This window comes from Patagioenas fasciata, chromosome 5, assembly GCF_037038585.1.
Source record: "Patagioenas fasciata isolate bPatFas1 chromosome 5, bPatFas1.hap1, whole genome shotgun sequence".
NCBI classification, from domain to species: Eukaryota; Metazoa; Chordata; class Aves; order Columbiformes; family Columbidae; genus Patagioenas; species Patagioenas fasciata.
In genome coordinates, this window is record NC_092524.1 from 53,958,452 (window position 1) to 54,202,244 (window position 243,793).

At 39.2% G+C, this 243,793-nt stretch overlaps 5 protein-coding genes across 12 annotated transcripts; 2 read left to right on the plus strand and 3 right to left on the minus strand.

The window, feature by feature from the left end:
- Nucleotides 1-2,017: 2,017 nt before the first annotated feature.
- TRIP11 (thyroid hormone receptor interactor 11) lies at nt 2,018-37,228 on the minus strand. Of its 2 annotated transcripts, XM_065838556.2 has the most exons (20): nt 36,608-37,205; nt 34,019-34,095; nt 32,790-32,900; nt 31,384-31,659; nt 30,473-30,541; nt 29,594-29,759; nt 27,578-27,943; nt 26,871-26,911; nt 25,721-25,927; nt 21,617-24,646; nt 18,657-18,797; nt 18,268-18,461; nt 16,993-17,156; nt 16,558-16,661; nt 16,133-16,232; nt 10,308-10,389; nt 9,423-9,537; nt 8,760-8,882; nt 7,338-7,485; nt 2,018-5,238 (listed from the first exon to the last, which is right to left on the minus strand). In XM_065838556.2, the coding sequence occupies exons 1-20, from the start codon at nt 36,744-36,746 to the stop codon at nt 5,030-5,032; spliced, it is 5,862 nt and encodes a 1,953-aa protein (XP_065694628.1). In that variant the 5' UTR covers nt 36,747-37,205; the 3' UTR covers nt 2,018-5,029. The 2 variants fall into 2 exon arrangements, with proteins under 2 accessions (XP_065694628.1, XP_071665665.1); XM_071809564.1 differs by lacking the exons at nt 2,018-5,238; nt 7,338-7,485; nt 8,760-8,882; ... (3 more) ...; nt 16,558-16,661; nt 16,993-17,156 and adding an exon at nt 17,210-17,296 and having other exon boundaries at nt 36,608-37,228.
- Nucleotides 37,229-39,202: 1,974 nt separating this feature from the next.
- On the minus strand, nt 39,203-57,989 carry ATXN3 (ataxin 3). Of its 3 annotated transcripts, none has more exons than XM_071809569.1 (11): nt 57,808-57,989; nt 53,882-54,046; nt 53,318-53,362; nt 51,833-51,918; nt 51,348-51,414; nt 48,942-49,029; nt 48,557-48,689; nt 47,286-47,461; nt 46,738-46,861; nt 45,888-45,976; nt 39,203-44,266 (listed from the first exon to the last, which is right to left on the minus strand). In XM_071809569.1, exons 2-11 carry the CDS (start codon nt 53,933-53,935, stop codon nt 44,172-44,174), a joined length of 957 nt encoding a protein of 318 aa, XP_071665670.1. In that variant the 5' UTR covers nt 53,936-54,046; nt 57,808-57,989; the 3' UTR covers nt 39,203-44,171. The 3 variants fall into 3 exon arrangements, with proteins under 3 accessions (XP_071665670.1, XP_065695586.1, XP_071665671.1); XM_065839514.2 differs by lacking the exon at nt 57,808-57,989 and adding an exon at nt 57,567-57,781; XM_071809570.1 differs by lacking the exons at nt 39,203-44,266; nt 57,808-57,989 and adding an exon at nt 57,567-57,783 and having other exon boundaries at nt 46,706-46,861.
- Nucleotides 57,990-58,113: 124 nt separating this feature from the next.
- NDUFB1 (NADH:ubiquinone oxidoreductase subunit B1) lies at nt 58,114-61,808 on the minus strand. 4 transcript variants are annotated; one of them, XM_065839516.2, is made up of 3 exons: nt 61,654-61,808; nt 60,533-60,677; nt 58,114-58,455 (listed from the first exon to the last, which is right to left on the minus strand). In XM_065839516.2, the coding sequence occupies exons 2-3, from the start codon at nt 60,670-60,672 to the stop codon at nt 58,419-58,421; spliced, it is 177 nt and encodes a 58-aa protein (XP_065695588.1). In that variant the 5' UTR covers nt 60,673-60,677; nt 61,654-61,808; the 3' UTR covers nt 58,114-58,418. The 4 variants fall into 4 exon arrangements, with proteins under 4 accessions (XP_065695588.1, XP_065695590.1, XP_065695589.1 ...); XM_065839518.2 differs by having other exon boundaries at nt 60,533-60,674; nt 61,664-61,803; XM_065839517.2 differs by having other exon boundaries at nt 61,664-61,802.
- A 4-nt stretch (nt 61,809-61,812) lies between these two features.
- CPSF2 (cleavage and polyadenylation specific factor 2) lies at nt 61,813-76,874 on the plus strand. Its single transcript, XM_065839512.2, has 15 exons — nt 61,813-61,932; nt 62,558-62,743; nt 64,128-64,287; nt 64,380-64,485; nt 66,288-66,417; nt 67,533-67,648; nt 68,199-68,386; nt 68,789-69,079; nt 70,189-70,289; nt 70,620-70,820; nt 71,487-71,639; nt 72,220-72,445; nt 73,863-74,162; nt 75,097-75,231; nt 75,333-76,874. The coding sequence occupies exons 2-15, from the start codon at nt 62,595-62,597 to the stop codon at nt 75,423-75,425; spliced, it is 2,349 nt and encodes a 782-aa protein (XP_065695584.1). The 5' UTR covers nt 61,813-61,932; nt 62,558-62,594; the 3' UTR covers nt 75,426-76,874.
- A 66,469-nt stretch (nt 76,875-143,343) lies between these two features.
- On the plus strand, nt 143,344-241,483 carry SLC24A4 (solute carrier family 24 member 4). Of its 2 annotated transcripts, none has more exons than XM_065839445.2 (17): nt 143,344-144,240; nt 146,709-146,816; nt 199,115-199,191; nt 200,379-200,453; nt 202,423-202,507; nt 205,692-205,795; nt 206,531-206,605; nt 207,268-207,293; nt 207,988-208,041; nt 209,100-209,242; nt 215,010-215,179; nt 217,116-217,260; nt 227,274-227,440; nt 229,629-229,743; nt 232,743-232,855; nt 233,482-233,547; nt 235,242-241,483. In XM_065839445.2, the coding sequence occupies exons 1-17, from the start codon at nt 144,084-144,086 to the stop codon at nt 235,416-235,418; spliced, it is 1,857 nt and encodes a 618-aa protein (XP_065695517.1). In that variant the 5' UTR covers nt 143,344-144,083; the 3' UTR covers nt 235,419-241,483. The 2 variants fall into 2 exon arrangements, with proteins under 2 accessions (XP_065695517.1, XP_065695518.2); XM_065839446.2 differs by having other exon boundaries at nt 209,100-209,185.
- The last annotated feature ends 2,310 nt before the right edge of the window (nt 241,484-243,793 follow it).

Consider the following 243,793-nt stretch of genomic DNA (forward strand, 5'->3'; position numbering starts at 1 on the left):
GAAGAAAATATTGCTGTGGTAGTAAGGATGAAATGGAAGTGGCAGAAGTGGACTTCAAAAAAGGGGCATTTTCTTTCTGGGTGTGACATTCCACATAGCTAAAACTATGAGCAGCAAAGGAGCTGCATCATGTCACTTCAAAGGGGGGAAACATTTCTGTATGGTTCCCAAGAAGAGCAATCAAAAAAACCCCCAAACAACCAAAAAAACAAATAAAAAAAGATCCCAAGGTGTAAAAGAACCTAAATGACTACGAGTAAAGAAAAGGGGAGTTTTCAGTCTGCCTAAGAGGCCTGGGAAATGTTTTTGGTGCTAATGTGGATATTCACAGTAATTTTTCTCAGCTGACCATCACAGCCCCAAAGAGGTGAACCTGTTCAGAGGCAGTTTGGCACAGCCAGCCAGAAGCTCGAGTGCAAGCAATACTGATTTTAAAATCCAATCTGCGAGAAGCTGTTTAATGGCTGTTTTAAGACAAGAGTAGAGAAAGATAAATTCACTATCGGTGCTCAAAGATGATGGCACATCTGTGAATGTCTAGAAAAAAATTAGATTTAGCCAGCAATGCCACAAGCTCAACACGGCGACACAGAATAACCCCAAATTACTTAATGTGGTCCCTTACTGAATAAGTGCCGCTTCTTATGCTTGAAAAAATTAACATATATCTTCCAATTGTTATGTCCTACAAGGAAAATAAGCCTTTAATCACTTGATACACTTTTCTTCTGCTTGGCAAAATGTTTGAGAGTTTTAGCAGCATGACTGAACTCCCAATCTGAAATAAATTTGTCTGAATTAGGCTTTTGACACATCTAACACCACCAGCAAACAACAGGCACATTTCTTGCACACTTATGCTGAGAACATGCTTTAAGGACTACTTGTTACAAAATGTATTTCAGAGTTAGACAGGTGATCCTGTCAGATACTGAAATTTAAAATGCCATAGTCTTCTATTAGCTTGAGACAAACACAATGGTCCAAGATTCAGTGCTGCTACTCCTGTAGTCCTGTACAAATTATTTTTTCCTTTAAATAAAATGCCAGCGACTGGCTATTGCTTTATTTTTATTGGAGACTGGTTTCTATATTTAAGCTTTGTGAGGCTGGGAATAAATTCAGCAGTATATAACAGCACAACACAATAGAACAAAAATTCTAGGTTGGTAATTCTTATATATTATTTTCTAAGAAAGCTGATTAGAAGCTTTCTACCTGAAGGATAAACTGAAGGCAAGAGACTATTAAATTTACTGGAGAGCGGAAAAAGGAGCCAAAACAAAACAAAACAAATACACACAATGTTTTAAATTCCTCAAGCTTCACTGCTACCACTGCCATATGTGTATATACACATACATGTATTTTGTGTTTTGTGTTGGTTTTGGTTGTTTTTTTTTTTTTAACATTGACAAAGTATATTGACACAAAGACTACTCTGATTTCAATGTCTAGATAAATTAAAGACTTTTGTTGGAAAGAATGCATGAAGCCATTATTCCTGCTTTTTCCACAGTAATGTCTTTCCATATTAAATGTTTGTATTTTTTCTTCAAGTAGGTGAGAAAAAAAGATTATCATTTTATTCTAGTTAAATCTGCTCCCAAACTGGGAGTGCTTGGGAGGATGCAATATCAAGTTTACAAGTATGTCTGATTAAACAAGTTGAGAAAATTATTCTTGAACTTTTATACCATTATGTGGCAATAAAGTCATCACAACTTGCAGAGAGAAGACATCAAGGCTTAAAATCACAAAGCTTTCATGAGGTATGTGATAACGTGAAATACTTACAAGGCAAGTATCTTCCATTCTGTCTCTTCCGCTTCAACAATCAGTCACTGCTCTACGTATTCCAGGTTGCCTGTTTTATTAGTAAATAGTTATGCAAAATGGGTCAAGAACATGAACAGAAGCAACAATAAAATGCAGACTGGGAACTGACATTTGATAAAATAATTATTTACATACTCATCATAATAATGTGGCAAATTATATGGCTGTGACTAACTGGTTTAATGCAGAAAAGTTTAATTAAAACAAACAGACCACCACAAAATGCATTCTTTTACAGCGACAATTAGAAAGACCAAGTAGTTACTTCCTTCTCTTTGCACAGAATGCAGGAGGAGCGAAGAACAACAAAAAATGAAAGGGTCTAATGAGGAGAACATAAATTCTCTTATTTTTCCCCCTTATATCAAGTTCACAAAAGTAATTTCTTACTAGCATTCTGTTACCACTACAGACAACTGACAGCTTGTTAGACCAAACCTAAGAGGACCATACTCTTTTCTTCCTTGAAAAAACAAGGTGAAGGAAAACAATTAAGTTAAATGAAGAACAAAAATTTTCAACTATTGCACCTGCTCATAAATTCCACAGAGAATTTTTCCCCCCTGCTGCTGATTGAAACACCCACACAATTAACAGGATAGACTACGAGTCACGTACTTATATGTGGGAAACTGGTAAGGTAAATATGTATGAAACAGTTATCAAGCACAAAGTAAACACAGAAGAAAAATTAGAGGAAAAACACATCTGCTAATTTTCAACAAAAACAAATCTTGAAGGTTTATAATAGTCTGTGAAACAGTGTAAGAAAGATGAGAGAAACAAGGCAAGGAAGTTGTTCTACACTTTTCAGTGGGAAAGTACTGCCTGGAACACAGAGCACATGTGATTTCTCACAAAGCAACAAACCCCACCTGTGTAATTGTGGGATAAACCCTAGAACAGAATCTCCAAGCCACAGGGATTTTCTCCATAGTTCAAAAGACATCTGAGAACTTGAGAACTGAAGCCTCTCATATCTCTCCTGTAGAGGTTGTTCTTCTCTTAAAGCACCTTAATGAGGAACTTAGTTTTCTTCAATAGCTTTGCTCAGTTTTAGATTTCCCTCCACAAACTCTCAGCTTACTTTACAAATGGAGCTGATTTACAGCATGCAGAAACAAATGGTCTTACCATGTTTTTATTTACTGGCATTTATAAAGCTTTCTGGAAGAGAAACATTTACATATTAAGTTCTCTGCAATTAAAGAAAACATTTGCACAAAAAATTTAAGATCTGCTCAGTTAGTATATTCAGAGGACAGTGAGCAGCATGAGTCTGTTCATAATTTATAATATGTAAGCCACAAATTTTTAAAAACTAAACATTTCCTTCTGCTTTGGCTTACCAAAAGACAATTTTATTCTGAAGCAGCTATATATCGTTAAATAGACATGATGCCAAGAACAAGAGAAACTGCACAGAAGCCATCTGATTTCAGTTTTCTTTATATTTGCTGTAGGAAAAAAAAAGTACCTATTCCCGTCCAGTTTAAATGAAGATCTACATTTGAATGACCAAACTGAAAAGTTCTCAGCCGAGGTAATTTCAAATTCTTATTATATTTATTACATAATGCAGAAGTTACTTTGGTATACTACATGTGGCTGTAATCCTTCCAGAAATCGAACTGCCAAATTCATTACCTTGTCTATAATGAAGTAAAAAATGTAAACTACAAGTTCAATATGGTAAATCCACTTCCAAATTTGCATAAGTCTTCCATGAAACATTAACATACCGGAGAAAAGGGATTTGAGCAGTTCCTAAGGTAGATACAGTAATTCAAAAACTGCTAAATCTCAAGGCAACAAAAGAAATCACTATTTGACCTCCACATAAATAAATCCAAAGATTTCTTGCATTGTTTTGGTTGATTCTGTACAAGCTTCAGTAATTTATTTTATTTAAATATAACTCTTACAACAATTTAACGCAGGATCTTAATGAAATGAGAAAGTTGACAGTTCTAATATAGAACTTGCACAACACTCATCTTAACACTGACTAAACAAGGAATGGCATATAAAACAATTTAGAAATTACACATTTTAAACTGAAGATATTTTTATCTCAGATTCACTATGAAGATGACTTTTGCAAGATCACTTTTATCATTTAGTATGCAACTTAATTCTTTACCTGCTAAACAAAGTGTACAAGTTATCACAGCAAAATTTACAGAAAAATTGACTTTGGCCTTGGTCTTACAGACCTATTTACACATTGGAGATAAGTCTGCATCTTCTTCCCTTTAAATTCTATACATGTGTTCAAGCTTTAAGCTTATACTTGGATCTACAAAATCCTGCAAGATAAAAAGTCTCTCAAATATACATCTTAAAATATTAGAATACATTGCCTTTGTGAACTACCTTTTGCTAAATTACCTACTCTTCATCCCACAGACACCCCTAGAAATTAAGCACTCACTTCCACAGTTAACCCCTTGGTGCTGATGGGTTTGACTGCTGAAAGCAGCTGTTAGTTGGGGGGTAGGATCAAACCACTGTGCAAAAAAGATACTAACATGCCTCAAATTGCCCCCATACGTGGCCAATCCTGTAAATAAGAGATACATGTCCTAGTATACACTAAGTAAATGTCATAAATTGTGTGTGGGAAGACTGGTCAATAATTACACTCCCATATGCTCACTGTATTATTCTTTGGAGTTTGTGTCATTAAGTGAACAGCTCAAATTAGATAAATTTTGTCTGAAGGTGTTTTTGGTGGTGGTGGGGGTGGTTGTTTTGTTGCTTTTGTTTTTTGTTTGGTCCCCCCCCCCTTTTTTTTTTTTCAAATTCTGGGTCTTGAAGGCCTTGACCATTTTAATGGAAAAACAGATCTCAACACCAAAGAGTTAATGCTATCTATGCATACCTGAAACAACTCAGAATATAACTAAGGCTTAAAAATCCTTCTATTTGTTTTGTGACAATCTAGCAACACGACAGATTTTCCCCCCTCAGTTTCAGATTTAACCCACAGTCAAATGAATGCCTGCTATAAAGAAGGCAGTTATTCATGCCACCATTAGAATTTCCAAAGCACTAGACACTTCGTAATGAAAAGCAAAGCAAGGTACAATTGCAAACAAGTACATGACTTTTTACAGAAGGCCTCTTTGTGGTATAGTGTTCTTATTTTCCTTAAAGTGCTACTATCGTTGTATTGATACAAAATCATCTATTGTTTTAGGAGGTCTTTCAGTACAGCACCAGCACTGGCATCAGGGGACACTGGCAGTGGTGTAAAAGTTGGCAATGCATCAGAAATGGGTTTCATAAGCAGATGTCCAGAACTACTAGCAGGTGTTATGAGAGGCACTGCTGCAGATCGAGGCGCTAAAAATGGATTTGTATCTGGTCTTCTGCTCGCTCTTGAGACTGCAGAATCTGAAATGTTAAAAAAAAAACACCAAACAAACAAAAACAAAAAATCAAAACCCAACCACAAAACACTTTGTTAAAAGCATTCATAAGTCTACCCAATTTTACAGCATTTGTTCACAAACAAGTTCTGAAATTGCCTATTACTTTTGCAACATGAAAGTCCTATCCTCTTGCCATGGACTGTTCTCAAAGACTTGCGCTCTCTCAGTCTTCTCTCATCTTGCATCTCATCTGCCACGGCTTCTTTTGCTGAGCAGTTCCTGTGTCTACTCTTCAGGCCACCAGTCACAAGACTGACTTAAAGATCAGTGAGCTCTCGGAACTCGCCAACCACACTGTGCTCGTTGGCAGCTGAAATTCAGTAACAGCTCTGGCTCCTCACAAAAAATCTCTACAACTCTTGACAGGCAACATGAACATCCTTGGCCAGGGTTCACTTCCCACATGCCATGTCAGACATGAAGTATCTGTCACGTTTAATGCAGCACCGTGCAAAGACACAGGCCCCTCCTGCACACCCCACAGTGCAGCAGCGGGCAGGGGTCCCACCCCATGGGTACAGGGACAGCTTTCCCAATCAGCCCCCAAAAATCCCTGGAAATGAACATCACGGACAATGAGTCCCAATTCAGTTTTCAGGCAAAACTTAGAATTTGACTAATGAGCAAACATTAACAAAATTTTAGTATTAATAAAGAAAAGTCATAATAAACTATTTTTTTAAATCTAACCATCGACTTGCCCTTCCTTATCTTCCCCCATCAGATCCTCACTCAGCTCTAGACGTAACTTCTCCTCAAGGTTCCTACACCAGATGTAGAGCAGAAACTAAACCGACATTCCGTATCATACTAATTGTTTGGATAGATGATTTTACCCAGATTTTGTTTTGTTTTAAAAAAGGTCTTACATTATGTAAACATCCTAATTCTCATAAACGCATTTCTGTGTGGATATTATACTGACATTTGTGTCCAACACTTAAATCTGCTACCATATGGTTTATTTCTAAGAACAAAAAACTTAAAGTACCCAGACAATTAAAGGAATATATATAATGGGTGTCTAGTTTTACAAGCCAACAATTTAGCTGCTGAATAAACAAAAGGAAGGAGGAATTTCATTCTTCCAGACAATTTGTGCCAAGTAGAACAGGTATTTTACCTGTTATAGCACTGTTATACTACAAGGAAGAAGACTAAAAAGAAAATTAAACTAAAGTTAGGTTTAGTAAAAATATAAATACTGCTTTCAGAGACAAATTGGTATTTGACAGTAGATATCTATACTTCATAACGTCCAACTACTTTATGCACATTGAAAGAGGGTTTTTAGCATATATATCTCTCTCTGTAGATCTGTAGAACACATAGGTTGGTTTTTCTTTTTTTTGAGTTTACAGTTAAAAGTTTCAACCAAAACAAGCTTCTGCAAATCAGCAGGACTGTATTAAGGTATAGTCTTAGATGTACATTAAAAAATTAGGTACAAACCGTATCAGTTAAAATCAAAGTTTGCATTTTACAATACCTAGACAAAAATGCATTAATTTTAACATGCATAATATAAGCATAATTGTTCTCTGCCTTAGAAAAATCAAACTTAACACTCATGCACAGCTTACAGAGATCTCAAATCAGGCAAAATACTTAAGGGATTGTATTTCAATCCTCTCTGAGCAACCAGGTTCTACACACTAGAGAGGCACTACTAGGTTGGTATTGCTTGCATCCTTCACCCAGTGAGACCCAAGCTGATCAACAGGGATGCTGAAAATCAGGACTGTGTTCACTGATAGACCATACGGAGCTGCTGACACAGCATCTGTTTGGCTCTAACAGGTGCTGTTAAAGCTCTTCCATATCAAAGGGAATTTGGTCCCTCTAATATTCTGTATTGAGGTTACAGGAAGTGGGGTACAGGAGCAGTGGGAAGAGGGGAAAAAAAAAAGAGATAGTAGGAAATTGAGGGAGGTGGGGGGGGAGAAATCAAATTCCTAGTTCACAAGTGAGGAAGCACAGAATCATTGGAATCTCCTCAAAAATTCTACCTTTAGTTATTTATGTTTTGGGTAAAGATTCAAATTTTCCTTCAAATGTTACCTTGCATTTGACTGCTGGATGGAGTACTGCTAGTTTTACCAGTTCCCACTCCTTCTAAAGGTTTCATATCATGAACAGAGAGCTTGGGTGGAGGAAGGCTTGGGCAAGATTCTGTTTCGAGGAATTTCACAAACAATTCTGAAAAAGACTACAAGAGGCTACTAGTCATTATATTTTACCAATACTCTGAAAAGTATGTAAGTTAAAAGTACGTACAGAAAACAAAAAGCTGTCAACAGCATCCAAAGAATTTTGTACTGGTACTTAGTACTGAGTACTTGATACTAGGTAGTCCTTACTGAAAGACCATTTATTTTCAAAATACACATTTTTTTGTTTTTTTTCACTAAGTGGTATTTATGTGACATTGATAAACTTTAAAGATAACACACATACTTCCACCATTATTGACTTAAGCTGATTGTTTCAAGAACCCTATGCTGCTACTGACATGACAGTATTTCCTGTGTCCACGCTCAAGCAAATCACTCCTCCAGAAACACATGAAACCTAAACATTTCTCTTAAAACCCATGGCTTGCTTTATTAGACAAAAAGTCTTGAATAAAGGAAGCATGGAACGATTACATCGTCAGTAGCATCACAAGACAAAATTTTGCTTAGTAATGCCTGTGCTATACGTACAAAAGCACTGATTTTCCTCTTTTACATCTGTAGTTAATCAGACCACAATCCTCTGGTGGTTTAAGTGCCTGCATTATTTTAGTAGGTAAAAAACATTCCTTACACTTCAAGGTAATTTACAGTAATCAATTCTCAACACTCTTTTCTAGTTCAATGAGCAAAAAACCTAAGTTAATCCAAAAAGCCCAGTCCCTCAGTGTTCTGTCCTTGAGTGCATTATTCGCTGGTCTGCAAACTGGAAAGTTCCACAGATTAACTCCTCCCACAGACCATGCTCTGAGAACTGTTGCTTTACAGTATTTGAAAGCTTAAAGTATCAACTTCATATGCTGCACATAAGAGGCACTGGCTGCAGCAGCTGAGAAAGCTTTTCAAATGAAATTTAAAGGACATATGGGAACACAGTCATCAAAATACAACGTCATGGTTGAATATTGCAGAATTCCAGGCTCCCACATGTCTTTAACTTCCAGCACTGCCAGTTTGCAAGAAAGCCCATAATGTAGGAAGTCGGTGATCCCAGGAACCAGTGGAACAGTAACTGGATTTCTGTATTAGCCCAACACTTAGTATTGTATAAATGTCATCAATGCCTACATATTTCTGTAGTGCAGAAAAAGCCTTATGCCAAAGCAATTGCACAAAGCAAACAAATAATTCAAGATACGGTAGCATCTATAAATGAAGCTCAATACACTGATGAACCAAGTATCAGCATTAATATGCAACTGCCCCATTTTTTCCACTCAAACATAGAGAATGAATGATTAATTCTTACACTATTGAAAATGTTCTGATGAGTTGGCCTCAGAGGTGTACTAGGGACACTCTTTGACCCAGCTCCTCCACCAAGCCAGCCAGTCACCCATCTTGTAACTCCTCTTTGGTCTTCAGATAATAACTAGAAAGTATTAAAAAAACAAGGAAACTAAAAATAAAGCAGCAGATAAAAGAAACTGCAACATTGTGCTCACTATATTTATTCACCATAAATATGTGGGAATGGTACAGATGAAAAAAACTTTAATTACTGTCAAAATCTTATTCTCATAAAAGAGTGGCAGTCTAAAAACCTGGCTGTTTATTTAAAAATATAAGCCACAGATTCTTCACAGTACCTGGCGGTACATATAAAACTGGTTTACTTTTCTGCAACTGACATATTACAGCTACTACACACAACAGCACAAAGTTAAATCCCTTCCTTTCTGCATTGGCATTGCTCAGCAAAATGAGATCCAGTCTATTAAAATAACGTTCTCAAAGATTCCATTAAGATGAGCACACCCCGCACAAAAAGTGAATTCAGATGAGAGAACAAAAAGCATACTTTGCCCACAGAAGCATAGGGTCAGTCATAATTAATCTAGCAGCAAGTAATTCTATTTTCAGGTATGGATACCACAAACATAAGTCAGTCCAGTTTTCTGCAAAGTATTACCTGATCGAGTTCTTCCTTTTTTATTCCCAAGATACTTCCCATTAATCTTAACACTTCAGGACGTTTATTTTTTGGAGTATGAAAATGTCCAACAAAGAGATTTTTCATCAGGAGTCTGCAGAACAGAGGAAGCTTGTTACACAATCAGCTCTTAGGTAACAGTTGATACTATAATATTGATGCATTTATTGCTCATACTCTTGTCTAATTTATGATAATCCAAATAAACAAATCTAATACAAAGATCTAACAAAGTACCTCATCAATTTCCTTCCCCTACAAGTTATAACATTTCTTATACAGTAAGAGCCAATTTGGACAGTACTAGAAATACTGTATGCAGTCAGGTGAGCAAGTTCAGACATAGGTACTAGAACCAGGGAAAATGTTTATTCTAAGACCTTGAGTCAGGAGAGAGTTTAAACAGATATTTATGTGTAGATGTAAGGAAGGGGACAAGGGAACCCATTTGCCTATCCCTGTTTCAGTTCTAACAGGTGAAGAAAAAAGAAGACCAAGGAAGAGAGATTTATGCAACACCCAGGTGATGCCAGCTACATGAAGGGGCTTGCTGTTCACACCTTTGACATTATAATACACATTTATTAATAACTTTCATCTCCATTTGCACGGGTATTGAGGTGCACTTCAACTTAAGAAGCGTATCAGTAATCCGAATTTACACACAGATTGATTCTACTAATCAAAATTACTATTTACAACCACTAAGCAATTGAAAACTATCAAAATAATCAAAACATAATTACGAGATTAGGTAGAGAAACCTGGTTCTGCACTACTTTTACAATTGTGTTAGTAATATATCTGTATATTGTGACAAATAAAAACCAAATATGTATACCTAGTCTTTCATTAAGGACTTACTTGTCCACTTTTCCTTCTGTGCTGTTCATAAGATTCATTAATTTATTTTGTACATCTTCTAACATTTCTCTTCTGATCTCACCTATAAAAGATTATGTCACAGCAAATAAACAAAAATTGAAACTTTGAAACATTGTAGCAAAACAAAACTTCTTGATAATGGATGTTTTAAAATAAAAATACGCTAATATTGTTATGGTGTTTTTTCTTTTTTTAAAAAACACACTAAATCAGCTTGATTTTTATAGAAAAGTGTCAACTTAAGTGATTATTATTTGAAATCATAAGCTAAAATTTCTGGAAAGACACTCAATGCTAAAGTACAGAAACACACAAAATAAATCAGTTGCAGAAGGTCTGATGAATTGCTCTGTTGCACCTAGATCATACAGAACTAGAAAGAAACTCTTAATTGAGGTCTCAGTGCCAGTAATGACATTCGCGGCCTGCACAAAGGACCCTATTTTTCCTCTCCACAAACCCAAACCAGGATCTATTAGAAGAGTAAGAGAGGAGTTTAGATTCTGCATTCAGTAGCGCTGTAACTTTTCAGCTTTCTGAAATTCCTGACCTTAGTCAATTATTTGTCTACTGTCTACACACTTGACCCTAATGATAGTGTTTTTAATGAGGGAGATACAAATGTAGTAGCCCATTTCATTAAAAGGAGCCACGGCATGATATTATATACATTCCTGCCTAATCATTTCACAGCACAAACTTCTCTACAGTTGTAATAAGCCACTAACAGTAATTACTTGTTAGTGCAAATACAGAATACACCTAATTACCCCAATCATCCTGTGTCAGTAACTCAGGCTTCCTCTGACACACCCCCCCAACTAATAAAAAGAAAGCTCATAATAAAGAAATAAACTCTCCTAGAAGTTTTACTTGTCATAAATATTTTACAACATTCTGACTGTGAGAAAACAAGGCACAAAGTTTTCCCTTAATAAAAACTCAGATATACCAGAAGTTTGTACAAAAAAACGGAGTAAAAAGTGCTAGAAAAATATCTCTCACTTAAATCCCCAAATGTAGGATTTAAGAACACTGGTAGTAAAACGTTCTCAGACAAGAAAACAAACTATTACAAGGTTCAAAGAATTCTTAGAAGACAAACTACAAATGGCTTCACCTCAAGACAGTGAAAATATAATTCTTCATCAGACTGGGACTCTGCAAGATATGGCACTTGAAGTTACTTTTTTTCCTAATAAAAGTACAAGGCAGTTTTAATCACACAAAATCTTGATAAATATGATTTCACTGTCACAAATATATAACTGGACTGTCCACATGAAGACCAACTCTAGCCTACAGTTCCACAAGAAGAAATTATGACCTTTTTCTCCTCTCCCTCTATAAGGTTGAATGCTTATCCTCAAATCCTTTGGAAAAACTGTCAATTGGCTTAATTTCTGTACCATTTTAACACGTCTTGGGCTCATACTAATTAAAAGTGCTTCATTTTAAAAACAAAACACCCCAGAAGATACACTTTTCTTGTACCTATCTTGCAGTTAGTTTCTAAAAAGCCTGAGCGCCCCTGTAGGTGTTGTGGTTTAAGCCCAGCTGGCACCAAGCACTGCATGGCTGCTCGATGAGTCTCCCCTGGTGGGATGGGGAGAGGATTGGAAGGATAAAGGTGAGAAAAGTTAGGGGTTGAGATAAAGACAGATCAATAGGGAAAGAAAGAGCCATGCACACGAGCTAAGAAAAACAAGCCATCTCCAGGACAGCAGGTCCCTGTCATGTGTAACAGTCACACAGGAAGAAAAACACCATCACTCTAAACATTCCCCTCCTTCCTTTAACTTCCCACAGCTTTTATACTGACCATGACACTGTCATATGGTCTGGAATGTCTCTTTGGTCAGATGGGCTCAGCTGTCCTGACTGTCATCCTCAGCTTCTTGTACACCTGCCATGGCCTGAGAAGCTGAACAGTCCTTGACTCTTTAACAACTCAAACATCAGTGTGTTACCAACATTATTTTCACTCTAAATCCAACACACAGCACTATACCAGCTACTAGGAGAAAACTAACTCTATCCCAGCTGAAACCAGGACAATGAGAAAAGTGACTTTTATAAATTTTCATATCCTTCAAATCATCTGGGATGCATGAAACACATTCCATTCTATATTCCACATGACTTTCAACCTTTAACAAGTGCATGCCACAACTATGCTGACACAATATGGTCCTCAGTTAATGCCAATGGCTCCAGGAGAACTGAGTTTTTGTGTATATATATTTATGTCAAAGAGCTAGGCTGAGACATTGACACAACCTAATACGTCCTGTTCAAAAAATCCACATCTTTATATAAACATTTTACTTCACAAATATGAATTTTAGAGAGTACAGAGCAGAACAAACTAACTAGTACCATGCTGAGGCAGTTCTTATTAAAGGAACATAAGGATTAAACTCCTTATTAAAACCAAGTTAAAACCAACAATATATCTTGTAACAACTACAACCATATGCACTGAAATCCAGTCCAATACTGCGACTGCTCTTCAGTACTCCCTTCTCTCAAAGCACAAGGGTGAGGCACAGGAGAATTAATCCATGGTTGCAAGGTTCAAACTTACTTAAAATTAAACTACTTCGTAAATTTGGTTAAATGGGACCCTAGTACTTGAAGGAAAACATTTGCAATATAATTATGGAGTTATAACAGTTGTAGAAACATACACAGAAGTTGAGCTGTTATTTGGGTCTCCACAGAATAAAAGGGAAACTAAAAATGTTCAACTACTAATGCCACAAAAAGATAAACAGCATCTGAAAGCAAGTTTCAAGTAAATCGCACGCTGTTGTTATTGCTCTACAAAGCAAGACAATCACGAGTTTCCTTTGCAATTTTTATGCCCACGATGAATTTTCAAAGAAATGTATTAATAATTTAAATGAATTGTTACTGTTGTTTTCTATTTTTTTCCTGGCAAAAAGATTTTATATCAAAGTGGACCAATTTTTAAGGACAGCTACACAGCTATATTCCATCCACAGTCACTATGGAACTCTATCATTAAACATATTTTTCAAATGGAATATTTCCTTCTAACATAGAATCTTACAGTTGAAAAGGACTTAAACACGTACTTTGTGTGTATGAAAAGACTGAATGACTAAAGAGACCTGAGCCAAAATTCAGCATGGACTGCTGTAAACCAGACATTTACAACAGTCTCCAGTAATTTGTTAACCATTTATGGCAATCCAGAAAACTGCATCTGGTACATCTTATACTTTTCCATTAAAATAACTTTTCCTGCCAAAAAAATCCATAAAGAAAACCTTCAAAAGATTTGGCCAACAAAACTGTGTCTGGGAATGTATTTGGCTAATTTTCAATAAGACGTTATATGTTTTCTTGTGTAAATACAGAAAATGGAGTGGTCTCTTTTTTCAATAAAAAATATAATTTATTATACAAAACATTAAAGTGCTGTTTCCTTTATGCAACAACCTTTTTTTAACAAGTAAATCATTTGCCAATACAACAGAGCTTGATAAAATACTGAGATTCAGTTTTCTCTCAAAGTTCAACCCCCTCCACTTGCACACGTGAAGGTTTGCCATCAAAATTAAGCAGGAATGAAAAGTCCCCCACTTGAGAATGCTGTATTTGCCTATGCCAAAGTTAATTTCAATCCAGGGTGTTTAAAACCTTATGAGATGAATGTCTGTAGTGAGACAGAGATGTGCAGATCAGCTGATTCGAAAACAAATCAGTGTTTAGTTGTACATTCATGTGGTAGCTTGAAATTTAATTTAGCTTGTCAAATTCATATGTGAACTCAGGGACCACTCCTATGATGCCCACTTGGATGTCAAACTGCACTTGTAAGTACACATTCAATTATGTAGTACAAAAGTCAGAACTTTTTTTGTAGAGTTCTTGCTGAACTTGTGAAGACTTTCAAATGACTTTTCACACCAACTACCTGATCACAAGCAACTATGCTTTATGAAAATATTATTTACTTCAAGAGTAAGACAAATCAGAATTTAAAAATGAATAGCAATAATTAGTTATACATGTTCAGAGCAAGAGTTACCACTGCCTCGAACAGAGATGATGTTGAAGATCTTCCCCCAGCAAGCCTTAGGTAAAGGCATTCACCCCAAAATTCCACACAGACATGGGGAAAAAACCCCACAAAGTAAGAGTTGTTAAGTAACCACAGAGAGTGAGCAAACCTCTGTTCTTTGAGGTCCCTTTATAGAACTGCTTCAGAGACCAATCGCCAAGTTTCCTTCTGATTTTAGATCTATTCCATGTGCTCAGTAAAAGCCTGACCATAACAGAGGATGCTGCAGTAACAGCAAAATATGGTGATCCACAGAAATAAAGAGGGAAAGAGAAAGTAGGACTCAGTTGGGAAAATGGAGGAGGAAAAGACAGATGAAGACAATTAAAAAAAAAAAAAAAAAAAGAAAAGAAGTTAATATTCCCCTGGCAGTCAGTACTGTTAGTAATTTCACACATATCAGAACTGCCATGCAGCCAGACACAGAGAAGTAACTTTCCCTCTTGGTTCAAGGAAACGGACAAAATTACAAGTTGGGGCTGAAAGTAACTAACAGAAATCCAGCAAAATTATTGTTATTAGTCCTAGGTCCTGCTTTAGCATGAAAACTAAAATTAATACAGTAATAAAAAAGTGACCTTATGCTACTCGCACAACTTATAAAACTTTGTTATGTCTGATATTCAAATTTGCTTTATAGTAATTACCCTTACTTTTTTTCATTTCATTATACTAAATAGTGTAAAGCCATAAAACACAAAGGCACCAAAATTATTTTAGTTTTTAGTACAAGGTTAATCTGCCTTTTTAGATTTTCCTACAGTTTTTATGCTAAACGTGTTTATGAAAGAGAAGGTATACATCTTTTACAGAATTCATGTTTCAATCATATCAGAAAGAGACAAAAACCCCACCAAAACCACACTCCAAAACATTCACAGAATCACAAAATCAAAGAAACATTTATGCTGGAAGGGACATCTTTATCATCTAGTCCAACCCCTCTGCTCAAGCAGGGTCATCTAGAGAAGGCTGTCCTAGACCATGGCCACTTGGGTATGAATGTATCCACAGATGAACACTCCACATCTCTGGGCAACTTATTCCAACATTTCACCACCCTCACCATAAATATTCTTCCTTTTCAAAACTGCTTCTTCTGACTAATTTCTCTACCATCTGGACAAGTTTTGCTTTCAAATCCAAAGTAATAACATTCACTGAATATTAGAGTACCTAATCTGAAAGGCATCTTTCTGAAGACAAGCAACCAGGAAGCTTATTTGAAATGAAATTTCAAATACAGTCTAAAGATGTATCCAAGGCCTTCCACATAATCTTTTCAGACATTCTCACATCTGTGCAAGAGCTGCTCCCTCTCCGTCTCTTACCAACAGCACACCTTTTCGCCTCACCTCACTGCATCCCTGTGTCTATGTCAAATACGGTAGGTACTTACTTTGGAAAATGTGATGTTTGGTATTTCACAAACCTTTTAAAGAGACACTGACAGAGCTAAATCAAGGGCTACAGTGTTTATAAGAAAACAAACAGACAACAGCTACATGGCTTTCTCTTCAGAAAGGTCACTAACAGAAGAGGTAAACATACTTGTTTATAAAGCAAATTTGAAAAAGTAAGTCTTCAAAAGGTGGCAACAGAATGACTCTTTTCCTCATAGGAAAAGAAATTTGGTAAGTTTCTAGGAATATTACATTGTCTCCTCAGCTGTTTGGAATGTTTTAAGCAGGGATTAAAAAAATGTAGTTACCTTCTTTCTTAAGCTCTTCAATCTGCTCCTCTTTGATGTCAAGCTGCTCAGTAAGTCTTGATGCTGCATCCAGTGCAGCATTTGCCTCCTCTAAACTTTCCTGAATAGAGGGCAGGAAAGGGACAAAAAGAGAAGCAAGTTCACTGTCACACTTATGCTAATACAACACAGATCAAATGTAATAGAGGCAGAGACTTGTTCTTTAAAATAACTGCATTGTAAACATCCCCAGCAAAGGGACGGACAGCAGAGGGATGTTACTCTGGTGATCTTCTTTTAGTGCCTCCCTCCCTTCCAAGGAAGAGAGAATACTTTGATAACTTGATGCACTTTTAGACAGTTACAGCACAGTATTTAAAAACAAGAAAAATGAGTCAAGAATTATCATTCAGTTTCATAGGGTTCAATTTCATTATTCAGCGCACCTGCAGTGATACAACTTTTTCTTCCAAATGTTCAGCTTTTTTCCTCCATTCTGCAGTCTGTTTTTGGTGTTTCTCCAGCTCTGCTGAATACATAGCTTTCTCCTCTAAAGAGTTAAAAATACAAAACAAAAAAATCTTCATTCACAACATGCAACTCTTTTTGTGCTATACAACTGCAAAATGCAAAATCTCAGCATTATCATGTCTGGTCTTTATGCAGTAGAGGTGAATTTAAATTTCATAAACGGGATGTTGACCATCAGTTTTCACAGGGCTAGAAGTGTTTTTATAAATTTTTTTTAAAGACAACTGATTCAAGCTACCAAAAAGAAAACTGGAGAAATAATATTAAAAAAGCACAAAAACACGCATCTGTCCCAGCTGAAAGCTGGTTGTTGCAACCTTTGCAATCTTTGCTGTTTCTTGACTACTCACCCTGTTGGAATTGTTCTAGTACCATCTGCAGGTTGGCCAGTGACAGTGCATACTGCTTCACTTGGTCCTGGGAGATGGTGAGCTGCAGCACCGTTTCATCTCTCTGCTTGGAAACCAGGTTCAACTGCTCTTGCAAGGATTCAACTTGCAGACTAGCTTGATGACTTAATGAAAATAAAATGCATTCTTTATGAGGACAATAACAGAAGACATCACAGCAAAAATTAAATCTCAGCAAATATAGCCTACCTTTAATTTTTCAGCTCAATTTATAACAATTAAGGCAATTTTTCTCTCGATTTCTCTAAAACAAAACAACAAAAAACCAACCTAACAACATATTTAAAATAAGTCTGGTTATAAAATTTTGGCAATTAAAGAAAAACCCAACCTACTTTTGTTTGAAGAATAAAATAATATTTGTTGTTCACTATTGTAACAGAAACCTTCCCCCCCACCCCAAAAAGAAACCACATCTTGCTAATTGCCTACTTCAATTTCCACATGAATCAGTAGGTCTTTCTATGAATTTTTACTTTTAAAACGAGTGTCCAAGAATTCAGTATCTCTTGCTCCACAGTGACCAGTGAACACCCCCTTCAGCTTCCCAATATGTAAAAATATTATGAATGTGATTTACTCCTATGCCAGTCCTTTTAAGGAGTGCATATCAGATTGGAAATAGGTAGTATTCCTTCAAAGGCATTTGACAAGTTTGATGAAGAATTAAGAAACATTCTGATGAACGGTTTTTACAAAACATGCTCCCAACTCTTCCACTTTCCCCATTTTTCACAACAAATGGCACTCGACTCTCTTTGCTGAGAACATTAAGAGCAGAAGCCATCTTTGGCACTTAAAGAAAAAGGACTGCAGGTACATACATTTTTTTAAATTAAAATACTTGTTCATTTGGACAACTGTAATAAAATGAAAAAATAATTATTTTGCCCAAAGTAAACAACATTCCTTCAAATAAATCGATATTAAAAGCAGTCAAAACAGGTATGGAGTAATTTTTAAACCTGAGTTTTCATTGTTCTGTGATCATGGCAAAAAAATGAAAAAACACTTTAAAATACTTTAAATTCTCAACAGTAGTCAAATCTATTTCAAATCATCTTCCTGATTTGGAGTAATAAAAGTTCACAACCTTTTGTCTTCCAAGTGCTTAGCGTGTTACAGAATGGTAATTCAGTAAAATAAACCACCAGTACCAGCCTAAGTAACTATGATAGTTACAGCCAATGGCACTGCTGTATACATTAAGGCTACCTGGCATTCTCCACTGCAGTAGATGAGGATGCAAGTTTTTCTTCCAAAATCAAGACTTTCTTTCTTAGCTTGACCTCCCTGTCTTCTGCAGCTACAGCTTCTCGCGTGTAGGAGTCTTCCATTTCTAAAAGGTGATTCCGCAACCTCTCCAGTTCCTGATTTAGGCGCTGTTCTTTCTCACACAAATGCTGTATCTGTGTACAACAGAACCTTGAGTTGCTTGTATTATCGCTATTTGTAAAAATAATTCAAGCAAACATAAAACATGTCCACATGTTGAAGCACATGGCATGTGTATAGATTGTAAATGCTTTTTACAAGTGATTGCTACCAAAACGAATTAAAACTTATGTTTTATTTCTTGCAACTGTAAATTTTTCGGTGGTTACCTCACTCTGCAGGGCACTGCTCTCCATCTGCTTCTGTTTGAGTGCTACCATGACTTGGTCTCTCTCTTGCTGAAAAGTAACAGCCTTTTCCTGCATTGATTTAACTTCATTTAACAGTTGATTCAATTCTCCTGTCTTGCCCTGTTGAAGACACAAACAAGCTTTTCAAACATGGCACATAATTTTACCAAAGGAGACAGAGCTTTGCTGAGAAGAGCGTAAAGGCAATAACAATATAAACAAGAAAGTGAACAGGAGACCCATAACCTTACAACACAGAAGAACATCCAGGAAAAATACTGTTTTGAAGATATTTCACTCACGTTACAAGACAAAATAAAAGTTATTGCTAAAAGACAACATACAGATGCATTGTTTTAATATACTGCTGTGAAGAAATAGATACCTGCCTATCTTTAGATGAGACAGGTATTACACATATAGTGTTTCAGACACTTGTATACTTGAATATTTCACTTTTCCCTATGTTTGGAATCTATTCTCTGTGACACCCAATTATTTGGCCATGCACATATAACTTAAGAAAACTAAACACATGAAGAAATCTTTAAAAACAAACCTTAAGGTGACCTCACTCCAAGATTAGCCTTCAAAGAATCACACAATGTCCATCACATTTTCAGACGTCAACTTTCAATTAATAATGTTCCCATTTACATGCAATTTACTACAACTATACATTAGCATGTAAAGGAGAAGTGTATGTCAGTTACACTGAATTCACATGTCCATGTCAATGCATTTTAAGTTATTTCAAACTTTTCAGCATGTTCTTTACTTTTTGTCTTATATGTTGTTTTGAAAGCAGTTACTTTTATTGATTATGTTTGATAAAAGTAAACCAATCTTTGTTTTTATCACTAATATTTATGAGCTTCAATTACTTGTTTTTATTACTCAAATTGAAAATAGTAAAATTCTTTTTGCAGTAGAATCATAAACTCGCAGGCAAACCTCCTTTTTTTATGTCGTGTTATCTTCTCACACACAGACAAATTACAAAACTGTTTGAATACTATTTTTCCTAGTTCTCCATGGCAAACTCAAAGCATGTAGCAGGAACTTCTCTGATTTGTGCAAGAGAAATGTCTAGACAAATGTTCCATGCTTGTGAAACTGAAAGCCTAAGCCACCAGTGAGTGAAAATCTATAGGGCAAAACCACACAACAAAGTGAACCTAGCCAGACAATACCAGACAATGTTACTATTATTACTATACTATTACTACTACTAATAATAATAGAGTGTGAATTTCTGAAGTATTTGTATATTTTATATGGGCAAGACTGATGAACATAAGAAGTCCCAATGGTAATTCAAAGCTATTTTTCACAATGTATCTGTACTTTGATACAATAAAACGCATTGTAATTCTATAGTATTTCTTTAGAAGAGAATGGAGAAATCTCTACTATGAGCAAACAGAGCTAAACATCTGTCCTAACCCAAACTTCTGCAAAAACAATAATCCTAGTTTTTCATATATATTACATCAAAGTTGAGACTTCCAAATGATACATTTTAAAAGATACATATTTTTAAACATATGTCATATTTTGCTTTTCTAAATACATCAGATTGAAGATTTAGTTGGTAGTTTGAAAATGCTTCAAACAGATGTGAGGTGGGTCAAACACTGGCACAGGCTGCCCAGAGAAGCCGTGGCTGCCCCATCCCTGGAAGTGTTCAGGGCCAGGTTGGACGGGGCTTTGGGCACCTGAGTCTAGTGGAAGGTAGGAGAGTTGGAACTAGATGATCTTTAAGGGCCCTTCCAACCCAAACCAGTCTATGATTCTATGATTTTTTTAATTATACTTATAGCAGGGGAAAAAAAAAATAATGCCAAATTATTTAGCAATGATTTGCATAAATAGCACACTCTGATAACAGGCAATGCTCATAACTTTGGGAAATGAAAAGGGATGCTAAAGGCAACAGGGAGAATAAGAGCAGTGTGCATGGAGGGGGATAACAAAGAGAAGATTGAAGAACGGCAACCAGAACCACCAAAACGAAGAAAATGGGGACCCGGACAGTACAGGGGAAAGAAAAAATTATTTGTTTGGAACTAAGGACGAGAAAAGCCTGCCCACTAGGACATATTCACTTCCAGAGCCTAAAAAGCAAACCCAAACTATCTACATCTGCAATTCTACTGCTGAGAGTTTGTCAAAACTACAGTAAGACTTTTGCACTGTACTTAACGCTTGTCTCTCAAAGGGAAATGGCAATTCACACATTATTTTGTTAACTCTAACAGCAGCAGCTTGTACAACATGCTGTTGACCTGTGTATCAATGATGTCACATAATTCTTTGCTCTTTTAAAAAAAGATTCTTCCTCAAATTACATATAACAAGCCACTGCAACGTCTATCTGAACATGTTTTGAAAAAAGTATCAATTTTTCCATAAGTCAAATTGTAGTAAAGAAACCATTAATTTAGCTTGCCCAAACTTTTAAATCTTGAATCTTTTTTTTGCAGTGGAGTTTCTCCAGCCATAAAAGCAAGATACATAAGTGCCGTATGTCTCGCAGGGATGGTGTGAAGCAACCACACTGGAACAACAAACACTTGAGGAAAGCACATTGAAAAATTAGTCCTGCTGGCCAACTCTGCAGAAGTTTGAGCACCACACAGTAAAAATAATATAGGGCACTTAATGAACAACAGAGCCAAAGCAAAATATTAAGTAACTGTACAGTATATGGGTAACTTCCGAAAAAATGAAAAATGTGCTTATGGCTACATGATTAACAGTTAACATCATAAACCACTCACCTGCTGACTTTTGATTTCTTAACGTTGCAGGGGGAGGATTTTTGTTGTAGTGTAATGCAATATGGAGTCACAAACAAATTACAGGCTATATAGACACAAAAATGTAAAACCATCTGACTAACTTTAAAAGATATTAATGAATATGAATATGCATACCTGCTCTTTTTCTTTCAACAACTTCTCAAAAGCAAGAGCTTTTTCCTTCATTGAGTGAGACTCAAATTCTTTCTCTTTCAGCATCATTGAAAACTGCATATTGGTCTCCTGAAGTGCTCGGAATTCTGTCTCTTTTTCCCTGCTCTTTGCGACTATTTTTTCATTTTCTTCTTTCAGTTTTTGGATATCCATTTCTAAAATTAAATTTCTTTCTTTAAGATTAGTCACAGCTTGCTTCAAAAGTTCATTTTCATTTTCTTTATTATTAAGATTTTCACTCACAGAAAGTAACTGATCACTTTTAGATTTAATTAATATGTCTTTTTCCCTAAGTGATTTCTGTAAGACATCATGTTTTTCTTTGATCTGCCTCATCTCTGACATAGTTTCTTCTTGACTCTTTCTTTCAATTTCTGATGCTGCAGCCACAGAATCAGACAATCGTTGATTGTTTTCCTGCAGAGTCCTAATAGTTGACTCTTTCGCTTGCAATTTTTCTTTCAGTTGTTGCAACTCCTTTTGAAGGAGTTTAGACTCATCACTGAGTACTGCAGGAGCACTGTACTGAACGCCTGAAAGCTGTGAAACGGTGGAAGCTGTTGCCACAGATGGTGTCACCAAATCAAGTTTACTCAGAAGAAGATCCTTGGTATTATGAAGCTGTCCTATGCTGTGTTGAACTTGTGCTAATTCCTCACTAAAACTTTTCAGCTTTTTTTCGTTCTGTTCATAACACTGAATCAAACCATTATAATCTACCTGCAACTTTGAATTGCTATCACTTTCAACTGAAAATTGTGCTTGAAGCTTGTGTAACTCTTCTTGGAGGTGAGCTGACTCGTGCTGCATGTTCTGAACGGTGGTTATTACCTGTTGCTTCCACTCTTCCATCTTCTTCACTTGTTGTTTTAGTTTATCACGTTCTTGTAGAAGTTCCTCAAACTGGTTACTGTTAACACCTCCCGACCCATTATCAGTACCTGTACTGGATGTCTGCAAGACAGTCAATAAGGTTTGGCATTTTTGACTTAGAGCATCTATTTCAATATCTTTTTCTCGAATGATACGGGATAAATTCTGAATAGTTTCTCTAGACATGTCTTGACTGCTGTTTTCAGATCTGTTAGATAACTTTTGATTCTCCTCTTGCAACCTTACCAAAGCTGCTTCTTTAGCAGCAACTATATCCATGATATTACGATACTCTGTTTTTAACTGACTGTTTTCTCGTGTCTTTTCACTTAGAACTGCTAGTACTTGTTCTCTTTCCATAACATACGCTTGCAGCTGCTGCTGAAGACAAAGAACATCCTGCCTACAGGAAGCTGAGGAAACTCTAGCATTGAGAGCTTGTATTTCTAAATCCTTTTCCTGAATGATCCGAGTAAGTTTGCCAACTTCGTCCTTTGACAACTGATCGATTTGCTGACTTAGAGAAACATTCTTTTCATTTAGAAGCTTAATCTCCATCTCCCGTTCTTTGATTCCTTTTACCAGTCTTTCAATTTCAGCTTTAGATAAGTCATGTTTTTCATTTCCATTTTCTCCATTAAGAGTCTGAACTTTGGTTTCCTGAAAAAGATCGGAAGAATCGGTCTGAATGATCTGTCTCTCTTTGTGCAACTGAGTTTTAATTTGTTCAATTGTTTTCTGCAAATTTTTAATTTCCTCATCTTTCTCTAAGGAAAGTCTTTCATGTGTGACATTCATTTGCTCACACTGAAATTTAGACTCATCTATTTCCTTTCTTTGTTCCTGCAAAGACTGCTGAAGTTGCACTGTTGTTTGATTCTGATCTTCTATTGTTTTTTTGTGAACTTCTATTTCTTCTTCAAGATTATTCTTTACCATTTTCAACTGTGTTACCTCACTTTCGAGTTCAATAATAATATCTAGAGTTTTAGGCTCAACCACAGGTGTAGATCTACTTTGCTGATCCTTAAGGCGCTCAATTTCTTCTTTCAAATGATTATTTTCTTCCTTCATGACTGCGAGACTTCTGTCTTTTTCCTCCAAGTTCTGTTTTAAGACATCCTGCTTGTTTGAAACTTTCATATATTCCTCAAGTTCCTGCTTCACCTGTAAGGCTTGATTTTTAAATTTTTCAATAAATACCTCTTTTTCTTTTATGAGTTCTGTCAACTGCTTTTGTCCTCCTAAGCTAGTAGTCAACATCTCCTTTGTTTCTTGATGATCAATCTCCATCTGCTCAATGCTCCTTCTAAGTTCAGCAACCTCAAAGTCTTTCTCCTGATTGAGTTTCACAAGGCGCTCGTGTTCCAGCTGCAATGCAGTGGTATCCATACTACGTGCATTTGATAATTCCTCGATCGTTTGCTTATACTTCTGTGCTTGTTCCAAAAGCCTCTTTTCTGTTTGGTTTAATTCACTCTCTAACTGTCTTTTTTCCATTTTCAAAGCCTCCACAACAGTGTCTTTCTCCAAATAAGCTTTATTTTTCTCAGAAATTGCATCACTTAACTCCTGTTTTAGTTCTTCAATAGCTGCTATCAGCTTTCCATTTTCTGTTCTGAGATCGGACAGAGACTTCTCCAAGTCTTCATTTAATAGTTTTTTTTCTGAAATGTCATTCTGTAGTTTTGCAATTTCTACTTCTCTTTCTTTCAGAATCAAATCTTGACAAGTGTAGTCAGATTCCTGACTACTTTTTTCTGTTAACTTGCTCAAGGACCTAGAAAGTTCCGCCTCTCTTTCTTTTAGTCTCTGCTGCAATTCTCCAATTTCTTTTTTATTTTGCAAATTACGGTCCTGGGCTTTTCTTAATTGTTCCTGAAGATCTTTAATCTTATCTTGAAGTTGCTGCTTACTTATATGCAAATCATTAAGTGCATATGAACACTGGCTTAGTTTTTCTTTCTGACTGTCTAGCTCCTTAATAGTTTCTATCTTGTCAATTTCTAATGCTGATACTTTCTTTCTTTCAAAATCTATGTCGAATTTTAGCTGTTTGATGATACTATCAGTTTCTGTGTGTTGTTTTGACAGCTGCTCTTTCAGCGTAATCATATGCTGAAACAAACACAAACAAGAATTCATTAGGAGAAGAGAACCAGCTGAACTACATGTTATTCGTTTTCATCCTCTGAACAACAAAAAAAAATTGAGAGGAAACAAAATTGTCTCCTGGTTGCCAATGTAATTTGGCAAGCAGTACCAACTAGTCACTACTAAATGAATTAAAACCCAATATCAAATAGGCATAGATTACATTCCACTAAAAACAAGAACACCAACTCCACAAAAGAACCCTAACTACCTGAATCAAGGAACAAAAAGAGAACTACCTAAGAAAAAGAACTGTCAGAACTTGCCAGGGCAGCTGGAATGGGTATGCAGCGAACACCCCTGACTTGAAAACAGGGAGGCACTAAATCTAAAATAACAAATTACAGAAGTGAATGCACATCTGTATATTCTACTTTCAATTTCTTGTTTGAGGTTATTTTTAAACACACTTGCTGGGATTCAGTTCACAGTAAAACACTTTAATTGTTCAACTTCATAAAGCAAACCAATATTGAAAACACATGGTTCACAACTATCTGTTTACACCAATTATATCAGAGCACTGACAAAAAGGTATCATTCCATTTTGATTAAATATAATTGGTGACCTTTTTTGCTCCACAAATGTTCATATTATGAAGAACTTATAAAAAAAAGTAACTCACTTATTCAACATAATTAAAATAATGAAAAGAAAAAAGTTTAAGAAATCACTCATGTTATGTATACTGTCATAAAACAGAGGTCAAAATATTAACAGGATAAAAAACATCAGAAGTCTTACAAGGAAAAACTAAGTAGTATGTAACTGGACTTGAGAAAGTAACATCCCTTATGGATAGCTGACATACCATATTATTTGTCTATAACAAGCGGGTTTACTGCACTTCAAAATTTCACATTGAGACAGTAGATACATAGAAACACTGGTTGGAATATTCTTTTTAAGCCTCAGAGGATAACATTTTCCTGCTATCTATGTTCAAAGATCACGTGAAAAGATAAACATATGCACACAAATCTAAACATTAAAACATTTATTTTAGTAGTTCAATAATTAGTTGCAATATTTATTACCTGAGTAGCTTCTTGATTCTGCTTGTCTAGTTCTTCCAGCTCCGCTATTAATGTTTCTCTTTCAGTAATACTTTCATTTAATTCATGTTCTTTCCTTTCTAAATCTTTTCTTAACTGACTTAATTCTGAATTCTGATCCTCAGAATACGAAGAAAGAACGTTCTCATTTTTCCGTTGTGCACTTGTCAGTTCATTCTCAAGTCCCTCCTTAAGTTACAAAAAAATTAAATGTTAGACTTCTTCTTGCTGAAATTTAGCAGCTGTTCAGATTTGAAATAGTTTTTTCACCTCACCAATTAAAAGCAAAGCATGTGTTTTTACGTTAGAATCTCTAAGCCTACATGAACATTATCCCCATTAAAAATCCTTCATTGTGAAGTATTTGTTTCCACACTTCATACATGCACATTTATTTTCTCATCACTAAGTTTAGGAGTGCAATTTACAAAAGGCCACGGTCCGACAAGCAAAGTCACATCCACCTCTGGCATACAGATCTACAGCCAGGATAAACTACTGTATCTCCAGGAGATCCCCTAAACATACAGTATGCTGCATGGTGGGACACGAAAAAAAGCCGTAGGAGCTCTTGAATGCATGCAAAACACAGAAGACCCCAGCTGAAAAATACTGCTGGATATAAAGTAAACTAAGCCAAATCTCTCAAGCCTGAGTTTACAAAGAACCAAATCAACCTTGTGAAAAAATAAAGGCGTGTTCCACTGCTTAAATTTATCAGTAGGATATGGATTTAGTATTATTAGAGTACCACATGGAAGTGACATATTTTACAACTGATAACACTGTCAAAACTGAAACGTGTCAAAGTAGAAGAGAAGAAAAATTACAAATTTTACAGATTGTACTATTCATACTGCAAAAATGTATATTACAGCATCCTAAGTAGTAATGATAGGTGGAACTCCACTACTTCTCTTTAACAGAGTATGTGGAGCTTCAGAAGTCAAAATGTATCACATCTATCAGTTCCACATGTAATTATAGAATTAATCTACAAATATTTCTTTGATTACAAGGTTATTTATGTAGAAGTGTGAATGTTCCAAAAAATACATGTCAGAACGTTTGTTTTCAATCCATTACTATAGTTACAAACTTTTTTGTTGGTTTAGTTTAGAAATTGCTTTACCTGATTTAAACTTGAAAGTCTTGCTATTTCATTTCCTGCTTCTATAAAAGAAAACAAAAACTCCCATAGTTTTACTACTTTTCAAACAACAATAAACACAAATCATCCTCCCACCTTGCCCAACAGAACTCCCTGCTGCTCAGAAGAGGATAGCTTCATGGTATTTTCTGATGATAAACATCAGTGCTGTAAAAGTCTCAAATGCACGATAAATCCTCACCACAAAGTAGAACATTACTTTTACAACTGAGTCCACATTAGGAAGACTTTGGTACTACAGTGTATCAGTTATGCATTATTAAAAGATATTGTACATATAGATATACTTCTTAAATAGATACGTTTCAGTGTTTCTTTAAGGAGAAGATATTAGCAACAGATTGCCTTTACACACAGAAAATGTACTTCTACAATTTAAGCAAAACAACTTCTATTGAGCTTTCCTTACTTTGAAAGAAAAATCCCTATCAAACAGTTGGCAGACATTACTACTTACCTAATAAAAAACACCTATGATATTCATGCTAGTCCTAATTATGTCCCTTTTTCTGCTTAGCCTTACCTCAATGGACAACTCTTTTCTAAAGGAGCAACTTTTAAAAGGTACACATTCTCATATTCATGTTCTAAATTCTTAAAATAAACTCTGAGCATTAAAAGTGAAAATCTGTGAAGATATACTGAAAAAAAAATCATTATCTTTGTACCTAACAGTGCTTCTTGTAGTCTGACAACATCTTCTGGTAGGGATGCCTTTGATTGGAGCTTCTTCTCCTGTTCTTTCAGGAGAGCATCTTGCTCAGCAACAGAACTTTGAAGCATACTAAAGTCAGATTTAAGATTTTCGTATTCTTGTGTTATTTGGATTTTTTCTACCTTTGCCAATTCTTGCTGTTCCAGAAGAATTTTGTTTTCTTCTTTGACAGAGGACAATTTGTGATTTAATTTTCTTATTTCATCCTCTAGGTCCTTTACAGCCGGCAACTCTTCTACTTTTTCTCCTTCTAGGCTCTGAGCACTTTTTTTCTGTTGACTAATTTTAGAGTCATCCATGGCACCAATGCTCACATCATCTAAAAAGCAAAGAAGTTGTTTGCAATATTAACCAAAGCCAGCACTGTAGATCATTTCCTTAAAAGTCTCTTCTTCCACCCCATTTTCTGACAGAGAGAGAGAGTCAAAACCAAAGACATGACCTTCATCAACAGAAAGCTTAAATAAAAACTTACATTTGAAGCAGTGCTATACGTATTACTGGTTTGATAAGCAGCTTTTCACATACTTATACACCCTAGGCCTGAAGTAATTTTAAAGCTAAGTGTTGCAAGACATAAATTGTTCATAATTTAATTAAACTATACTTGACCCCCATCTTTCTTTGTGGGGAGATGACAGATCTAATTTATCGTAATTTGGAATCCTTCAGTTTTCTAAGACTAATTTATGAAACCCCATCTAATTCAGTCTGATGCAAAATCCCTGTTTTAATTTAATTAATCACATGTCAAAGGTTTGCCGAATGGTTGTTACAGAGAACAATTTCACTAAGTGAAAAGTCCTGCACCTGGATCAGGGCAAGCCCCAACACCACAGGCAAAGGGATGAAGGGACTGAGAGCAGCCTCACAGAGAAGGATTTGGGGGTACTGTTGGATGAAAGATTGGACATCAGCCAGCAATGTGCACTTGCAGCCCAGAAAGCCAATCATATCCTGGGCTGCATCAAAAGAATGGTGGCCTGCAGGTCGAGGGAAGTGATTCTGCCCCTCTGCTCTGGTGAGACCCCACCTGGAGTCCTGCATCCAGCTCTGGAGCCCTCAGTATAGGAAAGACATGGACCTGTTGGAGAGGGGTCAGAGGAGGCCACAGAAATGATCAGAGGGTTGGAACAGCTCTGCTGTGAGGACAGGCTGAGAGAGTTGTTCAGCCTAGAGAAAATAAGGTTCTGAGGAGACCTTATTACAGCCTTTCAGTACTTAAAAGGGACCTATAAGAAGGATGGGGCCAGACTTTTTAGCACAGCCTGTTACAACAGGACAAGGGATAAAGGTTTTAAACTAAAGGAGGGGAGATTTAGGCTAGACATGATGAAGAAATTTTTTTATTATAAGGGTGGTGAAACACTGGAAAAGGTTTCCCAGAGAGGTGGCAGGTGCCTCATCCATGAAGACATTCAAGGCCAGGCTGGACTGGGCTCTGAGCAACCTGACCTAGTTTAAGATGTCCCTGCTCATGGCAGCGGGGCTGGACCAGATCTTTAATGGTCCCTGCAACCCAAACTATTTTATGATTCTATGTCAATCTTTGAGTTTTTGTTAAGTAACTCCAGTGACACATAGTACTTGTCACCAATGTTATTTCTGTGCTGAGATTTTCTTATCTTCAACTTTGTATGTCTCATCCACATCTATATTCAGTGTAAGTGAAAAAAAACAGGAAGTGTAGAATTTAGAGCACAACATTTGTTATGTATAGAAAATGACCCTCTAGACTGATATATGTCAGAAAATGAAACGCTATCGTTCCAGTGTTCTAGCCAAGCACAGTGGATGTAAGCTATTATGCTAGGACACACATGTGTCTTAAACATGAAGTTGAACTAAAGTTTAAATTAAATTACTAAACATCATGTATTTGATATCCATTACACTGTTACACACATTTGATGCTTTAACCAGAATTCACTGTACATTAAATAAAAAAGAAGCATGGGATAATACAGACCTTTCTGTAGCTGATTCTCAAGTTCTTCAATTCGCTCTTCATATTCACTCAGCTCTTCTCTGTGTCGACGACTTATCTCTACTAACTTTTGTCTGTGCGCATCCTGCAATACTGAAAGTTCATGTTGATGTTGATCTATTTCTTGACTTAAATTCCGTTTGAGCTCCTGAAGACATCGACAGAGAAACAGAATGGTAAAATACAGTACAGAAGCTCAAGAAAGAAAATATACGAAATAAAGAAAAAAGTGTTCCCTAGCAAAATTAAATGATTTATTAAAAGATTCCTCACAGGAGAGATCAGGTTTCTTGGCTTTTGTTGGTTTGGGTTTTTTTAAACATGTTGAAAGACATTCCTTTCAAAAATATGTCTACACAAACAGTATGTTCTACACTACAGCAACTATTAAACTAATGAAGAGAGATTACAACTCTTTCATAGGAAGTAGATACACTTTGGACATATTTCTAGTAACTTTCAAGGATGACATGCAAATCCATATTTAGCATGTTCACTGAGAAAAGGTAAACTGTTTCTGAGAAGGGAGAAGAAATTATTTTGTGTATCTAACTTCAGTTTCATAAGTTATCAATAGCTTCTGAAAGTGATTTGCCCTCATAAATACCAATGTTATTCTTCTAAGCTTGCATATTACCTTCATCAAATCCTATAAATACCCTTTCTTAGAATAACTGAGTTTTTACATACAGCACAGCAATATTTCAGTTAGCAGTACATGCCCACACACATTTTAATAGGGAAAATGTAGGTGCTAGTGTAGTAAATATTTTAACTATTTTCACAAGTCATGTGACCACAGGCAAAATCACCGAGAATAAAGCATAAGAGAAGACTAGTTTGTCAGAGTTTTCATCTTACCTTAACAATATTTTGCAGTTTGCACATTTCACTTTGTTCAGCCTCATTTGTCCCTTTCACTTTAGAAGACTGAGAAAAGAAAAATCACATATCCATGTGAAAATTGTGATAAATATGTGTATTTTTCATGTAAGCACTCCCTCTACTGATACTCAAAAGTAGAAAACAACAAAGCTAACATGAAGTAAAACTCAAATCTACAGTAATTTTGATTTTAAAAAGACATTTTAATTGAAACATTTTATTTTCCATTTTTTTTTTAATTATATGCAAATGTGAAAAAGTTTGGGATGGGGTGAGGGTGTTTTTGCACCTAATAAGAAAACAGAGTTCCTTAATTTTACTTGAATTTTTCCACATCAGAAAAGTATACTTCTGAAATCAGGCTATAGCTTGAAAAATGATGACTCACACTAACAACACCTTGAAAGACTACATTCTTTCTTGTCTCAGCAGACCAGGAATTATAGCTGACATATCAAGGACAGAGACAAGAGTAAGTAAAAACCGTACGCAAGTATCCAAATATCACTTTGAACAGTATTGTGCTGTCAATAAATAATATCACAGCCAGGAAGAAATAAAGTATTTCTGGAAAGGCCGCATAGAAATGAAACCCTGAAGTAACATTCTAGGCCAATGTTTATTAAACCCTTTTCCTAACTTGACAAATCACGCATAAAAGCATCATGAAAAGCATTCTGAAGTTAGTCACTGAATGTGTTCCTACTCATGTGACAGCAAGAAAATGACTAAAAGATCATTAAGTGTCAGCTTTTCCATCAAATCATGTTGCTTCTACAAATTGTACAGCATAAACTTTCAAAAGAGCCACTCCAAAAATACCAAATGCAATGAAAACACTAATTTGAAAGTGAGAGGGGAGGGTAAGACAGAGAGGAACGACTCACCAGTGCAATCTGCTTCCAGTGGTCAACCTCAGATTCAAGTGTAGAAACTTCATTGGACAATCTGTTTATTTCTTGTTGTAACCAGATTGTATCTCCAAAATCCATGTCATCTCCTTCAAAACCGGAGGAGTGTCTGACCACTGGAGCATAGGAAGCTGATGTAGTGGCTGGTGGCAAAACAGCAGCTCCTGACTGTGCTGACTGAGCAGCCGTCTGTACTTTCTGCAGTTGTTCCTGTAGTGCATTCTGTCTAGCTTTTAGATGGCTGATTTCCACCTGAATAGACAATAAACTGCATTATTTCAATAAGACGAGCAAAATACACTTTCTTTCCCCTTACAGCCTTATGAAATGTGAACCAACAAAATTATTCCACCCCTGCATAGATCACTGATAACTTGAACTTTATAGAAAAAAACCCCACTCTCCTAACAGAGAAAAGCAGTCTTAGCTAATGTTTTACAATGTACCTCATTCCAAGACACATATTAAAAGTGTTAATGGTTTTCAGTTAAGTGAAACTTAAGTAAAACTGATTGCTTATTTTTTCAGCTGCCAACATACCCAAGTACTATAGCAAGATTCAGGTTAACAGGTTGTACAAGAAATTTAAATATTTTAAGATGGTATTCAGACATGAAAATTAAGCAACACATGATGCTCCCCCAGTTATTTATATTACATTAGATTTCTTTTACACTTAACAACTCAGTATCTTGAAAATTTACTTATTTAAAATAAACTGAAATTACCTGCATGCAATTTTCTCATAACAACTCTAACATTGTATTTAATAAGCAGAATTCCATACATCTTAAAATTCTGTTTCTTCTAGATCCCACATGCATTTACAGATAAAGCAGAAATAAAACTCCTCTTGTGTAATTCTAGGCATACTGGCAACTTTCTTCATTTAAAAGGCTATGAAATCTCATGCTACACAATAGGCTATAAAGCTGATGTTTCTCTCACAAGGGAACACTTCTCAAATTATGAAAGCTAGCTCTGTTCCCTTTAATTGTATATGTTTAGGTAAATAATTACAATATCCACAGACAATATAAGTAATTCAGATGAGAATTTGCTCCTGTTGCCTTTCTTGAAGATAACTGAATCAGAAACACAAAGCAGTGTCCTTTCCTACAGTGATCCCAGAAACAACAGAAATTCTGATATATGCATGACATTGCCGGTTTTCTCATCTCAACTATCTCCTGGCAGTTCTGCTTATATTACATGATTCACTTAGATATGTCTTAGTCTCTCAGTGTCTACAGCAACAAACCAAGAAACCATAACTGTGACAAGTACTTCCACTGAAATACCACAGATACTGCAACAAAGTGATTAAACATCATAATATGTAAGACTGTTGGACATCTGAAATATTTTACTCTGTATCCTACCTCCTTTTGTTTAAGTTGATTTCGGTACTCAACAGATAACTGCTTTATTTGAAGCTCTGCTGCTTCATGCTTTTCTTCTAGATCACTACAAAGTTTTTTCAGTCTCTCATTCTACAAAAATGAAAATGAATGTTGGTAAATTCGTAACAGCTCTTACGGAATTAGAAAAGCACAAATATGCTGAACAGCAAAAACAGCAGTTACATAGTACAGATTTCTTATGTTGTTTCACTCAAAACACACAGTAACTTCTAAGAGTGGGCCCAAAATTATGTTCATGTCCAAGCTTTCTGGTTTTATATTGCATGGACTCTAGCCCACTTTCAGAAAACCTCTTTGGTGACCAGAGGTAAATGCTAAGAAAAAAAATTCAGGGCTGAATTACATCTTAGCATGATCTACAGGTGGAATTTAGGAGCAGCCACGAAGCACAAATTGCAGCTAACATACATACAGTCCAGTATTTTCTCTCTGACACTGGCCTACAGCAGATGGCAAGAGTCTAGAAAAAGGACAAGCAGGAACACCTATTTCCCCAAAATCTTAACTTCTCAAGGTACTCAAGGGCTGTAAACCAACATACGTGACAGTTGTTGGTTTACAGCAATAAATAAAGTCACAAACCCAACAAGTCCCTTGTAAAAATATACAAAGTCACTTTCCACCAGGGCACATGGGATTTTTAGCTGTTTTGGAAGAGTATGAACATCAGTAGCTATGTCAAAATGACCATACAGTAGGTCAACACAGACAGAGAACTGCATCAGGGAATACACACGCTCTCTCCACTTCGAAGCTTGCTGCAAAACACATGCTGTCCAGTATAACCCGGCAGTCTACATCTGCTTGTATTTGTGGTCACAGCGAAAACACTACAAATCAATTTTAACTCTTTACCAGCTAAAATTTACAAACACTTAAAAGATTTTTGCATTTGCAAGCTTTTGAGAGCCAAGTCTATTCCTGCAGTCCAAGTTCACATGATAGGTAGGAACAGTCACAGGATGCAGCAGTTCACAAAAGATGAAAACTTGCACACTGTGCATACTCCAACGAACAAATGTGACCCCTTAGCTGCAACGGTGGTTTGTCACCAAAAAGAAGAGGCACATTCTAACACCACTGTCACACCTGTTTCTAGATTTACCCAGGGACAAACAACTTCAGTGCAACATTTCACCTTTACAAGAGACAAATGTTATTTTTGGCAGTGTTTCAAAAGTTCTTACTTCCAATTTTTGTGCTGCATTAATACTTTCTATTTCTCTGAGTCTAGAATTGGACACGTGGAGTTCTGTTGCTGCATCTGAAAGAAAATGAAAATTTCATTTTTTTTTTAATCTGTTAAGTACACAAACATCAATTAATACAACAGTTATTAATAAGTATCTTACTTCAGACGGCTTCAGTGTTAATTCCCAGGTAAACACCAAAGTTGCTTTCATCAGAACACTATCAGAATTGTTTTTTAGACCAGAGAGTCTTTCTGAAGCTACTTTAGTTCTCACTACCTAGATTTTAAGTCAGATCATAAAACTAAAAGAAAAGTATGGATTTAAGCTTTAAAATAAGGGAAAGGTAAAGTTTTACTTGGCTATTTTGCGTCACTGAATCAATATTTTATCTAGGACTTTGCCCCTGAGATGACAGCTATGTGTTTCTCTTTAATCTTATGTGAAGTTTCAAAGCAAGAATTTGTTCCCTAAAATACACACAACAGTGATTCAATTTTCAGAAAACAAAAAACAAAAGCAACCAAACACAACAAACACCCAAGCCCAATAAAAACCACAAAATAACACACACAACAAACCACCAACCTCGCCCCCACATAAAGGCACGCAAAAAAAATCCTATGACTCGCTTTCATTTCCAGAGATGACACAATCTACCACACCAGACTATCTAATACAAAACCCACACAATTCTGTCCCTGGATACTCTTCCTTTAATGACCAACCTTCCTCAAACAGGTTATGTTTACTTCTCCCATATCCCACTTCGAATGGATAGAAAAAACAGATTTCTTTTTATTAATGAGAAATCATCCTGAATTGACTACAAAGCAACCATGACTATTTTTCAAAATTTTAAACATTTTCAAGCAAGTACTGTATTTCATCATTTCCTATATGTTGTTTAAAAACTGATGCAGCTCAAGTGCTGCAGAGGCAACAACCTACCCATGAAAACTGCTAAACTGAAGATGTTATAGTCTATAATCCACAAACATCATCTTCAATTCAGATGGCAGTGAAAGCAGTGAATGTAAGGGATAATATTAAAAATTAGAAAACATTAGTAAATTTTTTAAAAGGAATGTAAGGAACTGCTTGAATAGTGTTCTTTAAGGCCATAGAGTATTTCAAGGCTTTTTACAGAAAAGTACTTAGATGTCACTAGATTTTTACACCCTCAAGGCTAGTAACTCATAAAAATGTACTGCTCTGAAATGCTTAGGAAACTGAAATTGTTCACAGCAGTATCTAGCAGTCAAATACACCTGGAAGTAACTGAACTGCTGAACACCAACACCTCTCTCCTGCACAAACTGAAGTGCATATGTGTGAAATGGAATCTCCACGTTATCTTTCAAAAAGGAAAATCAAATGCACTAGATGACTACAGAGTTTTTCAGCATAAGTCTGCAGACTACATTAATATAGGTTTTGGAATCTAAAACAATTCTAAGTCAGTCTTTCAGAAAAGTGGAAAAAAGATAACTTTTCAGTTACCAGAATAAACTTCTGTCTTCTGAGCATTTTGCCTGTATACCAAAAAACCCCCTCCATATGAGACCAGTAGTATCAGCTTGTCAACAAGATTTATACAATACTTTTACAATGCTTCATAGTTGTGAAGTTGCAAACAAAGTAGAATTGTTTAATTTCACATTTGAGTATTCAGAAGTCCTAGCTGTTCTTCCTGACTGCTATTCTTAACACTGTTCTAAGAACACTCATTTTTTTCCCAAGACAGTAAACATTACTAGCAATATTAACAATATTTGTTATCATGTTATATCATGGCTCTACTAGAAAAATCAAAAGTCGTATTCAAAAACTGGTAACAAAAAGCCATTATTAAAAATATAAATAATATAGTCTAGAATAAATCTACTGTTATTTTTTTAAGATTAACATCTTACTCTGATGTCTCAGTTTTTTTGTTTCAATGTCCTGCTTTAAATATAAATGTTAGCTTCTAATGCCTATAAAACAAGGGCCATGTTCTCCTACTTGGCTGTAGGAGAATGGTAGAACTCAACAGGTTCCTCTGGGCTCAACTGAAATAACAATAACAGAAACATCAGAAACACTGGACCTTTGCCTGTGTGACACGTCAGACTTAGATCACACCAGTGGCCAAAATACCTCTGTACTACTGCTACTCTGCAGTTTCTGAAACCACTCTAAAAGCAGCTAATCAGACACGGGTTTAGATAAACTAAACAAACAGAACGGAAGAAGAGTGTTGTTTATGTGTTTTCGGTCCTCATTAACAATTCGCAAACTCCCAAATAATAAACCTAGAACAGGTTTATCTCTGCTATAATAGCCTGGGAATATGTTTATTCTCTGGATTCTGGGGTCGGAATAAAAGCGCAGACGCTGTCAGCAGCTCTCCCGAAAGGCACCGAGCCGCGGTTCGGCACGACCCTCAGCTCCCCGGCCGGCCGGCAGCGAGGTCCCGCCGCTGCCGAGGACGCCTCCCCGGCCGCAGGAAGGGCCCCCGCACCAGCCTGGCACCGCAGGGCCACACTGACCGGACAGAGCCCGGCCGGTGTCACCCCCCTCGCGGCGCCCCGGCCTCCTTACCGCCCACTTCCTCCGCGCCCTCCAGGAGGATGTCCTTGGTGAAGCTGGAGATCTGGCCGGTGAGCGAAGACAGGCTGCCCCCCACCTGCCCCAGGGACTGGCCCAGCCCCGAGCCCAGCCCGCCGAACCACGACGCCATCGCCGCCGCTCGGAGGGCTCGGGGCCTCGCTCAGCCGCGCGCCGGGCGCCGCCGCCGCTGACACCGGCCTCCTCGCTAGGGAGGGTCAAGGCTCCTGCTGCGGGCTCAGCAGACCGGGCTTGACGACCCCTCCGCCAGCGCCGCCCGCATTCCCCCAGTACAACGCGGCTCAGCGGCTCCTCCCGGCGGCTCCAGTCTCTGCCACCTCGACGGTCGCCATGACACTCCCTCCTGAAACACCATCGACGCCAGCCGCAGCTGCCCAGAGCGCCGCCGCCGCGGTTGTGACGTGTATGCGGCAGCAGAGCATGCCGGGATAGTGGTGGAACAGCTGAGGGGTGGCCTCAGGCTGATGGTTGCGGGCGGCCGAGCTGGCGGGCGGCCGAGCTGACGGGCGGCATGCGCCGGCTGGCAGCCACGGGGAGACGCATGGCTCTGCAGTGTGCTTGTTTGCAGGAGGACAGAGCCAAAGCCGCGGTACGGGTTGGAGTGCAAGCTGCTTCCGCCGCACTCGCCTTGTCCGAAGGCGGGGCCGGAGCGTCTCGTCGTGTGGTAAATGATAAATGCACAAATGATCTGTCTGCGTAATAGGGAAGTGGCGGAACCCGGAAGCCGCCACACGAGGCTGCGCCGGTGAGACCCTGCGGGTGAGGCCAGGCGGGCAGCGGCCGCAGCGAGCGGCAGCCAGGGCTGGGCTGGGGCCCGGAGGGTCACTCTGTAGCCACAGACACGGCCCACGAGCTTGGAACTGGGCAGGTAATGCCCTGTGATGAACATGAACCCCAACCTTATTACCTACACATACTTGTGTCATGTGTCATTAACAAAACACAGGGTGTCCAGCTGCTGCAAGAGTGAAGACATTTGTATTTACGTATTTTTATGAAAGATGCAAGTTCACAGAACCTTTAGGCCTGCTCTGCTTTGGGTGTAGGTGCCATGGCTGTGTGGTTGGATTTCCAGCCACAACCCTGGCACCAGTTCAATTCCAAGCTGTTGTTGGTTTTGATCAAGGGAGGTATTTAAAAATATAAGGGACTACATGGAGTAATGCACTATTACAGAAAATGCAGTACTGAAACAGAATAATAAAAAGTGATTGAAGTAAAATACAGGGTAGCTAGCTCATTGCTAGTTTCAAACGAGACAGGTGAAATCTTAACACTTCTAGAGAGGTGCTGCGAATCCAGCAGGCACAAAACACACACTCTGGAGGTGTTGGGGGATGAGCATTACCAAAAGGCTATGGAAAAACTTGGTTATTGCTTACCAAACCGTATCTTGCAGAGCCTTGGCAAATGTTTTGTAGCTGCTCTCCAAGCCTGGATTGCCTTTTAGCTTTCCTGTCCATTGTCACTTGGATGCAATTCTGAGGCCGGGCACAGTATGTGGTCCAGGTGTTAGTTAGTTAAAAGCAACCAAAATAGCTGTCAGGTTTGACAGTTTAGTAATAAAAATTGCCTGCCTTCTTCAGCGAATTATTTTTACATCAGGTTTACGCATTACCAAATTATATTCACCACTTTTACTACTATCCCTATTAAAAACAATCATACAGTACTTCAAATCCATTTTTAGCTCAAAAAAAAAAACCCAACCCACAATAGTAAAAAGGTAGTGGTGCTGTGATGCAGCATGAAATGAAACATACCTGTTAATTGGTTTTGTTAATTTAACATATTGGGTTTAATGGAGATGAAATGTTTACACTGCTCAGAACACCCTATATCATAGTTCAATAAAAACCATATGGGTCCAGATAAAAGATATGTCATATTTTCCAGTAGTGTTTGGTTAATTAATTTTTATGGGAAACTGTCTTAACATTTTTCAAATAAAATCAGGGATATCTTCCAAACTTAATAAAATGTCTCCCAGTGTGGTTCATTTTATAATAACATGTCAAGAAGTCAATAAAGTATCACAGAGGGCTTTTTTTATCCCCACTGTTGAAAATTACTGCTCTTGAAAAACTAGAAACTGACTCCTTAGCATTGTAACTCCATTTTTTAGCTGACTGGCTTCATGTACTGTTAGTAAAGGTACATGAGAATCATCCAGTATAGCCTGTGGACTGACTAAGCTACAAAAGCAGTTCATTGTGCCACAAAAACAATGTGTATTCTGGTAGCAAACCAGCAAACATTAACAATTGTATGCTAATTTAAAAATAAGATAAAGATGTAGCATAACTACAGTAATACAGTAATGCACCAACTTTCTTCCTAACAGAAGTGTCTTTACATAAATTTTGGATTATCACCAGATGAAAAGAGAGAGATAACAAAATGTCAGTTACGAGCAACAGGAAATCAGCCCAATGCTAATGCACATACACAACAACTGGTGCAAAGCCCATTGACAGCAAAGACAAGATTTTAATGTTTGATGATTCTGTGCCCAATCCACAGATAAAAGAAAGCACATATGCAAATACTCAGGTCAAGAGAGAAACATTAGAAGCTATAATAATATTTATTTTTAAAAGTGATACCAAATACAACCATATATATTCGTGCCTATTTGGAGAGTATTTTCAAAATATCAAACAGCACTGCCATTTTCCAGTCAAAACAATGACAAATCATTTCAGCTCCCAGGTTTTTTTTAAATCTTTTCAGTACTATATGCTTTATATACACAAAATACAGACAAAAATTATATAGGAATGCAGAGCCAAAGACATGATACTGAAAGCAGGGTCTCAAGATGAAAAATCTATTACTGAAAATTATTTCTAAAATACACAACTATTAGCCAAGAGATGAAAAAAATTACTCTGTTACAAAATCCTAACTCTATACAGATTTGTACACGTGGGATTTCATGTAGCAAAAAATAAAATTTTATCAATGCCTGCATGCCAAGACAAAAATCAAGGTTCTTCCTTTTTTTTTTTTTTTCTTTTGTGCAGTGGCATTTAAATATTACATCCCTGTCTGTTCAAAACCCTTTTTTTCTAAGTTTCCCCTCCTGAATTCACACAGTGGCTATACTGGGAGGAAAAGGGGGAATAAAAAAAAAAAATCTAAGGATAGTAATAATTATTTTCTTTTCTTAACAAAGACAATAAAACCATTTTGATTTGGCAAAGGCAGTTGAAAAGTCACGTATTTTAACATTCTGAAGAACTTTAACTGTGGAAGGAGGTAACTGCGACAGGTTAAATACTGAAGCATTCCCTTCGTGTCTGAAATGCAAATACAGCAAAACGTGTGTATGCAGGTTAAAGAAGTTTATTGCAAAACAGCTGACGTTTTTAAGATGCAAACCTGGATACAATACACAGAAGCTCCTAATTTGAAACTGAAGAACTGAATATTTGGACCAGGCCAGTTCAAATATATTAATAGGAAGTATTGTTCTTACTGGAACAACTGATTATGTGGGGAACGGGTACATATATATTACCTGTTAGCCGTTTTTTTTTTTTTTTTTTTTTAAATGATTTGTGAGTGACTATGAAGATTTCCCAGAAGTCTGTTTTATGTAAGACAGTAATGGCTTACCAAGTGAGCAACATAATTTTATATGTAAGCCCTTAAAAAAAGTTTCCGCTTCAATTTTTCTTTTCCTCAAATTCCCTTTTTTTGATTCCTTTAAAAATATGTGCTGCTAATACAAATTGTACAGTAATACTTATTTGCAAGTCTGAGTTCTAGAGTTCTCCAATCTCATTCCCCATAATATTTCTCAGTAAAAAGGCCACCATTTGTACATTTTCATCACGGTTTGAAAAAATAAATTCTAGAAAATTTCACAAACATTTTAGAACTGTAACATCTTCTTGTTCATTTTTAAAAGCCTAATTGTCAGTTTTGTAATAAAACAAAACAGCTTGCAAATGACAGTATTTGTCTTGAGATACAGAAATATAATTGTTTACTAGACATGTGCAGAAGCTATTTTAAACTCCCCACCATGTTAAAGATGTGTAATAGAAGCAATAGTTCAACATTAAAACACATTGGAGACTTAACTTTGTGTAATACTTAAAATAACCAATACAAAGTAGTTAGTATGAAAGATAATAAGAGTACATTAGCTGAAAATTACATTTAAACTTGCAAAAGTTTTCAAGGTCACAAGGAGCCCAAATGGTGTAGAGTAAGCCAGTATTGTAACAGATGAGTTTCAAGCCCAGAAAAATGCAAGCATTTCAATAGCTCACATTGGTACCTGCTGTGCTTAATGAGAATTGCATTCAAGCATGACTGCATTACAACACTTATTCTTCCTGCCCTCATTATAAGACCAGGAAAGCAGTTTACAGAATTATACATAATGAAGTAATTTGAGAAGTTATTTAATGTAACTATCACTCATTCATTGCCTCTACCCTTTTGATTTCTATAGGCAGAAAACCACAAATTACATCACATGGACCATTCACTGTGAGGAAGACTAAAAAATCTGTTGCATGAATGAAGTCTGAAATTCCCTCAAATATCATACTATAATATATATATAAAAAACCCATTTCTGCTCCTTTACAATGGACTTTGGCATAAAGCTACAATGCAGGAAAAAAACCTTTCAGATTGACAGACAACAGTAGGAAACAGCTCTAAATTAGTCAGTGCCTCACAAGCATAGTTCAGCCTCATTGAGAACTATTTGTCACTGAAAGAACACACACCAAAAAATGAGAATGGCTTTTTATTTTGTTGACAGCTTCTTGGCAGGTCCACACATTTTGAACTTTAGGTCTGGCCTATAAAATATGTGCTGTCAGCAATTAGTCTTTCCCTTTGGTGCAATTAACATATGTAGCTTAAATTGCTACCTCTTAACTGCTTGACTAGACAGATGTGCCTACTTTATTAAACTTGGCATTCCTCTGAAAATCAAATTGGTGTTTGTACAGTGACACTGTTTCTACACAGGAAGGAATATGGTTATCCCTGTAATGATTGACACAGTTGTCCTTTTCAGGCACTGTTACTTTCTATTCCGTACATATTAAAACACTTGGGTGATGAAGTAACTTAAAAAGTGACATGAAAGATCAAATGCAAACCACCATAGTTTAGTGATTATAAAAACATGGAATTGTAACAGGTTACAGTTAATGCAATTCAAGGGGCGCTTTTTTTTTTAAATACAGGGCTGCTATGCTATATAGCTATGGGAATAGTACAATTTTATTATATTCTTTTAAGAGAGGACAAAAAGATCAAGTTCCAAGTACTAGTATCAAATAGCCATCCCACACCTGTTTATAAAATGAGGAGTCTTATTTCTGAATCAATTTATGGCACAACAAAAAAGGGAAATGAGAGCTGTGGATAGTTTACAGATGAGCAAAGAAATAATTCAGTGCTTTACAGATTACTGTTTTCAGTTTCATATAAAACTTAAACTGAAAGCAGAAATTTACATCCTGAAAAATACAGCATTTCAAAACGGCATATGCACACATGGGCTTTTAAAGCCATTGTTTAGCTGTATTAATCTGAGACATTACAGATGATAATGTGCATAACACAATTATTTTAAAAAGATAAAATTTAAAATCAGTGTTTAAAAAGTAGTGCTGTCTCACGTCAAAATGGATATTGTCTTACACATACCAGTGGTTCTGGTGACATGGCGGAAATTCAGCACACAGGTAAGGAAAACAGAATTTAGCCCAATTATGTATAATATTATTATATCCTAGATTATCAAGAAACCATTGTTGTAAACAAATCTTTACTGAGAGGTTGAGCCCTTTCAAATACAGTACTACTTGATGCTGAATGTATATTTCCATCTAGCTACCACTCATTTTATACTGATTTTAATTAAATGTTACTCTTGTGCAATGATATAACTTCAGAATATTTTGAAAAAGAAATTTGAAGTTATTGTCAAAAGATGCTTAGAATGCCTGTGCTAACTTGTTAACGCCTTAAATGGACTACAGCTTACACACTCTATCTACAACATATTTCCATATAATTTATATGTAAACAGAATTTGTATTTCAAGCACCATTTAGGAAAATGAAACGTATATCTCAATTGCTGCACTGAAGTTGAAAGTTATGTTTGGTCGCCCTGTTACACATTCATCCTGAATATCAATAGCAAATGTCTTAAAACTGAAAGAATAAGCTCTCTCGCATACTTCGCTGCCCAATTTTTCTGAGGATCAGAAACAGCATGATAAAAAATTGTAAGGTGCATGAATAAAGGCTATTCCTGAAAAAGCTGCAACGTTCTGACAGACACTCATCAAAAGCATTTCAGAAAAAACATCCACACACCCATAAATATTCATTCTTCAAACAGCTACTTGCACAGGGGTCATTTCAGACTGCAGGAATGCACCTTATGTGTGTGGCACTGACTTTATGGCACCTGAATCCCCTCCTCCTTTCTCCTTGACACAGTTACAGCTCTGTCATACTGAAAGGCCAGAATGAAGGGTTGAGCGTGAAGAGGAAAAAAGACTCCAGAAGAGGTAGAAAAGATAATCTGTTTAACACAACTGATTATATGCTACTTTTGAAGACAGTGGCATAACTAGAAAGACCATGGGAAAACAAAAACACCCCAACAAAACCTCAAAACAAAAAAAAAAATCCACAAAAAAAAATCCCCCAAACAAACACAAAAACCCCAAACAATGAAAGAGAAAACAACAAAAACCCACCCCAACAACAACAAACCACAAAGAAGGCAAGTTATCTGCCAAAAGACAATAGAGCAATGCAAAAATCCTACTTTATACATGGATCTGAAAATTTTACAGTTGGAACTGGAAGTAAAACCAGAAAGTGTTAGAAGGTCAGAAATCACTGAAAGATTCAGGAGTAACATCATAATCAACAATACACTGAAGATTTTTCTCTTGAATTGCAAAGTATGAAATTTATGGATTCATGTTTCTCTTGCAAAATTGGTCATTCCAAAAGTGGCAAGTAGGATTGAAAAGTTGACCTTGTCATTCAGAATAAACAATCACAAAATAAATTACTTAAGATTAGCAGAATTTAATTATTTTCCCATGTTAAGTGATTTCTTATGAAAATTAGTAATTTATGATGACAACATTACTTTTATCTGTTTTTCCATTATTACTGAAGGAAATCAGTTGATGCTGGTTTTCAGCACCTTTTTAATTGTTCAAAACAATTTAAACTTGCTTTTTAAATGCAAGTTACAGCTGCTACACGTGTCTAACTTTGTTCATGTGAATAGTTTAAGTAACTTTAGTACAGCTACTCTTGTGAACAGATGTTCTGTAGTAGGAGTGCCACAGTTTTCTAAATTAGTGCAATCTTTTTGTATTTCCAGATTCCTTCTAAACTCTGACCTCCATCCCCCTTTTCATACCTGCTTCCAGAACTCTGAAATGAACCCTGCTTGTGCAACATCCACACAGTAAAGTTAGAATGGAGACTTAGTGTTTCAACAATAAAAGCGGAAAAAAGTTATGTCATTTCTCCTCTTCTGTATTCAAGTCGTTTCTAACAGATTCCAGAGACATATTCATGGCAGCTTGAAGCATGTCTTCTTCACTCATATCGCCATCTAAAGAAAATAAATGAACAAAGCTAGTTCTCAGCTGTAGTTAAATGTGTTCTTTGTTCTTTTTGTCCACATCCGTTTCTCACCCCAAAAATTGGTTTTGTTTTTGTTTTTCCAAATCATTGGAGATTTGCACTTAGCTTTCCATCCTCAACAGTCAGTCTGTAACAAGTAATACACATTAATTTTGGATCACCAATACTTAATACTGGTAAGGCCTACATACTTAAGTTCTACTGAAAACCAGTTCCAGTAATGTTGACAGAAATTACTCCAAGTTTATTACATTGTCACAGAATCACAGAACATTAAGGATTGGAAGGGACCTCAAAAGATCATCTAGTCCAATCCCCCTGCCAGAGCAGGAACACCCAGATGAGGTTACACAGGAAGGTGTCCAGGCGGGTTTTGAATGTCTCCAGAGCAGGAGACTCCACAACCCCCCTGGGCAGCCTGTTCCAGTGCTCTGTCACCCTCACTGAGAAGTTTTTTCTCAAACATAAGTGGAACCTCTTGTGTTCCAGTTTGAACCCATTGCCCCTTGTCCTGTCACTGGTTGTCACCGCAAAGAGCCTGGCTCCAACCTCCTGACACGCACTCTTTATATATTTATAAACATTAATGAGGTCACCCCTTAGTCTCCTCTAAACTAAAGAGACCCAGCTCCCTCAGCCTTTCCTCATAAGGGAGATGTTCCATGCCCTTACTCATGTTTGTTGCCCTATGCTGGACTCTCTCCAGCAGTTCCCTGTCCTTTTTGAACTGAGGGGCCCAAAACTGGACACAACATTCCAGGTGTAGTCTCACCAGGGCAGAGCAGAGGGGAAAGAGAGAACCTCTCTGGACCTACTAACCACCCCCTTTCTAATACACCCGAGGATGCCATTGGCCTTCCTGGCCACAAGGGCACAGTGCTGGCTCATGGTCATCCTGCTGTCCCCCAGGACCCCCCCAGGTCCCTTTCCCCTACACTGCTCTCTAATAGGTCATTCCCGAACTTATACAGGAACCTGCAGTTGTTCCTGCCCAGATGCAATACTCTACACTTTCCCTTGTTATATTTCATTAAATTTTTCCCTGCCCAGCTCTCTAGCCTGTCCAGCTCTCTCTGGATGGCAGCACAGCCTTCTGGTGTGTCAGCCACTCCTCCCAGCTTGATGTCATCAGCAAACTTGCTGACAGTGCACTATTTCCTCAGCCAAGTCACTGATGAATATATTGAATAATACTGGCCCCAGTACAGACCCTTGAGGCACTCTACTAGATACAGGCCTGTCCTACAACCTTACAAGTAATTTAGAAAACCAATTCTTGGCACAAGTCCCAAAGATCACAATTTGTAATGCTCAAGCAAAACAAAACAACAAAAGCAAAGCCAGAAATCAAATGGTGTAATAGTAACGCCCTTGACTTTGTAACAGTATAGTGACATTCAAAGCAGAACAGGCTTTTCAAGAAAGCGATCCTTTCCTTCACTGCCAAAAAATTGTAATAGCTGTAATACATTGTCTGAATGGCTGCTGGAGCGAGGAAGTGGGCAGATGAAAATTGGGAAACAAAGCACAACACAAAGGTGAAAGAGACAAATATTTCAGTACTGGAAATAAGTTTATTTAAACAGTACCTGGGTCAGCTTGTGGAGTGCTTGAGGTTAGAGTTGGCTTATCATGTAGCTTTGGGGTCTGATCTTGTTGCTGTAGCTGTTGCTGCTGCCTTAAAGTGTTAGAAGGGAATAAGATTAACATCAGTATGAGACCTGTATCAAGTGTATTTCAGTGTAAGGAAGGTGAAAAGCAAGAAGTAGAAGCTCTTTGGTACGCCCTCGCACCCAAAAATCTCTTTGATCATTTCACCTTGCTAACATTCTGACACCTATTGTCCCAACATTATATTCCAAGTCACATACTGTTTTCCCAAAATTTGGATATTCTGCATTCTCATCCTCTCATGCAAATTCTAACTCCTCCAATCCATAGCATTTCTCCCTGGTCTCTATTTCTTCTGTTACTAGGAGAGAGAGAGCAGGAAAAGCTACAACAATACCCCCCCTATGTATTAAGAAGGTAGTCCAGAACAGCAATGTAAAATATCACCTAGAATCTTTTCATGTGATGCACATTAGAGGCATCATTACCAGAAGCCAAGTCTTACAGAAAGAACGCTTTTCTTCAGGAAAATAATTACAGAAACTTACAAGATTTTATTTAAAATACTTCTGTAACATGTATGTTTTCTATCTTCCCAAGACTGATGTTGCATTACTAACCAATCCCCTCTTATAGATTTCCTTTCTTCATAGGAACAATGTGGAAACAGCAAAATTCAGGTACTATTTGAAAAACATGTTAAGATATAAAAGTTAAGCTGGACCCAGTCAGAAACCCATCCATGTCCCAAGAGCACTGAAAAAAAAAAAAAAAAAAAAAAAAAAGTCACATGTACTTCCACATGCAGTTTTCCATCAACTACTTTACTTTTCAAAATGCACTCGTCTTCTCCTTCGCAGTTCTTCCGAGGAAAGGGCGTCTGTCTGACTGGTGTGAGGTGACTGAGGAACATTCTGTGATAATGAATCCGAGAACTCACTTTGACGGCTACCTAAAACCAGAACACGACATATCCTACTAATTACCATGAAATGAATTTAGTAAGTGAAATACAGTTTAAGAAAATGTCTTGAAACTTGAGAGGAAGAAAAGAAAATTGTTGGAGAAATAAGCACCTAGGCTAACTTTGCTTGATACTCTCTTTCCTCCTCACCATAGGATGGTTTCCTTTCCCACCTGCCACCCTTGGCTAACCTGTTCTTGCTTCCAAATGATCAACAAGAAAATTGCAACTTTTCAATAATCAGAAAGGAGATAGCTTCAGGAAGTTCTGGATTGTCCTTCCATGCCTCAAAGCCAGTCTTTTAGAGAGCTTGACGCATGCTAGAAAAAAATGTCTGACAAACTGATTTCAGTAGCTGTCTAAAGCATAAGTAACATGAATAGTGTAGGAGAAATTCAGATGAGCACTGCACCTTGCATGCTGAGTTGAATGGCTCTGCGAAGATCAGCTTCTTCATCTTCCATATCAATTTCCTGCCTACTCAGAGCGAGGGCTCTCTGAAAGTTCTCTTCATCTTCATCTAACATGCCTGTTCCATCAAAAGGATGGTTAACTTCTATTGCTTGGTCCACGTCGCTTCTGAGTAACCTGTGAAATTGATACATTTATGGCAGAGTTCAGAGAGAAATTATATTAACTTTTACTGTGAGATTTCAAGTAAATGTTGATTTAACTCTACTTTTTAACTTTTGAAAAATAAATTCTGTTGTGAAAGTCTGCTATATAAACAATTATTTTCATTTCTACAATAAAAAGCACAACAGAGCTGCAAAGAGAGCTGTAAAAATGAAGCTGTAAAAATGAAAATACTGCAACTCTAAACCCATGTGGACAAGAATCTGTTTGATAGGAAAAACTTCAAAAACAATAGGGCTACAAAAAGCAATAATACGAGTTATTGGAACCCAGTGCTATTTAAACAGTTATACCAGCAGAAAATAGTCCATGTGGCCTCCTCTTTAGAAAGCTTTGATGACCACACTAGGGCAGCAGATCCTCTGTAAAACTACACTTTTCCACATTACTGCCAAGCAGTTTGTTTTTATTTTACACCAGTTTACCTTTACAAAGCAGAAGAAATAATAATGAATTAATTCCTCTGAAAAGCCTTAAGCCTTTTTTGTTAGTATGCCATTTATACGCTATGAAAATGTGATAAAATTATTGCAGGAATAGTACTTTTTATGCTTTCATGGATGTTTTATATTAGCAGTATGCATCACAACAGAACAGCACCACATTTACAGCAAAATTATTCCAAAAAGAAATGCTGTATGATGTATATGATATGGAATTCGGATATGGGTTTCTCAAAATTTTCTACTTATGACAGAATGCACAAGCCAGTCTTAATTATAGATTGATTACCATTAACAATAATTTGGTAAGATTTGCTAAGTCATTTTACTATAATTGGAAAAAATATCATAATCATTAAGTTAGAGATCTGCACTATACAACACTTAGGCACACGAAAAGATTAAATCCTTATTAAGGTAGTTTTTGCCCATTTAAAAATACACCATTTGTATTCTACCAACTTGCTGCTACTATGTGCAACAGTAGTAAGCATACTGCACTAAGGGTACTTTTAATTACATCTTAAGGGGGTTGTCACCAAGTAGGCATTAATCATGGAAATCAATCATACTGAACACTATTAAAATTAAATCTCTCCCTTACCTCTGATCTCTTGACTGTGCAGCCTCTTCTCCAATTAGTTTTGGTCGTTGCATCTGCTGTACCCGAATCATCTGCAACAGTTGATCAGCCTCACAGTCTGGCAGGTCACCTTTTACTACAAATATGGAATAACCTAAGAAAAATAAATCATGAGTCTACAGCATTAAGGTGCATGCATAAGCACTCTATAATGCACACTATATGAAACACAATGATGTGCAATTTATTACAATGTAAGGCTCTACCTTTCATTATACGGACTTGGGTTATTTCACTATTTAAATCATAAAACTAAGGGTAATTAACTGAATACATGAGTTCTAATAAATAATGATTATTACCTACTTTTAATTAATGAGATTTAACATCTGCAAGTTACTATTACCTTCCTGTTGTAATTGAGCCAAGAAAAGTGCAAGATATGTATCTGATATTAGTTCTGGACCCATCAAGAGAGAGTTCAAGTTAAACCACTGTAATTAAGAAAAAAAAGGTTTGAGAGAACAAATTAGCATAAAGATTACTCGGTAATCTGTTTCTGCACATTGTGGTCATTTTCTATGATGGAACATCCAAATAAATCTAGAAAAATAAATTATCGAAAAGTCCATTGAAGCACTGTATTATACTGCTAAAGGTTACTCTTCAAATACTCTTCAGCTAACAGGAGATCTGAAGTGCGGACATTACTGCATGCTCTTTCCCATCACTGAACACTGGTAGCAGGCAAATGGATTAAACCAGATCAACCAAAATATAACAGTAGAAGAATTATTTCAGACATCATTCTCAAATCTTCCTTAATCCTAGTTTTAAATCTTTTCACAGACTAATGAAGGAAGAAACCCTTCATAAGTTAATGCTGTATCTTAAGAAATTAATAGATACAGGAAACAGAAGTTGAATTCTTTCCATTAAATACTCCCATTAAACATGCTGTCTTTGATAGCTCTTGATGCTGAAAACTATTGTTCAGTTCTCTCTGAGATAATTTTGAAATTTAAAAATTAAGGAAAACAAACTCAAATTTAATACATAATATGCAATAATATTACAATAAGGGACACTTGAGAAATATACATAGATAATTTGTAGTTCCCTGAAGACAGCTAGTCATTTATACTGCCTTCTAGAGAGAAAATATATTCAACATGTACAACAAAAGTCTGTCTTTAAAACCCCATATATATTGTAATCAATCTGAAAAGCCTTTTGTATACCATACTTTCAATATTATCCAATTTTAACCAGGAAGCATCACTTCAAGTAGTAGGAGAATTCTATCTCCATTCTCACAAAAATACATTTATCTGCCCAAGCTTCCATATATGCAGTCAGGCCCATACTATAATTCACCTGGAATACAGGTGACTATCTACCATTCTGTCATTCAGTCACTTAATTCATCAAAAACACCCTTTCCCAGTAGGAAAGGGTAAGAAAACCAACAGTGTAGCAGTGGGGAATACAAACTTATGTAAACAAATACAACGCATAATTATAGATAAGCTTTTAAACGAGAATACGGAGGAGGAAGGTTTGGCAAAGCTAACTTGGCTTTAACTGTAACAGAAGAGAAGCATGTCAAATCTAAGTCAACCTACTTTATCTTTTCTTATTACCCTCTAGACAACAGGCACCTAGTATCATCTTCATATGGCTACAAGCCACATATACAAGGAAAAGACATTCCTCCCTCCAATTTTTTGAAGATAGAATGCTATCTCGCAAAATTCCACCCAACATGCCTGCATATATAATAAGGAACATTCCTGTACTTTTAAGAGACCATTCAGCCTTTTTGATATCAAATATACAAAAACTGCCTGTAAACATTAGCCATACTTTTACACTGACACAGAACAGCAGAGCTTAGTTTCTTTACTCACAGGTGATTATTTTTTTTTTAATCTGGATAACATCCATCACTTGCAAAATGAACCAAATGTGTAAAGAGACTCTTGTTCACTATAGTAGAATCTAAACTTTTATTTCCCGAACATTTTCTATGACAAAAATTGAAAAAAAAATAAAAAAACCCAAACAAACAAACACCAAAACAGCTTTTGTTGTATAAAAACATATGCAGTATGATCCAGAACAGTGACTGGCTACTGAAGTAAAACACTACATTGGTGTTACAAGGGACATGGATGTGACTTGAGTTATTGTATATGTACCATGTACTTGTATGGCCATCCCCTGCCTTTAATAACTGTTTCCTGCTTACAATACAACTGTTTCAGGAAGTTTTCCAGAATAGCGTGAAGTTGTGATTTTACTTTCCCCAACTTTATCCTGATGAATACTTTTAAACACTAGCAATCATAAATATTAATACATTTGAAATTTGAACTTACTTGTACCTACTATACATTTCTACAAGCAAAATTGTTTCCACAATGTCAATAATTTAGTGCATTAAAATGAGTTTGCATTCCATGGGGATCCTAATCCTTGTCTAGGACTCCCCCCTCCCTCCTCATACAATTTTTCTGTTATTTTTTCCTGCAGAAAAGAAAGAAAAGAGCTTAAGATGTCTCACAGTCTAATAGATCTGCAGCTCCCTAGAACACAGGTTTACTGGGGAATCCCAGGGTCTTTCCCCAGGCTAACATTCACAAAAAGCTGCATTTTTGTGATATTACCTTTTTTTTTTTTTTCTAATATGGGATACTGTTAAAGTAAATTGCAGTAAAAGCTTGCAAAAGGCCAACACATGGTCTACTTGCAACCTCTTTTCCACCCCCATTCTGAAGTCAATTTTTAAATAAAAAAAAGACAATGTCACCTGTTTTCCTAACTTTCGAACTGTAAACCAGTGTTCCTTATAATTACAAATAAATGATTTTTCATTTCTGTAAAAAGAAAAACAAAAGGTATAGGTAAAATTAAATACTAAAAGATTGGAGTGCATGTTAATGTTTAAGTTATTTGCTACCACTAATTTAAACTTTTATAATAAAATTTCAGTAGTACAAGTGCTGATGTTAGAGTACTCATACTGCTCTTATATAATAACACTTAGAAAGTTGTCAGCATTACTGAAATCTCCATATACCTGTGATGCCACAGATACTGAGATATCATGAGGGCACAGAGGACAGATGTTCATATACACCCCAAAAAGGAAAATATGAAAGACAGAAGGGATTATAAAAACATCAGAATGCAACAGAGCTTGAAACAGCAATTTAAAGATAGATTTAAATCACAGATTAAGACTATTATTTTTCTGTAAAATGAAAGCAGGGTGCTAAGAAAAAAACATCTTACATTGGGTCGATCCCAAGCCTCTGATACTCTGGGCTGTTGAAGAGGATTAGTTCTAAACCCCACACTTTCAAGGCATTGCTTATAACCTGTCAAAAAATAGCACTTTTCATGAGTCAAACAAGTCAAATCTAAATTTAAGCAAGCAATCTTAGCTGCTATAAACAATTATACTCTTTTCATAAAACTTAGATTTCAAAACATTGCTAGGAAACCAGGGAGTCACATTATTCAAAATACAACTGTCATGAATCTACATGCAAACACAGAACACATACTCTATCTAAAGGGAAGCAACAAAACTAGGATTTAACTGAGATGTGTTAATAAACCTACTCCCCCAGATAAAGCTGTAACTTCATCTGCCACAGATAGTTCATAAGTTGCCATCTCTCTGCTTTCAGTATTCTGCTCTGCCGTCCCTCCCCCCGCAGTACAATGCCATCTTTCCCCACAGTAACTATTGAAAATTTTGCACTGCTGGCTTGTCATGGGATCACTCAGGTACGTTAGTACAACCTCTTCTACAGTAACTCTTTAAAACTACCTGAAATAATGCTGTGAGAAAATTTAAATTAACAATTAATCTTCCTTTCAGCAAGCCAACTACGTAGCAAGTGAGCAAAGCAATGACAGAAATAAAAAAAGTAATATGGGGAAGCATTCTTTTTTCAGCTTCAGTATTGAAGCAGCACAATCAAGAATACAAGAAATGCCAAACTGTTAATGGTTTTTCACCAAACAGAAAAAAGCCCTGCCCTGCCATAAGGAAGAGAGGCTCTTGAGGGGTTCTGGGACATTGAGAAGCACCTTCGAAAGCTCAGGAGACAGCCAAAGGTGCAAAGCATTGCCTACAGCTCTAGTCTACATACAAGGCCCAGTTCGGTGTTCAATACCTTTTCTTCTTGTTGTTCTGGTTTAAGTATTTCTTATTAATTACTTTTCCATTATGGTCCTTAAAAAAAAAAAAAAAAAAAAGAAAAAAGAAAACGAAAAAACCCAGCTCTACAGTGTCTGGAGTTTGTTATAAAAATGGGAATGCAAATATAGCAGCTTTTTCAATTCTGCAGATCACTGTAATATAACACTGTAATCACTGCCCAGGGCTCTAAAGTCTAGAATTTGAGAAAATATCAAATCTGCTTTTTCACCTGTAGTCTATGGGACTACAAGTACTAATGTTTACACATACTAAAGTCTACACCTCAAGTTCCCATAAGAAGCAACTTCGAAATCAAGCTTATTGCCAGCAAGTGTCATTTCACAGCTCAGGAGTCCACACTTTCACTATGTGTTTAAGGGCGCATGAACCGAAGAACTGCAAATCACTCCTTTTAATGGAATGATCTCCAATGATCTAGAAGCCCAGCACTTAGTCCCATTAAGCCTGTAAACCGGAAACTAGATGAAAAGACTTGATGCCATTTAAATTGTATGAAAGAATATATATTGCATAAATAGACTCTGTCAGTATAGAGCTGTGCTTACTTGAATCGAGAAGAATCCACTGTCATCCATATTTACAGATGGCTGCTGCTCAGTGTGAGGTTGGGAGGGAGAAAAGGGAAAAACAGTGTAACCATAAAAGGTCAGAAATAATTCAATTTTGAAAAAAATATAACTGCACACACTTGAAGCTACAGCCTAGTATGTCCTAGTCTGTAAGGCAGATACAATGCCCAAATAAACCTTTTAATTAAAAACTCAAACCCTTAAATTAGATATGCTCAGTGCTTAAAGGACAGCCAGGCATGAGAACTTCTGTTCCTACCTCTGCCACTGGTTTACAAAAAACAAAAGGCAAATCACTGATCCTCCTCATCATGCCTGACTTTCCTACCTGTAAGGTGAAGATAATGTAGCTTTTTGTAGGATTACTGTGAAGCTGTACTCGTAATATTTGAAAACATCAAATTTAAGACACGTAAGTGAAAAGGTCTATACATTTAAGAAGTTTTAGCATTAGGAAATTAAACTTCTCTACCTATGCAATACTACACAATATTAGATTTCAGGCAAATATCAAGCATTCTCAAATTAAGAAGATTTTACCTGTAAAAATGTTCTATATTCTTCACTAGACACTCCTCCCTCTGCCATTCTCATTCTTTCTTCTTCATCCAACTGCTGTGCAATGGAGGATAACTCAACAGGACTAAAATATTCCCCTTGCAACAAATTATTCAGACAGTGCTGAGCACACAACGAGCCTTCTTGCTAACATAGGAAGAAAAAAAAAAAGACAACAACAACAAAATGATGTTATCGTTTTGATTTGTAAAATGGCTCAACCATTTCCTTCTGGCAAACTTCCTGCCCTTCCCACTCACCCAGGATGCCATATATTCTTTGGATGTATTACACTGTAAGCTATAGAATACAATCCTCCCATCAGCTTGATGGGAAAACAAAACAACACACATACATACTATATTTCCTCAAAGGAAATAAATTTCATGTTAAAATGTTACTTTAGAAAACACTGTAAAAATTGCCAGTGGCCTGACCAAATCACACAAGGACTCTACAACCACCAAGACAGTGGATTCTGTCCTCTCCCAAATCACCATCACGCTACAATTAAATGTTTTGTGCAACAGATGCTCTTGTTCTTTTTCAACTCTTCTTCCCTGTCAGGTGTGGCTGTTGGCAACCTGCTCTCCACACGTGGCTAAAGAAAGCAGAGCACTATGACTTCGGATAGATTCAAAGTATACTTCTACAGAATATATTTCCTTCTTGTCAGGTTACTCACCCAGTTCAGGTTACAATCAATTTTTTTAATCACTGAGAAAATGATTAGGAGCTGGATGAGCAGTAAAGCTCATTTTCCACATGAAATGTATATATAGGAAGTAGATAAAAGAAGATAATACTACTGGTTCTAAAATCTTGACTATGAGATTACAAGAAAAAAAAAATCAGCATATTAAACAATGAAAATATTTTTGTTCATAAACCATTTAAATGGAAAAAACTTCAGATACTTTGTTACATACCCAGCACATTGGAGATAATAGAAATGTAATGTAATATTTTTAGACTGTCAACCCAAATTAAAAATCAGTAAATTAGAAATGTCAGTTATTATTTTGTAGCACAAAGTTAAAAATATCTAATCTGAATGAATGCATGTTAGGCTCCATCATTTTCATAAGTGTAGATAAAATACTGCCTTGTTAAATAAAAAAACAAAAACAAACAAAACAAACAAACAAAACCCCACCAAACCAAAACACATTACAGTTCCCCATGAAAAGCAGCCTTTCTTTACAAGTAACTAAACCACAAGCGCAGGACAATATTAACATCACTTTTACAATCCTGCTTTTCTATTTTCACCTTGTTTTTATTTTCATTAAGCTCTCTAATGTACATGCACTATATTAAAAACAAAACTAAATCCCCTCAACAAAAATCAAGAACACTGTTCCCTCTCACCAAACCCACAGAAACTAAGAACAGGAGAGCATGCCTTGGAGAAATATTCTTCAAACTTCCACGAAAGCCTCATACAAATCACATGCACAAATCTCCCACGATCTCCCTTACAGCAGGAACCTCAAAAGTTCCCAAGATTACAGAATCTTCCTAGGGGTTCATCACTCAATTGAGCAATGAGTTATTAAAGCCAGACTGGCTGTATGGTCAGAGTCCAAGGGATCCCAGACACCTCCTCCAGCTCATGTCCTTCCCACAACAAGAAGCTCAAGACTAAAGATCCATTCCGTCCTTTCAGGACCACATCCTTGCTGCTGGTCATATGCTAAAACTCTAACAGAACTTGCTCAAGAATCAGGTTTCTCCACCAAAATTGCATGAAACTGAGATACTAAAATATCTTTGAAAAAGAGTCATATTACAGGCTTAAATCTTAATTCCACTGAAAGAACCTTTCTGTATTTGTATACCTTTAACTTAAAGGAATAAACATTAATTTTCATATACAAATTTTGTATATATTAAGTGCAAAATGCAGAAAACTGAGCTTACAGCTTTTAACAGAAATTAACTTTTTTGTGTGTGCGTGCAGAGAATTCTGTACTTCCCATGATCTGAAATCCCCTCATTGAAACCTATCCTGATACAAACTGCTGCCCTGCTTTCAGTGTTTTCAAACACTTGTATCTTATCAAAAAAAGAGCCAACTTCTAAGAGAGGGGCTTAAGTCCTGCTTTCTGCAATCATCCTATCCTTGTTAAAAACGTCACATGGCTTACATCTTTGATTTGTTAAACTTTCTTTATAAAAATCATCATCTTTTCATGCCTATTTACTGGAACATCTGAAGTGTGCAGATTCAGGTGCCGCATGCAGCACTTTAGATATTTTGACAGGAACTGAGATAGTGCACTTGATGGGGAAAAATACCCCTTAGGAAGAAAGACAGATGTTCAGTTAAGTTTTCCCTAGAATAATAATGATAACACCATAGAAATACTTGGTACTCCAAAAACAGCCATTCGGGTCTAACTTTTTAATTGTTTAACTAACTTAACCAGGGAGCAGTTATGTTTCATGTGGGAGACACTCAAGACTGTACCCAACCCCCCAAACCTGTAGTAACCACAAATCAGCATCAGCTTATAACTTGGAATGTGCTATGCTCTGTTACTTCAATTTCAGCAGAGTTTTGTTATTAAACTACAAAGCAACTTCATAGTAAAAAAAGTTATTATTTCATTATGTAAGAAAGGTATACTTGTTTGGAACTCATTTTCAAATATAGACTGGAACTCAAGGCCACTGTAGCAGAGGCCTTAGTGGCTGAAATCCAACACTCATCCTCTCAACAGCAGCTGTTAAACACCACAATTCTTCACAAGTTTTTCTACCCAAACCTAGCTTGAAAGAACACATCTCAGTTTCTATAGACTTCAAAACAGTATTTTTTTAAATAAAGTTATACAATTATCTTGCTTTATTTACTAAATGAGCCAACCATTATGCATGAGAACAATGTATAAGAACCAGTGTTAACATAACAAAGGTACAGACACATTGGCACAGGACATGAAAAAGGACAATTACATTTGAATAGCATTAAAAAGGTCATATTTGGAAACCTGGATAAATCACAGTGGCTCACAGAAGCATTTGTCCTCCAGAACAGGAAACACTGGTCAGCACACAGAAACACAGAACATGAATCAGGACTTCCTTAACAGCTCTCCCTTCCCCTACTCGTTACACAACCCAACCAAGGCAGGCTAGGGGGAGAGATGTGTCTGAGAGCACACAAACAGCCCTGCCTGCCACTGCCCAATTTCATGCCCATTGCTCAGTCGCGGGAGTTCCCCTCAGAAGCAGAAGTTCCGTGCGCCTCCCCACAGCTGCGGTCCGCTGCTAAAGGCCCAGCGGGGCAGCCAACGCACGAGAGGAAGCGCTGAGGCTCAGCCCTGACCCCCGTCCATCTCCAGTCACAACATCTCCTCTCCCCGTAGAGCCGCCACGCCTCAGGCACTGGCATTGCCGCGTCAGAGGGCCCCGGCTCTCCCGAGAGAGACCGAACCGGGCCGCTGCCTCATCCAGCCACCGGCAGGACATCGGGGAGCGGCTCCGCCGGGCAGGGCACAGGCCAAGCCTACCCCGCGGGGACCGGGAGCTGCCTCAGGGCAGGGACGGCAGACCCAACCGCCGCCCCGAGCAGCTCCTCAGAGAGGGCGCTCCCGGCCCGAGCCGCGCACCCCGTTACACCCCGGCCAACCCCACCAGAACCAATCCCACCCACACTCACCCGCTCATGAAAGATCGACTCCATGTTTATTGTCAACCACCAGCAGCCTCCGCCCCACGTGACCTCCCCAGCCAATCAACCTTTACATTGCTCGACGACCCGCTGCGGCCAATCCCCACAGACCTCCAGCTGGGCTGGGCCTGGCGGCCATGGCAACGCCCCCTGTTGGACGGGAGGCCGGGAGCAGCCCCGCGCTGCGGCCCAGCTCAGTCCGGCGCCGGCGCGTAAAGCAAGCACATACCGCCCCTTCTTCTCGTATTGTTGGCGTGAATTCGAGAACAACCTGGAACTTCAGCACCCGCCCAGCAGTGCCAGTTCCCTCCGTGTTCTCAGCCCCGCCCGTCCCGTGAGTCTTCCCCTTCCCCCGCTGCGTCTCCGGACCTCTCTTCAGAGGAAACCTGGAAAGAAACTTATTCAGGTTCCATTAAAAACCCAAGCAACTGTCAACCACATTCTGTGACTACATGAAGCATTCCTTTCAAGGTTAGTTCATACATGAGCTATACGGACATGAATTTCACACCATACAGATCATTAACAACATAAATGATTTTTGCATAGATTTTTCTTTATTATGTAATTCTTTCTCCTGCTACTCCAGAGTGTGACTTCTGAGGACAAAAGTTTCTCAATACTTATGGACTAATGGAATTCCTGGACACCTATTAGCCATGGAATTAAATCATCTTTCTAAAAGTAAGACTGGAAGTTAAACTAGCACTGATAAATTGCAGGTGTCCTTTTCTGTAGCTTTAAGTATTCCATCAAGATAAAAACCATAATCCTATTCTATCAATGAGTGAGATAAGATGATGAATCAAGTGAAAATGTTTTCCATTTCATCCTCAGCTTTTATCTCCATGTAACTTCTTCACCAGGCTTCAACTCTCTGTGGGGAAAGAAAAAGAGAGGAAAGAGACTGAAATTAAAATAAATTTTACATAATAATTACTAATAAATGTGATTAATTATTCTAGAATACCTTACTTTTGAGGGTTAAGTATAAATTTAACTTTCTTTGCAACCATCATCAGTTAAAAATCCTTCAATACTGATAAGCTTCCTCTTTACTTTCCAAGTCTTGAATGGATTGAGTCCTCTTAACTACCATTAAGTTAAATGGAAGCACAAAACAGGTGCCCTCTAAGGAGCTAACAGATTTTTTTTACACAATGGGATCCAACAGGAAAAAAATGTCCCTCTTCTAAATACAAAAATTCATTACTTTACTGGAAAGCAAAGTGGGTCTGAAAGCAGAGGAGATTGTTGCAATAAGCTGAAATACCAGCCAAACTTCACCAGCAACTGCAGGAAGAACAGTCCCAATGTAACAGTGGGGGGATTTGTCATAAAATTACTATCTTGCTCAGAACTAATTTAGGTGAGACCAGATTAAAAAAGAAATTCACCTGCAAACTGATTGTAACATTGCTACTGTTAGTCCATGCTTTGCAGCATGATATTTTCTCCTGTTGTTCCACTAACTCTATAGCCTAATACAGAATTAGGAGAAACATATGAGGCAATGCATTAATTTACCTAAATTCTCCCTGAGAAGTCAGTCACTAAGCCCAGGCTAATTAGTATATATAATAACATATTTCACTGAAGACACAAGCAGTTGCCAACACAAACATTTAAAGATGTTGTCTTAGATTTTCAAAACTTGGTTATTACTTTAACACAAATTAGGAAAGTAGTTTAAAAGTGCTGTGATAATTTTAAATTTAAGACACAGGTTTGCTATAACCACTAAAAAGTTGAAAATTAAAATTCAAGTAATATGTTTCCTGCTGAAGTTTTAGAGAGACAAAATAATGGTTCTACGTTTCATAACTCAGAACTTCACAGCAGTTAATGATTAATAAGCTTTGGAGAGCAAAAGCCCTTTCTACTAATGTGAAAATACCTTCTTTTTGCAAATTATTTGATTTCAAATCAATAATTAGTGAATTAAATACTAATTAGGGGTCCAAAAACATAGTTTTCCATTTTCAATTCACAAACAACAAAAGATGCAAGAGACTGCATTTTTCCACCTGCACAATCTTCAAGGACACAGAGGATAAGAAGGAAAATTCACATCTACAGAAAATACTTCCCTAACTTGATATTTATTTTACGTTCAAGTACATTTTCTAGCTCTGCTCCCCCAGTTAACATACAGGTACACACTTTCACACATTTTCCACTGGCTTAACTTATAATGACCCCATACCACATTAGAGGTTTTCCTTGAACGTACATGTTGTAGTAAAGTTTGAAGTCATATTCTTTACTTCAGTCCTTCAAGATTCCATTTTATAGGTAGCATTGCAAATTTACTTTTGTTATAAAAACAGTGCTAAGCACTAACAATTCCTATATAGTGAAATGTTAATGTAACAGTTAATATAACAGTTTTGTGAACTATGTCATAAGCTTACTTTCTTACTCCGTTAACTACTCTGTAAAGGGCAAAGTATAATGAAAGCAAATGGTTAAGTTTCACTTAAGAGGACTTTTTCCTAGCAACAGGAGCTTCTTATTCATCTGCATATTAAATGTTTACTTCATATTTTTGTACTAATGTAGAGCACCCTTCTAATAAGTTTATTTAGATACAAATCAGTCTTAATGTTCACTAACATCTGCATTTGTTTACCTTGCTTCCACCAATAAAATTTATTACCATCAACACTTCTGGTTCATTGGTGCAGTCAAATATTTTGACTAAAATGTCAAATTGATAGAATTACACATCCTTTTTTTCATGAGTAAGATGGCTCCTAAAGCCCAAATTTTCAGAGGGCATTAGTGACTGAAAACCATGAATGCTTGATTAAATGTTTAGGGCTTTCTTCCCTTTAATATTTTGACTGCATCACTCTTGGGTTTTTTTATGCTTAAGATTCAAACAGAATAGAGAAGTGCTTTGCAAAGTAACTGAACATAAACATATATTTAACAGGTATCATAAAACAGACCTTCTATATAATAAGCTCTTGTTTCGGAAGGCTGACAGTTTTTCATCATTCATTCTGTCTAAATAACATCCAATCACAAATCCTAAGGGAACAAAGATGTGAACCCAGTGATCACGCACAACTTGGGCGAAATTCACCATGACTGCTAGAAAGAAAAGCAGAACAGGTAAGAGTCACTGAAAAATCTGTACATGGAAAATGTTGCATAACTAGCACATTTAATCTCACGAGGATCCTACCACAGCATAATAAAAATGAAGGCCATCAAACACTCCCTACGAGACACATTCTGTTCTCCAATCCATACACAGGTTTCTTAGAAATAATCCTAACTAACTCTTGGCCCTGTGAGATTTTATCCCAAAATCGGTGAGAAACAGAAACATCCCTGGTGAAATAGTACCAGTAAAATGTTCTAGAATAACGTACCCATTGAAGTAACTCTAATGATACCTAAGTTTGCTGTTTCACAAAACATTACAAATGCATTTATAACAAACTCCCATAGATGGACGCTTTGCTATCTGTAACAAGACTGAAAGCTGGACATTCAGTGGGGAACTGACGAATAAAAAAAAGACATTTCTAAAAATCCAGCGAGCCTTCTCCAGCCCAACCACAGCCTTCCAGGTTAGCACCTTGCTGGAAGTTTTAAGAGTCACCGAGGAAGTCATCATACAGCTGCCACCTCAGAACCACCCAGGAATACAGTCACGAACGGCGCCGTTTCTGCGGCAGCCCCCGCAGGTCAGGACACCCCGGGCACCCGAGGCGGGCCGGGGGCACGGCGAGCAGTGCTGCCCTCTCTAGGCTGTTCCCTCAGTCGCCCACGATGGCGGCTCCGCCCGGTGCGTACGGTACCGACCTACGAGAGGGCCCTGCCAGCCCTCCCGGCCCCGCTGGGCGCGGCGACACGAACACCGAACGTGCCTGGGAAACCCACCGCCCCCCACACGCCTGTGCCCACAGTGCCAAGAGCGCCGTAGAGCCCCGGGGCTGAGGGGCGCTCCCGCCCGGCCCCGGGTCCCGGCGAAAAGGACAGAGAACATGGCGAGGCACTCCCGGGGAAGGCTGACGCCGGTGCCACGAAAACACCCTCCCGCCACGGGCCCCGCCAGTACCGCTCCTCACCGCCACTAGGCCCCGCGCAGCGGCCACACCAAGGGCAATTGACGGCGCGAGCAGGCCGGGAGAGCCCACCGGCTGCGCAGGGAGCTGGGGGGGGGAACGGCCCTCACCCCCGGCGGCCTGGCGGTGGTGCCGTCCGTTACCCTCCCACCTTCTCTCCTCCTTCTCCCCGCCCCCCGCAACATGGCGGGTGCTGCCGCGCGGGGCGGAGGCGGTGGGCGCGCGCCCCGGTGGGCCTGAGGGAGGCCGGCGCGCGGCGGCCCGTTCGGCAGGTACCGGCGCTGAGGAGCGGCGGCAGCGCTGCGGGCCCCGGCGCTCGCTGCTGAGTGCCCGCTCCGCTCCTCCCGCGGGAGCCGGGCTTGGCCCGGTGCTGAGGCGTGAAGCGCTCAGCTTGTGCGAGCCGAGCTCGCCCATCTCTTCCTCCTTCTCCTCTTCCTCTCGGGACTGGAGCGGGCGCAGGGCTCGTTCCTTTAGTGTGGGGCCCGGCCGGTGAGGCCCCCCACGGGAGACAGCTGGGCTGCTGTCTCGGCGGCGGGACCCAGCGGGGCCCTGGAGCCGCCCTGCGGAGCCCCCGACCCGGCCCGTGCTGCGGCCCCCCGGGCAGGCGGCGGCGTGAGGGGCCGCAGCCCTGGGGGCGACATGGCCGGTGTGCCCACCCACCCCTGCGCTGGGAGCTGCTGGAGCTGCGCTGCTCCTTGCGATTCCTTTTTTGTGTTGTAGAAACACCTCTTTCTGATAACAAAAGACCTACAACTTAATAATTGATAACTAGTAGTTGTGTTGATCGTTTTTCACAACCTGCTATCCAGTGTAGTCTCAAAAATGTATGAATTTAGATCTAAATAACTAGACTTTTCGTTTGGGTTAGTCATTTAAACATTTTTTTCCCCCATTCAGGTTAGATCTTTTCGAGCTTAAACGCTTGGAGGATAAAATGACATCGATTATCAAGTTGACTACGCTTTCAGGTGTGCAGGAAGAGTCTGCCCTCTGCTACCTCTTGCAAGTAGATGAATTTCGTTTTCTTTTGGACTGTGGCTGGGATGAGAACTTTTCTATGGATATTATTGATTCTCTGAGGAAGTAAGTAGTTCAGTTTGTACACTTTTTTTTTTAATAGGTCTTGTCCTTTTATAAAAATTTTCAAAATATCATGCACTGTTACATGTATGGTGATGTTAAATCCAAAACTGTTGTTTGCTTGAAATGTGTTTAATATGAAGGGAATTATACTGTTGAAACATTTCTGATGAAAACTATTTTTTTTATTGTGGGTCTAATGAGTTACACCTATTAACTGTAATTCACAGATTCTTCTGTGTTTTTGTTGGCTTGGATGTTTTGGTTTTTTTCATAAACATGATCGAGCAGAGTTTATGGGAGGCTGACCTTGGCTCTAAACTAGTTTAGAATGGTTAGAAAAGTTTTAAATGAAAAAAGCAGTGTATGTAGGCTGAATACAAAGTGGTTCAACTCTCGCCTCTTGTTTCAGGTTGAATAGAGTGTCAGTCAGGAAAACAGCTTCTGTTAGTTATCCCAGCCCTGCAAAGAAATAAACCTGTATAGCCTTTAATACTGAATTTCTGCAGGTTTACAGCAAGGACCTTTGCTGATGCAGACGCTGGTTACAAGGTTAGGACTGTAACATGGAAATTCCTGAAACAAATTTGTGATACTTTGTGAGCTTTGTGATACTATTTTTATAGATTCCCTTTTCTAGCATTGACACACTTCCAGTGTTTGAAGTATTGTAAGTGAGGTTTATTATTTACCAAGGCTAACTTAAAAAATTTTTCAAGTGTCTTCTCTGAGAAGCAATTAGATAAAAACACCTTTTTAATAACAGCCATCAAGGAGAATGCGTGTGCCTCAGTTACTGTGTGATGGAACAAAAAGCTTTCAGCCCAACTTGTATTTTCACTTGTTGCATATGTTTTATGCCCTCAAGTTTTTCAGTCATGATAGGTAGTAAGTTTTTAGTCTCAGTTCTTTATGCAACACTTTACAAGAAAAAAAAACCTTTTTAGAATGAATAAAACCCCGAAATTATATGTGCCACTTCTCTTAAATGATAATTTTGACCTTTTTTGTTTTTTAAAAAAGCTATTTTAGTTTGATCCTTATCAGTTTAAGGATTGTTGTGTCTTTTGTCCTCTTGGTCTTTCTCATGAGAAGAAAAATTGTAGCCTGTTTTAGGTTTTTACATGAATGAACAATTTGTGACATGTCTGCATTGATAATATTTGTGTCCCCTCAGTTAATCTACTTTCTGGTGTCCAAATAAAGTCTTTCTAATCAAGAATTTAAAGTGAAGCTTATATGTTCCTGACCTTGAATTTATGTTTTCAGAAGTCACTTGCGTTTTTAAGTACTTGAATGTTTGGAAATATCTGTAACTTTTAATTATACTTTTAAAAACTTTGCTACAGAACTCTTCTCACTAGCTTTTTTGTCCCTCTTTTTGCAGACATGTACACCAGGTTGATGCTGTTCTTCTTTCTCATCCTGACCCTCTACACCTTGGAGCTCTTCCATATGCAGTGGGAAAAATGGGCTTGAATTGTGCCATTTATGCAACTATTCCTGTATATAAAATGGGACAGATGTTTATGTATGATCTCTACCAGGTATATTCAAGTTGATACTTTCATGCACAACATCTTTGATATGGTAGAGTGCTCAGGTTCTTGAATGCTCTATATTTCTTATTTGTTTGTAGTCCCGCCATAATACTGAAGATTTCACACTCTTTACATTGGATGATGTAGATGCAGCATTTGATAAGATACAACAGCTGAAGTTTTCTCAGATTGTGAACTTGAAAGGTAAAGTCGTGGCCAAATTTTCAATTAATGACTTGCAGTGAAAGGCAGAGTTATTAAGATTTAAAGTAACTTGATTTTTTTAAAGGGAGTACATTTTTGAGTGTTGTGCATTTTGCAGGGCTGAATTCAGTAGCCCTGTATCAGTCTATATCAGCTGCATATTTGCCTCATAATTGTACGTGGAAATGGGTAGAACTTACACGAGGAGGTCATGCCAAAGCATGTTTAGAGATTTGTTTCTCTTTTGTGTTTTTGTAACTTTTCTTGGAATTTATTTATGTTTCTCAAAAGTTTTTACTCATGCCAAGTGGTAGATACCTCAGAATTCTTCAGTAACCAGTAGCACAGAGGAAAGCTCTCTAGAGAATGGATAGGTTGCAGAGATTAAGTTACAGTTTTTGGAGGATGGAGCCAGGCTCTTCTTGGTGACAGCCAGCTGTAGGGCAAGGGGTAATGGGTTCAAACTGGAACACAAGAGGTTCCACTTAAATTTGAGAAGAAACTTCGTCACAGTGAGGGTATCAGAACACTGGAACAGGCTGCCCAGGGGGGTTGTGGAGTCTCCTGCTCTGGAGACATTCAAAACCCACCTAGACACCTTCCTGTGTAACCTCATCTAGGTGTTCCTGCTCTGGCAGGGGGATTGGACTAGATGATCTTTTGAGGTCCTTTCCAATCCCTAACATTCTGTGATTCTGTGTAATGAGGAAGGCTTCAGTGACTCTGCATGATAGATTCTCCGTATAGCTTATTGCTAGGAGCTGTGGCATCCAGAGAGTCAGCAGGTTTTCACTCTTGTTGAATTTAAAGATCAGAATGAAATGGGAATGCAGTTCTTGAACAAAGACACGCCAGTTGCCAGCACCTTGTCTCTAAGATGCAGTATCTCCCAGTTCCTGAATGCTGCATGTTTGTAGTTTGGAAAATAGAAATGGGATACCATCCTTGAAAGGCTGCTGAACCTTTTTGCGAGGTATTTATATCAAGGCTATATCTGTGCTGCCAACTTTTACGTCTTACAAGTAATTTTAGTGAAAAACTTTTTCAAAATATCTTTTTCATATTTAATTGATGTGACTCAAGAAGACTCGATGGATGCATCTAAGAAGATAATGTACGTTTTAGTTATTATTAAAGCTGTGCACTTCAGGTCTAGTTGGTGGGGTGCAGCAAAGTCAGTGGGAGTGGTCATGGATGGTCTAGTTTTTCTCTGACAAAGATCTAGGCCAGCACCAATGGTGAGGAGCAACAGTGCATAAAAAAAGGCATCAGGTGCTGAAAAGGTCCTTCAGTGTTGACTGCAACACACAGACACCTTTCCTGGAATTGATTGATTTGCATGTTTGTCATTCTGGAAAACTGCCAGTTTGCGTGATTTATATGTGCTTTTATAAGTACCTAGGCAGTGAATGATATAGTAAACATTTTGTGTTGCCACAGAGAGCGGTCTGCCTTTCACCCATGTATTTGCTTTCATATCATGTGTTTGTTATATAATTTATTGTTGTGTAGGCCTGTAGTTATAGCAGCTCTGCAGTGCCTCTAGTACCAGTGGGAGATAGAGGGAAGAAGTGATCTTCACTTCAGTTGTTTTTTCTGGAGGCAAAATAGATGTGAATTGCAAAAAATTCTGAAGGTACTGGTCAGATGGGAAGGACAGATACGTTAGCAGTTTTTCATACTGCATTTGACTTTTTTCTCCAGTAATAAATTTGGTGTTCAGTTATTTAAAATTACTCTCTTATTCAGAGTAATGGACTTTAATACATGTAGTGTACTTAAAATATTGAAAACTTTTGTAGGCAAAGGACATGGTTTGTCAATCACACCATTGCCAGCTGGCCACATGATAGGAGGCACGATCTGGAAGATTGTCAAAGATGGAGAGGAAGAAATTGTTTATGCAGTTGATTTCAACCACAAGAGGGAGATGTAAGTTCAACATAGCAATATATATTTCTTAGACATTGTGTTAGGTGTGCATCATTTAGTGTGTGCTAAACAGATGGAAGTAGCAGTGCCTTTCCAGCTCTAATAATACGGGTGATTTCACTTGCATTCAGATTAGTCAGCTTGAAACAAGTATTAGCTCTGGGTTTCTTCATTCCACTTGGTTTTATTTATTTGTAAGTTCGAAGCTGGAAACATTCAGAAAACTTCTGTTTCGTGCAGTTTAGAAAAGCTTTTATTGTGATTCTTAAAAGGGAAGATAACATGAATCTTCTCTTAGTCATGTAAAAAACATAGTTATTATTTACCTAATTTCCTTCTTTTCTGGAACTATCTTCCTTCAGAAGGTAGGAAGAGGAGCTCTTAGAACAATGTACTAAATTCCAGCTTGTCAAGATGGAATTTGGGATGCAGTCATATAGCATAATTGTATTTAGTTTGGGATACACATATTTACTTAAAAAAAAATCCTGGGAGGATTTAGGACACGTAGATGAATTTTGACTGTTAAAAATTACTGTATAACTACTAGATATTTAAGACTGAAAAACTTCATTGACTTTTAAACTCTTGTAAAACATTGAAGAAAAGTCTTCCTTTTCTTCCTCTGTAGACAGGATACTTTTTATACCCTGTCTTCCTTCTTGAAAATGCCTATTTAAGGAAAGGAAAAGGAGCAAGAAAATAAATATTGAAATAAGATAAATTTTGCTGGTTAATATTAGTGAATATGTGTTGAATTATGCATCAAACCAAACTGAATTCAGAGTAAAAAGACTTTCAGCAAATGAGAAGAGAGTAAGGTAGAAAAATAAACCCACTGGAAGCTATCACTTCTCTTACTAATAATCGGTTTTAGATATTAACAGATATGTATATATATGCTACATGTAAGTTACTTACTTACTTGGACTTAAACATCCCCTTAGTCTCAAGTATTTTCTGTGAGTAGTTGTTTGATTTGTTTATATGTGAGATCCTGTTTTTCAGTTACTGGGAAATTTGCTTTCTGTACATGCAGACATCTGGAATCTCGCTTTTATTTTTTGCTCATAAAATAGAAATGCAAAAAGTGAGATTTCACCTTTTTTCTACAGCCATCTGAATGGATGTTCCTTGGAAATGTTGAGCAGACCTTCATTGCTTATCACGGATTCATTTAATGCTACTTATGTACAACCCAGGAGGAAACAAAGGGATGAACAGCTACTGAGTATGTATTCTGGGTTTGAAAATAGTGGTAATGTGATTTAGTAGCCATAGTAAAATCTTTTTCTATGAGAAATTCATCAGCATCCAAATTAAGAACCTTTATTAAAATTTACATATTTTGAATTACTCTTCTGATGGTACTGATCTTGTGGGTTAAACATTTTCCCGAAAACAAAGAACCATGTCTGAAAATAATGTATTTTATGCAGTATCAACTAATCTCTTCTTGAGGGTTTTTTAAATGACCTTCCTCAGCACATTGTTTTTCAAACTTGGCTTAACAGATTTATTTCTTTTTTAATGAAAAAGGAAGAAAAAGTAGTATCAAGGCAGTGAGATCTTCTGAGCTACCAAGAGAATCCCACCTCCCTTTAATTTTCTGGAAATGTGGTTTTGGATCTCTTTTGAAGTTTGATTTATTTCTGTGTTCAGTTTGTTTTCAATTGTTGTTGTTAGTGTGATAAAACAAACAAAAAACCCTCAAGCCACAGACCTTCTAATTTTGGTGTGAAGTATAAATAGGTTTTTGTTTTGTTTTTAATTCTCCTTAGCTAATGTTTTGGAGACATTACGAGGTGATGGAAACGTATTAATAGCTGTGGATACAGCAGGCAGAGTTCTGGAACTTGCTCAGCTTCTTGATCAGATCTGGAGAACTAAAGATGCAGGATTAGGAGTCTACTCCCTCGCGCTTTTGAATAATGTCAGCTACAATGTAGTGGAGTTCTCTAAATCACAGGTTTGTTTTAATTTTAAAATGCAATTATCAAGAGGGTAATGGAGGATTTTGTTTTTAATATTAGAAAATGGCTAAATACTGGATGTTGTCCTTTTTTTATAGTGCGTGTTTGTGTCTCAAATCTTTTGATCAGGTAACAGAGTCCAGTCATGGCTGTGGGCACGTTTCTTGATGCTCATTTCTGCTTTTATCACAAGACTTATGAGCATAGTTCAAAGCTGTTAAAAAAGAGGTCTCTAAAGTACATGTTTCTGTGTTCTTTACACTCAGCATTATTTCTGCACTTGCTGAGAAACATGGACGTAATCACTTGCATATTGCATCCAGTACCCCATATCAGGTTTGTGTAGTATTGTAGAACTTTCATTCCTATAGATAACTTTTTCTTAATACATATTTTAGGTTGAATGGATGAGTGACAAGTTGCTGAGATGCTTTGAGGACAAGAGAAACAATCCTTTCCAGTTCCGCCATCTCTCCTTATGTCATAGTCTGTCTGATCTGGCTCGAGTGCCTAGTCCAAAAGTTGTTCTTGCCAGTCAACCTGACTTAGAGTGTGGGTTTTCTAGAGATCTCTTCATTCAATGGTGCCAGGATTCCAAAAACTCTATAATCTTAACTTACCGCACGACACCTGGAACATTAGCACGATTTCTGATTGATAATCCTTCTGAAAAAGTTATAGATATTGAGGTAAGAGTTGTCTATATATCTAAACATTTTTGTGGGCCATCTGGGGGAACAAGAGCAAAACTGAATTTAATTTTCTTTTTGATCTACTGAAATGCTTTTAGAGGTAGAGGGAAATCTAAAATCAGTATGTTGCATGTATAACCAATTATGAAAAAGTTACTTAAAAATAGGTCTTATATTAGGAACTGCAAAATGCCTTTTGGTGGTGTGGAAAAATTAATACTCCATAGAGATGAGCATGAAGTTGCTTTTAAATATTTGTCTTTATATAACATTTTTCCTTTGTGTTTTTGTTATAATAGAAAAAAATCTGTTTACCATTTATGTAGAGGTTGCAATATATGATGGATTATTCTTGCTGGAAAATACTCTGGGTTTGGATGAGGGGAGAATCAAGTCAAATCAGTATAATATATCCCATCAGAATAGAAAGATGAGTGAAAGCTAGGAATTAGAAGAACACAATTAATTGTTAGTCATGCTTTCAAATTAGTTCAGTAATTTGTATTTCTGTGTCTACTTCTCTCTGGTAAATGTTAATTTATGGGAATCCCCTGTGATCACAGTGATAATTTCAATCCTGATGGTGTAGCTTTATTTTAGTTTTAGATTTGCTTTAGAGCATTGAATTACAGTGTTAGAATATTGTGAGAATTCACTATTATTCAAAGTGACCTATACTCTAAATTGATTTTCAGAAAACAAGAATCAGAACTTAACATTGTTTTGATTGCTAGTATGTCTTTGCTGGGTTCTTCTGGTTTGATGTTAGTGATACAAAAATTAAAAAAACACTGCTCATCTCAGAGTATTTGTGTTCACTTATTGGAGGGATGTTTCCTGAAGCTGTTTTAAGAATTTTTTTTAATGCTAATTTATTTCAATGTTTTAGAAATGTTTTTCTGTTAAAGTAGTCTCTACTAATTGATAGCATTGTCATGATGTTGCCACAGCAAGGTACCACGTGTTTGCATAATCTTGTTTTGTGTGTGACGTAGAAATTGTACTTGCCCATGGTACTTAAGTACAAACAATGTTGTCAGCTATGTGTAGCAAAAGTATTAAAATTATGTCAGCTACTCACAATAATACTCATTTTCTATCTGCAGTTGAGAAAACGTGTCAAGTTGGAAGGAAAAGAACTTGAAGAATACCTAGAAAAGGAGAAGCTTAAGAAAGAAGCAGCTAAAAAGTTAGAACAGTCTAAAGAGTAAGTATTAAGTATATTGGCAATTCTCACATTCTGATTTTGTGGTCAGAGTTGAGATTTCTGTGTGATTGTTCTGCTGCTTCAACCATTTTGAGGGATAAATGAAAATCATAGTTCTGATGGACTTGTCTGAGAGCACTGAGGAGTCAGGAACGGTTGTTACAATAGACGTGTTTCATCTGCTGTTTGGCTGTGAGCTCTTTCTCAGATCCACAAACTCCCCTTGTCATTGGTCAGTGTTATGTCAACTGTTATTTTGCAGTCATTGTGTTTATGTAATATTAAACCTGAAGAAAAAAAGTGCTAGGTTTTTTGGGAATGTCATTTCAGGGCAGATATCGATTCCAGTGATGAGAGTGATGCTGAAGAGGATATTGATCAACCAACTGTACATAAGACCAAACATGATTTGATGATGAAAGGTGAAGGTAGCCGGAAAGGAAGCTTCTTCAAACAGGCAAAGAAGTCTTATCCAATGTTTCCAGCCCCTGAAGAAAGAATTAAATGGGATGAATATGGCGAAATTATCAAGTATGTGGCAGTAATGCATACTAACATATAGCGTAGCTATGAAATAATTAAAAAATAGAAGTAATAAAAATAATTGTTTTGTGTCTTTTGCAGTACTGTTTCATGCTCTTCCAATTGCAGTAACTTCTGAACAGTTAGGACAGTTAGCACTAAGTCTCACGGGAAGCTTATGAGTGGACTGAAGCTGCTGAGTGCTGATACTTGGCCTGTGGTTGCACCTCTTAGGATGTGTTTGCACTCCACCCTTTTTTCTTGTTTTCTGCTTTTATTTTGTCAGATATAAGATTTATTTTTTTTTAACCTGACTTTTTTCATCTGCTTTAGATTATAGATAATTCTGATGAATTTATAGTGAGAGGAAAGACCTTTGTAATCCTAGAAAAATCTGTCAATACTTGTCCCATTTGCATAAGGGATACTTACTAGAAAGCCTCAGGTTGCTGGTATTTCCCAAGATACCAGAGTCTTTTTAAGATAGGAAGGTGACATTTTCCGAATGAGCTCTGTTCAGATGTGGAACTATTGAAGGCAAATATAATGAAATTGTTGGCAATAACAATTGCAAAACATCTCCACAGTAGCAGTCAGCATAGTTTGGTTTTATGTTATATAGTGCTTTGGTTTTACTGTAAGACTATTAAAAGCAAAATGCCTTTCATTCTTTAGACCTGAGGATTTTCTAGTTCCAGAACTTCAAGCAACAGAAGAAGAAAAAAGCAAATTAGAATCTGGTTTGACAAATGGAGAAGAGCCTATGGACCAGGATTTATCAGATGTTCCTACCAAATGCATTTCTGCAACAGAATCCATGGAAATTAAGTGAGTGGCTTTGTTGTTCTTGTCAATTCTCTAGAATGATGGCATGAGTACTGTGCAAATTAGATAAAAGGCTAGCTTGGAATTAATGAAGTGGGAAAGGGCTTGCTTGCTTTTTTTTTTTTTTCCCCTCTTTCCCAGCCTATCGAAGTTATTTTTTCACTTGTCTTTCTGGGAGCAGAGTGTGGAGTCCTATGGTTCCAACTCTTAAGAAACTCACGGTTTGTTCTCTGTCTGATAGGGACAGTGAAAGAGGAAGAACAAACTATACAGTAGTATGTTGACATAGATACTCAAATCTATATATATTTTGTTAAAATAACAACTTATTCAAATATGCTTCTTATGTTTTGGATAACTATGTACATGAATTTTGGGAGTTTATAGTGTTAAATACAGATGCGTGCTGATATTTAACGGTTCTGTATTTTACTGATCCATAATATACCTTGTACTGACAGCTTTTGCTGATGTAGAATAATTTCAAAATCTTTTCCATTTTTAAATAAAATATTTTGAAGCATTCGAAGGCTTAATCTTTTAAACTATCAAATGTTCTTCTTGGCTTTTTAATTCAAACTAGAGCCAGAGTTACATACATTGATTATGAAGGACGCTCAGATGGGGACTCAATTAAAAAAATTATTAACCAAATGAAACCAAGACAACTGGTCATTGTCCACGGACCACCTGAGGCCAGTCAGGACCTTGCAGAATGTTGCAGAGCTTTTGGTGGAAAAGATATTAAAGTTTATGTGCCGAAACTGCATGAAACTGTAGATGCAACCAGTGAAACTCATATTTACCAGGTAAGGTACTGGAATGTGTTAGTTGTAGAAGTGCTGTGAACTGTAGGAGAGCTGTATTGGCACATGTTGTGACTTGGCCCTTTGTTCTTTGGGAGAGGAGAGACAATAGTCCCTATGTGCATACTTGGTTTTGTGTGACCTAGACATTACTTGCTTTTTTTCTGTCTTCTGGGTAAGCATTCTCCTTATGCCTATCATTCATAAGAAGAGTGTAAAAGCTTAAACGTAAGATCAGTGCATTTTTACCTGTATTGCAGAAAGCAAGGTTTGTGTCCATGGAAACATCAGTTTGCTTTACTAAAGTCTTAACAGATTTCTGATGCCTATAATTAGAGCACTGCTGTACACTACTTGCAGTTCAGGATTGTTTTTGGAATCTGAAGGGGAGCCTTAGAGAGGGAAGAGGAAAAAAATCCTTTGTACCTAAATAGTACCTAAGAATGAAGAGGTAAAATTAGGAACAAATTAATGTTGAAAATAAATACATAAATGAGACACCCCTGCCCTCAAAAAGAGTTAATATGATGGTCCTTGGAAAGTGAGGTTATGATGGTGTGTTGCACTGTGTTAGTATATTGCATTTACTTTTCATGGTTAAGCTCTGAAGAAGAAAGCTTGGATAATTTGTGTGAAGCATGTGAAAATCATATGTGGTCCTGATTCAACTTTTGAAGGTTGTTTAGAGGAGGGTCTCTTACATGCAATTTAGGCATTAGTCCTTTATTTCTTCCGTGCTTTTAAAGTTCATAGAATGGGTGGTTAGTTGCAGTAACCTATGTATGGTTGTAGCCTTGATTCCACTGTGAGGATCATGCACAATATCATGTGAATAACAGTCTTCAGAGGAGGGCTTTAGTTAATGGTTTAAAGTCCTGGAATGCACCAGAGGAATTAGGGTAAGGTAATGTTTTGGTCCCTTTAAAATCTGGTATCTAAAACATCCCTTCTTACAATAAAATACCTTTTATTTTTTTTCTTTTTTTTTGGAGAGTTGAAATCTGAAACTGCTGTTCAGTAACCTAAATACCTATAGAAACTCCTTAAATTTACTAAGGCTAACTGAGGAACTCCTTGGCTGCAAAAAAGGTTTCTGATGTTGAATTGATTGCTCTTGCTGTGAGTTTAACTGAAGTTTGCAGTCATATAGGTTCTTTTTTTATTTTAACCAAGACAAAAAAGGTATCGATCTCTGCTGCCTTTTGAGTAGTGACATGAGGGTTATACAAATTATATTTCGAAAGTATAGTACATCTTGCCTTAGTGATACCAATTCCCTCTTTCTCTCCCCAAAAGAATATGAATCAAACGGATATAGAGAGATAGTGAAAGGAAAACTGCTAATTTTTAAAGTTTGAAGTAAGAACTCTCTCTGCATTTTCCATCAAACTAATGGTACTTTTATTTTTGTGCAACCCAGGTCAGGTTGAAAGATTCTCTTGTCAGCTCCCTTCAGTTCTGTAAAGCCAAGGATGCTGAGTTGGCTTGGATAGACGGTGTTCTGGATATGCGGGTTTCAAAAGTGGATACTGGAGTTATTTTGGAAGAGGGAGAGTTGAGGGAAGATGAGGACACAGAGATGCAAGTGGATATGCCTTCTTCAGACTCCAGTGTCATTGCACAACAGAAGGCCATGAAAAGCCTCTTCGGTGATGATGACAAGGAGATGTGTGAGGAGAGCGAGATCATTCCTACTTTGGAACCTCTGCCGCCTCATGAGGTACAAAGATTATGCTGATCTGGGATTAATTTTTTAAGAGCTCTGTATTTGGTTTTTTCCTAGTGCGTAGAGATTGATATTGTGGTCTTATACAAATGAAAGCCTACCTAAAACTGGATTTTCGTGTTTGGTTTTCTCTTTGTTAAACCTGGTGCTGTTCTTGTTCAGATTTTACACTTTTCAGCAAGGGTGATCTCTTACATCCAGTAACAGTACCTAACATACAGTTACCATCTATTTGTGAAGATAAGATTTTTTAATTAGCAGGTTTCATATTTGTAGTTAGTACTTGCAGATTTAGAAATTAGTTGGTGTTCAGTTACTCTTGGATTTTATTGTATGATGTTATAGAAAAATACTTCATATACTTGAGGTACAGATCTTTGAAATTCATGCCTCTGCTACTATAGTAGTGATTTGAGAATTCTTTAAAGTACTGCATGTGAGTAGATATTATTTAGTCTTGTCAGTGAATTATTACATGCCTTCTAATCCTAGAATTGCTTTTTAAGGTACTGTTACACAGTCCTAAATGTAGTCTAGTCTAGGAGCTAGATGAATGTGGAGACAACTCTAAAGTCTGTTCAGATTCATGGCAGCTGTCATGGAAGTATGTACTGATCAGCAGTGCTGGTTCCTGCAGCTCTGGCCCTGGCATAGCATGGCTTGGAAGAGGAATCTTTAATGACAGCTTTGCATTTGTCTTTAATATGTGAGCAAAGAAGGAAACTTTTCCTTTACTTGATCAGTAACTTGTAAGGCATTCCTAACCTGGAAATGTCTTGCTTCAGGTGAACAGAAATAGAGCCAGTCTTCTCTCTCATTTATAGTCCTGTAGTCTAGGCCACACTCTTGCCAACGCAAGGATGAGATCATTGGAAAAATGGAAGGTATTAAGTAGCAGAAGTACTAACATTGTGTGTGTTGTTTAAAGGTTATTGGACATCAGTCTGTGTTTATGAATGAGCCAAGACTGTCTGACTTCAAGCAAGTTCTCTTGCGAGAAGGTATACAAGCTGAATTTGTAGGAGGAGTGCTTGTGTGCAACAATCTGGTGGCTGTTCGCAGGGTAGGTGTTCTGTGTCTTAAACCTTGGTAAATAATATTCTAAATGAAAATCAAGTTTCTAATTAGTGTGAAGCTAATAAATTGAAACGTCTTTTGTTTCAGACTGAAACGGGGCGCATTGGATTGGAAGGCTGTCTCTGTCAGGACTTCTATAGGATAAGAGACCTTTTATACAAGCAATACGCTATTGTCTAAAGAAAGTGTTGCAAGGATGTTTTTACTTGAACTTTTAAAGGCAATGGAGATTTCTCCCAATTTTGACTTTTTGTAGTTTTCTAATTTATACAGGGGAAACATAATTCATAAAGAACAATTAACTACCCTGAACATCTAATGAACTGCTCCTGTTGTTCTTCATAGACCTTGGTACATTCCATGTTGTTGATTTTCAAACCGTTACAACTTACTGTCTCCCACATAACCCATTATAAATGAGTGTATGACTATGAACCCTTCTCAGTAAAGGTTCAGTTTGTCAGGAGATGTTTTGGTTTCATAGATTCCCTGCCAAAGAGTACAAAATATTGAAAAGTCATTCTTCTAAGATAGGCAAATGTGGGTTTCTTTGTTTGTTTTGTTTTGTGTGGGATTTGGTTTTTCTGGTTGGTTTGGTTTTGGGGTTTTTTCAATAACTTTGATTTAGGAGGCAGTCTTGAGTCTTCTTTTTCTTTTTTTTTTGTTTTCTTTTTTTTTGCTTTCTTTTTTAATGGAGCTAGATCAATGTACATTTTTAATAACCCACTTAAAGCTAGACTATCTACATTTTCCCCTAGTGTTAATTTGGCTGTATCCCAACATTACTGATTTGATCCAGAACAGAATTTCATACTGTAAAGTATTAATCTGCAGGATCAAAAAATCACTTTGGGGAGGTACTCTAAGAACGCTAGATAGTATTGTCAAGCCACTTAAAATCCAGTAACTGTGCTTCAGAGTAACTTCTGTACAAACTCACAGCATTTGTAACTTTGAGCTTTTGCAAAAGTACACCAAGTCTGAAATCTTTTGAGTTGATTTTAATAATTTCAAAGTCTGAAGCCTTTATCCATGCACCGCTGTTTGTTCAGAGTGCCATGAACCACGTTCAGGAAGATCCTTTATCAGGAAGCTCCTTTTATCTTGAAATCTGAGTTAATGTGATTTATGTAATGCCCTTGTGCCATTTTTCATTCTAGTTGGCAGTGGCGCTTATTGTTGCTGCTGATACTAGGAACTCACCTCACTTTTTAGGTGAAGAGGAACACAGTTTTGGGCACCTTATTTTCACAGAAATTAATTTATGCAAACAAATGATCTCACCAGCTTTGGCAGTGGAAGGTTGCTTGCTTGTTTTTATGTACAACAGCAAGGTAACGTGTTCTCTGTGTATGTTTAAATAAAACATTTTGAAAAAGCGTCAAAAAGTAACCCTGTGGGCTATCAGTGGAAGGATAATTTACTTTGCCATTCATTCTTGTCAAAGAGTTTTCCATCTGATACAGAGACTATTTATTCTGTTTAAAATAGTAACTTAAAACTGAAGTTCATGTCAAAAACAAAAAAAACCTGCTAGAACTATATACTGCAAATGTAAAAAATCTTGAAAATTTAATGCTGAGTGAAAATGTATTTTGTTATACAAAGAAAATCTTGGCTAGGAATGACTGCATGGCTCAATGCCTTTTTCTTTTTTATTTTTCTTCCCAACAGTGTAGAAAAATGTTTATTTTCCATTATACTGACAGACAGAACTTCTTAGAAATGCTCTGGTTTTGTAGCTGTTTTGTAGCAAAGCACTGTAAATCTGTATGGTACTGGATGCTTGTTGGTGAATACTATTCTATTACTATTGTTGCAGATACTAATGAACTTTTATAAAGTGAGTTACTTTGTCGAGGACATACGGTAGGCAGAGATCATACATGCCTGCATGGAGTATACTAATTAAAAAAAAAACCCTTAGAAATCAAACTAAAAGTAGTGCTATTTTTAGGAAAGGGATAAAGACAAGGCAGTGGGATCATAGATCTATTAGTTTGGTTTGCTTTTTTAATCCGTTGATTCAAATTCAGTTAACAAAAGTACAGTGTTGTCAGTTACTAAATTCCTGCATCTTCTGGTAAAGAGGAGAATCACTAAGGAAGAGGCTCAAGTATGAGCAAAACAGCAAACTGCTCTTTTTCAATCTGTTGAGCATGAGTGTGGCTTGAAATCAGACCTGGAAAGCCGACATGCGGGGTGAGTGCTGGGAGTCGGGCAAGCTGGGCTTGTGGACAGTTCTGGTGGTGAGAGGGATGAAGGGGAGCGCAGGACACTTGTAGTGACCACAGCACGAGCTGCAGCTGCGCTGCAGGGCCGGCGTGCGCCTCAGCTCTGCATTCAGTCCTTGTAAGCAGCGTGAAGCTGAAGCAAATGCTCACTAACTTTGCCTGGTCTGCTATCAGTTCTCCAATAGATTATTATTGTTCTTTTCTATTTTGTTGTTGTAGTTCTTAACTGTGGTTCACTTAAAACAATAATTGAACTGCTCTGTGTAATTTTCAGAGTTGCTAATCTGGTTCTTGTTTGTATCTGGAATGAAAGATTCATTTCCCCTTACCTCCACAAAATGTCAGTGCTGCTGTGGACTGTAAGCTGTGTTTTCTGACTCCTGCATTTTCTTCATTAGCAGTAAAAATTTGACAAGGAGCACCATTTCTTACTCTTTGCTCTATTGACCTTGAGGACAAGAACATTCACGTCAAGACAAACCTAGTTTTGGTACTTACTGACCATTTAAAAGTACTTCCTCCAGGAGCCTTGGGTAATTCAGTTCACCAGTTGAGAAGAGTGTGGAGGCACAGGAAAGGCAGAAACTTGCCTTCTCCCATCCCCAAAGTCTGTAGCATTTGTGGGTAAATCCTGGTTTTTGTATTCTCTTCTTCCTGAGCCTATGTAGTTGAATATTGCATTGGGTTTGCATGGCAAGGTTTTGGTAGCGGAGTGCTACAGGGGTGGCTTCTGGGAGCAGCTGCTAGAAGCTTCCTCCATGTCCAATAGCGCCAGTGCCAGCTGGCTCCAAGATGGACCCACTGCTAGCCAAGGCTGGTAGTGCCTCTGGGATAACGTATTTAAGGGGAAAAAAACCTGGGCAGGTGCAGCTAGAGAGAGAGTGAAAATATGTGAGAGAAACAACTCTGCAGACACTGAGGTTGGTGGAGAAAGAGGAGCATGAGGTGTTCAGGTGCTGGAGCAGAGATTCCCCTGCAGCCTGTGTTGCAGCCCATGGTGAGGCCGGCTGTGACCCTGCGGCCCAGGGAGGTCCATGGTGGAGCAGAGATCTACCTGCAGCCCAGGGAGGACCCTGTGCCAGAGCAGGTGGGTGCCTGAAGGGATCTGTAACCCTGGGGAAGCCCACACTGGAGCAGGATCCTGGCAGGACCTGTATCCCCATAGGGACCCAGGCTGGAGCAGTCTGTTCCTGCACCCAATGGAAGGAACGCTACACTGGAGCAGTTAATGAAGAACTGCAGCTCATGGGAAGGACCCTTGTTGGAGAAGTTCATGGAGGACTGTTCCCTGTGGGAGGGACCCATGCTGGAGCAGGGGGAGAGTGTGAGGAGTCCTCCCCATGAGGAGGAAGGAGCGGCAGAGACAGGTGAACTGACCACAACCCCCATTCCCTGTCCCCCTCCATTGCTTGGGGGAGGATGTAGAGAAATGGTGAGTCAAGTTGAGCCTGAGAAGGAGTGGAGGGAGGGGAAGGTGTTTTAAGATTTGTTTTTATTTTCTCATTACCCTACTCTGATTTGATTTGCAGTAAATTAAAATAATTTTCTCCAAATCAAGTCTGTTTTGCCTGTGATGGTAACTGATGAGTGATTTCTCCCTGTCCTTATCTTGACCTGTGAGCCTTTTCACTGTGTTTTGTGTCACCTGTCCTGCTGAGGAGGGGACTGATAGAGCAGCTTTGGTGGCCACCTGGTGTCCAGCCAGAATCAACCCACCACAGGTATGAAGACATCGTTCAAAAGATTAAGACAGTGTAGAAGCAGAACTGCTTAATAATAAAATGATTCTATAATTAATTGCTAAGCCGTTCCCATTGTCTAACCATAGCTTTACAAAAGTTAAATAACTATGTGGGTCACAGTCTCATTTCTAATCATTTTACTTTGGCATTATGTACTGGAGGTGAAGTGAAGCTGGAAATCTTACCTGCACAATATTTAGACTTAACCAGCTCCACTTCTCAAAATACGCTGTTAATGGAAAGGTAGTCTGCCCTGCATTCAGTCAGAGCCTCGTGAGAGCATTTGAGATCTATTTGCTGGTAAAACTTGCTTGGATAGGTAGGAATTCTCTTGTGTCTTTTATTGTGGTCAAACACTATACATGTGGAATAAACAAGCAAAGAGTGACCCTACTCCCTACTCCCCCAATTCAAATAATTTTTATAGATGGCTGTACCATAAAACCCATTGTGCAGAACCAAGATTTCTTTGGTAAGGCATGATGTGTATTAATGTTTCAGTTAGGAGAGGGGAGTGTAGTGCCTGGGGAGAACATTTAAAGCACTAAAAGTTTTGGAGACTTTGGCAAAAGAAATCTTTCCTTAAGGATCTGAACATTGCATAATATCCTGTTTTGTGGCTTTTACAGATGTTTTTGTACTTTTAAAAAGGTTGTGCTATGGAAGATGATCTCACAGTTGAATCTGATAAAGAAATTTATCCAGTAAACAGAATTTTAAGTCTTGATCTGAAAACTGTATCAGGAACTGATGGTGTTCTAAAATGGACTAATGAAACTAGATCAGAAGAATCTTTAAAGTTGCCTGTTGAAATTTATTTTTAAAAATACTTTAGAAAGTCTTAAGTCTTCTCTGACACTCTTTCTGATTGGTAAAAAGAGACAACACAAAGATCAAAATTTGCATCACTGGGATTCGTTTTGTAAATGGGAGTCCATTGTGTGGCTTGTTTCCCGCACGTACAGAACAGGATAGTTAGCCAAAATTGCTGTGATCAGTATTCATCTTTAAAAAGAGTACTTTTATTCCTTTCAGTGAAGTTGAAAGCTTCCATTATAATAGCACAAGCTTTTGTAGAAAATCATCTTCCATGAAGTTTCCAGCAGGGCAAATTTTGCATTGAATGTTTTGGATGGTCTAAAATGGCACCCTCCCTGCATGGTAAGCAGTATATATTGCAAATGGTTAGTGTCTATCACCCTGCTTGACCAGTATTAACCAAGGGATGAAAGAGTGTGTTGTTTTGGAACAATCTAAATTACTTTAATTACATTAGTAAAATTCTGAATTCGTTGTACTAAAGGGTGTCTTAATGTTTCTGGCAGAGAAATTCAGAAGAGTGGTTGCAGTTCAGCCGTTAGTGAACTGATACTGCCTTCAGCTCAGTAACACTAGCTCACAGCGACAGAAGAGCAATACAGAAGTAGCATTTAAAATACCTATGAATTGACAAATAAGTTTTCCTATGCATAGCGAGAGAGTGGAAGTTTGATAAACATGGGAGATATGAAGATAAGGGAGAACTAGATTTCTTCATGCAGTGGCACTTTAAATTTTATTCTCCCTGTCGGGTTATATATTACCACTGCAACAGGAAGTAACAAAAAAATGACTGCGTTTTTGAGTAGAACTTCCAATAAGCAATGTAGCTGTTTTCCTGGAGAAGAAGGTTCCATACAAACTCAAAACATTATGAAGAAGCATGTTTGGTATATGAGCTTTAAACAGTAATAACCTGACTATTGTTGCGTAATCCTCTTAGGTGATTCAAGCTGGATCTGGGCTTCAACAGCTGGATGATAATGAGCCAAGCATCTGCCAGAAAGTATAGTTTGTAGCTTCAATTTACTATTCATTAATTTTGATAATGAGCAAATACATTATTTCAGTTGTGTTGGCTTTTCTTAAACATTTGTCATTTTCAGTGCAGTTGTTTTTCTGAAGTGCATTTTTCTGAAGAACATCTCTAAAAGGTATTTTTGACAAATGGTTCTAAAGAAATTTGCAATGATGGTAATTTCAGCTAAAAAAAAACCCACGAAACAACCAACAAAACAAAACCAAAAAACTCCACAAACTTTCTGACCAACTCAGCCCAATGCTGATACTAGTTTTCATGAATTTGACTTTGGAAAGTTACACAGGGAGATCAGTGGAAAGAGATCATCATGTGGTGGTGGCTATGCTGCCCTTCCTGATATTTAAGGTGTAGAAAATGAAGCATAATATTTAGTGTCAAGTAACAATGTCAGAACTTCTGCAGCTAAGTAACTATTCCATCTCCAATGTGTTAAAGGATTTTTTTAGATAAAACAGAAATAATTTTTTCCTTTGTTTGTGGGTAGCAAGTTTATAGGAATATTAGGTATCAGTTACAAAGAAGGAACTCCTAGCAATACAATTATTAAGCAACAACACTTGGAGTGATCCGTTTCTCAAATTCCATTGACATCTTCTTAGAGTTGTCACTTAACTCAGTTGCTGTGTCCACAAGGGATCTGGTTTAGTTCTCTCACCAGGTCCGAACCACAATGTTGTACCACAGAGCACAGTCATTTCCTAGGCTGCTTTACAGCCATGTAAATTGGAACAAGAGCTCTAATCTAGAGCTTAGATCCCTGAGAATGAGTTCTTGTGAAGGAAAAATTATTAATAGCTGAGAAGTTGAAAGTATCAATTTATTGGGCTTTGTTTAAAGTTGAGGTTTTATGTAAAACCATTGCAGTTAATCTAATTTGGAGACATTTCCTCTCCAGATCTGTATAGTTTTGTAGAAAGAATGATTGGTTTCAGAATGACTGACCAGATGTCAATGATAATGCTTACCTCAAGGTATATTTTACAGTAATTGCTTCAAAGGCAGTCTTTTTTTTTTAATCTATCTGGATAAGTCTTATAGTATGCTCATCTCATCTATTACTTCCAGTGTTTCTCAGAAATAATTCTGAAGGGGGTAGGTAATATGTCTTTTTCAGTAGTAACACTCAAATTGTATAGAAAAATTGTACAAGAGGATTTTGGAAGATCCTTGAAAGAAAAAAAACTGAATGTAGATAGAACTTAGTCATCACTAAAACTCAGCAGGACTAACTGTGAGCTGTTTAATTTCTGTGTCTCCTAGTACACAGTGACAGAAGCAGGCTTTTAAGGAACATGTGAAATTGTGCAATGAACTATTCAATTGAAAAAAAAAAAGGATTACCTACATTTAGCTGACGGGTCTGTTGCAGATGATTCAAGACATGAACCTGAAAACATTTTCATGGTGTAGCTTACATATCATAAAGTGGGAGGTGAGACATTGCCACCTATCTTGCAATTTCACCACATGCCTGGAGCAACTGTTATAGCTTATCCAAGTCATTATTTGTATTAGGACAGTATTGCTGTGTCCTTTGTTTTCAGGGAACTTGTTCAGCTGCTATGGAGAAGAAACCCTGAGCACAATGTGATTAATACTTCATAAATCATTGACAGGTGCTCTGCAAGCCATAATAATGAGCTACCCTTAAAAATCACCAGGGATTATATATATTTATTTATTTATGGTCATCCTGCAGCTCCTGAAGGAGCTGCACAGCTGGCAGAGCATATTGCCCATACCGTGCCAGACTTGGCATTTGGAAGACGGCCAGATTGCTTCGTGCTGTCGCGCTAGCCATGGATCAGCAGTGTGCAACGCTCTGAGGATAGCAAGTGTTTTACTTTTTGCCCTTTGTAGGGTCATAGGAGTTAATACTGCATTTAGGAAGAGTCCAGCCTGTTTTCTCAATTTGCCATGCAGCCGGAATCTCTAGAGAAATTATGTTCTTGAGATGTTCTGGTAAATTTTCTATTGGTATCAAAGTTAGGCGTCACTATAGCCTGCTTTTGATGTTTTATGTAATTTTATTATGCTCCAGTGTTTCTTTCATAATCTCCCTGATTTTACTAATGCACAATATTGCAAATGCAGTATAAAACTAGTCAACAGACTTTAAATCATTTGTGTATCTGTAAACCTCTTATGCTGATTAAAAGTGTTAAGGCTATTAGTATTTTTTATGTAACTGGGTCTAAATTTAGTTTCTGTTGCAGTCAAAAAACACTGTGGTATTGCAAACCACAGTCTTAATCTGCTTCCCATTGGAGTTGATGGCAAGAGTTCTTTAGTGCAGCTTTTGTGTTTGATGACTTGAAGAGTCAACATCGTGTTTATGTAGAAATTTGGGAGCAACTTTTCATAGTTCTCATTTCTCTTCCGGATGTGACAAACTACTACTTTTGTTCTTGCGTGAAATAGGATTTTAATTACTTTTAGGCATTGTTTTCATTAATTCTTGACCTTTTAAAGTATGATTTAAGTAGCCCATAGACTACTGTTCCATTGGCTGGGAGGAGGGGACTGTTGATATTTTCCCTTAGGTTAAATTCTTCTGGTTCTTGTATGGAGGAGGAAAAAGGAAATATTAAGCTGGAAAATGTAGAAATCATGTCTGTAGTCCATACCTTCCAAACCACATAGCTGTATAATACTGCATGACAGCCTCATCCTGCACCTGTTTGTTCATTCTGTGTAGCTTGTTCTTACTGTTCTAGCAACTTAATTGTTATGAAAAAGTCATAAAGCCATACCACCATATATTAATGACTTTATTTCCTGTAATATCATGTAATTTCCTGTAATATATGACTTTTGGTCAGTCAGGATGTGTGGTCTTAATTTCACATATGCACAAGTTTTATGTCATAGCTGACAGCTTGCTGTAAAAAAAACCTGAGGTATTGGTAACTGAGGTATTAGAATATATACTGAAGGAATTCATCCCCTTTGTGTTCAAGGAACCCATTGGAAAGACTTGAACATTTGACTAGTAACCTCGCTGCTATTTGTATGTAAAAATGAGTGCCTTTAAGCTGATGTACGGAAATGGATAATTGACATAAAATTTAAGCTTATTTTTTTATTGCATGTGTGCGTGATTGCAAAACCAGCTGGAGACTGCATCATGTGAGCTATATATACAAAAGTCAATAGTTATTTACCTAAGAGTACAGAACTTGAGTGCTTCACGCTTCTGGTGATTTTACTCCTACGTTTGCAGGAGTATTCAATCGCTTGTTTTGTAAGAAAGAAATTGCTTCCAAATTATACAGTTATTTCTTTAATCTGTGAATGGAATTATCCTTTGCTTGTCAGAACATGTGCTGTAACAGTTTTAAAATTGTTCTAAAATAACCCTTCTAGCTACAGGGAGGAATAATTTTTATTGAAAGTTGTGCTGTCTGAAGAAACTTACCATCCCCTTGAGCCTGGGAAAGGATATCTGCCTTGGTATTCTGGGTTTGGAAATAAGGTACACGTGGAGGAAAGAAAGAGCTTTAGACAGCATGGAAGGTAAGGAGAAACAACCAAAACTGTGATGATTTCTCTAGGGAGATGTGCTTTTTTCGAGACAGTTATGCATGTCTTGCCAACTGTCCCCAGTAGAATTAGCCATGAGTTTAAGATTTGAGAGGGGAACTGGTTACTGGCAGATCTTTCAGTGTCTGCAAATCTGTTGTCTCAGAAGAAAAGACTGGTATATGTTTTTTTCCAGGATAAGATTAGGTTAAGATTATGAACAGCATCAGAAAGAGTTAGATTTATTCATGGATCACATAGCAGGTTCTGCAGGTCTAGGTTTGATGGCTGCGAGTGGTTTATGAAATGTTCTGTGCTGGATGGTTTGGCTTATTTGATTCATAGTTTAGGTTATGGCTAAGGACAAGACCAGGGGCACCAGGGTTACAAAGCTAAATTTTTTACAGAGTCTCATAGTGAGAGAAGCTAGAACAAGACTTGGTATTGAACATACAAATGGAGTAGAGCCCTGGAGGCAAATTGTGGGTATTCTTGGCAACTTACACCTTGTTGATTGATACTGGGTGGACATCAAGAACAAAGAGTTACAAGACTCTTATTTCTTGTCTGTTCATAAACTTTTAATATATGCAGCGGTCCATTCATTGTCACTGGTTGAAGCATTGGTCTGTAAGATGTTGAATACACAGCTTTGCATAATTTGTTGGACTAAACATTATTTACTTCTGCTTTTTGCTTTTTGTTTCATTGTATTGATCATACCATTCTGATGCTTAATAATTCATTAGATAATTCAATCATATGCAATGTAATTCCATAAAATCTGGAATTAAAAGGAGTTTTTATAGTTGGGCTCCCAAATAGTGAAAAGTCTTCCTAATACTCAATGACTTTTCAGTAAGATATTGACATTTTTAAAATTCCTTGAGCTTTCTCACATTGTGTTTAAAACAATACTAATTTCCTAAATGTATACTTCTGTAAGCCTTGATTTCTTATTGCAAGTGCTCTGCCACATCTGTGCATTGTGGCTCTGTAAGGGCAGATGCATGGCAGTGTCTGAACAGGGTATTGCACTTTGGAAGTCTGCTGCTTACTGATAAATGTACAGGTGTAAAATCTCTGCTCTCAGCGTTGCAGCACACTTCTTCTTGCACAGAGCTTTGACTTCCTTTGTGTGACTGATGAGAACTACTGAAGTACAGCATTATTTACGTTCTTTTAAAAGCTGTTAAGTCAAGTGCTGGGCTTTGTCTCCAAGGCCTCTTTTTTCATTGTCTAGAAAATTTGTATCCCTGGAGTTGGTAACCAGCCTTTGACTCTATGCAAGCAGCTGAGATTCAGCTAGCAAGTTGTCTTTGATGTCTAGTTTGATTGAACATCTGACAAAACGGGTATGCTTCAGGGAAGGCAAGGAGGAAAAGAAAAGATGGAAGTGGTAAAGACAGATTCCTGCTTGGTTGTCTAATTATAATTCAGTGAAATGTGGCTAAGAATTACTTTGTGGATCATCAGCTTCACCCTATTTGTGGTTTATGTTTATAATACTCTGCTTTAGCATAACTATCTCCTCAAACACAGGACCTTTTTATCTTTTCTACATTGGATCTGTACAAGTCTTCCACCATTAGATTTGCCATGGTTGTCGTGTTCCATCCAGAGGTATGGGTGGGGGGAGAGATGACTTAGATTTGTCAGTCCCCTTGGCTGGAAAAGAGTATACACAATACTTAAGGTCAATAAAAAAAAAGGCTTTTTTTTTGCAGCTTGGCCCAATTGGCAAATGATTTGGTGGCAGAAGGATTTACATTATTGAAGTTCAGTTGATAAATATAAAAGGTTTGTGGCACATGTGGGGGTGTAAATCTTACACTACTGCATTACTTATAAAAAAGAAAGCAAAAGAATAGATGCATAAGGAAGGAAGGAAGAGATTTCACCATCCTGATGGCTTTGCTTTGTGTATGATGGAGTTTATAGTCTCAGATACAGCAATGTGCAGCATCCTTCGGTGTCAGTTTCTGCAGTGAGACTGGTGGGTGGAGTGGTCCTCAGGATGGTGGGTGCCACCAGTGCTTGCACAGGTGGGCTTCTTATAGTCTTCTGGATTGCCTGCTGGTGTAATCTTTGGTCTTTTGTGCAGGCGTCACTGTGGGGTGGTTGCAAAAGACAGAGAAGTCCCGAAGGGTCCTGTCAGTCTGATGTCTTTTCCCTCAGTGCCATACTGGGCCCATCAGATGACGGAGCTATGTGCCCTTCAGCACATCCCCACACCTCCTTTATCAGCCAACCAGCCTTTGTTTGCAGCTCGTTAGCTTGTCCCTGATATGTAAATCACAATTCACCCCATCATGAATTTTCCCATCTACTACTACTAGGGATGTCCCATCTCCTGTGTCTGGATGTTGCAGAACTGGTTTTGAGACAGTGTTTGAGACATTACCCTTTCAGTCTCTCACAATGGTGTGTGAGAGGGGAGCGGTTACTCTTTTAGTAACACCAGGTGTGTCATTTAGGTGAATAGGAGCCTATGAAAATGGAAGATGTGATTCAGAACATGAGGACGTGAGTTCTTCCCTTGGTACCAACTGGGTTTCTGCACCAGGTCTGCTGAGTTCTTTGTGCATTTGTTCCCCTTAGGAGCCTCTGTTCATTTGTGGATACCGGGGATGGATGGTTGTCTTTAAATGCTTTTATTTTTAATTTTTAATAGGTGGACAAAGCTCAAGAGAAGAGTACATTAAAGCAGCATACTTGAATTTCTTACTCCAGTGTACAGTTGCATACCTTCTGGCTTTTCCAGACACCTCATTGGCTCTTTTAGGGCGCTCAGCAGCTCTGCTTTTTGTCTTTTCTGTGAAGTCTTTTACTCAACTAACAATGTTTAGTTGTTTCCACTTTTCTAGGCTTTTTAGCTTGTGGAAAGGCCAGTTCTGAAATCAAGTCTAAATTAGGGTGTAGAGTGTCAGTAGCTCAGAAAGCTCAGGGTTTATCTCGTAACACCTGTAGCATACTGAGAGCTGGTGCTCTTCAGGGGTGTATGGATACCTGTATAGGGCAAGTCTGTTCTCAATTTGAATTCTTCAGTCAAGAAGTGGGATATTGGGCTAATGGAAGTTGTGTGCCTCTGCATTGCTGCTTGTTCTTGAACCTTGCTGTCTGATTAAATAGCGCAGTTCATGGAATAAACATCTCAACAATCTAGTCGCAAAATATGTAGAAGTTTTAAAGAGTCTGTCATGCAGTGTTTGAACTGTGAAGTCTTTTACTCCTAGAAAAACACAACTGAGGAAAAAACATGTATTGTTTTCCGTGACTTCTGGTGAAATTTGATGTGAGGAACTGTTAAAACCAACACTGTCCTTTCAGAATGTTGCATTCCTAATGATAATGTGGAATTTTCTTTTGTTGTCTTCAATGATAAACTATCAAGGAGGTTGTAGACTTTTTGAATGTTCTTCATATCCAGTAGCTGTAGAAATAAATTATTTCAGAATCCTCTTTGCTAGCTACATCCTTAAAGAATATGGTAGAAGGCTTTGTAGTACAGAGATTAAAAGAACATTCTCCTGCTACAGTCAGGTGAAAGTAACCAAAATATTTCAGTGCAAACATCTCGTCTGTGCTTTCCTGTGTTTGAAAAGGAATCCCAATATATATTTTGATTTAAAAAAAAAAAAAAAAAAAGGCATTTGTCATACCAGCACTACAGTTGGCCAAAAATAAAACCTGGTGTGGATAATGTTAGGGAAGACCAATCCTTTGTCACACAAACCCAACTCATTCGTCTGTATGCCATGTCTGGGTGTGATGTCTTGCCTGCTGCATTCATCTCCTCAGTTTTAGGTTCCATGCTGTGGTACCTACAGCACCGAAACATGAAGACTGTGCTCAGGGTCTTGGGGCACATGCCCTGTCTCAGCGATGGTCTGAGGCTGGAGCTTTGAAGGCCAAAGTGGGACATGGATGCTGCAGCTCAGTGTGGGCATAAAGAAGCTTATTTGGAAAAGCAGGATGTATGTGTGTGTCTGTGCCCAAAATAAAGTCTCTTTCTGGGAAATTAGAACCAATGATACTTTTGCATTTGAAACTACATTCTGTGTCAGAACAAACTCCTCCATTATAATCCTTGACTAACTTAAAACACCTCACTTCTGATACCCCTCTTTTAAGAGTAATTAATTTTTTTCTTTAACTCTCCTTTGTACAACTATTTTAAACCTCCCGCAGGAAATGTGAATTTGTTTTCGGAATACATATTTTTAAAGCATGAGTTCCCCAGCAAGTTATGCAAACCTTTGAAACAAAAGCAGCTACAAAAAGAAATCTGAATGAAACAATTTGCATAACAATAGCAATTCAGTTTTGGTATATATACTGAAACAAATGGAAGTCTGCAGGAAAAAAAAAAAAAAGATATCCTGAATTTAGAACAGATAAACAAATCCAAAGTAAATCATGAGAGGACTGATAAAGTTTTAGCACTGTTCTACTTGGGTATTATTCCAATATTTTGACTTAACCAGTGGTGTAAGAGCAAGGCTGGACTGAGATTACTCTTTCTTTTATATATATATATATATTTTTAAATAGGTTGGCTGTAACACTTAAACTGTGCGATGCAGAGCAGCGTGTGTTCCTGCGTGCCCATGTGCTGTGTCTGGGCAGCAGGGCCTGCAGGCTGCCCAGGCTGGGAGGCGGCCACTGCCAGCCCCAGGTGGGTTCCAGCTGCCTCCGACCGCTGCGGGCAGCCCTTGGCCACCAGCACCGACATGTCTGAGAAAGAGCAGCAGTAAACGGCAGCAAATTACATTAAGAAAACATCCCCAAGTTCAGCCTGTGGCTGCCCACCCCAAGAGGGTCTTTTCAGGCATACCATCGCAGAGGCAGAGGTGGATTACAGGCTTGTGTAAAGGTTCCAAATGGTGTTGGCCTTTACCAATTGATTAGCAATGTTACAGACCTCATCAAACATCCCACTGGCTATGGACACCTTTGAAAGGCTTATTCAGTGCATGATTTTTTGCCAGATAAGTAGATTATGTGGAATTTCTTGGAACCTAACTGCTGTTGGTTAGTCACGTTGCTTGCGGTATGGTTAGGCAGGCACAAGCCAACCTGCATCAAAGCAACGGATAAACTTGTCATTTAGGAACAGACGCTAACCAAGTGTGAGCTGCAACCATATGTGGAACAAATGTCTCGACAGTGTCAGTCGTGACTGCCTCTTTGCTCTTGTTGAGCTGAGCACTGCAGTGCACCGTGTACTCTGGAGGAGGCTCTTGGAGAGATCCTGACTGGGAGGCACTGAAAGTCAAGAGTTACTGCTGAAGTTTCGGGAGGCATGGCGTTTCTGATAGAGTTGGAAGAGAAAAATATATATATTTTTTTTTTTTTCAGCTAGCATTTACAGCCTCAGACATAAAGGGTCCACTTGCATTTTTGTGTACCTGAATTTGTATTGTAGTGTGTCTTACTATCGTTTTAGAATTGCTTTGCCTACTGTATTATTAAACATCTGGATACGTTTAGCTACACATCTCTTGTATCTTTCATGATACTGATGTTTCTCTGGTGGTGTTGTAACCTTTGCAGTTGTGCTACTATTAAACCTAAAGGACAAAGGCCTAATGGTTTGCTGGGGTGGTGGATAGTGGAGAGTATGTTTGTGTGGGGTGGGGGGGTGTTAATCTGACTGTCGGAGAACTGGAACATGCCCCAGGGAGACTTCATCCTACAGGGACACTGCAAGGGGAGATGGTGCTGGCTGTGCCAGACTCCCCCTGCCCCTACTCTGAACAAAATTCCTCCTCTACCTTTTCTCATACCAGAGCAGTCACATCAATTCTAGAATTTTTCTGAAGAAAGGGAAGAATCCCACCTCGTCAGGGAGAGGAAAGAGGGGCAAGGGCCACTGTCAGCCTACTAGCTTCTGCCTGTATTAGTACCCTAGCTAGATGGGATGGTGTCAGACTTTTTGGGCAAGGTAATACAGAAATTCAGATGCTGTGATGCATTTACAAGCTCATCATTTTGGTATAATGTATGACTAGGCTTGAGGTATCCTAAGTCTAGTAGAATGTTGCCTACTGCTTGTGAGCTACATGCTCTGATGAATTACTCAATGAGAATCTACAGATGTTTTTCTCTGTTGCTGCAGCTGATGTTTTAAACTAGCCAGTCTGGGAGGTCAGAGCTGTTTCCTCTGGCCAAACATTTAGGCAGCTTTTTGAATGCATTTTCCAACCTCTGCTCAGTTTTGTGTTCTGTGTTAAAATTCTGCCTCGGGTACAGGGTAACTGCTTTTAAGACTGCTTGGCTGCAGTCATAAAGGTAAGTATTAGTGATGGTCCATGCTGCTGTGAATGCTGATATGGTCACCTGTCAGTTGCTGTGTATGTCCCACCATGACACTAAAACTGGGTGTGATCAAGCTGTGTGTGTGAATGGCAGCTTTAATGTAAGCAAACTGGACAGAAACTGCAGACTTGTGGTGGGTTACTGATAACACAAACGGGTTGTATTGACAGAAAGGGTCTGCTTGCTGCTGCATTTTATGTTGGCAGGACAGGGATGAAGTGCATTTCAAATGGTTTAATCAAGCTTTCAAAGTCTGGAACTGTTCAACACATTTATCTCAGGATATAATCTAGGCTCAAATGGCCTGAGGTTGGTGGAAGCGTAAAGGTGACTTTAAGTGCCAGATAGGCCAAGATACAGGGCCAGGACTGAGGGAAGAGCAGCATTTTCTGTTTGTTTTTATATTTTTTAACTACTTTGGTTTTCTTTTATTTTATTAAATGTACACAGAAATGCTTACGGCTCTAATGGTCCTTCTGGGATACGTACTAAATTTGTTTGGATAGCAGTGGGGGAATTAAGAGCTAGGAGAAGAGTTGAATATACACTTTACTTCCTTGGCTGACTTTTATGTAAATGAAGTGGGATTAAGAAATGCTGTTATAGAAGATGTGATTTCTAGCTACCCTGTAAATCTTCCCAGCATGTCAGGAGTTCCAGGAATGTTCTGACATATGCTGTCATAATACTCACCTGACCTGGACCCAAATGGTAACAGTTACAGGCACTCATGCATTAATGTAGGGCATAAGGAGAAACTCTGGCTTTCCAGAGTGTATAAAACTGTATAGTTATGGCCTTGGTAAATGGCCTGTACAAGTCAGGAATTTGATAGTGCAGCATAAATATAACTGCTTATAATGATCACAGAAAAAAATATTAGATTATGAAAATTAGCCTGATGAAAATGAAGATAGTGATGGGATACAAGTGTATTTTTTATCCCATATTGTGGTTAACATGTAAATGGACTGTTTTCTCTCTTAATTTCTTTGCTTACTTTTCTTTCCACAAGCCTTTAAAATCAGATATTAATTCTGATGGAGCAAGTTATTAAACCTTTTTACAGTGACTAGGTAGTGAATCATTCACTGGGAACCCACATGGATGACTTACAGTAAGGTTAGAGTATAATTGTTTTCCCTGATTCCTCCTGTCATATCAATAAATTAAGTTTGAGCGAGTTCAAAGGCATAGCTTTGACAAAGCTGACATCTCACTGCAAATCATGGCTGAGCAAACATGTAGGCAAGATGAAGAACAGTCATAAGAACTGAACTTGGAACATGTACCCTTCCCTGATAAATTGTTATGGGATGGCTCACGTGGTATTAGTGATATCACTTCAATTGCATTTGATGTGTGAAACAATTTTTTTTTTTTTGCAGATGAGCCTGAATATTTTTCTCTTAAAGTGGTAGGAGATACTTGTAGAGAGTGAAAAAAAAAAAAATCAGCTGGCCAAACTTTCTTCAGCTTTTGGCAATCAGACTTAGAACCAGAATGGCCATACTGGGGCACTGATGTCAGAGCATTTCCTAAGCACAAAGCAAACACTTGTCCATTCACCCCTAGGGGGATAAGGGAAACTGTTAGGAAAAAAAGAAATCATGAAAAATTGAAAAACAAGGCCACGCAGCATGCAGGGAGTGGACTTAATTGGTTGCATTGGGAAAACATCAAGAAAAGTCCCTTCTTTTGATTTGACTTACTCCAGACTGTCTTTCTCAAGTTGTCACTTGCCTGTGTGTGCAGTAGATTAAATGGCATCTGTTTCATTTTGCTGTAGGAGTACGCCTGAACATATGTAGTGAAGCGTTTGGTTGATGACTTTTTTTTTTTCATTGTGCAAGGTCTCCAGGGGATCATCCAATAAAAACTGGAAAGTGCTACTGTTAGAAGTAAAAGCAGAGCCCTTGAAATCAAATGAAGCTTACATGTAATTATAAAACCCGCACAGACACATAAAACCAAAGCCAATTAGGAAATGGTATCATTTGTGTCTCTCTGGGATTTTAACTTACAGTCTCCACTCTTTGTTGATACCAAACATGAATGTAGATTTGATTGTCAGCAATGTCTTAAGAAATGAGACACTTCATAGTTCCATGTGCCTATTTCACAGACAGAAGTTTTCCAAATCCTGGTGTGGTGGGTTGACCCCAGCCAGCAGCTAAGCACCCACACAGCTGCTTGGTCACCACCTCCCTCAGCGGGGCCAGGGAGAGAACAGGAAGAACAAAAGCAAGAAAATGCCGATATCAAGGTAAAGACAGTTTAAAACTGAAGGAAAGAGGGTAGGGGAAAAGTGCTGCAAGGGTGCACCCGCAGCTCTCACCATCAGACCAATATCCTGCCAGTCTGCCATGTTGGAAGATGTTCCACCCCCCTACCCCAATCATTTTATCATTGAGCATGGCGTCATACGCTATGGAATATCCCTTTGGTCATCTTGGGTCAGCTGTCCCAGCTGTGTGCCCTCACAAATCCTTGCCCACTCCCAGCCTGCTTGCTGGGGGAGGCGGAGTGACAAACAAGAAATGGTTGATGCCATGCAAGCACCAAAACCACTGGTGTGTTACCAACACTGGTTTAGTCACCAACTCAAAACCCAGTAGGACATGGTCTGCTATGGAGAAAGTGAACTCTATTCCAGCCAGATCTAATACACCACGTTTGGATACCAGCTTTCAAAATGAAGCAGTCGTTCCAAATTAGATTAATTAGGTGCTACAGGTCTGATGAGAATATTAGCATTTCTGGCTATCTGAAGCAATGTAAAATAAGGATAGTTATGGGCGAAGTACCAAAAACCCCTCAAAAAGTTACGTAAACCTTTACCTAAACTTGGGTGAAAAGTTTCAGGTTTTTTTGTGTGTGGTGGGGTGGTTTGGTTTTGTTCATTTTGGGCTTTTTGAGGAGTTTGTTAGTTGTTGGTTTTTTTGGTTGGTTGGGTGTTTTTTTGCATGTTTGTTTGGATTGTTTTGGTTTGTGTATGTTGTTTGTTTGTTTTTTCTCAAATGCCTTACAATGTCATGGAAATAGCTTACAAGTGGTCCTTAATCAAATATCATAATGATTAATAGGAGACTTTCTAGTAAATTTCTAAGGATAAACTCTAAAGAGATGAGGTAACCAAGAAGCACCGAGAAGATGAATGGGAGGCAAAAGGAAGAAGGAAGGTTAGAGAAAGAAGGAAAAAAAGGCTTTTCTGATGAAATCTTACTAAACTTTCTGAAAGTGTGACAAAATATATAATCAGAAAGGCATCAAGAAACAGTGCCTGTAAGGAACAGAAGATCAGTTTGACTGAGAGATCTAATACTAATTTTCATCCCAAGGTGGCACTAGTCTTTTATATTTGAAGTTTTTGTTGAGAGATGAGAAAAGCAGATACCAAGAAGCCCTCAACTAATCCAACGCTTACCATTAATCCCAAACAAACCATCATTAGTATCTGGTTTTATCCTGCTTATTCCTTGCTGGATAGTGAATTATGTAACCTTTGTTTTATTAACATTTAATGGAAGGTTATTATGAGGTGGGTTGCCTCCAAAAATGGGAGGGCAGAAAAATAGAAGTTTGCTGCTTTCTGATCGCTCTTGTTTGTCTGAGGGATTTTTAAGGACCTCTTAAAGAAGTGAATGGATACTTTATAATCGTTCCATAAATAAACTAACTAAAAAACTCACTGAGCACATTGCCTGGCAAAAAGCAGCTGTTTGAAAAGTTACATAGACCTTATATACTTAACTAGCAGATAATGTTGATAAACATAACTTAAAAAAAGGACTTTACAACCCTTTTCTTTATGGTACAAAAGAATTTGATCTGATATTCAGGTGCAAAATTACATACTTTAAAGTCTTTTCAATGAAGGTCTGTTCTTGTGTCCTCATAGATAGTTGGAGATTGATTGTAGTGGGTATGGTATGAACAAGATGACAAAATTTCCACATGCACAAAGTATGGCTCGTTATGTCCAAGGTCTTGGCCTTTTTTAGAGGGAGGAGTTGGTGCTGGAGTTGTGAAAGGAAGTCACTAGGGGAGGGGAAAGAATTTTGAGGTAAATGTGTGATGGAAAAAATGTCAAGCGCACCGGATGTTGGGATTTTGACAGACGTATGATGCAGTATTGCAAATAATTTCAGAGCAGTTATTCAAGTTGCATCGGAATAAACACTGATATAGAAGGAGAAAAGAAGTTTTATAACCCATGATAGAAACGTGCAGGCTGAACAGCAAATCTGCAGCACATATGCTGTGTGATTTGAGCACATACAATGTGTGATAAGAGAATATGCTTCATTCCATTTGCTAGATGTTTACTTTCAGTGTCTCTCTCATTTTTCCCAAATGATAATGGTTCATTATCAAATTGTCAACATTTTCTGAGTATTGATAAAACTCCAGAGATGGGAGAAGTCCCAGCAGCCAATATACATAATTATTTCATCCCGAAAGAGGTGCAATAACAGAGACTCCACTATTTCCTATGGCAAGTGTTGGTACAGTGATCTCACCGAAACCATAAGCTGGAGAGTCCTGACTTGATGTGAAACCTGCAGAAGCTTTTTGAAGATCACACTCACTTGCACTCTTGGCTTTTGAGTCTTTTGTGTCCTTCTGAGCTCACTCACACAACAATTCAGCTCCTGCAAAAGGCTGAAGGTTTTTTTTTAATTGTTGGAACAAAATCCAAAAAGGCCTTTTGCTGTGTCTGTGACGTGTTGCCTGCTCTTGATTGCCACATCTGAGAGCATCGCCTGACACACCTTGACAAAGTTTAAATGCCTTTCCAAAAGTGACAGACTAATCAAAAATAAATTTATTTTTAAAGCTCTTCTTTGGAGACTTCATGGTTGCTTTGTTGTTTTGTTTTGTTTTAAAACAAACAAACAAATAAATAAGCTAGTCATTCCACTTACATAGTAAATGGGTGACATTTTGAATATTGATGAAAGAGCGCTACAGCTGTAGATAATATTGAATCAAGCAGCCTCTGTCTTCTGGAAAACACAACACATTGAGAACGGTGTGTTAGAGGAACTTCCATTCAGCACACCGTATTATTTTGAAGGCAAAACTTGATGTAAACAGAGGTAGAAATGTTCTGAGGAATATGTTTGCAACTACCTTTCTGTTTTACTACTGCAAGGAAGTTTTGTGATATTTGAATGATCTAAGATTGACTCAAGACATTTTGAAAATTTGGTAGAAAGAGAGCAGCTCTTTTACTAGATCAAGCAATATCTTCTGAACATAAAACCCTTTTTTTCATTTATATATATTTTTCTAATAAAAGATTCTGCTTTACCAACAGATTTTACCTTTAATGTTGTTAGACCATCATAGTGACTGCAGTGATATATAGCCATGAGAAAAACTTTAAATTGTACAGAATGCTAATGAAGGTATTTTGATGGCATCTTCAGAAAGTACAAGTTTAATCTGCCTATTGGAAAAAAGTATGCAAAGAAATACAAACCACTGAATTATCAGGAAAAATGCCTGCAATTTAATGAACTAAGTAACACAGCATTACATGAACTTTCCTTTGCTTGTTTTTACTTGTGAGCACTGAGTGTTCATTTAGTTTATTTTGAAAAGCTCAGAACAAAATACAAAGTTAAGTCTTTTTCAGATACTTCCGATGATTGAATGTGTTTGATTTCAGCAGATATATTGTAGGTCACTTAGAAAATCATGGATTCAGCACTTTGGATGATTTAAAAAACCCTGATGTTACCGCGGATTCTCAGATTAGATGAATCAAAGAATTGTTTCTGCAAATAATTCATTTGGATTTGACCATAATATGCAGTAAAACTCGTAATGACCATTTCTTACCCTTTGAATCAGAAGACACTTCAGTATTAGTTCGTATGAGTGAACAGTTTCCTAGCTGTTTAAAATATTGGTTTAATAATGCATGTATTGTTATACCATCTTGCACGCTGTATGCTTGGGATTTCCATCACATGCCAGCATAGTATAGGGAGAGGAGCAGAAATGTCAATTTCTTCTTAGAAGAAAGAAGCATCAGGGACAGATATTTGAGTATCAAGATCCTGCAAGACATGCTTGACTCAGCTGTTGCCTTGTTTAGATTTCAGCCATATCCCTATTTCTTCTTTATCAATTGAAAGATAGGGATGCAAGAGTGATCAAAATATGACTAGCTTAAAGGGAAGGTTAAGTGATAATTGATTCAGCTGATAAACATCCACATTGTGACACTTCTACTAATAGAGTGTGCTTTGCTTGGCAGCCGAAAGGATGATAATAGCCCATCATTTCTTGGAAATGAAATTACACTGGAGATCAGATGAAAAACATTAACAGTGAAGATAATTAACAACTGAGTGCAATACCAGTTGACAGGGTAGTGTCCTCACTAGGTAGAATTTCAAATTGAAGCTGAATATCCTGTGAAGGCTTGATTCAACTCAAAGATCTGAGCCTCATAAATAGTGGATTCAGAGCTGGAACAACCATGCAATGTCCTCTGTGCTGGGTACATAAGATGAGGGGAATGTTGGGTATCTGGTCATCCCTTAGTAGGGAATTGTGAACATTAATTATTATGCCTTATGCTTGTAACGTGTGCCAGAACCCTTGGCTAGGAGATACAAATAATTATTCATTGTGATTATCTCATCTCTTTTATATCAGACTAGATAAACTAAATCAGTTTGAATTGATTCTATCTTTGAAATTATCTAAATACTGCAAGCATAGGATAAACTTTTACACATTTTTTTTTTCTGATCTACACGGATAAAGGGGTGAATTATAAAGAACATGCACAGAGTTAAATCTCTGCATCAGACCAAGGACTGACTTCCAATCAGTGTATTCAGAAAGTTATGAAAACTTGAAGCACCAGAAGCTGATTGATTCTGGAGGGATAATACTGAGGAATCACCAAGGAAGTTAGCAGCGTCAAGTTCCCTAACATAGCAACTGTGTTCAGAAAACTTGAGTTCAGCTGGCAGGGGAGGTTATTTCCAGCAGGTGGAGTTGACACCAGCAGCATGTTGAAATGGGAGGGTGCTCGAAGTGTCTGGCAGCACGCAGAGCTCTTTGGGTATAGGTGAAAACAGTGTCTTCTTATGCCAAATCTTACAAAGGTCTGTGCATGCCAATGTTCTGATGTCCCCAAACATGTGGGAATTCCTTTGGTAAACAGTTAAATAAGTTGCCAGCAGAAGTGGTGCTAAAATATGGGTTTTACTCCTGCTACTCCCCACCCACCTTGTTACTGCAGGGACTACAGTAATGGAGAGAGATGTTCTATAGAATTCAGAATCCTCCTCCAGTGGTTTTGACTCTCTGGTGAAATACAGGAGGCACTTTGTCCCCTGGTATGGACTTCCAGACCAAGTTTCAGCAAAAGAAACCCACTCTCTTGTATAGTTACTCCTATAACTGCCTACAGATGTTAAGTTTCCATGAGTGTCATCTCTGTTTTTTGAGTTGTGCCATACTCTATTACTTTCTTCCCTAAACATCAGGTATTCTCTGCCACAGATTTGACAACATGTTGGAATAGTGCTGCAGCTGGAGAGAATCTCAAGGTAAAACAGTCAGGCAGAGTGAAGAGCCATGACTCCACTAAGCACCAGCTGTATGCATGGATTGTGCTGGGTAGCAGGGAAAAGGTAAGTGTGCAGCTGCTGTCAGCAGGCTGGGTGGTGACTCCGTTAAGAGATCTGTACAGAGCAACAAATGCACGTGAAGCAGCAGGTGGTTGTCTGAGCCAAGTTAAGGAAGATGTGCCTAGGCACATTAAATCCAGCTCGAATAATCTTTGTCAGTGAGGACAGCAGATTTATGTTCCTATGAAAAGGCTGTGTCTGAAATAGCGGACACGGCTCCCAGAAGGGATTTTCACAGGCTTTGGCAGGCAGCCTCTGAAGGGATTTTCACTGGGTGGGTGTTCCCAGAACAGATTGTGCACATTATTTCAAGGGAAAGTTAAGAAATGAAAGCATTTCGCCTCTAGTCAAACACTTGGCCAACCCTTCCTTGTTGGGTTCCTGCTCTGCTGACCTGGCTGCAAGATGCCTGACAAATGCTGATGAGGCTGGGAAATGTCGCAGTCTAACACTGGCTGTCCTTGTGTTAGGTGTGGAGGGACTGTGCTATGTCTGTATTTGCCTGTGCATAGGCCCCATAAAGCTGAACTGAGGGAAATGAATGATGCTGGAGGAATGGGAGGGTGCTTTGCTCCCTGCAGCACAAACTGGGTGTGCTGCAATTAGTGTGTGCAGACAGCTATCTTGAGAATGTCCAGGAGAGCATTGACTCTTTCCTAAGCCCATCAGCACAAGCGGTCCAGTGGCTGAGCAAAGGGGAAGGAATCTGGCAGTGGCACCCTCCACAGAAGCAGCAGAAAGGGAAGGAGTCTGCCCAAAGGCCGCAGCTTCGCTCTGCTCTAAGAACATGGGAAACTTTCTTTGCAAATAGCTTCTTCCTATGGCTGTCACTAAGCTGTATACCATTCACTATGTTGAATACTGAGAAAGCAGCTCCCAGCCAGTTCCTCCCATCAGACCCCGTGCTCCCAGTGTATCTGCCTTCAGGCCAGCCTGGGCTCTGCATCTTGGCTGTGTCAAATTGGATCTTACCCTGGTAAGTTAATGCGATTGATCTGGCAGGTGATTTTCAGGATCAGTTATGATAATGCCAGGTAAGTGAGGCAGCGCAGACTCTGGGAAGCTAGCAATGTTTGAGAATTGTAATGTTTTTTTTTCTCCAGGGCCTGGGGAAATTTGTGAAAAACTCCTTCAGCCTACACCTGGCTGCTTCTTAATCCTGTCTTGTGTATATAGTAAATACAAACAATACCTAAAACAAGTAGTCCCCGCGACTGCTGGTGTCCTGCCAGGGCAGTGGCTGGTGCGTGGCCCCGGTGCCCGTAGCTCCCGGCAGTGCCAGTGATTTCCTTGCAGCACTGCCCTTGGGCACCGCCACTGGGAAAGGCGTCAGCTCCGCGTGGGACACCGCTCCGTTTTGTTATTGTTTCAAAAAACCTGATTAGTTTCAGGAAAAGGTAAAGAAGTTGTTTTGTTTTGTTTCTATAACAACTCTTCCTGTGCCATCTGTTGCTTTTTATTCTTGAACCTGGCGGGTGCCATGAAGCTGATGAACAACTTGGGTGCTTTTCTCAGTTGCAGCAAGGACCTGCAGCTACACACTGGGGGTCCTGAGGCTTGTGCCCTGGAGTAGCATTAGCAGCACTTTCTTGCTTCCTACAAAAGGTGGCCAGATTTTTCCACATGACACCATCCATAATTGTGTCATTTTACTCACCTGTATTTTAAGGATCTGGCACATATATTCATGCTTAAAAATATAGTGGGCCTCAGCACCTTGCTGATGTAAACAGGCTCGAGACCCTCAGCATTCCAGAAAGCTGGTTTACACTGACTGGCAAAAAGGTGCATAGTGTTTAAGATCAATAGCCACAGGCACAGACATTTTACATTCTCAGTGATCAATGGAAGTAAGATGAACAGGCTTGTCCCACGTTTGCACTCATTTTATATAAATTCAGCGTCACTGGTTGCAGTAGGACTACCCTGGATTTGTGTGTGTGAGCAGACATAGGGGCTTCCATTCTGCCCCATGTCACTCAGTGACATTTGTACATTACTTTCACCCATTTAAATCCTGACCAGAAACTGTGAAACCAATGGCAGATAACTGCACCGTGCTGCCCACTGGTGTGGTTTCTCACAGCAGTTTTATGCTCTGTTCATTTCAGGATATGGTTAACTGCTATTTAAGCGAGATTAATTTTGAATGCAGTGCTGCTTGGAGAACACCTCTGGATAATCAAGTAAAAAAATGTCTGTTACACTTCTGAGAACTGACTGAAAGTCTCTTGTATTAGTGGCTTTCCAGTTCAGCTAACTGGAAATATTAGAAAGTCTCTGCACTCCTACAAAAATGATACTCAAGTTTTGAGTTAGTTTAGTTGTTAACAATCACCTTCATGTGTAACATTATTTTTTGCTCTTTTGATATAATATTTGTTGACTTGAGTCTCCCAACAACTGTGTAGCCTAAAGGAATTCCATAGACAGTGAGAACAGAAAATTTACCTTATGGCCTGTTACCTATGATAGAAAACTCTTCTTGAAGGTAACCATGCCAGGTGCTTGTGTTAAAAATAATAAATCAGGCTTGGAAAATATATAATTTTGGTTTCTTTGTGCCTGCATTTCAGCTTCTGAACGTGTTGCCCAGGGAGGCTGTGCCATCTTCAAATGTGGAGGCTTTCAAGCCCCAGCTAGACAAAGCCATGGTTGACCTGTTCCAGTGTTGGAAATGATCCTCCTCCAAGTGAGAGATCAGACAAGAGCTGTCCACGGGTTCCTTCCAATGGGTATTTCTGTTATTTTGAATTTGAGTTACATTTATCAGCTCTTTCCACAGTCATGAAAAGCTAAAATTAACTTTTATAATTACATGAAGTCATGAAAGCATAAAGGAAACCTTCTAATGTTGAGACTTGAAATAACAAGCATGACAGTGCTAAAGGACAGTAGTGCCTGAGATTCACTTTGTACCAAATTTGGACAGGGTGTCAGCAAGTTTCCAATTTGACATTGACCTTGGGACTTTATTTTAGGAAAACTGGACTTGACAAAGTGACCATCTTGCTTGATCATATCTGGTACAATAATAAAGATCTCTCCTAGCTGCATAACCTTAGGATTCTGTCCTGTGGGGATTCAGCAAGAATAATTCCCTGAGTAACATGGAGCTCCTGTGAATACAAACACCTTCCTCTTTTTAGAAATGTGTGGGAAAGTAAGGCTTTCAGCTATATAATGTGCTGAGGAATCACCAGCATAACAATTCTGATCAAAGCTGACACCTCCCATCTGTTTCTATATGCAGCCTGTTCGGCATAAATCATAAACAGATGGTGTCATGGTGTCAGTGTCTCACAAGTCATGCTACAGTCACTGGGTGTTAGCTCGGGCTCAGTCAATGCCTAACTTAGCTGCTTTATCCTTAATTGCTGAGTATGTTTCATCCATAGAAATAACCTTTTATCCATCTGAAGCCAACCGCTTGCTGGTTTCCATGGTGTGGGTGGCCAGAGAACAGGTTTTTCCACCAGCCAAGCTGTTCATCTTCCAAAGCTGCCTGGCTGCAGCACCATTGTCAACAAGTTTTGCAGAGGATCAAGGGCTGGTGGTGCATACTGACTCCCTCCAACCCATTTCCCATCTCTTTGCCACCCACATAGTTAGCCTGATTCTCAGAGAAACACATGCTTTCACTCTCTCATCCTACTAATTTGCTAGCTGGTGTAGCTAGTCATCTTGCTTTACTCCACTTGATCTCACAAGCTAGGCAGTGTTTTGGAAGACCAGTCTACCTTCACATAAAAAGCCTCCCATCAGCCAAGGATTTTGAAGGATTGGATAATGGTGATGTAGGGCTTAACCCTTATTATTTGTGACTACTGTTGAACATCTGGCACTTTAATAGGAGTTGTTTCTGGCTCAAAATCCAATCAGCTAAATTCTTCCTCTCTGATTTCTCCCCAAAGTTGCAGCTGAGCATTTTCAACTGCATTTGAATGTCTGAAATTAATTTTTCTCCTTTGTGGTATCCTCTTTGGCCATATCAAGGATTGCGTTTGAAATTCATCTTTCTGTTGCTCTGATTTAGAGCCCAATCAGCGAAGCTGGAACAAACTCCAAAGTTCTCCTTGATGTTGTTGAGATCCAGAGTCCTGGCTATGTCCTGCTCAGAGAGAGGTTGCTGCTTTAAAACTTGGGTGTAAGTCTGGACCTGATGAGCTCGAATGGCTGGGAATCATCTGCACCTCAGTTTAACCGATACCTCTGTCAGAGTACTGGGCAACCACTTTCAGCAATGCAGCTACAGCTCTGTGATGTGACATCGGCTATTGACACCTCTGTCCCAGAGCCCATGGCCCACATCCAAAGTAGAATGAGTCTTAGTTTGCAGAGACAGAGCTCCAAGAAATTAATTCTTCACCTCAGCAGCAGCTTCAACTCCTTGGCTTTCTTCAAAGCCTACAGGAAAACCACCGTGTGAGTGTGAACAACACCTGAATGTCTCACAGATCAGAACAGCCAAATTTCAGCTGCTGTCCTCTCACTTTGACATGCATGTCGGTGTGTTCAGAAGTGAAGCACCATATCAGTGATTTATGTCAAATAAAGCAACAGCAGACAAAACTCCAAAGCAATTTTCAGCCTGAGTAATCACTGCAAATTTGCTCCAAATGTTGAACAGATGGAATCTGTATATGACTTCTCTGGGTATAAACACAAGCACCCTGTCGTATTTCAATTGCTGATGTAACAACACAATGTGGCTCTTTCTAAAGGGAAAGTACATGAATTTGGGGGTCTGATTATTTGTTTTCTCAGTGCAGTAAAAGATCTGGTGTATTCACTTGCAAATAACACATGACAATTGCCAATTGGTTTCACTCCATTCAAATATTTGCTCAGCAAAGTGGTAGTATGAGCTCTCTGCAAAAGGTGTATCTGTGATATCAGAACTAGTTTATGCTTAATTTGGCTCTGCTATTGCCACATTGGGTCACTTCTGATATTCAAACTGGCGTGAGAACAGAAGCAGAAGAAAAGGAGTCTTTTCTTGAGTGGCAGTCCCCAAACAGGGCTGTCCTACTGTCTCTTCACTTGCTCTCTGGCTTTAGGAAAGTCACTTACCAATTCATGACTGTATTTGTGAAACAGGAATAGATGGTTGTTCTCATCGCACAAAATGTTTTGAGATCTGTTGATGAAAAATACACAAATTACTATTCTTACTGGTATGGCTTAAGGTGGGGATCTCAAATGGGGAGAGTGAGGCTCTGTTCTTCCTCTGCTGCCAGTGTTAGTGATCCTGCACAAATGCTGTTGTAGAAAAATAGGGGTAAGAGCCCCCTACTTCTTAAAGGAATTACTGGAAACCTCACAGGCTTCTGGTAGGCTATCTGGAGCAGGTTGTCCTGATTGTTCATGAGTGTTCGCCACAAGGGACCTGCACCCTGCACCCCAATGCCTCCATAGGTGACTTGGGATCAGAGTTTCCTTATGAAACTGTGGAAACTGTTGCTGTTCCCTCCCTTGACAACTGGCTTTGACCTCTCTGTATTTCCCTTCTACTCCAAAGAATGAGCCACGATATTCCTCCTACCTTCTTCCCCTCCACTAATGTGGATCTCCTAGTGCTATTTTCACCTCCCGAGCACTTGGGATCACTGCCCCTTTCCCTCTGCCAGCTCCGTTCCTGTGAGTGACGGGAGCCATCCCAATACCACCCTTCTCGCAGTATCACCGGGTGCAACAGAACTTTTCTTTCAGAAAACTTATGCTCCTGCAGACAAGTCCCCTGAGCTTTTCCTGCCACCTTTCTCCCAATCGCATACATTCTTTATGTCTGAAAATTATCCTGATTGGAAGAGGGGCCAAGCAGCCAGATGAGTGCTGTAGCTGATTGCAGTGTCTGCTAGATCCTCATTAGTATTTTAGCTTTTGGATGTAGTTGCAGGATAAATTTGCTAGCTTCATTTGCTTCCAGCAAAAGCTGCTTTAGGCTTACACATGTGAGGCCAAGTACCCTGAGGAAGGATTTAACATGCCAGGCCTATGTGTTAGTGTTTTACATAATGTTTGATAAGAAAACCAGGTGTCATTTGCTCTTAGTTGATTGGTTCTTCATCACTTTCCAATACTTATGGCAAACTTCTTTCCTGCTGGAGATGCTAAAGGTGTCAAAACTTCACATACAGTATGATGTTTGGGAATGTGTGATATTCTGAAACGTGTGCTGGAATTTCCAGCTTCCACTCACTCTTTTTAGGTCCTGCTAATATCATCTATATAAATACACATACATGCAAATTTTCACACCTCAAACTTCCTTTTACTTCTCTGTTAGCCTCCTTCTCTCCTTTTTAATAGATGCCTTAAAACTCTTTGCTGTCGGCAGATTTTCATCACCAGCCTCCACTCTGGATCCAGTTATATCTGCCCGTCTTTTTTTTTTTCTTTTTTTTTTTTCCCCACTCTTTTCCAACTTTTTCCCTCCACTAGGAAAAGAGAAAAGAGAAGGGGAAGGAGAGTTAGAACAGTGTTCTCAGTACAGATCTCTCAAGGGACCTCCCCCCTTGTGCCTCTGGAAATCAGTTGCTGGCAACTCTCAGCTCTGCCGTCACTGTCACAAAGTGCAGAAGTTGGTCTGTGAGCTTCCTATGGTATCACTTGCTGACTCTGCTGCCTTGTCTGTGAGCTCTGGCTGATCTGATATTTATGACAGGTGCTTGCTGTCTCCTCTTCTAAAACTATCATACTGAAGAGCTGTCAAAATATTTATCAATAATAATGGTAACTGGGAAGTGTGTAGTCTGCAGACTACAACAGCCATTTTGTTTTTTCACCTCTCCTATTCCAAGGCTGTCCTGCATGTGTGTGTCCTCTCTGATGTGAGCAATTACTTTCAAACACATAAATTCAGTCAGAGTTTTGTTGCTCTGATGATTTTTTTTTTCCTCCAGTTTTTCAGTGGTGGGTGATTGTGTCATGTCTGATAGGTCACAGGACAGTCTCCTGATTCTCAAATGACCAAGTAAAGGAAATCTGTCTTAGTGCCCCAAAGCCCCTGCTAGTCCCCACTTGCTATGTACCTTTTTTCAGTTATGTTTTGAGAAGCTGCATAAACATTTTCAGGTCATGTTGTAGCTGAGCCTCAACATCCTTTGACAGGAACCTCATCACCCTAAATATACTTTATTCTTGCTGACTGTTTCCATTTAGCATTCTGCTACTGTCAACTGAGAACTGCTGAGTTTCATCCCACAGTTGCTATTTGGCGGATCTGACATAGCACCTTCCCAATACTAAGCTAGGTAATTCTTCTATGTATGAGAATTAAATGAAAGTACAAAGATATAGTTATCCTCTAAGTGACATAAAAGGGTAGACTTTTTTTTTTTTGCTTTACTTCCCTTGATAGAAAAAGCAACAATTGAACAAAAAAAGCAGATTTTGGAAAACCAAGGTGATAAAATCTTATTGAAAAAATGGTCATTATTATGTTCTGGGCTAAGCAGTGTCTTGGACCTTGTGTAATGAATTCTGTGGGGAAGGTAGTACTGAATGTTACTGCTATGATGCTATGTTTTAGAGTTTTATCCCTCCTTAACATCTCTGTTCAGACTAGTTTCCAGTACCATGGATTGAACATACACTGCTTGCAACAGGCACAGGCTTTAACCCTGCATGTCTTACCTGCTCCTGACGGAGGGTGCTTGTCTTGTAGGATTGATCTCATTTAATTTTTCAAGGTCATGAGCACATATTTTTCCTCTTCACTAGTGCCACTGGGAACGGACTAACTTTTTCTTTTACGGTGTGGTATCAGATGGAAGATGCTTTCCTGAAGAAAGAGCAAGCAAAGGCATGCCCCTGGGGATCTGACCTCAGTCAGGATGTGATACTGCGAATGCTGCTGAAAGACAGGCTGACCACTTGAAAGATCATGAGATGTCTCTGATGTTTCATGAGCGATTGGCTTGTTCATTCATGTGAAACATAGGTTGAAAGGTCATGTTGTGTTTTATTATATTGCTCTTCTGAAATCAATGTAGTTTTCCAAACTGGGTAAGTCACTCTACATGTGTTTTGCCATATTGGCACTTTTTAACTTTCTGCATATATTAAACTGCTGCAGATTTTTAAATCCTTCCTATTTCATAGAGCTTTCACTGTTTGAATCCTTGAAGAAAAACTTGAAGTTTGCTGTACTTACACTTTTGAGAGATGAAGCTGTGCCAGAATGTCTTCACAGATCCTGAAAATGGTAATTACAGAAATGGAAGTTATATGCGTGCATCAGGAACCTGGGGAGCTGCAATGTTTCTAGCTGCAAATAGACACATGGCCTAGGAAAGTTTAGCATGGTGACTGTTGGTAACAGAGAGGCATGTAAGAAATGTGGACCAAAGCAAGTACTTTTCTTCTCCCATTATTTTTGCTGTTTTCAGTATTACTTTTGGTCACACATGGCTTCTCAGAGGAAAGCCCCCACTTAAGTCTCTTACCAGTCTCTGCTCCCTACAAGTCTATGTGACAACCTTAGCTGTGGAAGGAGAAGAGGAAAGAGGGGCTATAGTGAGGAGAACAGGACCAGAAGCCTGCTGGATAAATGAATGCCAGCTTAGAGATGGTGGGAATTTCCTTTCCCTCTGTAAGAAATGCTAATTAAAAATAAAATTCATAAAAATCAGTCTTTTTTTTTTTTTTCAATCTCAGCAACTGAACTCTGGGAAATTGTCAGTTTCATACCTTGGACAAATTTATCTATATTTTGGCTTTCCAAAGAAAAATATGTTGTTTTTTTTTTTTTAAAAGAGCAGAGCTTTACTCAGGAAAGTATTTGGCTGTAACATGCTCTAGTTTCTCTTCAGGTCGTATAAATTTTATACTGTCTGTTGAAAACAAATTTTGAAAGACAATTTCTGGCCAGCCTCTGTCTTTGTACTCAGCAGCGCAGCTGCTCTGAGGCCTCAAACCAGGCTGAAGGTAGATTGCAGTCATGCTGCCAATGACCTTCTTCCAGCACTTCTGAAGGTTGCTGGGTTTTCACCGTATATTTTTGTCTCTACAGTTCCTGGCATGTGGCAGCTTTACACATCACCAAAGCAACTCTCCTGTGCGCTGTGAGTGCTGTGGCTGGAAAGGTAAGAAAGCTGCCTGCCTAGGGAGATGCAAACCTGAGGCCCAGGCTTCATGCTGAGTTGTACGTGATAGAGGAATCTAATGCACATAAAGAGGGCCCAGCACAGCTTTTGTGATTCCCAGGGTGTTGATGTTCTCCTAGCAAGCATCAAAGCAGCCTGGGTGCTGCTCTGACTTGGCTCGCAGTGTGATCACTCGCAGCCCCACTCCTACGCTGGTTACATGTCCCCAGGGCCCTTCTACAAACCTGTTCTCCCTGCGGGGTGTGTACCCTGGGCATTGACAGCACACAGAGTTTATCTTGTCTTTTCAACATTGCCTGAAGATTTCTCCATGCAGAGACAATGTGTACCTGCTTCTTGGAACAAGTTTACAGCTTCTTTGTCTTCCTGGAGCTGTGCACAGGTACTGCTTTGACAGCCAGGACCTCAGTGAGAAAGCTCAGTAAGAAAGCTGTGAGGTCAGCTTCTCTCTTTAGTGAGGAATTTATATTAATATCTCTATTTTCATCAAATGTGTGACTTAGAGTGAAAGGACACATTCAGCTTATGGCGTCTAGAGACACAATCCTGTCTTTGTTAAGTTGTGACATCATTAGTGATGAAGGTCTTGCATCACTGATCTCAAACAAGGACATTTTCTGCAGCTAATCTTTTGATAGATGAGCAGATCCTCTAATAGACACCTTGAAGACATTTCTGTATATTCTGGAACAAATTTAGTATCTTGATATTTTTCCTAACAAAGGATGAAATATTTATTACAATTAAAGTAATTGCTTTAATCTTCTTCCACCATCATCTTGTTATAAATAGTTTCTTTAATCTACCACAAATCTGTTGAGAACATTCAGAGAAAAAAAAAAAACAACTAAAAAGCCATTGGACCCAAAATGCTGCTCTGCCTCATTGGTTGTTCCTGCAGCCATCAGCTACCCAGTGCCCCAGTTCAGTGGAGATGGCCTCCAAAAAGATTTCTGTTGTTTTCTAGAAACCTTTTTGTAAGAACAATAGCTAAAAGATGACAGGGAACATCCACATATATTATTCACTGTTAATACCAGCACCCTCTTTTGGTCTTTTTATAAGCGACACCAGGTGAAGAAATCTGTGATGACCTGCAACAGAGCAACCTACTTAGCTCTGCTTTGAGCTGGGCCTGTTCTTAAGTAAAGAACTGCTCAAAACTTTTTGCAAACGCTATTCAGTAACTTTTTTTTTTTTTTTAATCACAGAGACAGTGCTGGGTTTTGTAAATGCCTTCCTTGCCTGCAATTGCTAATAGTTTTTCAGATTATGGAAAATGGGTTGTTTAAGAAACTTTCACTTGCTTTTCTCTGATGACTTTTTACATCTTGCCTGGAAAATCTAATCAATCTCTTTAATTTTTTTAAACAGCCTCTCTGCTGCCTGTTTTCCTTTGTAGGGCCATATACAGTGGCACATTCATACACAGCACGCTGCTGGCACTGCATCATTCAGCTATGATCCTTCTCAGAAAAACAACCTGAAAAGGTAATTTCAATTGCAAAATCAGCCCTTCACTTCTCGATTCATCCTTCTCCTCTGTAGATAACTAATCTAATTGAGGTTTTAGGTGGGTCTTATAAAGTTGTGTCTCAATAGAAGCCAGGGGTGGCTGAGTTCCTAATTTGTTTGACCCAAGTTACAAGTCTGAAGTGTGGTGGGATGAATGTCATTTGTGCATCTGTACTGCAGTTAAAAATAGCATCAAAAAGCATAGGACCCAGTCTTGTGTGTTTGAGTCTGCTCTTGTTATTCACAACAGGGTTTGCAGCAGTATTTATCATGTTCTATGAGTTCCCTCTGAAAGCGGAACTGGTGATTTCTGGGCAGGCCTTTTCCTCACGCTTATTGCCCACTTCCATGCTCTGTGGACTGCAGCGAATTGATTGCCCCATCCCTGGTTTGCTATTATCCAGTTTTTGCTGATAGGAAATTGAGGAAGGGAGAAAGTAAGGGCAAAAATATCTGTGAGATTTGGGCTCTTGGGTAGCAAGGTTGCCTACATTTGTAGGGCTAGTCCCTCTCTTACTGAGATATAGCCCTTTTCCAGGAAAGTGTTTGTGTATAAGACTCTGTGTCTATATAGCTAAATGAAACAACATCCTATACTAAGCTTAAGCACTGGACAGTAATTATCCATATTGCTGAGTAGGCAGCTTACTCCTCACCATGGTGGGGCTATGCCAGCTGGCAGCCAGCGTGACTAAGGGCAGCTGATGCTCCAGAGACCATCCCTAGCAGGCAAGATGGAAGACATGGTGCAGCACCTGGCTCCCTCCTCAGTGCCCTGACATGCTCCAGCAAGCCTTACTTCCTCAAACCCTCCTGCCCTCATGTATACCCTCATGCCATGCTGTGTGGCACATGTATTTCACGTGCTCTTGCTATAAAATTATCATTCACATGGTGTGGTGAAGTCCCATGATTTCAAGCATTTTGAATTAAATACCGTTCTCTGTCACAATAGTGTCTTAAGTCCACAAAACTTTACATGGACCCCAGAGGACATGGAGAGCCAAGTCTGTACAGTGTGAATGTGACCCACTGTGGGTCACTTGGCCTCAGTCTTGGTCCTGTTGTTGTTTAGCAGAGCATTCATAGGCAGAGAGACGGGAGGTTTGGAGCCAGATACCTCTGTGAGGAAAATGCAGGTGATGGGGGTGAGACTGGAAGCTGAGGGAGCTCCTGGTATTTAGGACAAATGAGGAAGAGCCATCTGCAGCACAGAGGCATTGGCAAAAGGCTCTTCTCTGGGCCAATAGTAATGTCATGTTGGGATTTATGCAAGCTGATGGTGCAGCCAAAAAGTGATGCCCTGAAGGAAAGGCTGAAACAGACACTGCCTGTTTGGATTTACCTGCGCTAATTGTCCAGGTCTCCAGCCCATAGTCTAAGGCAAAAGTCATAGGATTCATACATCCTATTTTACGATTAATGACTCTCCTGATTGTGCTGGGACTTCTGGGGAAAGGCCTGAGCCTATTTTGGAATTTTTTCCCCAATGCCGTTTGGTAGGAGAGTTAAAGAGAGCAGAACTTGTGCCCAGTGGGAATTTCTGCACATTTGACACTTCTTTGAGCTCTGGCACTGGCAGCTAGAACAAAGCTGGGATGAATGAACTTGATCACAGTTGTGAATATCTGCTTCTATCAGAATACAAAAAAAAAAAAAGGGAGGCCATTATTTCTGATAAGTTTCCTTCATGCAAGTCTGCAAAGCTTTTTCCCCACAGAAATAGAAAATGGGAAGTACTTTTTGGTCAAACATGTCCTCTGTAAATTCTGTGGTTTGTACTCCTTATAACTGTAGTTACTGACTAGCAACAAGTGGTTACTGTTCTCTATTGTTGTTTTTAGAACCTAAATATAAATGGTGCAATGAAAGCAGAAAAGAAAATACTGTAGTGCTTCAGACTTGAAATGTTTTGAAACCAGAGGTTCATGCACTAAGCTCGGGTGTACTTAGTAATGCTGGCAGGGTTTGGGTCTGTATGTCTGCAATGTGGGGAGTTGACAGCAAATCTCCAGCAAATAAACAAATAAACCAGCAAAACAGCAAATAAACCAGATATGACATCCATAGGTCACAAACTGTACCAAAACCCAATGGCTGTGTTTCATATGGTGCACTAGGAGGTGTGAGTCTGAAATTTCCAGTAGTAAGCCACTAGCCTTAGGCTCTAACAGCTGGAAATTATGGAGACTGTTATCAACTAATCAAGCAGCATTAGGCCTTGTTAACAGATCACTGAATGCTAATACTTTACTCCTGGCTTTGTCCTTGCAATGCTGGGCAGTGGTGAAGGTCCCTCTGTAACTAATTTAACCTTTGTAATTCCATTTCCTTGTCTGCAAAATGGGACAGTGAACAACCACATTTGCAGAAAAGATCTGCTGATGAGAAGAACTAGATTACAGCTTGGGGGAATGATTGTTTGCCTGCATGCTGAGTAAGCCTTGTCTTTGTTCTTGTTTTATAATGGCCTGCTTGTCCTTTCCTTCACCTTGCATGTGGTGCCCCTCTAAGGGGAGCCAAGTGGGAAGGGCCATATGAGCCAGCCATGATCGCACCTGTATTCCTGTGCTGAGCATTATCTGTTGGATGACTCTAGAAGGGTTTCCACTCAGCCCAGTGACGGGCTCAGCAAATCACCCTTGGGATGTGCCTCTTCATTGTCTACATACAGCAGCAGTTCATTCCCCTTGAATGCTGTCCTCAATATCAAAGCAAAATCCAATGCCCTTAATTTGCTTGCTTTGTGAAAGCTGAGTGAGAGTAATGTTTATTTGACTTTCATTTGGAATCTGAATTCCATTAGGTTCACTCAAATGTTTAATCAGCATTGCTCAAATGTTTTCACAACTTCCTACTGAACCTCAAGACTATAATAAAACCTGAAACTGAGCAATTTATTTGCAAGTCCTTAAGATAATTCAGAAAATTATATTCTCTTCAGAAATGCATCCTCCAGGAGCACAAAAAGTATTAGCTTTCCATTTCACCCTCAAAGAAGAATTAAATTTCATTATTTGTTAGACTTCTGCACATTCACATCCTTCCTCTCTAGGGAACCTTTTTTACTAGTAATCACAAAGCTTTACAAGCTCCCAGAAAGAAACCAGAAGGGACTGTAACCAGCAGATGTTTTCATAGGACATCAGGGTTATGCATGTAACACAGACATGGCCCACCTGTAGCTCAAACATTGTACCAAAGCCTCCTGCTTCAGCAGTGCTGTCGCCAGTGCAGAGGCCCTGGGGCAGACCAGAGGGTTTAGGTGGGTGTGTTAGCAATCAGGACACATAACCACGGGCGTAGTTATATGCGGTGCTTTATTTCAGCGCTGGGAAACCAGGGGTTCGCACCCAAAGCTGGCTTCAGCGGTCAGTTTAAGTTGCACAGTATTTATACAGTCCATTCACATACATATTCATATATTCATTTAGGATCATTAGAATATGTAATAGTTACTCAACATTTATTGCAACATCGATTGCAACACCTTGGAACTACTTTGATCATGCGCAGTGTCCCCTGGTGGTCTTTCAGGGGGTCTTCAGGATGAAGTAAGTAGTCTTCATCGCTTCTGTCCTTTTCACCTTTGGGTACTGCACATGCGCACTACTCTATAATTGCATAACTGCTGACTAGCTTAATTTCCAGAGATACTGTGTATATTTCTTCTCATTCTAGGCATATTTGGGCTAAGATAAATGCTAGGTTGATAAGATAAGAATATACTCAAATCCCTTATTAGGTAAAACACAATATGCAAAGGATAAATCAGTTTTGCATTGCATAGATCAGTTTTGCACCTGTTCCAGAAGGGAACATCTTGTAAAATTGATTCTGTTACTAACAGGTGCTCTGGTTTCCTTCCACCAGAGCAGCACGGAGCAGGTGAGGCTGAGCAAAATGCACCTACTTCCCTTGCTCAGTTCTGCCACCATTTTTGAGCCTTATCTGTAAGAACCTCTGCCCTAACCTTCACTGGGCTGGCGAATGCCACTGTCTGATGTTCTATTGCATTTCTACAAACATCCACTAATGACTAAGCACTCCATCTACAGAGTGATGCAGGACCAAAACTCAGAAAGGACGGAGCCCAGATTTTGGTGCCAAGTTCCCCATCTTTCACTAGATCAGGTTGCTCAAAGCCATGTCCAACCTGACCTTGAGGATGTCAGTCTTTGGTCTGAGAGCTAGTAATACAGGGAAATGATCAATATTTAGTGAAAATGACTTCGTCTTCTAGTGACTAGAATTTCTTGAAGTGCCTTTGGCGTGCAACAAATCTAAAGAACTCAAAGAGATCACGCAGGCTTGCATCACGGAGTTCAAGTCCTTGCTCCGAATCAGCAAAAGTGGTGATTTGAAATTATCTAACCGTTATCTGGACCTGTCTCTCTCTAGCTTTAAACAGCCAATCTCAGGAAGGGGCTCATGCCTGACATTTCTGAGCAGACACAACTACATGTTCTTAGTGGCCTTCCCTGTTGGCTAGGCTTGGTTTACCTGTTTCCAGTGAAGACAACTCCACTTTCTAGTGCTTTGTGATTTTTTCGGGGGAGCTCCAAACACCCTACCCAGGACTGTGAGGTCTCTCAGGTTCTAACTAATTCAGTTTCCCTTTGTATTTAGCCCTCAGGTCCAAATATTAAATTTGTCTTCCTTGTGATTGATCCTGGTTTTATAAACAGGTCTCTAGAAAGATTAACCATTAGTGTATTGTACCCTCTAGCTTTGCATGTTACACAGGGGCAGGTTGGAGAGTGCAGCCTCTGAGTTAAACAAATCTGAGACAAACTTTTGCAGAGACCTAAGAGCATGCTCAGAGTTCCTTCCTGAGTCATCTCTTCCTGTAATAATCCAAACACGGTCTTCTAAAAAGCTGTGAGGCTTGTGCTCCTCTTAATCCCAGAAAGACTGTGCTAACCATGCTGCATTTCAATACTTTGAGTACTATCTGAATAATTGTCTTTTAATGGAGAAAAGGCAGATTTTTCTTGTGTTGCCATAACTCCTGGAAAATAAAGCATTGAATAGACTACAATAGAATGGACTATTTCAGTTGGAAGAGACCTATAATGATAATCTAGTCCAACTACCTGACCAATTCAGGGTTGAACAAGCTAAAGCATGTTGTTAAGGGCACTGTCCAAACGCCTCTTAAACACTGACCAGCCTGAGGCATTGACAACATCTCTAGGATGCCTGTTCCAGTGTTTGACCACCCCCTCAGTAAAGAAATGCTTCCTGAGGTCCAGTTTAAACCTCCTGTGGAGATAAGGTATGCTAACAAACTACATTTGCCATGGCTATACTAGGAAATATCTTTACTTAATTAGCTCAGTGGATTATAACCTTTACTCACAATCAACATAGAGGTGCCCTTGGGTTTGGGAAAAGGCTGTATTGTATGTGGAAGGGTTAAATTGAATCAGTTCTTCCTGCAGAGTAGCCAGATGTGGTTGGTTTTGCCTCCAGGCAGAGAAGCTCAGCTGTAGCCCCACAAAAATACAAATCACTGTGAAGACTTTCTGTGAAACTCAGCAGTGTGGGCTGGTATGATCTTAGTTTCATCTTTCTTTGATCAGCTGTGAGGCCAAGTGTGACTAGGATGTGGTCTTGTGCTACCTGCAGGCTTGTTTGTGTATTTGGGTGTGTTTTTTAACTTCTTCATATCTTAGTTCCAAGTTCCTAAGTCCAGTTTAGTCATAGACTGTAGACCATTAGTTGAAGTATTATAGTGTCTGTTTTCTGTGAGTTTCCTGAGTCCTGAAGAGTTGTACAGCAAAGCAGCTAGTACTGGAAGAAATAACTAGAGTCCTAGGTGCTACTTGTAGCTTCTTCAGATGAATTTTTTGAAGTTGTCTTTTTACAAATAATCAATTATTCAGATACTAAAAACCCCATAAAATATATTTTAAAGTATTGAGTTTTCTGTTCTTTCAGCAGCAATGGCTCTCTGTACATAAAATCCAGAGAGACTGGGTGAAAACCAATGCAAACATTGCTTTTCAGCCACTTGTGACTGATCAGATGAGCATAAGCAGTTGGTCTTTCTCTGCTGTCACTTTTTCTCAGCCGTAATGTATCTGACTAAGAACTTTGTTCTCAGGTTTCGTGTGTGGCTTGAGCCCTCTCTATGAGAATGTGCAGGGCCGAGTGATGCAGCTATTCTTTCTAACTAATCTGCTCCTATTTCCTACATCCTAAATTGTCCTGATGGCATATGTACCTATTCTGGGGTCATCATGCCCTTTCGCTTGACTCTAATCAGGCACATGTGCTGCCACATAAGGATCAGCAAACACATCCCTCCTGGACCTTTAGCTCAAACTTGTGTTCTGTTCTCTTCTAATTTTGGAATTTGAGGAAAAAATGAAAACTCTGTGGCATTAACTTGGCGAGTACTTTTGTTTAAGTTGAACTCTCTTGAAAGGCAGAAGTAGGCTGGAACTGAAACGTCACAGCTAAAATACTTGGATTATATCTACTTTGTTCAGCTGTGCCTTTCCTGAAGGTAACTTAGACCGACTGCATCTTCAGTTGATAGTCAGAGAACTAGTGTTACAAGCTATCTTGTGGAAATGCAGATCTCACTGATATGCTGATATGCCTCCATCTTCTCCATCTCTTGCTTGGTTGAAAACTTCTGTTATTGGCCTGCATGTATTGTTTGATAGAAAATTTCTTTGGCATATCCACACCAAACTTGTGGATGATGTTTACTGCTCCTCGGGCTAAAACAGTAATTACGCACCAAATGACAGAGTGAAGGCCCTAGATATTGGAATAGCCTCTAAAATATGAAGCCTGGGATGGTGCTGCCCACCTTCTAACCTTCTACTAATCACATACGTATACATAAACTTCTCCCAAATATTATTTATATGTTTAAAAAATAATTAGTATTAAACTCTGCTCTGATTTAGGCATTAGTTCATAAAATCACAGAATGGTTTGGATTGGAAGGGACCTTTAAAGATCATCTAGTCCAACCCTCCTGCAATGAGCAGGGGGGTCTTCAACTAGATCAGTCCTTAAATGCTATTTTTGAGTGTCAATTATTTAATTCTCACCACACAAGGAAATGCTTTTACCCCAAAGTACAGATGGGAAACCTGCAGCAAAGAACTCCTGTGTAGCTGCCAATAGGGAGGACTTGGTGGATAAGAGGAAGGCCATGTGGGTGTACAGCTGTGCTGGAGTCCTGTCTGCCCAAGCAGGGCTCATGAGGTTTGAACTGTGGTGTGGGGGAATCACTGGTTTTCATACCGCCTACAACAGAGGAAACCAGGGGCCCTTGCGCACTGCTCTTCAGTTTCATCTTGTAAACACAGCTTGAGGGCCTGGATAGTGCAGAGCCAGGATGATTTAAATTCATCATTTAAATAGATACAATGACTATCTTACTGAATCTCAATGAACTGTTTATGTATGAACTTCTGTTTGAAACACTGCCCCTAATCTAAGACCAGGAGAAAAGAAGCCTCCATATTTTCATTGAGCACCATTGTTTCATTTTATCTCGTAATAACAGTTTCCCTATTTTATTTCCATTGTATTGAGCCTAAGATCAAAGCAACAGCTTTGTTAAAAATCAATCAATTCTAATAAATTTAATAAGCAGCAAAGGAATTGCTTTGACAAAATGAAAAGCGTTTAGGCAAGTCTCTGTGGCCATCAGCCCGTGCGTGCTGGCACCGCTCTGTGCTGCATGTCCAGCTGCCCCTGTCCCTGTCCTGCTCCGTCCCCGGGCAGAGCAGGACCTACCTCGCAGCACTGCAGCTATCAGCCTTCTTCTCCCACTCTGGGAAAATGGAGCAGCTTTAGTCTATTCAGCTCACATGAGAAAGGCCTGAGTAATTACACTCTGGAGACTTTCCTGGAGCTGAGGGTAAACAGCAGGCAAATGGGAGTTCATTCACTTCTAATCTAAGTAGTACATACTCAGCTCTTGGTATCCAGTGCGGAACATTTAGGTGTATTACTTTTTTCACTTACCACTGCTCAGTCTAAAACCAAGCAGTAAGTTGGTGCATGTGCTCAGGTCATTTACTTCCTGGGGTTTTCACATACCAGGGCCACATTTCTGGAATTCCTCCTATTCTTTAAAACATAAAGATCCAGTTATATCCAATCTTCTGGTGTTAAATATGTTCCAGGCACCCAACATTACCTTCTTGCAGACCAGTTAGGACATGGTATTGCTCCTCCAGAGGAGGTTGTTGTGAGCAAGGTAAACCACAGTTCAACAGCTGAATTTACTATTCCAATTGTAGAGCTGATCTGGAACACCAGAGAGTGACTGGCACTTGCATTAGCATTGCCTTTGAGATGGGAAGCAGCCTGTGCTGACTGGTTCTGCTGATTCCCTCCAAAGGCTATTTCTGATATGCACAAGCCTGCAAAGTAGAGTAGGGTGGAAAAAGAGGGAAGAACAAAACAAATACACAAGGCAGAAGCATCAGAAGACTATCATCTGCTGCAGCCACAATTCAGATTAGCCGGTCATGCAGGACGACGGCAGCACTGCAAAGAGATGCACTCTCTGCTGTAGTGGATGCAAATACTGCAGCAATGTATATATCTTGGCTACACAGGTAAAAAAAATATGTAAAAATGACATGCATTTTTATTGCATGGCCTCAGAATCCCCTACAGAAAAGCACCCTCAAAACTCCATCAGGTCTCAAACCTGATTATTGACCTCAGCAGCGAGTTAAAGGACAAGAAGAAAACTTTTATTTTGGCCCCTTTTAAATTAGATCAGTATTTATCAGCCCTCAGATAACCTTGGTAGAAAGGTGCTATATTAGTAGTTTTTAAACTATAAAATCTGACAAAAAAAACTTGTAGAAAATATCCTCATTAAGTATTCTCATACAGTATTGGGAGAACATTCGAGAATAATTACAACAATCTATGGAGCTTGTGCTCCAAGAAAATGAATGATATTAGTTCTTGAGCAGTGAGCAGCGAGCAGCCAGCATTGCACTCTCAAAGGGGGCCAGAGAAGTGTTTTAAATGCTGTCAGTGGGAGTTTAAAATCCACTCAGGACTTTGTGTTTGCATATTTTGTAAAACATCCAGATACTACTAAAGTGATGAGCAGGAAGATAAAAACACAAAGCACAACGGTAGCAATAGCTGCCACTGTAAGAGCTACAGTTGGGTCAAGGACAGACTAAGTCCATTTGTCAGAACTAAATGGTTCAGTTTACACTCACCTGGACTTATTTGGTCCAATAGACTTCTGTGGTGAGCTGCCAGTAAGGTTATCTCCCAGAAAGTCAATGTTAGAGCAGAGTCTGTGGATTTCTTTGCCAGTGAGGTAGAAGTCCCATCTGCTTCCTGTTACCTGTAGGGATTTCAGAAAAATGTATCATGACCTCTATATGTTTCCATTGCACAAAGAGATCTCAGACTCATACAAGAAGCAAGTGCCTTGTAAAATGAGAGTTTTGTTCAGTACATAGAGATCACCTTTCAAAAAAGTACATAAATAACCCACAGAATTCAATCCCACTGAAGTTATAGGTCGTAAAACTCTTATTCCTACCTCTAGATCTTAATGCTGCAGACTTCACATCACTTTTTGTTTAAGAACTATCTCTTACCCCAGGGTGAATTGGGCGTAACTGTGCTTTAAGAGTTGCCTAATTACATATTTAACTGTGAGGCTGGAACCCTTCTGTCTCTTGGGTGATAAACCTGCCTAAAATAAATACTGACCCAAGATACAGTCTCTTAAGTAAATGAAAGACAGCTTAAAAATTTTCTCATTGGATATTTGCCGTTGAGACTGGAATAGCTCACAGGGGTCTTGTAGAGAACATAGCAATGGCATGGAAGATTTGACAACAGAAGTGAATGCAAGAAAGAGAAATGTCTGTAATAAAGGGTCTGATCCAGCTATACTTAATGAAGGAAGGTCTCTTACCAATTCTCTTGAAAGAAAATTTAATTGAGCTTGGATAAGGTTTGAGAAGTTGCTGATGGATTTTGATGCTGCTGTGTACAGCCTTTAATCCCATAGGTAGGCTGCTTTGACAAGAAGGTGATCAGGAGCAGGCAGTATGGCTTCACCAAGGGGAAGTCATGCTTGAGCAACCTGATAACCTTCTGTGATGAAATGCCTGGCTTGGTAGATGATTTTCGAGAGCAATGGATATTCTCTACATTGACTTCAGCTTTTGACACTGTCTCACAGAAGGTCAACATAGAAAAGCTGATGAAGTATGGGCTGAAGAAGCAGACAGCAAAGCAGACTGAAAATTGGTTGAATGACCAGGCCTAGAGTGTGGTGATCAGTGGAACAAAGTAGGAAATCGGTAACTAGTGTTTTACCCAAGGCGTCAGTATTGGGTCCAGTCTTGTTTAACATCTTTATTAATGGTCTGGTTGATGGGGCAGAGTGTACCCTCAGCAAAACTGGAAAGAGAGACATGGGCATACTGGAAAGACTCCAGAAATGGGCTACTAAGTTGATTAAGGGATTGAACCATATCTCCTACAAGGAAAGGCTGGGAGAGCTAGGACTGTTCAGCCTGCAGAAGAGAAGGCTCAGGGGGTATCTTATCAATGGGCACAAAATTAAACACAGGAGGTTCCCTCTGAACATCAGGAAATACCTTTTCACTGTCTGGGTGACAGAGCACTGGCGTGGGTTGTCCAGGGAGTGGGTGGAGTCTCCATCCTTGGAGATATTCAAAAGCTGTTTGGAAATGGTCCTCAGCAACTGACTCTAGGTGGCCCTGCTTGATCAGGGGGCTTGGACCAGATGACCTTCAGAGGTCCCTTCCAGCCTCAACCATTCTGTGATTCTATGACCTTTTCCTGTAACAGATTAAGGCAGATGATGAACTTATTATTTGATTCACTTTTAATATCGAGCATCTGTTCTCTGGCTAACTTAATATATCAGAACAATTTCTTGGTGTAATGCTTTTCCCAGATGAAATAGTTTGAACTGGAGTGCATTAAAGGAATCATTTACCTGAGACCTTTGGGACTGAAGGAAGCACCCACAGGAAGAAGAATGTCTAAAAATAGATGTGGCAGACAAACATGAGCATTTCTGGGCGCCAGATTACATCTTATATAATCATGCTCATCCTTTGCTACCCACGACTTCCTCTGGACACACACCTTGGCTTGGGCACCATGAGAATAGCACTGAAGATCTTGCGTCTTTCTTCAAAAGTAAAAGGTATGAAGCAATTCAGCAAAAGGTGAATCTCAGACAGCTGATGACCAGGCAGGCCCAAGTGCAACAGGTTGCTGTGAGGCATCTTACAAAGGGCAGAGCTGTACACAGACACTAAGTCGCTCTTTACACTACTAAAGGTCTCGCGACGTGGCACTTGGACTGCACTTTGCAAAGTACGCTCTGCATAATCGTGTTTTTCATTGCAAAGCTGTATAGAGCTTTAATACCGGAGTGTAATCAATCACTGCTGTATTTTCTGATATTAGGTGATGTCAGCTCCGACGTGCTGTTTAACATGAAAGTAGCAAATGTCTGCATCATTCCTGGTATAGATTGACACTGAATAACCTGGCAAATATATTGACCCGTTCACTTGACTTTAGTTTGTCTAAATGTTTCAATCTAGGCTGTGAATTCTTTTACTTAGAGAGCATTCCTCCCTTTTAAAATTCATCACCCTACTTGCCTTCACTTTTAAATACCTCTACTATAAAACAGTTTCAAACACTAAAGCCAAACAGGCAAAACACTATGGGAATCTTCAGGTGAATACTACTATTTTAAATTTACTTTCAGGTACTTTTCCCGACAATATCAGGGCTATATTTCTTTTATTTGATAATGCATATGTTGGTGATAAACCAGGTACTAATTAACATACCCCGCATTTAAGATTCCCTAGTGACAATCAAAGAACAAAGGTCTTGGGAATGATTAACAGTCAAAGCTAAAGATAACAGTTGACTTCAGAACAATCTGATCTTTACCAGAATGCATTTGGCTACAAAGACTTGAAGTAACCCCTGTAATCCTTTAAGTGAGGTTACTCCAATCATAAAGAAGCCATAAAAATAGCACTTGAAATTTAAGAGGTTTATGGCGGACAGCGCCCTAGACTACTTGTTCTGAAGAGACATCAAAGGAAAATATTCATTACACACAAAGCCTGCTAAGGCTCCTGAGGCCATTTAACGCCTATAGCACAGTTTTCAAGCTGGGGAAAATGCATTTCTTTTTCCTACCCTCTACACAACTGGTTAACCTTCAGTTCTGTCTCTCCCTCAGCTCCCTCATCTTCAATAAATACAAAAGATCTTCTCCTATACAACATTTAGGTGACTACCTTTCTTTGAGTTTGCTGTTATACTCCACTATGAATACGATAAACTCTGCTTTTTCAACTTAATGTTCCGCTTTAACTATGCCGAATCCTAAAGCACATTCTATTTTGGGAGCATCCTAGATTTTGGCATGCTTACACATCAAGTCCTCAGAAACCTGAAAGTAGAGTGATGGTTAGTGTCCAAGGCTGCAAATCAGCTTAGCTTGGTTGCTGATAGATATAAGAGAAACACGTGTCTGCAACTAGTTGTAATTTTATCTTGCCAGGACGTATTTAGGGATAAAAATTAAGATTTTAACACATAACATCGAAAAAATTTCACTCAGACATGTTATCTACATCTTCTTAACATATTGTTCTGGGTCTCTTAGTGTAGAAAGAGCAGGAAGAACAATTTAAACCTTACTGAAATCAAGCAAATTGGATTGTGGCAGCTAAGTTCAAGTGAAAGCTCCTTGTATATGAAGAGCTTACAACTATTCGGCTGGCAGAAAGCCATGTGATCTTCCTCTTATAATTAGAAAGAGACTTCTACATGGTGACAATTCCTACTGCTCCACTGGCTGCACGTGTGCAGGTGCAGGATCACAGAGGTGCTGAAACGAACAGTGAGGGACTAACAGCAAGAAGGGAAGGCAGGATGCTACTCCTCTCTTGTCAGTGCTGCCACTTGCTCTCCCTGTGACAATTCTGTTACTGTAATTTCCACTCTGATTTATCACCTTAAGGTCAAAGACTCGAGAACTATGTACTCAGTTCCCCAGTGTGGTTGGTACTCTGCAAACACAGAACAAAAAGGCAATTTCTGTCTCTAAGCTTGCCATCTAAGAATAAGATATGATCTGATAGGATGCAGACAGCTAAACAGGAATACATGGCATCCAGTGGAGATATTATCAGAGGCAGGAGGCTCCAGATATGAGCAGCTTAGCTAGCTGGTAGCTTTTTGGTGACATTATGGCAAAAGAGAATTTAAGGAGCATTTAAGGGTACACATGAGCATGGTTGTGGAACTTCATAGAGCACATATTGTGTATGAGGGGCAAGATGAAGAGAAATGATGCATACTAAGCCTTCAAATAAGTGAGTCCTGACACACAGACTGATTAGAAGCATGGTTTGGTTGCTCTGAGAAGAACTACAAGACAAGAGCTAGGATGGAGTGGAGGGTTGAAGAGCTGGGAGTAGAAAGATGAGAAATAAAAGACATTAATGCACTGCGAGAATAGGAGAAAGTGAAGGATGCAGGCAGAGGTGCAGGAAAATTATTTTCTAGAAGGATATTGAAGGAGACAAGTAGATAGCAGGGATACTGGTAAAAACAACCTGTCAGGCTGAGATGTTGCCTGGACATGGGGGCAGAAGACACAGAGTGGCAGGGCTGAGAGGATGGCAGTGTTATCCCAGCTGAGCTAGAGAAAGGAAGGACACATAGTGGGACAGACTGTAGCCCTGTTGACTTTGTGTCAGAAATCACATATGTGTAAGGAGGTACCAGAGAGACAGACAGATCTGCATGCAGGTGAAATGCAGGCCCAGATGGAACAGAGCAATAGATCTGTCAAATATCTACACATGGACAGCAAGTGTATCAGCTTTTCTACTAACTGGTGAGATTACCAGGGAACAGGTATTGATGGAGAGTAGATGATCCAGGATGCAGCTCTGGGAGGGGTGCTCAGGTGACTGCTGCTGCAGAGGATGCAAAGGAGGGAGGGGAGAATCAGAAGGTGCTGAAGCAAAGCTGTGAAGAAAAGGAGCCGGCTGGCTGCAGTGGAGGAGGCTGGTTCAAAGCTACTCCTGGAGCTGTGCTTTGAACCAGATTGTTAGACATCCCGGTGAGTACAGTGCTGCCATATTTTTTTCTCCATCACTGTCTCTTTCCCAGCACACCAGGTTCCTCTGGGTGTGTTTTAGCAGGAACAGGCATCTGGTGAGGCCTTTTTTCACGCAGAAAGAAGTTGTCCTACAAGCATAAGCTCGGCCAGCCACAGTAGACAGCAGATGTTTGGTGGGAGTCACAAAAGTGTCTTTGCTGTTTCCTGTCACTGCCAGCACCTGTTATCCTTTTATTTTCTTTTTCAGGTGACTGCTGGAGTGAGTCAGTAGAAGAAGAGAGGGATCAGAGACAGAGGTTGCCCAAAACAGAGCTGCCTCCTGGCAAGGTTGCCCGCTGCTGTGTTGGGTAGGACCAGGGTGGGAAAGGGTTGAGTGAGCAGAAGCGTTTGTGGAAAGTGCTACTGAAATGCCACAGAAGGACAGTGGCATTTTTATGGACAGAAGGCCAGAAGGAGAGGTTGGAGACTCATGATTTTAATTGTGTGAGTTTGAGTGAATGTCCTACCCTCCTCTACACTCCCTGTCATTCAGCTGCCTGTATAAGGTGAGGGTAGTGGGATTTGGACAGTATGAGGTTTAACTGATACATGTGCAGTGCTTAGAAACATCTGCAGGATCCTATTCTGGAAGTGAAAAATATTATTTATCCCAACCTTGCAAATACATTCTTCCCACTTTTCACAAGTTATTTTGGTGACTAGATTCTTCCACTTCTAGACACCCATTGTTGTTTCATTGCAGGTAGAAGAAAAACCCAAACAAACAAACAACAAACCTAGCTCCATGAATTTCAAGGAACTTTGCTAGTCTAACAGTCTAAAGACCATGATGTTGTGGGGGATGAAGTTCTCCTCAGTTTCCTTTCTGAAAGACACCTTAATCTAGCCAAACTTCTCACATGAATTAAACCAATAGACTTTCAGTGGTTTCCTGGGTTACAGTTCATTAGTTTCTGTGTCACAGAGAGCCGGGAAGCACACTGAAATAAGGACACTGCAGATTTCATTGTTGCGTGGTGCTAACAGAAAATTCACTTCTCATACAGATGATTAGACAGGCTGTGGTACTTCAAGTATTTTTAACTTGTGATCTGATGAGCATTTTAGAAATAGGAGAGCTGGCATAAATGATCACACATAAATCCACAGTTCACGGCATAAGGTGGTGATATTCCAAGTTTATGGCATCTAACAGCCACTGTATAATAAATGATACCCATGGGTGGGGAGGATTAGTTTGCTGAACACTCTGCTGGACTCCTCTTTCTAGAACCTGCATGCTGGCAGGTTTTCTGACTACGGGAGGGATGACTTGAGGCCTGGGGGACTGCTGGAAAACTGGTACTATGGGCTAAGACACCTATCCAAGTGCATGGTCACAGAAACTAAACACTCTTAGCACTCTCCTCACCCCACTCCAAGAAAACAGGTCTTTCAACTACATGACAAACAATGTTTCATGGGGATACTGGGAAGTTGTTCTGCATTTTTGTGCATTCAGAGGACTCAAACTTGAAAGGTGCTTCCTGAGGGAAGACCATGGCATCTGCACAGTATTCCAGCAGCCACAGCAGCCACCTTGTAGATGTAGTGAGCCAGGCACACAGAGCATCTTCCAAGGACCAGGACCATCAGTAATAAGTCTAGGGCTTGGGTCTGCTCATCTGCTAGAACCAGTGCTTGTCATACTGAATAATGCTGCTTCCTTGTTCCCTGTACTCTGCTCCCTGGGTGTATCTCACCAGCTGTCTTGTTCTAACTCCTAGAGGCATGCAGCTTTGATGGTCAGTGTTCAATAGTGCCCAACACCACGGGTGCCAGTACAGCATTACCATAGAGTAACAGCAATAAAAAAACAGGCAGGAGGGGACTGTGAATCTTTTGAGCTTGATACTGTTTCAAAAGAACTACATAGCAATATATACTAAACAGCCACAGTCTGACTTCAGAGGCATTAATAACTAAACTTTTTAGTGATTAAAAGCTGCTGAAGGAAAAGATGAGCCTGGAAAATGAAAACAGACTTCCTCAATCCCTTTTCCAACTGTCCTGCAGAGGAGAAAAAGGGATTTTGGTAGAAACTCGCTAAGAGTTCCTACCTTCCTATGTTCCTTCTCCAGTTACTTTCCTGAGTTCGCTGATGGATGGCACAGCTCACTGCAGAGATTATTGGTACATTCAGACATCAGTTTCATAAGCCTATTATTACTAGAATCTGTGGGCTAATTAACACTTGCATGAGAAGTTAATGAAGGACAAAGATTCTGTATTGCTGATGGTCTCAGTGAAACAACTGTCTGGAACAAATGAAAAAACTATTGTCAGCAGCAAATTACCATTACAGAGAACCACATAAATAGAAATGTCTCAGAAAAGGTGACATGCTCTTTATTTTGTGGCTCTTATTCTAACAGTGGCCCTATGGTACATGTACAGTATCTCCCTGATGCACCCATTTGGTTTCTTGGTGGGTATCTATATAGTTTGATGTCTCATCTTTCTTCAGTTCTGGCAAAGTCCTGTTTACCTGCCACCTGAGACTTGTTCTTCTGTCTAAAAACTCATCTCTTCTCAGGCCAATTTAACTTATATGATCCCTGAGCCAAACACCTGGATATAACACTAGCATTTTAAGCAACATTCATGTCATTGTGTATCACTGAGCAAACAAGTGTCATGTGCCCTTCACCTGCGCAAGGTACTTCTGTACAGTGTTGCTAATCTGAGCTTTCATTTGGGTGGTAGCTTTCTCTCTCTAATGCATAAGGGCCAGCAAACCCTCAAATGAGGACTTGGCAGTACTTTAACCCCTATGAGGTAAATCAGACTGGATAGGAGTGTGCATTAGAGCACACATCCTGCTTGAACTCAGGCAAACGAGAAGTAACAGGATACGGAACTGTAGGTCTGGTTAACAGTGTTAACATCATCTTCAGATGGGATCGTATTTGCTACTCAGTGTAGAAGAAACGTGATCTACAAGCTAGACGTCACCAAAAGCTACTAGATTTTCAATTCCTTCTGTCCTCTCTTGCATATTTAAGAAAATGTTATGTAAAAGAGAATGGCTTTTCCTTGCGAGAAAAATGTCATAATTTCTACTGAGTTCTACTTGGCTCGTTGATGAAATTACTTTCCTTGTGGGTCATGATTATTTGGCTGGCTATGAGCTGTTCCTCAGCCCATCAGTCTGTGAATCTTCTGAGGTTGCTACAAATCCCATGAAAGTCCATAAACTCTGAGTTTACCAGTGAGATTTAAATTAGCTTAAAGATATGTAAAACTGCCAGAGGAAAGGGAGCTCCTTGTTCATTTGGTTGCTTGGGAAGTTCTTGTACATATTGCTAATCACTGCTGATACTTGAAATGACTTGCAAAGACAAACTGCTGTACGGTTTTACTGAAGTTGTCTGTGCGTTGGTTTAAAAACCATTTCATCTTTTGAAAGATGTCGTAAATAAAAGGTTTCTTTGTGAGAAAAGATCTGGAGAAACAATAGACCAGCATGTCACAAAATAGTCAGCTCCTGGATTGTCATTTCTAAAAAGGTGAATGTGTCAGAAATTAGACGGACAAGACGAATGTACTTGACTTAGACTGTTTAGGGAGCTCACATTAACTTTACTAAGAGCCAAAGATGACAGGTACATGTGAACAAATTCATCTGCAAATGCAGAACATAAGTGGCAAAGAGACTGAGATAACTAGTTTGCTCATGAAAAACGGGGAAAACACACCAATATTTATGCAAATGCAAAAGGCAGAGAAGACAAACTGAATATAAAGGAAAACGGGAAGATATGATGGAGAGTGGAAAATGCTAGTGGAAAATGTTCTGTGTATTGGATCATGTGCAATAACAGGCCAAAAAACAGCTGGTGGAGGGAGCACTTGAACCATAGCTGCAGAGGTGGGACCCAGTGCCAGGGATTTCCTGTGGTTCCTGGAGACACGAGCTCTTGCCACAAGTAAATTCTTTGGAAAACTATATGGTAATAAAGCACAAAAGAATTACTGTTCTAAACTGAAAGGAAAATATTCTCTGTTGCTAAGGGAAGTCAGGGCTTAGTCAACTCATCACTTTTTTCATAGCAGGTACACATATATATGGATACAGAATATGCCTCTTGATACACATTCATGGAATAATTGCTACATGAATTAATAAACTCCTTTCACATATAACTCCTTTCATAGGCATGAACTTCATGTTTAGTTTTGCTATTTACATTCTAGTAACTGCCGTTCTTGACTACAGTGTGTGGCGATGTTCCTTTGCTAGCTTTGAGGCCAGCTGAGCTGGGTATTTACCTGGCTTCTTATGCATGTGCCATTTAGCCACTGGGCTGCTCTTACTGATGTCCCTTCTTTAACTCAATCTTCATAGAGAGAAACAAAAATTCTTCTGCAGTTTGCATTTTGCAAATATGCCAGTTTTAGGTAACAATTTAGCTCTCTGCAGGATAATCAGGTATCATCTGGTACAGTGAAAAGTTCAAAGCAACCACACTGTGATAACTTTTGGCTACTAGTCTTGGATTTTCACTCCCAGGCAAAATGCACACGTATCACAAATATAATTACAATGTAATGGCAACACTTGTCTTCTGCCTCCATGGTACCGAGGAGTTCAAGGCTCAAAATAGTGACACGCTTGCCACAGGGATAGTATTAGATAGACAGATGGTTCACTGTTCTCACTTTGTAGTGGTACAAACCTTATTTCGATGGACTTCTGTAGACAAACACATATCACATACCACCTGGTAGTCAGCATGTGAATACAAACGGTTAACTTGCTAGGTGTGCCCTGGCAATTAGAGAATTGCCACGGGTTTTCTGCACTGCTGAGCACATTGGTGCATGATGATGATTTCCTAAGGGTTTTTAAAATATATCTTTCTCTTTCTTTTCTTTTAATAATTCCTGCTGGAATGGAGAAATATATTAAAAACTGATGCACACACTGTTTGTGTATAGGCAACTTGGAAAGTCCTGTTCTCCTTCTGCATTGTAGTTGCTGAGTTAATTAGTGGCATACCCTATGAACAAGGTCCAGTTTTCAGGGAAATTGTGTACAAGTTTATCTAATCAGATGGTGATTTCAGAAGGCTGGATCCATCAATTGTTAACATCAACTGAGGTTTGCTGAGTCTTTGCTTTCCTCTCTCTCAACTTGTCCACAGAGAACAGTTTCTGAATGGATCCAAAGCAGCTATTCTTCCTGGAGTTACTAAAAGGAATAGTTGGATTATGATGATTTGGCAGAATTTGTTTTTTACTCTTATTCTTTTCTGCATTGTAATCTATTTTCTATGGCTTGCTACGGTGTAAGGAAAAGATTTGATTCCTGTTCATCAAAAAACAAAATCAAAAACCCAACATGGATTTCTCTAGGTGCTGATTCAGGTTCTGTGCACCGTTTTAGTCATAACCTTGTCAGGGTCCTGATCACAACAATTGATGCACTGAACAATGCAAATAGTGTTCGAATGCTGGGAGCTGGAATAGTTGCTGAACTGAAAAATGAATCCTCATTTTTATGTTCTTCAAAAATTTTGTATTATAGGACTTGGAGACACTCAAAGTTTCAATGTTTTGCTGGCTAATGGGAGCTTCTTATAGCTATATGGCTGTATGTATGTGACAGTATAGACCAAGGGAAAAATATCAGCTTTGTTAGTGATCCTGAGTCCCATCTGTATTCTGCAGCACACAGCTCTTGTTCTCTACGTGTCTTTTGCAGGAAAGTATTTTAATTCCTACTGGAATTCCTACTGTGAAATCACTTTTTGAGAAGCAGAGAAACTGATACTGATGTAGAGACTAAAGCATCTGCCTTAAGGCTATTCTTTGTTTTTCTCTTTTCTTTTTTTTTTTTTTTTCAGCACAGCCAGCCTACCAAAGGGAAATAGGATGTTAGCAAAGGTAAATGGTTTCTTCATACCTTTGTTTTCATAAACACAAAAGGTCTCCCTCCTATGTGCATTACTGAATAACGCCTTTTCCTGTGACTAGTTTAAAGATACCTGCTAGTGTCTCCAATCTCTGATAAGAGAACCCATGGGAAAGTGTTGAAGCGAGTGTTTTATGTGGTACTTCTTGAAACTGAAGGGCACTCACTGGGTTCATCTGGGGTACCTTCCATCAGCCTCTGTAATTAACACTCATTAATATCTGTGTGAGATCAAAGTTGCCTCTCCCCCAGTACTGTTAGACAAAAGGGCATTCCAGATATTCTTAATTTGGGAGAAATGTAGGAAGTGATTAAGTGGAATACTGTAGCACGAACACAGACGTGCATGACTGGTCAAAAATTAGTGTTTGCCTGGGGACTGATGGTGAATATAGACGTGCTCTGTGTGAGCAGCAGGAAGATGAAGTAAAATCGTGGAGAGGATGAGAGAAACGAAGAAACAGCTTGCCAGAGGGCATGAAGAATGACACCAAAAAAGACTTTGGAGGTGGAAGGCTTGCCAGACAGGCGAGTCTCAGTTGCAGAAAGAACCAAACACTGGTGTTTTAATTTATCTACAGGCCAGAATTTCACATGGCTTTGTAAGTAAATCCAGAAAATCTCAAATGTGGATGAATGACTGCAGACAGAGAGTATGGAAGAAAAGAAGACTATGTACAACAGGAATAGATACTCTTTTTAAATACAGCATTCTACAGAATATTCTCAATAGCTTTTCTAGCAGATACATAAGCAACATAATTTGAAGAATCTGAAATTAACAGTAGACTCAGGTCCAGAATGAACTTCTGAAATGTTTGTGAATATGAATATGTGCATTTGGCTCACTATTTGTCAAAACATACTAGGCTAAATTCTCAAAGTCTATTGACATCAGCAGAGAAGACAGCGGCAAGGATGGTTTGGTTAAGATCAGGATTCTAGAGACAAATGCATTTGAATGTAGTTTATGTACCAAAATGGAAAATTACAGAATTAAAATGTGTAATTGCAAGTGTAGTAAGATGAGAAAGGAGTCTTCCAAGAACAGCTGTTTTTTTTTTCTCAATTTTCCAACTTTCCCTTACTGGCATTGACAAACACATCCTTGAACAACTCATGGTTTTTCCTCTTGCTCACAGGGCAAGGTCACAAAGACCCAAAATACATTCCTCTGCAGTCCAATCCCAACTCATCCTCTCCATACCACAAAGGCATGTGCTCAGTGATGACTTCTCAGTATCTATTTCTCTTTTTCAGTTACGGTGAAAATGGTGTGACTAATCATGACAATGCAAAATACAGGAATTACTTGGTTGCTGTTATCAGCGCTTTAGTGTAAAATACATTTCACCTCCCACTGGATTAGAACTACTAACCCAGTCTCTGATGCATCAACCCCTGCTACTACAGCACTCTGTGAGGCTCGGGGCTGATGTGCTCAACAGAAGTGCATATTCTGTCATCTTTGGCAGTCTGTTAACTAGCACTTCAACTCCCTTCTGAGAAGACATGTCATGGGGAGGCAGATGTCCAGCAGATTATGTGGGAAATCAGGCTTTCCAAATTCCTCTGAGGAGGTGCCATCCTGGAGATGATGGTTGGAGCTTCCTAGAAAAAAAAACCCAAAAAAACAAAAAACCAATGAGAAATAAACAAACCTTGGGTTCCTGGACACACAGTGTTTTCTCTGACTTTGCTTTTGCCTCTCTCTACTTCCCCATCTTCTTCATCCTCCACATGGACTGTCCCCTGTCCTGCATTGTCCTCGTTGTCCTGTATTCAGTTTTGGGCCCTTCATCATAAGTAGGACACTGAGGTACTAGAGAGAGTGCAGAGGAAGGTGATGGAGCTGGTGAGGGGCCTGTAGCACAAGTCTGATGAGGAGCAGTTGAGGGAACTGAGGCTGTTCAGCCTGGAGAACAGGAGGCTGAGGGGAGACCTCATTGCTGTCTACAACTACCTGAAAGGAGGTTGTAGCATGGAGGGTGTTGGTCTCTTCTCCCAAGCAGTAAGTGATAGCACAAGGAGAAATGGCCTCAGGTTGTGCCAGGGCAGGTTTAGGTTGGATATCAGGAAAAAATTCTTCATGAAAAGGGCTGTCAGGCATTGGAACAGGCTGCCCAGGGTACTGGTGGAGTCACCATCTCTGGAGCTGTTTAAAAGGCGAGGTTCTTAGGGATGTGGTTTAGTGCTAGAGTGAGGTTACGGTTGGATTCGATGATCCTGAGGGTCTCTTGCAACTGAAATAATTCTATGATTCTATAATTCATTGCATGCATACCAAGCTTCACTCTAAGGCACATGCAAATTCAGACCAAACTCAAATGCTGCTTTGACAGCATGGAGCATGTGCTGGGTCTCTGTGGGGCAGGAGGAGCGTGCCAGGCAGGGGGACACTGCCAGGCCCTGCTCCCAAGCTCTCCTTGAACTACAAGGCTGCAAAGTTCACTCAGGTGGGTTTCCACAGTCTTCAGGAATAGCATATAGTGGAATTACCAGTGCTCTAGGTCCAAGTTTCAGATTTCCTTCTGCCCAGTGCTTTTCTTTTTCATACTCCCCTGTGAAAGGGTACATATCTTCCTGCATACAGATTTTAAAAACAAAGGGTATGAAATAAACATACGTATTCAGCAGCTCTTTAGCCCTACAATGCATCATCATATCAATCTTAAAACCCAAAAGCACTATTATATATCTGGAGAAAACTCCAGCCACGTTCTTAAAAAGAAAATACTTCTGCCCACATTAATTGATAATGTAAATAAGATCAATTATCATTTCATAAGCAAATATGCAAAGCCCTTTATAAGTCCTCAGCACAAAGGAGAAAAGGTGTGAAGCCAGGTTGGGACAAACATCCTGTTAACTGTACACACTAAGAAATTAGAAAGATTGATGAAGAAGCTGGATGTTTATAACATGCACCCTGACCCATTAGCTAGCCTGAACTGAAAAAAAAAACCCCAGCAAACACACAAACCCCAAAAAACCTACTGAAGGATCAAACTCCTCCAAGTTTCAGGATTTAAACTACTTTCCATCTACCTGGGGTTAAAAAATAAGTCTTCTTGCTGAGAATCAATTTCTTCAGCCTTCTTTTGCAACCTCTGGTGCTAAATGGTGCTCAAGATACACGCTGGCCTAGCTGCATTTTGTATTTGTTTCCACCTGCAAAGCCTCTCCCTGATTTTAATAAATTACATTCTTCAGGCCTTTGCATGTATGAATGATCATTAAAACTGATTCTTACTAAGCCTCTACATACATACACACATATATATATTTACAATGTGAAAATTATTTTCATTTTACTTGGTGGAGATACAGAGTGATCTATTGAGACACAACAGCATGTGCCTGTTGTAAGTAATTCAAGAGTGATAGAAGCTGCATGAGCCTTCAGAATAAATATTGCACATCACTTAAAATCAGATAGACATTTGGTTTCACTTCCTTAAAATTTCTCAGGTAGCAAAACAGATATGACTGAGAAGTTTAAAAGTACAGTTGAGCTAGATCTAAAATATTTCATCTCGTCTCCAAGCCCACACCTCAGTAAAGTCAGAGACTGTAAGATGTTTTAATTGCTAAATAGCACTAGATTTTAAAAGTGCGATCACATCTTAGCATCTTTGAGTTCACTAGAAAAACCATGAGCATTCATTCTAGCCAGATATTTTATCAAGGCAAAGGAAAGACTTTCAGTGTTTTGGGTTCTGTGGTAATGATTTTCTTGTTACAGCTCTTTTAACAGCCTGTAGGTTAGAAAAATAGCAGCCAGGATACTTACCAGTTTTAAGCTAGCATTTGAAAACTACTGGTGAGTGCACCAATGCTCAGTGTCTGTTGGTCACAAGTTACTCAGTGTAATCCCCTCCACGAGGCTCTGAGCCAGGAGCACTGTGTCAGTGACAGCAACACCTGGGCTGGGTTTCACGTAACTCTGCTCACCTTAACTGGCTCATCTGCCTGTTGCAACGTGGGGAAAAATGTACGAGACTCTGAGCATGATTATTATTCTGCAAGTGACTTTAAGAGGTGGGTTTTGTTTTTTTTTTTCTTTTCTGGAATACTGGTTTACTCAGAGACCTGATGATGAGCTGAAAGATTTTTCTTCTCTTAGGACTTGGCCAAGGGTCCATTTGAGTCAGTGAGCAGCAACTCAGAAACACTGCGAAAAGCAGAAGGGTAAAAAGATGAAATGGATCACCATTCAGAAAGGGTACTTGATTTAAACATCCAAGGGACATCAGCAGTGTATGTGCTTATTAGCTTCCTCACCACCACAAACGGTGCAGCAGTGCAAATCCCAAAGGCTGGGGGTTGCTGCAGTCCCACCCCAAGTGAGCAGGCACGACAGGACGTCTGCCATGGCAGTGCGGGCAGCCACGGCACATGGAGCGGTGGGCTGTGCCAGGCACAGAGCAGAAGGGAAGCAGGAGGCAGCCTTGCTCTGGAAGCTTCTGATCTGTTCTGAAGGGACAAAACCAACAAAAACAAAGCTGTGCCCTTTCAGTCAGTTTTCATGGCAAAGTCACAGCTAAGCCCCTGGAGATTTTGTGGTTTTGCTTTGCATATAATTAAAAATTCATTAATTAGGATTAATTTAAAAACTGAAAATCAAATTTTAAGGCTAGGTAAATCTTCCAGAATACTTGCCTTTTTTTCTTTTTAAAAAAATCAATTTGTTAGAATTTGGAAGGCTAAGATAGGAAATACAATTCAGTTACACAATAGCTTGCTATGTAACATTCACCTCAATGATCTGATTTATTTCCAGCTTACCAACCACCTTGATAATTTGGGCAGGAAAAGCATGATAGATTCCAATAGTGAGAAAACCAAATTGCATAAAACACAGCCCATCTCTTCTTTGCCTTTGCACAGTCATTGCCAAAAGCATAACTAATTCTGTGAGACTCCATCAGTCACAAGGCTAAATGAAGCTCAGTACTTCTTAAAAATGATTGTGAAATGGACACCAGATCAATTTTCTCCAGATAAACATTTATTTAGTTGTACTGTTATGCTAGTTCAAAGAAATTTGATATATTTTGTGTGTGTGCAGAGAATTGTATAAACTTTTATCAAAGGCTATGGAGTGAATATATTTTATGATGACCATGATGACGATTACAGCCTGCCTGGTGCCCTGATGCTCTGCCAGCCCATAATGAATGGCCTGGCTCTTTTCTTCCACACCCTCCTAAGCCAGCTGGGTAAAGGTAGGATCTGCTCCTCAGGGTTTGCTGGGAGCAAGGTCTCACCAGTGTCCCAAGCCTCAGTAGACCAGACTCCTCATACTCTCTCACAGTTTACTTAAGTTGTGGGCTATATGGATTTCTCATTTACCATCTGACCCCCTGCCTAACCCTCCAGGAGGAAAGCACTCTCAATAGTGCATGGTTAAATCAGTGGATCTGGCCTGCCCTCCCTCATCTCAAGGCACTCCTGATGTACAGTGGCAGCTGCTTACCTGCACAGAGCACACTGCCAAGTCTCTGAACAAGAAGCTCTACCAGCAATGCTTCCATCTCGTTGTGAATACATGTGAAGAATAAAGTATTGTCCCAAGGAGAAGGACTCTTGACTGAAAGTCAGTAAAAATTCAGTTGGTCCCAAGGGCGATCTTTTGAGCAGATGCTGGGCACCCTTCCTGAAGAGGACAGCTCTGGAGTGGACACTCTAGGCCACACTGGCCACCAACAGCCAGGTACCCACTCTGCCAGTCTACAATGACAGAATTTCTCTACTGGCCACTGATGGTGGGAACAATTCTTCTAATCAATACCATGTCCAGCCCTGGGGAGAGGTTTAAGACATCTCTCATGCCCTTCTTTTGCCTACAAGTGAAAATAATACGCTTTTAAGCTTCATCTAAAGGGTTATGAACAACTAAAGCCCAAGTCTCTAACGTTCTGCTTCTGAATCTGTTCTGAACAGAACATTTTGTGTGGCATATTTAAATGTATTAAGTGTTTCTATGGTCAATTTGCCAATGTGTGAATATGATCTTCATTACAGGGGTTTTTTTTGAGCTTTTGTTGCCAAACATACAGTTGAAACACTGGATTTTCCCTTGTTTCCTTCACTATAGACAACATATAGCTCAGTAAAGCTAAGGCTGTGTTAAGTCACAAGAAATCACTTTCTGATGTGAGCATGGGCAATAACCACGAGCTGTTCCTTCCAATGCCTGAGAGACGTAATTATGGTATTTCAAGATATATGGTGACAGATTGACAAAGGTATGCTTTTATATTTATCCACGAGGATAATTTAATACCCACTTCTGAGCAGAATGGCTCTGTGATTTCATTTGAATAATCAGAAGGGGTTTGCCATATCTAGCTGCATTTTTACTTCCACTAATGCTGATCTTTTTCCTGCAGTCTGATTAAACTTTACAAATATCTTGGACCACAACTCTCCAATTCTCATAGCCCACTGCTATCAGTAGGGATTGATTGGTTTGAGGAAGCTGGTATTACTGACCCTCAACAACATCATTTCAGTTGCCTGACCTTGTTGATAATAGGACTAAATTTGGTGGCCATCTCCAAAGAGTGGTATTATCTCTTGTGTCAAAAAGGACTTCAAGTACTGAAAATTCTGTGTAGGGAAATTTTATTTTATTGTCACAGGCAAAAAGGTGGCCTCTTCTCACTTATAAGAAAGCAATAAGTAGAAACACATGCTCAGCAGCAGCCAAATTAATTATACATTTTTAAATTTCAAGTTACCCCAAAGCATGTCTCTGGATTTACTGTTGGACGGCTTTCTTTCATGTTTAGCTGCCTCCTCACTCCATTGTTTCCATGGTAACACCTCTGAAACATTGCTTCTTTCTGAGAAGGTGAAATGTAAAGCGGCTGGAATAGTTGCGTGCTTAAGTATTTAAATGAAAACAACAAAAAAATAGTGAGGTGAGTCAGACATGACAGGTAGATGACACCTAGAGTAGCTGCTATTAAATTGGACTATGGGGTACTGCTACCTTTGCTGTTTTCCTACCACAAGCTGAGAAAAGCAGCCAGCTCAGAGGAGCTGTGCTGAGCATGGGCTGCCCTGGTGCTGAGGCAGCTGAGCACACTTAGGACAGGGGCTGGCTGAAACAGCCTGCTGCTAACCTCTGCACGGACTTACGAATAGCAAAGAAGTTAATTTGCAGGAGCGCTTTGTTTATTATTTGCCAGTAATAAACATTTATTGTTAAAAGCAGCAATAACTACTAATTGTCTTAGTATTTTACTGTGATGTCTGTAAGGAAGTTAACATGGAAATGGCCTCAAGTTGCACCAGGGGAGGTTTAGATTGGCTGTTAGGAAAAAATTCTTCATGAAAAGGGTTGTCAGGCATTGGAACAGGCTGCCCAGGGAAGTGGTGGAGCCACCACCCCCATAGGTGTTCAAAAGGCATTTAGGGACGTGGTTTAGTGCCAGAGTTAGGTTATGGTTGGACTTGATGATCCCGAGGGTCTCTTCCAACCGAAATGATTCTATGATTCTAATACTATAAAAAGTAAAAGCCAAGGCTTGAAAATAGGCCAAAGTTTGCTTTGACCGTGACTTTTCAGTGACTTACAGTAACAAACGTCAGTTATCTGGGTTTGGAGGAGGCTGTGCTGGAGATGTGGCAGTTTTTGTAAACTTTAAGGGAGCTTTTGTAGACAACCCTCTTCTTAAAGTACTGCAGCTACAGCACTCTGCTACACCAACCCTTTTCGAACGTGCAGTACAAAACTTGATCTTCAAAGTGGATGTACTGGTGCTCATCTCCCCGTTTTAGCTTGTCTCACTCGCCCTTCTGATCCACTTTGATTAAGGTTCCCTTTGCCTGCTACCACAGATGGCTGTCTAGCCCACTTGCTTAGAACCATCTCCCTGTTCTTGTCTACCAAAGCTCTCCCTTCCTTCCCTTAAATGTCTCCTTAAACAAAATACGTTTCCCCTTGCTTTTCTGAACCTGGACTCTGAACCAGCCTTCTCTGTTCTTCTCTCTCTCATCTGATCGTAATGGGGAGCAAATTAACCCTCCTTCTTATCCCTTCTGCAGGAGACAACATGAAATAGCAATGAAATAAATGACCCGAGTTCCTCAAACAAAACCCTCCATTAAGCACTGTTCGCGCTCACTTGATTTCTGTGATTGGCATTCCCCCAGACTATAATTTCACATTTTATACACTGAATTTATCTTCCCAGGGCAATGTTGTTTCCTTCCTACTGTCTATAAAAGCACATGATTTCTATTAGCTTTACAGAAATAAATTGTAAGAATATTCTTCCTCTTCTCTGATTATCAGCTACAATTCCTCTTAGCTTTTACATGATAGGTTTTCAATAGAATAGATTTTCTTTTTTGAAAATCTGTGGTCAGATGAGGGGGAAAATTCCCAGAACTCTCCAAGCTCACTAACAGTGTTAAAAAAAGATGCCAGCCAATGTAGGAGGTGTAAATTTTCTTAACATTATTCACCATAATTTTATTTTAAAAGATTTGATAGGCAGTCAAACAGCAATTTCAGTATCAAGATGGATATTAAGTTTCAGAGAAAGCCCACTCAACATTAGGGAAAGTTGATATTGCCTTAGAAAAAGGGAATGATCAGGATGACCTCTCCAAGCTCCTTCAAGCATATGTTCTACAAGTCTCTGAATAAAGACAGTTCTCACCTTTTCAATATTGTTGTTTCAAGGACATGAGCTGCCAGGACATACATTCCTGCAGTTGCTTATATAGCGTTTGGAGTCGGTACTTTGTTTTTTCCACAGTCACCAAGGATGAATGCTTGTTCTTCTTTTCTTAATCATTTTGATGGACTAATCTAATGAGGCAAAGGAGCGGCTTTGTTGGATCTTACTCAGCTATCTCAACAGGGCTCTCACTGAACCTCTTCGGCCTCCAGGCTTCCAAGCACTGCTATCATCTGAGGCTTTTTGTGTGTGAGAATTCTCCACAGCTTCCTCCTGGGTATTCGTAAGATCACAGCAGTCTGTGGTTTTGGCTAACAACATGTAGCTGTTGAATTTTTTTCTCACTGTAATGAGTCAATTTTTGCTTAGTTAATGATCCTTCTCATTCTGAGGGATGAGCAAAGGGTTTTGGAAACAGATCCCAGTAGGTATGAAAGCTGAACAAAAATGTGGTTGATCGAGGTGTGTGTAGATGCCTCCTCAGCAGTTGTTTTGAATTTCACAGTATTTCACAGACATACAAAAACTTTCCACAAAGAAAACAAATGGAGTGCATTTTACAAAACTGAATTTAGTTTCTTTATCTAGGAGAGGAATGAGATCATGGAGAGCAAACAAAGGTGTTATATAGTGATGGAAGAGTGTGCTGCAGTTAACCTGCAGAGCTTTGACCAGCCAGAATCACTCATGTTGAGCATGCTGTCAGATACCTCCTTCTTCACAGTTACGAGTAAGCACAGTCAAATTTTCACAAGCTTCTGGGAATAAGGCTGAGAGTCAATATTAAGCTTAAACCTGTGTGTAGATTTAAGGGGAGATCTGAAGAGGAGGAAGGAATTCTGTTCACACAGAGTGGAACAAATGAAAAATTTACGCTAGGCCTAGAAGATCAAGAGGTTGTGAACAAAATCCTGTGGAGCAGACGGAAAGAATAGGGGAAGCAGAGATGTAGGCAGAAGCGAAAGTGACTGTGGGGGTGGAGAGGAATACAAAATCACTGGCAAAATGTAAACCCAGTAAAATTAATTGAGGCTGGGATTCAGTGGAGATAGCAAGCTTGAGAAACTGAGACAGAGATGGTATGTGTGTAGGGAAGGACACGCTGTGTAACAGAGTCCCTGTAATTTAACCCCCATTTCAGTATGGCTTTATGCATGTGCATGAGTTCTTCAAATCTGGCAAAGATTTCAGCAGATGACTGAGAAATCTAGTGGGTGTTAAACATAGATGCTGCAATGAATTTGGATGGCTTAAACAATACTGATTTAAGGAGACAAATACTGAGGTTTTTCTAACAAACTAACTCCCTTTTTTTAGGTAGATATTGATTGAAACCCTCTCACCAATGCTTAAAGAGCCACGTGGGTATATACCCAATGACATACAGTAGCCTGAGTTACAGTTCAACCTTAAAATATTGTTGTGTTAATATCTGCTTTCTGCAAGCTTATTTTGTCAAGTTATATTAGTGTGTGTTCCTTTTCCAAGGACTGGATCCTAAATAAGCATGGGATTTCCCCCTTCTTAACAGGCAGGTGATTACAGACAGCATGAACCCAAGGTTCTCTCCATGGCTCCTTCATATAAACCATTTTGACCAAATAACAAAAGCGGGATCCCAGTCTCCTTCCTCACCTTTCCTCTCAGTTGAGGTTTTATGGCTTATGGGAGATTTTACAGTATTTTTTGAGGAACACTGTTGGCCTTTCTTTGATATTATCTCTTGACATTGTGTACAGGGGGATTGGCACTGGGTTGCTGATTATATCAGTCAGAAAAACTGGCCTTGCACAGGCTGGTTGGGTGCCTGTCATAAATGATCACCCTTTAATTCTCCGGGCTTCTCAGCTGATGCACTCTGAGCTCTTCTGTGCTGGAACAATCTTCATGGCCAACTAACAGTATCTCAATTTCCAGTTACCCTGCTGTGCTGCTGCTTTTCCTGCTCCTTTTAGGAGGTACCATGGAGAATTAATCCAAACGTTATACTTCTCCTTTGATTTTCAGCAGTGTCAATGTTTTTTTCTCAGATGAACTACTTTATGGATCTCCTGTGAGACACTTCCCTAATTCAAAGCCTTTTCATTGTTGCTCCAAGATACTAATTGTGCTTGAGATGAAAATCAAGCAAATTTGGCAGTGCCAGCTGAAGCTAGCATTAGTCTGTACTTCCAGTGAGACATTTTACCATGGGACATGGAAGTTAAATGATCATAATGACAAGCACAGTGATAACAAAGAAAGAAAGATTGTTTCTTGCATGTGGTTTACTTTAAGCCAAGAAGCACTATTTAATATTTTCTTCTTCTACACTTTGTTTTGATGGTATTTCCCAAATACTTCTAATTTCCAAAATGTAATTCTTTCAGAAGAATTCCTAGCCCGGAAAACATTTTGTTCTGATGATAACACAGAGAACATCCGAACAATCAGCAAGCCAGTCACTACGAAGGCATCACTCAGAAAACCATATGTGTCTTATTCTTTCCTTTTTTTCTTCTTCTTTTTTTTTTTTTTTCAGACTACTAATGGGAAGACCCCATTGAATTTATAGGCAGTTGTTCTCATTGCAGTAAGAGATAGCAATAATTTAAGACTTAAAAAATGAATGTTAATTTCGCTATCACCACTCTTTCATACACAGCATGGATGTCTCAAATCAGAAAAAAAAAAAAAAATGTTTTGGGACACCACTCCAGTAAAGACCTCAGTCTGAATGGTTTGAACATGCCCAAATAGACCTCTGGGTCCCGCCAGCTGCTGGGGGAGACGTGACTGGAGCTGAACTCTGCAGCACACCACTTCCCTCTGAGCCATCCCATATAAATAGGAAACACCAAAATAAAAGTGCTTTGGAATTCTGTTCTGAAAGATTAGTATTCAAGAACAATTTTGAGCCTGCCCCGTGATCACCAGACTGATTAAAAATGCTAATCAGAAGCTTGTATGATTAGGAGATTAGTACTGTCTGAACTTTGATCTGCCTCATTTGTGTACACAGAGAGGCAGAGACACACACAGTCACACTGAGAACTGCTTTCATGGGTAGCAGATTTCTTTTGCATAAAGCATTCATAAATGATCTATTCACTTTTTTGTTTTTTGTTTCTTGCTTTCAGTTCCACACAGGGATGGCCCCATGGTTTCTATAGTCACTAATGGTTACCTCTGAAACAGACAACTTTTTAACAGCCAGAAAAAGGAAAAACATTGTCAAAAAAGGCAATATTATACTTGCATTGCTGTAACTATGTGCTTTGATTTGATCTATGTGATATTCATAGAACTCAACAGAATTAATGAAAACCCCTCACATGTGAAACTTAGGACCTCTAACAATGTTTCAGTTCCATGGTCTTTGTGTAAACAACCTATAGACATAAACATGGAATATCTGTGAATCACAGCCTCATCTCCAGACACAGATTTACCTCAGTTCCAGACAAACTTGTAACTGCATGTCTTAATATCAGTAACTCTTCAGATGAGGAGTGCCATGGCTTTGAAAATGTCTTCAGTGTAAAGAGCAAGTAAGAGAATAAACCTGGTAAATATAAAAATCACAAGCAGCCTCTGTCAGCTGTGGAGAAAGACCCAACCATCAGGTCCAGCCTCTCTGAAACCATGGCCCTGGTCTGCCTTATCAGTGAAGATGATTATAAACTTATGGTCTGCCTTATCAGTGACGATGATCATAAACTTATGGCAAGTGGATACTGAAGAAACAACAAATCTCTGCAATCCCTTTTGGTGTCACCATCCTTCTATTGCTAGATAAAATCTTCCCACAGAAAACTGCAGTCTTGTCAGCACCGCAACCCTTATCAAACACAGAACAAGGCGATGGCAGGCTGATGTTCACATTACCCTTTTTAGAAGGGGAGGCTTCAGTCTCAGAAAAGATGTGCTAAAAAGCCACATGAAGAATTAGATCTCAGACATTATGCCAGCTGAAAGGGTGTGCAGTGCCACCTAACTATGCAGTGGCATCTCTACTGACATGGCCAACTAACACCTTCACTGAAGTTTAAAAGTTTTCAACAAAAAAGAGTCCACTATAAAAAATGGTCCTGATCTAAAGAGCTTCAGCTGCTTTTATTCAGCTTCCCATGGTTCTGTGTCTAATTAACCTGTAAGTTCTCTTGGTCAGAGGTGGCTTTCATGATTGTGGGTTCAGCTGTGAGATTTCCTGGTTGGCCAAGGAGAAAAATAAAGGGATATAAGCTGACTTGTAATCCTCTCTACTACCTTTTCTGTAGTAGGCAAGAGATTGAGTTACTTTTGCTCTCTCAGCAACTATAAAGGGAATGAAAGAGAGGAGACTTGTGCGTGGCTTAGTGCCACCCTTCTAACGTGCAGCTGTTTTCCTGCTTTAATGTAAATCAGAACGTCAAAGGCCCATCAGAGCCTAGGTGCCCCTGGAGCTTGAACAGCTAAGGCACACAAATCTCTGTAACTCTGTGCATGCAAGCAAGCAACAAGGCTAACACAACTGCTTCTCCAGCTTGAGTAATCCTTTTTGCACTTGGAATAGCTTGGGCAGCCTTCAGCATGAATCTAGAGCAATGTCACACGCAGCGTGTACCGGAGCACCCTCAACACTTTGCTGCTGCATTTCATTGCAGCAACCATAATTCATAAATATATGAAAAAAACACATTTGCGGGAAGAAGGGAAAACACAGAGGACTAGTGATATTTTATTTGTGAAGATCTGCTTTTGTAGGCTAGGATATTTGCATTATAATTATGACACCATCAGAAACAATGCCAGATATGAAGCATTGTATGTTCTGAAGTATAAGGGCAGAGATCCAGAGGGAATCACCTGAAAGGCCTTCTGTTACAAATCATGTGCTGTATCAAAAAGATGAGTTAATCGCATTTTGTCTACATGCACTCCCTGACACGCACAGCATTTCTGGATACCCTGAAGGAATACAGAACTGATGTCTGTCCTGTTGTAGGAAATTCCTGGAACGATTCTTGTCGGCTAACAGTAACCACTTAATTAATGTAAATACCAAATTTTGGTCTGCTTTGGAACAGTCTGGAACTAATCGACGTTTCACAAAATAGGCCGTTCACTTTGTCGTTCTAAACACCTGCACACGGTCGTTACGGTGCAAACTCCGCAGAGCAGGGATCAGGGAAGTGCCCTTTCCGCCGTGGAAGTCTACCTGGAAACGCATCTCCTAAAGACAGGTGCAAGAACACAGGGGGTGTCACCACCACCCGGCGACATCCGCCCTCCCCGCCCCTTCGCCCTCTCCAACGGCCGCCCTGGCCCCTCACGCACCCGCCGCTGCCTGCTGCCCTCCTCGCACGGCCGGCGACACCGCCAGCGGGCAGCCGCTGCGCCGCACACGGGGAAGGATTAATTTAGCCAGTTAATTCCGCCCCCCACCCCCTCACCTCCCTAGAGGTAGGGGAGGGTACACCCGCGTTGCTAGGGGTGCCGGAGGAGCACCCAGAAAGTTGCAGGAGAGGGGCAGGGAGAAGGGGGCTGGCCGAGCGCTCGGGGGAGCGGCTGCCGGCGCCGCGCAGACAGCCCGGGGGACAGCTACTCCCACGGCAGCGGCCGTTACGCCCACCCGCCGCCAACGTCTGGTAGCGGCGCGGGGGAGAGAGGGAGGAAAGGGATAAACTTTGAACTTAGCCGGGTGGCGGGCGGGAAGCTGTATGGATGCCGCTTTCCCTCAGGGCTTGCTCGCAGCCCCTCGCACGCTGTAGGGCGGCCGCTGACAGAGGAACCGCCGCGCCGCTTCCTCCGCCGCCGGCCATGGTGCGTGGGGGGTGCGGGGCTCAGCCCGGCCCCTGAGAGTGGCGCCTCGCCCCCGCCCTCCGGGCTGCTGTCGCCGTCCTCCCTGCGCCCCCGCCCGCCGCCACCTGCCTCTCTGCTTCGCCGCTGCCGACCTGAGCCGTTGGGCATCGGCTTCTCTTCGTGCTGCAGCCTGCCCGACATGGAGCCGTCCGCGGGAAGCCGCCGGGAGTGAGTCCCGCTTTCCGACCCACCTGCTGGCCGCCCCCTCGGCGCCCGCGCTTGCTCCGATGGAGCCGGATGAAACGCCGCTTGCCGCCCCGAAGACCATGGTGCTTATGCTGAGGAAAGTTCGCAAGAGGCGGGAGATGCTGCTGCAGCAGCTGGGCTTCATCTGCGCCATCCTCTTCTTCGCCTGGTGCATGTCCAGCCTGCTCTCCAGACTGGGTGAGTGGCTGTGGCGGCGGGACCGGGGGACGCCGGCAGGGCGGCTGGACCGGCCCGGGGCAGCCGGGGGTTGGCGAGGTCAAGCGTCCGCGGCTGTTCCCGTTTTGAGTATCTCCGTGGAAATACCCCAGCGGGCGGGCGAGGCGGAGGAGCGGTGCGGGTTCCTCAGGAGAAACCCCCGCGCCGGGCAGGTGCGGGGCCGCAGCCCCGCGGACAAGAGGCAGCGGCGTCTCTGGCGCCTGGTGGCCAAGGGCTTCCCAGCACCGATCCCGCCCGGGAGACGTCCCGCCGGCATCTCGGGGGGCTTCAGGTCGGGAATCGAAGGGCAATCACGGGGCAGCTGTGTGCCAGGGAACGTCCCTGATGTAGTTTCCCTCCTGCCTGTGCATCAGAGCTGAGTCCTCTCCAGCCGCTTGTGGTCCCCTCTGCAACTTCGGGCCACCTTTCATTTTAGGTTGTAAGCCTCCAGCAGCTACAAGTGCTGTTATTTTGTTTTCTCCATCTCCTTCCACCCTCCTCCCCTCCTCTCCACCCCGAGTGGATTTGACAGAAAATCCTGTATTTTAAGCAAGGAACAGTGCTAATCTCATGTTTTATAAGAGAGAGTCTGTTGCATCCTTTATGCAAGTGCCCTGTCGGTAAACTGATGTATTTATAATTAACTACATAGTTCCTTTTTTATTATTATTATTTTTTTCCTGCCTGCTGGCACAGTTCGGGTTGTAAGCATGCAGCTTCAGGCCCACTTCCTGCAATATGCTTTGCATCCCTCAGGTATGAAGTCTAAGGTTGCTGGGACAGCACATGGGTCTCTAGGTAGAACTGCCAACAGTCCTTGAGGCTTTAAGAACAAAATCAAACTAAGCCCAGATTCTACATCCATGTTTAATATAAGAAAATCAGAGTTCAGCAGAATTAGGGTGGGTCATCTGCTTAAAATAAAGCTGAAATTAATATGCGTGCTTTAGGGGAAGAAAAATCTAGTGGAACTTTCTAATGCTTTTATGCTCAAATTATTGCTGGGGTTGTTTGAGATACATCTAGGATGGCAATGAGCTTTCCATATAAGAATTCAGTGTCTTAGACCATATTAGCATATTGCTCATCTTAGACCTTTCAACTGTTTTTTTTCTTAATTGTGGTTTTAGAATATACTGTTGCTTTACTTAGGACTGTTTGTCATGCCTTTGCTTTTTTTTTTTTTTTTTTTCCTTCTTGCAACAGCTATTTTCATAAACTTACTGGCTTGTAAAAGCAAGTAATTGGGGTATGATTATGTTTACATAGTTTTTTTTTTTTGTTGTTGCAGATAAGTTTTTAAAAACTTTTTTTAGGTTTGCATTAAAAATATTATGACTAGTGAAAGTTTTTAATCTCTTGGGTTATCAACTAAATCCCTCATAACCTGATTTTTGATGGTAGGCTGCATCAGGTAGGTTTTTTTTTTTCAGCTGGCTAATTTACAGTATATTGGATCTGTGAACACTGATTGTCTGTTCACTAAGTTTCTTATAATTGTGCCATCAGATATTTTAGCAAATACTCTAGCCAAACATCCAAGCTAGATTTATTTTGCAAGAGTTGCTGTAGCAAGGCACAAACATTACGTGATGGATGAATATAAACTCTAAGATCAGTCATGGAAGAATTTTTGTTATTGTAATATGTTCATTTGAAATGGATAATGTTGAGATAGAAGTGATTTAATTAAGGGGTTCTATTCTTCTTTTGATTATTATAATTGTGTACCCTACGTTATCAAAAGTGCTCCTTCTGTACTCTATTCAGCAAGTTCCATTGACAATGCTTCTGGAATATGAGTTTAGGCAAAAGCTCCACTGACTTCTAAAGAAGTTTGTTTTTCTTAAGACTTGTGAGGTTTCACAGTGTAGTTATTTTCCATTTTCCTTGACAAGTTATGCAGGGATTGATATTGTCAAGTATACCCAACACTGAAAAGATCAGCCCCTAGACTCAGAATAAACCAAAATGTAACTGGAACATGTCCATATGCATTTTTAATTTTTGATAAATCAGTAATGTAACATGTGCAAGTGCATATGACTAAATGGAAGTGTGATTGTTGCTTATATCAGCATAGCTGGGCTGGTTTCATCTATAGGAACTGTTAAGTGTTGAGTTTCACAGGTGCAGGCTTCAGTGTTTGCTTGCTGCAGAATATTTTCCTGTTGGGAGTCACAGCCGGGCATTCTCACAGACAGGTATCCTGATAGCCAGAATGTGTGAAGAGCTCTGATACTGCACCGTCATAGCTGGTTTCACCCTTTGTAGCTAGGAGCACCTATCATATGTGTGTTGGCGTGCATCCCACTCACACCTTGATTTTGCTGCATTCACATGCTGATGGTCTGTCCATGCTTGTTGCTAGTAGGGGCATATAGTCCAGTTAAGATGATGCGGGAAAAAAATTAGTGACAGTGTGCATAACCTCTTTCTATTTAATATAGGCCAAGAATCAACTGTTGCTGACAGACGTGTTTTGTCAGAAATATGGAGGAATAGAAAGTTGATGGAATCATCTAATCGGACATTTGAACCTAACTGTACACAACCAGGTAAGATGGGAAAACTTCGCGATGTCTTATAAGCTCTTGAGATGTTTTGTGTAGTGCTGTCATGACCAAGCTGCAGTGATATGTTAGGGTAAACATAAAAGTGTCCAACTTAAAAAACAGCAGGACTATTTCATTTAGAAATAAGGTTTACTGTGCTATATAATGCCATGACTTTATCAAAGCTAAAAGTTAATGTTATGATATAAGAATGTTTTGGGGTCATTATGAGACTTCTGCTGGCAATTTTCTTTAATTTTGTTTCTTTCGGTGATTATTCCTGTCTAGCTGATGCTGCACTGGCAATAGAGGTGTAGACTTCTTGAAACTATGGGTAGCTAAACATGCAGTGTTTGAGATACCATCTGAGCACAGTGATTTGTGTTCATTAGTATTATATGTTTAATCACGTTTTGCTAGTTTAATGATAAACAATATGTTCAGAATAGGCATTTATATTGTGTGGAGGGGGATGATGAGGTAACTAAAATGGAAACCCTGGAATCCATTTTACTTCAGGATATCTAGCCTGGCCATGAGATAATAATTGATTAAGGTCACGGATAGATGACGCATTTTAATATCAGTGTTAGTCCACAATGCGTTCATCTTTCCATCTGTCTTTCCACTGTGTATTTCCTTTCTCTCCCTTTGTGCCTCTGTGTGGTTTACGGTGTGTGGGAGATGAGACATTTTGCCAATGGCACTAGCCAAATGAATTTAAAGTTTAGATTATTATTTTTTTTTTAATGATTCTGATCAACTAGGGGATGACAGCAGAGCCTGTGCCTTCTTGCAAACAGTGACAGCGTGAGTTCAGGGATACTGCCCCAGTCACTAGAAGGGGTTGGAGCAGTACTCTCCCTCCCTAAGTTACATGGTTATTGCAATGCTGAAGGCACCTGTTGTATTGATTGAGGATCACTACTGTGCTTTCGTGCTTCTAAGAGAGGAGTGGGAGAACACTGAGCAAAGTACATGGGTCCAAAAGCTTTAGCTGTATCATCTGGATGTCCAAGAGCTTCTCTGTACTCCTGTTAAGAACTTTGTGGGTTAGTTTGCTGTTGTCTGCATCTGTAACCTCATGATGCTATTGATTTGTCTGTCAAAGTTGTTCACAGACAAGAAAGAAGAAACAAATGACCTTTTGGAAACATGTAATTATTCTTCGTGAATAGTCAGAAAATACTATTCTTTCTCTCTCCTCTTTAATTTTTCTCCACATATGTGGTTTCATCAATGTGATCATGTCTGAACACATACTTTGCAGTACACTTGGAGCCAAGCCAACAAAGGCCACAAAATCATAGGAGCTGGATCAGAAAGATGCCTATCAATGTTCTTGATGGGGGATTTCCATTTAGCATGAATGAGAACTTTTTTACAATGATACGATGAAACTGCCAAGGGAAAACAAATGCTTATGTGTAAATTGGAATACCAGGAGCAGTGCTGATTTCTCCAGATGTTTAGAGCAAATAGGTGAGCTCCCTCCACTCTAAAATTGTGAGGTTAGTTTAAGAACAATTGGAATAAATAAATACAGCCAGGTCATTTTGATGTGCTTTCTGAAATTCAGGTCTTTGAGGTGCACTTTTTTTCTGTAACCACAAGAGCTGGACACAAGAGAGGCTGAAATATGCCTCAGGATGCTGAGGTTTTAAGAAAAATATCATGAGACTTGTATTAAATTAGTGATTTCTAGTCACGATGCTAGAATTAGCCTTTCCTTTTAAAGGTTTTCCCTCTGGTAGAACACAGATTTAAAGATCAAATATGTCACAGGATTGCAATTGTAGCCTTTTTTTAGTTGCGTCCTGTTGTTCTGCAGTTATGTACAGTTTATCTCTGCATCTTCTGCAACCGAAGGGGGGATTTAGATACTGCAAGAGTCACTAGATGTAAGATAGCTGGCAAATAAAGGGAACATCTGAAAAATACCTGAAATTCATGTTTGTTGGACAGGAATGGATCTGTAAGAACCCATAATCGTTACTGCTCTGTAACAACTTCTGTAGATTTGTAATTTTTTTGGGGGGTGAGGGGGATGGGGCAGGGGTGGTCTTTGGTTTGCCTGCCCCCTGTCCCCTCCAGCTTATCAAGATTTGCTCTACAATGAGAAGAAGGTACAATGACCTAAAACCTCTCAAAAAGAAACAAGTAGCACAGCTCATCTCCATGAGAGTGTAGCTTGTGTAACCGCATGATTATGTCTGGAGAAAGTAGTCCCTGGAAAGATAGAGAGACTTGATCAAGGTTGCATAGAAGATGGGTGAGAGAATGTGGTTTTCAGTCATGTGCTTATCCCAGTGTAATGAAAGTCACAGGAATGTGCTGTCAAACACTCTAAATGGCTGGACTTTATTTCTGGTCATTTTTTTTAATCTAAAGAACAGATAGTTAATATGGATATATGTTGTATGAATACAGTGCTGTCTGTAGGCTCCTTTGTGAGAAGTAAAATAGATATTCTTATGTATGTCCTTTCTGTATCTGCCTTAAGCACAAATGCATGGATATGTATATGGTATATAGCAGTTTTCTTATGTTATATAAATGTTTTTCTATGTGTTTTTAGGATACAAGAACTTCATACCACCTTGGGAAATACAAATTGTTGCTGAGAGCCTGTTAATCCTTTGTGTCATTGCAGTGCTATTGCTGTGCTCCCTTTTTATTAGCTTCCCACACAAGTCTGCAGTTTTACTTCCCTTTTCCCAGAGGCTTTCAACAGAGTTAATTTATTTACCACCTCACCCCCTTTTCCTGCTTGCATGCAAATTAGAAAAAAATCCCCAGTTGTCAGAAATTGCAGTTATAGAAGTTTAAGACCACGAGAACCTTGTGGTTCATGACAGTGGTAAGAAAGGCTCACCCTTGGTAATATATCTTAGGAGAAAAACTCCATAAGCTTCTAGAAGTAATGTAAGAAGCTTGTGGAAGGTGCTGTCTGCTAGAAACTCACATAGCCTACACTGTCTGAGATTGTCTCATTTACTGAAGTAGATCTGTTTATATTGTGTTCTTCTGGAAAACATCAGTGTTTCTAGGGCAATTGTATCAGAAGAGAAAAAACTTTGAAGTCTTGGCAATACAGCTTCAAATAACAACCCTCAGGCTCTGACAAAGGAAAGAAAAATACATATATCTGTGTATATATTATATATGAATATATATAGATATAGAGAGGCGGAAGGATTTTCTGACCTTTAGAGGTTAGAGGGACTGATATTAATGTATATCTTAAGAGGTGGTACACTTTTTCTGATAGTAACTATTCCACAGTCATAAGGGGTTATAGATACTATCTATTCCATAACAGCAGCAAAGGAACTGTAGGTCACGTGCAGGTGGGAGGTGGAGTGTTTGTGAGCACCAAGCCACCCTCAGTTTAGTCTGGACTAAGAAAAAATCTTCACCAAAGTTAATGTACTCTGTGGCATCTTTCCATTGAAGACCATTCCTGGCTTGAAACTTCCCCTTTTCTGGAAGCTCCTTTGCCAGAAAAAGATTCAAATCTTTATATTGTCCTGGAGCCAGGCTAGAGGGCTTATAGATTGTCTATAGAAAGCTCCAGACTTCAAAAATGTCATGAGAGCCTGAGATTTTTGAATTAGGAATCTTGTGCTCATTTCGTATTAACTCTTCAGAGGGCTGCTGTGGGTGTCCCTCTTTGAGGGAAACTAAACTACCTTTTCGTTGTCTCTGAAAACTTTTCCTGGGTAAATTTCTGTGCGAGGAGGTGTTGATCTGACCCTCACTTAAAGCAGAGAGATCATGAAGAGGGATAGTAGTTGTCTCTAGCATCTTAACAGATCTCATTAGTTTATGACCGATTTTTTTTGTCTTACCCGAGCTCTTGCTTCCTTCTACCATTAGCTTACTAGCTTGCAGTGCCATCTGCCCAGCAAGTCTGATTTATAGCTTCTCTGCTCCAATGTCTTTGCCTGTTGTTTCAAAATGTTCCTATGACTCCATGTCCTCCAGGGCTCCCAGTAACGTTTTCAGAGCAATTACAAGCTGGGGTGACTGCGTGGTGCAAAATTTCTAACCATGTGACACCACTGGGTTGCATTAGGCTGTTAAAGCAGCTGATCTGGACTCCTTTCTATTGTTAATATTTTCAAGTAATCTCTGTATACAGTACAGAAATGTTTAAACTACTTGCTGTGAATTAGAAATTTATCAGAATATATTTCCAGTAGTCTTCTGACACTAGTTAGTGAGCTGCCTTGAAACTGGAAGAGTCAGTGGGTTCTCTGCCCAGTGGTTTGTCAGGTGTGGACAGTTCATGAGCTACATTGACTTTAAATAGCTGGGGTTTGTTTCAAGTGTGCTCCTCCCATTGTTATCAGTGGGTAAAGATGAATTGTGGGCTGGGGGAAAGGCAGGGGTAGCATTTATTCCTGAGCCATGCTGCCTTTTTACTTTAGAATTAAAAGGCTCACTGTAGCAATGCTTTCTGTTCTTGCAGTGAGAGAAAAAGAATCACTTCTGTACAGTGAAATGAAGTGTTTCCCAGCAGCATATGTATAACTGAGTTCTGAGTCAGGATCAAAAGTCATTAAGTGTCTATATTTTACACTGTTAGTTATAACCTTGGGGACTCATGTAGGATGTGATACATTGTACAGAAACTGCAGAAGACTTAGACAGTTTTGTTAACATATCATAGAAAGTACAAGAGGCTGTTACTTTTTCTGCAAAAATCAATGATGGTATTCTCAATGCCTAGGGAAGGTAGAAGTGACTCTTTAAAGTAATTTTCCAAAAGGACAGAAAAAGCTTGTACATTTGTTGTAAAGACACTCTAGGGAGAATCGATTTCCATCAATTTTATTTAACAAACACGGTGCTTAGTTAAATGCATCATTCCTAATATGCTGGATTGATGTGTACTTTTTTCCTTCATCCTTATAGACACCTTAATATGCAAAACATAAACTTTGTGTAATAAATGCTGATTTAAACATAGGTTGTTGCTGGTAGAACATGTCATTTTGTGCTGATGTAAATTAGCTTTGAACAATGTGATAATAAGTATTTCCTTTAAACAATGTGCTCATGATCTTCCCTAGATAAAACCTCAATTTTGTAGCAGGGATAAATGCCTTAGACCCCCACTTTTAAGGAGGTGGTATTAATAATTTCAATGTAACCCGTTGTTTCATGAACAGTCTACATTGGTAAGCTCAGCATGACCTGCAATTCTCTTACTATGCATTCATACAGGATGCATAGTAAGGTGCAACTGTTGTAGTGTGATAGATTTATTGATTATGCATACATTTTAATTTAAAATGTTTCTTAACTACAATGTCTTAACCCTCAAAGACCAGGAAATTTACCAACCCTAAATATCCTGTTCTTATGTTGTTCCAAAAGGAAATGAAAATGAAGAAAGATTTAAGAAAATTTTTCTTAGTTGCTTTATGCATATGGTATTCACATAATATAGAGGTGCAGTGTCCAGCGTGTGTGTATATATATGCACAGATGCATATGTTTATGCAGTGGAAAGAGTTACTAACCAGCTAGCATGTAGCTTATTGCTGTAGCCACTTGTCATATGCTTGTGGAGTTTTATTTGTTTTGGGTTGGTTTTGGGTTGTTCCTCACTCTGGTGTCTCTGGGCTCACTCTTGTCTCTGTAGATGCCAAGCTGTAAACTTTATTGATTGTGATCTCACTTGGATGGTTTCTGTTTCCAGGGGGAGATAGATGTGAGACAATTTAAAACCACTTTTAGTGGACTATTTGAGGGCAAATGACAAATGTTTAATGGCAAGTTTTTCTTGAGTGGCTTCCAAGGTCTCCTAATCAAAATTCACACCTAGATTTAGGTTGAACTTCTGATACTCTCTGCCTGGCTTATTGATGTGGGTGTTGAAAGAGCTGGCAGGTAGATGTCATTGAAGTTAATTGGGGTTTATTTGTTTATTTATTTATTTATGTGAACCAGTTTAGGAAATGTGCTTTTTTTGAAGCTAGAATATAAAAAAAATAACCAGCCTTCTCTCTGAGCTGTTCATTTTCTAGCAGTGTATTAATGCTGACATCCAAAATAGTAGAAAGAGATGAGACAAACATCTCTCTGTGCTTTGGCTCAACCTGCCAGCAGCATCCCCTGGAGAGCTGAGAACAGAAAGCGAACTCCAGGGTAATTTATCCGTTTCCCCAGGTCTAGGTGCCAAGTTCGCAGGAGGTGGTTTAACACACAGTAAATAAGTGTCTGACAAAAATGCCATTTAGAGATGTAGTAAACAAGGGCAAATGAAACAAAAAGAAATACTATTTAATATATTACTGTATATTCTTAAACCTGATTAAAATGTTAATTGATATAATCTTTATTTCATATGACTCAGATTTTTATATAGTTGATTTTGGTCCAGTTGAAGTGCACTGTGCGTAAGCTAAGTCTTTGCTCTGAAACCAAGAAGCAGGCTTGAAACAAAAATTGGTGTTTCTAAAATGTTGCAAATGTTGCAAGAGTGATAGAGAAACTTGGGATTTGGAACTGGGTGGTAGAAAACATAAGATTATCCAGTCATGAAGCCTGGAGTTGGTGAAAATGACACAAAGACATGAGTGGAGAGAGGCTGAATTTGGATAATGAGCCATGGGAGAATCATGGGAATAGCAGGGCAAGGAGACAGGCCCTGGGGAGTGGTAAGCAGTGATAGTGATAAAAGATGTATGAAAAATCAAAATGTGGCGAGAAGTTTGGTTTTGGTTGGGCAATGAATCTAGAATGAAAAGGGAGTCTCTAAAAAGGGCTTAAGTTACAAAAGGGCTACCTTTTACAATTGTGTTTGGCACATAAAACTGGAAGCATTCACAGTTTATACTGATCTTTTAATTTATTTTTTTAGTGTTGTGTGGGGTCTGGTATGTTTTGTTTGTTTGTTTTGAGCATAGATTGCCTATCAGGGAGGAACATTTTCAGAGCTTGTAGTAATGACACCATCTAGATATAAAGTCATCTGGAAAGCTTCACCAAAACATGACCCTCCTTAGCCTCAGCTCTGTTTCTCTGAGTTGCGGTGTTTGTTTTGAGGGTTAAAATGACTGATTTAAAAATACACTTAGGCACAGCATGGAATTTCATCAGAGTATATTAATTTTAAACTTTGTTCTGCTAATATTTCTGATAAGAACCCTCATAAGTTAATTACCTTTTCATAGGAAATTTTATTATACATATCTATTACTGTATTCATTAATACCAATGACTTTTTACAGAATAGATGTGGTTATCCACCCAGCAGGCTGAAAATATTCCATGAACCTGTTGACAATTAAACTGGCATCACTCCTCTTCTACAGGAAGGCAAGACCTTCAGGCAATAAAGGGTGATGGTTTCCTTTATTCTTTAAAGTTGACAGACATTATAGTAGAAAATGTAATAGCTTTTGAATCTGAGTCAAATTCATTCCTGCTGGCACTCTGCTGATAAGTTGAAGTACAGCAGAGCAGACACTTCAGGTGGAACACAAGGTACATGTATATGTGCTCATTCAATTGTTTCCTTTATTTACAGCATTAAATTAATGGTTTAATGTTAATGACAGGTGCTGCATTAACAATCTTGAGAGAGTGACATTCTTTACCCATAGTGGGAAATAGTGGCAAATGTGCCTTCTTGTGAACAAGAAGATAATTTAGACTCTGCCTGTTGAATTTCCATACATGCTTGCTTGTTGGACTGTTCTCAGAGATTGCCAAAATCTGATGAATTATTTTTCCCTTGCATATGATGCACTGATTTGTTCAGTGGGTTGAAGGTAATATGACTGGATCTATTGCACAGATCTATTAAACCTTTCAATAGCAAGAAGTAAATATTCACAGATGGTGGGAAACATTTAAACTTTGGGAATGGTAAAGTTAAAATAGATGAAACTTATGTTTAGAAGCTGAAAGAGCTGAAATATGGAAAGTAGATTGATTTATTACTTTTTTCATTTACTGTGCTTCAGCATGTGCTTTGAATTTTATGAGTTCCTAACCCAAAACATAGACTCATGAAGAGAGAGGCGTTTATTCTTTCGGTGTTCTGGGACCATATCCACACTGGTGTCCACTGCCTTAACTCCACTATGTCATTAGAGCCCTGGCAGTTTATAGCAGGTGAGGTTGTGCCCTACAGATTTGATGCTGGATGGTGAGATGCTGTTTCTGGTTTAGTTCTTTGGTGAGAATCTTCTGTCTTTAAATACTTTTCATGCCTTCATAAAAGTTGCATTCTTTGCCTGATAATGTCACGCTTCCTTAAATCCCTTCACAGGATTTTTGGCTGCTGTTGCCTAAAATTGTAACGCTTTTTCTTACCTTCTTAAAGCCTTTCACAAGTCTTCCCCTTTGCTCTTGCTGCTAGCCTTTGCTTCCTTTACCTGCACTGAAACTTTGAGATGAGTTTCCAATGTCCATTTGCCTTTTCTTGTTATTTTTATGTAGCCCCTTGCAGATGTGAAAGAAACTATCTGGAATATTATAACCCTCTCCTTTTTTGAATCTCACTTAATGAACCACGAGCATCGTGGTGCTCTCAGGAGATTGGCCAGCCAGGATTGGCTAGACAGGGAAGAAGTCAGAGCTAGCATGTTAATTAGTCCTCTTTCAATTGTGCACACAAGTTTTGCTGGTTGAGGGTGGAGGGAGATGAGGAGGGTCCCTGCAGAGCTGTAGTGTTGTCTGTCCATGTGAGATGCAGTGGCAGCCCCTAAGAGCACCTGATGGAAATGGTAGAGGAAAAAGAACACTGAAAAAGGCAAAGTGGCTTGCCCAAAGTCTGCAGAGAGGGTCCATTTTTTTTTTCCTGTTAGACATAAGTTGTAGCCGTACTAAGTTCACTGAACCTGAAGCTGTTGCTGCAACCACCATTGCCTCTCTGCTCTCCTTCTTGCTCACCTCATAATGACTTGACTCTTACTGTGCTTTTTTTCATGAGAAATGTAGGTTTTCAGAACAGAGATGTTTTTTCCCCCCACTGTATATTTTTACAAAGCCTAAAATGGGGCACCAAATCTAGTCACTAGTATAAATGGGGCAAGGATAAACCCAGGACTGCTTCAGTATGATGAATGTTTTTGACTTCCAGTGATATCTAAAGATTGTCAAGTGAAGTATCCATCTTGCCTCTAGGAAGTAAAGTGATTACCACTTCCCAGCCCGTTATACCATGTAGCTGAATGCTATATTACAGAGCAATTATCATTTCTCCTTCTCTTCCACTTAGGGGGAGAAGGACTGATGGAGGAACCTTGGAAGTTATAGAACTTCTCAGTTGCTCCCACAAGGGGGTGAGGAGATGCCTGCCCGGCCCATCTGTGGGCAGGTTGCCATCCACAGAGAATGGAGATGAAAAATTGTGACTAGGGAAGCAGCGGGTCTGTGCTGCAGTGATGGTTCTGCCTCTGGGGAATGTGTTCTTGGGACCACTGTGTGAGAGGGACTGTCAAAAATACCAACACTCCTGTGCCATACCAGGCATAAAATGAGCAATTCTTGTTGCTTACTGACTGAAACAGAAAGAAATAGTCCAGCAGTATTTTCTAATGTGTGAGTAAACCTGTGTTTGTGCCTGACTCAAAGGTTTTTGAATTATTTTTTTTATTTGATGGGGGTGGGGGATGGGCGGGGTGAGGGGAGGTGTTGTCTTGGCCATAACTGACTTACAAGGGAGTAACAAGTACTTCAGATTTGAAGTTGATCAATTATGTTTTTTAATTTTGTGTGGTTTTACTATAGTTATTTGATTGTCTATGATTCTTTAGTAACAGCATCTGATAGGAGAGTTCTTCCTTGGAAAGACTATCTGGGACCGTCTCCAGAACTGCTTTAATCTGTGGATATTCAGGGCAACTAACTTTAGTAAGTACTACTTAGGTAATTAAAGGTTGGAGCTGGGCTGCTTTCTCTGCAAGACAACAGGCTGGTACAGGGAAATCAGTCAACTTGGTTCAAAGTTACCTTCTGTATAGCATGGAATCGGGTTCCAGACAACTCAGAGTTTGATTTTCTAATGTGTTACAGGGTTTTACCAGTAGAAATAATATTACTCTTAATGTAGTCTTGGAGGTAGCAAAACTAGCACAAATTGCTTATGTTGAAATTAGTATTTATAACTGTTTATGAAACAGTCACAATATCCATTTTGCACTCTGGACTCAAATTTGCTTTAAAGAAAAAATGCAGACTGGCTAAAGAATAATAATAATGAATAACAAAAAGTCACCGCTAAATAACTACTGGTGAAATTCTCTTTGTTTAGTAACTGTTTCACCAGTTTGTACCTATAAATGTAGGTACAAGATCAATTTGCAAATGTAAGAGATGTTACATTGAAAAAAAGTACAGTTGCTGTGATCATACAAGTACTTCAGGTTCTTAAAAAGTACTATGTTCTACAAGCATAGTGGTTTTTGAAATCAGTCAGGTTTGGCAGAATTAATGAAATTATTTGCAGAATCTTTTGGTTTTGTTGGACACTTTCAAAATTCGATGTTTTCACCCTCATTCCAGCCCCTGCAGGGTTGAATGCTATACAAATGCCACTAGCATTACTAGTCACCTGGGATGAGATTGCAGGTGGAATGGGAATAATGATGCATGTACTATATTACTTCTTAAATAATAAAATTGTCATCTTCACAACTAAAATTCTTCCCTTCCATCCAGTAACTGATTCCAAATATTTTGGTCCTACCAGGTTGCTGACTGCAGACTGGAGTTGAGCAGAGCTGTGCACCTCTGAGGAGAGATTGCACCTCTGCCAGATACTTTTTGACAGGTGCCCAACTGTGCCCTGTGGGTCAATTCTGTCCTTCTCCAAAGGGTTTTCAGTTGTGAGGGCCAGCACATCTGATAACTTGTGGGAGAGATGAGGACCTCCTGTGTCCGAGTTGTTGGATGGGAAGTGGCTGTGTCAGACAACATTGGCTGTGTGTCTGTGCTAACGTGTTTCACCTGTGACATCTCACTGTGTTCAGGCTGTAGTAGGGGCTGATATCTCATGATTCTGGAGTACCTACAATCATAACCCCAAACTAACATTGATTATTATTATAAAAACCAGTTTATCATGTGTTTTGTATAGAAAACTAAGTTCAGTCACTGTACTAAGTGGAGAGAGTTTTGGGTTCATATTGTTTGTAGTTTTTACAACAGAATCTTGCTTCTCTTTTTTGTAAATTACAGATAAGTTTTCCCTTTGTTTTAATGACTATTTTAATGCAGTAGCTGAAGTTTGTGTTCAATAGTTCTGTGACATGTGTCACGGAGGCACCCCGAGGCTAGTTTAAGGGACAACAGGGTCCAAAACAACTTTCATTAAACTGGTGAGAAACAGGGTTTTAGCACTCCAAAAGTGACTTAAATATAGGTTCGGGTATCAGTTGAGGAAAGTTATTAAGCAGCAGCAACTAGTACAACAGGCGGTCCACAGAGTGCATGCACGTGGCTTCACCCAAAACAACGCCGGAACCACCCTCGAGTCCCAGAGGAGTACACACTTGCCTGAACACGGTGCGGGATTATTCTTAAAGAGATACAGGTAAAGCGTACGCTCGCGATTCCGCGAGGGTAAATTTATAATACACTCGCAATTGTGCGAGGAAATAAGGTTACACTTGCGATTGTGCGAGAAAATAATTTAAAGTACGCGTGCAAATGTGCACGGAATATAAATACACTCGCGATTGTGCGAGGAAATAAAGTTATACGTGCTTGTACTAAGCACGGGAAGTCACACGTGCATATGTGCACAGAAAGGATAAATATACTCGCAATCCTGTGAGGGGTTTTACTCACGTGGCGGCAAGGCAAGTGGGGTCTCCATCCCGGGGAGGGGGGGCTCTCGACAGCAGCATCTTCAGCTCGTGCTCCGAGAGACCGGCGTCAATGGGCCCAGTCTCGACGAGAGAGTCCCGTTCCTATACTGGCTGATCAGACCTGACTGTAGGCATTCTAGAAGCTTCTGTGCACCCCCACACCGTGTGTGGGGTGCCCCTGAAGCCTCCAAACATCCCCCACACTGGTCACAGGTGCCCACTGGCTCACTGGCACCTCAGCAATCCCTTCTCCTAATGGCCCTGGCCAGGGTGCTCTGGGCCAAACAAAAGAAGCTGTTAGCTTCAAGTAGCAGAGAGAGAGATGTGCCTACTCCCTCCATACTGAAGGAGGCGGGGGGGAGAGAGGGGGGTTTGCATTCTGCCATAACATGAAATGTACAGGGCTGCATAATAACCTTCTACACTGATCTTTGCTGCAAGAGACCCAGATCCAGTGTTTCAGCGTGGCACGGGGACCAGGAAATCCTCAGTTATAGCTGTGGCTGCTGCAGCAACTGCCCTTGGTGATTTCCCCCTATATTCCTTCACTGCACAAAAAAATTAATTAAGCACTAGTGGGGAACCTGGATCTCTTTATCCCTTCTACAAATATTATCCAGTTAGGTTGGGCTCTGAACATGAAAAGCATCTTTATAATAGGAAGCCTTGTGCTCCACAGAGAATGAAGATGATCCTGGCTTTCCCAATGGTAGATTTGCACCTACTTAGATGCCACAGTATAAATTCTCATTTAGAGTGAGTGTAAATGTCGTGTAGCTTGTCAGTGAGGCACCTGTTTCTTACCCTCACATTATTCAGTTAATTGCTCTGTTGGTGTTTTTTTCCTCTGCAAAAATACCTTGCCTCCTTTTCTGCCTGTAAAATTAATATGTCTTTAATATAGGAAAAACAAATGGATTGCTTGTTTTAAAATAGCATATCAGATTAGGCATTTATAGGAGTAAAAATTCAGTTTTCCAGTCGTTATGTTCCCAATTAATGTGTTTGTATTCTGCTAGTAAGTATATTTGTATTTTAAGGGAAAAATAGTAATGCTTTTACCAGTATAATTACTGAAAATTATCTTTTTCTTGTTTATGTAAATGGTGTAGCATACCCTTTAGTCACTTGCTATTTTAGTTGCATGATGGCTTTATACACTTAATCTTGGAGAGGCAACTGGGATCGTATTATTTAACAGCCATGGATAAAAGCCTCTTGCAATTATGAGATTAACCAGAGTTACACTATGTTTTGATTCTTCCTGAAGTCTGATATGCGAATACACGTGTGCTTTGACTGGATGTGTATTTGACTTTTTTATTTTCTCTCTTTTATTTTTTTTTCCTTTTTTCTTTTTGCTTTAGAGATAAATTCTGTTAGCTGAAAGACTTTCAAATAATTTAAAAGGCTTAAATTCCATGGGTGTTCCTTCAGATGCTGCTGAGTACCAGGCACCTTTACCACTGCAAAATAACAAAAACCAAGAAAAGAAATTTGACTTTACTGGCTGTTGAGCTGTATGGTGTATGTTTTATGAGAAAATAATTCGGATCATTTGATTTTCTTTGAAACAAACTCAAAAAAGGAGCGTGCTTTTTTCCCTTCTGGGAAAATGCTCACTCTCCAATATATGAAGATAGAAACACATAATTAAAGTTGTGAGAAAAAGAATACTGCTGTGAGGTATTTGTTGGTGATAAAAATCTCTAAAAACCTTTCTTTTTGATTGTTCCTCCTTCTCCCCCTCCTTCCCCAGCATTGTATTTATTTGTTCTTGACTAAACCATTTAGCTTTATGATATAAAATAATTTTATGGGGGAAAATATCTGTTATTAATACTTCAGATGCTTGAAAATAGGATCAGGTTGGTTTTCATAAATCAGCACGGCTCGTATTTCTTGATGTTGTGTAACAGCTGTTGATGTGATGCTACAATTTAAACTTCAGAAAAAGCTGATTAGTGTAAACCCCCACATAGCATTGAGGACATGCTGGAGTGACATCTCAGCTAAAGTGAAATGACCCCCACACACACAGTTACAATTCAATATTACAGAAATAGTCCTAGCTCTCAAAGTTAATCTAAATGTATGGCTAGATTTAGAGGTTTGTGTTTGTTTGCTTTTGCTGTTTGGATTAATTCTTCATTTAATTGACACCTTTTTTTGTCCATTTTTTGGAAACAGAACCTATGGAATGGAGCTTTGCAGATGAGGTACTAGCAAAAGCAGCAGTCCGTGGAGGGGACAAAGTTGTCTAGAACTGGAAGTTGCAATACCCCATACCACAGTGCATTCACTTCGGTTTGATGGGCAGATTTTTAAGTATACTCACACTGGATCTAATTAGTGATTTCACTTGGCTCACTTGAGCAAACGTTCTGATTTAGTACAGCATTGTGCAACTTTAAAAATAAACATGTAACCAACCTGAAGTTTAAGTTGTTGACCCTTTCTGGATCTGAGACATTTAAAATGCTTTGAGTATCCATCAGGAAGGATCATTCATGTTTCAGCATGTGTGGGGACTTAGACTCATGCAGGAGTCAAAGTTAGAGAGGTTGGGTTTTTTTCCTTTTTTAAATGAATATTTTAGTCTTCTGGCCACACTGGCCCTCTCAGGCCACTGTTTAAATCAGTAGGACTTCTCTGTACCCAGCAGATGCAGCATTGGACTGCTTCATCTAGTGGAAGCTAGGATCTTGCTATTATTATTACCTGCAAATATTACCTGCATGTAGGTCCTCTGATTTACATTGGGCATGATATGCTCTTCAGAAGCACTGCTACTTGAAATGGGGAATGGAGATTTTTCTATGCCTTGTCTATTATATTTACATGATCAGTAAAACTAGTGTGTGAGCTGACCATCGAATGACCTTTAAAAATGCAGCCTTTGGAGAGATGAAGAGGGATTTGTTAGTTGACAGATTTGTGCTAGCAAGCTCCAGGTTATTTACAGAAGTCTGGAATTTTGTGCTGTTGGATTTAAAGAATACTGTGTAATTCAGATCAAAGGCAAAGTATTAAAATCTTAATTCCACTGAGAAAAATATCCTTTATTTTGGTATTCTCAGAGACATTATTCTAATTTGTGTTACTAATGTACCTTATGAAAGAGAAAATATTTAAAGTCTTCTCTTAATTTATTGTGAAGCTGTTTTTCTTTCACAGCAGGACTACATAGCAGTCTGTGAAGCTTGTCATTTTAAACAGCTAAGCTCTGTTCCAATATTAAATTATCCAAAATCAGAGAGTTTGATGTCAGGTGTTTCTATTTCCTCCACTTCTTACATAGCAAAATCACCAACATGCTCAATTTTATCTTTAAAGTACTGAAATGTCCCTCTGTCATCAAGATGATTAGGGAGCATGTAGGTAAGTAGGAGGGAAGGAGAGGAGCTGAGGGAAAGGATATTTCAAAACTATTATTGTTGCTGTTCAAGAAGAATGTTTAAATCAGTACGAGTGGAAGATGCTAAACTGGGTTTCTGTGGACTTTTACAACCAACTTAAAATTCATGGGTTATACATCTGAAGAAGACCACAGTGAAACTAATTTATCTGGTGGAAAGCAAAGTAGCCATTGCTTGCAGTGTTTCCCTCTCAGAAAGGGAGATGATGAAAATGAATTATTTCTAGGCAATGTTTGTATGCTATCTTTTGCATAGAAATACCTTCAGTCATGGTAGACAACTTTGGGTGGTAAAACAGAAACTGTAAATCTCTGTGCTTGAGGCTGTTTGTTGTCCTTGGCCTGTGGAAAAGTGCCAGATGATGTTAGCAAGTGTTGTATGTGGTCCAAATCACTGTGTCCTCCTTAAAAATATTTTCTTTACCTGTTTCTGTGCATCTAAAGCTATGCAACTGATACTGGCAGCTTAATAAAGCAAAATCTTATTGTAGTGTGAGTTGTACCCCTGTCTGTAGAAGCTATTTCTCTGGCAGTGAAATAATAGGATGTATTACTAAAAATTTATTGATTTCATTCTCATTAAAGCCAGTAAGGAAAATTCACTTGAACAGGAGAGGGCAATGGGGTGTAGAGTGGGATTTTAAGAGCGTCAATACTTAGACATAGATTCTTTGTGAAATCTTTAGAGTAAAGGTTCTCAGTTCTCTGGGTCTCAGCTGGAGTTAGATGTCTTTGGCAGTCTCACTAAGTGCATCCTTAGGTACCTCAACATCTTGGTACTTCAACAGTAAGGGAAAAGTTAAAGAAAACTTTCTACCATGTTTTAGAAGAACTGGACTTTCCCGCTGTAGTACTGTAGGTCTCTAGTCCCAAGTCATGGCTGCTGCACGCTCAGTGAAGTCAGTGAGGACTTCTGAACCCCAAATGAGTTTTTGACAAGCACTTCTGGTAAGACTGGGTGAGATGCCCTCACTATAGAATCTTTCACGCCAAACACAAGGAGCTGTTGAGATGGGGGACAGTAAAGCAGCAGAGAGCAAAAGAGACTGTAGGACAAAACTCATGGTCAAAAGTTTGCAGTTCTTGTGGAGCAGGCTGGGAAGTGGTGAATTGTTTTGCCTTGCTAGCAACACTTTCTCACTAATTTTTGGACTGACTTATTAGTAAATGTGCAGAGGTGCAAAACTGTTACACTATAGGAATCAACTTTAGGTCTGCAGCTGAGATAGTTATAATCTGGTTTTTGTTGTTGTTTGTTTGCTTGTATTAGGGGGAGGTGTTACTCTCTTGAATTAGCGACCAGTGAGATGAGAGTGTGCTGGTCTCAATGGTGAAGGACTTAGGTTTAACGTTTTTAATGAAAATTGTGCGATAGTTACTGTGGCTTGTACTGAATTCAGTGAGATGTGTAAGGATGAGCATACCTAATTATCTAGCCTCTGTAGGGGCTTTGTCAGGTTTTAATGCTATTTTACCCTGTGACTAGAGAGTAGCGTTGCTCAGGTAAAAGCTAGTTGCCGCTTTTCCCAGATGAAGGTAGCTCTGCACAGGTGAAATTGCCGAGGGAAGCTGCAAGATAAACAGGGAGGTGCTGAATTCCTGCTTCCTCCAGGGATCAGTAACTGCTAGTGCAGACTTTCTGGATTTGTTTCTTTAGACTTATTTACTCAAGTTCCATATTAGTCCTGGTTTAGCCCTGAATTTGGTGGTTCTGATCTAATCTTCCATGTTGCAGGCCTCATTGATGGAATTTGACTAAAAATACTTTTCTGTCTCACAAAAGTACCATGAAGTTGCACACGTTAGACTGAGATGCCATGCTACAGTAATGAAAGTTGCAGAATACTACAAATAGAAAGAAAGTCATAACCATGGAAGACTCGATGCTAGGCAGTTATGTATACCCAAGATACACTCAAATTGTTTCTTAAATTGAACATTGCATTTGAAATAACTCCTCCCTGAAAATATTTAGTGACAAAATCACAGACTTTTCAAATGACATACCAAATCTCACGCTATAGACATCGTATCTGCAAAATTAAAATAACATTCACCCATTCAAAAACAGTGATAGTTGTTTTTTTTTTCTAATTGTTGAATATTTGACTCTTTAGACAGTAGTGAGTGCCTACTGTTAGATGTTTAATTCCCTGTAATGCATATTATGTTGGTTGTTTATGATGAGAATAACTTCAATGTGACATTAGCCATTTAAAATTCAAACCATTAGTCATGTGGACCATGTCCGTCCACAGTAGAGACAGGCATTCCAAATACTTTGCACACTGAGGGTCAGATGAATTTGGTGTATTTTACTTTTCTGTTCTAAAACAAGCATCCTTCATAGTGTTATACGAGAGAAATTGGATCTCCAGAGATACGGTTCTAAGTACGTTTTGTTAAAGGCCCAGCTAAGTTGGTAGAAACATGATCAACTTATTTATTAATTTGCTTTTGTATTGTATTTCTTTACATTTTGCCCATGACTCTTCATTTTGCTTTGCTTTGTCTTAGGCTTTTGTGAATTGCTTCTATTACAAATGTGATATTGGAAGAACTTGTATATGTGTGAATTTGAAGGATGTTTAGTTATCTCATTTGTGTTGGTGCAGATGTTACTGCTCTGTCTCACAGAACAAGTGACAAGGTGCATAGTGTTGCTGGACCTTTCCATTATCCATTTCTTATTGATTACATGTAGTAGAGGAAATAAGTTCAGAAAGTAAAAATTAGGATCCTGTGCTTACTGTCACCATCTGCATATGGAGAATGTGATCTTGTCCTCTCCTTACTCTTCCAGGACTGGCAGTTTACCCCTGAAATGTTGTTAAATGTAGAATGCTCCAAATGTACTTTTCCCAGCAACCAGACATTGCTGACCCCCTTCTCAAACACTGTTCCTTGCCAAATGTGTCCTGCAAGTTCCCTCAGCCAGGCAGCCCAGCTGCCGCTGCTGCTGTCACCCACTGCTCCAGGCAGCAGCTCTGAAACCTGCACTGAAGGATTCAGTTCTTCAGAAGCCCAAGTCTACAGAAGCCGAGACTGTTTCTTAGACACTATATAATAAGTCATCTTATGGAGTGTTGTCTTCTACAGTGTACCTCTGAGTGCTTTTTTAATTGATTTCTTTATTCATGTACTGACCATGCACACATAATCTATCAGTAGCAGCACTGTATATCTTGTTCTTAATATATCTTTTTAAATTCTGTATTTAAACAATTCCCAGTATTTATATCCTCACTGTACAGTATCACTAGCTCCTGTGCGGAATACCACTGAAATGTGGATGGACCGCAGGCTTTCTGTGTGTCTCGCTGCTTATTGGTCTCACTTGCAAAGTGTGTTACAGCTGAGTAGCTGAGGTGGTAATTAGGCTTCATACTTCTGGGGCATGTGTAGCAATACTTCTTCCATCCAAAGAACATAAACTGCAATAAACTTAGGGCACTTATTGTAGCGTGGATCTCTTTTTAACTAGAGGAGTTGAACTGAAAGAGTGTATTTCATGGAAACTGGGATGAAATTGGACCAGCACGAGAGACTGATGTGCGGTTCCTGCCTCTCTCCCTCTGCACTGACAGCTCCCTCTTGTGTTCACTTATTTATCTTATCCCTTTTTTGGGGAATGTCCATAACCTCCCAGTTCAGTGTATGAATACCCACATGGTTCCATCCGTTCAGTAATATTAATATGTGTGTTCTAATGGAGTGTCTTTGACCAGAAAACAGAGATTATATTTTTTTTTCTGTGAGTATACATGCCTGCTGAAACATCAACGCTGAAATATTTTGTTTCCTTTCTTTATAGTCCTACTGTGTTCTGTGTTCTTCCCTCTTTGTAAAAAGCAAGTCCACCTCATCAGTCAGATGGGTGCAGTGTAGCACAGGAAATAGAAATTTGGCTCAGCAGCCAAACTCATAAAAATAAATGGAAACATACAGCATCCGAGTAGACGCAAGAACAGTGCTCATAGCCGTGTTCCTCTGCTTTAGCATGGCATTTCAATTATGTCCTGTTACCTTTGGAACAGCAACCAAGTCTGTCCTTTTCAGGCACTCAGTGGTCAGCATTATTTTATGATTCCAGATATTTTTATGTAAATTGTATGTATGCCCTGGAGCCCTTGTTAAATATAGATTTCATCAGGAAAGAACTCTGAATTTTGAATTCTGAGAGACAATATTGCAAGAAAAAGTCATGTTATGCTGGTATAATTATTTAAAAAACCCTAGGGGTAAGATGCCCAACCGACAGATCCTGTGATATGTGTTGCATGTTTAGTGTCACTGATGCGTGCATGTGTGGTGTGTGAACACACAGTTGTGTTTTGTCATGTGAACATTTGTTAGTGTTTCCAATGTTTGAATATGCTAGTGAGTAATAGAGGTCATCTCAAGTGAATACTAGTAAAACCTGCATAGTATTGGGTATCCTACTCTCTTTTTGTTTACTCTAGATATTAAAGCAAAATTGCTCTTAAGTAAAATGTTTAGAATGTTGTGTTTTTTTCACAAAAATATTTTTTCCTGTCTCCTTGCTCTACTAAGGCAGGCTGCCTTAGTAACCATCAGTCCAACAGCACAAGCTTCCAAGTGATAAATCACTGTTAGTACAGTTTTGCAACCTCGTTAAATATTCTAAAATAGCTTAATTATATAATTCTACATCTGTGGATATTTTAAGGAAATATTTTAAAATGAACTGCCAGCTTGATCATAATCAAATTATGGCCCTAATTCAGGAGGACATGTAAGCACAAGGTTAAAAACCTCTGCTGAAGGTGGAAATTTTGAGTGTTCTTAAACAGACATCTCAAAGAAAATTTAATTTCTTATTTTTGAACTATCATGGGAGAGATGCCCTTTCACAAACTGTGAAACAATGCTATTGAAAAGAAGATTGCTTGTTTAAAAAGAAACAAAATCTAATTTTTGCCAGTTCCATGCATACATTGGATTATACTCAAGATTAATGTAGAGCAGTTCTTTAAACCTTAAGGAGTGAACATCATGTCACCACTTCATTTCTTCTGTTCTGAGTTTACAACCGAAGCTGAAAGTCTCTTCTTTCATGGGCTACTGATCTCATTCCAACTATTTTTTGTTTTCTTCTCTACCAAATCACTCTACAGATCGTGAAGCATTTGCAGAACTGGTCAGCAGACATTGCTCCAGACTGAGAGCTCAGTGAAGTACATGCTGTGTTAAAGTACCTTTTCTACATAGGTGGCCTACAACATTCTCATATGTGAGATCTAACAATAATAAGTAATATTAAGTAATGTATTCTTACAACCTCTCCTCTCCCTAGAGGCAGGCAACGATTATTAGACTCATTTTACAGACAGAGAACTGAGCAAATCTAAGCACATAAAGGACTGAGGCTATGCATGAGTTGAAACCAGAAGGGTTCAGACCTGTTTTATTTTTCTTTCCTGGAACTGAGAGATTAACTGACAGAAGGGTACCTGACTCTGTAGCCTCTTGATGCAGCCAGCAAGTTAGATGGGATAAGTATAAAGGGTATTTGTAGGTGTCCTAAGAGCTATCACTGCCAGCTATTTTGCAACATCTGCAACCAGAACAGACTATAAAACTCAAGAACAGAGCAGTGATTATTTTACTGACCTGCTTTGGCATAACCATCATTACTTCACTATTCCTGCTCCTAGGGCTGGTACCTAACAGATTAGCAGGCTGACATTGGTGTCATACAACCTAAGCATCTTTCCGGCTGTTGGCTTAAGTAACTGAATCTTCTTGATCGAGGTCGTAAGCTCTTAGCCTAGATCTATTTTTTTTGGCCCCAAAATTAAAGCCTATAATGTATTTTTCTTGTCTTTAAGAAATGTGAAAAAAATTGCTATGCTTTATGAGTGGTTCAAATACAGAAGGAGGAACTTCTAATCTAGGAAGGAGAGACTGCCTCAACTTCTTTTTGAAATGTCTTCAAAACATTCCACTTGGCAAAATCAGAGGCAGTTTTTTGCTAAGAAATTATTTTTTGTAGGTGTGTAACCCTTTTTAATACATCCCTTATATTCAAAGATTAGGAGCTAGCAGAAAGCAAAGAGTTGAAAGAGTATCTGCCTTATTCTTATTATGGATCTCCATCAGTATTTCTCTTGTTTTCCTCACTGATTTTTCTATTAAGCAAAAGTATTAAATAAGCATGTCAGAAAATCGAGTCTTCGGTGAACACATGCTAAAAGAGAAGAAATTGCGAAGTACGTTTCGATCTAAAAAGCTTTGTAATTGTGAACCATCAAAAGCTTTTCCAAATGTCTCTTGAAACAGCGTATCTACTGTACTGTAAGCAAGATAATAGCTGCTGTTTGTTACTACTACAGATTACTAGATGTGCTATTTACAGTGTTAAAGCCCCTAGCTGAAATGTCATTTCCAATGTAGTATTTTTCAGCATATAAAGGGGGTATTTTGATTTTCTTAGTACTTTATGCTTTCTGGTCATATAGACGTGAGAAGTGCTGGTAGCATAAGAAAACAGTGCAAGATGCTCATACACAAAATTACTGAAATATGTATTTATTGCATACACAGGCACAAAGGTCACACATCCATTACACAATTATGCCCCACACATATGACACAATTAAATGAGAGAAGAAAATCCAGCTAACCTCATAAAGAGAGGGATCTATATCAGACCCTACTTGTGTTTTTTGTAGTATTTGTGTCTGTACGGGCGAGTAGAAGGATGTGTACATCTTCCCATATGCTGGTCCAGGCTATCTGTCAGAACCCAGCCTTAGGCAGGAGTAGTAGTGCTAGGCTGCTACTTCTGGTGCTGTGTTGCTGGGTAGGAATTAGCTGGAACTATGTGAAATTTTAAAGCTCCTTCTGTGAAATGCTGGCTATGGTGAGAAAACTGACTGAAGAAGGCCTAACTTTTGACTTCTTGTTTCTGACTCATTATTCTCATTTACTGCTACCTGAGTTGCTGTCGAGCAACTCGGGTAAAGCTCTAGGTAAAGAACTGCCCTTATTTGAAAGCATCTCACAATGCACAGCTTGGATGGTGGGGAGAACAAATGCAGGAAAAAATAAGTGGCAGGGCAGATACGAGGCAAGAGATGCTTACTCCAGCTTTGCCACCAACTGAAACTTGGGGTTATTTTAATGACGTGTGGAGTTACAGCCTTGTTGCAGCACCACCTGGGAAGACTGGTCTGCTTCCTGGGCCCTGCACAGTCCTGGATTGTGCAATGCTGAGATGCACATAGAGTGTCTGCAGAAGGGCTTTGCTGCTTCTGGGACTTCCAAAAAAATCTGAGCTTATGTGTGATTCTTCATCTAGCAAGAAAATATCTTCTTCCCCTGCCCCAGATAAACAAAGGAGTGAGAGACACCTTTTGCTCTGAGATGTAAACCTGGAGACATTGAAAAAAGTTCAATGACTTCAGCTTTCTAGAAGGAGAGTAGATACTGAGTGTAGTTCTGATAAATATTGTATTTTGAAATCTGACCATATATGTGCAGGCCAGGATGATGGTCATGAGCCTCTGATTGCTACCTTAGTCCTGGGCAATACAAATACGAACTATTCCTTACTCAATATATATTTTTTAAGGTTAAACATTCTTTTAAACACAATAGCACAGGTATATCAAGAGACTGAGTAGGTAGTAGAGCAGAGCTAGTTCTTTGTCCCTCATTACCAGAATAGTTTCTTCTCTCTTTTTCTTCTTAGTGAACAGAGTTTGCAAACACTACTTACTCTTCTGTAGTATCTAGAGCTTTGAAAGATTGTCCTTGTCTTGCAGAGATTAGCAATTTTTAAAGGCATAGAAAATGTCAACTAATTATTTTCTGTGCCATGGTAAAAACCAAAACTACTAGTCTTGCAGATAATTTCTTTGTGATGACATGTGCATGAAAATTTTCCGTTTTGGAATAGCTCCATGACAATATGAGGAAGGTCTGAATATTAAGCAGCAAAAAGTTTGTAGATAGGTAGCAGGCAGGTGTGTGATTTAGTTGAGGCCATTTTGAAAATGAGCTTAAGAATTATGTTGGTCTGGGAAGTAGTCTACTATGTACTTGTCTTTTAACTCTAGATATGAACCTTCTCTGCTCATCGGGATGGCCTTAGCCTTCAAAAAGGCTTCTAGAACTTATTTAAACTACTGATGTACAAATTCAGGTGCTTTGTTGAAATGGTGTAATAAAGAAATGCAAACATAAAGGTTATACATAGGCGTTTATACTCAACTTTTTATTGCTAAAAACTACCATTAGATTATTAGTTCCTTCTGTTAATTCAGCTCAAAATACTATATGGGTTGAAACAAAGTCAATCAAATGCAACTCTTCATTTTGCTGTAGGTTGGTATACTGACTATAAAAATTTGTCTTCTGAGGAATGAGAATGCATTTCAGAGACTCTTCTAGAAAATACTAAAATTGCTATCCTGTGCCTGAGGATCACTTAGTTTCCTTTCTTTTATTGACCAGATTGTGTGTAAAGTGTTGGCTCTTCCATTAAAGTCATCAAGGATTTCTCTAGCTAAGTAGAATTTTTAAAATCTACTCAGTTTCATGAATCAAGCTTTCCTTGGCATCCTTTATACCAAAGCCACTGGAACCAAAGAATTACAGCTGAGACAGGACTGTTATTGCTGCTCTCCACATGTCTAGAAGTTACAATTATATATAGTGCCTCAGGTCTCTGTCTGCAGTTGTTTCTCTCATGCCTGTTAGAAGAATGTATAGTTCGTTGTCTATTAAATTTAAGTTATCTTATATTGAATCAAAACTTGGTTTGGCCACAGTCAGACAGGGTTTAATGTGGATTTTTACTTCATGACCTAAACTTTAGGAAAAACTGGTGGTGGTGTTGAGGTTTTAAAGACGAAAACTCACTTTGTAACTAAGGAACATTACAGATTTATTTTGTCTTATTACTAGCTTTACCACTGTTTGCCACACTGTGGCTCTCACTTATTTAGTCTTCTGTAATAATTGAGGGACGTCAGCATTCTTTGCAAGGAAACAGCTTGATTTTTGTTGTTAGTAGAATGCCAGTATTCTAATAGTGATAAGGAGTAATGCTGCTCTATTTGCTACGTGTTGTCTTCGCAATTAAAAGTATTTTCAATCTCTAGAGTAACCTGGACTTCAGTGCTGTAGGTATGCTCAACTGTTACTAAAAAGCTTAACTCTTGTTTAAATCCATGATTATCCAGTTTAGGCATTCTAGTAACTGTTCAAGCTTACGTATTTCTCTCTCTAGACCATAAATACTTCTCAATGTGGTCTCTTCACAGTAGAGCCTAGTTCTCATTGAACACTCAGGACTTAATTAGAGAGAATTCCTGTACATCTAGGTGAAGAGGGTATACACAGGTGTCTTTGGATTCATCTGTTTTCTTCATTTTTCATAGAATTGTAGAATGTCCTGAGTTGGAAGAGACCCACAAGGATGATCGAGTCCAACTCCTGTCGCTGCATATGACAACCCCACAGTTCACACCGTGTGTCTGAGGGCGTTGTCCAGTCTCTTCTTGAACACTGTCAGGCTTGGGGCTGTGACACCTCCCTAGGGAGCCTGTTCCAGGGCTCCACCACCCTCTGGGTGAAGAACCTTTTCCTAATGTCCAACCTGAACCTCCCCTGGCACATCTTCCTGCCATTCCCTCGGGTTCTGTCATTGGTCACCAGAGAGAAGAGATCAGCACCTACCGCTCCTCCTCCCCTTGTGGGGAAGATGTAGATTATGATAAGGTCTCGTCCAGGCTGAACAAATCCAGTGACTTTAGCCACTCCTAATACGACTTCCCCTCCAAACCTTTCACCAAATTTGTAGCCCTCTTTTTTTGTAGTGTGGGGCCCAGATCTGCACACAGTGCTCCAGGTGAGGCCTCACCAGTGCAGAGCAGAGCGGGACAATCACCTCCCAGCCCAGCTGGCAATGCTGTGCTGGATGCACCCAGGACACAGGTGGCCTCTTGGCTGCCTGGGCACACTGCTGGCTCATGTTCAACTTGCTGTCGACCAGAACACAATATGGATTCACAGCAGTACAAACTGTTTTGCACTTCTGACACTTGAGTGATGCATCTGGTGTTCAGACCTCAGCAGCACCCCAACAGGGATCCTGGTGAGCATCAGCTCGTCGTTTCAAGGGAAGCTGCGTGGACTCTTTCCAGCCATAGTCGCTGCAGCCATTTCACTGTGGTTAGCCTTCGTATCTGAAGTGCAAATCAAAGACAGCTGTTCAGCTGAGGGAAGGGTTTCAGGGTGTGAAAAGGTGTGGTGTGAGATGATGTTTACTCTAAACAGGTTGCAGCAGACGTTTACACCTGGGTAGAATACCATGGAATATAGCATCAGTCTTGCTTGTGATCATTTTGTGCTTTAATAGTACTGATGTGGGCACATAAGCCTAACAATTTATCTTGTGAAACAGTGAAGAAAAATGCAGATAAAGTTACATGCTTTGTATGTATAAGACCTGGGTAACTGTTATTTTGCCTAAATAAGTGAATTAATTTGCTGCATTTTGTAGTTGCTTTATGTTTATACAGTGATGTCTGAGTCTGCAACTAAGATATCCTAGTGTAATGGGATTTTACAGCACTAAAATGCAATAGTGGTTGTGTCTGTAATATCTAGATATACTACATTAATCAACAAGAACCCCTGTCAGGAATACAACCTGCTTCCAACAAACATTGAAGGACATAAGCTTGTCTGCCTCTTTGACTTAGGGACACAGGAATGCTCGTCCCTGATCAAAATATCCGGTCATCTCTTTCTTGTTACAGAACTGAATGGCTCAATGCCTATATGCTTATCAGCAATTTGAAATAATTTATTAGATAAATTGTTGAAAATCTTGCAGTTTTATATCTTACAATGTTTTAAGCAGTAATGATGAAGAACTGTACCCTGGGATATGAGATCCTTACCAGATATAAATGAGCACAACTGTTCTGAAGTCTTTGAAAAACTGGCCCTTTCATCCAGCAGGAAATCAAAATCACAAGCAAGTCTGGTAGTTTCACAGTAAAAAGCAAATGAGTGTTTTAACAATGAGCATAATCCAGCTTCAAAAAAAGATTACTTAGTGACATAATGTACTGTCTTTAAATCCAGAGTGGATTAATAAACAAATGATTATGTGGGGTTTCTTGGCATAACCCATCCTGCAGCAGGTTAAACAGAAGATTAAGATACCTAATCAGAAAGATCCTTTCTAGCTTCAAAATGTGCAAACCTATGAAAACTGTTTGAAAAAGAGGAAAAAGCATTTGCTGTGATAGAAACCCATGCTAGGATATCACCTCACTGATTTTTGCATGTGTTTGAGAACTTGCTATGAAATATTTGGAGGACAAACAATATTGCATTTCTGATTTGAGCATTAGGTGACCCCTGAAAAAACGATCCCCTACCAAGGGGACCATTTAAAATAAACCACACCAGTTGCTCTTTGGAGGAATGGTAGTTAGCATTTAGATACTGGATGTTAAAAAAACAAGTCTTGCCCAGTGTGTGAAAGATGATATATTTTACTTTGTTCTTAGGAAGTAGAAAAACACATTGAAATTAAATTTAAGAGTAACTGAGAAAATGTACACCCTGTCTCTTCAGTTTTTGGAACTCTAGATATCCAGATTCTTGAACATACGGCCAGTCCCAGTTGAGTCTTTCTGTTTAAAGATTTCAGTCTTCCTGAAGCAGGACTGCTCACAAATGAAGAAAGTAATTCTAATAACAGACTAAACAGTTTGCTTTTTCCCTTCTAACATCAAAAGTAGTTGTGGGTAAGCTGGAAGGCATTTTTCCAAGATCCCTGTGTGTAAAGAATCATCAGGATGTTTCAGCTTAAATAAGCAGGTAAAACATTATAGCACAGTGAGCTGGACACCTTCTAGGTTCAGCAGTTCTTAAGGACCATGAGACTTCCTTAAACCTATTTTGGCACATATTTGGTCTTACTAGGTAAATGTTTAGATTCTGGCGATAGCCAAGTAGAATGGAGGTAATAATTTAAACCGCTTTTCTGGCAGTTTGTACTGGTTTTGGTAAAAAAGCATCCTCAAGATATTTTCACAGTAACTTTGAAGGTACGTTTGATAAACTGTTAGGCATGAAAGTTCAGTTTTAGAAAATTTATACTAGGATTTGAATAATGATACACATTATGCATTAGTACAAGTCCAAAAGCACTTGGTGTTTCATTTTCTCTCTTTTTTTCTCTTTTGCTTTGTATTTGGATGAATCACATGTGACACACCAAAAGAGAAATTAGAAATTTCCAAGGCAAATTGGATCTTACAGAAGAGGTGAAAGGTTCTTGTCAGCTTACTTTATCAAAAGCATGGACCTAATTAGTTTTTCAAGATACCAACAAGAGGTTGCAGATATTTTGCTCACTTAATTTTCTTGCAGAGGGAGTAGTTTCTTTGAAAATTATTTTCAAAATGGCCTGATATTGTTTTACGTAATTTAATTGCTCGCAGTTGATGGTGTTCTGGTGACACATACTTTCAACCTCAAAGAAAACAAGCTAAAAAATTAAGTGTGGACTGGTCCTGAGGGAGACTATAATGACTTACATACACATAAAATGTGAAATGAAGGGGATAATCAAACAGCAAAATGAATTGTCAATTACCACTTGAGCATTGTGGGTATTTGTGACTAACATTGATGCTTTTCCTTCCATTGAAACACACTCCTCTGTATTTCAGAAGAACTTGGCAGGTGATGTCTTTTGGGTAACAGATCCTAAAAAGTAAACATGTATTAAAGGAAACTTTCAGGTTCCTTTGGGCTGTTTCAGCTTGAGTGACAGTGTTAATACTCAGTCTCTTTTTAGGAGGTTATCTTATGGGATAATGGGTGATGAGTGTGTACAAGCTTTTTGCATACAGACTCAGAACTTATGGAAGTGATTTAACTTATCAGATTCCTTTCTGTAATGGCATTGCAATTACAAAAAAAAGCTATTTAAAAACTGCCAAGAGTGTCTGGCAGAATTTGAGAGGTAATTATAAACTTAGCAAGCTTTTGATTGTAAAGAAAGGCCTGCCTGCAAGTTGCTTGGCCTTTATCCAAACTCGTGACAATAACATAGCAAGAATGTAGATAATACTACTATTGAGTGTTTTAGAAAGCAGCTGTGTCCATCCTTCAGTGCTAGTTTCACCTTTTCTGTTGTACACATTCATAGTGAGATATGCCAGTTTATAGTGAGATATGCCAGTTTATTCATGAAAGTTGTATTGTGATGCATTATCAAGAATGCTCTTCTCTTTGCAGAATGGAGGACTGTGGATTATCGTGTACACAAAACTCTGGTTTTAGACACCAGAATTTGGCAGGATTAAATAAGATTTTTATGTTCTGTTCTAAATTTCAGCACTTTTGTGTGACTAGACAGATACAAGCTTGTTCTGTACCTAGCCAGAAATGTACCTCCCTACCAGTGGCCGGTGACAAAAACCAAACACAAGCACTCTAATATCTGTGCATTAAAGAGAATGGAAGTAGCTGAGCACTCCAACTCATTCTTGTCTCTGGCAAGAGAAGGGTCTGGCCAGTGGAGTAGAGGCTTTTGGGGCAGATTTTCTGCTAATCTACACCAGTTCACGTTCTGTTGGATTTCATACAGTTATTCTTCATTTATGGCAACACAAGAGGTAAATAAGGTCTTTTGCTTTTTGGATTATGTGTCATACAGTAACTTCTCTTTTTTAGCAGAGAAAGGTAAGGGAAATGGAACACTTTGTAAAGAAATGCATAGGGTGCCTATGACCCAGGTGCATAGATATTTGCAGTGTTTCAGATATGCTAAGGCTGTCTATCCTAATATTGGTAGAATACTGTTATAATTTGCCAAGAAGTATATAAACAGCTAAGCACAATGCAATTAAGTGTGCTGTGTAGTCCTCCATGTAATCTCAGCAGAATGCCCCTTCAGCACCTGGTAGAAAGACCTTCTCTCATAGGATATGAAAGGTCATACTGCTTTGTATCTTGATCTTTGTTGATTCACTTTATGTTTTCACACTGAGATTTCCCATTTTTTTCTGCTTGAAACACTTAATAAAGTTGAATTTCTAAAGAGATAGTGGCATGTTTTCTTGCTTGCTGGACAGTCATCATGATGTGGAAGTCCTGGGGTTTACCAACAGCATATTATTAATAAAAACTGAACTATCAGTCTTGTAGCTGGAATTTTATACACCACTTCTGCATCAAATATTGTTCAGAAATCTGATAAGATATTAATTGTGTCCTCCAAGCCACATAATTTAAAGTGAAAAATAAAATAGAAAGTATCAAAGGTATGTTATAGTAATGGATTCTGCACTGGTGATGAGTAAATTAGATGACCTGCTAGGTTTTGTCCACTTACAGTTTGTATCCATGGCAAACCACACCAGGTGGTGCTGTAATACATGAGCTTTGCAATTCTATTCCTGGCAAGGTAATGCTTTCTTGGGAAGATAAACTGTGTATTGACACTTTATTCTTTGTTACAGATTCTCCCAAAAGGAAATAATACAAGCAGGAAGGGACTAATCTTGAGCCTTGATATTAGCGATTATTGCTGAAACGTAGTTTATTGGACTGAAATTTCTGAAATAATAGATTTCTTAACATTCAGTTTGACTACCTCATTTTGTAAGTGGAATGTTTGGTTTGAATACATATATTAAATTCACATCTGTTACCTATTAATAGATTTTTTTTTCTTCTAAGCACCCCGAAAGTGCTGGAAGGTCTGCCTTTGGCCTTGTATCAGATGACCATAGAAACCTCAGAACTAAGAGTGTATCATATACAGCCAGGCAGTACTAATCACACCCTTTATGAGTGGAAAAGTTTTCCAGGATTCTGTTCATTGTATCTTTATCTTCCTTCTTTCTGTCCTGTTCTTTGTCACTTTCTTCTCATATTTTATATACTTTACTTTTCCTGTGTTCCTTTTTTGAGGAAGAAATAGATTAACCCACAAAAATTTTGGGAGTCTCTTTGATACTTTACATACAGTGTTAGGAGCTGAACTCAGACTGTCAATATAACAACTTTTCAGCTGGAGATAACTATTCTGTTTTACATAGCATTCGCAGTTGAATTATAAGACAATTGACATGGTGGTTATGTTGAAGTTGGTTATTTTACCTGAAAACATTTGAAGTAGAGTCTTAATGAAATTTCTTGTTAGATCCACTGAGTGTAGTATCTCTTACATTACACTGCACATGGAAACCAGAATTTTAGACATTTTCCCTCTAGTATAATGGAATCAGAACTTCCTAGTGGAAATTTTCACAGTTGATTAAGGGATTTGGATACACCATTGCAAGAAAATCAAAATAGGACTAAATCCTCCAGTGATCTTTGAAAATGTGCATCTTCATTCTTTTGCTACTAAGTATTCCTCTTTTGTGCTGTGGTTTTGTAGAGATGCTTCTGGCTTCTTAATTGCTTCCTTTCACTGTAAGGGATAAAAGGTGTTTATCTCAGTCCCGTATCCTGTTGGGACCAGAGTTACTTTAAAATGTCTGGCTTTGAGAATGTTGAAAAGATAGGAATAGAAGGGGAAGGGGAATTTTAGTTACTTGGGGCTATATTATAATAAAGAGGAGATCTACATATTGAAAAGACTAAGAAGAATATATAGGAAAATGTAATATACTCATGCTCTGGCCAACAATCTCTTAAAATAAAAAGCTGCAAAGCAAACTCCAGTACAGTCTTTATTGTTTTCTTACAGCTGTGCTTTTGTCACTGTTTGATTGCATGTTGACAATAAACTGAGGCAGATGCTTTGTCAACCCCCTCTTCTTCCCCCTCCTTAGCCTCACTCCACTAAGGAAAGGCAGAAGGAGGGCAAAGAGAGGCAGAGAGAGAACTTGCAAGTTGAAAAAGTTAAAGTATGTTTTACTAATGCTACTAATAAAATAGAGAAAATAATACAAAATATACAAAACCAATCTTGAATTCCCCGACACAGCTCAGCACAGCTCCAGCAGCTGCAGGGCAGGCACTCAGAAGTCCTGGGTTGAACTCTGCAGCAAACTGGAACTGGATTCAAGGATGCAGGATCTGTCACTAGTCCTCAGATCACAGGGACGGCAGGCAGGGTCCTCCTCAGATGCCAAACATAGTCAAAGAGAAGAACGAGACCTTCGTGATTTCCCACCTTTATATGAAGTATCATATGGATGGGATGGAATACTTAGTTGGTCAGTTTTAGTCATGTATTCAGTTCGCCCCTCCATGCTTATGGGACATACATGCTTATCAGTTACCTTGCATTCCATTGCTATGCCTACCAAAACATGTATCCAACATCAGAAAAGTGCAGTTACTTAGAAGAACTTCGCTGAAAGAAGAATTCACGAAAAGAGAAACTGGTCTTGTTTTTAACAAAACTAGGACAGCTTTATATCAGTTTTCAAATACATTCTAATTTAGTAAATGAAAAGGAATATGAAACATTGTTCCTGCCTGTATTTTTCGTATTTCTATGTGTCTGCAGGTCTACAACATGACAAACAGGATACCTAGAAAATATCTGTCGCAACTGAAAAAAAAAAACTCTAGCTTTCAACAGGAAGCATAACCCCAGACCTTGGCGTAATACAGGGTGTGTTAATGTCTATCCTTATTTGAGAACACATGTTTACACATGCTTTAGGGTGCTTCCCTAGATTAGGGCCTAAAATAAAACATAGGAAAGTGACTGAGATGCAAGAAGGTCCTGCGAGTGCTGGACCTGAGACAGGGAGACTGTAGATTAGAAGTTCAATTTAAAAAGAGCTGCGAGCAAGTTTGGTGCAGAGAGCGGGAGGCTGAGGGAAGCATGGACGGCAAGATGGAAATGTGAAGCTGAGAGCTGGAGAAGTGACAGCAAACGGTCAGGTTGGATAATTACTCAGAAATAGGCATGTCTGATCATGATGCTTAGACTTCGGATGGAGCACCTTCACTTGAATAAATCAGCGAGACAGAGGTTTCGCACCTCCAGTCAGAGAAAAATAGGGCTGGAATAAAAATTCTGTGTCATCTAGATTCACTCTCCTTTGGGACAGAACTGGAACAAATGTGTATCAGATTCAGGTATTAGAACTCGCACTCTGAATACCTGCTGCCCCCAACCAGATTTTATGTGAGTCAGTGTTATCATGGAGTTTAGGGGCTGTTTCTTTATAAATATAATTGCAACATTTCTAATAGTTAGAACTTTGAAAGTTATATTTGATGGTCTTTAAAAAATTACACTCTAAAGCTTGATTCTTCCTTTCTTATTGCAGTTGCTTTTAAGTATGTCTGTTCAGCACAGCACTTCTAACATCAGCACAGCATCTTCTAACATGCCTCTGGTAGCCCATTATATTGCTTGCTTGATGTTTTAATAAAAGCTAAAGGGTGCAAATTATTTTACGTTTAACTCAATTTGATCTCAGCTGATGAAATCCTTTTCTGTTTTCCCTTCTTCAAAAGGATTATATAATTTAGACGGTTGAATGGGAGAGGGAAGATATATTAGTGGATTGAGTTAAGCTGGGGGTTTACTTTTATGTGGTAGCACAGGTGTTTCAAACCTCAGCTAACATGCTGGTTTACCTGGTTATGCAATTCAGGGATGTCCAAGTAGAAGAGGATGCTTAATTCAGTTTAATAATTTTCTCAGTGTGGTCAGAGTCTGCTTCAACTCACCTGATAAAAAGCAGTACTGTTTTTGCTGCTGCAGTTCAATGATTCATTTTGCTACTGGAAAAGCAGATGCTAACAAAATCAGATAGTCTCAGAGTTTATAAAGTTTAACACTTAAATGCATGAAACATAACATTGTCTAAAGTAGTTTTCTCTGAGACCACAATGGCTATATTGTGCCTCTGCACAGCATGTACTTGCATGTGCGCAGTGCATATTTTTTTCCTTTGATGAATTTCTATCTATGAAAGGCAAAATCTTGAGGCCATTATGTTTGGTATCACTTAAGTCTGAAATATTTCCAGCAAAATCACCAAAATAATATACATAAGGATAGTACACATAAGCATATATAGACACATATATCAAAATTAGAAAAACACATCTAGCTCACGTCTGTTTGATATTGTTGACTAAGCTTTCACAGACATAAAGATTGAAGTAATAGCAAGTCAACTAACAAAAGTTTAAATGATCCACGTCTCCAGCATCTCAGTTTTGAAATGGTATTCTGTATTCTTACTGGTACATTTTATGTCTGACAATAAGGAAGGTAGTTTTTTAGCTTGCCATTTAATGTAGATGGATTTACCAAATCTTAAGTTATAAAACCTCTTTGTATTCCAGTCACCAGAAGAGACAAAATGGTGAGAAGGGAAACAGATGATCTAAATCCAGGTAGTTTAATCAAGGTTATGTGTCAGGGTATTGCCTGAGTTGAGAACAGAACAGTAACTCAATTGTTATCGTTTATTAATTGTGTTCAAATGTCAGCCCAAAAGTAATTTAGATTTTGGCAGAGAAAAAAAAATTCTAAACTCTGAAGAATGATGTTGAGTTGGGCCAAAATGTGCAGTCATTTTTCAGGGGAAAGCTACCATGGAAATAATTGCTTAAGTAAATATTGCTGAGTTTATTTTACTATGTTTTAGAATTCAGTCTTGCAAATTATTGAAGGCTTGCAGATTACGTGACTTGAACTGCGAGTTCTGTCTGATTGAAGGTGTTAGATTTGCTCTTTATATGTTTGTTTTTGTGGGTTCTTTGGTGAGAATTGCAGTTGATTGCTTTAGATAAAATTTTTTTAACATCTGTGGTTCCGACAGGTTCACTCCCAATGAAATATGTGGGCAATTGCCATGTGTTTGTGTGTCCATCTCTGTAGCAAGATCACTGGGACAGTTCTCGATCTGTCTGTAACACTTCCTCTCATGCTGCCGTCGCTACCTCTGTTTCTTCCCTGCTCTTGTCTTCTTTGGCGTTGTGCTCTATTAGATAATCCCTACTTTACTTGTAGTTTCCTTGACCTCTTTTTTATTTTTCTTTTGGTATAATTAATGTTTCTTTTATTGCCTTCACTTCTTCATAACATCTTCAGCTCTGCTGTGATGGGTTAACTCACAATTTCTCTGATGGTAGTTTCCCAGTATGTGTATCTGTGGCTGTTTCTCACACTTTTTTCTGTTTGCACACCTTGAACCTTCAGGCATTTCTTCCTGGATGTTCTTGTGTGTCATTAACACATCCTTGAACGTTTAGTCAAAACCAGCACATCATTTGGCCTCTCAGGAGTTACTCCTTACTGTGCATGTTTTGTGTAATTTCCCACTCCTCATTTGATTATCTCTACTTCTCTCTGTATGCTCTGCACTTGTTTCAGACCTCTCTTTCTTAGCTCTTTGTGTCTTTGTAAAAAGTCTTCGATTTCTTTCTCATTTTATGTTTTTTTTTTTCCTTAAAAACTTTTACTCTCATAGCAATTTCTTTACCAGTAATCTCTTCATCCTGTGTAGTGGTGTTGTTTATGATTTCCTTTTGGTTTTATGACATTGTGCTTAGTTGTATTATGAAGTACATACCTTTTAAAAACAGCGTATATGTAATGATGAATTTTAAGAATGCTGTGAAGATAATCCACTACTTCACCTTCTAACAAGGAGAACATACCACAGCGATGCCATGACTTTTGTGTGAACTGATTTGCAGATCTACTTTGTTGGATTTGAATTGTAGGAAATTGCTTGCAGAATTATGCTGTTACTTTGATTATTTGTAACATATACTGGCCTGTGACCTCACTTTCACATATCTAGGATGTCAGGCTTACTCGAAGTGCAGCTGGCATTTAAACCAAATGCATGTAAACTGGCTTTGTGGCTTTCTTCCAAACACTTCCCTCCTACAGTCTGTATCCTTTAGCCCAGAACTAAGCCAGGTGGGGTGTTGTGTTTTGGTTGGTGTTTGGGTTTTGTGGTTGTTTTGTTTTGTGGGATTTTTGTTTGTTTGCTTGGTTGTTTTTTTGTTGTTGTTGGTTTTTTTGTTTGTTTGTTTGTTTGTTTTTAGGGAAAATGGGATATTTGATTGCATATCACCTGTGTGCGGAAATGTGATTTTGTAAAGTCTGTGTATGTATTTTTTCCCCGTAGGCATTAGTGTCGTTCTGTATCCTATATTTAGTTTTCCTACGGTGCTCTTGCTGTCACTGCTTTGAACAGGGCTTTGTTCACTGAAGGTTAGTCAACATTCTGATGCCTTTATGTGGCTGCACTTATTAGTAGGAAAAGATTCAAATTTTCTCGTGATTGTTCATGTCAGTTATTCATGGATATACTGTTCCTGCTTTAAATGTTAATTTTAGACAATCACCACCCCTTCCTTAGCTTCTTCCAGCTGCCACTGACACCCCCCCCCAGCCTGCCAGCACAGCTGTGCCATCCTCCTTTTCTTGGAAGATGTGCCTGCTTTTGCTTTTCAAACAAATTTCTTCCCACTTGATGTGGTGGCAGGGGAGCCCTGTGGACAGTACCTCATCACGCATCCTTTGCTGCAGCCCTCTGTTGTTATTATATGTTGCTGGTATTTGTAAAGGTCTACAGTTATTACTGCATGTGTCAGAATCTGTCATTTCCTTACACTTTTGCCATTCTCAGGCCAGTCTTAAGTGTGGTGTACCTCATCCCAAAACCACAGCAGACCTCTTCCAGTGTGAAACACCACTTGTGTCTTTGAATCCTTTGATGATCTCCTGTGTTCCAAATATTTCCACAAATAATTGAGTTTATTTCAGACTGGCGATCACATTCCTAACTGCCACAGCACCCCACAGGTAAAAGGGCAAGGCTTAGGTTGGGATATTACCAGCGTATGTTACTGTGTATGGCTGGAATTCTCTAATACTCTGACATTACCCTTGTTTCCTTAAGGAGTTATATTCTGATTCCTTTCTACAAGGAATTTGTCTTAGGTGTGGCAGCTGTTTTGGTGTCACATTTTAAGAGTGCCGAAGTAATTCAGATCATGTCTATGCAGGGCTGTCACTGGTTCACCAAGCAGTTAGCGGAGCATAGTGCCCACAATGCCTAGGTTACAAACAGGAATAAGGAAGCTGATCTGACATAGTTTTCCCTCATCTTTATTGTGTCTGTGCTGTTTTTATAGTAGCCGCGTGAACTGGACTTCTGGTACTGTTACTTGTGTGAATACATTAGAAATGGTCATCAATACCATAGGCTATAATGAATGGCTAAAATGTCAACATGTGTTTCTCAATGTGTAGGATTTTGTTTTGCCTGTCAGTGATACTTCCTTACAATTATTCCTTAGTGCAAATAGTACTGTAGTTTAGTAAAATGCGGTTTTGCTGTTTAGTTATAGATTGAACTGTCTTCAGTAAACTCCACAGGCAAATGTATCTTTGCATGGTGACTTTGTTTTTAGATAAGATCATCATAGGAGTACTATGATATATATTTAAGAGTACTTAAATAGGTCCCTGACTTTAAACTAGACTCGAAGGGGAATGGGGTTGTGGCTGGGCTTGCATCAGTGGGGCAGCACTCTAGAATTGATGAAGACTGGGAGGCCTCCCATACCCCTAGGGTGAAATCCTTGTGCTCAGCTCTCTGAAGTGCCTGTACACCAATGCGTGCAGCATGGGGAATAAGCAGGAGAAGTTAGAAACTGTGTTTGGGCAGGAGATTATGACCTGGTGGCAGTTACAGAGACATGGTGGGACAGCACACATGACTGGAATGTGGTCATGGATGGCTACGTCCTTCCCAGGAAATACAGGCCAACCAGGCGTGGTGGTGGAGTTGCTCTTTACGTGAGAGAGCAACTACAGTGTATTGAGTATTGTCCAGGCATGGATGAGGAGCGAGTTGGGAGTCTATGGGTGAGACTTAAGGGGCAGGCTGACAGGGGTGATACTGTTGTTGGTGTCTATTGCAAGCTACCAGATCAGGGTGAGGAAGTTGATGAAGCCTTCTGCAGACAGCTGAGAGCAACCTTACAGTCACAGGCTCTGGTTGTTGTGGAGGATTTTAACTTCCCTGATGTTTGCTGGAAGGACTACTCAGCCAGCCAGCCACAGTCCAGGAGGTTCCTCCAGTGCCTTGATGATAACTTTCTGATGCAAATGGTGGAGGAGCTGACTAGGAGAGGTGCACTGCTGGACTTCATCCTCACTAACAAGGAGGATCTGGTTGAACTAGTAAAGGTTGAGGGCTGCCTTCGTTGCAGTGACCATGAAATGGTGGAGTGCAGGATCTTGTGTAGCAGGAAAAGCATAGCAAGCAGAATTGCAACCCTGGACTTCAGCAGGGCAAACTTTGGCCTTTTCAAACAATTGCTGGGAGAAATCCCATGGGCAAGACTGCTTGAAGGTAAAGGGGCCCAAGATAGTTGGTTAGTGTTCAGGGACTGCTTCTACCAGGCTCAAGATCAGAGCATCCCGACATGTAGGAAGTCAAGGAGACCTGAGTGGTTAAACAGCGAACTTCTGGGTAAGCCCAAGTGGAAGAGGAGAGTTTATAGATCATGGAAGGAGGGGCTGGCCACTTGGGAAGAATATAAAGCTGTTGTCAGAGGGTGTAGGGAGGTAACTAGGAAAACTAAGGCCTCTTTAGATTTAAACCTGGTGAGAGGGGTCAAAGACAACAAAAAGAGCTTTTTCAGATACGTGGCAGATAAAACTAACACCAGAGGCAATGTAGGCCCACTGATGAACGGGGTGGGTGCCCTGGTGACAGAAGATACAGAGAAGGCAGAGTTGCTGAATGCCTTCTTTGTGTCTGTCTACTCTGCCGGAAGCTGTCCTGAGGAGTCCCGTACTGCTGATGCCCCAGAGGAAGGCAGGACAATGGAGGAGTTTGCCGCGGTTGATGAGGACAGAGTCTCCCACAGCATACTTACAGCTAAACTGAGGGAGTGTGGTCTGGACGATCAGGTAGTGAGGTGGACTGTGAACTGGCTGAAGTAAAGAAGTCGAAGAGTCATGGTCAATGGGGCAGAGTCCAGTTGGAGGCCAGTATCTAGTGGAGTGCCTCAGGGGTCAGTACTGGGGCCAGTATTATTCAATATATTCATCAATTACTTGAATGAGAGAATAGAGGGTACTATCAGCAAGTTTGCTGATGACACCAGGCTGGGAGGAGTGGCTGACACGCCAGAAGGCTGTGCTGCCATCCAGAGAGATCTGGACAGGCTGGAGAGTTCGGCAGGGAAAAAGTTAATGAAATATAACACGGGAAAGTGTAGAGTCTTGCATCTGGACAGGAACAACTCCAGGTTCCAGTAGAAGTTGGGGAATGACCTATTAGAGAGCAGCGTAGGGGAAAGGGACCTGTGGGTCCTGGTGGACAGCAGGGTGACCATGAGCCAGCACTGGGCCCTTGTGGCCAGGAAGGCCAATGGCATCCTGGGGTGTATTACAAGGGGGGTGGTTAGTAGGTCCAGAGAGGTTCTCCTTCCCCTCTACTCTGCCCTGGTGAGACCACATCTGGATATTGTGTCCAGTTCTGGGCCCCTCAGTTCAAGAAGGACAGGGAACTGCTGGAGAGAGTCCAGTGCAGGGCAACAAAGGTGATGAAGAAAGTGGAGCATCTCCATTATGAGGAAAGGCTGAGGGAGCTGGTGCTCTTTAGCTTGGAGAAGAGGAGACTGAGGGGTGACCTCATTAATGTTTATAAATATATGAAGGGTGAGTGTCACGAGGATGGGGCCAGGCTCTTCTCAGTGACAACCAACGGTAGGACAAGGGGTACTGGGTTCAAATTGGAACACAGGAGGTTCCACTTAAATTTGAGAAGAAACTACTTCTCAGTGAGGGTAACAGAACACTGGAACAGGCTGCCCAGGGGGGTTGTGGAGTCTCCTTCTCTGGAGACATTCAAAACCCTCCTGGACACATTCCTGTGTAGCCTCATCTAAGGGTTCCTGCTCCAGCAGGGGGATTGAACTGGATGATCTTTAGAAGTCACTTCCAATCCTTGACATTCTGTCATTCTGTGACTAAAAAACCCAAGAAGTATAATTGAAATGGGATCGATATTATAATAATAGATAAATGCCTCTTTCTTCCTCTCATGGCCAGACAATGTAGTTTGCTTCCTATTGAGTCCAGTGCAAGTGTCCATTGGATACAAATGCATTTCTGATGTGCTGGTTTGGGCCTTTCTGCTAAGGGTTACCCCACAGTCTGTATTCATGCTGTGTAGTAAACCAGTGCAGAACAAGCTGGAGAGAAATCTCCACTTTCATCAGTTTGCTGGTCAACCAATGAAGTCTGGAAATAAATTAAAATGAAATCTGCTAGCACTCTTTAGGTTGTTTGCACTTCTGATGGCTGGCAATGAGAAGTGCTGCTCTCTGACTTGGTGTCAGACAGAGCACGTGCACGCAGGGTTGTGACAGTGTGATGCTTGTTTTTGGAAAGCAACACTCCAAACTTACAAGTGGAGTATTTTTGCAGTCATGGAGAAAGACCTAAAAAAAACCTATAAAATAATCTTTCATGACTGGACTGTGACATCGCTAAATCAACATACATGTTTTCCCTCTTTTCTTTCCTTTTGCTACTTTCACTTCTGTGACCTCTGGCCTTGTACTCAGTTTTGTGTATGCTCAAAGTGAAGATTGTCTCTCCTTTATGTTGATTAGTATGAGATTCATTGCAACATTCATTTACAGATACTTAATAATCATGAAATAGGATTTCATATGCATGAAGACAGTGTGAGAAAGATTGTAAATTTGGATTGTGGAATTATTGTAGTGTTTATATTTTTACCTTCCAGCAGTGGACCATCCTGCTGTATGCCTTTATTGTGGATTAAGATTGCTTTTATTCTGGAATAATGACTACACATTTAGGAAAAAAAATCACTTTCACTCCCTCAAATCTTAAGTGCCACTCAAGACAATGCTAAATATGTGTAAGTCTCAAAATCCTTTAAGAAACTGGTTTTTACTTATCAGGTTTCATATTTTGGTATGAGGCTGCTGAAGTATATAGTAGAGGCTAGTACTGAAAAGATATCATTCTTGGAGTACTCCAGTAGTATTTACAGCTCCTTATTGAATTTCTAGAGTAAGGAGAAAATGCCTTAAGAATATTGTCTAGGGAAAAACAACAGAGAATTGTGCAGATCTGCCATATGGAAAATTATTTATGTAGTAAATGAATCATAACTTGGGACCTGGAGAGTTACATCTTGGGTGCCTTAAATAGGATTATTTGTCTGGCAAAGGTGAAGTAGGCTTTAGCCCATGGTGTAAGAAACAAGTTGGCATCATTTTGTATCAGGCAGAAACCTCCTGCTGGAATGCGCATATATTTGTGACTGAGCTAAAGCATATAAACTGAGAAGTAATGCTGTGTAATGCTCAAAAAATGGAAACCTGGCTCTGCAAAACTGTGATATTTATTTCAAAGATAAACAACAAGTCTGGTTCTCTTTTTTGTTTGTCTTCTAGGCTTCGTAAGTGTTTTAGATTTTTGGGCTTGGGCTTTCTTCCACAAACACAAAAGCTAGAAGCAGATTTTTTGTTTTAAATGAAAGCTGATGTTCTCACATAATTGCATGATTCCAGGACCATGGCTTCAGGAACAGTAAAAAACAAATATCATATGGTTTACAACAAAGTAATGAGAATTGGCTACACCACATTGGCATGGCTCACAGGGAAAACCTATTGTGCTTCTGTTTGTCCATATAAAAATGAGGTTTTTCAAAGCACAAAGCGGTACATAGAACAAAATTATCCTAAATACTTGGGTCCGAAGCCTGACTTCATTATAGATCCAGGTTTTTTAATTTTTTTTTTTTTTGAGAGCTTAATATGTGCAACTCAAAACAATTTTTCAAAATTCAGCTTCCTTCCAAAATAAAAGTAAAATTCAGAGAATTGATCAGCTGATCTAACCATGTGGCATCAGCAGCCTGATTTTTATAAGGGCTGGGCATGGCATCCATGGGGAGCTGAGTTGTGTGAAAATCTTGGCTTGCCTGTGCTGAACCCTTTTGGGAATTCTGGCCTCAGAAAGGTCCCCTAATGAACACCTTTGAGGACCTTCCTCTGCCTCATTATTGTGTCTTTGTATTTAACCTGTTCGCTCTTGATTGATGCGGCTTTTTGGAGAAAGCACAAGAAAACTCACTGTTGGAGACAATCCTGAGTTGGCAGGGGTGGAAAAAACGTTTGAGTGGGTCTTTTTACTGCTGCCTTCCAGCACTTTTCTTTCTATATCCATTAAGAAAAACTTGTGAATAAAGAAAGTTCAAACAGTACCCATGTCTGACTTCATTTTATGCCTTTCTCTGCTTAGTGTCTGTAGACCTGACTAAAAGTCTACTGTTGCACTGCTACTCATGCCCGTTTTTTTCTGGAAAATCAATTTATTTAATTTTAGCCTTGTGGAAGATGTCATCTATAGTTTTTGTGCTGTTTCAACTTACAGCGTAGCACTGTTTTACTGGATGGTTAAAAACCCTACGTGGATTTGGTATCAAAACCCAGTAAAAATACATATATTTTAAATATTGAATTTCATTTCCTTTTCCATGCATTTGGGGAAAAAGAATGGCGTGTGCCAATACAGCTGCTTTTAAATGAGCTGTACTGCAGCTTTTGCTGAAGTAGAAGGGATTCAAAAGCCTATTATTATACATTAACTGTGCTGAAGACACAATAGCAGAGTTTCATTTAAAGTGCACTTCTATTCTGAAAGATGGCTGCTCTGGCAACTCTTGTGGTTGCTTGTTTCTTCCTTCTCAGTGTTTTCTACATTTCATCTGTTCAATTTTCAGGTAGCCTGGTAGCTTTTCTAGCTACCAGCAGTTCAAACTTAACCTGTGGTCTGAATTTGATCAAGTCAAATTTTGCCAGTCATTTTACAGTTTGAATGTGGTTGTCACATCTATTGAGGATGAAGAAATAGCCTCGTATTCTGTGTTACTTGAGGTCTATCTCCAGCAGATACAAGAAGGTAGTAACACCTTATTTTATTCACTGATGAAGCCCAGGAAGAAGGAATTTGCTTGTATAGAAAAATACTTTTACAGTCAGTTTGTAAGCAGAGATGTTCGTTAAACAGTATTGGTGATATTTTCTAAGGAAAACTGCTATTTCCTCTATCTGTATCTATTCATAAATGTGATTGTCTTTCTATTAGCTCTGTCACTGGTAGCCAGCTTTTCTTTTTGTCTTTGAAAGACGGTTTTGATCCCACTGTCACATGTCATCTATGAAATAATAATACGTCCCAGTTTTGAAATGAGTGTCATCTGTCAGTTTAACTCTTCAAGATGTTCAGAGAGGGAGACTTCAACCTGGGGCCACATTCACTTAACGGATCCATCTTGCTGGCATATTGAAGCAGCACAGAAAAGAGATTCTTTGAGCTATGAAATTCTGCAATGTAGGGAAATCTGTCAAGTATAACTTCTGTGGTGGTTGTTCCTCATACAGCTGCTGAAAGAGTCATTTTGGGAACAAAGCAGGAGACAGTGGTCTGCTCTGATTGTCAAGCTGTTCATTAGGCATAATACAGCAACAGTATATAGAAAAGCAGCTCCAGTGTAAGATTCAGTAACAAAATTGGGAAGTTATAACCCATGTTTTGGAAACACATCATTCTTTTGTGCCAAATGGAGTGTGTTCTTTCAAAGAGGGTTATTAGTCTACAGTGTCTTAAAATGAAGTTACACTTTTCATGATCTTTTCAGAAGTGTGACAGCTTGCCTGGTTGATTTTCAAAGCCCTCTGGTATTGAAACCAGACTGTTTTTTTCCCTGGCTGTACAGCTTACGAATAGATTTGTAGTGAAATCCCCTTGCCAATGTCACTGACATTGGCAGACAGTGCAACCCCTCCTTGGCAGCAGATTTCTGGCCTTGTTGTGTAGAGGTGAACAGACTGACTTTAAGAATGGATAGGCTGAACAACTAGCACAAATGCTTTCCATCCTTTAGTTCTGGAAGAGGTTTTAAAGTCTGATTGGGAGAAAAAAAACCCAACACACACACAAAAAACCCTACAAACAAATAAAAAACAAGACCAAGCCAAAAACCAGACAAAAATCCAAACAAAACAAAAATCCAAATCAACAGCAACAAACCAAACAAAAACCCAAACAAAAAAAACAACAAACGATCAAAACAAACAAAAACCCAAGACTTTCTTGAGCTTGAGGTGATAGTACCAAAAAGTCATAGAACTCAAGAGATGTTTGATTCTCCAGCCTGTGAAAAACAGGAGGAATGGTTCTTTTTTTTCTGTTGGGATGAAAAATTGCCTGACCTTTTAACTGTGCTTTCTTATGTGAGTCACAGTATTGATAGTTAATCCAGTCATTATTCCTTTCCCAATAGTTTTTTTCCTATCAGATATTGATTTTGCCAGGAACATCGCTTTCTGTTGTATTTGAAATGGACACAGCCAAGTTGAGTCTGAACCCCTGAATACCCAGAGGGGACCTCCCCCTCAAGTGAAGCAAGAGGCTGTTGACCACAGAAACCATCAATTTTCAGGAAGCAAAAATGAGGGAAAAGTGATGGGGAGGGGGAAGGTCAAATGTGTGAAGCTTGAAGTAAGAAACCAGAGGTAAATTCTGTGTAGAAGACACAATTTTTTTTTTGCTTGTGATTGATGTCTGTGGTTAATTCACAGAACAATCAATTTAAATGTGTTCATGTTATTCCACGATGATTGTTCAGTCCTGCATGAAGAATGAACCATATTATTCACCCTAAGCTGGGAAATGACACGTCTGAATAAGCTGCACCAGTGCTGGACCCTGCTAGTGTTTGAACTGCTTTGGCAGCCTTGTCTCAGAGTGGTGTAGGCACAGCTGCGGCAGTACGAGACAGTAAGGAAAAGAGCAGGGAAAGTGAAAAATGTTTTAGTATCCTGGTTTGGGAATGTGAGGTGTAAATTAAGAATTGGTGTCCTTGGATGTGCTTTTGAAGAATATACCTGTGCTTTGTGGAAAACCAGTACCATAATAATGGAAGATGTTATCAGAGTTCAGAAGTTCTGAGTCTGGTCACGGAGACCAACAGCTTATTTCACGTAGACACTGGAGAGCTGTCAAATGGAGGTAGGCTTAGGACACTGCACTACACTAGATCAAATCTTTTAATGTAAGATGTTTTTAGACTGTAATTAAACTGGGTATTGGTAATGTCACCTCTGTTCAGCACTAATTTAGAAATGTTCCTGTCCCCACTCTTAGTTAATTTGAGTGGACTGCACCATTTCATAGCTGTACTGAGATCCTGGATCATGGTACAGGTGTTCTGCCTGTCTTCTATGGAACCCGCTACTTTGCAGTTTCTAGGGAGCATATCAGCTGATGGCCAGGGAGAAAAAAAAAAAATAACTGTGCTCCCAAACTTTAGGGTCCTTTTAGAGTTAATGTTGAGGACATTAAAACCATTAACACAAAGCCCAGTACACGTGAAATGCTGCACTCCGATATGCAGACTCGTGCATCATATGTCATCACTGACTCCCTAGATCAGGAGATGAGATTTTATCATGCCTTTTCAATTTTCTTTTTGTTGGCAGATAATTGTTAATGTGTTTTTATTTGACTGTTTGACATTGCCTTAATAAGTGCAAATACTTTTTTTTTTCTTTTTAATGAAAGAGGAAAGAAAGTGTAAGTCCAGGTTTTAATACGGTATTAATGTTACTTTTATTGTAGCTAATCCAGTCTTGTATATTTCCATAATTCCATACTCAAGGAATGAGAGTTTTGAAGGCTATTTCATTAATACAGCATCCTTTATGATACACATATTAGATGGATTTAATAGTTTAGAGTTGATACAGTTATTTGCTTTGTCAGCTGCCACTTCCCATTGCACAGATAATCACATTTGGCAGTTCTCTTTTGGTTCAGTAATGCAAACTGAATTAATATACCACAGGGATAAAATTTCCTCACAATTCTCTTGTTTCTGAAGTGAGGGCAATGGAGGAGGATGCTTACTGTGCGTCCTGCCATGTGACACTTTGCCTGCAAATAGAAAACTTGAACTTTGGCATCATGCAGCATTACACCGATGTAAAATGTCCCTCAGAGAAGTTGGGTGGTATTTCATTGTGCTTCACTTGGATGCTTTCTTGCTGTCTGTGTAGTATAACCCAGGAAAACAGTTTACTAAAGAATTATCTCCAAATAACCTCCTTGCAGAATTTTGCGAGTAAACATGTGTTTGTTTGAAATGCCCATTCCTGATTTGCTTTAACACTACTGCCTAGATTAGTATCCAGCAGAAGCTGAATTAAGTATTTGGGGAAAAATCTACATGTTATCCTGCTACAGAAAACCGGAAACAGCTGTCTAATGGGAATGGGAGCTTAAAGCTTGATAATTCTTATTTTTTCCGGATGGCATCCAGGATTATCAGTGAATTGTTCTTTTTTTTTTGTTTGTTTTTTTCCTTCTTTGGTGCTTGTAAGATTTTTTTAAGTTACCAGCTTTCTTGTGTAAAGGCACTTGCTGAGTATACCATATTTCTCCACTGTCAATTCAGAGTTAAGGGCATGTTAGCCTGTGGTGTTAGAAAGGGTTATTTTAAAATTTGAGATTTATAGGGTTTTTTTCCTGAAAATTAGTTTACGCTTTCTGTAATTTTGTAAAAATATATATATATATATGTAGCTCTATGGTACTATGGCACATTTACCATTTTCTAATGACTAATATTTATTACATCTAATTCGGGAAGTAGTATTTAAAAGGAGGATTTTCATATGACAAATTTTATATATGAGTAAACTACTTTCACTGTGATAATATGATCTTTAGGTTGACATTGTTTCCAGTGATAGTGCTGGAATACATGATTAAAACATGTCAATACTTTTTTATGAGCAAAAGCAACCTTGTTTTCCTTTTCGAAAGTACGTGGTTGCTGCTACAATGCTGACAGTGCACAGGTTACACAAGAGGATCAGGTGAGTGTATTATATGGGAGAGAATTTCTCCCATTGCTATCAGGATGTTTTCAAAGTAGCCAACCTTCTTTCTGTAAAAAGTCTTTCCAGTGCCCTGATTTTGAAGAACAGTATGAACCAAAGCCACAAATGTTTTGAAAGCAAGGGTGATTCTAACATATCCTTATCCCATTCATTGCAACTCAGCTGATAAAGGACCCCTGCATTTGGGGAGACATGGTTGGAAGAATTGATCCTTTTTGGCTTTCACTCAAATATTCTAACTGGTTATATTAGTGCAGAACTATACACTAGGGCAAGTTGCAGTACTGCGAAGGCTCTTGCAAGTTTGACTCTTGATGCGCAAACTGTTCACATTTTACTGCTGACACCAGGTAGCGATGCATGCTTTTACTTGACAGGTAGAAAGAACGCATTTCTGCACACAGTGAGGATTTTGCTGTCACTGAGGCACAAGTACATGTGCATGAATGCAAAACCAGACCTTGGGAACATGAGGCTCTCCATTGTGAAAAAGGAATTGCAGATAAGCAGAAGTGAACGAAGTGCAGAGGTGCCTAAAGCTGCTTGCAGTGCTTAAACAAATGACACAATTTTTGAAATGACATTCAAAACCTGCCTGGACACATTCCTGTGTAATCTCATCGAGGTGTTCCTACTCTGGCAGGGGGATTGGACTGGATGATCTTTCGAGGTCCCTTCCAATCCCTAACATTCTGTGATTCTGTGTAAATATTCAAGCTTGCTTGTGAATACAATTATAGAGGGGGTAAAAGTGGAAGTATGTAATTCTGTCTGTCTTTTATACCTCTGCCATGGGTGAGTCTAGTGATCAGCAGTCCCTGAATGCCAGGGCAAAGAGGTAGGTATGGCAATCTGTAGATGTAACACATCCTGAAGGGACAGAGGAACACGGGCAGAGGAACAAGACGCAGGCATTAAAAGGAGAACTGGGCTTCTGTGTCCATCATTTGCCTAAAACCCCTTCCTGCAGAGGTGGAGTGGAGCTGACTGTGTGTGTCCTTTCAAAGAGCTACAGCTCCCTTCTCACTACGAGAAATTTTAGAGTTGTAACAGGCTTGAATGCTTAGCAGGTATTAAGAGTTGGCGTGTTTGTTGCCTCTGTGAGTAAATCAACTGCTGATAAGGTGAAGAAATCACATGTCGAGGCAGGTTATAAAACCAGAGATCCACGTGATTGTTGAGAGGTCCTGTCAGGCTTAGGAGATTTCGAAACTTAACTGCATTGGCAGCCTGCCTATCACAGTATAGATAGGGCATATGGGAACAATGCTCTGATGGTACCCCAGCAGTAATCTGGTAACGGCCTCAGTCCAGGCAGGTGTCACTGACATGCTGGGGTTACCCCAGCTGCTGCATGTAGATCTTCACTCCAGGGCCATGCAGACAGCTTAAGCTGTGCAGCTATTATATTGTGTTCTCAGACATGCCGTTTGCATACCTTGTGTAGCTCTTTAGGCACAGACAGCTCAGCCAGAGCTTTTTATAAGGTGAATCATCCTTTTTCTCATGGCATAATCAAGGAATTTGGTTTTTTTTTGTTTCCATCACTCAAAGAAAAAGGTGGTGGTGTCCCCTCTGGGTCATGGCTAAATAAGCTGCTTTTATTTCCCCACTCATTTCATGATTAAGGAAAGGGAATGAGCTACAGAATTACGACAGTTCCAATATAGACTTGGCTTTCTTGGTGCCCTCCCTTCCCCCTCAATAAATCTGTGCTTGATAAGATGAGCTGCAGGAGCCATGGATTTGCAACAGTACCAGCAGCATAAATATTCCTGTATTTCTAGTTGATTTTAAGATGATTGGTGTGTGTTCTCCTCCTTTTTCTTTTTTTTTTTTTTTTTTTTTTTGGCAAAGGTTAACCCCATTAGATGTACTGCTCTTCATTTTCTTCATTTCATCTCCTTCTCCCATCTGTTCTGTCTCTTTTCAGTACAAACTGAGATGTAGCTCCCACTCTGGCTGCCAGATAGCTCTGTCTCCCATACATGAGCAAACATCTCTGTGTGAAGCAGAACAGTGTCCAACTGTGCACACGCATGAGATCGTACCGTGAAGGCAGACCGTGCTCTCTCCAGCTCCGTGATAATGTCACATCCCCTCTGTCAGATCATCCAGAGGGGGGAATGCCGGTGCTCCCCTCAGTTAAGTGCTGTTGATTCCCAGGCCTAAGATGGGAACCAAGGGAATCCAAACTGCTTTCTCTGAGCAACCAGGTTAATATAGCAGTAAGTAAGAAAAACAAATCTTTGTTTAAAATGTTAAAACCACAGTGCATGTAGATAAGGTATACAGAATTTACACATGACAATTATACAAAACCTACGATTATCTGGATTATAAAGCCATAAAGACAGAAGAAACTTATACTGAAAAACTCCCAACTTTACCTTGGAACTCACTGGCATGTGGCCATTTCATTAAGGAGGCTCACCAAGCTCCAGAGCCTTGCTTCATTTCCTTGACTTTTAAAGAAGATTTTGTTGTGTCTCTGTGTGAGAAAAATTGCACACCATGATTTCTGTGTAGAGAGGAGCATTATCTTTGAGAAAAGCTGTCTTAATTAATTTAAAATTACCTCTGTGAAGCAAGCAGATATTTATTACAAGTAGTTATTTATTATGAATACTACATCACCAGACAATGTATGAAGAAAGATAGTTTGCAGCGAAGTTGGTTTGCTTTTGCTTGGTGATCAAGTGCCTGGGCTCATTTATGTCTTCTGGCTCTTACCTTTGACGTTTTTTGGTCTTCTGATTTCATATTTAGCATTATCTTCGAATAAGTAAAGTAATATTAGAAAGATTAGAAAGATAGTGATTTTTATTCATAGTTCTTGAAACTTCTGTTTATACTGACTTAACCATTTTTAATGTTATACTGTGAAATATTTTACAGTAAACTGAATGAGTTTACCAGGTAGGTAATAGCTTCCCAGATGATCTGTTTTGCCAAGTTAAGGGACAGGGACATATTCCCTCTGCTATATGGTGGCAGTGAAGGGTATGGTGCTGGTGGCACAAGCACCTGTGATGGGAGCTTCAAACCTTCACGTCAGATTATGTGAAAACCTGTAGCCCATATATGTGTATCCTCACAGCCACAGCTTGAATGGAAGAGAAGTGGGGGATGCGGTAAGAAAAATAATATGTGTGTCCTGAATACAACCATGTGGGCATGGTATTTTAGCCAGTGAACAACCATGTTGTGTAAGATGCCAGCAGCAGTAGCTCTGAGTCTTTTCCCCCGAAGGAGAAGTCTCCTTAATGCTTTTTAGTTATTAATCATTTTAATTTATATTAATTGTGAATAGGAAGAATTTATTTAAAACCACATGCTTTGGATGCTGATTAATTTTTTGCCATGCTTCATGTGGTAGGGAATAACTCCTCTGAGAAAGTTGGCTTTTGGCAGCTAGTGTAGCTGACAAGACAATCTTAAATTTGATGATATTCCAGTATTACTCCAGCAGGGTATTCCTTCCTGAGTGCTACTTGGGGGGAACAATATTACTGTATTTTACTATATTACATATTACTGTATTACTATATATAGCTATATATTACTACAGGGAACCTGCTTGGCTGTTGCATGCATGTAAGGTTCTGTTGGCATCTTAAAAGATTTCTCTGTAGATAAAAGCATTGCAGATTGCTGCATCTTGACCAATAGTTTGTGAATTGTCCTGCAGTGTCTTCCAGTAAAAGAGTAAGAATGTCAACTGTAAATACATGTGTCTCAAAACTAGAATGCAACCAATTTTCTTCCAATTTATGTATATATCCACTGTCCTTTTCCTTGTTTAAGGATAACAGTGATGAAAACCAAACAGAAAGGAAGGTGTTTTATTCACATATTTTAATTTTAGAAGTAATTGAATGTGTTTGGCTCAATAGGTACATGTCTTTTATTTACAATGCGGTTTGCATTTGTATAGCACTGCTATTTCTTCAGACTGTTTCGTAAGGTCACAAATCTCTTTACAGTGCAAGTCACAGCCCTTGAAGACTGTGGAGTTCTGTAGCAACCTAGAGCTACTTTCTTGAAGCTAGTCCTACCGAACACTGATGTGCTGATGGTCTTCAGGCACAGAGCTACTCTGCACACCCTTGAATAGTGTTGCATAATTCATTGAGTGATAGGGTATTATTGAGCTGTTGTGCTGATATGTTTGTATATTTATATCTACTATTACTTTCATTTTTACTGGTGATTACAGAAGGAGTACGAAGAATGGAACATTTACCCAGGAGTAGGAAATTGCATTCAGCAGTAGCTAAGCAAAGTTTTGTATAGATTTCTATAGCTTTTGTTGTCTGAAGTTTAAAATAAAAATGCACCTATGTCTTGGGAAAGCTCTATTCAACATATCAAGTACTGTTAGCAATTTCAGTCAGAATACAGTGGTAAGAACCGTTCTTATTGAAAAGCCTAATGAAAATCAACAAAGGAGTTGCAGTCAGTCGTTGTTGAACTTCCATTTTATGCTAAATATTTTATAGTCCGTTAGTAGTTTTAATCAAAACTATAGTGGCTTTCAAATATTAAGTTGGAGTATATTGAGAGATTTCATAACATGGTAACTTTGTTTTTTGGAAGGAAGGTAATTTATGTAAGGTTTTAAACACTGCTTGTTGCCAGTGTATTAACTCAGAAATAAAACATCTGTGGTAGTAGATACTAAGGAAAAAACAGAGCTGTGGGATCTTCAACTTTACATGGAGACACTGTTCAAGTCTTTGTCAAGTTAGACATATGCAACTTATGTAGGTGCGTGTAGCACAGATGAGAAGAGGCATTTTTATATTTATATAAAAGATTGAGATGAGAAGTCATTCAGAGCTTTCAAACTAGATTATGCTCGCACTGTAGCTAAGATTTTCAAGTGTGTTTGGGAACTCCAATTTAAGAAACTCTAAAAAAGTGTAATCTTCAAAGAGTCACAGTGCAACATTTCATGAAAACAAGGCTGGTTTAGAGTGTTTGAAGTTTACTAGCTAAAAACATCAACCATACCTCAAATTCTTGATTTCTATGTTCATGGTTATTGTTTGCGGAACAGCATAAATATATTGTGTTCTTATGCATTAAACTGGCAGACTTGCATGTTGGGAATATGATCATATATTCCCTCTGATTCCTTCACGAGTTTCAGTATATTATGGTAATTTCATAGGGACCTTCTGGAGCTTATCTTGTCAACATACGTCCACAACTCCTTGCGAAAAGGAACATCTGTTTCTGAATAGTAATTCAGTGCATTTGGATTCCAGTGGCTGAAATAATGTTCACCCTTAAACTTCCCAGACTCCTGTCTGAGGCACTGTAGATCTGTATCCCTCCCTGTCTTTTAAATCTGGATGGGTTTTATTTCATATATTTCTTCAGGCATTTGATTTAGTTACTGTCATTGTCTCCACCATCTGGAATCTTTTTTTCACTGTGTTGCTTTTGTGTGGAACATAGATCCACACAACTGTCACCCAGAAATAATTCCAAAACTCCTGTCTTTGCACATTCCTATCGTCCACCTACCGTTTCTGTTTCCTTCCTTCCTTGGCCAGATTTAGGTAGTAGACTTTCTAGACAAAGTGCTGGAAATCTCTTTAAGCTTTGTGAAACAATTTGCAAGACTCTAGAGCCCTATAAAAGCTGGCAGTTAAGAACCTGATGGAGGGTTACAACCATTGCTTAATTTTTCAGGCAAGGCACACATAAAGCCCGGAGTATTATTTGAGGATGAATTTTTGTGCCCATGCCCATCACTTTGGAAGTATATTTAGAGGAGACACAGAGGAGATGATAGTAAAAATAAGGTATTAAGAATGTGAAATTCTTAGTACAGTGGAGGTTGGTTTATGTCACTTGAATGGCGATAATTAGTAACACATAAATATCAGTTTTCTGTTTTTTCTACAGAGCAGAAGAGAGATTCTGAGGTTGCAAGCTACAATGTAATAAATTGGAACATAGATTAATGTTTGGTCATATATTTCTAAAGAGGAATTCTTATTTTTCCATCTTCTGTTTACAGATAGTGTAATTTTTTTAATTGTAAATTTCTCTTTCAGCCATTAATGAATTTCCTAAAGATTTATTTACAAATAAAGAACGACAGCGAGGAGGAATTCTGCTTCATATAATCGGTGTAAGTTTTCCTCTACTATGCTTCTCTTTTTGTTTTCGTTTTATTTATCTTGTAAGATGTTAGTAGTCTTAGTGGCCTAACTAAATAGAGCTATATATATTTTAACATGACTCTAATACTTTGATTTCAGTGTTTCTAATATGTCTATATGAGTATAAATCCTCAAAAGTAACATCTTAGGAACATCGTTTAGTGGTGGACTTCATAGTGTTAGGTTAATGATTCCACTCTATGATCTTAAGGGTCTTTTCTGATCTACATGATTCTAAGATTCATTTAAGAAAATAGTGCAAGTCTGAATTTGCAGTATCTGCTCATTCATCCTTTTGGAGATAAAATCCTGGCCGTATAGATCACAGACTTGTATCTGTCTGTACTTCATCTTATATAAACAGGGTTTGGGATTCCTTTGTAGATAACGTCAAGCATCATGTGGAAGATTATTGATTCTTTTTCTTTCCTATTGTGCCACTATGCAAAAGAAGCAGTGGTTATTTTAAAAAACAAACGAACCCACGAACCTGAAGAAATATAGAAAATGTTATGTGCAGTTTTATATTTTATTGTAGAAAAAACCCCAAACAAATAGGGCCTGCGGGCTCCGGTTCTCCACTCCCAGCTCAGGGAAAGTAAATTAAAGGGAGTTGTTTTTGATATAGACCAGCAGGATTAGACCCACTGCATGTGCACATCACGTAAAGCCATATAAGCCACTGAGAGAATCACGTTTGCAGGGAACCAGGTGCATTCCTGATAGGTTTAGTGCAGTGAACCATGTTCAAGGTCAGCTTAATTCCAGGTGTGATTATCTCTTGTTAATCAACATGGTGTTACTTTCTATTTAATTACTTGGTCCGTTAATTGATGATTATAGATGATGGCTGTGTACCTTCGTAAATCTTACCCATTACTTTCTGTTATATGAAGTCTGTTGTGGCACCCTATTGTGTCAAACTGTGGTACCTTTCATATTCTAGGGTCTGTCAAACCTTCTTGTTCTAAAATTAATCTTACATTCAATAATCTTGTTTCGTGCCCTAAGTTGATCAACAGAGGGATTTTCATTTGAAATGGAATAAAAAACGAAGGTGTATATTGCTATTCTGAATAAATATAGCATCGCTTTCTTTACTCTTTTCATGTACAGGAAAAATCTGAAGTATTTCCTGAATTTATTTTCTTTACAGGCTCTTTATATGTTCTATGCTTTGGCTATAGTATGTGATGACTTCTTTGTTCCATCCTTAGAGAAAATTTGTGAGGTATGTTAAAGAGCTTTATTCCTCTTTTGGAAATTTATTTAGAGAATGTTATAGAATCGAACTTTTTGTGCCAGAATTGTTTAGAGTTCATTCCTGTCAGCTTTTTGGCTTGATCCTTTTCAAATGATATGAGCTTTCCATCAGATAATGCCCTGTGGTCTGGGCACATTGGTCCCCCTGGCCACAATCAAGGTGAAAAAATGAAAGATTTCATGAGATCAGATGGCAAACCCCACTCTTAAATACCTGAAGCATGTAGCTAGGATGGATATGACAAATGAATGAGTTGGGTTTATTGTTGTATTCCTGGTTTTAGAAGTCACTTGTAAAAATAAATCATACATAGACGAATTAATGTGTTTGCTGTGCAAATTTGATTACATATCTACCACTGTATCAGCAAGGAGAAAACAAGCATCTGTGGTCCTGGTGTAAAGTGGAGAAAAATGAGAATGCATGAGAAAAGCATGTGCCTTGGTTAGATATGGAATGAGAATACATATTTTTTTACACAAAAAATAGTAAAGAAGTATAATTCCTTTACGTAATTGCTGAGAAGATCTTGCAAAGTTACATGTAGGATTCTAATTGAGTTGGTCAGGACAAGGTAGAATTTATACCTGCTGTGTAAATATTGTTAGGTAAGGCTTTGGTGAACTACTACAAAATGAATACAAAACCAGATTTTAAATCCTTCTTGAAGGCAAAATGAAAATCTCCTTTGCTTTTTAATAAAAATGTGAAAAACTCCTGTAGCTGGTTAAAAAAAATCTATTTTCCTGTGGATATATGTGCTAAATTCCTATTAGCGTTACACAGAATAAGGGAGGCATCCAGTAATAGTAAAATAGTCAGTAAGGCTATTTTCTTTCCCTTTTCAGATGTTGTCTTCAGCATGCACCGTATATATCATATTTAAGTTGTAGCAGTTGGGTTGTACCAATTAAGGTGTCACTGATCCTCTTGTCTCACGTTCTGTGGAACATTAGAACAGCTAAGAAGAGTTCAGATAACACACTTAAGTTTGAGTTCCTGCAACAGTATGACTGGTAACAGACTGAATGGTACAGTAAGGGCTCGTGTTTATGTTTGTCAAGTTCTGCGGGATGCCATTTTCATCAGCTCGAAGTGTTGCATGGTGCCTGGAAAAGACAGGATTTCTGTACTGGTCCTTTTGTCACTAATCACTTTTCTAGCCTTGAAAGAAAAATAAGGTACTAAAGATGAGTCTAGAGACTCTCAAAAAGGAAAAACCTCCTCCATAAAACCTTCCTTATAGTTCAAGGGAAAGATCTTCACAGAGTATTAAATTGATGCAGCCCACTTGTGGAGCTACACATGTTTCTGGTGGTCTGAGAACTCTAAGTTATCTATATCCTGTTAGAGCTTAAAAGACAGTGTCATAAGAGTAGATCTGTCTGCACTACAGGGGCCTCTCTGTGTCTCATTGGACTAATTTTGTCTGTGTCAGCAGATTCACTTTTGATTAATACAGCTGAAAAGTGAAGCCAGAATCAGGCCTGCTGTTTCTAAGATTTATTCACAGAGGTTCTGTTTTTCTCTTATGGATTTTTATTTTCAAATTTTAGAAGTCCCAAGAATTGTCCTTAATTCTTGAATGATTGTGTTTAGAGTACCAAAAGTAGATTAATGAAAAGCATTTGAGATGTTTATAGTTTTTTTGAATCTGCAGAGGTGTTTTTCTCTTATCAGCTACATGTAAGCCACCATTGGCTATTCAGTTATATAGAAGTAGGTTATTTTACCTGACACTTCACTGAATTAGTTTATAAACATTTTACTTACTCAAAGTATATTTGCCTTCTCAAAAGGCAGTGTCTAATTTTGTATCATAGTGACTACTCCTCCTTTAACAGCACCGTGGCCAGAAAACTAGGAGCTTCTAACTTTGCAACTGTAGAACTGTGCAGTTTCAGCAGTGCTGAAATTACTATTGCTTTTCTTCCAGAAACTACATTTGAGTGAGGATGTTGCTGGAGCCACATTCATGGCAGCAGGGAGCTCCACCCCAGAACTGTTTGCATCTATTATAGGTATGGAGCCCGCACACTAGCTTTTATGAGATCACTGTTAAAAAAAAACAGCAGCAGATCAAGCAGGGGTATCCAAAAGTTCTACCTATTTTCTGTCAATTTATAATCGGCAATTGCAGCTGTCAGCTAGTCTGTGGTTCGTGGTATAATTAACTACTCAAAATATCTCATGAAACTGTGAATTTCCTCTCAAAACACAGAGAGGAATGACTGATTCTGAACATAGGAAGCAGAGGAAGAGATTTATTGCAGTCCCCTGAGAGAGAACTTGAGATATTAGATGCCTCTTTGGCTTCGTTCTTCACAAATAAAAGGAATTAATTTTAGCAAGGAAGCAGGGAACATGGGAAAAGAGCAAATTAATGTGTAGATAAGTCAGATCTGTTAAAAGACAGAAGGAGAGAGTGTACATTCCAGAATTATTTGAAGTAATCTCTGAAATATTAAATATTATTGGCCAAGAGAGGAGGTCTAAATGACAAAATGAGTACCTGTTAAGAGAAGGAAGGACACAGGAATAAACTGGTAGAGAATGGGGAAAGCAGCAAATTTACTATAATCGTAGAAAAGTTTGGGTTGGAAGCGATGTCCAAAGGTCATCTAGTCAAATACCCCTACAATGAGGGACATCTTCAACTACATCAGGTTGCTCAGAGCCCTGTCCAGCCTGGCCTTGAATGTTTCCAGGGATGGGGTACCTACCACCAATCTGGGCACCGTGTTACAGTGTTTCACCACCCTCGTTATGAAAAAATTCTTCCTCGTGTCTAGCTTGAATCTTCCCTCTTTTAGTTTAAAACCATTATCCCTTGTCTTGTTGCAAGAGGCCCTGCTAAAAAGTCTGTCCCCATCTTTCTTATAAGCCCACCTGGACACATTCCTGTGTAACCTCATCTAGGTGTTCCTGCTCCGGCAGGGGAATTGGATTAGATGATCTTTCAAGGGCCCTTCCAACCCTTCCATTCTGTGATTCTGTGGTATTGTGGAGAGTGGCTTGGTAAATACATTAGCCAATTCCCTCAGGACTCTGGAATGCATCTTGTCAGGTCCCCTAAATTTATGTTGAAGTTCCTCAGGTTGTCACAAGCCTGATCTTCTCTTACAGTGGGAGGGACTTTGCTCCATCCACTCAAGTGGTGTTGGAAGAGAGGTTTCCAGTGGAGACTGAGGCAAAATAAGCTGTTCAATACCTCAGTCTTCTCAATCATTGTTACCATCTTGCCAGTCATGCTTATGGGCATGGGGGTGATGCTTTTTTTGACCTTCCTTTTCTGGTTGACATACCTGTAGAAGACCTCTTGTTATTATTTGCGTCCCTTGCCAAGTTCAGCTCCAGCCGCACTTTGGCCTTCCTGACCCAATCTCTGCACAACCAGATCGTGTCCCTATAGTGTTCCCAGAATACCTGTCCCTGCTTTCACTACCTGTGCATTTCTTTCTTGCCCTTCAGTCTGACCACTAGGTCTCAAGTGATCCACGCTGGTCTCTTGCCTTCCTTTCCTGATTTCTTACAGCTGAGTATCATGATCTCTTGCACTCTATGGAAAATATCCTTAAAGATCTGCCAGCTCTGTTCTGCTTCCTTGTCCCTGAGGGCAGTTTCCTAGGGAGTCCTGTTGACTAACTCTTTAAACAGGTGGAAGCTGACTTTCCTAAAATTCAACATCCTGACTTTACTCTTTTCCTGACCTACATCCTCAGGATATGAACTCTGTGAGTGGAGGGTCACTGCAGCCCAGGCTGCCTGCCGTCGTGAAGCCACCAATTAGCTCACTTGAGTTGGTGACCAACAGGTCATGTATCTCATTCCAACATTTTTGGGCTGTCTATTACCTGGCTGATGAAGTTATCCTCAGTGCATTCCAGGAATCTCTCGAATTGCCTGCAGCTCACCATGCTGCATTTCCAGCAGATGTCAGGATGGTTGAAGTTCCCCAGCAAAACAAGAACCTGCTAGTGTGATTCCTTCTGTAGCTGAAGTAAGAAGGCTCTGTCAGTGGGCTCTCCTTGATTTGTCAGCCCATAGTAGACACCAGCCACAAGGTTTCCTTTTTTGCCTCAGTCTCTAATTATTACTCATAAGCTTTCAACCTGCTCATGGCTGTTCTTCAGAGACAGCTTGTCATAATCTATCAATCTCTTGATGTAGAGGGCAACCCCTCTGCCCCTCTTTCCTAGCTTGTCTCCTCACCCTGTAGCCATCAATAGCTGCACTACAGTCGTGGGATTTGTCCCACCAAGTTTCGGTGATGACCAGGTCATAGCCTTCTAGCAACATGGTGGCTTAAATTTGATAAATCTGTCTCTAGTAAAGCCTTAGTGGGCTTTCTGTTACTATCTCAACTGACATTTTTACAAACTTTAGGTAAATACAGTCTAAAGCAAAGCACTATAACCTCACATCCAACTTATTAAAAAGCAGTGAGAGTAGGTCTTTAAGGTTCCCCTTAGTGAAAGATTCAAAGTAGATACAGCTCTGTGGTGCATTCACATTATCTTTGGTTCTGTCTCTCTGCTGAAGACTACATTAGATAATCCATGAAGGTCTACTCCAGCCATTAATTTTTATCATTCTGATACAATTATGTTACAGATATCTGAGACATAGGTGGATTCAGTACTAAGGGAAATCTGAAAGTCAGTACTGGAACAGTTTAAGTTTGAATCCTGGTTATCTGTTGGAGCCAGAAGATGCACATTACTGCACCCAAAGTGGCTACCAGTTTTTTGAGGGAGGAATCTCTTACTGTAATGAGACATTCCAAGGAAGAACACACTAAATATTAAATACCTATGAGAAAGGTTTCTGTGCTTAATTATACTGTTTGAAATAAATTCCATGCTCCTGATGTGACGGGAGATGTTTCACACTCATTTGAATGGATTGCTGCACCACTAACAACCAAACTGTGAAATACAGGACTTAGTGTTGAACTAACTAACTAAGAAATCATTTGCTTTTAATAAAAATATTTCTGTAGAGATGTAGGGCCAAAAATGGGGAGCTGCTAGCTAGTCTAAAAGCACAAAATGTTCTACAGAGAAGTGAGCATGTATTATGAAACAAGCTTTGGTTAAACTTTCAAACAATCTCTTGTTCTCAGGACATACCTTAAGTAATTAATTGCCCGTGATCTAAAATGAAATGTCAGAGATAATAGCACATGTTTTACTCCCTCTGCAGGTGTATTTATCACTCACGGAGATGTAGGAGTAGGGACCATTGTCGGTTCAGCAGTTTTCAACATCCTTTGCATTGTTGGTGTCTGTGGATTGTTTGCAGGACAGGTTAGTATGATATTCAATCTTTATAGAACTCAATTGCTTACAATTTAGGAGTTTCCATGAGCAAATATTTTAAAAAAAAAAAAAAAAGTATTAGTCAAAACCAAAAATGAGCTGGCATTGTGAAAAATGTCAAATGTTGGACAGAATTTACAAATGCTTTACAAAGAGCAAATATTTTCAAAAGGTTCAGCTGTTGTTTCAGGACTCTGAACCTGTAGCTTACAGAGAAAATTCATTCTTCTTCATACGATACTGTGTTCACAGTCAACTGATCAGTGGCATCTCCAAATCTTTCCTGGTACTGATGGTAATACAAGAATCTAGGACACACACAGGAGATTTGCTCCATCTACTCAGTAGATGGTTGGACTGTGTGTTGTATTTTTTAGGTATTAAGTCTGATATATCCACAAATATAACGAAGTGGGAACCATTGACTTGCTGCAGTACAAAGAATTGCACGTTACAGCTGAAATTATGACCAATTAAAATATCATTAGCAGTAAATGTATTTAATTAATGGAAGTTTCTATGTGTTTTTAATTACTGGTGGTTATTATAGATCCATTGTCTAACAGACTGATATGTCTTACTTTTAGCATACATCTGCAATTGGTTCCAGAATTGTTGCTAATAATAATTCTACTCACACACCTAAATAATTGCAAGATAGAGGCCTTTGTTTTGTTTTTAAAATCTCATATTTTTGTTGGCTGAAGGTGTGATATTTTTCAGGTGGTTCGTCTCACCAAATGGGCTGTGTTCCGCGACTCTGTGTACTATACGATATCTGTGATTGTACTTATTATTGTAAGTAGTTCTCTTTCTTGCTTCTACACAGTAATTTTATTTCATTGATTCTGGGTAAATTTTTCTAAATAGAGCACAGGTGAGAGACAGCTTTGTTCATCTACAGCAGTGTAGTTGTTCCTGAACGTGTGCACTTGCTCTATCTCGTCACAAGAAGGGGAAGAAGAGGCCACTTTGTTTGTTTTGTAACAAATATGGAACACTAGCTGCCCATTCAGTTCCAGGAGTTACAGAGGGTGGGGTAAATGTGTATAACCACTGGATCTAAGAGCAGAAGCAAAACGACTGTGTTTTGTGCTAGAACTTAGACCAGCTGTTGAAAGGGCTCAGAGCTAGGTGTCTTCAGAATACATGAATTTGCTGTCATTTACACAGCACAGCATATGGGTAGATGTGTGCATATGTGTTTGTCTTTCACAGTCAGACTGTTTTACTCAGTAGTATTTTTAACAATCAGTGACAGGGATCCAGGCCTTGCTCACAAGGTTTGTACTTTGTGAAGGACACAATCCATACAGTGAAAGTTCTGGCTAGAAAGTGTTAAAACTTGAGTAGCTTCTGCTAGATATGAGTAATATATATTAAATAAATTTGTTTTTCAAGATAGGTCTTAGAAACGGTCAATTTATGTGCTTTCTTTTTTTTTTTTTTCCTTCTTCTAGTTCATTTATGATGAGAAAATTGTATGGTAAGTTGTGTGAATTATTCCCTGTAGTCCCGTATTTGCCATGAGACTGATCAGCAAATAGACTTGTGGTGTGATTAGCTTTCATTCCTACCCACTGGGAGTGTGAGCTGGATTTGACACCTAGGAAGTCCTGTGTATGTTCTTTGTTTTGTTTTTTTTTTTTTTTTAAGATGATCAGGGAAAACTGCAAGAAAAATTACGAAATGTTCACAAAGTAAATAGGCTATATATTAGGCCTGAAGACTCATGAGTGCAGAGTAACAAAAGTTCTGCTGCTCTCATTCTGGCTGTTAGCATTTCTGGGTGTGCTGGGTGTGCCAAAGAGCAGTCCAAGGTGGGATCTTAGTGGAACATCATATGCATCTTCTAGAAGAGTCCTCTCAGACTGCCTGGCCTGGGCTTCAGCACAGAAATGACCAGAGGCTTTGGCATTATGATCCTCAGAGTGTAGCTGTGTTTTCAGTGTGCATAACACATTTCTGAAATACATGCATTACATTTATTTGCATGTTTACTGGAACCTGAGACTCTGCTTCCCCTCCATTCTACTAAAACACCGTCTGATCCTCATGATGTGAATCCTGTGTACACAAATGCGGCTTGTACTAGGTGTATAATGCACACTCCTACGTAAAACTGGTAAAGCATACAGCTGTTTGAATGGCCTTTTAACACTTCTTTTTGTCTCTTTGAGGTGGGAAAGCCTTATACTCATCATTATGTACTCATTCTACATACTTATAATGAAGTAAGTGCTTTTTTTCTCTGTATGCCCTTAAGGTCTTAGTTGACCATCATTCTGTTGGTGTAGTTTTGTCCTTGACCTTCCTGCTGAGCACAGTACAGCCAGTCATGTGTCTGTGTAAGATCCCTTGCTTTTTTGTGCTTAATCAGTTTTACTCTAGATTTGTACACAGTTAACAACAAATATTTTCATGCATCCTTTTCATAGTGCACTGAGGTAAAGTGGCTTTCAGAAAAACTTGAGACAAAATGTTATTTATACAAAGATATATAAGTCTACCAGGTGTTCTGGATTGTCAGCACACAGCTTGTCAGCTATTACATGTATTTTGTAACCTCTGGAGAACAGGGTCAAGGAACATTAGACAGACTGCTAAGCATGTCTTGATCTTCAGACTGTCTCATACCAGAATGTGTAGTGACATCCTTCTTCTCTAGTGGCATTGCCTCTGACGGGAGAGTCAGAGATCTGACTGGTACTACCGGGGCCTGTGAGTCTACCCAGTTGCTTAGACTTACGCCTTGGTGCCTTCTGCTCACAAATCATGCTTTGTGGAATTTCTGTCTCCCTTTTCTCCTACATCAGGTCTTAGCAGAGATCATTGACAGCCCTCTTAGATCCCACTCTAGTGCTAAAATAGATGTGTTATTTCTTTAGATGGGTATGGTCAGCAGTCCCAGAAGTGCTGAAGCAACTGCCATGGGGAACACAGTACTGAGAGAAACAGTGAGGTGAATTGCGAGCTGATGCAGGAGGAAAGAAGCTGATGTACAGTGAATGTCCTGGCTCCAAAATCTGCAGCTCCAATGTTTTACCTTCACTAAATTTACTCTAGTGTCTTTTTTGCAGATTGCTGTAACTCACAAGAGAGATACAGGCCTTGCTTTCCTGTCAGATTACCACTTAATTGGATAGTGCTTTCTCTTAACTTCCTATTAGTTGTCAGAGAACATGCATCTAGGCTTTACTGCTTGCCTACCTAAATTGTTCTCAGGTGCTTAAAAGCTTGACAAGGCAATGCAACAATCCAACCTTTTCAGACCTTTCCTTTGCACTTGCAGGTACAATACGAAGATGCAAAATTTCTTCACCCTTAAAAGCAAGAATGTTGGAAATGGTGACACAGTCAGCAATGAGCTGGAAGATGGTAATAAATGTTGTGCCCCTAGTTGTGATGACCCATCCATTCCATTACTATGGAAAGGTAAGGCTGAGCAGACAGGACTTTCAAAAAGAGTAGTTCACATCCTTTTTATTTCTTTAATGTGGACGAAAACAGTGTTACTATTCAATCATATGCAGGAATTTTTATTGGATTACTTGACAATTCAGCAGTTGGACTGCCAGATGAAAAAAACCCAACCAAATTTGGTTTTTTTCATATTCCGAAAATAAGCTGCTTTGCACATTGGCAATTTTGCTCCCTTTTTATCTCCTGTTCAGTGATGAGCTACAACACTGTGAAATAAATATTCTTTTCCGTGCCAAGAAGAAGGTAATTTTCACTTCTATAGCTAGTTTGGAACTAGAGAGTTCGGTGTTGAAGGAAAGGACATGGTCAGATGAGTGGACAAGAGGGATTATGTGCCGAGTTCAGATCCTCAGAAGATTGACTTTTACATGCCTAAATAGTTCTGTATACGTTGTCAAGAATATATGTCAAATTGAGAAATGTAGGTTCTTTGCTGTCTGTTTTTTTGTCATAAAGGTGAAGAAAATGATACCCAACTTCTGGTACTGAAGGTAAGCAAACATACCTGGGTATTTTTGGCTTTTTTGTAAGCCTGTTTTTATCGTTGTCTTATCCCTCTTCCATTCCCTCTTCTTTCTGTAGACCAAAAACCATTCCTACCTTCAAAGCAAAATCCATATAGTTTAGTGAGCTCTTGGGATACTCTTAATGAGTGAGGTCTCCTTCCTTTGTTCGTTGCAGACATCTCCCATTCCAGAAGGCTGAGCTCAGCAGCAATGTAGGTGGCATTTGGAAAGGTCCTCGTGTAATAACAAATAGTGGCAAACAGGAATTTCGAGCAGACTCAGAGAATCCGCTCTTTTCTGCTTTTAGTGTTTAGACATGGGATCTCTTCAGGCTGTAGGTACTGTCACTTACTACAGGTTTATACAATGATAGCACACTGATACTCTGGTCTCAGATATTGTGTTTAGACAATAGTTTAATAGAGATTTGAAATTACTTCTCATAGGATATTGTAGGATAATTCAATGAAGATATATTTGAAATACTTTGACTACATTTTACAATGAACTTTTGTGAACACTGATTATGATACAGTGGAGTCTGTCACTTGGATGTGGAGGTGTGTACATTCAGGGTTCAGAGGATACCTCCTAAGGCAGTTGTTACTTAGGTATTCAAGTGACGACACAGGAAAAGGGTGATCCAGTGAAAGAATACAGATATTAGGAGTTTTTACTTCCAAGGCATTGGTTGGGTTCTGAGGTCATCTCCTTGCATGCTCTCCTCTCTGTCCACTGTGTGGTAGGGGATGATAGCACAAAGTGCTTGCCTGTCCACCTGTTTCTTTTTCAGAAAATGTGAAGTTTATTTAATCCTTGTAAAGAACATGCAGAATTTTTAGGAAAAGGAGCGAGAAAGCTAATAAAAACCTGGATTCCTGAGAGCGGTGTCTCCACTAGCAACTGTCCACAGCAGACTACTCCTCTAGTTTCCCTCAAAGATGCACTGAGACTGCAGTTTCAGTCAAATTCCTTTTGCCTTCTCCAGGACACATTACACAACTACATACTGCATTGGAGGGACTGTTGTCCAGAGTGTGAAAGTGTAGATATTATCACAGGCAAACCTACTTGGGATGAGAGAAGACACAAAGATGAGATTAAGGAGGTGACAGGGTTTGGAGTGAGCAATGAGAGAGGAGAATGGCAGGGTTAGCCTAGCTGCTTTGTTAGATGGGTGCTTCATGTGTCAAGAAGCTGTCCTAGGAAACCATCACATGGCTGCCTGTTGCATCTCCCTCCTGTTGAGTCAAAATATGCCATGACCTGTTGTCACAGAGGCAACCCAAAATCAGTTTTAGGTGGACAACAAGTTCCAAAACAGACTATTCTGACCGGAAAAATGCAGCCAATAAATGGAATAGAAACAGGGTTTATACAATTAATTAACACTCCGACAACATAAAATACAGGTTCAGATATTAGTTGAGGAGATTATTGGGGTACAGCAAAATAAGAATAATGAGGATCCACAGTGTGCATGCACACACTCACAAGAAATAAAACCTCTGACTCCAGGGTACCCACAAGAAATAATCACTCACCTGGGTTAGGCAAAGACTCATTCAAGGATGTATCCAGTAAATTACCACTCACCCAAACGAGGAGGTGAGGCGCTCTCAATCCCGGGAAGTCTCCTTAGACAGTGTCCCAGTCTAAGGAGAGGGCTCCAGTTCACAGACTCGCTGCTCCAAGAAGACCACTCCAAAGGGGGCCTTTGGTGGGAACCCCGTTTTATAGTCTGGTCAGATCTGGCTGTGGGCATTACAACATGGTCCAGAAGCTTTGCAGCTACTCTGGGCACCTCCTCTGGTAAAGACCCTGTCAGTAGACTTAGGATCCTGTTAAGGACCCGGTCAATTGACCGAGGGTCCTACCCCTCCTGCCCCACCAGCTGGTAGAGGTGAAGTCACCCTGCCCTGGGGTATGGGAGGATGTGACTATCAACACTTTGGTACCACCCTAGGTCTCTATGTGGAGACAGGTACAGTGGGGCACAAAAGGTGCTAAAAGAGTCATCAACTGCCCCATTGAAGGCTCCAGATCTCAGGGGGGTGTGCAACTGCCACACCTATCAGTGGCTCGCTGCTCGTTGGCACTGGGCTTGGCTTCCCAAGCTGAGCTGCCCCTTCCCCAGCAGCAGCTCTGAGGAACAGGAGCACTGCTACCAGCAGGGAGAGCGCTAGAGCTGGCCTCTGCCTTACCTCCAACTAGTAGTTAGCAACCTCCCTTGGCTTCACCAAGGTGTAGGTTTAACCTTAATCTGATTTTCCACAGGAGGAAAGTCTGATTACTTGTGCAAAAATAACATTGCTTTGGGAGAGGAACTTTCTTCCTACCAGGGATGGTTAGTCTGTTGATCAAGGCACAGATAAAAGTGGGTTTCACATGCTGCACAGCTCTCTCTTACACTTGTAAGTTTTATTACTTTTAAGAGCTTTCAGTGTTACAATATAAAAGCTTCCATTACTGAAGTTTCAGAGAGAAAATGAGAGCTTTTACCATAAGATAAATTCAAGGGTGAGTTTTACACACACAGATAATAAAGGCGAAATATTTGTACTTTGTGAATAATGCTCCTATTTTAATAGTACAAACATATGGCTAACTGCTCTTGGCTTTTATTATGTTGACCCAAATTTCTACCAGGTGGTATGGTTTGATTCCTGCCTAAAACGAGCAACTCTAGAAAAAAATGGGTTTCTGAGGGCCTGATCAGGAGTCAAGTCAACACGAAGGTTTCTGTTGATTTTTGACAGGGTTGTTGGTGATGACCCTTCATGGTGAACAGGAAGTTTATGTAGTCAGTTAAAAGGAAAAGCCATGCTGAGAATATATTTCTCAAAGTATCGCAAAGGAGAAACAAAAAAGGCTTTTCTCTGTGCCACATTTGTGGAAACTACTTTTGCGATTTTTTAGGTGGAGCCTGTTTGTACCATATGGGACCAAGATATGTATATTTGTGGGCATAGGGATTGAGAATGAAGAACTGTTATGAAAATGAAAGCTCAATATACTGCAGTAAGTCAAAACAACTGTAGTTAGTTACATATATATTTTTATAGTGATTCGTTCTACATTACTGCTGAGTTTTTTATCATGGTATTTCATCAAAGCTGGGTATGTTTGGTCACTCTCCTTAGTGCTCTAAGAAACAGTTCCAGAGCAACTGCAGTGCTTCCATGTTTTTCGCAGAATCACAGAATGGTTGGGGTTGGAAGGGACCTCTGGAGACCTTCTAGTCCAACCCACCTGCTAAAGCATGACACTCTAAGATAAAGAAGCGCTTTGGAGACTTCACTGGAGAAACTCATGTGAGAGCAGTTAATCTGCTGAGGCTGTTAAAAAGATATCTGGCCTTTTGCCTTACCACGATTGCTGTCAAACGTTGGTTTGGTGTTGTTTCTTGTTGTTGTTGTTTTGGGAGTTGGTTTGGTTTTGGGGTTGTTTTCTCTTGTTGTTTGGTTTGGTTTTTCTCTGTCTAACTAAAGCAAATGTTAAGCTACTGTGGTTGAGTCGTCTTCTTTGAGAACTGGTTCCTTGGTAGCCACTTCTGTGAGGCTTGGTTCCTAGGAAGCTTGTCTGGCTGTATAGTCTTTCGCAAAAAAGCTGCTCACTCTTAGGAGTCATTGGAATGGATGTACTCCTCACTTACTGCACTACTCAGCAAGGTTAATTTGTTTTAGATGTCAGGCAGGGGGAGGTTAATTGCTCCTTAATGTTTATCAAAAGCAAAATTACTATTACTTCTATTCTCCGTTAGAGATATTAAGCTGCAAGACAAGACTACAGAGTGGATTCTTTGAGTAGGGCATGTTTCTGTGTGAAATCAAAAATCTCTTTATGATACTTCAGGTGACTCCAGTGTACTCACTGAAAACTCATTTTAGTGAAACAAAGCAAGACACTCAAATGCTAAAGGGTAAGAGATACAGCTGTTTTCTGGTGATTCACAGACTTGCTACATTTTTCTTGTTGAATGATAATGGAAGGTTATATTTCTTCAACTTCAAATATGTTAGAAGATGCTTCAGACAGCAAAGCATTTATTGCATGATGTGATTTACATGCATGCAGGGATCCAGTCTTCTTCCTGAAAACCAAATGAAAACCAAAAATAGTTCAAGACTGTAACAATAAAAAAAAAAAAAAAGTTTTCTGTGTGTTTAGAACAGGTCTGTTTTAATTCCTTTGTTTGAGTGAAATGTTTTCTTAGATTTCCTTTGCTTCCTGACTGGAACCATGCACTAATAGTTATCTTTCACTCCTGTTTTCTAAATTATCTTCCTCTTCTTAATGTAAGTAACTTGATGCAAAAGGGGAGTGGGAGGGTAAAGCCGAGCTAGGCAAAGCCAAAACCAAGCAGCAAAGAATTTTGTTGGGTTTTTTTCTGTACATATTATTACATGTAATAATTAATATTTATTAAAGTCATATGCATATTTCTTGCCCTGCTTTCTAACACCACATGGGTATGTCTCCTGTCTGCTGAGCCTTGCTCTGCTTGCTGTGTGTAGTCTGTAGCATTTGTGAGAATATTGGTTTGTTGTTGAGCTCTGAAAATCCTTGCCTGTACTTGTGTTGATTTCCAATATAATTTAGTCTCTCTGTGTTCTTAACACAGTAGAACCAAACTCTTAACCTTGGTACAACTTCCTTTATATTAACAAAGGCTTACTTATAACATGTATTTGTTCTTGACAATTGTTGTTTTTCATCATTTCAAATCTTGTCATGTTAAAGATATTAACAATATTCTGTGATGGTAAAGTGAAGATTTCCAGAAGGAGTACACACAACATTAGGGACTTCTGGATGTGCAGCGCCTTGACCCAGGGACATAGCTTTAAAGGTGTCAGGAGCACTGTCTGCGCTGCCACAGGGCAAGTGCTTTTAGAGGAGGTTTACAAAACCATAGTGGGACATAAGCAAAGAAAACCAGTACTACAGCACGAATGGCTGAGTAAAACCCACTCACATTTCAAGAGTGGCCACCTTAGCAGAGTGAAATCCCTTTTTAGCATGTGACCTAAACGAAGTGCACAACTGATGAGCAGACTCACCAGCTGCAAAATTATTACAAGAAAGTCTCTTGTAAATTCAAGCATTCAGATGAATATTACTCCCACCTGAGCTTGAAAAGAATGACTCCGGGTGATGGGAAGCATGGTAAGATCAATTACACAACTAACTCTGTCCATTGTGATCATTAGTGAAGGGGATGCAGCAGTATGGCCAAAACAGTGTTGTGATGGTGGATGAGATCATCTGCTCGAGTCCCCCAAAGTATGGGTTCCCTGAAGCTGGATTACGGTTGATGATTACAAGTAGATTTGGACCACGCACCAGACTGCGGATGGCAAGCCGAATAATCATTAATGAGGTAGGTTTATTACGAAAACAATAAATGACTGTGAGACATAGTGACACTGTGCTCATAGTGGTGCTGGAATTCAGATTCTCCCGTGCTCCTAGGGATGGTCTTTCTCTAGCAACTGTGTCACAGCAGGTTTGAACATGGGTTTTCAGTTGGTGATGCTGCGTGTCTTAATTGGAGGCAAGGAGCGACTGCATTATTTCCCTGTCAGAAGATGTTTGTTTCAATGTGTGTGTGTGTGTGTGTGTGTATTTGTGCACACTGGGATTCTATCTGAAGCAGAAGAATTGGTTTTGATCATTACAAAAGTGGTCAGGCTAAAAAATGGTAATGGAGAGGGCAACCAAAAATCTGTAAGAACTGCTCTTACAGCAGCAACACATCAGGATCACATCAGATATTTGCCTATCTCTTTAGTCTTCAGTGTAATCCTAAACTCAAAATGAAAATGGACAAAAATGTTTTCATGAGAGCAATTTGCTCTGGACAGTTTCAGTTAACTCTTATTTGATACATTGTCACCACCATATAATGTTTATTTCATACCCTGCGACTGCAGTGACAGGACTGGCCAAGTGATGCTGTTCTGAGCTTACGTGAAGTACCAGGGGTGGAATCTTTGCCCTGCCAGTCTTGGCCTCTGTGAAGGCAAGATTTTGTCCTTTGCTCCATATGGTGTCAAATATGAGAGGTTTTTAGCCTGGCAAATAAATTAATTTTAGCAAGTTCCTAGAATTCGAACATTTTAACACAGTTCATGTGTCTACCCAGCATTATGAGCACCCCAAGGAAGGAAAGCAGCGCTAATATATTTGTAACAAAAGTCCAATATAATGCTAAAACAGTTAAATGTTCATTAGAAAGTGAACTTGGTAGCATACAGTCAAGAGTAGAAGATCAGATAGAGCATACAACAGCAGTCGACTCTGTAAAAGTTCTGTGTTGAAAGCAATTAACTGATGAGTAAAAATTCTTCATGGATATGTGCACAGAGCTGATACTCATTCAACATCTGTGAAAAACATTAGCTAAACCAGAGCATTTTGGATCTATATTCTTTTGCATTCTCACTGCCAAAATTTTCTAAAATATTCAGATATGAGTTTTCTCTGTTTTTCATCACAGTGTATTAATAGTAGTTTCAGAATTTTTTACTTTATTTTCTCAAGACATTTCAGAGTGCTTTTTAGGAAGTTGCAACAACTTTTCGTGAAAAAGACAACTCTTAACAGCCCTGCGTTATCCCATCTAAGAAACTAAAAATATTTCTTTCTTTATAAACATGGGAAATTACTTTTACATCTTGCATTCTCCAGTGTATTAGTGGGTATATATACTGACATTTAAAACCTATGTCTAATTGTTGTACTATGTGCTGGAACTGTAGCAGTCTTATACACGTCTGCTGGAGCAATTATGAGCTTCATGAAAGTATACTCTTGGACAAGGGCAAAAGGAGTTAGTTGTGCTTTTGAAATTAGATGTGGGACCTTTATATTTACCTCAAGGAATGAGGATAAGAGTGAGGGAGAAGAGTTGGACCTGAGCAGGAGAGATCCTGGGTAATTTATAAGCCACCTCTTAATAGCGAGGAAACGTCTTGAGTGTTACCACTAGATTATGGTGGTGTTGCTGGTTTGAGAGGGAACCGTTGAATGAGAAGTGCTTCAGAATAGCCACACTCATGAAAACATGGTGTGGAAGAAGAGATATGACAATTTTCTCCATCTTGGCTTGAAAGACTCCTGCCAGTAATTTTGAGGTGAATGGTCAGCTGAAGACAGGTAAACCACAGACAGATTTGTTTGTTACTGACTGGAAGGAAGGCTTTGTGGAGAAACATCACAGCTCACGTGACAGGGGCTGAACAGACAGCAAAACGCAGATTTAACTAAGTCGATATTTTCCAAACTATGGCAGTTTTGTCTTTGATACTGTGCAGCGTCAGCGGTTAATCCGGACTGCCAATGGCTCAAGCAAACCACTTCAGAATGGGAGACAGCAGAATATTGAAAATGGGAACATCCCTGTGGTGAACCAAGAGGAGGAATATGAACACAACAATCTATCTCCCTTTTCAGTGCCAGGTAAGGCTTATTTTCCAGATGTTTATAGTAAGGAAACAGAAAATAATTAAAATGCCAAAAACTGGGTTGTAAGAAAGGACAACATACGTGAGGAGAGAGGAGGAAGGGGATTGATTTGAGTGTCTGAGGGCTGGATTTGATGACAGTATAACTGAACTGGAGGCTGTGTGGCTAAAAGCAGATCTTAGAAAAGTGTTTTCCAGCGATCATGCACAATAACAGTAGAAGAGCTGGTTTAGCAGAAACAAAAGGAAAGCAGGCAAGGCAGATCCATATTAAAAAACATGTCGGACTACCTCAATGAGTGCTGCATGGCTAGTAGTTTTGAAGTCAGCAGTTAATAATGGCCTGCTGGAGGTTGCGAGGCCAGAGGCAGATAGGTGCGAAAATATGTAATAACTTGATTTAGTGACTTTGCGGGAGGCTTCTTGAATTAAAAGGAAGAAAGATTTCAGGGGAGAAAGATTGTGTGATATCTTTGACAGTATTTAATATTCTTAGCATAGCAGTATATAATAATATTCACGTTTTGAAATTTTTTGGAAACTCTTGATGTGAAGGGCTATGTGTAACAAACCTTGTTATGTTGGTGCCCTTAGCACATTAGCAGGTTGACTCTCCCCCAAGTGCTTTCGAGATTAGACAGCAGAGATTGGATCACCCCTCACAGACATGTAGTCAGCAGTCATCTGTCACACAGTTTCTGTGCAACACAAATATTACTTGGCATAAATGAATAACACATGCAATGAAAAAGAAGAGTTTTCCATGTTGTATATGATTCTAGTTTCATAGAGATTCCATTGCTTCAGTTGCTACCATTTTAGAAGAGATGTTTGTGACTGAACAGTGAAGCATGCAATGTGAAGGCTGCATAAACCATATTTTTATGTGTTACTGTGTTGTGTGTGTCTTACAGCGTCTTCTTGCAGTCAGCAGTTACAGACTTGCGTTGGGGGTAAAGAATGCAAGCAAACTGATTCACTGAAAACAGGCTCATTAGAGGGGGGTCCTGATATAATCAATGAGATAATGAAGGAAGTGTTTCTATTGTATGATGAAATAAGTGGATCCAAGTCAGCAATATGCTTGTGCACATAAACATGTTGTTAAAAGCAACAAAATCAACAATAATAACAGTAACAGTAATAAACTCTAAAAAAACAAAAAAAAAGTCTCCCCAACCCATCTTAAAATGCAGGATTCAGTGCACATGTTGGGAAAGAAGGTTTTTTAACTGAGTTATTTTTAACAGGTTTTTCGATTCAGGATTTAATTAGAGCAGTGCATTCGTGCATTTCTTCTTACATTCCAGGACAATGCAGAAATGGTAACATATGGCAAACATTACCTGGAGACCATATTTGGATTTGTTCAAGACTCAATTTCTTTATGAATAAAAAATAATTTTTGAGTAGAGCTTCCTAAATGTGTGAGACATTCACAGTAGACAGAAATGCTTTGAACTAAGGAGTTATTAGTTATGCCATTTGCCATTTTTAAATGCAGTTTTTCTGCATTTTTGAGAAAGTCTTTAAAGATAATTGAGGTGTAACCGGCCAAAGCGGAACCAGTGATGAAACTGTTCATACTGGACTGGAGCAAAAGTTCAAAATGAACTCAAAGAGTTGCATGGAAGTGGTAAAGTGATTGTTTAAAATCCTTATTGTTATCTTCAGGTTTTGTTATTCCCATTGTCTGGAGATGATTATCTCTTGGTTGGATTCTCATTGCTCAACTGATATATTCTGAGAGAGAATTCTTTCATTTTTGCTTTCAGAAGTACTACTTTAATAACTGGAGAAAATGTAAAGAACCAGCATCATACATTGTTGTTGTTTAAGTACTGTGGCACAAACAGTAGCCTAAAAAAATCCTGACATTTAAAACTGGCTTTAGGAAACAGGCAGTTTGGAGACAGTTTCCCAGGATCCCCTCTGGTTTTCTTTTGATATCTTTTCAGACTGAGAATAAGGCACATATACTGTCTAAAGATCAGAAGTTCATGTATTCTTTCAGTGCTATAAAGAGCTCTGTGAAGAATAAGCTTTCACTTTCCAATAGGACTTTCTAAGTCAATTGCTTGCAGTGTATGAAGTAGAAAATTCACGCCAGTATTTTAAGACATGCAACAGAAATAGCTATGAATTGGCCCAAACCTTTTTTTCTGCTGTGCTGTGTCACCTTTTTTTAGCCTAGTTTGGGGTTAGAGTTTCTTTCCTTCAAATTGCGTATTCTAGATCATTTTGCAAGAAGTTTTTTCTGAAACAGAAATAAATATGTGAAGTTTGAGGCATCACATCATTTCTGAGTGATTCCCAGTAATCATTTGCCATCTGTAATGTTTTTTGTTGTTCTCTTTTATCTTCTGTCAATGGCAATGCACGGCAATAAATGTAGAGCTTTAGCACACAGAAATAGAGAATAAAACTGTTACATAGAAACAGTCTGACACTACAGCATCCAGCCTAGATCCCACGTGTCAGACATCCAGAGAGATTCACCCCCAGGATGTGGTTCAGGCCCGTCTTGAAATGGGAGAGAGCACATCATTTTTATGGAAACTACATATGGTGTCATACAAACCAGATTTTGCCTTTGGTTTCTGTGTGGGAAGAAACATTCTCTTTAAAAGAAGAGTTATTTTCTTGACCTGACCTTTAGGCCATGATGATTATCTTCCAAGAGAAAGGCTCATTTGATACTTTACAATTTGATTACTGTTGTTTGGAAACTTTAAAAACAAACCCAGAGATCAGAATAAAGCAGGATGAAACTGAGCAGGCATATGTTGACAACAAAATGATGCGTAAAAGCCCTTGCATAGCTCAGTAGTCTTTTAGAGCCCAGACTCAGAAAAGCACTTTGGTACAGCTCTTAATGGATGCTTAAATCCCATTCACTGTCACATGTTCAGGATCCTTTAAAATACTCGGTGTTCTCAGCTCCTCCCGGTTTCACAGAAATGAAGAACTCCTTCTCTTACAGGATTGGACCATGGATGCTTTATGTAAGTCGTGATGGTGTTAGCTAAAATAAGAATAATAATTCCCAGGGCTAAAATGAGATGGCAATAAAGGAGATTAGCAATCCTGCCCAGTTTTGTACAGATCCAAAATATGAAGACAGAATGTAGGATAGAAGCAAAAAGGAATTAATGGTATCTACTAAAAATGTAAAAAATGTTTGTATTTGGTCAAACCAAATATTTGTCTTGCTCAATATTCTGACTCCAACCATGACTTTATGAAGAAGCCTGGGGAAGAATGAGACAGGACAAGTTGGACTTCAGCTGTTTTCAGCTCAAGGAACTTCCCGGACTGGGTGTGATATCTGAGTATTTAAAAATACTCAGCGGATTTCTCTTCTTCCTTGGTGTGTCTAATTGTCATCAAATCTTTGCAAATATTTAATAACTGCAACATCCTTTGGGAAGGAGTTTCATGGCTGTGTGAAGAACCATCTCCTTTTACTTGCTTTGACCCTGGCTCCTAATAGCTTCATTTGATGTTGTCTTTTATTGGAAAGCACAGTGAACATAGCAGAGCCCATGTACCTCACTTGAACACTCAGGATGTTGTAGCTCTTCGTTATATCCACTATGGAGTTGTGTGTCCTCAAGGCTGAGCTTGAGTTCCATGAAGAAACCTCTGTTTTCTGTCTGTGCAAACACCGATGCAGACAGTTCTTTTAGCTTCTCTGCAGTGCCCCCATCTTCTCTCAGTACTCCTTTACACTTTGATTGCTAGTGGACCCAGCAGACTTTCTGCTCCTAAGATATTTAAAGATTTATTGTGAATTTTGATTCCTCTGTGTAGTTGGTGCTCAGACTCTCTTTTTTTGGCCTGGTTTATGGTGCTTTTGCCTAAGTTTGGAAATACGATTTAGGTGGCTGAGTTAGGAAGAGAGCTGGTTTCCAAGCTGCTTTGGTGTTGCAAGAGAGACCTTCCAAGAAGGCAGTTCAGGGCAGGACCTAACTGTAGTATTCTGAAACGTTTTTTTGGAAGAGCTTTCTCTTGCCACTGCCCGTGTAATAATATCTACCTTAGAATTTGATTTCAGAACACAAATGTGCTTCTGAGGCACATTTCTCTCTTGCCTCATGTACTGCATTTTGATTTGCATTGTGTTCTTGGAGCTCATGAGTGAGACTCCTTTTATAGAAAACTAAACTGGAGAATGTGCTCCAAAAGAGCAATGAGTATTCTCTGGAAGAGGATGCACAGGATAAACTGGAAAAAGAAGTGGGCAAGGATTTCATTTACTATCTCATCACTTTGTTGTGAAAAGGCAAAGAGAGACTTCAGGAAGTCTGTAAATCCCAGTTCTCCCTTAAAAAAATTATAAAGTAGACAGCAAGGTTAAAAGATGCAAAATAAAACGTGCCAAAACCCAGCCAAGTCAAACAAGATATGGGGAGTACGTCTGTTCAGTGACATTTTATTTTTGTTGAATATTGTCCTGTGTAGACCTATAGTAACTCTGAGAGTAAAGCTTGTCTCTGCATACTGGAGCTAATTCTTTTCTCCCACTGTACCAAAAATGTGTCTTTAAAAGAAAGTTGTTGTAATAAATCCAAATATGCAAAGTGTGATAAAGACACAGGCTGAAAATAGAAATCAGAGTTGTTTTGTACAGAACTCATGGTCTGGAATTTGGAACTTTTATTCTGGAAAATGAAACTTCCGAGAAAAGTGTCAGTAGTTTGGAAAATAGTCTGTTTTGGATGAGGAAGAGAAGTAAAACATTGGTATTTTCCACAGAAAAAAGGAATTGTTTCCAAAGCTCTGTTGCAGGAGAATTGCAATATAAGTGTTTTAATATGTCAGCTGCCCACTTGGAGGGCTGACAAAGGCTGGGCCGTCTCGGATCCCCTTTTACACACTGTGGTAACACAGAGCGGCTCTTGCTCCCACAGCTCCTGGGGACAGCTGCAGAGCTGAAATCAATAAGGATTTTCCATAAGGTTGAAAAGGCAGCTGCTGTGTTAGTTTTCCTAACAGCAAATTGAAAACTGGTTTCTCAGAAATTTCTTTTGCAATAATGGCATTTTTCAGTGGAAAATAGTTCTGATGGAAAATTCACAATGCATTTAGTTTTTTATATCTATTTCAGTTGTTTCTATGTTGAGTCCCATACTTGGGACAAAAATTTGTATTCCTCTGTTGTGTTTTGGATACTGCACATGCTCAGAAATCGGTTAAGCTTTCACATTGGCTAATTTACATATACTAAAGTTTTCCAATCAGTCTCAGCTCTGAACAACAGCAATTTCTAGCAGAAATTTACTTGTGGTCTGGGTTATTACAAAGCTCCCAGTGTGGAGGTGTGTATGTTACTGTTGCACATTTTCAGGTCAAGATTTGAATTAATATTGGTAATGATGTGTGGGTGCAAATATATCTTGGTAAATAGAAAGCCTAATTAGGACCAAGGGGACAGGTAATTTAAAAATCACTTTTCATTGGGGGAAAAAAGTCGGTCAGTTCGTTGGTTGGGTTTTTTAATGAAAAATGGTAGAGAGATTTAAAAAGATAAAAAGAGGAATTTAAAAATGATGAAGTGGAGTGCCAAAAAAATCTGCAGCAATGATCTTCATAGGCCAGCCTGGATATGCCTTATTTTTTTTCTAAGTTTGTCATTGTCACAAGCAAAAAAAACCCCAGAAAAGTAGAAAACAAGAATAAACTCCAGGAAGCCTTTCTCATTTTGCAGATAAACTTAAATTAGAGAAAACCTTTCACGTTATTTCAAGTTACCTTAGAGATTTATACAAATACATAGCAATACAGTTATGAAAATGCTGTGTATGGATTCATTTTTTTCAGGAACGTTGCAGTTTCTTTTAGTTCAGTGAGCTACTAACTGCCATCTGCAAGATGTTTCTTTCTCATGTGAAGGTTTAGGCACGTTCTGAAGCAGCTCAAGTGTGGAGCTGCTTGACTGCTGCCTTCCAGAGGGAACACTGAGAGGACAAGCGCTCAAATTTCACAAACTACAGTAACTTAGATTTGACTCCTGATGGTGAAGTTCCAGATTCCAGTCTGTCTGTATTCCAAAAAAGCTTTATCTATACAGCTTATTGACTAGGACAGGTAGGCTGTCTGCACTGAATGTGTCTGAAATTCTGTTTCAGACTAGCTTGGGTCCATGGACTAAACACCCATTAGTATGTGGAGCACTTTTAAATTTGTGCTTCTGGTGCAGCTTTATGCCAAGGGAATCTCATTGGTGTGATACAAAGCTGCTCCATGTTGCAAACTAAAATACAGTAAATTGCAAATCAAAACACAATAAATGGGGACAATCAGGAGACTTAATTGAAGTGTACATTTCTGATCAGAATGAAAACACAGGTGTAGTTTCACACTTTCCTACCGAGCTTCTCTCAGATCTTTGTGAATGTTGTGAATAGGACATGTTGTGAATAGGACAGCATTTTTCCTGTAAAAGGCACTTTGGTGCCTTAAGGAAATATTTTTTTCCTCCCAGTGCTGTGATGTGTGTTGTTGAACAGATAGTGTTCACCAGGACACTATCTGTATGTGAAAGTAATTATTGTAAGCATAACATCTGGAAAAATGACAAGCCCAGGAATGCACTGAAAATCAGCAAAGGGTGCTGTGTTGTAGGGCTGCCACTTCATTTTCAGAAACATTGTAATCAGGCTCTTGTGTAATGATACCTCTCTGAAATACTTGGCATCCTTGGCTTCCAAATATCTGGAGAAATGGGAAAATGGCTGTATAAAGTAGGCAAAATAACTTTGTGCAAAAAGCCTCATCTTTCTGTTTTACAGTAGGGTGAAGTGAATAGAATATAGACCAGTGTTGCTTTCTGTAGTAAAGCAATATTCTTTCATCATTGTTGGGGGGAGTGCAACAGGCAAAATACACCTTTCCTCATCTCTGTGGGTTCCCACAGGAGCCTTCAAACCCAGGGCTCATAGGAGTGGCTGGTACTGCTGTTGAAACTGACCTAAGGCCTTGTAATGGGACCAGTGGTCTGTTTTTGTAAAACACCTATGCATCAAATGATAGCCTTAATGAGGATGATAATTTAATTCTTTACAGATGTACTAGGGAGCTAAGGAACAATCATAAAATAGTTTGTCATGAACTAAAAGCGTACCGCAATTTAACAAATGTATCACTAAATCATTTTAATGATTAGAGTGATGGTCAAAACCAAAACAACAGAGCAGCACTAGAAGTACTTTCAAAAGAACTAAAAAAAGAAAAGAACATTTTCAAGCTGCATATTGTTTGTACATTGATCTAAGCCAGGTAAAATGAATGAAGTAATCTATTTCCTAAAGAAATAGTCATCCTTTATTGAGGTTGCTGCAAAAATTACTGAATTATTTTAGAACTACCAAGTTACAGCATAAGAGTAGACTTCTTTAGCACTGGGTGTCACACAAGTACCATGACCCAGCATAGCAGGAGCTGAAGAAAATGGCTTGAGTCAGAACCAAGGCCAAATATACTTAAAGCTTCTTACAAAGTTTACAAAAGCTACCAGACCCTGTCACAAAAGAGATGCCAATGTAAAGTGTGTCAAGTAGGCTGCTTTGGCCATGGTGGTTCAGAACTATTGTGATCAGTCAGCTGCTCTGTCAAGCCAGCAAAACCCAGAATTAACATGCAGTTATTGTTCACCAAAGTCTCAAGCCTGGTTGCCATGTAATAAATGCAAATGTCATTTCCACAAACCGTCTAGCTGCAAAAACCAGTTCTGACTCATGGTGTTGTGTGGATAAAGTATCAGCACTAACAGAGTCAGGAATTTTAATCTGACATGCATCCATTCAAACTGAGCAAAGATAAGGAAAAGGCAAGTCTTCCTCCACTAATATTTCAGTTTTCCTGAAGCGGAGCAGCCATAGGAGTGGCAGTGGTAAGGCACTGTGAATTCTTACACTTTAGCATTTGTTTAAATAATTCAGGGCACTAGGCAGGATCCATGACAAAGTACATATTCCCCAGCAGAGGCTGAGTGCATCTATTTATTTGTACTCCAGGCAATTTTGTTTCTTCTCTTCATGTTATTGAAAAAATAAATGGGACTGAATCTCCTGTGTGTAGCAGTACTGAAGTCAGTCAGATTAAACCCACATCAGATCAGAATTAGATCCATATTTTTTTTTTCCTGTCAAACAGTCACGCACTCGCCCTGCATTTCAAATTACGTACTGAAGCAATTACTGACCTCGGTTGTGCTGACTTGTTGACTGTGAACCAAGCTTAGCAACTTGGGTAGACAAGGAGTAGAATTACCAAGCATCTTTTAATGATCTAAACTGTATCAAATTACACAGGAGGAGGTATAAATTACCATAGGATATTTACAACCTTGTTAATAAAGTTAAAGTGAGATATGAGCTAAGAAGTGTCATTTTCTGGACAGAACAGATAAAAGATAACTGTTTTAAAAATCTGTACAGCAGTATATGTAACCAGAGGGAAAAAAGGACTTTCCTATAAAATCTGTTATGGATCCCCAGTGACATGTAAAATTCTAGAATTAGAATTGACCCAAGGAGACTTCGGTAGTCATATGTGTTAGAAGTTCCACAGCCACAAGCTAAATAGGAATAAAGAGCTACAGCTAAATGGAAATAAAAAGCCAAACTTAGTCTAAGATTTCCTGGTGGGTTGATGGCATCTCAGAATTCACAAGAAAATCTCAAGGAGCTGATTCATAACTTAAGCAAGGCAGTTTAATACTAGAATACGTACCAATGTAAATTAATAAAGACTTGCATTTGGACTTACCAAGTTAAATTAGACTAGAAAGTAGACTCATAAATTACAGAATTATTATTAATTTTTAAATGTTTAATATTTAATTGTATCTGGTGCACATTGGTGCAGAGGGCAGATTACAATCTAATTGAATTCACTGACTAAACTTCCCATTAAACAAATCCTGAATCCCAATGTCTTCGCTGAAAGAAAATTCCTGGTGAAGATCAGTGGAGATTCCACTGATTATTACCTGTCCTTTGTAATTTAACTAAATACCTTCACTGGAAGATATATCTGATAGTTTTCTTCAATGCGATGAACAATTTTATTCATAATGGTATATTTTACTAGATCTCATGGGTATAATTATCAGTTAGTGATGGAGATCCTTACTAGCATAATTCTAAAACAATGTATAGAAAACACAAACAAAACCCACCATGCTGTTTGCTGTGATACTCTGGTTTAGCCTGGTAAACAAATTCCTTATCCTACTTGCAGGATACCTCATGAAACATGTAAGTGCCCTGTTTACATATGGTCCCATTAATAATAATTTTCTTTTATGTACTGATATTTATGTATGCATTTATTATACAATACTTTACATTTTTAAAAAACTAGGAGGTGTGTAGTTGTCTTCAATAGTTACGGTTGACTTTGGAGAGCTGTATAGGGGAAGTCAATATCTTTGGTTTCCTTTTACAGAGGATAAGAGACCATCTCAAGGTGGTGCTATATGCAGTTGGAGAGAGTTATTATAACAAGTCTAGATTTTCTAAGTACCAGTTTAAAGTTCTGCCCAAGTGACAACAGCGAAGCATGTGAAACAAGTTTGTCATGTTCCTAGACTGCGTCTGTACTTCTGTTTTCTGTGAGAGTATTTGTTTGCTTTGAGTTTGTTTTGGTTTGTTTGTTTGTTTGTTTGTTTTTTAATTTGGGATTAATAGTAATACAAGTATTTGAAAGAGCAACAAACCTGACTGTGAATTTGGGTTTTAAAATCATCCATGCTTTTAAATCATTGTAATTCTTTCATGAATTTACATAGACCTTGGCAGACTTATAAGATTCTGGATGTGTATACAGAACTTGGCTGAGAGTGATGAGACCAGCTATAGATGAAAGATACACTGAAAAACGAACTGACATGTACAACTGTAAACATCCTTCTGGGATCATCTGCTGTGTTCAAAGAGATGTAACTAGGCCTGGGATAGTGATGGGAAAGCTAAACTTGTTCTTCCTTTCTTTGTCCTGCAGATGGAAAAATGAACAAAATTAAATGGATTTTGACATGGCCATTGATATTCATGCTCTTTTGCACCATTCCAAACTGCAGTAAACCACGCTGGGAGAGGTGCTTTATGCTGACATTTATCTTATCCACTCTCTGGATTGCCTTGTTCTCCTACTTCATGGTGTGGATGGTAAGTGCCTGTAGCAGGACTTCCCATACTGAGTAAAACATACATCTTGAAATAGATAGTAGATCTTTTGTGTATTTGTTAAAGAAAGGCATGTAATTGTAGTGCAGTCTCTTCAGCTCATACTCTAATTGTTATAATTCTGGCTTTCTTTTGCTCTTTTCTGCACAAATAATTGGGGTCCGATAGGGTCCAATACGGTACAGGAAGGTGCCAGCTTGATTTTCAACCAAGTACTAAAAGGGAGTTTAAATGGAAACATTTAACTTTCAGAAATTTGGCTACAGGGTCTGATACTGAAACATGCATAAAAGGCAGATGGGTGGCAAAATTTGAAGACTCAAAAGTGGTGTAAAACACCTCAAGTGGACTAGAATAATGCAAGATAATCTTTCTTAGTGAAAAGTATTATGATTGCTGGTATGTTTCTGTTTGCCCTGGATTTGCGAGAAGCAGTGTGTCCGGTGTAGATCTGTAAATTGTTATTGATTCAGGAGCACGCTTACTTGAAGATTTGAGAAGTTCCTATTGTTTCTTTCTTACCCTCTTTCAATTTCTCAAATTTACATTTTCAGTCAGAGAAGAGGCATGAATAAGAAAGCTGCTTAAATTAGTTTCTGTGATGAAAAAATCAGCCATACTTTGGAAGTATAGAAAGTTACCTTTTCCTACACTAAAAGATACAAAACCAAAAAGTTGTGTATACCTATAACTGGAAATCAGTAGGATGTGCTGCTGAAGAATTTATATGCCCATTTCTCCTTTTAAAGGAAAATATAGTGAAGAAACCTTTACCTGGTTTCATCCTGGAATATATATTTTCACGTATATACTCTCATAGTCACATATATGTATACTTCTTTAGTCATGCATATGGAAGAATTTTTGTTCATCAGATTCTTACCAGCAAAATCTTTTTTGGTTGGAGAGCATCTCTACCTTCCTTAGATGTTCTAGACATTTGCAGTCTGCTTTATATTTATGTTTCCTCTCCTCGAATATTGTGTTTTCTGTATACTCTTTGCACCTTTCTATACAAGTTTTGCGTTGTAAAGTAATCCTCTTCTTTCTTAACATATAGACCGTGTTGGAGAAATTCATATGCCAGCCACTCATCCTGCCTGGCATGATGGTGCCAAAGTCACGCATTCATTTCCTACCATGTGTCCTTTGCAAGACCACACTCTGTACCTTGGTTCCTTTTGTAGATGTCCCCTTCAGAAATGAGAGATGTGCTCATGAAGGCTGCCACACAACTTAGTTTAAGAGGCAGACAGACCTTCATACCCCATTATCATTTGCAGCAGGAGAATCATGCCCACTCCTATTTCTGAGTCACAGCTTGCCCCTGAGAATAAGGTTTGCAAGCGGGTTCCTAAAATACACCCTTTCTTTGGCAAAGGGTCCAGTTTTCCTCATATAAGAGACTGGCAAACTATTCCAAGAAAACAACACAGAGCCTTAAAGCTTTCCACCCTCAGCAGTCTCAGCAAGGAAGCAGCTGCCTGTCCCTGACTCAGTCTTCTCATGACGCTGTTTCCTTTTCAGCTGCCTCTTCAGCCTTTTCTCTTGACACTTTTTCAGTCTTCAGATGTTCCAGCTAAATACAGTTCCCTCTCCTTTCTAAGAGTTCTGCTACAAGCTTCGGCCATTCCCTAAGCTCTCTTAAAGCTGCATCTAGACTCCCAGGGGACAATATAAACAGACTTGCTCACTTTGGGATTGTATCAGGAGTCATGCAAGAAACCAATTCCTTCTTTATGTGTTGTGATAAAAAAGTTCTTTTTTATCTCTACCCCTATATCACAATATAAGTTGGCTGCAGTCCTTTCGAGAACAGAACCAGCAAGAATCTTGACATTCTTGGGAATAAAAAAAAAGCCCACAGGTTGGATTATGTCTGTGCTCCTCCTTATAAGATCGATATCTCCTGTTAGAAATACAGAAAATTGAGCTTTTTATTTGCTCATAAAATGTTGAATAATATGAGCCAAAGTACTTTTCCTTTTCACAGGGTTGCTTTTAGGCTGGTTATTCCACAATTATTTAATTTGCAGAAATGGATAAGTATCCTGAGTCTAATCCTGTTAGGGTCCACACCATAAATCAAAGTTAAGAGTCTGCCACGACTGTATTGGAATGAGGAGACTTTCCATATATGATAGGCTAACCTATTTTCCTCACTGTTCAGGTGACTGTAATTGGATACACCCTTGGGATACCAGATGTGATCATGGGCATTACTTTCCTCGCTGCAGGAACAAGTGTCCCAGACTGCATGGCCAGCCTGATAGTAGCAAGACAAGGTACTGTGTCTGCTGAAGTACAACTGCAGTCTTACGTACATGCTCTGTGATTTGCTTCCTCCATACACACAAATTCTCAATGTAATTTTATTCTTATTTTTCTTTTATTTTTACTGGTTCAAGGCCTTGTTAAAAGCCAAAATGCTTTACTTATTATTGTGAACCAAATAAATAGCCCCTGTCTTGTTATCTTTTGCTTATTGGGACTGGGCACACCCTGGCATTCTAGAAGGTCATTCAACGCTCAGATATCCCATGCATAGTATGTATCAGTCAGAGTAAAAAGATAAAAGTAGTAGACAAAACTGGAGTATCAGCTATTAAAACCTACATCAAAGAATATATGCTGACCAGCACTTGTCCATGTAAAACTTGTACTGTTTTCTAGAAGACCTCTCAAACCCAGGGAAGTGAAGTTGTTTAAGTGGATCTAGCAGAAGTGATGTTGCTCCAAGTATACTTCTCATCCAAATGCAGGCCACTTTTCAATTGGGCCATATGAACAGCCACACTTCACAGTATCACAGTATGTTTGGGATTGGAAGGGACCTCGAAAGATCATCTAGTCCAATCCCCCTGCTGGAGCAGGAACGCCTAGGTGAGGTCGCACAGGAATGTGTCCAGGCGGGCTTTGAATGTCTCCAGGGAAGGAGACTCCACAACGTCCCTGGGCAGCCTGTTCCAGTGCTCTGTCACCCTCACTGAGAAGAAGTTTTTTCTCAAATTTAAGTGGAACCTCTTGTGTTCCAGCTTGATCCCATTACTCCTTGTCCTATCATTGTTTGCCACTGAGAAGAGCCTGGCTCCATTCTCATGGCACTCACCCTTTATATGTTTATAAACATTAATAAGGTCACCCCTCAGTCTCCTCTTCTCCAAACTAAAGAGACCCAGCTCCCTCAGCCTTTCTTCATAAGGGAGGTGCTCCACTCCCTCAGTCATCTTTGTTACCCTACGCTGGACCCTCTCCAGCAGTTCCCTGTCCTTCTTGAACTGAGGGGCCCAGAACTGGACACAATATTCCAGATGGGGTCTCACCAGGGCGAGGTAGAGGGGAAGGAGGACCTCTCTCGATCTACTGACCACCCCCCTTGTAATACACCCGAGGATGCCATTGGCCTTCCTGGCCACAAGGGCACAGTGCTGGCTCAGGGTCATCCTGTTGTCCACCAGGACCCCCAGGTCCCTTTCCCCTACACTGCTCTCTAATATGTAATTTCCCCAACCTATACTGGAACCTGGGGTTGTTCCTGCCCAGATGCAGGACTCTACACTTGCCCTTGTTAAATTTCATCAGGTTATTCCCCGCCCAACTCTCCAGCCTGTCCAGGTCCCGCTGGATGGCAGCACAGCCTTGAAAAGGTTTTAGAGGTCAGCTATGTTGTCATCCACTTTCCAATTTAAATTGTCAAAGGCTTTCTCATGTGTCTAAGTTTTGATTAAGGTTCTTTACATGTTCTTTTTCACTTGAGAAATACACATAGCCACATCCTTTCCTGTTGTTCAAAAATATCAAACCTGACAGTGTGATCTCCTGTACTGCAATAGAATAAGAAAAGGTCCTAATTGTATTCTTTTCCCGTGTTCCAATTCCCATAGTCTCTTTTTTTTCCTCACATAGTGAGATCTCCAGCACACATCATTGGGCAAACAACAAGAATTCTGAATTGATAAATTAAGTACTCAAAAACCCTACCTTTGTAATTTGAGATAGGAGTAGTGCTATTAAATGTTGCTTAATTGAAAATAATTCTATATTTAAAAGATTCCATTTTCCAGGTTGTATTATTTGTTAAGTGCAGGAAAATCTCACAAAAAGCAGAACAAAAAAAAAGTATTCAGGAATCTTGTGGAACTACCTTCACATTAAATTATTTTTCCATATGTAGTATTAAAGGCAGCGGATATTTGCAAGAACAGAAAGAAAACATATTACATTTTTAAATGAACAGACTGCTTAGTTTTCTAGTATTAGGCAAAACTACTGTAGGGATTGTTTCTTCTGAAAGTGAAGGTATACATCAGCAGCTCCATTCTCTCAAAACTATACAGGGACTTTGTGCTACTTGAATTTGAGAGTTGCTTACTGGTAGATGGCAGACAAATATCTAAAAAGTAACAGTGAAGATGGACACAACAGTAATATGGATCCAAAACGTAACCTTTCTCTCAGCAACTGTCTGCAAGAAGATACTGTATTTACAGTGTGGTATTGTCTGTCTCCACTCTATGTACTTGTGGGACATGTCCCTTTTATGTCAGAGTTCCTCTTCCATTCCAGCATTCCCTCTGTGGAAGTGGTTCAATAGTTAGGCAAGTGCCTAAGGGAAATTAGCAGGGGCAGAGAAGAATTCTGCCTTCCTCACATCCGTCGACACTGGTGTAGAATGAGATGCCAGCCAGTGATCAGCATTAGGAGTAGATTTTGGGTAATGCCTAGGGACTTCACCACCATTCACTCTTTTTTTTCCTTTCTTGTAGCATTTTATTGCTCCTGAATTGAAATAATTGCTGATTAAGTCACGCAGAAGTGCTTAGTATCTTTGATTGCCATCTAGTTGGGCTCTTTTCAGAATCACTTTTAATAATTCACATGAGATAAAGGCCATATGTCTGCATACTAAATCCAGTACATAATCTTCAGGTTCCCTGTGGTGGCAGACTACCTAGAAAAAGACATGTTTTTTCAATTGGCATTGAACCCAGTTGCTCAGTGTGTACCATACACCCAGTAAAGGCTCTGTAAAACACAAGGAAGATGTAGTTGGAGTGAGCAATTTTTACACGCTTTTTTTCAGAAGTCATGCAAAGATTATGGAAATTGTCTCCCTGCCTCAGACTCTCCGGCCAGTCTAGGGGTGCTTGGATCAGTGCAGATTATTTCACTTTAGTTTTCTCTAGTACACAGTGTAATGGTCTTTGTTTTTACCCACGAGTTTGTTTTTTGTGTGTGTTTTTGTTTGTTTGTATGTTTTTTGTTTGTTTTTTTTTCTCTGCAGGCCTTGGTGACATGGCAGTATCCAACACAATAGGGAGCAATGTCTTTGACATTCTGGTGGGCCTTGGTGTTCCATGGGGTTTGCAGACCATAGCGCTTTTTTGGGGATCGACCGTATGTATACTTGACAAATCTTTAATTTGTTCTTTCTGTCTATTTAAAAAAAAATATCTTAAAGCATGCAAATATTCTTTTTTTTTTTTTTAAAGGCAACCTGCTGAGCATGTTATTAGTTGATAAGGTGTTGTTTCTTTGCCCGGGAACCAGGAGTTAAGGAAGCAATTTTCCTTACACAAGTTGCGATTAATTCCCAGTTTGTCAACTGGAGTACATTATACTGTATAGCAGAAAAATAGCACCATGGATATCTTTTCTTTCCTCTGTCATTTTCTGACTACACAGCTTCAAGCACACCTGTCTGTCTCCCTGTACCTTAGCGTTTTTGTCTGTAACATGAGTATAACAGCGTATCTCTCTCTCCTGAGGATTTTTTAACATAAAATCCATTATAAATACTGGTTATTTTTTAATGGAGGTGGAATTACTTATACATTTGGTTGATTCCTTAATTTTCCCTTCTTCATTATGATAAATCTGTCATGGATTTGCATAGTTTAAAATCTGTAGGTCAGTCACTATTCAAAACAGAAGGTGGAACATAAATCAGTAAATTGATTTCTGATCTCCAAAGTGGAGTTATATGCTGAGTGTTTTAAAGGTCTGTTCTCTGATTCCCACAGGTTAAGATAAACAGCAAAGGATTGGTCTACTCAGTTGCACTTTTACTAGGATCAGTGGCCCTTACGGTAAGTATTTGGGTGTTTCTAAGTATTCAAATTGCAAAATACTTATTACTTATTTACATGTTACAGAAGGATAAAATGGAAACGTGTATTATCCCCAAAGCATTGATTCTTGTAAAGTATCATTCTTCTAGCAATGCCATGACTTGAAGAGCTACCATAGTCCTCAGTGAGGACTGAAATCTGGCATTTGGTGCAAGAGATGCTGGATACATGTAGCTCCCATTTATTTCAGTAGTAGTGTTGAAATTGTGGGATCCAGTAATACTTTGGTGCTTCCATGTCCAGCTGGATAGCCCAGGTCTGTCTCTATGTTGGGACAAGACCTGGGTATGCTTCATCACCCTTTGCCCTTGTCTCTGATTTCCAAAACCAGCCTGGACTAATCAAGTGCTGTAGCTAAAATCTTTAGTGAAGACTGGTCTGTGAGGACTGTGAACCTCAGAATTTTGAATAGGCATGCTAACTGTCACGCAGCATAAGACACCCTTGCAACCCATGACTTGTTAAGTAAAACAATAATTCTGTTTCAAAAGTCAATTTTTCTGGTACTTAATGTCTGATCCTGCTGACTCCCGGGAGAGCTCTGTGGGAAGAATCAAATCCCAAAGGTATCAAAATAACCACTTACACTAATGTCTTTCGCTGATTGCCTGTGTAGGCTCTGTAGAGGAGGGGATCATCACTTTTTGCACTGTTGCATGACAAGGTCTTACAAAACTCCACATCATCTTTGCACGACTTAAGTGATAGAATGACCAGGGCTGTTCACTCTGCCACTAACTTCCTAATGCACCTGATATATAAGCTGTGGGAGCCTGCTCTTATCCCCAGTTGCACCATACTGCACAATGCCTGTGAAAGAACAAAGGTGTTAAGTAGATGTTTGTATCCAATGTTGTTGCATGAATATTGGTGATTAGCATCTTGGAAAAAATGAGAGGACTATGCAGATATGTTACTATGGTAGCTGTTCATGCTTTTCTGAAGAGTGTCTTTTCATAGCAGAAGCCATATCACCCGAGTTTGAAGTGTCTGCTATTGTCTCATTTGTTCTTCTCGATACCCTGATTCACACAAACCCTCCCAGCAAAACTCAGTGGATAATTTTGAGCAAAACAAATAATAATTCAGAGGCACTTAACCTAATTGAAAATAGATGCCTTCATGAGGACTTCATTGCTTTGCTACTTGTAACTTCTAACTCCCCTTAGTTCTGGAGCTGAGCAGAACATTGAAGTAGGCACCTCTTCTGAAGCTGTTGAAAGAATGAACGTGAGGTGCTGGCGTGCTGCTGGAACATAAAGGATCTGTGGGGGGAACACTGGAGGGAGAGACATTCAGGTAGTTCAGTGCACTGAAAATGCACCACAGACTGAAACTGAGCATCTAGGGACCCAACTCTTCGACGCATAAAGAATTTGTTAAGGCGCCTTTAACTGGATTCATTTAGTATTTTGTAAAAGGATCTTAGGACAACTGAGAGTCAGGCCAGACTTTGAGTTCTTAGTCTGGGCTTTTACATTCCTTTTCTTGATTAGAAAAATGTATGTTGTCTTTTTGACCTGTAAAATACCGAGACTATATTATATCTTCATTCCAGATCTCTAATTCGAAAGACTTATTTTTAGCTTATAATGATTGTTTCCAAAAGTCTCCTTTGGGTCTTAATTAACTAACACTTTGTTTGCTTGCAGGTGCTTGGGATCCATGTAAATAAGTGGAAACTTGACAGGAGATTAGGCATCTACGTGTTGTTTCTTTATGGTATTTTCCTGTGCTTCTCTATATTGATAGAGTTTAACGTCTTCACCTTTGTCAACCTCCCTATGTGCCGAGACGACTACAACAAGGAGGGAGACAAATACCTCTGATGACATCTGCTGTAAATGACAGGAGGCATTTCACCTTTCTACCTACTTTCCATCAGTAATTTGAGTGTCATTCCTGCTTCATCAGCTAACAAGCACTTTTACCTGTGTGGAAGGAAAGTGTACCTTTCTTTTAACATGCTAGCTCGAGGCAACCAAAGCATTTTCCTCCTCTTTGGATAGTGCTGCTCAGTCATAAAGCTGTGTGGATTTTATGCAGAACTCTAAAACAACCCGTTTCTGGGACATTCTGTTGTGGTTTTCATTCTCCTTTTGCAGACAATCAACCACCACCACCATGGTTAGCGAAAGGATGGGAGAAAAATCTTTATAGTTCTTTGGGTTTTGGCATTTATTTTCCATGGAAGAGGCAAGTTCAGAACTTTTCTTGGCTCAGTCAAACTGTCTCAGCTACAGGACCAGAAAGTCCAAGGCACATATCACGGCATGCACTGTTGAGGACATCATTTAACCCTTCAAGTGCTCTGCTTATAGAGGAACTGCACTGACAGCTTTTGATGGCAGTGTTGAATATTTATCACTCTTTCCAACGAGCATGAAAAATGTGGCAGAGAAAAAGAGGAAATGGTTCTACATTGTATCACTTGTGATGATGCACAATAGAAGTCAGAGGATCTGCATGCCGGAGAAGAGAATTACATGCAGAAATTCATACTTGAAAAAATATGTTTTACCACTCATGAGGAATGCTGTATACATAAACTAACATTTGTGGAATATTACACCACAAGAAGAACTTTGCATTGGCCCTTGTAAGCCCATTGTGTAGATTTAGAAGAAATTAAACAAATAAAATATAACTGGGTGCTCAGTAACTATCAGTTATTGTTATCAGCTGAGAGTAGTATCTGAACATAATCCAGACTTTGTGACCACAAAACCCACCCTGATTATGATTTGATTTGATTGGTGGGAGGAAGAAGCTTGTTTCATCATTTGAGAAGCTGGTATATTCTTCTCCATTTTTCCTTTATTCCCAGAAGCTTAATGAGATGAGTGTCTGACACTGAGCAGTGTAGATAAGAAACACGTAGAAAAAACCCAAGTATTTCAAGAGAATATCATACTTGATTTGATTGCATGCAAGTTTTGAAACATTATATACTTCTTTTTAACCCCTACTAGAAGCCAAGTTTTTATATCCTTTCCACCAGCATAAATCTGAGGTAAGGAATTACTCTGGATGTAATCGATAGCAAGATCTGGCCCAGAGTATTAAAAATAATGGACAACATTCCGCATTGTAGCAGTCATTATGAATGCAAATCGCTGAGACGGCATGTATTGAATTGCTACTAAACTTTAAAAATATTTTAAAACTGTATGTGAATTATCACATAAAGTTTCTCAAGAAGCACAGTTATCTTTATACATAGATTTTTTTAATTTTTTAATATTTATAAACCAAAACAAATCTATCAACTGTCGATACGTTTTTAAATATATTAATATTTTGCACTTGAGACTATATATAGAAAATCCCATCATTGTGTCAATGAGAACATACTATAAAATCTTAGCAAATAAGCACTTATTCAGAAAGTTCCTTATTTTCACGTATGTGACAAATAATTATGTTTAACCAGCTCAGATGCAGAATACTGTTTACACCAGGCAATGTGTTTACAATGAAGGCTATTTTAAAAATTATTTTGGTATAAATAAAGGAGTGCATTCTGCTGTTGAATATTTTTAGTAATTGGATCCTTTCAATGGAATCCTAAGGAAAAAAGAGCAATGTATTTGTTATTTGTTTTATACTTTGTTACAAATGTCAGTATTAGTATCTATTTAGGGTTTTTCACTTTAATGAAGTAGTTACATAGTTAAACTAACCAGTTCTAAAAATGGCAACAAATACAGCATTGTTAAAATGCTTTATTGAATAGGTAAGCATGACAGTAACATGTTTGATCTCAAGTATGCCGGTGACCCCATTTCCAGACATTCAAGACATTTTTGCTGCAGTGGAAGGCTGAGGAGATGGAATTCATGTTCATCTTGATGAGCCTTCTGTTGCAGAAAGGTGTGAAGATGCAGCATCCTGCTGCGCCGCTGTAGGAGCATCCCTCTCTAGTCTGGCTCCCTTCCCTGTCATCTTTCTGGAGGACAGTTCACTGCTGAAAATCTTGTGATGGCTTAGATATGACACTGAAAGGAGCACAGAGAGAGGCCGAGTGAATGTTTTTGTTCCTGTGTTCTGATGTTGGGTGGGCTTGGAGAACTAGCTGTCTCCAAGCAAACATTTGCTTTTCTGTGCACAGTTCAGGCAGCTCAGATGTCTTTACACTACAGAAGAGTAGTTCCAAAATCTAGTTGTGAATGCCTAGTGATCAGCTGAGTTGACAGTGATGAGGGCATCAGTGTTTATTGTGCCAGACCTAGCAAATTGTACTGTACCTTCATATTTCTGAGCCAGGCAACTGAAGAAGACTAGGGGTGCCAATTTGTTCTGTAGCAGCTGATCCCCAGCCCAAACATGCATGAAATTGTTTGCTGATCCCATGAACCCTTCAGACATAATTTAGAGTTATTCTGCCTGAATCAGATACAACCTGCTCCAGAAAACCAGAGTGTTCTGTTGGAGCAGGAGGTAATACTGACCTTAAATTGCATAGCTGGTCTTGTCATCTATAGGCTTGCCTAAAACATAGATCCACTTGAAGACAATTTATACTGAATTCTAATGCTGCATTTCATGAGGTGGTCTCATATGCATCTTCTGCTATGAGACAGGTATCATGCCATGTTTATCATTGCAAATAACATTAGTAGGATTGTCCTCTGACACCACTGCATGACCAGGGATGTATTGATTGCCAAAGAAATATTAGATGTTGTATCAGGGCCTTGATGATATATAATCATATGAAATAGTTCAAAGAGTCCCTATGTAGTCATTACCCATATGCTAAAATAAATAAAGATGGCAGTTATAGACCGAGCCATGCAGATAAATGGAATGGCCTGAGAAAGATGTCATTGACATATCGTTGTATGTCACATAAACCCGCACCAGAATGTATCCGTAAATCAGGAGGCTATTGCTGAGTAATAGCAGACTAGTGCCTTTCAAATGTATACAAGAAAAAATAATTTGCTTATATGGTCAGGAAACCACTACAAATTTTCCATTTTCCAATTAAGAAGTAGAGTGATTTGGTCTTGGCGCTCTGCAATTAGTACAGTTCTATGTTGCATCTGTTCAGATTGTGTCTGTAGAATTTTTTAGCCATTTTGTTGTACTAACCATTGCAAAAGTTAGCTGGCTGACTTTGAAATGTATGTCACAATGTTGTATGAGTTAATGTTCAGCTCAAGAGTGAAAAGAAAGCTGGTGGATGTGAGAGGGAAAACTGTTACTGTGATCTGAAAATTGCCAGCATACTAACACTGAAAAGTAATGCAACTCAGAAAAAGATATCCCATATCCAGCAAAGCTTAACTTCAGTAGGATTAATTCCATGCTTAAAGCTAAGCATGTATCCAAGTGCCTTGCTGGATTGTGTCCTAAGATGACAGCGAAGCATGGTTTCAGGGTTTTCTGTCATACTCAGATATTTTAATATTTAATTGGTTTTGTAGTCTAAAGACTTTATTTCTTCCTCAAATTAAAAGGACTTCTCTTCTGTTGATACTACTTTGGATTGCCGCTCTTGTAAATGAAAGAACTGGGTCCTTCTCTCAGACTACAAAACTGTGCGTTTGCCCTGGTGTACGAGCAGGATCCAAAGTGAAGTGCAGCTGGTCAAGGAGAGCTTTTGGCAGCAGTTCACCACCGCAGCTTCATGGCAGCGGCAGGTCCCACACAGCCCTGCAGGCGCAATCTTGCCTGCGGTGCGCAAGCGGGAGTGTTTCCATTGAGTTCAGCAGTGGCTGATACCATTTAGATACCGTAACAACTCTACTGCATTATAAAGTTGGGTGATGGAAGTCCACCTGCTGGTAGTCTGAATCCTGCTGATTAATGAAAGTGTCGGCTGAGTAAAGATGTCAGGCTCAGGAGCTACGTCTCAATCTAAAAAGGTACAGTTATGGTTATCTTAATGACTATTTGATGATCTAAGGGCTGCTCTCTGGGCTGAAGTCTGGCCTAGAAGAACACCTTAAGTCTTCCCAAGAGATACAGCATTGTCAACCATCTTTCTCCTGGCTCAGTCATTGGCGTGCCAATTTTATTTTATTTTTATATGCTTGCTGCAGCTGTAACAAACATATAATTAGTTTCTCATTTTAGCTTATATTTGTAAACGTTCTGTCAACATGTAAACAAATGGAAAAGGTCTTTCCTAGTCTAATACTTAGCAGTTATAGAGAAGATGCTATTCTGTCTTTGATTTCCTTTGTGACTGTGCTTTAATTACACATGCTTGTTTCTATTATGTGTTTGTTCTAGTTGCACAAATCCCTCATGAGCTGTTGTCTTCCTTTAATGTGTCCTACAGTTAGATGTTTTTGGTAGAGTGCTTTAAGCTGTGTAAATATTGCCTGATTATTCATGCCAAGGAAAGATCAGACCTGATGTAATATGAAACAGACAGTAAAATAACACTGATAGCCAGGTGGAACCAAAGAATCTTCCTACCTGAAATGTATCACCTTTGGACATAATGTTCTGTCATTGCAACCCTCAGATCCCTCAGTTATTTGTGTTTAAGCACTCACAAGAAAATCTCTGCAGCTCGTGCATTTACTACACAGTTTCTTTTCTATTTCTTTGAAAACTATTTCTTTGAAAACTGTGTATGTACATGAACAATACTCTGTTGAAGAGAAGAATGCTGTTCAACTGACATGTACATTCCAGCTTCTGACCTACTGTGTATGTGTTTAAAAAAACTTTTGGCTAACTTGACCATACACTTTCCTCATATTTCCCCCTGTGGGAGGTCCTGATATTGTCTCCCCAGAGAAAGTTGTGAAATCCTATATATCCCTGTCCTGAAGTGTGAGATGCAGGTAGATCCTTCTCCACAGGCTGAGATGTATAGTGATTGTGTCAATTTGTACATCACGTTGTTCTGCTTGCTACCGTACTTCTGACATAGAGTACACTGTCTGAAAGGAATGAATGATTATGGGAAACTGATGCCATTTAGATATTTTCTTACAAGAATTACCAGTTTGATGTTAATTCCATTTATTTTTCTTTTTTACTCACGCAAAGAATGTAAGTGATCGTTGCGATCTTATCACTTATCACAGTTTACCACTTATCTTGGTAAACTTGAAAGACAAAAATAAAGGCTGATTTATAGCACTAGAGAATTGTGACAAAATCTAAACGTATCAGAATATGTCTAAAACAGACAGGTATAATTTCTATAAAAGCTAATACAAACTAAAATGCTTCCTTTCAGAGGGTTTTTACAGCAAGATTATGGCCTTCATTTGTATACCAGTTGTGTATGCAAGAAACACTTGTAAATCTGCTTCCCCAGCAGCATCTATGTCTCCAATGGCTGAAACTCTGCCATGAACTTATGACCATATTCTTGCCTTCACATTCTTGGGCATGGTTTCCAGGGCTCATTAATGTCCTGGTAGTTGGCACAAATTTATATCAGTGGGACTGAGAGTGGAATTTGGGTCCTACTGTCTCTTCCATTGCAAGAAAGTATTAGAAATCATTTATAATCTCTGAAATAACTTCTGAACCTTTCAAAATTCCCTCTGTTTCATACTTGCAGGCATTTGCAGTGCACCCTTAGGAGGTGCAGTACCTCTTTAAATGTTATTAAAACTTTCTAGAACTGCTTACTTTGAAAACAGAAAGGGATGGGTTTGTAAACTGTAAATAACAGAAATCTATTTATCATGTTATTTATTTTTTCAATGACTGTGACCTTATGCACTGTGAATGCTCTGTGATATGGGGTCCTTTGTACAGATAAATATGTCATGAAATCCAAATGGATTTAATGTGATAATTTGTTACAAAATGTTGGCATGATATTTGATTATTTTTGTTGTGAAAATTTTAAAAAATAGTTAATCCAGCATTTATAACAGATTATAGCAGTCAGTATTGTAATGCACTATATAAAAACATGTACACTATCAATAAATTATATGAACAGATAGAGTGTTTGTTGCTTTTTTTCTCAGATGATGAGTCCATGTGAAACACTCTCGTATTTACTGTTCAAAATCTAAAATTTCAGGACCCAACTAGGATATGTACTTGCATGTTCTTGGTGGAATCTGGATCCTGCTGAACTGAACGACAAGGCCCACATTTTCATCTATCCCAGGGCATATCACCTGGATCCAGCCATTATTTGGGGTGAGTTAAGTGCATGAGTTTGATTCGCAGCTATTCTGAAACACACAATTTGCTCTTTTGCGACTGGAAATGTGTGGTTTACTGAGAGCACAACTTGCTGAACTGAGTCACTCATCCAGAAGTCTCAGAAACAGCCAGTATTTTGGCTGCTCTGTCCCATGGTGTAGTGGTATCCAGCAGGTTCGTACTGGGTGCTGAGTAGAGGGGATGGAAGCAAAGTCCGAAAGCTGCGCAGTACTACTTTCCTTTCCCAGCTATGCAGCCTCTGGAAATGCTGTGAAGAGGAGGAGTAATCCCTCTTACCTTTGATTGCCTATTTCTAGCATCCCTGTAGTCCTCCTCAGGATCTACGATGACTTCTGGTATATGTACATAGTCTCTGGTACAGTCTCTTCTGAGCTGATGAAAAGCTTTCAAATGCAGTTACTGGGGGGAAAAAAAAGGAGCTAAGAGTTATTAGTCTGACGTATTAACATTTTCATTAGGCAAGAATCTTCTCATGAATACTCCTAGTCAGTTTACTATCAAGAGATGCAAGTTAAAATGAAGCTTGACCTTATTTTATTACTGACCTTATAACCTTATAACTTTATTACTTTTATTATTTATTAATATTTATTATTTATTAATATTTGTTATTATTACTGATATTATTACTTATATTAACCTTATATTATTGCTATTAACCACAACACATGCTTTTGGAATCCCTATTGCTGTATAAATCTGTCATTAGTCACCGTGGGTTTTGTGCATCTACAGGTGACTCCTATTGAAGTGAGGAAAGGGGATATCCTGCATTCTTTGACTTTTGTGTAAGGGTTCATTCTCTGGTATATGCTAGACTAACATTTTCTGAGCTGAGAAAAGGAGAAGATTCCTTCTTATACACAGAATTAACTTTGAAAAATCAAAATTTGAATGTGGAAAGTAGCACTTCTTTTAATCCCCTATAGGTATGACATGATGACCCATCATGATCTGTTATGTAATAGGCTCTATAAAAGGCACATAATCTATGGATTAGTGACACAATAGGCATGACAATTCCTATGGGCTCTTACCATATGCCGTGTTATTGGTACAGCTGCTTCCTACTGTATGGAAAGCAGAACTATCATATAATCTGTGCATATGCTGAAAGCTCTTTATTATAGCCAAAGTGCTCATTGTACTTAAGGGCTTCCCCCATAAGCCATTTTTAAACCTTTCTGACTCAGCTGCATAAAAATACAAAAACAGGCTGCAACATGTTGTGGCTTAAGATGGAAAGGGTGAATCAGTCCTAGAAAAGGCAAGAATTCCCCCATTTGTCTTGGATCTATCAAAGAGAACTGGCATTTTGCAGTAATTGGATGTTATTTTGTCATTTAACTTTTGTGTAATTGTTTACTTCCAAAGCCTGATACTAGAACACAGTGTCACATTCCAAACTTGTCAAATCTCTGCCTTAAAAAAAACACCCAGCAAAGCCTGGACAAAATGTTGTTTCAAATTTCTCTTCATTTTTATATTTTAAATATTTTGCAGAAATACTAAACATTTTGCAGAAAAAAAAATACAAGTTTTTTTCATGAAGTTTGGTCAATATCTTTAAGAAAACTCATTTCAAAGCTTCAAGTTCCTAAACTCTACATTCTTAAATTGCAAATAGTGTGAAAGAAAAAAAATAGGTGCTTCTCTCAAATCATGTGAAAGTAGCACCACAATACTGGGGTTTTTGTATTCTGAAATTTTGCCATATTTTCCCTGGGTCTTTTTAATAGTTCTAGTCCTTTTGTTTCTTCTTCCCTAACAAGTCTTTGAAAATGCCAAGTGCTCTCTGAAAACTGATGTTCTGCATTTGCAAAATCTTAGGGTGAGTGTCATGAGGATGGAGCCAGGCTCTTCTTGGTGACAACCAGTGACAGGACCAGGGGCAATGGGTACAGACTGGAACACATGAAGTTCCACTTAAATATGAGAAGAAACTTCTCAGTGAGGGTGTCAGAGCACTGGAACAGGCTGCCCAGTGGGGTTGTGGAGTCTCCTTCCCTGGAGACATTCAAAACCCGCCTGGACACATTCCTGT

Excerpts from the sequence above, each read along its gene's own strand:
- TRIP11 (XM_065838556.2), bottom strand. The coding sequence starts at position 36,746 with ATGGCGTCGTGGTTCGGCGGGCTGGGCTCGGGGCTGGGCCAGTCCCTG. Across the intron at positions 30,542-31,383 it reads ACTGGAAGCAGATTGCACTG|TCTTCTAAAGTGAAAGGGAC; the intron begins GTGAGTCGTTCC and ends TTCTTTTCTCAG. Across the intron at positions 18,462-18,656 it reads GCAGTGCCCTGCAGAGTGAG|ATACAGCATTTGTGTGAGAA; the intron begins GTAACCACCGAA and ends TGTTGTACACAG.
- ATXN3 (XM_065839514.2), bottom strand. The coding sequence starts at position 57,590 with ATGGAGTCGATCTTTCATGAGCGG. Across the intron at positions 53,363-53,881 it reads AATATAGAACATTTTTACAG|CAGCCATCTGTAAATATGGA; the intron begins GTAAAATCTTCT and ends CACACTGAGCAG. Across the intron at positions 48,690-48,941 it reads GGCTCAATTACAACAGGAAG|GTTATTCCATATTTGTAGTA; the intron begins GTAATAGTAACT and ends TATTTTTCTTAG.
- NDUFB1 (XM_065839516.2), bottom strand. The coding sequence starts at position 60,672 with ATGGTGAATTTCGCCCAAGTTGTGCGTGATCACTGGGTTCACATCTTT. Across the intron at positions 58,456-60,532 it reads AAGAGCTTATTATATAGAAG|AGAGTTGAAGCCTGGTGAAG; the intron begins GTCTGTTTTATG and ends CTTTCCCCACAG.
- CPSF2 (XM_065839512.2), top strand. The coding sequence starts at position 62,595 with ATGACATCGATTATCAAGTTGACTACGCTTTCAGGTGTGCAGGAAGAG. Across the intron at positions 64,486-66,287 it reads TCAGATTGTGAACTTGAAAG|GCAAAGGACATGGTTTGTCA; the intron begins GTAAAGTCGTGG and ends AAACTTTTGTAG. Across the intron at positions 70,821-71,486 it reads GAATATGGCGAAATTATCAA|ACCTGAGGATTTTCTAGTTC; the intron begins GTATGTGGCAGT and ends TTCATTCTTTAG.
- SLC24A4 (XM_065839445.2), top strand. The coding sequence starts at position 144,084 with ATGGAGCCGGATGAAACGCCGCTTGCCGCCCCGAAGACCATGGTGCTT. Across the intron at positions 206,606-207,267 it reads CTGTGATTGTACTTATTATT|TTCATTTATGATGAGAAAAT; the intron begins GTAAGTAGTTCT and ends TCCTTCTTCTAG. Across the intron at positions 208,042-209,099 it reads TTCTACATACTTATAATGAA|GTACAATACGAAGATGCAAA; the intron begins GTAAGTGCTTTT and ends TTGCACTTGCAG.